At 39.8% G+C, this 226734-nt stretch overlaps 3 protein-coding genes across 5 annotated transcripts; 2 read left to right on the top strand and 1 right to left on the bottom strand.

The window, feature by feature from the left end:
• Nucleotides 1-5180: 5180 nt before the first annotated feature.
• TULP4 (TUB like protein 4) lies at nt 5181-161470 on the top strand. 3 transcript variants are annotated; one of them, XM_082303162.1, is made up of 15 exons: nt 5181-5223; nt 33307-35589; nt 103756-103884; nt 104136-104297; nt 121966-122146; nt 124619-124753; nt 129046-129212; nt 138062-138286; nt 140479-140713; nt 141205-141349; nt 142822-142966; nt 144215-144308; nt 145653-145796; nt 149242-151820; nt 153554-161470. In XM_082303162.1, exons 2-15 carry the CDS (start codon nt 35338-35340, stop codon nt 153668-153670), a joined length of 4710 nt encoding a protein of 1569 aa, XP_082159288.1. In that variant the 5' UTR covers nt 5181-5223; nt 33307-35337; the 3' UTR covers nt 153671-161470. The 3 variants fall into 3 exon arrangements, with proteins under 3 accessions (XP_082159288.1, XP_082159287.1, XP_082159289.1); XM_082303161.1 differs by lacking the exon at nt 5181-5223 and adding an exon at nt 5286-5341; XM_082303163.1 differs by lacking the exons at nt 5181-5223; nt 104136-104297 and adding an exon at nt 5286-5341.
• A 15992-nt stretch (nt 161471-177462) lies between these two features.
• Nucleotides 177463-214214, top strand: TMEM181 (transmembrane protein 181; the record flags this gene model as incomplete). The annotated part of the gene is given in 19 exon segments (XM_082302742.1): nt 177463-177593; nt 191200-191303; nt 196217-196272; nt 197508-197598; nt 198154-198272; nt 199339-199458; nt 201349-201429; nt 202442-202541; nt 203220-203350; nt 203956-204047; nt 205100-205157; nt 205824-205926; nt 206026-206077; nt 206666-206747; nt 206750-206755; nt 207862-207943; nt 209505-209571; nt 209758-209784; nt 210468-214214. Coding segments are annotated over 19 exon segments (1581 nt in total). The 3' UTR covers nt 210547-214214.
• Nucleotides 214215-217280: 3066 nt separating this feature from the next.
• Nucleotides 217281-222413, bottom strand: DYNLT1 (dynein light chain Tctex-type 1). The gene is made up of 5 exons (XM_082300565.1): nt 222340-222413; nt 219548-219589; nt 218246-218369; nt 217963-218040; nt 217281-217638 (listed from the first exon to the last, which is right to left on the bottom strand). The coding sequence occupies exons 1-5, from the start codon at nt 222364-222366 to the stop codon at nt 217568-217570; spliced, it is 342 nt and encodes a 113-aa protein (XP_082156691.1). The 5' UTR covers nt 222367-222413; the 3' UTR covers nt 217281-217567.
• Nucleotides 222414-226734: the final 4321 nt, after the last annotated feature.

Here is a 226734-nt window from a genome sequence, read left to right as displayed (position 1 = left end):
GAGAGATCACTCACCAAATACTGTCACAGGCAAAACAGACTCAAATTAGAGATATTAATTAAATTTATTATTAAAAAAATCAGAGCAGGATAATGAGAAGTAAAATAAGACCTTAGAAACACCTTCCCCTCCACCTGTCCCTCCTTCCCAGCTCCACCTTCTCCCTCTCAGTAGCGCAGGGAGACAGAGAATGGGGATTCTGGTCAGTTCATCACAGTATGTTTCTCCCACTGCTCGGGGAGAGGAGTCCTTCCCCTGCTCCAGTGTAGGGTCCCTCCCATGTGGGACGGTTCTCCCTGAAGTTCTCCAACGTAAGTCCATCCTACGGGCAACAGTCCTCCCCAAACTGCTGCAATGTGGTTCACTCTTCCATGTGGTGAAGTCCTTCAGGAACAGCCTGCTCCAGCCTAGGTCCCCCATGGGGTTGCAAATCCTACCAGGAATCCTGCTCCGGAGTGGGTCTCCAAGGGTCTGCAGGTCTTGTTTTCCCTGTTGGAGAAGGGGGGCAAAATATATGTGGAAGGTTGGAGCTAGCGCTTCCACAACAAAAATGAGGCAAGAGGAAGCTGGAGTGAACAGCCAGGCAACTGGAGGGTTTGGTCAATCCTCATTCAGCCTGGTTATTCCTCAGCTATGGAGGAAATCCTTGCTCTGTTGGAGAATCTGCCCAGGCAAGCCGACTTGTTTCTCTTTCTCTGATGTGTTCCTCTGTGGAGGAGGAAAATTGCAAGTACATGAAAAGGAAATGCCTTTTGAAATCAGCTGAGCATATAAAACTAACAAAATGAGTTAAGTTTGTGTGTGGAAGGAGTAAATAGATTTGCATGTGAAAAAATTGAGCAAGGTTGGATGTAAAACTCTCCAATGCATTAAATATCGGACAGTCATTCATGCTGTGAATCCAGATAGAGGTGAGGGAGGAAAGTACAATAATGGAGACATCTACAAAAGCAGTTTTTGCATTGTAACACAAGACACTTCAGTACCTATTCTAGTTTAGGTTCTGTGAGGTAGTGTTCTGCAAGGTGAATTCTATGTGTCTTTTTTTTTTCACAACCTATAAAGGAAATTTTTCTATTTCTTTTAATTTAGGACATTTTGGTAATTCTCTGCTTCCCTTTATTTCCTGAAGGACTGAAGAACTGGAGTGAAATAGACATACCTTAGTTTTAGTTTTAGGCTTCTTGATTCTATAGCATATGTAGTTGAACTGAGCTTGTTGAACTCAAAGATACTGCTAAGCTTTTATAACAGTCAGGCTTGTGTGGATTTAATCACATGCCAACATTGAACACGTTTTTGCTTACCTGCTGATGATTACACTTGAAGGGTGCAAGAACTTTTTTGCTGTTGCTTGTGTAGAAACAGGCCGTTTTCCCCTCAGTAACTGATTTTGTTATTCTTTACCTCAGTTATCTGGATTTAGTGGACCTGCATCTTAAATGAAACTGTCTTTATGATGGGATTAGTTAAGAAGAGCTACATCCCAAATGATACTTAAAAAAAACCTAAGCACACCAAAAAACCAAACCCCAAACCAGCAAACAAAACAGCTCTGCGTTAAACTAAGGGATTCAGAAGGATCTTAACAATAGTGATTACGTTTGATTTTTCATGTATACTTGCCCTTTCTCATGCATCATATGAAACCCTTCTAGGAAGTGTTTGTATTATTAAATAACCAAACCACCTGTGGCTTTACATTTAATGAGTATATAGAGAATTATTGGCTCACCAGTTCTGGGAACACAATGCCCATGGAAATCACAGTTCTGTTCTTTGCAGTCCTAATGTTGCTTGCATTTGGAAGGCAACCAAGTCCCGTGCTTTGTTTTCTGTCCCAACATACCCAAGTTGTATAAGTGACAATGAACAAAGTGAGTTTGTGAAAGGTGAAGAAATAATGAAAACTGAAATGAAATAGGAAGAAAGTGTCTGCAATTAAAAACATTTCGTTTAAGAGAGTACGAATATTCTACCTGACAAGAAAAATATCCGAGATGTGCTATTGGGCAGAATAAGGAAGGTGAGTTGGAGATGTTTTCTCATGTTTTTGAAATTAAAAAAAAAAAAAAAAAAAAGACATTAAAAAAAAGTCGCATAGTTACTTGTAGACAAATGGGATTTATCATCTGCCTTCATGAAGGGACATTACTAGTTCTTTTAATGGTGTCTGCCTTCAAAAATAAAGGAGATATTACAAGAAGGTCATCCTGAAAAAGTGGCCAGCCTTTGGTTCCTTAAAGGTTGTGAATATGGGATTAATGGATTATAGAAATTGACAAATATTAAAGTAGCTGCTTAGTCTCACAGCTGGGTAAAATGGACAAGCATAGGCCTGGGCATGACTGAAACAGAGCTGAGTTCCTTCTGAAAAAACACATCTATTTGTCTTTGACCTTAAATTCACAATATTCCAACAACGAAAATTAATTTACAAGCTTTTCTGTACAGTTACTTGACTGATCTTTATTATCCAGTCAAGTTGGCTAAGTAACTAAGCTTTTCTTTAGGTCAGTAATACCAAGAACTGAGCAGAACCAAAGCATTCAAACAAACAAACAAACAAACAAAAACCCAAATGAAACAAACAAAAAAAGCTGGGGTTTTTAGGCTTTGTAATAAAATTAACAATGGTGCAGGAGATGATGATTTTGATGACTTAATTTTAGGTTAATGTTTCTATTAATCTGTATTGCTGAAGTTGCATTAAATATTACATTTGGACTACGGAAATGTTTATACTATTAGCACCATAATGTAATGAACTGGTACTTTAGGTCAAACTTAGTAGACTGGAGGAAGGGATGAGTGAAGGAAAAGGTTGCCTCTTTCCTTTGTGTTTTATATGTTTTGTATATATCTTTAAAAAATGCTCTGAAGTGTGAATTAAGTATGTTTTAAAATGCTTCATTATCCTAGAGATGCACCTTTAGTCACAGAAAAAATGTTAAAAAAAATACAAAGTAGTTTCACAAACCTGATGCAATACAGTAGTGGTATTTTCCCAAGTGTGATCTGCCTTTGCATTGTAGAGCAACAGTATCCCATAGGCAAGATGCAAGACCATGTTCTATTTCTATAAATAATAGAGATTTTAACTTCTATTTTAACTTTGGAAGCTGAGGCCTTGTCTTATCTGTAAGGATACTTCTGGATTCCACTCACTCAGATTATGGACTTCATTTGAGATTGCTGTAGCTTCCCTTCTGCACATGGAGGAATGCTGTAAGTCCATCCCTGACATGGAACAAGATCTTGTTGATTCACACATGTGGATGAAAAAGATGGGGAATCGTTCCTCTGTCACAAGTTTATTAAACAGCCGAAGTATCTGGTTCTATTCCTGGGACCCTTGTGCATCTGTGTAAATTCGTTCTTGGAAAACAATGTGTTATGTTGATAGAGCGAGATGGAGCAAACATCTTCCCATGTATTTTCCTTCAATCCTCAACACACAACAGGGTGCAGGATGGGTGGGACTCCTGCAAGGTATCCGAGAGTCACGTTCATAGTGTGTAGAGGCTGGTGAGCAACTACTAAACACAGTTTTCTCTTGTGATTATGAACCTAGCCACAACTTCAAATGCAGCTCGGAGAAGGGACTAGTGGGCAACACTGTTTCACCGTAGTTAATGTGCCTGGGGTGGAGATGACAGGATTACAAAGGCAATTAAAGCTGCAGTGGTGTTTTGTAAACCTCTCTTTCATGTCAGTTTTTTGCTTTACTACCTAAATTTAATTCTTATGATGGCCAGTAAACTAGGAATTGAGCTAAGACACAGATAGCTCAAGTCAGACGCAAGAATTGAGTGAACAGTGGTTTTAACTATTCTGGCTCCTCAAAATTTTCTACTGAAATATGTGAAATATAAGCCTACCCGTGGTGGTGATGTTTGTCTTGTGCAAATATCCAGTGGGCAATTCAGGGAAGAACCTGGTCTTCACAGCTCAGCAGTTGATAACAACTCTGTAATGCACCCAGAAATGGAGCCTGATAGCTTTTTATTGGACTTTAGCTATAGGATCTGTTGAGAGGTGTCCCAGGGTTTAGCTGTGTAGTGTAATTGAAAATCTTCAATAAAAAAGCAACTTTTTTTCTAAATGAGAATTATATTAACAGACAAAATGTATACCCAACTCTAACACATTATCTCAGGCTTCAGTCTTCCAGATTATTGCACACGTAGCTGGTCCTCTGGCACAAAGCTTGTCCCCTTCTTGCTATAGGTTGTAAGATAAAATCCTTATGGAGCTTTGAGCAATGGTGTGAAAAATATTTACCTTTTTAGTTTCTGAGCTGGTCTGTAAGTTTTGATTACTAAAGCCAGTAGGGGATTGGGCCTTTTCACTTCCTGCTCCCCATGTACTTATTCTTTGGATGGCTTTTCTAGAGCTGATAATTGCAGTTTGTTCGTGGTTTCCTTAAACTACTGAGTGCTTTCCCACCTTTTATGTTCAGGCATTTTGCTGTTGCTCCTTTCTGAAGAAAGTGAATGTGCACTGAATGTGATACCAGAATACAGCGTCAGTTTGTTTTTACTGAGGCTCCCCCAGGTCTTGTAGTGTTGATACCTGTAGACTCTATCCCGAATTTCCAAGTTTGAAGGATAAAGGCATTCTCTCCCACAAGACACCCCCTTGACCCGTTACTGTAAGCATTATTTTCTGGGAGCAAAGGTTAGGTTTAGAATGGAACACTGCTCAGCACAGTTAATTTTCACTCGTGCTGTGGCGTTTGGCGTGAGTCAAAATTGCAGGAACACAGCGCTTGTGATTCTTGCAGGGAGGAGTGTGAAGTACGTGATGAGGGTCGATGCCCCAGATATTGGCACCAAGTAACTTTCCTTCTTTCTCAGCCCTGAAGGCAGTAGCGGTAAGCCCGCTCTCAGCGTTTTGTTGTCAAATCACGCCCGCTATTGTGATTTCTGCTTCAGAGGGCGGTCAGGGGCTGGGGGAGCGCAGGAACGTGCTGGCGGCTGTTTCCCCCGTCAGACGAGCTGTTCGCACGCCGCGCTGCGGGGTGTCCCCGCCGTGTCTGCGGCCGTGCCCCGGCCGGGTGCCGCGGGCCGGGTTCGCGGGGCAGCCCCGCACCGCGGCGGGGCCCAGCCCGACCCATCCCGGCGGGCGGCGGGGGCGGAGCCGGGCCGGGGTAGGGCGGTGGTCACGTGGCGGGGTCACGTGGCGGGGGAGCCGGGCCCAGCCGCCGCCGCTTCGGGAGCGGTGAGAGACGGAGCCGGGAGGGCGGGCAGGGAAGGAGGGAGGGAAACAGGGAGCAGGGGGGAGGGAGCTCGCGGGCGTGAGTCGCCGCCGCCCGCTCCGCCGCCGCTGCCGCGCCGAGGTGAGTGCGGGAGGTTGGGCGGGATGGGCCGGGCGCTGTGCGGGGCCGCGGGCGGCTCCGGGGCTGTTTTCCTTTTGTTCCGGTGGGCGCCGGCAGCCGGCAGGGCGGTCCCGCTCCCTGGGGGCGGGGGGTCCCGGTGCGCCGCCGGGACGTGCGCGTCCGCCGTGTGCCGCGAGCCGCGTCCTTCCCGCGGCGGTTCCCCTGCGCCCGGCGGGCACCGGCCGGGGTGAGCCTCGGAATGCGGGCGGGAGGCTGCCTGGAGCCCCCGTCCTTCCCTTACACCTGCGGCTGCGGGCCGTGGGGCGGGGGTGGTACCCGCCCTCCCCCGGAGGTCCGGGAGCCCCGGGCGGCTGCGGGGAGGGAAGCGCTGGCTTTGGCTCCGGCATCACCTGTGACTCTCCGTGCACCGCCCGTAGCGCTGCCATTTGTAAATATTTTTGTCTTTTTCTTGTATTTTTTTTTCCTCCCCCCGCTGCGTTCCCACCGTGCCCCCGCCTTGGCGGGGTGGCGGTGCCCGGGGGGCGCACGGTTCGGAATCGTGCCCCGCGGCGTGGAGAGATTCGCCTAAGGAGCGCAACTCCTTCGCATTCTTTGTGTTGTCTTCTCATCGTGCCTTTCAGTAAGCGTCTGTGTGCGAACGTGTTCGAGCACCTTGGCTTCCTAAAGGTTTCCGAAAAAGTGCAGTAGTCATTTACCAATCCAGTGCTTAAATTTGACTTAGGCATTAGAACGGACAATTAAAACCAGCTGTATGGGGTGAGATCAAAGGTCCGTCTTGTTTGGATTCCCGTTTCTGCAAGCGGCACATAGCAGATGCTTAGGAAATACCATAACAACAGGGTGAGCGTGCTGTGAATCTTTGGGAAACCAGCCAGGCCTCCAGCAATTTGAGGTTAAGGGATTGCCTGAGTCAAATGTGATGTTTTTGTATTTAAGAGTCCTTTTTTGCCCATGGCTTAGATATACATGTTTTTCAAACAAGAACAAAACAAAGGCCTCTTAATAGAAAATTTTGATCTTAAAAAAAAAATATAATAGCACTCATATTATTATCATAGGTAGTTTCATTTTGCCAGGATTAAATTTTCCTGTCCAAGGATTACTGATTCATGAGCAACATCCTGTGTTTTGAATAGGTAAGAGGTATTTGCAATGGGTATTTTCTACACCTATGAAAGCTGTAAATAATAAAAAGTTTCTTAATATTTGTTTTTACAAATTGTTTGCAAAATTTAAGTCTTAAAGTAACTGTTTAATAAAATGAAGTATAGTAAGAGCTGTGTCAAAATAGCACGAGTTTTACCATAATACAATATTGACAGCTTTAGAGATGATTATATGAATCACTAGCATTTAACTGTGTATACTTAAGCTTTAAGACTTAAATTGTTGTCTCATTGCATCAAGATTTCTGGTAAAATTATTTTGAGGATACCATCACAGATTTTTCCATAATAGCAAAATCATGGTGATCCCTGGGGATGCTAGCTATCAACTTGATCCTGTAATCTTAATTCAAGAAATAGGTTCATGCCAGTGATTCCTAACCTGATTGCTCTTATAAGGAACATTTGCACGAGTGGGCCTCATTTTTCACAGGCAGTGTGAATGTCAGGCAAAGTAGAGCTATTTCAAAAAACTGCATATTCCCCCACGCCCCCAATGGAATTTTGTAAGAAGGTCATTAGCAGTTTCTTGGGGGCTGAAAGGAGGTAGTGGGTTGATAGTGTATATAGATAGCTATTTATAAGATTGAAAATAGCTTAGAAAGCTGACAACTATAACTGTTATGAATGATTTTCATAGAAAGACAAATGTTTTTTGTACATTGCATCACTGCTTCTAACAACAGCCTGGATTCCTTACCTAGTCAACAGATGTTTATTGTAAAACCCTTAAGACATTTCATTATTCTATGAAAACCCTACTCATGTTGAACTATACTGATCTCATGATGGACAGTTTAAAATATTCAATGTATTTCCTTCAATAAGGCAATGAATAGATTTAAATGGTTCTATTGTCAGCTTGCACCAAGAAAGCTGTTGTAGTGCAGCTGATTCATTTTTATCACAAAAAATTGATTGATTCAGCTGAACTTTCAAATAAAATTGGTTTTGTTTATGGCTAACCTCTAGAAAAAGTTGTACTTGTTTTATGTAATTATTAAGCATACTTATAATACACAGTTTTTAGCAGTGATTTTCATTAGAAGGTCTCAAAGCACCTTGCAAAAGAATTCAGTGTAATTATTCTCTTCTTATCTTAGGGTAATTATTATCATGTTATCTAGTGCTCATAAAGAGATCGTTGTCTGCCTGTGATCGCTATAAGAAGCTCTAATAATAAAATCAGACTTTTTGATTTAATTCTTTTTTTTACAATAAATCCCTGACAAACTCACATTTCTGTTTCTGTTGTAGCATTTTTATTTCATTTAATGATGACTGAGGTAATTTCATACCATACCCTCCATGCCAGTGTTGGAAGCTAAGCCTATGCTTTATGGAGAGCAGACTTCTCTTCCTAGTGTCAGAAGACACCTCGCTGAAGGCTTACCTAAATTCATTGATGAGTTAGAAAATTATTCAGGACAGTTCCTGTTAAGGTGATCCAAGTACTAATGGTGCATGTCTCTAGTTCAGTTACCATGGAGCTTGACTGCTCAGAGAGTTTGTCCATATGCCTCTTGATATCGATCAGGGTAAAAAAAGTGTGTGTGAATGAGCGAGCTACATGGCCAGCATCCTCATATCTTGTGTGTTTTCCTTCATCTCTACTATGGTAGAGCTGGTAGAAATGGTACAGAATGTTTCATTTTTTGAGTCACCATCAGTGTCTCATTTTTGTAGTGCATCTGGTAGCAGAACAACTTCTAATGCTAGGGATGTGAAGTACACGTCTTTAAGTTGTTTTCCAGCTATCTCTATCAGTTGGGGTGTGCAGTTGATTATTATTAATTATATTATTGGTGCATTTTCATAGTTACGTAGGACTTGAGGTCTTGTGCTGGGTTGATATTTGGCAGAATAGAACAAAAAGTTGGTGGGTTTTTTTTAAGTTCAAGATAAAGATATATTAAATCATTGTCATTTAGGGATAAAATACAAGTTAGAAAATGTATGATAGGTTTGATAATGGAAGGATTATAATTTGAGAACTGTATAGTGTACTATATGCTAAATAATATGGAAACTGTATTCCTAGGGAGTGTAATGGTATGAAGAAATACATGCTTGTATAACTTAGATCTAAGTTGTAAACCTTTTATTAAAGGGAACGAAGGGTAAGCTACTGTAATGAAATGTTTGTCAGAAGTTGGGCAGGTGTAGTTGCTGATTTCAGTTGGCTCTCTGTAGAAACAATGCCTTCTTGGCAGACTTGCATCTAGATTTCACTTAGATCTATGTGGTTTCAGATTATTTGGAAAAAGGTCCAAGAGGAAATGTTTTGATAAGTCCAGTTTCAAGAAGCTACCTATTGCTGTGCTCATTGCTTTTGTGTTACTCTTGTTTTGATCCATGCTTTTATTATTTGATCCATTGTTTCTCTATTGTGTACTTTTAAACTAATGCCTTTGTTTACATCATTTTACAGTACTTAAAACTTTAGTATCTTTTAAATGGCCCACAATAATAGCTTTCACTTTGTGCTCACACCCGTGAAAAGCGTTAGCATTACTCTGCTGTGTGCCATATCCTTGATAGCTGTGATATATCAAAGCTGGTCTGGAGAACCTCCCACTGGAGAGCTGGGCTGTTTGTGTACTGCAGAGGTCCTTTGTTGCCTCCTGCATAGTTTGAGAGCTAACAGACCCAGCTAGTCATACACTTTCCTGGTGCCCTGCGTTTGAACAGTCTCAAGCATCCTTGTGTAGTGCAAAATACTCATTGCAAAACATTAGCTTGAAGATTGACTCTCCCATTAGAGTATAAAGATCCAGCATTTCTCCATACTCACGTCAATCCATCCTATCAGTTCTTCCTCTGCTTTGTATGTGCTATAGAATAGGTTCCTCTCCTTTAAAGACACTCTCTTCATGTAATATTTATTGAAGCAGATAAATAACAGCTAAACTGTTTTCTAAATAAAATCGTCGTATATCTCATTTCACTAGTTTGAACAGTAATTGCGGTGTAAAATTTCAAAGGTGGTCAAATCCATTCACATAGCCATTTAAAGAGAATTAGTGCAGATACTTTACCAGGCACCACTTAAGCAGACAAAAAAACATAAAAAAGAGCCATAAATGTTGGACACAATATGCAAGAAAAGAATGTTTCTGCATGTATAGCAAGAATATGATAGAAGAGCAGTGTTTTTGAAGATAAGTAGCAAATAAAGTTATTGGGAAAAGCAAAGGTTGACTGCCTGCTGTGATTGTGATGGATCATAGTCCACAGGAGAGTCTTTAGTTGGAGAAAGACCATAACTAACAAAATTCTTAAGTGAGGGAGGAAGTGCTCTCACTTCTATTCTCTTTTGGATGCAGTATCTAGTACAGTGGGAACCCTGGTCTTTTGGGCATCCAAGCATTAGCAGCAATGTTATTGCTGCCTCTGTTTTATAAAGAATGGATCTCTCTATTCTAATGGAATGGTGGGATGACTTTTATGAAATCCTTTCAGTTGTAAATAACTAAAAAATGAAACACAACCCTAGATATCTACCTGTCTAAAATCTGATTAAAATACACAGAAAGTAGATTGACTAACACAAATGCTGTCTTGCAGATCATAGAGGGTATGGATAATAGTTACTGTTGCATAAAAATAGAGAAAACATTACTCATAAAGCTATTTTAAGTGTTAAGCAAAACTTTTAAGGGGGAGTGAATTCAGCTAAGGGAGAAGGAGGAAGAGTTATATATTTGTGGTGTCTTCCCCAGCTCTCACGAGTCATGTAAGTATATTAAGAACTGTTACTATATAAATATCTTGGCTGCCATACAAGTGCCCTACATAGTGTGTGGAAATGAGGGACTTGAACAGTGTAGGTGTTGAACCAGCTTTAGATATTGTACCTTCCTTTTTCCTAGGCATAAAAATATGGACCTATGAATGGCATATCAGCTCAGACCAGAGGTGTTTCTAGATCAGTGTCTTGTTTTTAACAGTGAATGATAGCAGATGCCCAGGGCAGAGTATGATAGGATATGCAAATAGCTGAGTGTCTGAAGGGAAGTTCACCGAGTTCTAGCAGGGTGCAGTTTAGGGGTCTCTGGGAAAATGGTATTTAATCATTTGGGTTTTAATAATTGTGAATTTATGCTGTCTTTTTTTTTGAACCCTTGACAGCTTTAGCATCTGCAGCACCCTGTGACACAAGAATGGCAGAAGTTTAACATGTCCGCTTTTCGTTTGTCTGTTGCCAGCTTAAGAATTACAATCCTCCACTTCTTTAATTTGCTTGATGTAAAACCCTGTTATTTTTAGTTTGTAAAATTTGATAAGAAACTTCTGTGGAACACATATGGAATGTCAGGCCTGGTATGCAAACTCTTGTTTACGGAGAAATATAAAGAAAGGACTCTTCATAAAAGTTCTTTTCACTTTCAGTGAAGTCCAGTTTATATGCATTGCATTTATCTTAACATGGAACCTGAGAAATGCTTGTAGTGAGTTTTGCTCTGAGCAATGTATCTTTTTGTAAAGACTGTGGTGTTCATATCTACTGTATGTGAATTCTGTCTGTAGAGACATTGTGAGCATAAAAAGCTGGCCTGTGGAAAGTAATTGCCAAGTTTATGACTGAAGAAGGTTTTGCTTGAGGTTTTAGTGTGAGCTTTCTGTAGTTGCACAGCAGAAGACGAGTCAGTATTTTACCCATATTTGTCACATTAGTCATTAAAAAAAAAAAAGTAAGACATTCCTGAATAATTTGGGAACAGAGCAGTATGTAAATGAAATGGCTCTTTCCTATGGTCAGTACAGGAACTTTAACTTAATCTGTAAAGAAATAATGATATAAATCAAATGGGTTTGATTTGCATTTCTGGACTTGGATTGTGCTGGAGTCTGTTGAGGACTTTTCCAGTTTGGTGTGGACTTATCCCTGGTTTGTATTTCTGCTTCCTTCTCTTATCTGGTAGGGTTTGTTAGCAGATCTTTAATGATGTTTGATGTTTAAGGTGAAAGATGCTTTATAGCACATGTATATGTATTTATGTTTTTTAATTTGTTAGATCAGAAAATAGGGCTACAGCTTCCATTGTCCAGTAACTGTTTATGAATTCTATTGGCTAAAGCAATTAAAGTGTTTGAATTCTAGGAGAGATTTAAATAAATGCATTTGAATTTTATGATGACATGGGAAGGAGCTATGCAGTGAAAATCTGCTAACTTGCATGAATGATCAAGGGATAAAATGAAACCAGCTCATGTTACAGGTATGCAGTTTGGAACCATTTGCTGTTTTTCCAAAGTGGAGATGAAGATATAAAAAAGATTTTTAAAAGATTAGAGCAGTGGGGGAAGGGACATAGTTCTTCTAAAGATACCTATACAAAGTCTTATTGGGAATTGTAACAGAGCACTATGAGCAAGAATTAGTCTGTTTCTCTACACAACAAAAACTTTGATTCAGCAACAGGGTTCCATTAAAAGCAAATACAAATCATAGGATTAAGTTCTCTTTCTCTGAGTTACTGACCTTTTGGAGGTGGATTCCTTCCAGATTTTGCCAGCTCACCAAGGAGACATTCTCTCTTCTTTTTTACCAGTAGAATAACCCTGTGGAACATGTATTAAATCCAATATAAATTATTTCCCAGTGTTGCAAAGAGAATTTTTGAATTTGAAAGTCTGTTCACTGGATGTGTAATAAGACTGAGGAAAGTATACTGTATAAAAAGTGTAATTTGAGCTCAGTACTAGTGCTATGAGTATGCCTGTACAGTATTAGTCCCTCCTTCCAGAGGCATCAGGGACTCATGCTGGGTAAATACAGTGGCAGTATCTCCTAAAAACCACTTCAGCCTGCATGCTGCAAGTCTGATTAGCAAGGTGCTGGTCCACTCTTCTACAGAGGAAGTGAAGCTGGAGAGAAGACATAAGTGAAACAGAGCCAAGATGAGGTGACAGACACATTTCATCCACATAATATCACAAGAACTGTGTATTAGATACTTTGTAGTAGCAAACTGCTGACTGTGTCTTTTAAGGAAACATATTCTGTCAAAAAATACATATATCCGATGGTTAAATAACCAATACCTGAGTGACAGAGAGATGATGAAGGCACAGGAACAGGGGTGATGTGAAGCACTATGAGTTTAATAACCACATTTACTCCTACAGGTAGGATTCATGATGACGTTTAAGGAAGGATTTTAGAGTCTGGCTGCTGTGGCTTTTGCATGGTATCTTTTAAGTCCTAATAAGGAGTTACAGAGTTACAGCATTTGTTTCCTTAATTGTTATGAATTAGAAGTCAATAACAGAAACCTTTCCCACAAACTAGTACTTACTTTTATTAATAAAGGAGTCATTTGGAAATTGCTTTTTCTTCCAAGGATTTAAATGAAAGACCACTGAATAGAGAGTGATGTTGTAGCTTGGGAGTTGAGGAAGATGATGTATAGAAAATTCTTATAATACAGTTTCATTTTCAGTACTGTATTGGTTAGTTTGGCACTTATTGTTAATACAGAAAACAGATGACCGGAATGGTGGTTGTTCTGGGCTAAAAGTGACCACTAGTGCTGCAAGATCTCATAAAAGATAATCTCCTGTTTCCATGAGATGCATCAGTAAACTCTTTTGTCTCTGTCATAGGAAGTTTATGTTCCAAAGGTTGGATAGTTGTCTTCCCCTTCTCCCTTTGGAGTTTGCTTTAAATATTTCTGGTGGCTTGGAGAGAAAATATTTGTGATATGATTGTCTGGTGCTGTGGTGTCAGAACAAGCTCTTGCAGTTTTAAAATAGTATTGCTTGTTAAAGCTCCAGAAATACTAGGAAAACATTGTTCCCTGCTTTGGATTTGAATTTGTGTCCATCTTTATCATCCAAGGATGTAGAGAGAAACCAAGAAATAGCCAGCATTTGTTTAAAGAAAATTCTCCTAAAACAATCAAATGACCTTTGCATAGGAAATGATAATACAATTTTTGTAGTCCCTTCAGGAGGATATCTGCTACTAGTTGTCCATTTTTTATTAAGAAAGATATAATGGCACAGATACGTTGTGAGGATTTGGATCATACCGATTTGCCTCCAGCGGCGTTGTCACAGCTTTGACAAATATCATCATGCCTGATGACTGAGTGTCCATAGTGATGTGCAATTGTCTGTTTTCACTTACATTTACTTCTGCTTTGTTTTGTTGGTGTGGAGACTTAAGACCTCATGGCCTTCTGAGCCTAACACTACCTCAAGCTGTGGAATAACTTTTCTGCCTTGGAGTATTTAAAGAGGTTTGGGTTTTGCCTTCTACGGTGACAAGACTAGTGTGGAAGGACTGAATGGAAGATTCTCAAGTGCTGACATTGCTCAGTTTTGTTTCTGTTTTGATTGTCCCTAATGACATTTTTGAGTGCACCCATCCATGTGCGGGGTGATAACACTTGATGAGAATAGGCCCGAGGTGATGCAGGTTTAATGGAGAAAGCCTTGGAGAACCGACTAAGGAGTACATGAGTTTCTTCAGTTTGTGCTCTTGATTAGGCTGGGGGCTTGAAGTATGTGTGGTGTACTTTTTGTGTGTGTTTTCATTTGCTTGTTTGTTTGTTACGTTTTTGATTTCAAATTATTTTTCAATGTTTAGGACAGTTTCTTCCAGTCTTTCTGGTTAAGAGTTAGGACTGCATTTCCTGGATGTTGATATTGTTACTGTCTTTGCCTTCATTGAAATTTACAATTTTGCAGTTTTGTGGAATGCCAGGCAAGAGACTGCATTTTGTTATTGCTTCCTCATTTCCTCTATGTCTTTATAGCAAATGTGATCAGGAGAGAAATCTTGGGGGTTTCTTTTGTTTAGTTTTAAAGCACCTCATTCTGTTAGCTGATCTAAAAACCTACCTGGAAAATTACTCCAGTTTAAAAATAAATAACAATTGCATGCAGGCATACTTGGTTGCACAGAAAGATCTATTTTTAGAGAAGGTTTCTGCCCTGTTTTTACTTCATTTTAGATTCAGAGTTTCACCTTCATTTGAGACATCCTAAGGAATTTTGGCTTCTTTTCCAGTCCTTCATGATAGATAAATGCATGCATCCTCTGGATCAGATTTCAGAATTGTTTCTGTAAGGGAAGCCATACTCATCTTCAGATAACCTCAGGTATTCCAGTAATTCCTAGTGTATTTGAAGTTCTGCCTCAGCTTGCTTGGTGTTTACTCTAGTGGGTCTTGTGGTTGGAAAGGTGAAGTAAGTTGTAGGAGGCTGCTGCTATGTGAGTACAAAAACTTAAAAAGCAATTGCAACCTCATGCAAATGGGTGTTCTGATGAAATGATGATTTAGGAAAAAACAAAGCCAACCTATGTCAGTCTAAAGTAACACCTAAATTTTGATTTCTTTTTTTTTTTTTGTGTGCGCTGGCTGATGATTACAGCAGCAGACTAGGAGACAGAACTCCTGTACGTCTCTCTCAGTTCTACCATAAGCTTCTGTATTGCCCTGAAGTGCTTAAATTGTCTTTTACTTAGCAGTAGAATGGGAATAATGCTATTTTACTACTTTTCTTAGATTCACTGACACTAGCAGAGCACTCCTAGGACACTGGATAAAGGGTTCAAAATATCAGGGTCATGTTAAAAGAAATGGTGTAGTTGGAGTTGAACCAAATGTTCACTCAACTAAAGACGACTAGATTAGGTACACCTTAAACTAAAAAGGTTGCAGAAAGAGACGGGTGTTAAATGGGACAGGTGAAGCTATAAATACGGTTGTGCAATTCCTTATTTCCTGGTGTTCTTGTTGATTCTTCAGACTGTGAACTCTTGGCTTATCACTTAATGTCTGTAAACCATCAGACACAGCATGCTGCTAAAGTTACAATACTTCAAAATATTATTAATAATGGCAAAAGTGCATGGGTGGATGAGGTACCCATGTAGGGCATGTATTTGAACATATCCACTAAAACATACTTTATTGAAAAATTCCTCCACATGTTTGTAGCAGATAGTGAATCACAGGAAGGGTCCACAGCATTGCTTCGAGTACTCTGTGTTGGGAGTGTTGGGAATTTTGGGAGTTAGCAATGACAAGTCTATATCACTCATTCATTGGTAAGGGTGTAGTTGTGAGCAGAGGTTAGTGCATTTTATTTTCTCCTGTGTAATAGAAAATATATCTGTAGAGTATTCAGCTTTATTCATGGAGACACTTTTTGGCTGCAGATATTTATGTAAGATTGTGGGAGTTTTCATTTTCACAGTCCTTTAGCAGTGTTTGTATTTACTCAAGCAGTACAAATAAAGCAGAGGTGCTCTTTTGTTGGAAAGTCTTAGCCTACCTGTTTGGGATTGTTTCCGGAGAACAGACTGCTAATTCCTGTTACAATTTTCTTTAATACCCAACTCAGCTATTATGCCCAGATTTATTTTTGGACAGTCTATTATACAATATGTAAAATATAATGTATCAATGTCAATGTTAAGATGAAAATGAAACATCAGCATTACGTAGTCTGAAGTTCCACACAGCACTGTCCTTGGATTATATGAGAAGATGAGTGCTTACATTAAACCAGTGTTCTTTTCAGAGGAAGTAAGACATAAATTCATAATACATGGATGAAGCTTGTTATCACACATAGTCAACTGTTAATAGGCCAGCTATATAGGATACAGGTAGAGACCTTATGAAGAAGAGAATTGTACTCCAGGCAAATACAAAATTCCTCGGGTCACAGAGAGGAGTAAGAAAAGTCAAGAAGGTCCTTGTTTTGTGGCTTATGGGTGTTTTGGTGCAAATGTTTATTCAGAAATTCAGTGGAAGAAATGAAACATGCCATGAAAAATACAATGAACAAAATCGCATTCTTTTGTGATAATTTTCTCCGCTATGTTTCTTAAGTTGTGGTGCGAAGCTTCCTGTGTGTCTCACCTTGAGCTGCTTGTCACCTCTCTTTGTAATATGTCTTGTTCACCTATCTTTTTTTCTTTCTTTTTTTTGAGGGACTTTGTCTTTGCAGGTTTACTTGTCTTCTTTGAGTAGCTGAGTAAATTCAGGGATCTCTCAGGGATTTAAATTCATCAAAAGATGATTGCACTGTCATGTTTTTCCTTTTTTCCTCTGCATTTTTGAATTTTTCTTTCAGGACAGGCTCCTGTGGCTATGTGAATGATACTGTGCACAGATCCTCAAAGTGAGACTGTTAAGGTTTTGTCTCTCTTGACTGTGATGTTTGTTAGGTGGCCTGTACCATAGTACTCAGGTCTTCTCTTTCAAGCTTTTCTTGCAGGATATTTCAAAGCTGTCTGTTTTAAAGTAGAATAAGTGATAACAGGGAGGGAAAAGTTGAGGGAGATGCTGGATACCGTACCAAATAAAACTCAAAGATAGCTTGTTTGGCAGCATTAGGCTCTCTAGTGCACTTTGCAGCACGCTTGCTGTGAGCTGACAGCCAGAGATCTTTGTTCACTGTTTCAGAAAATTTCAGGCCCAGAATTCTGGCCAAAACAGTATTTAGACAAAAAATGGTGTACAGGCACTGCTCTGAAAGCCATAGTGTCCCTTCTTATGTTGAGGTTTTCAGACTCACCATAGAGATGTCCCATACTCTTTACTATTTGAAGGATCAAAGGCTTAATAAACATGACACTTCAAACTGAATTATTTGGTCTAGCACCCGTTCACATGAAGTATCTTCTGCAAAATTTTTCTGGTGTTTGGAAACTAAGTGGACCAATTGTCCTCAATTAGTTTTGTTTAGTCTGTGGTTTTTTTTGTTTGTTTATTTGGTTTTTGTCCCACTCTAGATTCAAAATCTTTACTGATTATAAACAAGACATTCTCTCATGCTGGTGATAAGTCTAAATCTGCCTTGGGACAGTTGCCTCTTTCTTAGCATGATGTCAGTGGAAAGCCTGAAAATGCTGCCACACAGCAGCTAGGAAGGCACTGTTTATTGTCAGTGGCTTGTTAGATCCTTTGTATCATAGAAGTGGGTTGTGTGTAGCATAGTTGTGACGTCCTCCGGTCAAATGCCCTGACTCTCTGTGGTGATACCCACAATCAGCAGGGTATCATAGTGTGTTCATAGCTTGAGAATGTAAAGGCGTATACTGCTGAACCTGGGCCTTGATCAACTGGAAGGATTGCTTCCTGCTTTCTACTGCTGTGTTTTTTGTTGCATGTTTGTGTCATGCAGAAATGAAAATGAAACAAAGATACACAAATTTTGGGATGAGGCAGATGTATTGGTTGTCAAAGAGGTATTTTTGCGTGTCCTATCCTGTTCCCCCAGCCCTGTTTTGTGGTTACAGTAGTAGCCAAAACTATGTCTGGAAAGAATCCAGCATGAGGATAACACTCTTCTCTCAGGAGTTTGCAATCTGTATAATTTTTTAAGGCAAACACCTATTATATATTTCTCTCAGTTGGGTCTTTAAGAGAATAATATGAAGGGAATCACTACCCTCCTAAATTTTTCTTCAGCATTTTCCTCTCTTTTGCTTAAGTGCTGATTGTACATTGTTTTTAAAATAAAACAGTCCTATCTCACTATGTGGACTTAGTGTCTAATTTATGGAGACAGGATTGTCTTGCATAGTGGATTTTATGAACATGTGATTTCTCATGTCAAACAATGTAGCATTTCATTAGCATGCTAATAAAAAATGCATCAGTAACTTTGTTTTTGTTTAGTTTGGGTTTGGTTTTTTTTTGTTTGGTTGGGGTTTTTTTTGAGTGTAAAGGTGTCTTACAAACATTATTACTAGTCTGAAGGACACAGATTTTCCCACTTCCCTTCCCCACCAAACCCTGTATCCCTACAAAGCTAATTAAACATCCCCTGTACTGGATGGCCGATGATGCTGTTAATATGTGTGTACAGACTCTTGGCCTATTTACTCAGTCCAGGTGCTTGATACCATGCCTGAAGTCTGATTTGGGCCTTTTGGCCGAGAACTTTAGTATCATGGCTTGACTGCATGACTTCCACATGTTAATCTAGTGCTCATTTTTTTGCCTTATGAGCCACCTGCCTCTTTTCGATATGGCCTTAATTCATCCCATTTTCCTGCAAGGAAACTTGCTCCTTGTGTCTTTGCTTTCCACTTGGAGGGATTCCCTCCAGCTCTGCCATCAGCTGCATGACAGGGATAATGCTTGTCATGACCTGATGTCTCAGCTGGAAGGGAGCAGATCAGTCACTGGTCAGGTTGGAGCCAGCTTGTAAAGATTGACTCACTGCTGCCATATGACACTGCAACAGTTTGGCAAATAACCATTGCAGTTTTTCTTGTTGTGTGCATATGTAGGTGGCCTTGAATGAGGGGAAGAAGAAATACACATCTCTGCATAGCACCTGTTACAGACTGGATATATGCATTGTTTGTGCCATATTCATCCATCTGAAATCTTGTGGATGTTGAGATTGGAATTATGAAGACTCTATTTTTTCCTGAAGCTTTGAATCAGTAAAACTAATACATCCAGAGGGATCTTTTTTTGTCTGTAAAGCAGACAAAATGTGTTGAAGTCTGGCTTTGTCCTTTTAATGTCTTCTCCTGCTGTACCTGGTAGAGACTATCACAGGTCTCCTGCTGAATGATTAGAAGAGAATGTGTGCCTGTACCTCATGCAATTCACTTTAGAACTTGGCTTTTTAGCTTGATTTATCTTCATTATTAGCTTTTAAACTGAGATTTGGGACCTTTTTGTGTTGTGATGGAAGTGCAGAGATGGGTCTGTAATGGAAGAGGAGCCTATGGCAGTACCATTGCCAAGTCTTTTTTTACTATGCTGTGTTAGAGAACATCTACAGGGTGGCTAAAAATGGATATAAAAAGATACTATTTTTAAGTAGGACTTTTTGTCTTAGTCTATTGTAGTAAATTTAGCCTTTCATAAAAGTTGTCAAATTGAAATAAAATAGCTTTAATAATAAAGAATGTGAGTATGTATTGCTTAAATGTTTTTGCTGAGATTTTAAAAGTACATCAGATCACTAAAATGAGGGAAATTGCTGGGTAAATAACTGGGTTTAGTTTGCTGAAGGAGCAGATCAGCTTGCAACAGATTTTCTTCAGTAGTCATAGAGGAAAATTTGTGTTTATTTCAGTATAGTTTATGTCCGGTTTTATTTCAAAGAGAAACTGAAAAGGATCGCTTTCTTCTTAGAAAATGTAAAAAACCAGAAATTTGATATTGAGATCAGCTATTTCTACTGATGTAGTGATGCAGCATCTAGAAAGTCACCTCAGTTCACAAGCTAAAGATAATTCTTCCTTTTGTTTAAAACAAATTAATTTTCAATGAAAAACATGATTAATATGAATCCGAAACATCTAGTGTGTAGTTTTATCAATAACATTCTCTAAATCTTGTAAACCTTGGGTATCTGTAAGTGGAATTCTAGTTTCCTTTGAAGGTAGCTTGATACCATTGTGAGTTTGGAGGATAATCCTAAAATGCAATCCTTTAAAATACTGCTTTTTTGGGGGGATTTTTTTTGTTATCCCCAACAATGTTGGGGATTAGACAGACATGAGATTTTGGGCTGTTGTCAGCTTTGTTCTAGGCTGGGTCTTATAACACTTCAGAGTACTTGTGTACTTGCAGTGTTATGTATGCATATATTGTGTGTCAGTGGGACATATATGGCAGTTTGGAGAACATTGTTCCAGAAAGGAGGACCATTTAACCATTCTTTTTTTGAATGCAAAATTCAAAATGTCTAGAAATGGACAGAAATGCTTTGAAGCAAGATAGAAATAGACTGGAAAACATCAGATGAGCTATACTCAGGAGTGATGGGATTCTACCACAGACTGGAACCCAGTCACATTAAATTCTGCCTTCTTATTTCAATGCTATCTTTCCCTTCAGTATTAGGAAGGTTGCTCCAGCTCTGTCCCATGGGGGAAGTACCATGGTATAGCTGAGCTGACCTAACATTTTTCTGTTTCTGAAAGGTCTTCCTGCACCTCAGTCTTGTGCCTGCTCCTTTTCTGCAGTTCCAGCACTCATCTGACCTGTCAGTGATTTAATCCAAATCCCTAAAGACACAGAATATTTCTCACTTTTTTTAATGTTTATTTTGTGGTGTATTAAAGAATTGAGTCCACCCAAGGAGATGTCAGACAGGCACCTGGCCGTGAAAACAGAGATGAGGTCCAGCTGGATCTAGGAAGGGAAATTGGAGTGGGTCGCTGAGGTGGCAGAGATTAAGAAGTCTTTCTATGGCATAGGCTGCTTTGAACAGTTTGCGTGTCTTGCAGGCCTTTAGGAAGGAATTGTACTTTCCTATCTGCCAGGGTTGCTAAAAAGACACTGTAGTCTGTGCGTTCAAATCATCATAGGGTGTGAGAGGTTTTACAGAAGCAATCCTGCCTTACTGTATATGAAATGTACTACTACTTTGGCCATAAAACTTTATTTCTCAAGGGACAAGATGTCATAAAGCTGTTGGATTGCCATTGGTAGTGGTGACTCTGCCAGTCCTGTTCCGGCTCTTCTGTTGAAGATGGATGAAGCTCTCTTAGTAATTTTGTGGTAAGACCGGGGGGGTTTCTGAGTCATTGAAGGTTGCTGTGAGAAACCCAGTAGTGTTTCCATAGGGCACAGCAGTGTAATTATAGAAGCTTCATTGAAAATTGGTGAGGTGTCAGTTATTTGTAGCTCTGCTTCAGAGCAAGAGAAACAATAAATGTTGAACAGAGTGGATGACCTGCATGTATCCCGATTTTCTTTGCATCTGCATGTGGCCTTCCAGGAGATGGGCTTGGGTTTGCTTTTAGCCTGTTGGAGCTCCTGCTGATCTGGGTACTGTTCTGAGAAGCAGCAATAAAGGACATTCCCTATCAACCCAGAGCAGTTGCTTTGTACTTTGGCTTTTGGCTCTTGCAAGGAGAGCAACAGATCCAGGGATCACAGAACACACTACATGAAGTAATGTTATTAAACAGTAAATGCCTTGCTATGCTCTGCTTAAAAATTTTGATAAAATGTTAAAGCATTTGAGAGAGAATAATCCTGCAACATCTGTAAGGCTCTACATAAGAAATACTGTTCTATTGTAGAACATCCCAGCATATGTGCTCCCCATCCCAGTGGGAGACTGACTGCCTGGCAGAAGATAGTCTGTAATCAGATCCCTGCAGCTCTGCATTGCTCTAGTGTGTCTATTTAGAATCTAGCGGTGTCTTGCTTCATTTTGTGGTTCATATTGCTTTCTGTGAGATGGATTTCTTCATCTGAAATGAAAATTGGTAAACATGCAAGTGCAAAATAAAGCTTGTGAGTTAGATTTATAAAAAGCTGTGTTACTGGTTTCAGTCAGCTGAAATATCAATTTAACTATTTTTTTGGATGTGAGCTTTAACTTCTCAAGCTTTAATCAACATAACACAACTTTCCAGCCTGGTTTCCTAACACTGGTTACAAGACTTCAGAAAGTATTTAACTACAGTTAGTATTTGAAGCAAAATCGTGTGGATTGGAAATTATGTTATTTTATTGACATTTTGCTCTTAAAGGTGGGGGGAAAACATCCATGAAATTTGTTAATACTGTCTCCTACCTACTTACCCAATAGAAATAAAAAATTATATGCAAGATAATTAAACAGACCAGATAGGCTTTGCAGATAATTTATAGATGTCTTAGAATACCGAGGGTGGACTATCTCAGTCTATGTGGATGGAAACAAGAAAGAAGTGTTAGAAATTTCTTAAGTCTAATGCTATACTTTGATCACTCCTGAGAACAGGGGGAAGAAGTTTTGGTTTTCTTAGCTGGCCCCTTAAATATCACATTTGTGTGGGATTTTTTGTGGTTTAGTTGCTTAAGGACTTTGTGTACAGTAGGGATTTGCAGGAAAGAATGGAATATTTGTTTTATGGGTTATCCATCAGTAAAAATGTTGTTTATTCCACTTCTTAGTGATAGATTCTGGTAGGATTACTGTGCAATTGACACTGTGGGGAATAAAGATAAAACTGACATATTACATATCTCTCAGGTGCATTAATTTGTAAAATTATTTGTTCCTATACAATAATTGCCTTTGGGGGTTAGCTTTTTGTAAGCTTACTGTGGAACATTTATCCATTCAGTTCTATGTTAGGGTTATTTAACATTCTTGGAACAATATATGCTATCTCCTTGCACTGTCTTATGGCTTTGTGGTTTTATTAATACACTGAATTCCTCATCCTAGGAATGTAATGAGCAGGTTATTAATTTTTTTCCCCTCCCAGATAATCCTAGCAACCTTTCCACATTCTGTTTTGACCAGTGACACAAGTATTACACAGCCCCGTTTACAAGAGAAATACATTACAATATCGATGTAAGGAGAAATAGCAGCAGCAGTAAAACAACTCTGCTGCTCTGCTGTGATGGTGTACAGGTATAAACAAGGCAGTATATTTACATGTAATGCCTTGTTTTATGTCTTTTTAGAAAAGAAACAGACTGATTTCAGGCAAACAGAATCTGCGGGTTATATATTAAGTATAAAAGATTTTTTTTGTTTTTTTTATATATCTTGCATCATTTTAATCAAGCAGCCCAGTAGTGAGTTGTTAGGTTGACAATCCAATGAAATCAGCATCTTTCAGGTATTATTTGAGGTTTTAGAGTCATTAAGCAACTAGATTTTCCCATATTTAATTTAGGTATTTAATTCTTTTAATAGCTAGGAATAGAATTTTTGTATTCTGATATTGTAATTTCTGTATGTTCATCATAATTTCATGCTTTCATTCAGCAGAAGAGTAAGTGAAAAGCAATATACAATTTTAGTTGTTGGGGTAGACTTTTCTTACAATATCATTTTTAAGTTACCTAATTTCAGAAGCCTTGTATGAAAATACTTTATGAAATACTGTATTTTAACCTTTTTCTCTAATGTTTGTTGTTTGCATCCATCTGCTACAGATCAAATATAATGTCAGTTTCAAGCAGATACTGAACTGTTGAATTCATTGCAATCTAGCTAATAGAGGTAACAAGAAAGCATATAGTTTCCTCATAGTAACCTGTTATTAAGTGGTCTGTGAATAATGCACAGCTAATGGTAATGTATTAAGGTGTCAATGCAGCATTAGACACTGAAGTACTGTACTGTCTTACATTCCTTGAATCTAAGAAGAAACTGGAATATACTGATCCTCTTAAGCTACTGAATTGAAATCCTGAAAAAGATGTTTTCATGTAATTTGTTTTAATAGACTTTGTAAGCTCAAGGGGATGACTGACACTGCAAGATTATGATGTTACCTTGCCAAGCTGCTTACCAGAAAAAGCAGCAGAATTTTGCTTGAACAGTTTGCAAGCAGGATTTTATAATACAGAAGAGGAACCTTCAGTACAGATGTTGAACCTTCAGATGTTGAGTTTTACAGAGGGAATGGTCAGCATGGATGCTGTTTCTTTTCTCTGGTTGTTCTGCTTCTTCACTCCTTCACAAAAATAGCTCTTTACATAGTAAATATTGGGCTTTCATACAGGTCTGGAGGTACTTTGTGAAGTCCTTATTTAACTAAATAATGTACTGAAACAGGCTTGTCTAAATATATAGTAGTCTTAGGCATTGAAGGAAAAAGTAACTATGCAAGATAGTTATAAAATTTTACATCAAAGTTATGTTAAGAAATGACCTCAGATTGCTTTTGTCTTATTACTTTTGTCTAGAAAAAGGAAAGTGTGCTTGAGTGAAGTGTGATTGCAGGACTCCAACCTATATTTGTCAGATTCAGCAGAAACTGTCTGCTAAGTAGCACATCATCTACTAAATGCAATCATATTACTTTCCCAAATCCAAGTTTCCACAATGAAGTACAAAATGTATGAAGCTGATATACTTCAACTAAATCAATCTTTCCTCTGGCTATTTTGAAAAGTTTACAGTCTTCCTCTGAAGATCCTTGTGTTCCTTGGGAAAGGCAGTAAGGTGAAACTTGGCAATGGGAAAGAAGAAAATCCAAAGGGAAAAAACCCACACCGGCATTCTTTCTCTTGTTTAGTCATGCATAACATTAGTTGTATGCGAATGCATTTATCTCTGTGTGTGTTTATCTGAAAGATACAGATTCAACTGTGATGATGAATCTTTGCTTTTGATTCTCATGGTTTGTAGATTCTGAATCTGAGCTTTACAAAAAAAAAAAAAAAAGCCTTTTAAGCACAAGTTAGGTAAAGATGCATTGAGAGTTTTCTGTTGAGGAAGAGAAATAATTGGGTCCAGTAGTTTGACAGTTACTGTATTTATATAACTTTCTGGGGATAAAAACAACAGAATAAAATTAATTATAGCACTAGCTACCAAGTAATGAGAATGTTACTTTTCCTCAAAAAACCCACACTAGTTTACAACATTTGTTGACTTTCTTGATGAAACGTGAAACTCGTTCAATGGAAGAGCATTTTCATAATTTCGTAGAGATTATAGTTAGAAGCAACCACTATCTGGTCATTCTACAGAGGTCATTGAATGAAATTTTCAGAATTCCTACTTACTCATGTTGTTCCTTGAATATATTTTTCTAGAGTTTTTGAAAATCTTTTTCTGTTCTTTCATTTTCATCTGTGATCATTTTAACACAATTATCTTTCATGTTTAAGAAAATAGGAGACACAGTCATTGGTAGCTGTCCTCCCACTGAATACCTCTGTAACTGGCAATTTTTAACTATTACGGACTTCTTAATAGGTTGTAGTGTCCCAGTCATACATGAGGAATGATAGAGCTGTTGGTGACTACAGCATACTGCTATTTCTTATCTCCACTTTAAAATTTTCTATTTTGATATATCTACTTAGATATTTCATATGTCTAGCTAGGCCAGTATGAAGAGAGAATTGTGAAGACATCTACAAAGTAAAACTACTTGGACACAAGACTGCTCTCTGAATTTACCTACATGCAGATCTGCCTTCCTGCCTTCAGCTCACCCACCAGAACATGACTGTGCCTGGTGGACACCCGTGTCTTGCTGACCTCCTTGCTTCTGTCTGGACAGGTGGCCAGTCAACACTTGGCACATTAATGCAGAGCAGATCAAAAATATCATTCACCTAACAGGACATTTGTATGCAGCTGATCTCATGCCCTCTGAGTCTTGGTAGTGAAACAACTCCTTTCAGAAGTCTTTGCTTTGCTCCATTTATTTAAAGCTCCTGACTTCTTCAAAGGCTTCTTCAGTGATTCTTCATTATCAAGGTTGCCTCTAAAGCAACCACTTGAGTTAGTCTGTTTCCATTATAATATATGCCTCCTTTAACCCAGAGGTCTTGACACAACTTTCCAGAACCATGAGGAAAAAACATGGAACTTGAAGCAAAAGAGGACAAGTAGAGGGAGGAGATGAAGCTGTTTTTAAGCCTTGCATCTCTTTATTGCAAGGGCAGAGTATCCCTGCTCTGCATCTGGACCTCTAAGGAGTGGTTGTGAAGTGAGTGCAGGTCCTCAAACACAGACTGGAATCTTCATTTACGGCACATTTAAGAGATATCCAGGACTAGAGTTAAGTTCTTCATCCCAAAGTGAAAGACTGAAAAACCCAAGTTGTTTGAAAAATGCAAGTCCTGTCTTTTTGTATTTTTAAATATATATATTCACATGCACACATCTCCAAACTGTTGAAGGTCTCTGTGAGAAGTGCCTTGCTTCACAGCTTGAACCAAGCAGCCTGTGGTGAGCACAGGGCTGAGGGTGGGTAGCTCATACCCACAATCCATCTCCCACCTGTGGTGCAGCTTGCAGGCATCACCAGGAGCTCTTTTCCTGCTGCAACACAGTGCACTCGCACTGCTTCTCATCAATTATCAGGTTTCTGACTTAATTATGTCTTGCTGTCCAACAAAAATAATTCTTGTTTATGAGGCTCTTCTGAATTTTAAAACCTGATGGCTTCTGCTGTTCTCTGCCTTCATCTCCCCTTTCTTTTTTTTTAATGTTACTGTTTGTTTCCAGTGTGGCAGTGCATGTGTCACATACAGAGGTGTATTGGGATTTTTGAGGAGAATATCGAAAGTTCAGTTTATGTTCATAAGAAAGTATTAAAGAGCCTGTGGGCAGATATTGGAGATAATTAGGAACTAGCTGGAACTGCTGCAGACTCGAGGGATGTTTGCAGGCTGCAGAATGTTCCTTCGGGAAAGAAATTGCTCTGTAATTACAGGCAAGGTCAGCACAGTCAGTTTGGAAAAGAGATGGTGAGAGCTGACGCTCCTTCCCATGAATGTCTTTGAATGTTATTAGTGAGACTCAGTTGTTAGCACCTTTTGAGGAAGTGCCTGGTGAAGTATACATTGTCTAGGGGTTCTCTGTGCTGTGAGGATTACAGCCTTTTCTTGAGAAAGAAGATTGGCACTTATAAGTGTAAGGAATTTCTTGGTCACACTTCACATTTCTTTGAATATCTAAAGCTTTTGGATGTGTTTTCCAGTGGCGTGAATCTCTAAATTTTTAAAAGGCTAATATGTGTTATTTGTGCATTTTTATTTTCTGAAACAGGTCTTTCAACATCTGTCTGAGGTATTTCAGCTTACTTCTGTTTATTTGACAATAGGCATATTTTCGTGGCTGATGTGTAGCTTTGCCTCCAGGACATCCAAGCCACCTTAAATTCATCCTCTAGAGGAAAAACTTTGCTTCCCTTTCTTCTAAGGACGACCCCCTGAGTTCAGAAATATTCTGTGCCCAAACTTAGTTATCAACAGCCTTCAGGTGGCAACAGTAGTTGCAAGTACTCCTCCCTTCTGTTTTTCACTTGTTTTGTACCTTTTCCAGTTTGCCAGTGCAGCTGAATATGGGATGGCACTGGGACTGTCTCAGGGATTGATTCAACTTAAAAGAGCAAAAACTTTTGGACACAGTTCAAACTGACAAATTTATTTCCCAACCCCTTTGTGCATGGTGAGTTCAGTAAGGGAAACTCTTAAAATCAGTTGCTGTTTTTGGAGCATAAATTTCCAGCAAGATCAGCTTCTTGAACTACATGATTGAAAGAGCGCTGGTGCTTTGTGTTAGGAGAGGCAGGAGAGAGATGGTTTGTTACAAGGGAAGGTAAGAGTGTGGCTGAATCTAGTAAGCAAGCTATCTATTGGTCCAATTATGAATCTTAATTTCTAAAATTTTTATTGGATCATTTCTCGGATATTCGGACTGTAGCACCTTGAATGGTCATTCTGGCTTAAATGAGTGGCATAGTGTGCCATGCTAGGGGTTGAGAAAGAGGTGATGAGAGTGGTGGGAGCAGAGATACCTTGTTTGTCTTACAGCTGAATGCTTTGTATCATGAAGTCTAACCTTCAATTATTTTTCTGGTTTGCTTCTCTACCATATAAGCATAACAGATCTAGCATTGTTTGACTCAGAAATTTCCCATGAGTGTGTTTGACCAGTAACTGATTAAAGGGACTTGCATCAGTTCTTTCACAGATGGATATATTGTTTATACAACAAAAGTACATAGTTGTTAAAGAAAATGTTTCAAAACCAAACAACAACAAAAAGAATTTGGATATTCTCACTTGCATGTTTTGGTAGGATCAGTTATCTCAAATACCCTTAGATTTGAGACTGAGTTGGTTCTGCAGTGCTTTTATCTTTTTTGACTTCCCTGTGAACAACATGACTTTTTACCTCACTTCCGGCATAGGTGGGATTTTTAACAACCTGCTGTACTTTGTCTGCAGGCCTCCACCTTTTGGAGAACGTGTATAAATTTGGCAACTCACAATTAGCAGCTTCTAACAGTTTGCTTAAAAACCGTAGGTGTTTTTCTTGAAAAATATTTTCCTGAAGGCACTTTAAAATTTGTTCCTTGAGTATTCTTTCTAACAGTTTTTAAATTTAGCTCCCATTTAATCTGTTGGTGTAGCATGAAGAATTAAAAGTGTAATATATATAATAGTTCTAGAAATAATACAAATATTTTTCGTATTTTTCATATAAGAGCTATAATGAAAAAGATCTTGCACTTTAAAAATGTATGCAACATAGGTATATTGCCTTCTCCACTATTACAGGAACCCAGGAGGGTCATTCAGCTACTACTATTTTTTATTGTCACTTCTCTGAGAGTGTAATTTGGGGAGGTGGTAGTAAGTTTGTCAGAGTACTGCACTGAAATAAATTTTGTCAATATTCACAATGAATGTCTGCTGAACAGCCTCAAATACAAGCTTCGCTTCCCTCAATATGCCAAGAAATAAATTTTCAGTCGGTTTTATTTGCTTGATGATGTGTAGGTACATATAACTAACATTACAGTGTCTATACTAATGTTCTGGCAGTTACCAGTGTCACATCTCAGTGCCTGGCATTACACCTTTGCTACATGTCTGGTTTTGGGCAGCTATGCTGGAGTTGCAGATTATTCTGCATCTCTGAATGACTGTCTTGCTCAGGCTATCTCCAAGTAGGGGAAGAGCTTCTAGAGTTACACAAGGATAAATACTGTGGAGAGAAAGCCCTTTAAGAACAACCACAACAAAAATCAAGCATCTTCTAACTTCCTTTTCATCTTCTCTCTTCCTTAATTTTTCTTGGGGTAGAGAGCATTTTTACAACCACTTATTGGTATTTATTTAGAATCACATCCTCGAATTAGTTTTGTATTGCTCTGTAATATGCAAGGAGGGTGTTAACCTCAGTGACTTGTTCCACAATGGGAGGTGAATAAAGATAGATAGATAGAAGATATGAGTGAAAGCAGAGGAAAACCAATACCTATTCAGGTCAAAATTACATTTTTCCCCATGGAATTGGTCCACTTTTAATGGAAAAAAGTATTTTATCTCCAAGCCAGCTAATATTTTTTTCAGGTGTTTTAGCAATGTAGATAGTTTTGTTAAATATTTTTTTTTTGATAGGATTATTTAATAATTTTTGTTAATTTATAAGGTGGACTAAATAAACAATAAACTGTATCATCTTACCAGCTTCTATCTCTATAGTATTTAGCCTGTAGGACAGTAACTCTATTACAGGATATGCCAGTTGTGCAGTGTAGTGTTCAGCAGTAACCTTGGAGGTTGTTCCCACAGTCCCCATTTGATAGCTGGTGGGATCATCTGCTGTCAGCTTGTGCCAAACCAGTTGTGGCTGGCACTTTTAAAATACCTTGCTCTCTTTGTGGACACTGACATACATTTTTTCCTTCTTAGACTGTGAAGGGAGGGAAAAACTACAGTTTCCTTTGGCCTTATACAGGTTTGACAGGAAAGAAGTCTGGTTAGACTGAAAAATCCTGAAGTCTTTGAAAAGACTCTTTATCTTACAGTTCTTTCCTTAAGATGTTTGGGCAGTCAGAATCTTCCAAAAGCAGGCAGTGAGTCCTTATTTGTTTTGGTTTTTTGGAGATAGTAATTTAGAAATAGTGTGTATCACTCAATTTTTGTTCTTTGCTTTCCTTCCCTTCCCAGTCCCCTTTTATCCTCACCTTCAGATTCTCTGCTCTGGAGCCTTGAAGAGTAGGGGTTTGAATAAACATAAAATACTGAAGAGCTTGCTGCAGTATTGGTACATTTGGCTGTGCATGACTTCTTTCTGTCAACAAAAGAGACACCTCAATGAAAGATGCATGAGAACAAATAAATATTTTTCTGGTTGTCCGACTGTGGCTTAACACACTTTATATAAGTTAATGGAAACAGTTAGAACATAAAAATGATGAGTTAAATATTGACACTATAATAGGAGAGCTACTGTTTATAAGCACATTTTTAAAAATTAGTACCTAAATTTTCTGTCATGCAGAAACATAACCTGCTGCTGGGTTTTGCATTTGAGAAGAGCTATGCTTTCAAAACAAAATGAAATAAAATACTCGTGGATCCTGCTTTCCTGTGTCACAGCCTAATATGTTTTTGTCTCATTGGGTGTCTGCACTTAAAAGTTTTACATCCCTGGGCTTAGACTCAAAACAGTATTAGAGGATGAGTTCAAGCAGCATCTCCCTTTGTTAAAGGGAAAATCCAGAGAAAAGCTGTTTTCAGCTACTTTTAAGTGAGAGTGAAAGTAGGCAATTTGTTGATGTTTATTTTCCTAGTAGTGTTAGAAATAATTTACCAGCAAAATCAAATTGTGGTGTACTTCTGTGATTAGTCCTTGCACTGCTGTGAAAGGAAAGGTGCATAAAATTTGATTATAAAAAATCTTCAGTTAAAAATTTAGTTTGAATGAGTTCCATCTGGAAGGCCAAGTTCTCTTTATGTGGTGAGCCCAAACTGACTTTGGACTAGTGGTGAGATTGTGCAGGTAACACCCAGCTCTTCTATCATGCTTTTTGTCCTCTGCTATTGCAGACGCTTCACAATAGAGGTGGAAGCCATGTGTAGCTTGGGGAAAAGCCAGGGGAAAAATAAGACAAAAAGCTTGGTTTCAACATAGGAAAAGGAGCAGAACTGTGAGACTGCTGTAATGATGGCAGAAGGGGAGTGTTTAAATTACTGATTTTCTGAGGGAAGACTAGCACTTGAATCTTTTAATTAGGTTATTTCTTAGGAAATACAGAGTGGATGGAAATGAAGAAGAAGGGAGTGCAAGGAGTGAATATATAATATATGTAATCTTAATTCAGCCTGTATTTTGAGTGTTTGATACTGCACTCTTAAAAGTCTTTTTTTTCTTGTCTCTGAATATAACATAAAGTGTTAGTGTCAATCCTCAGTGATTTAAAGGTAAAATATTCTCATAGGTTGTATTGTATTGAGAAAGTATTTCAATAATGTATTTGAATAATGGCTGATTTTATTACTTTTGTAGCTATTTTAGATTTTCATCTCTCCCTGCCCAGCATTTCTAATGCAGTTAGGATATTTTTAAGAGGAGAAGCCTTTGGTCTGTCTAATCTTGAAAGTGACGGTAAATGATACTAAGGTGAGAGAAGGTTATTGACCAAGATGCAGATGAGTCCTTTTCTCAAACTTGTTAATCTTATATGCAGTAAGGACAGAAATTGCATACAGATTTTATGCATATCCACTGCATCTATAGTTACCTGTATTTAAAAATCCACTTGTAATCTTGTGGTTCTTGTACAGTTTGAACAATTCTGTTTAGTGCTTAACCTTGTTCTACTCTAACTGATATTTCAGAGACTTTGTTTTCTCAGTAAACATTTTTTTTGTTTGTTTCTCTGTAGGATTAGTAAAGGCTTGCATCATAATACTCATGCTGCTTAATATAAAATGTCAACTCTTGAATGCAGATGTCTGTTAGGAAGGTTCCAGTGGGTATGGAAACGGTGGCACTGATCCTTCAGAGGATCAAGTTTACTTATGGGATAAATGCAGAAGTCTACAAACCATTGTACTCTGACAGTTTTTCTGTGTTTTCCTGTATATGAATTTTTTTGGACTGTAATTGAGAAGCACCAGAAATTTGGAAAGGTGACATTTCTCATATCATCGTCTTACCATGATGAAAAAGAAATTAATAGCAGCCATTATTTTTAAAACTTCAGTGAGTTGTAGTGCTGAAGAGGTCTGGCAGTGACTCACCAAATCTCATGGACAGTGTTTCTGATAAGTCAGCCAGCTGTGCAGTGTCGTAAACTATGTTACAACTTTGCCTTTATATCTATAAATTTGTTTTCTTATCTATTCTTTTTTTAAAAAAATATCTTATTGATACATCTGTGCTAGAATGAAGTAAATGCTTAATTACAGGAAACATGAGGTTAGTATAGTGCTTTGTGTAATAAAAACACGACCCTTTTACAGCTCTGATGAGTGCAGCTCTGAATGTGAATGAGCTCTCTTTAGCAGTAGCTGTGTAGATGCAATAACGGTGCATATGTGTGCACTTCAGATACAACTTCTGGAATATCCTGAATAGCTTCATCTCTTGTGCTTTATTTACACTCTTCTGTATAAAACTGACTTCGGGGAATTTTTCTGCCCTTTTTCAAATGGAGATTTAAGCAGGATTTGAATAGTTTTTAAATTCATCTGTATTGATTCAGACTTTTAAGCTTTAATTTTGAAGTACCTTAGATCTCTTTAAAGCAGTAGTTTCAGCCCTGGAGGATTCTTCCCAGTCTCTTTGAGACTGATAAGTTCAGCACTGTACTTTAATGGTTTGGAGCATCTTTTCTATGAGGAAAGTCTGAGAGCTGAGACCCTTGAGCCTGGAAAAGAAAAAGCTTAAGGAGATCTTTTCATTGTGTACAGTTGATGAGAGGGAATTAAATGAGAGAGACAGTTTTAACGGGGCTGTCCAGTGACCAAACCAGAGGCAATGAGCACAAACTGAAACACAGATGGTTGCCTCTGAACATCAGGAAACACTTTGCTGTGAGGGTGACTGAGCACAGGTTGCCCAGAAAGTTCATAGGGTTTTCATCCCTGGAGATATTCAGAAGCCACCTGGATACACAGTGGTTGGACCAGATAAGGTCCCTTCCAGGTTGGCCATTCTGTGATTCTGTTTGTGTGCCTCAGGGTCTAACTCTGTGCCTGCTCTGTCACTAACATCTCTCTTCCCTATCCGCACTCTGAAGTTGTGAAATCTTTAAGAGTTTGCCCCAGAAACTGTGACCAGAAGGAAGCTTTTCCTTCCCCCCCCCCCACCTCTAATGTATCCTTCCCAGTTACATTTCATCAGTTCATTAGCTATACATGTCCATTGTGCAATGTTTTGGGTATATCAAATACCAATATATCAAATGTGTATGTCTGAATGATGTTTTTATATATAATATAGATACTTTATAGGAGTACAGTATAAAATCCTTAATCATAATGCTTTGATGACTGTAACAGTAATACTAGCACCTGTGACTTATTCACTTTTTTCTTTGTGTGTGTGTCTGTGTGTGTGTGTTTTGCCTTGCAGAGTTGGAAGAATCCAGGAATTTCAAGTTTTGAGTAGCGGGCATCTTACAAGATTACCACACCTAAACTGAAAAGGCAGATGCAGCTCTGAGTACCAGATTGGTGTGTGCACTGCATATACATGAAAACCCACGTTTTTTGTCATCACATAGACTTGCTCTGGCGTATTCCTGAGAGCTTTGCAATTGATGAAAATTAATTTGAGAACCAGATGCAGCACCTTTGCAGCACAGGAATCAATAATCCATGGAAAGACACCTGCCAGTAATGTTCAACTTTCCACATGGTCTTCACGGGTGAAAAAAGTTTGCAAGAAGAGAAAGAAAAAACACCCTCTGCACAGAAAAAGCCTAATAAAAACCTCCACAATCTAAATCAATAGCTGTGAGGGAAACAGAAGAATCAAGAGGGCAGAGGAGACTGATTTAGTTCTAGCAGAGGAATAATGTATGGTCTTCAGCACATTTTGCTTTGGGCACAGTAGATTGTGAATGGACTAATAAATTGTGACCTTCTGCTGAGTAATGATGACTGGAAGTAAATAAGTTGAGGAACTATGGGACAAGTCTGGGCATTGAACTGAGCAAACCTCGCCATCCTTCTTGAGTTAACCAGGTCATCAAACTTGCATATTCTTTCTCCCTCTCCTTTTTCCTCTTTTCACTTAGTGTGGTATAAGTACTAGCTAATTGAGCTTATAAATGTTATTCAAATAAAACGATTGGAATACTTCATATGTTTCCTTCTTGTAGAGCTGCAAATGTTGTGTCTGGAACTATGAATCTGTGCTGTAGACAAGCATCAAGAAGGAAAGATCCGATCAAACAAGCAAGGAAAATACCTAGAGAAATAGTGAACCCAGGAAGTCAGATTTTTAATGCTGCTTCTCTTTCTTTTTTAGATGATTATATTTCTTCCTTCCTTGAATTTTAGAAGATTTTGAAAGAGTGCTTACTTGATGTGCTTTAATTCTGGCATTTGTTTTTTATGGTAGAATGAAAACTCTGTGATTCCTTGTAGCAGAAAAAAAGGGAAAAGTAAAGGAAAAACAGCTTGACATTTTAGCCTGTTTCACAGGAGAGAGAACTTCATGGTTCACCTGAGGCAAACTTACCTACTTTGAAAGCTAAAAGCTTTAGAGCATTTTTGATTCTGCTATAAATGAAGAGGGGGTTCTTTTTCATTCGTGTGTGGCAGCAAAAAGTGGGAAAGCAGGCAAGATAGCGTGATAAACAGTTCAGGCTGTGTTGGGTCTCTGGTGGAAAAAAAGTGCTGCAATGAAAATTGGATTGGCTTTGGATTGCAAAAACTTTTGAGTCCAACGAGCAGTTCAGTACCAAGAGGGATTTCCCAACTGGCCTGGCACACCAGTGCCTGCACAAGTTCGGGTCTGTTGTTTCACACGGTTTGTGTGCCTTTTTTTCCCTTTATGCAATCTCTTTCAGCTTTAGCAGCAGAAATACATCAGATGGAAAAGATATGCCAGAGGGCAGCTTGGAAAAGAGGAATGTCATATATATACATATATATGTATGTGCGTGTGTTTAAATTTCTGCAACTGAACTTTTGAAGAAAATCTGACTGGAGGAAACTTTAAAAGCCTTAAGTTACTTGAAACCTTCACATTTGCAACTCTTTGTCTCTGGAATTGCATTACACTAAACTGGAATCTCAGGCTGTATAAAGATTATATCAAGTTGAGCAAAAAGATGACTTAACCATTTCTCGAGCGCCTCTTATGAAGTAGCTGTTTCTCCAAAGGATAAGTGCACCCCCACTCTACAGACTCAAACAAAAATGAACCTGAATTTTTTTTTTAAGTGTTACTTTTTCTTAGCCAACTGCCATCATCTTTTATAGAGGAATTTTTCACTATGCATTTGGTGGATATTTATAAACACTGACCCCATCCTCCTCCCTTTCAATGATCTATCCCAGGTCAGTCTTATCAATAAAAAAAAAAAAATTGATTTAAATTTTGTGCACTAGACATATTACTTTCTTATGTCAAAAAATAAAATATTTAAAAAGCATGTATGCAGCAGTGGAACATGGGCCTGTTCTTTGCAGCGATTCCAACATCCTCTGCCTCTCCTGGAAAGGGAGAGTCCCCAAGAGTGAGAAGGAGAAACCAGTGTGCAGGAGGCGGTACTATGAGGAAGGCTGGTTGGCAACAGGCAATGGCAGAGGAGTTGTAGGCGTCACTTTTACTTCCAGCCATTGCAGGAGGGACCGGAACACCCCTCAGAGAATCAACTTCAATTTGAGGGGCCACAACAGTGAGGTAAGCAAAATGTGTGTTACACTTTAAAGAAAATGATAGCTTTTTTTTTTTTCTTCTTAAAGTACTTCTGTTTGAAATTTGACAGAGTGGTATGAAGGAGGCTCAAGTTTTTCTGGTAAATTCAAGCATATAAGACTGATGGTGGGAACTTCTCTGGAAATGTGTCTGGTTTTGGTTTGGCCCACTTTCTCCTTCATTCCCCAGCACCTGCCAGTTTCCAGGCATATGCAATAAACACATGTTAATGGGAGCTAAACGTTGTGATAGTTGACTGCTTTTGCACAGTACTGAAATCTGGCCTGGAAAACTAATGCAAAGGCAGGGGAATGGGAGAAAAGCTTGGTTGAAGTCTGCCAGATTTTCAGAAGCTGCAAACTGGAACAGCCTGTGACAAGAGATAGCTGTTGTGTCTGGAAAAACTTTTGATTTTGTTAGAAAAAAAGCCAGGTGTGACTTCTCAAAGAAATGCTGAGATGCCTTGCAGTAAAGTGCTCTAACTTCAGTGTGCAAGGCATTGTCCTGAGTACAATGATACAAAAACTTTTCCACTTGTATTTTCTGAAAGGCTGTTGGGTATAAGCTGATATTTCAGCTGCGCTTTATCATCTTCCTGGCACCCGTCTCTTTCTGTGTATAATGCTTCATGGAAAGTGCAGGTGATGCCCAAAGCATACCAAGTGTCCTGGACAACAGTGAGGGCTTAGTTTGTTTCTGCTTTTTAGTTAGGATGTATTTGGATGTGCTCTTTGAGAAGGATCTGTCCAAATCAAAGATTTGCTGTTGGGTTGGTGGGTGGATTGACATTTTATGTACTGAAATGAACACCAATGATACAATGTGTTTTTTCTTGTTTCTTGTGCTACTTAGTGGGTGAACTCGAATATATGTTGCCCTTTCAACACAAGCTGCACCAAAGATTCAGGAGGGGGTAGTTTTTGTGCAGCATTAATAACAGTCCTCTTTTTATGGAAAAAAGGGAGCAGCCAATAAATACTTAGTCTGAAACAATTGCTTCCACATGCTTTGTATGTATGGAGGTGTGTGGGTGTATGGTAAATCATACAGACTTCTGTATGTATAGATGAGAGACAGATTCATGTATATATTTGTATCAGGTTCATTCAAAAAAAATTACAGCCACGTTTTCCCAAAGGGAAGAATGATGTTTGAGTCCAGCATTTTGGTTTGAATGACAGCTAGTTGTCTGTTTAATTTTCAGTTACAAATTGCATTTTATTTTTTAAGTGTGTGACACAATAATCACTTTTCATTTCTCCATATTTTGTTATCTAAGTTTTCTGTGACCCTGGGCACTTGTTTTTCTTCTTTTGTGTAATATATGTTTTGGGAACAATATAGGAAGTGCTGTTTGCAGGAATGTGAAGTCTTATTACAGTTTGCAGGAGTGTGCTGTCTTATTGGAAATACAAGGCTAGGTTTCAGTATGTGCCCAGTTAAGTGGAGAAGATGCTCATGTGCATGCTGCCCTTTGGGTTTGGCTAGTTTTGCTTTATTTACTCAGTTGGCCATTAGATTCTCTTTCTGGGTCACTGCATCATTGCTGTGCGGATTTAGCTGTGCTGTTTGCGCAGCCTTTCAGCTAACAGTGATTGGCATGACAGGGAGACTCAAACAAAATGAAAATTTTCTGTTTGAATCTTTTTGTTGTTGTTGTTTGGGTCAAACTTGTCATTAATAAAGAGTTGTGTTCCTTTACGTAACCTTCCTGATGGCAGGAACTGTGTGAATGACCAGAGTAGAGACTGCCAATTTACGTCTCTGTAAAACAAAACTGATATGGTGGGATACTACTGAAGGAAGAGAGAAGTGGCTTTAGTGGAACTAGCTTTCTGTGATGAGTCTGTGGCTGCTATCAGATTTTCCTGCTGTCATATTTTTTTGACCATCATTGTAAATAAAAGTTCTTTCTTACAAGATGGTGTGTTATGCTCTTCACCAGGCTTACTGAATTTAATCCTTTTATAGGAGAATCCCACTGATTTGGATAGGAATGTTAAAGATATATAGTTGAATGGACAGGGAGATTTTTTTTCTTTAGAATTTTCTTTTCTTCTGAATCTGTCTGCCAAAAGATTCTTGAAAGAAAATATTGAACAGCACTGCTTATTGCTCGTATTTGCATAAGAAGTAAATGTTTTGTTTTTCCATTCTTCTGTTAAAAAGCAAGCCAGCAACAATGTTGTCTCTACTGTGTACCACCATTCATAATGGAAAATGCTGATTTTGCAAGCACATCCTGGTATGTGTGTCTGATTAAAGCCATGTTTGTTGTACAGAATGGGCCCCTAGATTGTGATTGACTTAAAATTCTCAAGAGCCTATTTCATTCGCTGACCAGTTCTAGAAGCATATTGTATTGTTTTGTTCCCAGAAATGGTGATTTATACCTATTTTATAGTTTATTTATCCGTGGTGATTTATACCTATATTTTTCTCTGGGATAAAGCTAGGCTGCCAAGTGAAGTTTATTGCTTTTCAGTCCTACAATGCTAATTCAACATTAGTATGTGTTTGATTATAAAGTATAAAATGCTGAAATGAATAGAATGGAAGAGTCACAATACAGAAGCTAAATGCTTTCCATTTGGGGTGTAATTAACAATATGCTGTGGGCAGAGAAGTACATTGTATTTCAGTTTTAGAGTGAAAATCTAGAAGAAGAGGTAATGTGGCAGCACTGTGCTTTTGGCAAGAATGTGAGACTATTTTTAAGTGAGTCAAGAAGGTGAATGCTTATGATGTATTTTTGCAATGTTTTTATGACTGCTGAAGAGATTCACTGGAATCTTTTGGTATAGTTTCTCGACTCTAATAACATGCCTGTAGCATATCAGAACAAACAAGAATGAGGAATCCCCAGTACTGAATTACTGCCGTGCATATTATGGTGGTGGATTTGAATGACTCGTCATGCTGAACAGTAATTGAGAATTACAAGCATTGTAGTGTGAGCCACACTTGTATTTCTACAATTGCTTGGTTTGGTTGTTAGAGTTTGCAATGACCTCATTTCTCCTCTAAGGAGAGTCACAGGAATTAAAATAAGCATAATCCCATTTATTCTGTGGCAAGGGCTGAAAATACTGCATTTTGTGATACACCTTTTTTTTTTTTAACTTTGACATAGTGCTTACAGTCCTGAACCTTATGTAAATAATGTTCAGCACTTTGGAAAACATGAAAACTTAAATGGGCACATATCAAAAGCAGAAGCAAGTTTGATGCAGAAGGAAGGGGAGATGTGAGTTGTGCAGCACTTGTGCAGCTACTCCACTTCACATGTTGTAGGAGGAACATGTTTCATCTCTGACCATGGGATGGGAGGTGTCTCTGTGTGAGGGTAGGTGGTGGAGGGAGCAGATGTGAATGACTGCAGAGACACATGGTTCAGTCTGGCTTTTGGAGCATTTCATTTGTTCTGGGATAACAAACTGAGAGAGGCTGGCAGGGTTTTTGTCTGGTAGAAAGGTTAGAGGCCAGGATGATGTGCCATTGTACCACAAAGTGTGTTTTAGCAGCCAAGGAGCAGAGGTGTGCTGGTCTAAAATACCTTCCCCTCCCCTGCATGGATAAGCACAATGCTGTGCAGTAATTAAAGAATGAAATTTAGAAATCTTTGACCTAGCTTGACTTTCCTTGGCTGCACTGGGAAGCTGTTTTAAAGGAATTTAACATATTCCTCTTATGACTCTTATTATTTCTGTGATAAATTCAGGATAAATGATAAAAAAATCTGGTTACTTCAGCAGGGTCAGGATTTTATCTAGAGTGACCAGTAGGCTCTGAAGCATGCCAGGCTGAGTATTTTTTTATAGTGTCATAGAGATACCAGCTTTCAGCATCTGATCCATCTTGAGTTTTCTGGGGAGAGATTTTCAGGGGGCTCTGTGAGAGATAATTAGACAAAAAGCCCAGACTTAATTTATGAGGCTTCAATTAGCCTTATAGGGATTTTCCTTCCAGTCAAATATTTGTATGATGTCTGCAAATCAGACTGGTTGGATGGTGCCATTGTAGGTGTTTCTTCTAATAGTATCTGTTGTCTCTAGTGTATTAAGATGGTACCAATTTTTATGGCACTTAATGTTTCTTAAATTAATAGTGTTTAAAAAACTGTTTTGCAGGTGTACATTTGCTTTTGACTGTGCTAACTAAAAAGATATCTTTGATATATTTAATAAGATTCAGTATGCTAATTGCTGGACTGAAGCATTAAAAAGTATTGCAAGAATATGCAAATTAGATGCAGTGAATTAAGTAACATGCTGAATACATTATTGAGCATATATAACATTTTTTACTATAAACATAAAGGAAGTTATTTATTTACATTTGTCATTATTTGAGTGTTCCAAGCACATGTCTACAGCTGCAAAAAAACCACCCTGTTAATTTAGCAGAGGTTTTAGAAGTAGATAGGGATGTAAATGTATCTCAGCTGGACTGTCAAATGAATTAGTTACAGCTTTTCAAAGGAGCACTGTCCTTTAAAAATATTTAATACATGTTGGTTTTTATACTGCATTAGTTATGGAAGTCTGCACAGTTCTTGGTTTTGTTTTGGTTTAGAGCGGAAGGAGTTTAAAAATGGTTTTTCCTGTTTTAAAAAGAAAGAAAGCTTTTTTTATTCTGTCCCATCTTTTTGAGGTTGTATGTATCTTACAGAGCAGATTTTTTCCAGAAGTCTATTGCTTGTTTATGAAATAAATTTTAAAAACCCAAACAAATAAGCCCTTTCAGTAGTGTTTCTTGGTTTGTAGTGTCACTGGTAAGAATACAGAAAAACAATACAGGAAAACTTTTTTTGTTTGTTTAAACTTTGTTTTAATGTAACTGGCATTTGAATGTTAAGTGGGACTTTTATTATGTTTCTTGGACAGAAAAGTCTAATTAGCACGTGAGTCTTGACAGTATGGATCCCTTGTATCAAATGTTGCCTTCAGACACCGCTGGAACAGTTGTTACTGATGAATAATTTAAAAATCTTGAGGTAGAATGATGCCATGATGATGCCTTTTGGCTTTAGAAGCCTCAGTGGTACAAAACATACACTGTTGTAAACTGCAGTGGTACTGCAGATCTCTTTTCTGTTTTTCTGTCACTGCACAAAGAAGACAGGACGTTTGTTGGCAGAAATCCTGTCTCTTTGTTACAGCAAGCTAGTGTAATTGGAAAAGACAAGCTTTTGGGCATACAAGGTTCTGAAGAAAGACTTGTATTTCTGAAAGCTTGTATAGTTTTTACAACCCTCTTACCTGATACAATGCTGAATCTGTCTACAAACCATGCCCTTCCTCTGTCCTTAAACTGTTATGGCTACAGAAAAATAATGCTGCAGAGAGAGGCAGAACTAGTGGGAAGTGACTTGTAGGATGACAGTAGGTCCTGTGCCTGACTGTGCTGACTCTGTTCGATTTGTATTGTGACTGGTATAGCCAGGCTTTTCTGACTGCCTGTTTTCAGAAAGCACAAACACACTGGGCTTTCATGTAGGCTCCTTATTACACCTTCTTAACTGTCAGCTCTGCACTTGGTCTGGGTGCTTGCATGCTTTTATTTCTTAAAGCCGGTATTAAAAGAGCCAAAACACATTTTAAACCTTTTTAATAGTCTTTTAACAATCTTTTCAACCTTGATGAAGTTTAAATGTGCTCCATGGCATGCAAAGGTGTCTTTCATAACCTTCTCTTAGAAGAATTGTTAAAGAAAAGAAATGGAGCAGTAAGTTGGAAAGGATTGATCCTTTTCCCTTAAATGGCAAATAGCAGTCTTGCTGTTTCCCATTTCTATGCCCTGTATCAATTTGCAAATGCCAAGGTATGGCCTAAACTTGTGTACCAGCACACCTTCTGTATAGTTTTTCACTCCAAGAACTGTGACCACTTTCGCTGTGTCTTCTCCTTCTTCTTTGTCATACTGTTTTTTCCCAGCCACACCCAGCTCCTTGTTCTACAAATATTTTTGTGAAAGGCCTTTTCTGTCTGTCCATTTTTCTCAATTGCCTCAGAATCCCAGCCTCTCTGTTCAATGTTTATTCCTATGCAGTCATGGCTTTGAAGGAAACCATCCAATATTGCCACAGTTGTTTCTGAGTAATGAGAGTTGGTAATGCTGTATTGATGTGCTACTTGGAAATTGCTCTTGTAGGTCATGCAGCAGTTTGTTTCCTGCAAAGGTTAGGTCATCAGCTTGGGAAAACTTTAAATTAAAGAGTTTTTCTGGTTTGTGGTAATAAGCATCTAGATAGTTACCCCAAAAGCTGGGTGAAAAAGGAATATATGATGTGAAAACAGTACTGTCAGCTTTTAAACAAAATTAATTATATTTGTAAGTGGGTCATCCATGCAGTTTTTAGTTTTACCATGCCATAACATGTAGCTAAAGTTTTGTTGTTAGATAATTCTACTCAAAAAAAGTTTGAAGTGGAATCAAGCTCACCTATATCAGAAATTAACCCATAGCTTTTACTCAAAAAATTGCTGAAAGATAACAACATGTGTATTTTAAGATAATGATACGCCTGAGAGGCATTTCTTGCTTTTTGAATTAGGGTGAAGATACTTTGCTGTTCTGTGTAGAAGCAGTTGCTCAGCATGATAATTTTTGTGTTCAAGGAAAATAAATGCATTTTCTTTAACAAAAGTTTAATGATGAGGACCTATTGATGTACTGAATAGATGAGATTACTCACCTATTAGACAGTTGATACCTAAGCTTGGAATATGAGCACTTTCTGAGTAAAGTGTTCAATAAAGAATTTAATATGAACTTCTGAAGGCCTTGTATAGCATACATACATAGTGAGCATCTGAATAGTGGAGAAATTAGGTTTTATGATATCATTTCTGAACCATAATAATCGTTAAGGACACTGCCTTGGTTTAAACAGTTCCCAGAGGAATTAATCAAATTACAGATAGTGTGAACAGATAAGATACGCATTACAAACTATAAACATTTCACAATATAATTGAATGTACAGTACCAAGTAACTGCTTGTTAAGTACAGCTAGAATGTAGTAGGACAGACAAAAGAAATTTTTTAGGCATTTATCCTTGGGCAACCAGCATTTCTGCTTTAATAGCAATCCTTTGTGAACATTCTGAGGGAGCTCTCAGTATCCTCTTTGCATTCGGAACTTCCTTAAAGAGAAGTAATCCACTTGTATAATACAAGTGTTATGGGAAATAATGAAAATGAAATTAAACTGGGGAAATTCTTGTGAATTTTCAAAAAGAAGTGCTGGTTTAAGGTTTTCATCAGAATTGTGATGTTCCAGTTCTAGAATTACTTGGCAAACTAGTATACTGGGAAATAGTATCCTAATGCATTCATCTTTTTTTTTTTTTTTTTTCATTTTAAGGAAAAGAAATGTATGTAGATGATTTTACTGGTGAAGAAGACACAGCTTTGTTTACCCAAATGAGAATGTTTAACATGAACAAGCAGCGTAACCCTTACCGCAAAGATGGCAAATGGTGTCCTTGGTGACATCAGAAGTATTGTCAGCAGTTTGAGGGAGGTGGTCCTTGCCCTCTGCACAGCACTGGTGAGGCCACACCTGGAGGGTCGTGTTCTGGGGTGGGGGTCCCCCAGTACAAAAGGTCAACGAAGGGCCACAAGATGATTGAGGGACTGGAGCACCTCACCTGTGCGGAAAGGCTGAGAGAGCTGGGGCTATTCAGCCTAAAGAGAAGGCTCAGTAGGATCTTATTAATGTCTATAAATACCTGCAGGGAGGGTGCAAAGAAGATAGAGCCAGGCTCTTTTTAGTAGCTCCCAGTAACAGGTTAAGGGCACAAACTAAACCGCCAGAGGTTCCTCATGAACATCAGAAAATGTTTTTTTACTATGAGGACAGGTGGCTTAGACAGCCCAGAGAGGTTTTGGTGTCTCTATTTGGAAATAATCAAAAGCCATCTGAACACAGTCCCAGGCAAGCAAATCCATGTCCCTGCTTGAGCAGGAAGCTCGAAACTTCCAGAGGTTCAACCCCAATCACTGCAACTTTGTGAAATCTATTTGTAAATCTAAGTGAAATCCTTTGCACAAAAATTGGCGAAGCAGCATAAAAAACCCAGCTCTTGAAGGCAGGCAGGAAGTGCTAAATATACGAAAGTGTGGAGAGAATCCATTCAAGTTTGGCTCAAACGAGAACAAACTGATGCGCTAGAGGAGGAGGAAATTTTTTTTCTGAGGAGAAATCCAGATGGTTTTCCAACTAGTCAAAGAGTTGGAGAGCATAGTCAAAATTCTCATGCAGAATTACAGGCAGAGGTTATTAAAATGCAGAAGGAAGTCAAAGCTGTTGGATATGAGAGTAACTTCACAAGAAAAACAGAATTTGGGAAGGAAAATTGTCATTGAGCTGAAGAGAAGGAACTGTTTAGATGCACAAATCGTGCTGTTTGAAAAGTTTTAGAAGAAGCTACAGAACGGAAGTCTGTTGTAAGCTATAGAAATCTACAGCCCTGCTTCGAACAAAGTGATAAAAAATGCAAAATGGAGACGCTGAAAGATCAGAGTTCTGGAGGAAATTGTATCACAAGGTAGCAGTGCCCCAGTTACTGAGTTGGCTCATCTGCTTATAAAGTAAGAAAATGGCAAGTAATTGTTTCATCAGGGAAAGACAAGGCAGAACTGTGAAGAAACCTGCAGCAGCAGATGCACACTGCCTAGGAGAGGTGTGTACACGCACCTGCCCACGTGCAGGAGCGACGGGTGAAGCTGGAGTGCAGCCAGTCTCAAAATGTTGTCTGAGTGGAGAATGGCACTGGCTTTTGTGAAGCTGAGCAAATGTGTGGGGGATCTGGCATGCACTGACAGTCAGCAGAAGGCAGCAGTCAGTTCCACAGATGTAGTTTCTAGAGGATAATGGCCAACAGCAGAAGGCTGATTATCAGCAGAATGATGATGTCCTGTTAGTGTGTTGAGTAGTGTCCTGGAGACAAGGCCAAATGTAAGGACCTGCAAGAGGTATTGGAGAAGTTGGGAAAGAGTGAGTATTCCAGCCTGTTAAAGAAGAAATCCAGTCTTCTGAGTAAGGTGGCAAAAAGAGAGAGAGTTTTTCCACCCCAGGAAGAGGCACTTTTAAAGCCTCGAACCTGAAAGAGCTTAGAGGGGGTTGAGTTTTGCAGGAAAACCAATTCCACCAAAAGGAATACCAAGGTCAATTCTTCAGGTAGAGACACAACAGAGAATTATGTCAGTGGAAAAAAGAAAGGTAGGAAGGAGGCTCAAAAATCATGATTATTTGATTACAAAATGCTAAAAATGAAGATATTTAACCTTAAGCTGTGCCAGGGGAAGTTTAGGTTAAACATCAGAAAAAAAATTCTTCACTGAAAGAGTGATTGGGCATATGAATCGTCTGCCCAGGGAGGTGGTAGAGTCCCCATCCCTGGATGTGTTTAAAAAAAGACTGGACATGGCACTCAGTGCCATGGTTTAGTTGATGAGGAGGTGTTAGGTCATAGGCTGAACTTGATGATCTCAAAGGTCTTTTCCAACCTAGTTCATTCTGTGATTCTATGTGATTCTGTGTGATTTGTAGCTGCCCTAATGAGGACCTTTCTTGAGGAATGACCTTATCTGTAAAGGGTGCACATGTGAAGATATCCCAGAAGGCTGTTTTGAGAATACAGTGAGACTGCTTTCTGATGCTCTGCTTTGGGTAAAAGGAATGTTGATTGCGTACTGAGAGAGCTTAGTTTATAAGGGATACAACAAGGTATTTATATTAGGGCTATCATAAGGAAAAAAGGATCCTATTTCTTCTTCTTTCCCTTCCCCCAATTCTAATTCGGTTCTGTGCAGTATTTTTTGAGCCTGATAATATACAAATATCTTGCTCCTCATCTGAGCAGTTTGCTGGGAGCGTATGATGGAACTGTGTTTCCAGCTGCTGCGCAGAAGTGAGAATGTCAAATGCCTGATTAATTAATAAAGGGTGTTGCTGTGGAGGGAGTTGTGTTTATTGTAAGGAATGGATGCTCAAAATGTTTAGTTCCTTGAAATAAGGTGTCTTAAAAGTATGCAGAGGACTAAGTGGCTAAGAAAGGCTGCAGTTTGAGAGTACCTGTCACTTCCTGTTCTGGTAATATCTTGAGCTAGGCATATGCTTGATGACCTAAATGGGACCAGCAGTGAATAAAATGTATGAAATGGAAGAAAATTTGATGTTCTTCCATCCGGGCTCAGATTGCTTTACTATACAAAATGAGCCGTTAGCATAAGTTACGTTTGTCAGTGTGTAAGAGAAATGTTTTCTCATGTACATTATCTTAGCAATTCTACTTTTGCCCACAAGACACCCCATTGATCGCAGATGTTAGAGTAGGAATTGCTGTTTTCCTATGAAAAAGCAACATCTACATGTTTCATTTAAATTTCACTGCATTTCCAGCATTCTTACTGTTTCCAGAATAATACTCTCTATTTTTTTCAGATTTGGTAGTCCTTTTACTAATTAGAGATTCCAGATTTCTGCATTTCACTTGTGAGAGAAATCTGGTGTCATCAGCTTTCTTGTATATTAGCAATATTTATGCAAGTTATAAAAATGTAAACCAAGGCTTGTTTATTGAGAAATACCTATTGGCATATAGATGTTGTTCTTTCTAAGGAAATCAGAAGTCTTTTGAAGCAGTGCTTCAAGTTGAGAGTTGTTCATAATGATAAAATTTGTCCTGCCCTAAGTTCTTTCTCCAGAAGAAACAAATCCAGCAGGGAGGTTAACAAATTAGATTTTAATATTGTCATTTTAATACATACTGTTTATGAACCAATTATACCTTGTTATTATGCCTTATGGCTGCCATACAGTCATTCTGTTGAATAAACAGATTCAAATTAGCTTTTGACACAATGTTATTATGTATTATTAAAGGGCCTGCCTGAAGCTGGTGTTTCTTTGGGTTGTGGTAAAGGTTCTAGTCTCTGTGGTCACTAAGTGTTAAAATTGTCCTCCCTCAGCCAGCTTCCTCTTCAGTTGCCTCGGAGTGGAGGAGTGAGATATAGTTGTGATTACACTGGTCAGGGAGATAACTGTGTTTAATGCAAGGTGGTGGGGGTCAGTAATTACAGGTGTAGGTCATTTTTCCATCCTGAAGGCCTTGCTGTTGACAACTAAAATCAGCCATTTAAAACCTGAAATGGGAGAGATGGTTCTCTAAAAGCAGATGATCCTACTCTACCTTTTGAGGCAAATACATGTAATTTTGTTTCCATACATACAGAATATTTTCCTAATGCCTCATTCACATTTTAATTGCTCTTTCTGCAGCTTTGATGCATAATTGTAACAGTAATCAGAACAGGCTGGCCACATTTTAAAAACTTCCGTCTTGTCCATTAGACTAGAAAGCACAATATATAGAACTTGTATGCTATGCACTAGGCATTTTATCTCTTCATTTGAGATTTTTTCAATGCAATTTCTGAGCATGAGACATTTATACTGAGATACACTGAGGTTTAATCACAAGTATATCTCCTGTTTGAAAATAATAAGACTTAAAAGATTTTAAACTTGATGGTTTTAGGCAGCTGGTTTTTAAGTTTCTTGTGGCCTTTGTGTTTGTAAACTTAAGGACAGAAATTTGAAAGCTTTTTAATACTGAAGGCACCCTAGTCTCCTAGGTTGTTTTTTTAAAACTACTAGTAGTATTAGAAATACCTCGCTATTAAAATTTTATTTTTTAAACTATTGGTGCAAATACTGGTAGCAACTGAATTGCTAGCATTGCTTCTACTCACTCCGCAGAAATTTTAATCTTTCCAATATTATTGTTGTGCTATTGAAAAATAGATGGTATTACCTGGTGGGCACCCATTATTCCTTTACTTGCATTTGTTCAAGCAGAGGTTTTTACTTATTTGATGTAGGCATCTAATATGTAATTACTTTCACATTAAGTGATAGCAGCTTTTATGAGAATAGGGAAAGAATTCAGAATTTAGGTAGAAGTGGGAATGAGCCTGAAGTATAGATAGGGTGGGAGTTTTGGGACTGTTTGGATTCAAGATGCAGGAATACCTGGAGGGAATAGGTGGCAGAGAAGAGGGCAAGCCTTCCTGCTGCTTTTCTAATGTGACCTTTTGCCAGGCCTTGGGGTTGGACCTATGGTTGTGATGTCCTGAATTCATGAACAGCTATCAGATATGGTCACAGTATCTTCATTCTCTGCAGTGAGTGATCCAAACACGAAATGGCAACTTTAATAGCTGTTAGTTAAATGTAGATAGGAGATATCAGTCCTGCTCATCGCTTTGTGGGTTGATGGTGGATGTCAGGAGCAACATGTAGGTTTATCCTACTTCTTTTGTAAAACTTGAGCAATTTGTCAGACAGCCATTGTGTATCAGAGAGAAAGATTAAGCTATCAGAAGTTATGAAATGTCAGCATTAGCTGCAGTTGATTTACCATGTCAGTTCATTTCTTTGAATGTGTTGGTGCATATGTATTGTGAATCAGTTTTCAATTACCTGAATACATACTTCTTTTTTTTTGACTCCTTGTCATTCTCTTCCATTCAGTGCCTGTGGATGAGGGAAAGTTGCCCAAACAAGTTCTATATTACTTGTTTTGGAAAGTATGCAGTGAAGGGCATGAAGAAAAACAAAGTGTAATGGTTGGGCAACTCAGTGGTGTTGCTGTGAAGGATTTTTTTTTTTTTTTTTACACATAGGTTTTCACCATAACCTGGATGTATTTCTCATTTTCTGGAAAATGGTAGTTCTAATTTCTCTATCTTTGGAACTGTGAAGATTAATCAATTCATTTTCATTAAATTATCAGATATAATTCTACACAGGTAGCCAACATTTCTTGGCATTTGTCTTTGTCAGTTTAATCTTGATATTCTTCTGGGTATCTGATTTCACAAGCCAATTTAAAAATAAATTTTCATGACTCATCTTCAGAGTTTGATCACGAGTAATATTTGACCCCACTGAATGTTGGCACCCATACAGTGAGGTTTTTTGGTATATATCTAGCTAATCTTGAGGAATTCCTCAATGGACAGCATAACTACCTTCAAAGCTCAAAACTTAGGTGTACAGCAGTCAGAGTAAGGGGATATTTAGCTATGTTTTACATCCAGCTTGTTGTGATTCAGTCAGTTCATCAGCTTAGTAATCACCTGTTCTGAGCTTTAGAACAATTGTAATGATGTGAATTGTGCCCAGAGGATGGATAACATGATTCATGTTAATGAGAGGTTTTAATAATTGAGTTCAGTGTTGTTGATGATGAGATTAGAGATGTCAGATCTAACATGTTCTTGTTAAGCTTGACTTTTAAAAGAATTCTAGAAAAAAAAAAGTCTGTGATGTACTTATATGCTGCAGTGATTATTAAGACTGAGAATCATAGGTATTTGAGTCGGAAACATGGTATGTGACTCCCTTGGATAGGTGTGAAAGCTAGAAGAAAGTCAGATAGTAAATGGAGTGAAGTTTCTTATTGCCAATTAACTCCAGAATCACTTGAGAACTGCAGTTTATCAGCCAGCTTACTGTATCCTCACCACTACAGCAAATACCTCCACAGTCCAAAATATCAGATAGAGCTTTTAACCCTCACCAGTAATCAAGGCTTTGTAGGTTAATGTAGGTTTGCTCTCCTAGATCATGTGTTGAGCATGGTATTTCAAACAGGTTTACATGTGTTTAATGGAACATACTGTTGCATTTATGAGTAAAGTTATTCCTTTTGTTGTGAGAGAAACAATAAATATTTTACCTTTCTCTCTACTGTGCTAACTTTGAGGTGTTAACTTATTATCTTGGATGTCAGTGGAAGTGAGTTTTGAATACACATGGGAGCAAATTCATTCAGTAAACAGTTGCTGCTGTTAAATAAATCAACCTTAAGGCTGCATTTTCAAGTCCTTACAATGCCAGAATGAGGCAGAGGCCCGTAAAATAACCTGTGGAAGGTGCATGAACTGTACAGGAGGCTTTAAAAAGAGGGTAAAATGTCTTTTAAAATCATTTTTCTACTTCCAGGCTGTTGCAGAGAATGCTTTTTGGGTTCTCTGTCCAATGTGATGATGGCTGACTTTCCAAATTATTTTTACAAGTGTTCTTTAGCAGTGACAGTTCCATCACATTGTGCTGTGGCACTCATGGGTAACTTCTGTCAGTGTAGAATTAGCTACTATTCTTGTGAAATTGAAATTTTCCCTAATAGAGAAAATGGGTTATTATTTTTTAAATATTCGTGAGGATGACACTGCTTTTAGTGGAACATCTTAGGTTCTGTAAAATTTTCATCTAATCTGTTTATAGCGACAACTTTCTATTTGTTCTGGGTTTTTGGGTGTTTTTTACAAGTTGAAAGTATTTGAACTTTTCACTGAACTGTATTTTCATTAAAAAAAACAAGTTTTCAAAAGCCATTTTGCTCACTCTTCATCTTTGTATTTCTATGTAAAGAAAATAGTCTGATGCTTTCTTCATTCACTATTTGGGATAAGTAAGGAGGGGAGCCTTGAAAACACTTCATATAAAATTGAAGGCACAGATTTCTATTTCTGTGAGCCAGTAATAGTCTGAGTTGAAGATAAGAGGCTTGTTTTGAGGATTTTTGATCAGCTGAAAATTTTTGGAGTAGCTCTAGTCACGACAATCACAAAATTGTTTGATGGAAGGCTGCTCACCAATTTGTATTCATTTTTGGGTGGTTATTAGCAAGCTAATAACTCTGGTTGCTCTTTTGAAATTTGCTGTCATTTTGTCATTGTTCTGGAAGCAGTGGTGTCTTTCCAAGGGATCAGCCTGGCATTTTATACCACATTTCTCAGAGGTGATGAAGAGAAGTGCAGTGTGTATAGACCAGTGTTGGCCAACGTTCTACCCAGATGAACCAATATCTTATTCAGGTGTTAAGAGGAAATTGGGTGATTTGGCTTCTCCTCTGCCACATGACTGCACTTTGTGTGGGGCCACTACTGTGTTGTCCTTTCCAGAACCAATAAAAGTAAACAGGTACCTTGTACCAGTGGGTTGTGTTTGTCCCTCCGGTGGAAGTTACCTGAGCAGCAGCTGTAGAATGTGCTCCTGACTGTGCTTTGCTGGTGGTCTGTATGTGGAGCTTTGTCACAGCACTGCTAAGGAATGAGGTCTGGCTGCTTGTCTCCTTTGTGTTGTTAGCACCAGTGATGTTAAATTGTTACGCCTTCCGGAGGTGCAAGAGCTACTGTAGATCTGCAGTGGTAGCACTCTGTGTTGTAGATAGCTGGAGCTGATCTGCCCCTGGAGCCAGGCTATCCCTGAAGCTGAGTTGGAGCAGAAGCTCTCTGCTTCCCCCATTCTGCAGGGCTTTTTTTCAGTGAAGGATCCCAGCAGTAAGTGACCAAGTCAAGCTACAGAGCAGAAAAGATGGAGGCAGGATCTCTCAGTCACAAAGATGCCAAACCAGCTGACAGCAAAAAGCTGTTAAAACTTGAAAGTATATGACAAACTCTAATAGAAATAGAATGCTGGATATTTTAGAATATTAATCTATTTTATGATCTCCCTTTTATAAATAAAGCTGTGTAACAAAGTGCTCCAGGGTCCTTTCAGATGAAAGACGTTAGATAATGGCGCCTTTAGATGTTTACCTCTTGTCTGGGCCTGTGAATTCGTTTATCACTGAAATGCTTCATTGCAACAACACTGTTCTTGCCCATGTGTGATGTGAAACCATTTGAATGTCATTGTTATTTATTTTAGATAATTTATTAAGTTTCCTATTAAGGTCTCTGGCTTGAATTAAAACACTGAAAGGAAATCTCTACATAAAGCTTCCAAATAAAATACATAGCCAGGCAAGATTAAAAATAAATAAATAAATACATAAAAGTCAGGCAGGAGGTCTGTTGGGCTTGTCCTTGTGCAAACCACCCACAAAGGGATTAGTTCCCAGTTACTGAAAGGAATGGAAAAAACATGGGTAGCAGATAAAAGAGCATAGGGAGGGGATGCAAAATAGACAAAAATAGCTCAGTTGAAATAAACAAGTCTTGAAGAAAAGGGGCAAGAAAAGAAGTGCATGCTGAAATTTTAACACAAAAAATGTGAGTTGTTATACAGGAGTGGGGCATCCTGGGCCTGGATCTGATCCAGAGCAGGCAGGATGCCTTGCTTACATACAGACTGCAGTTTGGTTTTGCCTGGCCCTTTCAACCTGCCCTTGGCTGACCAGCTGCAAGAAAGGAGATGGCAATGCTGATACAAGAAAGCTGCTTTCCTGAAATGCAAGTTTGCTTGCTTTGCTTGGAATTGGCATTTTAGAGCCCTTGTCCACCCACTAAGCACAGAATACTCAAGTATTCTACTGTTTTGTAGGATGAAGCCCAGAAGTGTAAAAAGATGCGTGTTTTTGAGGTTTTGGATGTTACTTGCCTGGGTGATATTTCCTTGCTCTCTTTCCCAAGGAAAGCCTTTTGGAGCCATCAGAATGCTATAGGCAAATGGAGGTCAATCACAAGGGCTTATCTAAAACATCCTGATTTTGACTGATTTCTCCACAAATGGACCTTACTTGCTATAAGATCATTTAAATGAGATCTGTGTTGCTTCCATGTTTGTTATCAGAACTGTAATCCTTCACCTGTGCCAAATTATTGTCTGCAAACAGGCTAAATTACTGAGGGCAGAAGAAGAGTCTATAATGTGACTTAGTACTTTGGAAGGGTCCACCCATGTTCTCAGTTTTAAATTTCAAAACAAACACACCCTCAACATCATGCTGTGCCTTTGTTATACCTTCTGGCAACCTGTGGTTGGTTCCCACTTTGCATGGCTGGCACTTCGTGGTGGCATTATCGATGGGGGTTTTTTCCACATGGCCTTTTTAGATCTCTGTTTAAATGGTACAAATAAATGATGATGATGATGATAATAGCAATAATAATAGCAATAACCATTGTCATCATCATCTTTAATTTTACTGCTGCTTTTTCTCAAGAAGCATTTCTGTAATTTTGTCTTCCTGCCCCCTTACAGTGTCACCCTTTTTCATTAAAATATATATTAATAATTAAGTTACCATATTTTGCCTCTTCTTCTTTTATTCCTTTTGAAGCCCTTTATGTGAAATCAGTGCTCTTGAAAAGCTAGAAGTTGACTATTCTGAAGGATAATCAGATACCAGTTAGAGTGGATATGCAAAAATGTGACAGCTGCAAGAATTTTTTCAGCCTTTCAGGTTTTGTACTCACCTGTTGCCAGTCCTGGTGCAATCCCTACTGCCAGTGCTGGGGTGGCTTCTATGTGGCATTCCCTATACATTGGGATCAGGGGTGCATGTATAATTGTCTTCTAAGTGAAAGATTTCAATTATTACTGTCCTGTCTTAAGAGTGTAACCAAAGGCAATCTGCAGGTGATTGGAAAGATGCCACAAATTCTTACCTACAGAATCTTGTATAAATTGGAGAATTGTAAACCTGCTGGTTTATGACCAGTATCCAAGGGTTGTTATATACAGTATGGCTGAAGGTTTATAAAGTAGGGAGACATTGCAGATTTCAGTTCTCCTTACTAACCTGTGTTTGGTGTTTGTAAGTTAAAAACAGAATGGCTGTTTTCATTTAAAACATACATTAATTGAAATAGTTAAAAAAAAAAAAGCAGAGTGATAATTTGTGTTGTATCAAGCAAAGCTCTGACTCTGTTGAAGCTTTCTTGGACACTGCAGTTGTCTTTGTCAGCCCAAACTTGGCATAGCCGTGTGAAGCATCCTCTTCATTGTAGCTTTGAATGGATCCACAGATCGATGCTATGCCCAGATATTCAGTGGTGCAGGTGAAAGGAGTGTGATGAAAGAAGTGGTCTGCTTTACACCCTTGTACATAATCTGCTGTTTAGCACTTCTCAATTCGTGGTCTTCACTGGTGGTATACTGTCAGACTTCCAGAAGTCTGTAGTACTGGTTTTATGGTTGTGATAAAACAATCTTCTGAACTTTCTGAGAAGGTGCTCTTTGAAAAGTGCAATAATTTTTTTTTCCTTTTTAAATTCTGTCATTAACCATACTTGAATTTTGCTTTTCACAGTATTTCTCATTTTGAAATTAAACTCTTCAGCTTTACCTGGTTCTTAGTGCTACTTTGTCTGGCTCATCTGACTCCTTGTCTTAATTACATCTGCTCCAAACCCCATCTGTTTTTCTGAAATGGCTCAGTCCTACTTTCTGTTGTGCTATTTAGGTTCCCACTGCTTAATTGTTTGGGCCAGAGGTTTCTGCCTGAACTTTATGGTGTTAAGACAATTTAACGAGTTCCAGGTGTTCATTAAGGTCTTCAGGTGTTCATTGCAATTGTGATTTGAGGCATTTGGTCTGCTAAGGCTCTGTGCTGTCATGTTATAGAAACAGAAGTATGTTAAACTGCCTGTGTTGTTATATTAGATTGCTTATAGATATACTGCTTAGTGTTCTAAAAATATTCCTTGACAGAATTTTAACTTTATTATATGATTGAACTTTCAATGTGATGAGAAAAAAAAGATAGTTAAAACTTCAAATATTGACCTTTTGAAAACAGGACTGAAAAAGAAATATGGAGCAGGTTTTGCCAGAGGGGGAGAGAGAGAGGGAAAAAAAAGTTGGTGTTGGCTCTGGCAATTTTTAGAATTAATTTAGAGTTAATCCTAAAATAGAATTAATAGTAGAATTAATTGTCACTCACTTGAGACAGGACAGCATGAAGTTTTACATGTTAAAGGCTTTATCCACAGTGGTTAAAAGCATCCATAGAGTATCAGATCAAACATCCAGATGGCATGGTGTCCTGTCTCTGGCTGTGACTGGTAATCAACACACAAAAGAGAGTTTAAGCACCAGTAAGCTCATAATTATGCTTTTCTGATACAGATTCAGGAGTCTGCAGCTCAGGAGCTCTCTGGGCCAGGTGCATGGGCCTTGTTCTTATGACTTCTGTGAATTTGTGTCCTTATGACTTTCTTTTGTGAATTTGCCTTACTGCTTTGCATCAGTGTAAAATTTTGACCCATCCTGTACAGTGAATTGTACAATTTACCTGTGGGTTGTGTGGAAAAAATATTTCTTTTGTTGTTTGAATATCCATACTTCTGATTTCGTTCAATGATCTTTTTTTCCTCTGCACTGGAAAATGTCGCTCCAGTAATTTATTTTCCTGATTTGAATTGTGCTAGTCTGTTGCTCATACAGAATCTAATGTACCCATACATCTAATGTACCTGAATCATCTGGTTTCTTCCCCTGTTCTGAGTGTCTTGAAGTTGATGTATATGCGTTTTGAGACTAGAGGAACAACAACCACATGTAGTAGAAATGAAAACCCATACAAGGACATAATGCTGGTTTCTGTTTTCTCCTTCTGCCCCACCTCCTTGCAGTTGCTAATGAAGGCCAGTGTAATAACGACAGTTGCCACTTGTTATAGTTAGGGCTGATGTGTTTCTTTGAAAGAAAGCCTAGTGGGGAACATTTTAACTGGTGACGGATAGAGGACCTGACATGGGCTCCCAGTACAATTCCTGCTTCATTGTTCCATGTACTATTTATCAAAACAGTGGCGATGAATGATGATACGTATTTATTTTTTTTTCAGCATGAAGGATGGCTGCATTCAGCATGCACACAGGCAGATAAAAGAAGTTGAGCAGCTTCAAAAGCTATGGCAGTCAGACTGTCAAAATCACATTGGCAGATGTGGAGTCTTGTATGTACAGATGGGACCTGAAAGTGAGATCTGTTTGCTCATGGGGGTAAAGGGAGCTTGATTTGACGAGACTGCTGCTGAGAACAGCTGGCTTGCTTGGCTGTGACCGCATCTTCACATGCCATGTAAGAGGCTTGCACTAAATTTTTTTTTTTTCTTTTTTTTTTTTTTTTCCCCCCTGCAAGCCATGTTTCTCTCTTGGAGATGTGCAGCATTCATGTGCCATGTCCTCTCTGGGGCACCAGCTACCTTTGCAGCTCTGGCCTGCCCGTGGGGTCGTCCTGAGCTGCTCAGTGCATGGGGGCTTCATATGAGGGGTGAAGAGACAGGAAAGCTGCTTTCACAGTTTACCTTTGCTCATGCTCTGAAGGGTCTGCAGGGAAGCCAATAGAGGAACAGAGGCCACTTTTCCATGTAGTAGAGTTATGGTAGGAGAGCACAAAACAAGTAGGACACAGGCTGTGAGCCCTCATTCCTCCAGGGACCTGAATTCTTACTGGGTTTTGTGTTGAGATGTGTGCCCGTGCTCAGGAAATCCATCCTATATCCCTTGGAGAAATCTTATTAAGTGGCATCAAGCCTTGAAGCTAAAGCAAAGTCACTTACCTGCTGTCTAGAAGATCAGGGGTTTTTTGTTATACAGTTGTCAATTCAGAGCAGCTCTTCACCTACTGAGTTAATGGAAATACGTGTGTTTGAAATGTTGGGAGATTGTTCTTTCTGGCATCTGTTCCCTTTATGTATTTAATGTTGTCATATAATCAATGATCTGTACCTTTTACTTTTGTCATGAGAAATAAGATAATCTTTATTTGTTTTAAAATGTGAACATTAAAAATTTGTGCATGTAGGCGGTATACTTGATTTATCACTCTTGACTGGATAATAGGTATGAATTATTTTGTTAGGCTTGGTCCATGGTAATACTGAGGTACTGAAGTATTGATCTGTTTTCTGGTGACTGGTTTTTGTGATTGCCTTTCTCAGAAAGGTTTCATGCATTGAGGGAAAGACTTGTGGGTCTTACTACAGGTGTCCACTTTCCTGCCTTTGATCATGCTGCGTACAGTGCATACTCTGATCTCAGCTACTTAATTCAGTAACATTTGTCCCCCTTGAAAATGGTGAGCATTTTTTAAAGTTCTTTTAAAAGAAGTTTTAGCGAGGAAGACATTAAATGTCTAATACCTGTGTTGTTGAATGTAGTAAAGTAAATATATGGAAATGATGCAACATAATGAGCATGTTTCCTTGAGAAGATATGACAATGCAAAGAGTAGGTGAAGGACACAGGCACCTACAAACTAGAGCAAGTGTACAAAGGAACAAAATTGCCAGAAGATAAAGATTTGGAAAAAACAGAAAAAAAATAGGACACAATAGTAGTTAAAGGGATAAAGTCTATAAAGAGTCATTGTATTGGGAAATGGAAAAAGAGAAATTTTGCAAGGGAATGCAGACATTAACATAGATTAAGTTCTCACAGCATAATTATTACTTAAAATGTTCTTTAAAATGTCATAGGCACTTATTTTTATTGTCCCTTGAGTCCTTGTAAATTCTGATTTTTTAATTTTTGGGTTTTGTCTGGGTAGAGAGCCGAGTTGTGCCCAGTGACAAGCCCAGAGGTGATGGGCACAAACTGAAAGACGGAAGGTTCCCTCTAAACATCAGGAAATGCTATTTTACTGGGAGAGTGACTGAGCTCTGGGACAAGTTGCTCAGAGAGGTTGTTTACTTGGAAATACTTGAAAGCCACCTGAACATGGTCCTGGGCAGCCAACTCTGGGTGTGACTCTGCTTGAGCTTGGGCTTGTGCCAGATGACCTCCAGAGGTCCCTTCTATCCTCCGCTGTGCTGTGATTCTGCAAAGAAGTCCTTTAATTATAAAAAGGAACATTTTGTTGCTATTTGCATATAAAATGCTCAGCCAACATAGTGGATGCTTGTAAAAAGATACATTCACCTCTAGATACTAAGATGGGCTTTCCATCCAAATAAATGTGTAAAACTATTTATTTCAGTGATAAACAGGGCCAAAAGGGAAGCTTCAGACCAGTGTGAATTTGGGGCTTTATGTTCTCTAGCTGCAGAATAGAGGTTTTGCATGGCACTATTGATTAAACATCTTATTATGGAGTATAATGTTCAGAAACAACCTTGCTGCGCCTTGTTAGCAGTGCTGAGTATTCAGTGTTTGACTCGCTGGGATGCTTACTAATGTATTCTTGGGTGAGATCTAAAGCCTTTTGTTTGAGAAATTATTTTTTTAAAGTAGAAATGCAAAATTAATGGAGAGATTAATTGCTGTCCAAATCTGATTATTTGGCAGGGCTTCATGTGTAAATCCATTGGCATCAGTGCTTGGTCTAAAGTTATGATGGATATTGACACTAAAATGTGAAGCACTGGCATTTTAAGATGACTCACTTTAGGAAGAAATACTCTTTACAATCAGTCCTTCAGTCTGAACTGTTATTTGCTTTTGATAAGGGTTATGAAAAAATATTGATTGAAGGTTTACTGAGAGACAGAAATGTTGCAGGCATGCAAAGTTAGACAAGGTAAAGCCCTTTGGAGAGGACTGTAGAGGGAAAGCCTACTTTCAAAGACCTAGAATAGTATGTGTGATCCAAGACAGATACAAGCTAATTGGCTGACCTTACTGCATTTTCTATGAGGTTTGGCTTGAAAAGCAGAGAAGTAACTTCCAGTCGAAGGAAATTTTGTGTCTGCTTCTTTGAACTTCATTCTATGACTTGCATTAGTAATTGTCATTGTAGCTTGAGATGAATTACAACTTTTTAAAATGGTACAGTATTTTTTTGTTCACATTTTTATTGTTTTGAATGTGAAAGAAGCTGTGGAAGTGCACAGTGTTGTTGTATCTTTGGACCACTAGTCCTAATTCATTTACTTGCATTAATTTGTGCTCCAGTTCCACTCTCCCTGTGATTTCCCTTTAACTTCGTACCTACATCTTATGCTGCTTGGGATAGATGGCTTAGCTGAGAATAAAGCTCATTTTTCTCAGAATCACTTAATGACTCTTTGTGATGCTAGTTTCTGTAAGGGATGCATTCATATTTTTCTTAGTTTTTTTCCTTTTTCTGAGAGTATTCAAAGCTTCACCTTGTTTCCCAATGTCTAAATCTAAATTTTAGTGTTTATTTACTTTTTTTTCTGAATGGCAAAAGTATCTTTTTATTACTTAAAAGAAAAAAAAGCACACCTAATATGAAATGCTATCTTAGTTCCCTGATATGTGACACAGCAGTAATCAAATATATTGTGTTTCATTCTCCATATCAGAGATTTACATAACACTTGAGTCTTCTGTGACTGTGGAGTTTAATAAAATTTAGATTGCATCTTTGCTTTGATATAAAAGTTATTGTTTTTCAAGATACTGGATTTTGCTTCTCATATTTCCTCTCCATATAACTGTAACTGATAGATGCAAATCCATCTGCAATTCAGCTGACTCTCTTGCTGCATGCTACAAGGTAAATTTGATTTTTATGGAGCAACTTGAAATAATACTTCAATAAGAAAGAATGGTTAAGTTTATGAAAAGAATATTGCTTTTTGCTGTCTGAAAAACCAGACTTTGCCTTTGTAGGTCTCTTTGAAAGAAAGAAAATGCCATGGAAACAGGAGGTTGTCTTAATATCGGGGGGAAAAAAAAGGAACATTGGGTTAAGCAACATCTTGGTTGCTATTTAGTTGGCCTATTTGTATTTCAGCATTTATGGGAAAAGGTGCTGTCTACAGTTTTTAAAAGTTGAACTATCCAATTACAGATTCTGTACTGGTTCATAAATGGAAAAGATTCAAAAAGTTAATTGCAAGTGAAACTAGTCAGTTGGGATTAAATTGCTTCAGTCAGTGGAAAAAAAGAAATGTTTCTGGGGAGTCTGACATATGTTTGCTTGGAAAATATACTTTGTGATAATAATAATGTCCATTTAGCAGAAGCTATTCACAGCAGGAACTTCACTTTAGAAGTCGGGTAGCAAGCACCATGTAGTTAAATATTTTGTCTTGCTGGGGGTGCATATTTGATGCTGTCTCTGGCTGCTGTGCAATGGCAGCAGGGTTTTGAGTGTGGTGAAAGAAATGAGATGGGAGAACAGAGCAGAGGAAGAGAGGAGATTAAAGCAGAAGCATTCACTCCAGTAATAATGAAAAAGAAAATATCCTGCAAGACCCCTGTTCTCTTTGTCCCTCCTCCCATTTGATGGTATTGAGAAGTAGTGTTTGAACCAGAGCAGGAAACAGTCTTTCTTTTCAACAGATGTCTTCCAGGAATTTCCAGTAGTGAGTAAATAGATGTGTTCAAGGCTGGGACTGCATGTTTCTTTTTATAGGCAGATACTATTTTTGTTATGATCTATTTATAATGCTTTACTTTTTTAGTTCACTGGAGAGAAGCTTGTTTTTCATATGATCATTTTTTGGTCCTCACGTTTTCCATGTCTTGGGAAGCTTCTGCTGAGTTGTTTCAAAAGTTAGGGGGTTTTTTAAATTTTTTTTTTTTTAATTGGTTGGTGGCTTGAAGATGTAGTATCTTCTAGTTAGGCAGTCAAGCTGTTTGGTGGTTAATAGGCTTAATTTTAGGTGATTTTAATTTTCTTGAAAGATCTGTGATGGCCAGCACTATTCAATTCTCTCATTATTTGTAGAACTCTGCTTTTGAATGTTCTTTTCTAGGAGTGCAGTAGGAAACAAACAAATAAGCAACTCTGTTTTTTGGCAAACATTAGAGAAATTGTTGGAAAAAGGAAAAGAGATTGAAAGCTGCAAAGTCAGTAAGCTTGTGTGAATCTCCTGGAGAAAGAATGTAGATGTACTCTGCAGGTTGTCATTTACATAAAAAATTTAATTTGGTACTAGTACTATTAGTGTGCCAGTGCAAGCAATGATGATGAGTTCTTTTAATCCTCATGTCAGTGTTTACATCATGAATTACAAGAATTAAACTCTCCAAAGGGGTAGGAACACAAAGAAACAGGACAATGCATCATCAAATTTGGCCACCAGTAGGTCACAGACTGTAATACCAAGTTCACTGCATAATTCAGTAACTTGGAAATTGATCACACAAGTTGTATCAAATAAAAATTTTCTCTTGCAGTTAAAAAAATCCACTCCTTTTGTCTCAGATGTTGCAAGTTTCTATTTAATTGAGACAATGAAAATTGTAAGTCCTTGCAATATTTTTTTCTTACCTCTAAGTAAGTATCTAGTGGCAACATCATTGATAATCTGTAATTGCTTCAACGTACTGCTGAAGTACTAACTCACATGCAGCTGTCAAGAGAAATGCAGAGGGCTGTTTGAGGCAGCTTAATTGGTAGGAGTTACTGGGACCTGAAGGCGGCCTGCTTGTAACTGTGCGCAGAGATAACCAGATGCTCCACTCCCAGTATTGTCGTCTTCATACTGTCAGAAGTCTTTTTAGGTGTCTGTTACTGTTCTAATGAGACACTGCAGATATTTCACGAAATCAGTTATTTCAGTCTTTTCCTCTGAACAAAGGGAAATTGAAGTAGTGTTTCATGTGATTGCTGAATTGCTACCAAAAGTGCCCCAAAATCAATCCTTTGTGTGAGAAGATGTCTCAACACATGCTGCCTTTTTCAACTTGTATATGGACTGTCGAGAGATCAAAATACAAGTGCAATGCAGCTGAGTTACACCTTTTAAACATAGTGGGAAAATCACCTAAATTATCTGAAGTTTATAGAAAATTAATGCATTCAGGTTGGGTTATGAAAAAGAAAAAACTTGTCCGCATAATAGCTGTTCTTGGAAGTCTTTGTTTTATATGTTGCCTATTTTTTTAGCTTAGAACAGGTGTAGAGATTGTCACCTACAATATTTTTAGGCTTTAGGGCAATTTCTAAAGGAAGACAGTAAATTACTAAATCTAAACACAGCACTCATTTGTGAGGAGCTTGGTGAAAATCTATTTCATTTTGGTCATCCTCCTTAATCTTGATTTCTCTTCTGCCTTTAGGGGAACAATACTAACATGCATTTTAATAGTGTAAAGTAAGTTATTAATTTTGGGGTGTTAACTTGATAGTATTTCTATGCATTTCTATCGCTATCTCTTATGGATTGGTTGTGGTTCTTTTATCTTTTTCAGTCTTGCTATAGGCTGGGGCTTACTTCAGAGCCTGTCACGACTGGTTCATATTCAAGCAGAAGAATGACAGCCAAGCTGAACGCTGCGCTGAGACTGCAGCTCTGTAGCAGTTCCAGCTCCTGCAGTCCCGGGCAGGGAGACTTTGAGAAAAAGAGCCAAATTTGCCTCTTAGGAAAACTGCAGCCACATCAGTGAAGCCACTTGGATTGAAGGCTGCTTAATAGTTCTGTAAATCAGGTTAGCTGTCCATGCCTCCTTTTGGGCTATGCTAAACTGGCCACTTCTGCACAGTCTGTACAGTGACAGTTGCCATGGATAAAAGAATTACATTTTTTTTTTTTACTTTTCTTGACGTGCAGTGTCCAAGCATGACACAAGAATTGGCTTCAGAGGCATAGGAGGTACGTCAGCTCTCCAGATGCTCAATGAAAGCAATTCAAATTCTCTTCTGATTACAAAAGAATCAGTCGTGGTTTTATCTTCACAATAAATAATGTATTTGTGAAAAGATACATAGCCTTAAAAATTACTATGTGTAATAATTGTTGTATATTAAGATTTTTTTCAGGAGGATGAGCTAGTAAGAAAAGAAACATTGCTATATTTTCTGTAATATTTTATTGCTTACAGCATATTAATGGCAGATGGCAGTTGTCACTAATTATATTACTACAGAAGAAGCAGCTCTGGAATGAGCTGCCTTTTTTTGTGTCTTGGTTATCTTTTATTCTGTGAGGAAAGTCCAATGCCCGAATGGTTTGGTGTATTGAAGTTGAAAGCATCTGTGCTGGTAAACCAGCTTCTCACTCATTAAATGCTTTCATTTTACCTAAAATAGGATTGTACTAGGCTGTTGCTTGGCATGTTGCACCTGTTCTAGTGTTGAAATGAGTGGGTACAGTATATTTTAAAAAGTGTGAAAGAACACTATGGCAGATGAAACACCGAGTGCCCAAATGTCACAAAATTCCTGAATTAAATTTGACTGTGACACAAGTTTCTACTTTATGCACAGGCTTCATGAACAAATCTTTAATTACACAACCATATAGTGGGATTTCCTCTCTTTCATACAGCAGAATAGCTAGCCTGGTTGCATTTACTGTGGAAGGCTCCAAAACCATCATCACTTGTTATAATGGTGCTCAAAAGTAAAAAGACTTCAAAAAGCCTATGGAGGAGAAGTACCAACCTATGTTAAATGTTTGTTACTGCCAGTTGTCTGTGATAGTAATCCCTGGGAAATTGTTTAAAAATTAATGTTTGAATCCCTGACTGGCATGCAGTAAGAGGCTTGTTAACAAGGTTTAAAAGTTAGGAGAGTTGTAGCACATAGCACGGAAATTTATGTCAGGAGTTTTGCAGCTATGAAGAACCATGCCCATTTCACATATCAAACTGAAAGGTGCTGAAAAATACAAAACCAATTGTGTTTCTACCCCGTATTATACTTGAAGAGGCATAAATTTATAATTACAGGCTAGTGGTGAAGAATCAACCTGAGTAGGTGTTGAAGAATTAGAATTGCATTGTTAGTAATCAACTATAATAATAATTTTATAATGAGTAATAAAAATATGACAATATGTAAGATATGACATATGCATAATATAACATACATTATATGCACTATATATCATATATTATGTAATTATAATGTAATGATGATGATAATAATAATACAGGACCAGAATAGGCTTTGATCTCATAATTGACCTTGCTTTGAAGATACTTGCAGTGATCTCTTTTCTGGAGCCAGTTCCTGGGCTGGTGCTGCATTCCCTAAATGCTACAGTGTGGTGAGTGTTTGTACAGGCTTTGACACAAGAGCAGAGATATATATCTTAAGGGGCAAGAAGGCAGTTGCACTTTCACCAGTTTTTCTGCACCAGACCTAGTGCTCATTAGCTCTGGGGAGGGTCAGATGAGCTGCCTGAGCCCCTACAAAATTAATTTTGTAGAGGAATTAGTGCCATTTCTTCTTTTTCTGAGGTTGCTGTCCATTTTACTTATTCAGATTATTGTGTGTATGAGCTGTTCACTGATTCTCTCTTTGGGTTGTGCTTAGCAGTTTGTGGGCTCTTCAGTCTTGTGCACTGCAAAGATTAACCTGTAAAACTCATCATGTGGATTTTATGAGGCAATGATTGGGTTTTAACATGGCTTTGGGTTTAGTTCTGAATGCCATTTGAGGAGGAAAGAGAAACACAAAACCATCACGTATTTTAGAGGGAAGTAGGAAAGGAGCTGAAGGAAGGCTGTGTATGGAAAGCAATTTTATAGGAGTTGGTATCTTGGTTGCTCTGGCTGTTCAGGGTAAAAGAAATAATGAACCTATGTTGCTGCAGCCTCGCAAATTAAGGGTGCCTGCACTAAAAATGCAAGAGCAGTTATCTAGTAAACTAAATTACCAAGGGAAATAGTAGAATTGTGAATTTAAGCCCATGTAATCGTAGGATAGATGAGGCTCCTGTCCATTGTCTTAGTTGTTGTCTTAGGACCAGTGTCATTGTTTCTGAGATTTGGCAGCAAAACAATTGGCTGAGGAGCTCTCCTAGAATTAAAATGAGAAACACATTAGGTATCAGTTATTTGGTGGCTGTGGTAAACATAAAGTTCAAAATAAGCTCCTTTTGATTTAGGTGCTGTCATCTGAGCTGCATCTTTAGTGTCAGTTCAGCCAAGCAGGTCTGGCTTATATAGGGAATGGAAAGGCTTTGCTTTTTCCAGTTTCAATCTTACTGTTTTGGGGGTTAGAGGTGACATTTTCTCAGTCATTTCCTTGCAGTGAATTGTTTCTGCTCTTTCCATTCACTTCTGGGTTTATGTGTAGATAAAAGGTTTGGGTTCATTTAGGCACCTTGAAAGGTTGCTCCTTTATGGCCAAGAAAGCTTCTCCCTGTGTAGTGAGTGACCATGAGTTCTCAGCATTATCTATAAAAGCCTGCTGAGGAGGATGACAGTGTTTCAGTAAGCAATAGCTGATGATTTGGCACCAGCTCCAACTGTACAGTCTTTGGTAAGTGACTGTTTTGGTCAGTCACTTAATCTTTTTCTGGTTTGATTTTCCCTTTATAAAGCATGAGTAATGTTAATTCCCTTGTTGCATCCTTTTATTCATATGTAGATTTTAAACTTCTGGGACACTATTGTAGCATATTTGCACAAAATCTAGCACTGTGGGATCCTTGTCTTAGTTGAAGCCTTAGAGCACTATCATAAGTAGTGGCAGAAATAATAAGTTCCATTCCCTATTTATAAACCTCACAATAAGTAAGAGAGCTCTTTAGGTTGGTACTTAGTGTAAGTCCCCACAGACTGATGAAGGCTTTAATCAGGAAATTGTTATCATATGAACTCAACAGAACGAAAGTTGAATTTATGAGGGAGTTAATTTTTCAACCATATATTCCCAGTGCAGGCCCTCATTAAGATGAAAGTCATGTTTAGAATGTGCACGATTAATTTAGGAGAATCTACAAAAATGTTTTAAATACTGGGAACAGTACAGCCTGACATTAAGGAGAGTATCCCCCAAACATGAAGAGTTCTGGAGTTAATGTTAAGTTTCATGTATTTGGCTTTCTTCTAAACTCAGAAATTTAAACTGTATGAACTAGTAGTCTTCTGTGATGTGCTTTAGTGGTCAAAGTTGTGCCTGTGAATAAGTGTTTGTATTCCAGTTCAGATCAGGTTGACTAATTAAAACATGTAGAAATCCATATTTTCTATGAGTTTTTTTCCCCCAAGTTTATAGCCAGAAAACAAAGAGAAAGCCTTACATGTTGATTAGCAAAGCCTTTCCATGTGGCATTTTTTCTTCCCTATAGAGGATGGTGATTGTTTTGAAAGGAAGGGACTGTCATCTCTCCTGAAGCTAGATTGCATCACTGTTCCTTCAGGTGCACTGGAATGTGGCCATCCCTCTGCAGCGTGGTTCTTAATGGAATTTTCTGCTACAGAGCGAAAGTCATCAGTCCCTGTTGATTTAGAAAGAGTGGGGGAAGATGGCATAGCCATTAATCCTTAAACAGATAAATAGGCAGAATTTTTGAATGATGCATGAGATTTCAGGAAGCTTTTAGAGTATGTGAGAGATTCTTACGCTGAGATCCCTTGGGACACAGGAATGATATAAAGCAAGATTTTCAGCATTTTAGTAACCTGTTCTTAATGTGATTTATATCTAGGCTTACCGCTGAGCTCTGCATTTTGTGCAAGTGTTGCACTTGCAGATGTTGGCATATATGATATTATTCATGTGTAACTGTGATTGGATTTTTGGTTTACTTGGAAAGCCTTACAACGTATAAAAATGGTAGTCGGTATTTCTGCAGTATCAGAAAGATCAAAACTATAAATTTGTTTTTTAAGATATAAATGCTCTCTCCCCCTCTCCAACTGTGTTGTTAGAGACAAATCTTGAAATACTATTTTTAGTCCTTGCTGAAACAAAACATGTTAGTAAATATTTTATTTTCTGATTATTAGTCCATTTTATAATCTCAGTTCATAAATTTGCAATTCAGATTTTGTCTCACTTCATTACTAGCCTAATTTCTTACTTTTAAAGACACAATCTCCAGCTGGGCTAAAATATAAGTTGTCTGGTGGATAAAATCTGTTAGAGAAGCACCTGGGCAGACCTTCAATATATCCTCTTATTTGAAAGACAGAGATAATCTGCTGCAGAAATAAAAATAGCATCTGAATTATCCAGAGAAGTCAGAGAATGAAGCTACTGGATTAGAATACTGCTCATTTGTATGTAAATGTACTGTCTTTGTTCCTGAATTTGATCCTTAAGATCTGTTAATATGGAAGAGTAAGGGATTCTTGAAATTGATGCAGACAGATGCACACAGGTTAGTGCTGTGGGCTAAATCATGATGTACATGGTGGGGATTATCTGAAAAAAAAATCTATACTTGAAGAAGTCAAGCTGAATGCCTTGGGAGAGCAAAGCTCTGTATCTACGATTGCTGAGGCTAGTGATCCTCCATGATTTTAATCATATAAAGACTTATATTTGCTAGAAAGTTTCAGTGCCTAGAAAATCAAGTGGTAGATGCCTGCATTTTAGTAACTATACCTTGCTGATTACCTGGAAATAAACATTACCCAAATGAATGGAATTATTTTGTGGAAGGCGTTTTTTTTCCCTAACTTGGCTACAGGGTTTTTTTTCTGCATAAAATTGAGGGAAAGAAAGCAGGGAAATAAAAGAAAGGAAAAGGAAAAGAGACCCTTTAGAACTAAGATTTCAGCCAAACTTGCAAATAGTTATTTGCATATTTGAATCTCATGGTAGCTCTATGGCTGTGTTCAGTTATCTGCAGCTTAGGCTCTCTCGACTGTGTCCTGATGCCATGCACTTCCAGGCTGTACTGGAGTTGTCATTTAGAGACTTGGTGTCATGGAAATGTACCTAAGTAAGTTTACACACATGGCTGTGTGGACTTTACGTGGCATTCTGTCCATACCTAAAATTACATAGAATCAGGTCTACTGTCATGGTTGCTCATCATGTCATGAGAGAACAGTTCTGTATCTTTCTGTAGCAGGAAAAAATCAGGAAACAAAAATGAAGGAAAACAGAACTGCTTATTTGAAAAAAGGGAAGCATATGAAATCAAGAAATTGAGAAGTAATGTTAGAATTAGAGCTATTAGTCTTCCTCAGTTGTTCTTCTTCATACGTGCTATGGCTGTCTGCTTGCAGAGATACACCCATTTCATCAGTTTTGTTCTTTGGGTCCTTTGCTCTCACCAGGATGCATTTTGCGTGGTGCAGGCAAAGAGAGAAGAGTCAATAGGTCATGGCACCAGAGTGACTTTGATGGGTGCAGTGGTGTGCCTCTGGATGCTTTATGCCCTGTTGGACAGGCACGCTTTGTGGGCACAGCAGCCGGGAGAAGGTGCGCATGCGCGCAGTCCTGCTGCTCCAAAGGCAGCTTTTTCCACAGCCAGGAAATGTTGCATTCTTTCAGTTTAGCAATTTTTTCCCCTGAAATTATGTAACTCTTATAAGTTGAATCTAATGTTCTTAAATGTTCCTAATGTTGAGAGAGAGATTATTTGCAATAATTTTTGGATGCACTGGACTATTTTGTCTTACAAAACAGAAGACTAAAAATATGTAATTAGACAAATGACAAGAAGTTTGTAAGAGTTGGCATTTCCTAGTATTTGCATTATTATTTATTAGCTTAAACTTGCAGTCAAGTTTAAGCTAATAAATAATAATGCAAATATTTTTTGCTTAGCCACAGTCTTGCTTTTTTTGCTTAACCACACTTAATCTGTCTAATTAATAGAATTTTTTTATAGCATCCCGTGCACTACTTGCAGTAGTCAGTCTTTGGACATGCTTTTTTGCACAGCCCTAATGTTGTGCTGATCTCTTTAAGTTTCATGGTTATTGGTCTGTAGCACTTGGTATAAAATTGAGAAAGGTCATCTGAAAATAATTGTCTTGAAGGAAGAAAGCATGCTATGTTTGATTTCTGTTTGGCTAGTGCACTTCACAATCCGTTATCTCTTCCATTTGTGTGACCTGTTCCCCACTTAGTTTCATCTTTTACCTCCCGGAAAATAGCAATATGCCTCAGCATAATGATGAGCAGCAGCAAAGGTAAAAACAAATATATTTATATTTTTCCCTGCCTTCCAAATTTAGAACTGAAAATAGAAACTAGTTAATGTCTACTGTTCAGAAGGGTAACAAATAAACATGGTTTGGGGGAAAGGCTGGATATACTTCAACATTTTTCTATACTGTGCTTTTCTGTAGTATGTAAAGATTTTGTAAAATAGTTTAGGAGTGATGCTGACAATAAAAAGATAAGCAGAAGGATAATTAGGTTCTGGAAACAACATGTAGCTTTTATTTCACTGAGACTTCGGAGGCTCAACGCCAAAATACACGGAACTGTTTGCAGGATGAAGTGCGTGACACATAAAAAGCAGCACAGTGCGTGCAGAGTATTTGGAGTCCATCAAGGCTTGGAATAACACCTTTAATGCACATATCCACCTACTGCTGTTTAATAATTCTGCCATCAGTGCCTACTGTTCCTCCTCACTATTAAGTTAGCCCTCTCAATACTGCAGCACAATTTTGTATTTCCATTGTCACTTGGGTGATCAGATGCTGGAGGATGTTCCCCACAGAGGCAGCGGAGTCTCCATTCTTGCAGCTACTCAAAACCTGACTGGATACAGCCCTGAGCTGGAGCAGGGACTCCAGCTGATCCTGCTCTGAACAGGGACAAGGTGATCTCCAGAGATGCCTTCCCATCTCAATTCTGTGATGAGGTAGCAGAGAGGGATAGCTTTTATTAAAAAATGCTGAAAGTGTTGGGTCATGTGCAGACTCTGACTGCAAGAGGAGCTGGGGTTATGTAAGGGCAGCTTAGAAAATGTTGGCACATCATGGCCATAGTTGTTTTTTTTTTAAATGTCTCCAGAACATCTGTAGAAATAGTAATGCTAGTAAGTAATCAAAAGGCAGGATGAGTAGCCTAAGACTAGCTAGGGAATGGGTGTGACAAGGATGTTATCAATGATAATGATCAGCTTAGGTACAAACCTAATGTAATAGCGGAGTTGATCAGCTAAATTAGCAGGTGCTTAAAGGTTTTGAAATTGAAATTGGTGCCAGATTGTCCATAACTGGAATTTTCCACATACCAATCAGTGGTTTCATTCAAGTGAAAGGTGATCAAAATGGTTGTTTTAGCACTGCCTTAATGAACAAGTGTTGAGGTGCTTTTTAATTCTTTTTCTTTCCTTTTCCCTTCTGGAAAGCCTGGGAGGCAGGATGGCAGCAGGAGCAGTACCTTTCGGCTGGTACCTTATGTTCCCCTGGCAGCCACATTTGGGCAACAGAGTGACTGGGGCAGCTGTCTCTGCAGGGCCACTGACAGTCGAGGCTTGCCGGTCACAAAGATTGCTGGGGACATGAGCTGTGCCAGGACTGTCTTCATCACAACTTCTCCTCTCCCTCTGGAGGGCCTTGAAGTCATGGGACAGGAACTCTGAGCTTGTATTTTCTTTCAGGTTGTTCCTTGGCCAGGGATGCACAGGCCTTTGAGGTTAGAAGGGACAATTGTCAACATTCAGTCAGATTGTCTATACTCTAGATTTTGGGGCATCTTTCAATTATTGTATTCGTGAGGTTAGACATGGGTTATCTGTTTTTAGGAGCTTGATAGATCAGCTGTAGTTTGGCCTGGTAATTATCATCACTGTTACACATCTCCTCCTACTGATTTTCTTGCCAGAATTTAACTGGTGATGGATCTTTGCTAGTGTATGTGGATGTTGAAATAAAAAGCTCGAGGACAAACTATTGCAAAATAAAACATACATTTAGGATTCAGTAATGGTTAGAAAATGTTTTCAGGAAAATTAAGTTTAAGAGGTAGAAACATAGTTCTATAAGGCTTTAGTATTTTTATTCTTGGTGGTGTAATTCCGAGGCCTGATGAAGAGACGTAGTCAAGAGTGATGATGACAATCATGACTGTGAGACAGGATACAGTCTCCTGTGCAGTGCTGCCAATTTAGTGTCTCGTTACTGGCAAAAAGCAGGCTCCTCTTCCACCACCAATTATTTTCTCTCTTTTTTTTTTTTAATTGCTTTATTTATTTTTCACTTTCCTGCCAGCTTAGCCCCTGAAGTAAGGGCTATGTGAGTGCTAGGAGAAAAGGCAGGACAGGAACAGTTCCTTTCTGGCACAGCCTACAGGTAGATGGGCTCAGCAGTGTCACTCAGGTCTATGGGGCCATAATGAACCCTAAGGATCTGACTAGGAACAATATAATTTCATCTTGTAGCAAAGGTTTGAAAAATCTGCATTTTCTGAGATTTCCATTGAGATTTAGCTGTCTCGGCTTTAAAATGTTAAATTGAGAATGTGGAATATTACTGTATTAGGGCACTTCTATGTGGGTACATTGTTAGTGTGGAACATGCAGAGACACTGAAGTCACAGGATTGACACTGGCATGCACACGATTTGATAACACCTCCTGAATAATACATGTGATGGGTACAGGATGCACTCACTGGTGTTGTGTGACTGACATGGACGTGAGGAGAGGAAAAAAGGTTAGGGCAGCATGACATCAGAAATGTGCTTCTGCCTCTTTGGCTTCCTAATCAGGAATTGGAAGAAAAAGGAGGAAAAGTAGATGGTGCTTTGTCATCTTGTCTCACAAAATGGCTAAAATTACAGTATGCTTCTAGACATGTACATTAGGGAATTTAGTAACATTGTCATGTTAAAGGCTGCTCTATAATTAGGCTTTTTCTGAGGAAGCTGTTGACCTGAGTTGGACCTTACTTTTGAAGGTAATGTAGGAGAGAAGAAAGCAGATTATTGCTATTTTTTTGGTGTATATCCTGAAGTATTCCGTATTTAAGAAAATTCTTGGAGATACATAATCCTGTTTGTCCTTCATTTATTTATTGATTGCACTGGAGAACCAAGTAATTTGTGCTCTTCCAAACTTTCATGAAAAGCAGAAATTCCATAAAACATTTAACAAAAAAGGATATTTTTTCTGGAATATTGTCCAGCTTGTATTTGTCTGCAGCCTATCAGAAATAAATAATGAAGAGTTTTATACACTGAAGGAAAAAATATCTCCCCTTTTCAGATCTTTTAAGTGTGTGGTGTTCATATATGGATATATCTTTTATAATGGCATAGAAGGCTTGGCAGTTCTGATATAGAAATGCATGGGATATTTTAACAATGAACACCACCCCCCAAGAAAAGCCAGAATGAAGCCCCTTCATATTTGTGTGCATGAACATGAAACATGTAGTTATGTGTATGCTTGTAATGGGGCAGAATGGCCATGGCTTCTTTTGTGTCATTGTATTTCTGAAAAAAGCTCTTCCACTCCAACACCAATATTTGAATGGGATAAAGCCTCATTCTCCTGAGTTTACTCAAGTCTGTATGTAACTATACAGAATCACAGAATAATCAAGTTTCAAGGGACCTCTGGAGATTGTCTAGTCCAACCCCTGTGCCCAAAGCAGTGTCAGCTGGGGCAGAACAGTACTGTGTCCAGTCGGATTTTGAGCATCTCCAAGAATTGTGACTCCACAACTTCCCTGAGTCCAAATAGCACAGTATGTGGCACAAGACATTGACTGTGGGACAGGAAGCGAGATGAAAGAGCCAAGTTTTATGATCCACACTCCATGGAAGCATTTGAGCATATACTTCAGTCTTACTACAGTAAACACAGTTTATGTTTGGGTTTAAGTGCAGTACTGAGCTAGAGTAATTAGTCATGTTTATTTTCATTTAATGGTGCTTTTGTTATCCTATTCAATCACAGAAATCATATGGACAATTGCCAGTTCTGCTGCCTTTATTCATGACCTTTTATTTTCCTAATGTCAGAAAGGGCTACAACTGGTACCCAGGTACAACCATGTAACTCTGTGGGCTTTGGTCAGTTTTAGTACTAGTGACTAGGAATATGTTTTCATTTTTATTACTGTAATACTACACAGAACTGTAGAAATTTATAATGTTTGCATATGTAGGGGTGTCATTTATTTATAATGTGTGCAGTAATATTTTTTTTTTATGCCATAAACCCTTTACATAAAGCCTTTGAAAAAGTAATAAGGCTGCAGCAGGCCTGTGCAATAATCTTGTCATCCTTAAATTATTTTTCTGAAGCACTGCCTCTCAAGATGTCATGTGGGATACTTTAATCTCTTTTGCTGATGGCATTCACTGTGTCCGCTTCCAGGGTAGCCACAGGCAGACCTCTTTAGAAAAACAGATGAAGCAGTTTATATATAGCATTCCATTTATTCCTAACGAAATCAAATGGCCTTGTGGCCAGGACTTGGGTTAAAAAGAGCAGTTTATTGAGAACCTCTAAATAGGATAAAAAGAGTAACAAATGGTGCTGTATTCCCTGGCTAGTTGCCTTTTCAATATCACATGGAAAATTTCTCTCTGAAATGGAAAGAATTCACCACACCCTGTTTAGGTAGAGGTGATTCAGTGCTTTCTTGAAGATTTTATGAATAATAAAAAAAAAAAAAAAGAAAGATATACCCCCTGGGCATTGGGGCATTGGATGTCAGAACTGGGACACCGAGTAACTAACGTGTAATATTTATCAGGTTTCACAGTGTCCCTTCCTAAGCAGATATGTCTGACTGGATGTTATTTTTAATTGAGATGAAAGGACAATCTTAACAAAATATATATATATTGCAATTCCATTGCAATTATGAATTTGGAGGGTAAACCTGAGACTTGTTTGTATAACTGCATGGCCACGAAGACCTACTGACCATGATTCCTCATGGGCAGAGCTCTGGGTAGAAAGCGTGCTTTATATGTCAGTGCCTGCACAGTGCCCAGGTGTGTGAGATTAGACACATTTACACAAATACTGGTGTTGGTATGATGCACTTACCAACTATAAACAGTGCTTTTCCATGGACAGACATTTTGGGTTAGGATTGCCCCAACGTCATTAGCTGGAAGAGATGCTGGAGGTACATTGGTTTTCTTGGCAGGGTGGTATGTGAAATTCAAGCCTATGAAGTCATCATCTATTCACCTCATTGACTGTACTTTTATCTTGATAATACAGGGTCTAAATTTGTTTATTGTAACTGTAATATTGGCAATCTGACGGAATTCTCTGCTTGAAAAGTTTGTTCTTCTAATAGGTTTCTATTATAATTCTTTAGAGTTCAATTAGTTCTGTAATATGGCTTCATGGATAAAAATGGTAAAAAAACCTCTGAAACAGAGTAATTTTACATCTTTGTACATGTTTTTGCTGGTTTCAGCTGCAGTAGAGTTAATTTTCTTTGCAGGACCTAGTATTGGGCTGTGTTTTGGACTTGTGTTGAACAGAGCTGATAATATAGAGATACTTTTGTTGTTACAGAACAGGGCTTACACAGAGCCAAGGTCTTTTCTGCTTTTCATACTGCCACACTGGCAAGGAGGTTGGGGGTGCAAGGGAGTTTGTGAGGAGACACAGCTGGAACATGTGACCCAAACTGGCCAAAGGGATATTCCAGACCATACGACATTGTGCTCAGTATACAGAGTGGGGGGAAGAAGAAGGAAAGAGGGGATGTTTGAAGTGATGGCGTTTGTCTTCCCAAGTTGCTGTTATGCGTGATGGGGCCCTGCTCTGCTGGAGGCAAGTGAATGCCTCCCTGCCCATGGGAAGCAGTGAATCCTTGTTTTGCTTTACTTGTGTGCATTGTTTTTGCTTTCCCTATTAAATTATCTTTATCTTAACCCAAAAGTTTTCTACCTTTTACCCTTTGGGTTCTCCCCCTGATCCTGCTGGTAGGGGAGTGAGCAAGCAGCTGCCTGGGGCTTGGTAGCTGGTTGGGGTTAAACCATGACGATGTTACATTCTATCTTGTTTGTTTATTGTCTGTCACTCTTCCACTTTGCACCTGCCTGTATGTCTTTAAACTAATTTCCCATATAGGAATGCCTTTTCCCTGGATGCATTTCTTCATACATTTTCTCCAGGTCACCAGTGGTGTTTCTTCACTCTTTTCATCTCTTTTGATTTTTAGTACTTGGACACTTAAATAATATTAATCCTCAAGGGCCAGTTGATTAAGACAGTTGACTCGGACTTGCAATCAGGCTTGAGAGAGCACCTTCCATGAATGTGTGCCTAACTGTAATAAGCCTGTAAAAGAAAATTATATGAACTTCAGCATCTTTACAGTTGAAATGGTGGTTACTGTTTGAAAGCTACATTTTTCAAATGCTAAGAAAAATACATATTTTTTAAAGTGCTTGAATTTGCAAAATCTGGATGCTGAAGGTGACTTTTCATTGGCCCAACTGAATGTTTTGGCAGTTATTGGAAGAAAGGAGTATGTAGCAAACTGGTCTTTATTAGCTACCATGGGCAATCCACTTTTAAAAATGATGCAATATCAGAATTTACTGAATGAAAAAAAATTAGATGCAGAGATTTAATTTTATTTCAATAAATTTTGTCTTCTAAATTTGATACAGTTTTGTGCTAACTTAAGTTTGAACACAAGGATCCTGGCCTTTAGCAGCCAAAGGCAGAAGTGGCCTTGGTTTCAAGAAGGAAACAAAAGTATGGGGAATAGTAGAGCTCTTCTTTCAGCCACAAGACACTGCTCTTCCACTTGTCCTCAGCTCTCCAACCTCACTTTTCCAATGGGATTGCAGGTAGTATTTCTGAGATTTAATGTTCAGGAATTCTTCTAAAAACTGAAGAACAACTGCAGAGAGCAAAGCCTGCCCTGGAGACAGATGTAAGCTGAATTTGTTCATCCCCTTCCTAGTCTGTAAAGCTTTAGTTCTCTCTCATATATTGTTCTTCCTTGCTTGCCAACCCAGAAAACCAGATATCAATATGAACAGTACACTGTGTCATATGGAAGATACAGATAAATACACCCACCAACCTGTAGAGATGGGGCTGGAGCCTAGGATGATTCCTTCTGAATAATGGAATAAGACAGTGAAAACAAAAGGACTGCAGTTTTTATTTGTCCTTATTTTACTTCATAAACTTCCTGAAAGTGTGTTTGTAAGCAGCTGATTCCAGAGAGTTTTATAGCTCTGAGGTTGTGCTCCTGGGCTGTGCTCAGCAGAGACCTCCATGTCCACATCCCACCATGTGGTTCATGCTCCATCGGTCATTCAGCCAGAGCCTGGCAGAGGGACTGCCATCCATCTGGTCCGTTTATCAGCTTTGACTGTGGTTGCTATTTTGGAGCTTTCAAATAGGCACAGATAACAAAAAGAAATTATTTTGTAGTTAATCATGTAGTGCTGAAAAGCAACTAAACCACTGAAATCATTGCAAGAATCAAAATGTAGAGAAAGGAGAGGCGGGAGTACAGAAGTGGGAGATACGTACACCGATAAAAGAGGTCACAGATGTTAAATAGATGAATAAAGGTGAGGAAAATACACATGCTGTAGGAACTTGATTTTTAAATTAATATCAGTTTATATTGTAGTATCAGGGTTATACTTTACAGCTGGAACAAGAACTGTCATAACTCCAGATTAATCTGTTTGGTCTTCAAGTAATGGACTGAGGAATGACTCACTCTTTCTCAGAATTTATGTGCTTTTATTGTTAATATAAAGATTTGTTGCCTGTTACACTCTTTGGACATGAAAATGTTTTCCCAAGTATTTTGAATGCCATATTTACATCCCTAATCATGTTTGCCAGTGAGGAGGTTTGCAGTGGCCCATGCTTTGAGCCACCTTCCTGGAATACCCTGGAAAATGTGTTGAAATATAGGTCTGCTACCTCCCTTCCCAGGCATTCCTTTAAATTGCCTTGAAATTCACCTTAAGTCAGGTTAAGGTAAAACAAAAAGTGGTTTTATTTATAAAGTTCTCTTTATACAGTATGATGTATAATGTATCCCATGGACACAGAAAAATGTAAAAGAAAATGAAACAATTATCTGCCTGTTAGGTTAAGTCAGGGCATTCCTCCTAGCCTTTATGGAATAGCTTACAGGTTTCTAGAAATTGATGGCCCCATGTTTGAGGAGATGTTTCACAAGGAAATCTCTGGTCTTAGATGTAGAAGTGGAAAAGGGTTAAGGATAAATATAAACTGCTAGACCCCAATCATTTTTTGCTGTTTGCTGGTGTTTCATTTGTAGTTAAATCTTCTTTTCCTTCTCTCTCATTCTTACACTTGTGTAAAAATTACTGATCCGTAGTTTATTCAGTTATAGATACCATCTGATCTGTTAAATAGGGTCAGTTCTTTGAAATATAAGGATCTCTTTGGCTAGATTTCCTGTAAGGCAGTAGGCTGCCTTTTTGGTAGATGATTTTCTCTACTTGATTAAACTGTTACTAAAATGTTAATTCAATGAAGAGGAAAACCATGGTTCTCATCTGCTAAGGAAGCAGAAAAATCTCTGTATAGTCCCTTTTCATGCTATAGACCTCATGAGCATTCAGTTCAGCACCTTCTTACAGTTACATAAACCAAGACTGAAGTATATGTTGCTGACTCTTGAATTAATCTACATGTGACTCTCTATAGACCACTTTGGGGTAGAAAACTGCTTGAGATTACTGTCTTTTCTTTTTTTTTTTTCCCATTCCTTGAAACTGTTCACCTTCTTTTCCTTGCTCCTTTTCTTGAAAATCATAGATCTGAGTTTTTTGCTTCTCATGTGATGGCAATGAAAAGTTGCAATCCCATTGTAGGCTTAGTTTCTCAGTCTGTGACTTTGGACCTTTTCTAATATAATGATGAGTCATTTCTGACTGTGCTAGCATATGGCCAGAGCAGTGGGTCATGCACTTTCCTATAGTAAGCTTTTGTAATTAAGGGTGCCAGGTTTTATCTTATGGACTGAAGGCTGTTAGAAAGCCAAAGCTGGTTTCCAGGGGCCTTATATGTGACATTGCATGAAAAATCTTTGCACAGCTACATGATTGAATTCAGCAGGTTTGCCCTTTGCACTTGGGAGTAATTCTCATGTTACTATATTTAATCTTGTACAAATCTTTTGATTTGCCATTGCCTTAACTTTTGTAGAGCTAATTATAATTCCTTCTTTCAAGAAACCATTATAATAATTGGGGAAGAAAAAAGGCCTGAAAAATGTATTGCCACCCTGAGCTATAAATGCACAATGGAAATGTGAAGTGTCATGCATAGATCTGTAATTCTTCAGGGGTAGAATTAGCCATTGATGGGATCATTCAGTGAAACTGCAGTGTGAACAGCTCTTTAAAGTTAAGATGGTGAGATTTTAAAATAGACTTTAAAATAGAATAGAGTTTGTTGTAACCATTCTGACTGAAATGCTTTTTACATCTATTGTTTATCTTTAGCAAGCTTTAGAGAAGTCCCATCTCCTGATGTTTCTTAGGTGTTTGGATGGCTGCAGTATATGTTTATGTTTTGATATGCTCCCTGTATTTGTCTTGTCATTTGGTGCTGGCTTGACGGAAAATAGGAGCATGCCTTGTAGTGATGAACCTTTGCTCAATGTGCCTTTGCTCTTTTGCTCAAAATCGGTGTGAAGAGAGTGGGTGTTGGTGAAGGAAAGCAGCTGCTGTTCTTGCTGTTCCCTTAGGAGGTATTCTGTGTTCCTAACAGTAATCCTGAAAGTCAGGCAGGACCTCTGCAGGTCAGCAAGGTTTCTCCTCTTTGAATTTGATTGTAGGCTGTCCTACAGTAACCCCAGTGCACTGTCTTATTAGTCATGGCAGCATTGCTGAGGATATTTTTGGTATCTGAAGAAAACAACTCTTCACTTGAATGATTGCTGGATTTGTTTGTTTATTTTTTTAGGCATACTGTTGGATGAATGACCTCCAATGCCTCAGTAGCTCAGGCAAAAAAAGCACCAATATGGTTATATGCTTGGTTTTGGAAAAGAAGAATCCAGCATTGTTTCAATTTACATGGTGTCAATCCCAAGCCCCTCTTCTAACTTCATCCATGTATCTTTTTTTTGTACATAATTTTTGTTTCTGAGAGTTTCTGAGAGCAAAACACAGCCTGTAATTTAGCACCAGAAAGACCCCTCTGAAATACTGTCTTTAAAAGTAATTCACTTGCACTGAACTGGTAAATTGAGAACTCTATTTGGCATAGCTTTAGTTTTTGATCTACAACCAGCAAATGCTGGAAGTTACTTAATAGTTATGCAAAAAGCAAAGAATAAATCAACAGCTGAATAATGTCCTCCTTTAATTACTTTTTGCTCTCATTTTATATTTAATTTTACATCGAATGAGCTGTTCCTTAGAGTAAGTCACATGTTGATTAGTTAAATGGATTATTCATGATAGAAAAAAGTTTAATTGAAGTGAAATCAAACATCTTTGCATATATATGAACAAATCCAGGCAATATTTTTTTTTTCCATCTCATTTGCTTTTAGCTGACTTACAGCAGGAATATCACAGCTCACAAGGTAGTTTTTGTCATGTATGTAGTTACTGAGTTCTCACTTGGGAACAAAATTTTCTTATTTTGGTATACAGTGTTTTACATTGGCTGCTTACTAGAGAGGAACTGCTGGGGAAGAATGTGAGCAGGATTCAAAGCCTCTGATTTCTTGGTGCTCAGCAGGAACAGAGCCTAGAAAAAGAATACAATAGGTGATGTAACTGCATGGAATACTTGACCTGCACTGGGAGCATTATACTGATTTTTTTCAAAAGTGTTTCTTTCTCTCCACCAAATTTTTGTCAGAAAACAGGGTCCTTGCCTCTTCTTCTCAGGTTGTAGTTGTTAAGCTGTTGGGAAAGCAAAGCAAAGTAATTTTAATTTCAGGAGCATTTATTGTTATGCAGCTTTAAAATTAATCCGTCTAAAGACAAATAGTTGTACAGTAACAGTGAATAAACCAGATAACCCTATGGAAACTTCACTGGATATAATACAGAGAGATCTGCTTTGGTATGGTTGCATTTAGCTTGGAAAATCCATATTGTGAACTTTCTGTGCAGAGGATGTATTTCAGGAGCAAACCAGACATGAAGTTGTTAGGTATAGTGCATGAATCACAGAGAGGAGTGGGTGCAGCAGACATGTCCTCTGCTGCTCCTTGGAGAAAGTACAGGTTGAGTTGACAGCATAGATTTTGCTGGGAGGGGAATTTTATCTTAATATCCTGAGTAAAGCAGCAAAATACTCTCTTAGTTTAAAGGCTTGCATGTTACTGAGGTGGTCTGACACTTCTTGTTAGGAGGCTGTTTTACAGTGCCTACAGGTTTGTCAGCTGGGACCACTTGGAATGAAATGTTTATTACTTGTTTGTCTAGTTTCAAGATGATACTTCTTTTTTCTTTGAATGCTTCTGTTACCTCTGTATCAAGGAATAAGGGTTTCTGTCTCTGTATTCCCCAGGTCTGCTTTTAGACCAGTTGATAACTCCTTGAAATCTGAGGGAAATAATTTAAATTTTAGCAGTTAAATCTTTTTCTGTGATGGTCAAATTGCACATGCATCCATCCCACGAAGTGGCTCGGTGCAGTGGTATCTGATGCTCCAGGGATGGGGTTGGACTGTTTCTGCTTCAGCTGCTTCTGCACTGAAACAACCAAGCTCAAGGTGGAAATAGGAAAACCGAGAGCAGGTGAAATGAAAGTGATATGTATAATGTGGAGGCAGGAATGGTTGGGAGGGGAGAGCAGAATTCAGGAGGAAGAGCTGTGGTGGGAGAGGACAAGTGAATTTGTCTGGGAAAGGAGACTGGAAGGTGAGGAACGGCATAGCTGAAGCAGGGTTCGGAATGGAAAGCCCATCAAGGAGACTGGGAGTGGGAACTGTCAGGGGGGAAATAGAGGAAATGGTTGAGGAATGGTTCTTCACAAGGACATGAGGAAGCAGAGGAAGGGAGACAAGAATGAGGTTGGACAAGGATTTGGTAGTGAGGAAGAAACAGGATGGGATCCAAGCTCAGTCTGGATTGAAAGGGGCTAAGGAAATTTAAGCATGGTATGAAAAGGAAAAGAGTGTTGAAACACGACGGCCTGCCATTGCCATAAACCCTGCATTCATGAGTCTCTGTTGTCAGTAAAATCTCCCAGCACTGTGCAGAGGTGGGGATGTGGAGTAGAGCAGGCCACTAGCATTTAGTGTTAAAAAATGGAAGAATTTAGGTAGTTCTTTTGATCCAGTGAGACACAGAACAACCTGAAAATACCAGCAGAATTATGACCACTTTATCCACTTGATCCACTTGGTGCTATTTAAAGGTCAGCATTTGCCCTCTGTTACCCTTCAGCAGTGTCAGATCCTCCTTATTCTCACTGTATAGTTAATGTAGGAACCTGCCACCCTGTTGGAGATGCTAGTGGTTTGGGACTCCAGATGCACAGGTTTAATCCCAAACTGGCCACTCACAGGCTGTATGATCTTGGACTAGCTAATTCACCATAACATGCTTTATTTTCCCCATCAGTAATTTGGGGATAATGATTTCTAACCACCCTCTGTAGAGGCCGTCGAGCTCCACAAATGCCACTGTTCATGCAAGAGCTGAGAAGTGCTGGTTGTGCTATTAATGACAGTTTCTTTCTGTCTGACTGGTGACTGTTTCCTTTTTCTCTTTGGACCATTGTGTGACTGTATTAGGACAGAAATTGAGAAGAAAGAAAGGAACTGCTGGGGATAATAGGTATGGTGTAACAGGGACAGCTTTCTGTCTTATTATCCAGACTCACTACTCGGCCAAAACTGGATGCATTTGTGTCTGCAGGCTGGACTGACTCAGACTTCGTAGGGAGTCATTTCAAAGACATACAAGACCTCCCTAATGACACCTAGTTTATATGAAATCATTTTAAAGAATCTGGCTTTATTAAGTAATTGTGAGCAACTTGGACCCCGACACCGAGTACTCATTTTGTAGCTGTTGTGATAGTGCTGCATGTGCTATGATCTTTGGGCTGCAGGATCAGGCAGCGCCACAGGAGCATGGAAGGGTGAGAGACAGGACTAGGAAGGGGGAAACTGTAGAATAGCACATTTATTGTCATACATTGTTACATGAGTGTTTTAAGAACTCTGTGCAGCTACCCATCTTTGTACAAGAGAGCTTTTTTATTTCCTGTTTATTCTTGCTCTTCTTACTACTTGCTGCTCTCTTCGAGCAGAGAAGGCACCCCAGTGATGTACTGTAGATGATTCAGATGCTGATTTGTGGTGTGTATCTGTATGTATGAATTTGGATTTGAATTCAACTGAGAATCTCTGTCAATGTCATAGGTATCTAACAATGAGAAGCAATTGCCTTTCAGTGGTTTATGTGCTATATTTAATATGATTCTTACAAATATTTCCAACCCTTGCCATTCTGTCAAAGTTGTCATTGACAAACATGCTCAGGTCAGAAAGCTTTTGGTATGTCTAACTGTTAGAGGAGATGATATCATATGTGACGTAGAGATCAAGAAAATGTCTCATTTACTACTAGTTTTTGAAGTAGCAATCAGTGCATTGCTGCACCCACAGGAGTCTGAAAGTAGTCAGGCTCAGAAGGTAGTTGGCTGAGGAAAGTGCAGAGCTAGTTCTGTTAAGCTCTTGCAGTAACACCACTTCTTCTGTTAGATTAGAGTCTTTCATTCTTTCCTGCTCTTTTTGATTGCTTTTGTTCTTGAAGTTTAGTGACTTTTACAAGGGCATGTAGTGATAGGACAAGGGAGAATGGCTGTAAACTGGAAGCGGGTAGTTTAGATTAGATATTTGGAAGAAATTCTTTACTGTGAGGGTGGTGAGGCACTGGAACAGGTTGTCCAGAGAAGCTGTGGATGCCCCATCCCTGCAAGTGTTCAAGGCCAGGTTGGATGGCGCTCTCAGCAAGCTGGTCTAGTGCAAGGTGTCCCAGCCCACGGCAGGGGGTTGGAACTAGATGGGTCTTCAAGGTCTCTTCCAATCTCCAAACCACTCTAAGATTCTATGATTCTCTGTTCATGAGAGTGAGCCCGGCTGGAAGCCAGCAGATGGTAGACTGGCTCTGCAGCCCGGTATCTGTGCTGCTGCTTTGCTTCCAGAAGCTTCTGCAACTTTGGGCCTCAAACAAGCCTCTGAACCCTTCTGGGAAGTTGGTACAAGAGCAGATTAAAGTGCTTAGATGTTCTTTTCCGGAACAAGCCCAATTCAGCTGGTTTTGAAGAACCAGATGCTCGTGAACTTCAGAGGCTGGTATCTTTCTCAACTGTGGTATTTCTTTTAACCTCTTTCTTTAGTTGTTTCTGTCCTAGCTCATCCTCAGTAACCTGTCCCTGTAAGGTAACAGAAGCCAAACTTGGATAAAAGTATTTTGACATTCTTTTGTCTCAAATTTGTGTGAAAAGGTGCAGATGCTGAATTTCTTTTTCAGGGAAAAGAAACTTTCACAAACCATTATACTGAAAATATATTAAGTTGTACTAGTTTGAAAACAAACCAGTGGGAGGCACCAAGTCAGAATAACAATTTAATAGGGAAATCAAAAAAATAAAGGCAGAAAACACTGGGTTAAACTGACAGAGTCAGGATACAACCTGACACCCTGTTAATCAGGGTGGTGGTAGCAGTCCAATAAGATGGTGGCTGCAGTCCTCCTGAAGTGGTGGATGTGGTTCTGTTGACACAGTGATCCTGTAGAAAGGGTCTGCTCTTCCTCAGAAGGTCCAGTGGTGGCTGTGTAGCTCCTGTCTTCTGGAAATCCAGTGGAAAGTGTTGTCTCTGGTGTTCAGAATCTCAGATTATATCCAGGATGGAATGCTTGGTTTCTCCCTCTGGGTGGAGCATCTCACAATGGGATAACGAGTCATGAGGCCAGGTGTTGATTAGGCTCATTAACAGAAGATAGTCCAGAGGGAGTTATCTCTGAGTCATGCGGCAGGACAATGATGGGCCATTAACAGAAAGATAGTCCGGGGGGAGGAGGCAAGGAAACACTGCCCCACCTGGTTTCAAGAGCTCATGAGGATGGTAATAGAATACACTGCAACCCAGGGCATAAGTAAATATGTATTTTATGTTGCATTTCCATGTAGTGTAGCATTACCTTTAGAGAGCTCTTGCCTTTGTGCCATATGACACAATTGTTTCTTACAAGCCTGGCTCTGGGGCTGGACCCCTTTCTTACAGTGTGCCTGCGGTTATGCTTAGGAGTCTTTAAAAACTCCCTGGCAAGTCGATGTCCTTGCTTTTATTATACTTATCTGTTGTCATAATATTTCCCTTGTGCATTGCAGGTTGAAAATTGTCCCTTAAGCCACTCCAGATTTTTCAGTCCAGTACTGTAGAATAGTCTTCTTTCTACACTGCCCTCTCATTAGAAAAAATTTTTGGGGGATCTGCTCCTCTCATCTGTTTTCAGAAGACTGTGGCTGTAGTTCCTGAATGCTCTTCATGATTCCCAAGTTGAGAATTTCTGTCCTAGAATAAGTACCTCCAATGTCTGCCATTATCAGACATGAAATACCTTGACCAGTGAACAAAATACAGTACTGTAAATTGTGGTTAATATCATGCAGTGGTGATATAAAGTGGACACCAAAATGTAGTTAGTGTATGCTTCAGGAATAGAGAATGTAATTAGAAAAGATGATTTAACTGCATTGGATTTTATTTCGCAAGGGAATTTTAAAAATCGAGAAGGTTAATGAAGTAATCTTAGTCTGTGGTCTGTGGGAGCCTTTTAATCTTCCTTTCTGTTTGTAAGAATAGCATTGCTGTGTCCTTAGAGTAGTGACTGTATGCTAAATAGAAGCGCTTTAAGATTTAAAAAAGTGGGGTTTGTCAATTTTACTCTTATTTCTGGAGCTTGGTTCTCATTTTGCTGGATCATGATAAAAATGAGAATTACTTAAATCCTACATCCAGAGAGTCAGGTTTTGGACTCTGAGACCAAAAATGGCTAAAAGTATTATGTAGACTTCAAATGCTTGGGCTGTATGAGCAGGGATGAGTCTCAAATGAGAGCTTTGTTGAATAGTGAGAGTATGCACAGCTTGAGTCTTAGAACAGCGTGGATTTAGCTCACAAAAAAACCAATTGGGAAGAAAATCTCTTTACTGTGGATGAATTATCGTATCTTCTAGATTTTGGGTACATGGTGAGAGGTTAAGTTAGCCTTGATCGCATAGCTGCCCAAAAAGAAAGGGTTTTTTAGGACCTGTTTGTGGAGTATATATATTTCTGGCCTTCAACCTTCTTTAATTCACTTCACATGAGAGTTGTGCATTATTTATAGTGAGTGTGGGAGATAGAAAGAGTACTGTGGAAGAAAGAAAAATAAACCTTTCAATCATGAATTCTGTTTTTGGCTGTGATGCCAGTTTGGGGCAAGATGCCAATAATTTTGCACCCAAAATAGAAGTGCTAAAATCCCCCAAAATTCACCAGTCTCACTCATGATCTGAATATTTTCTCAGATTATAGTTAGGAAGCAAAGCACAGTCTTGAGGCATGCATCAGCCTCATGATGAGAAGAGCAGATCATTCTTTTTTAACTAATGTCCTCCTGCTGCTTTGAATAGCCTTTGGTGGCAGAGATGACCTCTGTGTTCAGGTGTTGTAAAAACAAACCACAGACTCCTCAGGTTTTGTTCTCCAGTTCTTGGTGCTCCAGCCTGGGCCGTACGCCAGCAGCAGGCTTCGTCTTGGCTGGGGCCACAGGTGCTGACAGCTCCCTCAGAAGGCACTCAGGTTTTGGAGCTCTGTAGGACTTAGCCTGTCTTCAGCTCTGGGGTTTAACAAGACATGTGAAACTCAGTGTAGAAGTTGAGCAATGTTGGGGGACAAGAGGCCACTGCCATCAAATGAATGTGCTCTACTGTACGGGCAGGCTGCTTCTGTCACTGCCATGCTGTCAAAGGGGCGTGGATGCAGTTCCATGGACAGTCTTGTGGAATCACAGCTTGTTACAGAAGTTTATTTTCCTGCACTGTAGTTCAGCAACAGCATAATAGTTGTGAGAGAATCTTTCTGCGATCTGGTGTGCTGTGTGGCCACTGACACAACTGCATTGGCACAAATGAAGGAACAGTAAGATGGGAACCAGGTGTGGGAACAAGCAGCTGAAATGGGAATTTTGCCCACTGAAGAACATTTATACAGCAGCTCTTTCTGAGTCTCCCACAAAGAATGACACTTGGAAAAGTTCTCTCTTGTGAGGGTTTGTGTAGATCCTAAGCACTGCATTGGCACTATTCAACAGTGCCGACTTTTTGTTCAAAGTATGCATCAAGTTGTACCATTTCATGCATTTCTTGTGTCACAGCTGAACCGTTCGTTCTGTTTAGTGCTACGGTAAGAATTACTTGAAGAGTTGTTTAGAAAACAGAAGTATTGCATACTGTGCCTGTCAACTCAGGTTACTTGTGAGGGAAGCCAATGCCCTGTATTGTTAAAGCAAGTCAAATGTTATTTATTTTGGGCCTGGTTACAACATAGCCTAATAAACCCCTGTTCAGCTGAGGTAACAGAGAATGTAAAGCCATGTAATGCTTGAGAAGAACAAAAGGATTAAACAACATGGGCAGGGTTTTTTGTTGGTGTTGTGTTTGTTTGGGTTTTCTGTTTGTTTTTTGTTTGGTTATTTTTTGGTACATGTTGTATTTTTAACATACTCGTTCTTCTGTGGCTGCTAGAGACTGCAAGGGGACACGTTTCATATTTAAAGTATCAGACATATAGACACTATGTAGATGTGATGAGTAGGGCAAAGAGTAAGACAGTGATTCAGCCTGAATCTCTTGTGGAGCTATTAACTCTCCTTATCTCATATGAGAAGGTGAGACTGGGTCTATAGCATAAGGGAGATAAGGTCTATAGGAGATAGACCGTCTCAATAATCTCATTTATTGTCTTAGGTTTCTTAGTTAATGTCTATAGTGTTCATTTACACAAGCATTCAAAAGTCATCTCAGACCCAAAATGTACACATTTAGTGTGAAAATATTAAACTTTTCCAGGTTTTTGTCTGTTGAACTGTTAATATTTGTTATTCTACTCCTGAAGACCACATTATAATACTTGAATTCTTTTGTGTGTTAAACTATAAATGAGATTACTTTGTAACCTTCTGGTGTGTTTTGAAATCTAACAAATAGGGAGAAAGTTACAGTACAAGTGTTCCCTTACATGGGCTTAAACGCCAGGAACATTCTTTCTCGTAGAAGTGAGAGAAGCAGGGAAGGGGGAGACTATTCTTCCATCCACAGTAGATCCTGGGCAGTACCTCTGCCCTGAGATTCTGCAGCTGGGATCCATTAACTTGATGCTTTTTTGTGTGCACCTCGCCTGGAGAAGAAAACCACTGTCTTCAGAAGGTGTGTAGCTCTGAGACTCTCAAAGCGAAGTAAGCCCATAAGGTAATCCTACTGCACATAAAAATGGACCCCAGAAGGCCAAAATACTGGCAGTGGAGCACACAGCTGAAGGAAAAAAAGAAACAAGTAACAGAGAGTGCTTTAAATGAATGAGAAGTTGTAAGTTGGTGAGACAACTGATGGGCCTGCTGGGTGGATTGCTATGCACAGAGGGAGCAGTTCAAGAAAGCAGAATATTGCAGAAATGTTAAATTATTTATTAGTACCAATCCTCACTGCAGATTTGTGTCCAAATTTATTGAGAGCTCAAGTATGAGGTGGCTGAGGTATTGGACAAAATATATATACAGTCTTATTAGAAATAACATAAAAAGAATCTGGAACTACAAATGTGTTAGAAGGCTCTAGGAAACATCTAGAGAATTGCACCCCAGTAAGCTTATACTGGTAATTGGCAAATTAGCTGAACTAATAATTACTGACAGGTCACAACTCACATCTTGCAGCCATCAGGATGGCACAGAAGGAAATGATGCCAAACTGACGGGGAGAAAGATGTTTTGGAATACAGAAAATCATATGATTCAAATCATGAAAGCTTTTAGAAAGTTTGTTGTCCTTTGCAGATGGTTATTAAGAAACATGGTATATGACTAAGATGACTCAAAACTTGTATTGAACATAGAAGCAAAAGGCACATTACCCAATTAGATCTTTTAACAGTGGTACCTTGATAGATCCCCACTTCAAACTGGTGGGACTGTTCTGTTCTTAGAGGCGTGAAACAGCACTGTTGTGCCATTTTGCCTGCCCCATTAGCCTTGCTGAAAGGCAGAATTGGGAATTGCCTAAATGGTGTCTGACCCCTGAGCATGGAGAACTATGAGGCTGTCAGTCCTACACCACCCCCTCGGGGAACTCTATTAAGGAAGGACCTGGACCTGAGAATAGCAAGCTCTTTTTCAGTATGTGGCTGACTTGAAAAATACAATAGTAATAGAAACAATCCTGGTAATTTTGAAAACATATCACTGAGAATGGCCATTAAGAATAGGAACAGTAATAAAGAACAGCATGGAGAATGTTACCAGAAGTAAAAGCCGATATATCAAGAACGCCCTTGTCTCACCTTAAAATAGCATTCAAGAGTTAGTGGGAGTTCTGGGAACACAAGATGAAGCTGAAAAAGAATTGGGGAAATCTCAGTCATGGAGAGTAACTGAAGAAAATTGTGACTGTTTACCTTAGAAAGCAGATGAGTCAGAGAAGAGGCATGCTAAAACTGTATAAACCAGCAAATGGTAATGAGAAGGTAGATGGGGGTAAGTTTCTGTTTGCTTCTCTTAAAGCACTGAAGTTAGTGACTATTTAAAGAAATCAGAAGGTTGCAAATTCCAAAACTGATGAAAGGAAATTCTCGTTCAGATCTGTGATTAAAGTGTGAAAGTCACTACAGCAGTAAGTTGCTGTGCTGAAGAATTTAACAAGGTTTTAAAAAGGTTATTTTAATGGATATCAGAAATATTTACAGCTGCCATAATCCATGTTGACCAATTCTGAAGGGAGTATTAGCCTTGAGTTTTTAAGACTAGCTTCTAGGGATATCTTTATATTCTGTTGCTGGTTGTCCTTCCTTCTTAACATGAACTGTTAGGTTAGTGGTGTAATTCATTGATAGTTGTATGCAAGGTGTGAAATTAGTTCTGATTCTCAGTAACATGCTAAAGAACACCCCTGTGTGAGTGGTGTGTGAATTCAGAGCGGTGTGGTCTCTTTTCAGGCACTGAAAGAGAGTAACCCAGGTAAGAGTTGTTTCCAGCGTTTCTTGAAGTTGCCAAGATCTGTGGCTAAACAGATGCATTCAGGGATGGGATTCAAGAAATGTAATGAGGTCAGGAACTGATGTGATTTTAAATTTGGGTAGAAGGTGTTGAGTTGCCTTTTTTTGGTAATATGTGCATTACATGCGTGAGTAAAAGATTTTGTCTCTTAAAAAGGCCCTAAAGAAAGAGAGCTTTTCTGCACTTGTGTTCTGGAGTTCATTTCACTTACACTTACTGGAAGGCATGATGTAAGGAACTGTTGTCTTTGCCTGAAGTCTTCAGTTAAACTGTTAAAGGAAATAAGCAAACCTAAGCTAAGAAAATTACTGGTTTTGTTAGCCTGCAAGAGCACATCTCGTCGGTGCAGTTCCAGTGCTCGTGGTTTTCATGGATATGCATGTGAGTATGTGATGTGTATGTGAATACATAGTGATGAGCAGTTTATCATTTTTCTTGAGATTTTGGTTGGATTAAATTATGTTTGTCTATATATGAATTCGACTCTGACATGTGCAAGGTATCAGTCAGTCAGTTCATGTAGTCCTGCCATGTTACCTGATAGTAACCTCCCCAGGAACAGTACCTGCAGTCTTACATTCAAGTTGGAGCCGGTGTAGTTATCCTCTGAGCTGTGCTTCTTTATAGGTGACATGATATTTTAGGATAACTCAAAATATTCCAAACAATAATTAATGATGTTGTACATGGATTTCAAAGGCATGATTTAGATGTTTGAAAATACCGTGGAAATCAAATCCTCCTGAGAAAGGAGAGCTATATGTGCATAAAAAAGAAACTAATTTCTGCTTAATTGCCAGAAGATAAGGTAATTCCAAAATGTTAATGGAAAATGCTGATATTTGGCCTTCAAATGGCAAGCATAACGCAAACCTGCTGATTGGAATCAGTGAAATGGTATGGAAAAAACCCTCCCTACTTGAAAGTATCAATGCTTAATAAATTGTGCATATGCCTATGCAGTAATAATAACAGAATCTTAGAAAGATTAAGAAGGCTGGCATGATTTCTGTTAAAATAGCGTTAACTAACTGGGTCATAAATGCAAGTAAGATTATTAACTCTAGATGACTGGCTTATGGTTACAGTGTCTCAGCTATCGGGTTTTCATGGCATTAACAACAGACTCTCCAGTGCATGAGTCTGCATCACATGGTTTTATTTTTAGTACTGATAAATCTAATATTTCAAGATCATGTGAAGCGGGGCACTGAAGGCTTCTCAGTAGCTGCCTCTTCTGCAATCCCTCGCTCTGCAGGGAGGCACTGCCCAGGGCTCCCTGAATCATGCTTAGTCCCGCTCAACAAAGGTGTCAGCTTTGGCAAATGGCGTGTTAGGAGCAAAATCATTCCTCTCATACTGAATTTGGGATTTAGTGATGCATGCAGCATCAGGATGGTTGGGAGCGTGGCTGCAGGCCAGGCAGGATGCCCCTGTCATGGCTCATACCAAGCAGTGGTCAAGTGTTGGCATCATGGGTACGTGGGCACAACATTTTTGTTGGTATTTTCTACAGAAATGTACCTTGAAGGAATTACTGTATAGAAATGATAAAGTGGGATATAACTGGCAGGATGTGGTTGGTGCTGACGTGGAGGTTTGCTGAAATACTTCTGGCTGGTGGGCTGGGATGGCAAAGCAGGAGACAGTGGTTGCCATGAGCTGCATATCCAACTTCCAGCTGGGAAGAGTGGATGATGGAGGAAGCTAGAAAGTGAGAGCTGTGACTGTGGGATCTCTGTGCTCCACAGATGATCCCAACACAGATGTGTTTGGGGATGCTTAGCTGGAGCCTTCTCAGCTCAGCTTCATCTCCTGCCCTGTGCTAGCCTAGCTAAGCTTGGTCATGAGTGTGCTTCCTGGGGCTCCTTCACTCCTGCATCTAAATGTGGTACTCGATGGTCCGTGTAGTACCCTTGAGTCCAGCGCAGAGTACTCTTTGGTACTGCATAAAGAGCTTTGGTGAACATCACTTTCTGTTGGATCTAGGGTCCCAGTGTTGATTCATCATGCTTTTGATCTGTGGCTCTAACACTCCATTATGCTTTTTTTGGAGAGAGGGCGACCCTCTGATTTCTCTGTTTTGATATGACACACTTAGAACCACCCATACAATTAGCCTGCCTCCCAAGACCGCTAGGTGCTTGATATGAACAAACAATTTCCAAGCAGAGCTGTTTGATCATCATGCTAGTGGTGTTACTGCTCTAATTATTAAAGGTTTCTGAGAAAGTTATGTTTTCTGGACTGTTCCACTCTGTTGCTCTGTCGGAAATGTGCTCTGGAAATGTAAGCAGATTAACATTTCAAAGTGTAACAAGAGCATGCACAGAGCAAAACTTACTGAAATGACTTACTGCTTGCAGACATGAAAATAGGTGGCAGACCATCTAGACAGCCAGCACCTATACCCCAAGACTGTAGACAGACACAAAAATGTGATTTAGTCATAGTTATATAAAGACACAGATCATTGCTCTTTACCCTCCTGCATAGAATAGGACTGTTTTATATGCTGTATAGAATAGGACTTTCTTTTTATCACATACTTACCCTAAAATAATACATCTTTAGTCCATACATGTGCAACACTTCAGCACTGAAATGAGCTTTAAAGTGATACTGTTCTGTAAAAACATTAGAAAATGAAAATAATTTATGTTCATTAATAAAACACAATTATTTTTCTTAACTCTCAGTTAATGAATAAGAAAACAATGTTTTAATAACAGAACTACTGAACTGCAATAACCACATGTCAGTTAAAAAAAATTCCTGCAATATACCTTCTTACACTATGTGAAAATTCGTGTGAAGTGTTTCCAAAGGTTGGCTTCATTCCACCTTTTCCTTTAGAAGACTGTTCAACTATTCCTTTCATTTGCTGAAAGCTTTACTTGATATTTAACCTCAAATACAGCTTCCTGAACATCATCCTATTTCTTACAGTAACATTTAATATCGTGCCTTCCTTGTTTTTTCATGTCATTCCAGTACTTGCTGACCCTTTGCATGACTACTTTGCCAGTATGGATTTTTAAATTTTTCTTGCCTCTAATATAGTATCTCAAAACTTGGACTGCTTTCCATGCTTTAAAACTCTTTTAAAAAGGATAAAGCTTACTTTAAAACCTGTAAATCATAAAGAAATCAAAATCATGCATAGAAGGAAGGCAAGTATTTTCTCCAGCCCAGTCTGAAGTAACGCTGTGGATGCTTGATAAGGGGTCAGTTTTTTCTGCTTTTAAATTTGAACTTCATTGGACTGGTACAGTCAGAGACCGGCTGGCAGTGCTCTTCCTAATGCACCTAGGATGCCATTGGCCTTCTTGGCCACCAGGACACACTGCTGGCTCATGGACAGCTTGGTGTCCACCAGGACGCCCAGGTCCTTCTCTGCAGAGCTGCTTCCCAGCAGGTCACCCCCAGCCTGTGCTGGTGCCTGGGGTTATTCTTCCCCTGGGCAGGACCCTGCGTTGGCCTTTGCTGAACTTCAGAGAGTTCTCTGCCTCTCTCTCCAGCCTGTCGAGGTCCTTCTGAAGGGCTGCACAGCACTCTGGAGTATCAGTCACTCCTCCCAGCTTTGTGTGTCAGTGAAATCTCCAAGAGACATCTGTCCCTTTGTCCAAGTCACTCATGAATAAGTTAAACAACACTGGGCCCAGTATTGAACCTTGGGGGAAACTGCTAGTGACAAGCCTCCAACTGGACCCTGTGCCACTAATTATGACCATAACAATGTATTTTAAACATTAAATATTCCATATGCTGGTTGGCAAGCAAGTGACTTGGGATAGAAAACAGCTGCTCATTTTGCCTGATAAAATTTTCTTAAGGATTTTACTGAGGGGGAAAAAAAGAACAGAAATGTTTCTACTTACTGCTTTTCCTCTCTTTTTTTGGGTGAAGCAAAGGATAAACTAGACTAGAAAAATTACTTTCTAGTGATGCAGTGCATATAAGCTAGCTGGCTCATGCTCTTGGATACAGATCAGACAACTTCCATCTCTAGTCTGTGGTTCACATGCTGGTAGGGTTGTTAAAGGTTGAATATTGTTTCTCTTTGGTCTTTGAAAAGCAAGTCAGTTTTACCTCAGTTCCTGCTTTCTGAACCACTGGCAATCAATGCATTTGTTAATATTTGCATTAGATAAGGTCTAGTATTGTCCTTAGTTAGATGTGTGTTACCCATCACCCTTACTGCTAGCAATCTGATAGTCTCACGGTGACCCTTATATCCCATAGGGGTGCCCAGGGATTATATTCCTAACCTATAGTTTGCCCCTCTTGAGGGTAATACAGTCATTTTACAGTTATGTAGAGCAAACCTTCCCTGCAGAGCTTGCCTAGCTGGGTTTTTGCTTTGTCTTCAAGCCTAAAAACTCCAAAGGCTGTATTTGATCATAAGATGTGCAGTTCCAACAGCATGGGGGTCAGTTTTAGTTGAGACTTCTGTGTGCCACAGTGGTAAAAAACAGTATCAGTGATTTGTGCTTTCTGGGGTTGTCCACTTAGCCTGTTACTATCCTTCTGTCGGAGTAACTAATTCAGCCCTGTATTGATAGCTCCCTTGTGTTCTCTGGCAAGTCAAACAAGTGAAATTATGGGTTACTTGGCCAGCTGCATCATGATACAGTTTTTATTTAATGGAGAATAGCAAATGTAGATAAAACTTCTTACAGAGGTTTGCTCTGAAAACACTCTGTGCAGAATTGCAGGCCAGCCAAAGCAAGGATGGCATTTTCAAAATCTGCTATTTGGCATTTCTTAGAGTATGGCATTTCTTTATCTGGTATTCACTTTGTCAGAAGTTTGTATCATAATATTGCAAATTAAGTGGGCCAGTGTGTCTCAACCCTGAATCAGAACCTCCATGGGGGTAATATGTGTGTATCTATATTAACAAAATAGTTCTTGGTAGGTATCTGTTGTCTTATTTATTCTAATATGCTAAGCGGAATGTCTTGCATGTAAAATATTGGGGATTTTTAGTTATTGTATTGTTAATTTAGTTCTCCTTTTTGTACTTTTCTGTCCTGAAAGGTGCAGGTGCTCAGTGGCTGTTCTGCCCTATCTGCAATCCCTGTTTTACTGACTGCTTCTTCCCTTGCATTGTCCTTCCTGGAAGTAGACATTATTTCGTTTTCTGCTTTGTTTTCTATGTCCATCTCAGCAAGTACACAGTGCCTTCAATAGGTGTCCTGGATGCCACTAGCTGAACATTGTATGAGTGACTGCACTGGGGCAGCCAGCAGATGGGTGTTCACATGGTGGCCTTGTGCTGGAAGTTAAAGCAGGTGTCCTACCTTTGCAAAATAATGTGATGAAATTTCCTCAATCTCACAAAAGGATTAGGGATGCACGGTCTCTGTGAGTCAAACAAAGACAGTCCAGGCAGTCCAGTAAAAATCATATAAATGCTTTCTTTTCTCAGTATCTGTGACTAATTTAAGGTCACCAGTATTCCTCTGGTGGACAGAAATGTTCTACAACGGTGTGTAACTCACACAGAGGGTCATATGGTTGGACTTGATGATTGGGATGACAGTAGTTGGGTATTTCAGATAGCAAAGTAGTCCCACTTCAGCAGTGAAGTGCCCAGCTGTACCATCTGTCTCCAATCTGCCTCGTAACTCAGCTTAATTACATTAGTGCACAGCTATTATCACCTGGGAGATCATAACAGATTTGAAGATCTGATCTGTGCTTCTACTGAAGCTTGGATTATTTTTAGTTCCTCATGTTTGAAAAAAATAATTAGGGTTGAAGTATTGTATCTCTTAGAGAAATAATCATGCTTGGACAACACTCTCTGACGCTTTCCTTGTGAATTTTAAGGTCTTTTCTGTTTACATTGCTGGCAAAAATGAAGTTTTTACTGTATCTCTTAAAGGGTGAAGTTCATCTCCTTAGAGAAGGCTTGCACAGATTTTGTGCTGCAGTCAGGTTCTAAGACTTGTTTGGTGGACCTTTCACAGTGATTTCAGCTAAGCAGGTTCAAGCTAAATTATAGTCTAACCTGTAAAATCATGAAGAAAGTCACTGATCAGCTTCTGATAATAAACTCTCCACCATGAATGCTAATGATGACGGTCAGAACCCTGGAATAATGTTACTTAATTGCTGTGCTGTATGAGTTTGAATATCTGATGAGCAAAAAATGATCTGTCACCTTGGTATATTTGAGATAGACAGACTTAGTATATTTGATATGGGCAGATCCTCTGTGTGTGGTCGTGAGACACCATTATTTTTCTGGCACTTCTCAGAATAGACTCCAGAAAGTGAAGAACTTGTGTTACCTCCTTCCTCTTGTTAACTAGCACAGTTTTATATAACAGAATTTATATTACATTTTTATGAGTTTTCTTTTTAAATTTCCTAGTAGGGTTTTTTTTCCTTGAGGGTTTTTTTTTTTTGTGATTAATATATGCATGTAAAGTTATGCAATTATATTTCGCTATTGTATGAACACTTGATCAGGAATTTTTAGCCACCAAATTGGGAAGATTGAGTATAAGGGAGAGTGTGTCTGTCAGTCACTTCACTGGCTTTTTCCAGCAATACATTCCTGGACAAGATACCATTTACAAGGTGGAAAGATAGTATAGGAATTCCTAAATTGCTGTTAGAAAGCAAAGTAGAGCTAGTTATTCTGAGTTGGAATGGTTTTCAGTAGTGTTTATTGTCTCCTCTGCTTTGTTCTGTTGTTTTGTTGGTGGTGGGTTTTTTTCTTTAGTTTTGTTGGGTTTTATTTAGGGGGTGGTGTTGGGGTTTTTTAATGTAATCTCTTCGTGTTCCTTAATTTTGGATATTTTAAAGAGGAAGAGAGACAAGAAAAGCCACAGATTCTGTTACAGGGTTTCTGTATCTCTGCATCCAATATTTTTCTCTCAGGTGAAAAATGACACAAGGTATTTTAAATCTGTTTTACATTTGGGGTGTTTTGTTGGACTTTTCCCCCCTCAAAACTTCTAATGAAGATGTACATGGTCTCTGAATTCGTACAGCTCTGATGATGCATTGATGGATGTCAAAGAGTGTTATTTTTGTTCTTAAAGCATGAGGTTCGTCTACAATGAGCTTCTCATACACAGTCCAAAAGTGAATGTAAACGTGGAGGTTTTTGAAATGGTCCCCATTTATACCATCTGTAATGTAGTTTTGTCAGATGTTAGTGAAATGAGCATTAAGCTCGTGTACTTTAAGTTTAATGTAGACTAAATACCAGAGATTTTAAATCTACTGCTTTTTTTTCTTGTGGGAAAATACTCCACCATAGATGCTCAAACCCAAGGAACTTCCAGCTCAGCACAATTATTGCATGTGTCTTATTTTTAACAGGAAGGAGCCTTTCCTAATGGTGCTCATCAGTGATTTGCTAGAAAGAGGGGGAACTATACTGTTATTGGTATTTTGATCTTATAGCAAAATGTTTGTCCATCTTTAGCTAGAATAGTTGTCTCTCCTTTCTTTATTACAGTGTTTTATCTGTATGGAAACTGCAACAAAGTGAAATCTTTTTTCTTACAAAGGAAGGCGATGAAAGTACTATTTTATCCTTTGCTTATCCTTACCAACATTCAGTTTTGGTTTATTTTTATTTCAGTTGGACTTGCCCCTGCATTTATAGGGTGTATGTATGGGCAATTAAACAGAAGTGTCTTACAGCCTAAGTACAGGATGACCATTGACAAGAGACAGTGGTGGTAATGTGCATGCTATAAAGGAATTTCCCTCGATGAAGTGAGTGTGGCATAACTTTAAAATTATTTTTCTGTGGAAACAGCTGTCTTTTCTGTGAAAGAGCTTTTGGGACTTGAGAGTCCTTGTGAAGGGAAAGGAGTCAAAAGCACACCATAGACCTCACTGTCACACTGTTGTGTGCAAGGTGGGAGATGAGTAGACCTCCACAAATTTTCCTTCCAAGAACATAATAGTGTGCAGCTATCTTGTGCATATGGGTGATTAAGTCTTAATTTTTTCATGCCTTAATTATTTTCCTTCAGATTATAACCAACTATTTTCTTTAATAGCCCTTGAAGGAGTAGTTAACAAACTTACTCAGATGAGAACCAGTAGCTAGATACCAACATCTTCCCATCCATGTTAGACTCATATCACCTCTTATTCCTCTCTCACCTGCAACTTTCTGTTCTGACCTGTAAAATCTGCTGCTGTCCAAACATATGGATGGGATATACGTTGGATACAGCTAATTTCTGTTGGTGTGGTTTTTTTTTGTTTGTTTGTTTGGTTTTTTTTGTTTTTTTGGTTTTTTTTTTTGTTTGTTTTTTTTTTTTTTTTTTGTCCCCCACAACTGTGGTTCTTTGAAGCCACAATTAAATGTGCTGAGTCCAAAGTGAAAAGAGTAATTCCTTTAGAACTGCGAGCCACTTTATTCATAGGAGCATTATACTTCTTGTCTGGTACTTGTGAGGAGTCTTGGGGGTGTTTTCCTCTAAAGTAGGCAATAACACATTTTGTGTTCTGTGAACAAATAAAATGGTTATGTGGCAAATCCTTGGGACTAATAGACTTTGAGGGTGTATTTCTTAAAATGAAGTGTATCACTTAGGGAAAGTAAGGAGATTTGTAAAGATTAAGAGCCTTTCTGAGTTCTCATCTTGGCAGTTTACTATCAAGGTCCCTAAATGTATTCAGTGAGATGTTGACAGTCTAGGTATTTTTAAGACAACATCTTACTCACACTAAAGGCATTCCTTCCTCAAAGTAGCTCTCAAAAGAACTTCTTTTGCCATTGTCTATTTGCCAAAATCATTTCCTCAAGCTTTTAGACTGGCATCCGTTGGGGATTGGATGCCAACCGCATGATACCTTTCAAAAATCGGTATATATGGTGGGTTGGCTGCCAGCCTCAAGATACCTTTTAAAAATAGGCATGTTTGTCATTCAACTGCAAAGCAAATAAACAAAACTTGCTGGGGAGCATCAACATTCTTCCCAGTGGGTGAGCAACAGTGTTACTTGCAGAGGGTACCAGCCACTCACACACAAAGTGAGCACTGGGAGAATGGATACCTCCCCTGTACATACTCAGAGGGTTATTGCTGGTGAGCTGTACTGCTCCTGCCTGCCTTTTCTCTTTCTGCAGCTGCACAGGTGATCTGAGTCTTTGTCAGCCTGATGTGTGCCCTGAGCATTATGAAAACAAACACCAAGGAGAAAGGGGGAAAAATTAGAGCAAGTGTATCCAACAAAACGGTACAGAGCTTCTAATGTATCCCTACATTGTCCTTAACTTCAGAGCCTCACCCGAGGTTTGAGTTATGGATTAGGAGTTGGGTTTCCCATGAAAGCAACAGAGAAGTCTGTAGTCAGAAGAAGGTACAGAGTTGGACCTGGACCTTTCATCTCTGTTAAGGTCAGCACTTTATTGCTGGTGCAGGCTTACCTCTGGTTTCAATTAGCACAAGGCCAGGTCCCCAGGTGACATGCTTAGCTTATTGACAGTGTTATACCGTGAAATCACACTATAAGCTTAAAGGAAAAAAAAAAAAGTCGACACTCCTTTTCAAAGAGCAGAACAAGCAAGATGACAGCAGCTGCAGAATAATACACTTCTTTCAATGAAAATGTAGGATCCTGGGATAAAGGATGTACGAGTGGCAGTGGAAAGCTGTGCCAGTGGCAGCAGCCGAACCCCCGGGGGCTGTGAGCAGCTGCCGTGCCCTCGGTGCACAGCACCACTGACCACAGCTTGTCCTGAGGCAGGGATGGGGATATTATATGACATCTGTCCCTCAGATATCTGGAAGCTGCTCCAGCCCTTCTAGGAGGAGAGCTCACTTTTAATTTTTTAGACTAGAGAAACATGAAGAATTTGGATGGTGTTTCTGTCTCCCAGAACTCATTTGCCATTCATTTACCCCCTCTGTAACCTGCAGCCCCTATTGTGAGTGGCAGTTTTTCTCAAGAAATGTAAATGCTATTAAAGATTTGCCATTCTTTAGCTGCAGCATGATGTTTGTTATTAATAGTAGTAGTTTCTTCTTAGTAATAATAATTCCCTGATGGGTATCATACCTAGGAAAGTGACAGCTCCACATGCAAACGAAGCACTTCCATCTGGGTGTAGTGTCACTGGAAACAAAAAATCAGAGCTCTGCAGGTGTGGGAGAGATAGGGAGTGTATCATTAGCCAATGCAATAGAAGACAAGGAGGGTAGGAAAGATGGGTGATGCCAACTTGCTGTCTACCGCATGTGCTGCTTTTTTGTCTAGTATTATTAGTAGGAAAAATACTTACATGATGCTCTTTGTGTGATTGAATTTGTTTGAATGGAGAGAATTATCCTGACATCATTGTAATGGCAAGAAATAAAGTTCAAAAGTGAAGGTGAAAGTAAGAACAATTGCAAGCAATCTGCAGCATGAGAAATTAGGAGAGAGAAAACTTAGATAACCTTTATTTTAAAAAATACTAATATTTAAAAGACAGTTAAATATCATTGAACTAAACATATGCAGAACCATTTAGAACTAAATATTGGTTATAAGTAAAGTATATGAGAAGCAATAGCTCATTACCTACAACTCTGCTGCTTATTCTGGGTGCCTGTTCTAACTCTTAAATTATATTTTAGTTACAAAAATCCACGTCAGTGAACTACGTCAATTAGTTAACTACCGAATGTACAGAGTTGGCACAGGTTCCTCAAGGATTTGATAGGGATGTGTATTCGTGTGCATACCCATGTTATATGTTTGTAATGTACATACACGTACATGTATATATGTGTATCTGTATTTCTCTGTACTGTGGAGGGAGAGGCACTAAAATACAGTAGCATGTAGAGGTGGTCATTGTTTTCTCTGTTTTTTTTACTTCAGTGTTTCATTTCTGTTCCCCACTGCACACCCATCTTTTTTCTTTGTTAGATATACTTACACATTTCTTCAGCTCTGTGGCCTGTAATTAATAAACTGTAATGTGTACCAGTGTGTTGCACCTACTGTATGCACATATTTATACTTGTAACCATGAGTAAAGATCAATGTATTTATCAGGGAGCTGCATAATAGGACTACTTGATAGAGCAAATAGGTGATGCTCAGTGCTTCTCAGTAGATTGTCCAGTCCCTTTTGCCAATGCTTTCTTTTAACCTTTGTATGTTCCTTTAAAAAGTTGAGTACTTTCCTAAAAGCATAGGATTGAAAAAAGCCTTTGGCTAGACTGAGTCTTGTACTCTGCTACTGTAGGCAATAGCCTAATCTCTTTTGTTATTCTGTCCTGGGAACAGTTAGGTCTTTTGCTGTCACTGCTTGGAAGGTGGAGCTATTTCAGCACTTTCAATAGCATTAGAAATGTACTATGATTTATCTGGGGAGGGAAAGGCCAGCTATTCCATATGCTCAATGGAGTTATAATGCATCACATCCTGTGCACCCTGCAAAGATGTCAACTTCACTGTAAATGCAGAAATGCTTGTGCCAGATACAGGAATGTGGCTCTTCAGGTGTAGCAAATTGTGCTGTAATCAAACACTGGCATGGAGCATTCTCTGCTCTCTATTGCTGTGACGGTCCATCTGCAAGCACATCTCCATAGCATATGTGAAAATGGATGCTGGAGAAGACCTCTATCTTTAGAGCATATGCCTTTCCCCAGTAAAATGGATGGAGGATCAGAGATTTAAAAAAGATGAGTCACTGTGACTCACTACAGTATATCCATAATAAAATCTATCTAAATTTGGTAAGGAGCTCTAGGAACTAATTGCCCTAGTTACTTACCCCTTTTATTTTTTTGTAGATGTTTGTCCTTTGCTTCTCTAGCAATTATGTAGTGTATGTACAGAAATAAAATTTCAGTAATGACTGTTGTATGGTGTTCTAGATTAAGGACTTCTGCTCTTGCAAAACTGATTGGTGTCATATTTTCAGTCATCTCCTTCAAAAACTGTGATGAAAATAAGAGTAACAAAAGCTCTCAGAATGCTTTGGATTTTAGTGGTCTTGTGTTGTGTTAGAAAATAAGAAACAATTAATAAAAGTGTCAATAGAGTGTAATAAATTTAGATTGCCAGACCTGGTTTCTGTTGGGAAAAGATCACATTTACTTTAAATCACACATTTGCTACTCCAAAATTGCAGTTACTCAAAATTTCTTGTCTAAAACCTTAATAGATAATAACATTGTTAGCAGCAGTAGAGTATGCAACGAGTTCTTGGGTAGAGTTTCTAGCACCTTTAGGATTAATTAAATTCCTAAAAATCAATTTGGCAATTAGGCCAGAGATATTGAAGGTTCTGAATGCTGCACTTTTGAGACAAATTTTTTTGCCACTGTTCCTTTTATAAAAAGGAGCTCAAAGAAAGCGTAATATTGACTCAATATCTTACTGAACTTCGTGGAAAGCATCTTGTTTAGGGGAAATATGTTGGCCTTTACATTGTACTTAGCACAATGTACATCTCAGGCCAGGAATTCCTTGAAGTTTTATTCATGGGAGATCACATCCCATGTAAGATAGTGGTTTAGAAGCTGATTAATACCTGTGATGCAGAACGATCAAAATTTGTATTTTTTATAGAATTAAAAAAAACCACAACCAACCAGCCAATGAGCAAAAATAATTAGCCAATACAGAAAGGCTGTGTGGACCACAGATGAGCCACAGACAACTTACTTTCGTGCACCAACATTCTCACTCTTTTGAATACAAGATAAAACAGTTCAGACCTTCGGTACTTGTGTGAATATGCTAGGTAGAAAGCAGAGAACCATAAAGGCAGAAGTAAAAATGGGTCCTCTGTGAGTTGAAGCTGTTAGTAAAAGTAATGATATCTTTGCATTTATGGGTTAGCAGTAAAATTCCTCTTTGCAGAGGGGTAATTCAAGCTTATGTGTTATTTAAGTGTGCTGTCAATGGGCTATGTTTTCATATGCTTTACATTTGAGCCAACATAAAAGCCAAAAGTCATCTTAATACTTAGGGCAATCTTTCCTTTCTTTATCTCTTCTTCAGCGTCTTAAGTGTCTAAAATTGAATTGGAATTACTGAAAGCAGTTGTGGACTCAGGTCCTGTAGTCAGATGTGAAATGTAAATTATGGCAGCATCTTTAAAATGACCTCATAAAATAACAACAATTGCTCTGTGTTTAAATGAGTTGAATTTTCAAATTACAAATCTGCTTCCATATGAGGCTATTATCAGAAGGCATATAAAAATCATTGTCTCACTTTCATTTCTGATTAACAAGCAATAAGTTTATTTTGGAAGTTACTAATTTGTATCTAATTGAGATGGATGGAGGCTCTAATTAATCTTGTTTACATTCAAATGTACCCTTGGATGTTTTATCAAATCTAAACAAAAGATAGGTTGTACAGAATTTGAATTAAAATTTTCAACTTTTAACAAGATTCCTGTTTAAAATAGAAAAGAAACAAAACACAACAAAGTAACTGTTGTCACTTTGCCCATAATTCGTATTACAAAGTCAATTTGTATGTCTAATCTATAAAATTGTGTGTTTATCTCAAATCTTTGACAGAGTAAACAGGGCAATTTTAAGACAGGTAGTAGCACTCTTAATGGTGTTAGCTAAAGCATTCATGTTATTTGAACAACTAGTTCTCTTTTTCTTCCTAAATTTTTTCTAGCAATTCATTCTGGTATGATGCAGAATTGATTTGGTATGATCTGAGAAATGTGAGCAGTGTCTAAGTGTTCAAAGATCTGTTTTTTAGTGGTGATATGTACCTTCTACTCATTAATAGTCATCATTAGCCTTAACAGCTCCCAGCTTTTAAAGATGAAGACTTTTCAGTGTTATCCTTGAGTTTTTCTTCACTTCTTTCATAATGTTGTTAGGCACTGCTGACAACTACAGTTATGTCATCATTGCATTTTGCCTCAGGGTGGATGAAATTATGGCTCTGTGTATTGGATTTTTACCAAAATGAAAAAAAATTTTGACAAATCTGTGCTATTATTGTTTAGGTGGAAGGGACAAAGTGAAACCTCCAACAAAGTGCATCTGCTTGCATTGCTATAATTGAATATTTTATTTACTGCTCTTCCAACATAAGAATTTATTTTAAAGTTCTGTGTGATATAATCCATCTAGGGGCATGGTATAATTTGCCCAACTGGAAGCAGGGCTGGTGACTTAAGAGTGCAGCTGCCAGGTTATAGTTAAGTAAAAGCAAGTGGTTTTCTGCAAAATCTCAAATGGGATTCTTCTAAGCTGTGTAACAACAGAGAGGTGATTTGTCATACTTGCTTCTCCCCATAATTTTTACATATGAATGAATAAATGGTTTTCCTGTGGTTGTTTAGTAGTTCAAGGGTCGATGCTTTGGGTTGGTGAGCGCCACCGATAGACGTGTTCTTAAGTTCTGATCTTGACACTCTGCATAAGTGTAGCACTCACTAAATAAGTATAAGATCATCCCTCAGCTGTCAAGTTTAGGTTTTAGGTATGCATATTTATATCCTAGTTCTGAAAACGACTGCTGATTTCCTTGTGAAGCAGGAAGGGTCTGTCTACTTAGAGCTCATCTTAGGACTGGAATCTTTAGGAGGATCAGTCCATCTCTGTAAACAGTAAAATGTATTTCAGGAAAATTTTGCCTGTTTCTTTCAGATGATTAATTATCTATTTAGTTTTATGAAAAAGCATCATTAGAGCTGGGTGTGTATTAAGTAGTTGAAATAACACTCTACTAATTGAGTATTTAATATATGTTTACTTTGTTTGCATACTCTGTGTCTCAGTAAAATAGCTGGGGGGCAATTTACTTGTGTGTGAATGCAAGGGTCCCATATATATCTGCATGTTCTTGAAATAAAACTAATTTGGGAAAAAAGTTTTTTAAGAAAAAGTCACTAACAGAAGGTAAATGGTTTTGCTGCCAATTTTTGCTTCAGGCACTAGGATGACATGCTTTTTTCAGTTTTATACTGAGGTCTCAAGAGATACTGTATTTGTTAAAGTGGTATTAATTAAAAATGAAAGAGCAATTTGGTAGCTTTAGACTTGATTAGATTCTGCAGAAAAGCCCAGATAGCTCTAATGTGGAAAGAAGAGCCTGAAGCTGCTTTGTATTCCTTTTGCACTCAGTAGCAAAGCAACTTTCCTATGAAATTTCTTCTCAGGGGTTATTTTGAATATGAGTATTCAATCTGAGTATTTAAATTGTGTGCAGAGCATGCTACTTTATTTGAAGTCAGCAAGAGGTGATGATTTGATGAAGAGTCTGACAGTCTCTGAGATTACAGTGGGGGAATCATTTGAGGGAGTGTTGAATAATCTGTGCAGAGCTTCCTGTTTGTGGCTTCTCTAATGGAGTCCTGCACTCCAGTGTTCCCTATGATTTTATTGAAAGTGTGCAATGCCTTCCAAAAATGCCTGATGGTGAGAGACTGTGTGTTTCCTGACAACCGTGACAAAACGATTCCAGCTGTTCTTGAGAGGTGCCTAATGCTGGGCTGAAAATTGCTATTTTGTGCATCTTTAGGGTTTAAATGCAGTGATATTTGTTTGGCGGTATTGTTTAACTGGTTCTTGTTAAATAGCTGTTAGTACAACATGCAGGTTTGGTAATGCTGTTTTTGTTTGTAATCTCCTAAGGTTGTGCTGGTGAGATGGAACGAACCTTTCCAGAAATTGGCAACCTGCGATGCAGATGGAGGAATATTTGTTTGGATACAATACGAAGGCAGATGGTCAGTGGAGCTTGTCAACGATCGTGGGGCACAGGTTGGTATGCATGTTTTCTCTGCAGTCAAGAGTGATCAGGTCCTGAGAGGCCAAATGAAGAGGACAGTGAATGGTACTTTATACCTGTCAAAAAGCACAGGAGGAAATGAAACATTTCTTTATTGAAAGGAATATGCAAGAATGGGCTAATAGTTGGCCTGTCTCATTCTGTGCACTGCTGCTGTTTATTAAAACAGTAAAAAAGTCCTGCATGGCCCATATATCTATTTTCTTGTCTTTGATATGTTAAGGTAAGCGACTTTACATGGAGCCATGATGGGACTCAGGCACTTATCTCCTATAGAGATGGATTTGTGCTGGTCGGTTCAGTCAGCGGACAAAGACACTGGTCTTCAGAAATAAACTTGGAGAGTCAGATCACCTGTGGCATATGGACTCCAGATGACCAACAGGTAATGAAGATGGGGCAATTAGGGGTGTCAGTTGGGTCGCATTGGTAAGCCATAGAATACACCTCTTAAAAAGTTGTCAAGTAAAATGGTCACGTGGTAAGGTCAGTTTCCATCAAAACTGCTGCTCCCACTGATAATGAAAATTTAATTCATCCTGTTGTCCTTATTAAGCGAATATGATAGTGTACCAAGTTACCCATTGTCACTTTTCACCCTAATTCACACACAGTCTTACTCAAAGTTAGTTGTTTGAGACAGGAATCTGTTAATTGTACCCTTAATTTGTTATTACAGCTATCTTATAAATGCATTTGAGCAGAGATGTAGCCTGGACTATTAAACATCTGACTGATAATTTCTGTGTAGATTTGTCCAGTCTGCACTTGCAGCAAAAGCAATTCCAGCAGCAGATACGGTTATGTTTTGCATTCACATAAGCTAATGGATCTAATTGAGTGTTGGAGAGATGTCTCAACCTTATGCAAACAAGATAATTTAAAAGAAGGCCTTTTTTCCAACCATTGAGCCCAAATGTTGCTGAGCTTTGAGAAATTCCATTAAAAAATCTTCTTTACCATTTTTCTAAAGAATTATAGGGTACTGGACACATCACCATTTACAGCATGACTGGGGCTGGGCCACTGGTTTCATTTGCAGAATTCACACCGGTCCCTTGCCTTTCACTGCCGAGCTGACTGGATTGGTCTTTCCTTGCACATGCATGGTTGTGTATGTGTGTATAATTCAGTGCTGGAGGAAATGATGGGAGTAGAGTAGTGCAAAGCAAAACTCTGTTATGATCACAGCTGGATTGTTTTCATTCCTTCATTTTACAACACCATGGAAAGATGCTGGTTCAAGAGTCAAGGTACCACTGAATTTAGAATACTGTAAATTCATCCAAGGTAGAGTTATTTTGGGAATTGCTAGTGAAATATAATAGCACTAATAATATACATTTTTGCAGCAGCATCTAATAATTCTAGAGTGCTCTGCAAAGAATAATGAATTAATTATTGCAACACTGCTTTTTAAAGCCAGGGAGTCTAACTGCCTCTTTTTGAATCTAGGGAAATGTAAATCTTGACAATAAATAATTTACTTGAGATCAAGAGGAAGAGACAAACAGCAGAAGTAGGAGGGGAAGCTAAGATCTAATAGCTCTCAGTCCTATGTTTTAAACATGAGGCTACCCCATTTGTGTGATGTTCAGTTGTTGCTGCTGTATTTGGAAATATCTTCACTTGAGTGTTTAATTTGGAGTGGCTGACTGCCTTTAATTCAATTTAGCCAATATGTTTGTACTTTCTAATCTAGATGCTCCATAAGTGGTTATTCCAGGAAACAAACGCTTGTTCGGCGTCCAGATAAATGCTTTCAAACACAATGGCCAATTCCAGCTATGTGAAAATGATTTACTTGACTTACAGACCTTGCTGCTGATAAACTCACTGAAATAGAGACCCAATCCAGCCATGAGCTTGATGTTGCTCTGCACAGTTCTCCCTAACTATGTGGTTGCAGGGGTTTGCATGTTAAGTGATGATGGATCTTTGTACTATTCTCTGGAGCTGGTGGAAAGAAGCGATCTTCTAAAATATATCCAGATGTATTTGCCTCTGGAGGCACAAGGAAACATGAATCATAGAGGTGCTTGGCAAGGGACTATGCTCAGTTCAAACTAAAAATAGCAAACAGAGTGAGGGGAAGGACATTGCATATGTTACACATAAATTAGTGTTTATGGAAATGGATACCCTTACTAGCTTATTGCCTTACCTAATTTTTCTCCTGATTGGGGTATGTGCAAATGAGAGCAGGATACTATTCTAGTCTAGAGTAGCTTCAGCACATTCCCTATTGCTTAAGGTACTCGTCAGTACAGTGACGAAAGATAAATGTCGACATTTAAATTTATATTTTTCTACTGTTCTTTTTGTTACCCCTCTGGCACCATGAAGGTTGCTACTGAAAATATGCCTGGAAAATATTACACTCCATGATCCCATGACCTTTAACTCAATTATCTTTAAAAGTTACATTTACAAAGGGATTGTATTGTTCAGTATCAATATTCTATTGTCCTGATAGAAATCTGCTCAATACAGTCTGTCTGTTCACCTCACTCTTCACTTCTCGTAACTTTCTCCTTCACTCCTTTCTTCATGCATCCTCCTGGTTTCTTCTGTCTCCTCCATCTTTTTTCCTGTCTGTCTCTTCAGCACCAGTAGCCTGTCACCTCTGTCACTCCTTGCTATGGCTCTGTGGCAGCTCTGCAAGAGTAGGGTAATTTCCTAACACCACCTTTTTGTTGGAGACAAGAAAAGGTTGGAGCTGCAATATTGGCAGCCATTGTCTTCTTTGCGTGCGTGGTCTCTGGGTTTGAGTCCTTACTGTGCTTGAAGTAAAGCACCTTGGAGGTAGTGGCTAATGCATAGCGATGGGGTGAGAGCTAGAGAGGTGGCCAGCGTGGAATACAGTCATGCTGAAATTGAGCATATAATTGTATATTTTAACTGATTTGGTATATATGCTGTCTTGATTAAGTTATAGGCAGATTTTATTAATACTAGCCAAAATGGTTCTGCATTTTCTTTTAGGAAGAGAGTGTTATCATTCTTCTTGTGGCTCAGTTGCTTTTCAGGTTTTTTGAGCTCTCTTTGTCTGTTGGGGACAAACTTATTTTGAGTCATATGGTTGACTGCAGTGCTTTTTCTCAGCATCATCTGTCTCAGATGAACTTCTCATGAAGGTCATTGGCAGATTTCTACTATAGTTCACACCCAGATCTTGAGTCTGGACTTAGAGCTACAAGGCTTCAGCTGATTCAATACACAGGCCTTTGGAATGTGATTCTGCATGTTTATGGTATAGGACTAGAAGTCAGTTTTCTCACTTCACTGTGTGTCTGTAGGCCTGCTCGTGTAGGCATTTCCTCCTCCTGTACCCTGTAACCAGAGCACATGTCTGGCCAAGACAGAGCCCCATTGGGCTCTTGGGGATATACAAATGGAAGATTTTATAAGACTGGGTTGTCTGTGTCTCAGGCAGAGTGCCATGCTTGTGTTAAACTGGGATGGATGGGATTACACAGGAGTGAGACTTTCCATGCACAGTTTTAAAATTTTTTTTCGGGACTACAAGAGGCTGTAGGAGTCGTGTGGAGTATTTTTCTGGTGAGCAGGCTCACTTAAGATCATGTAGGGATGAAAAATGTATTTGAAATGAAAAGGAAATTTGAAATATTAGAGAATGCTGTATCCTGTCTTGAGATAGTTCTGTGGTGTTGTCCCATGCTTGTTTTCAAAGAGGAACTGTACATACCAGGCAGATTGAGGACTTCCTAAGTGAGAAAAACTTGACTTCTGTCTAGCCAAAGGGTTTATTTATAATTACAGAAGCAATGTCAGTAAGTAATTGAAGACTCTTCCTAAGCCTGCAAGTCATAAAACATCTTTCCAGTGCTTCATCTCTCTTCCTGTGTGTTTGCTGAGCTCGCAGTGACTTTTTTCTATCAACTTCTGCTGCCCTTAGGCCACCCTTTCCCTCTCTTTCTCCCAGATTTTACCCATTAAAGAGATGATCTGTCTTCATGATGGAGAAAGACACAGTGTCAGAGAACTGGATGAGAACTGCAGAGGCTCTGATTATCCTTTGTTTATAGCAATATAGTGTAACTCCTTGAACTTCCCTGGGGTTGTTTCTGGTGCTGTTTCTGTGTGTGAAAAGGGGAATCACTCTCCAATAGAGGAAACCCTCAAAGAAAATGAATTAATATATTTTAATTCCTGGATATCCCAAGAGGTGCCAGTAACCTATATTTGTTCCCTGCATCTCTGCTAGTACAAATTATTAGACTTTTCTGACAGCTCTAAGTGCCCATTTCTGTTTTCCCCCCCTCCCCTTTTCCTGTTGTAAGCTTTTATTTGTGGAAATTCAGGGACTGGACAGAATACTGTTTGGCTAGGATGTGACAGACTACGGGAATATGTGAACTTTGCCAGCATGCTTCCTTCTGTTTGCTTTGAAAATAAGTATATAAGCAGGTAGACTAATTTGATTTGCATCCTGCAGGGTACAACATTAACTGCTTGTACGTGGTCCCATTGCGATGCAACATGCACGAGTACTAAAAATGTGTAAATACAGGCCCCAAGGTTCAGCCTCTTCTGTGCCTAATCAGACAAAATTATGCTCCTGGTGAAACAGAAAAGCAGCACCATGTTAGGAACAGATACCCTGTGCATTGAAGGGTCTTGGAAGAAAACAGTGACACCAGTAGCAAATGAACTGCGTTGTCTCAAACAACGCAGGGTGCAGGAGCTCTGTACATTGTTTTTTTAGAAGTCTGTTGTAGCTTGCAGTAGCTGTGCAGGGAGGCAGTTTCTAAGCTGTTACTCACTCCTGCTCCCAGCACTTGCCATCCCTATTCCCATGGCAACCACAGAGACGCTTCAGCATCTTTTTTCTATGACAAGCAGGAGGCAGGGGCAGGCTTCAGCTCCTTCTCCCTGCCTGCAGTGCATCAGGATGGAGCCCGGGACCCAGAAGGGAGCTCCACGTGAAGAAGGGGATGCGTGTTGTCCCTGGGCCCAGCAGTGTGGTTGGGTGGGATCCGTGTGCTAGCACAGCACGTGGTGCTGTGCATGTCCCTGAATAGGGTCAGCGCCGTGCTGTGCCCAGCAGCTGCTCTGTGTAGCCACAGCTCTCACAGGAGGCAGGAGCTCATTAACAAGAAGTGCTGTCAAGTGGTTACGGTGGCATCAGGTGTTTTATGAGCTTCTCTCTCAGAGTTCTTGGTTTTGGTATGGCTTTAGTCCTTGGAAGGAGTTTTACCTGATAAATCCCCTTCAGTACAGTCTGCTTTTGGTCCCCTCATTTTCATCTGTGAACTATAATTTGCAGTTGCTACTACCTTTTCAGGGAAATGGTGTTCTGAACAGCTCCTAAGCTGAAAGTAAGGATAGTAGCCTTACCTAGCTTCCAGAACACAGCTTAAAACCAAAGAATTTTTAAGTGTTTGAAAATGTTGCATCTGTTTGGGCCCTGCTCTCATCTTCTCACCTACATCTGCATTTGCCTGTGGCTCTGAAACGAGACGTTTGTGCTTCCACTCACTCTCTTGTTTTTGGTTTTATTCAGGTGTTGTAGCACATGTCTGATTCAGGCAGTCCTTGCTATTATAGCAGTCACCCTGATCAAGTTTAATTATTCTCAGACATCTGGGTGTGTGGAAAAAAAATCTTGAAGATGGCCTTCTAATGAGTTGATAGAATGATGAAAGGGAGCTACAAAGGGGCAACTGGGGCAGTATGGGGAAAGTAGCTATTGACCTTAATTATTATGAATGAAAAGAAGGAAGGACAAAATGAAATTTGTAAAATTTGAAAATGTAAGCAATTATTTTGGTCTTTATTAGAATAATTTTTGTTCCTATTAAGGATTTTACAGGTTCACATAAAGGAGCCTTAAAGATGCTGGGGAATAACTACATTTTTTGTGTCTTAACATACAAAAATTAATTGTTTTCTCCCAGCAATTCTGGATGTAGATACTATCAAATGATAGTTACAATGACTAGGGCCACTCAGAATTGCACTGTAAGATACAGTAGTTGAAGAAGATCAGAAAGCCTTATTTTCATTGATGGATGAATTACTCAGATTACTGGGAAAAATGGCTGGAGGCTTTTCATAGCATTGAAGACTTGTCATTAATGAACTAGGTAGTTTATTCAAGGCACAAGGACTGCAGACAATGGTTAAATCCCATATAAGCATTTTAACATTGCATGCTGCGTAATTGAGCAGCAGCATTAAAATGCAAAAAGAGGACAGGGGAAGGAGACTTCAGTTGTCTTTCAAGACAAATCCATTTGTTATATAAAACAAACAGATAAGACCCATCGCAGCTTAACTGTTTAATATTTTGGACTGTTTTTAGAAGCATTTCAAACCTTTGTGGCAAACTTGCTATGAAAATTAATGATTTCTGCTTCCTTGTGCTAAGGAGTCTGTAAATATTTACTATCCTATTTCAGCCTTTTGTAAACAAAATATGGGGGGGTTATATAAACTTAAATTAAACTTTAAATATTTTTGCAGAGACTTTGTATTCTTGGTTTATATATTTATACATGCTGGAAGCCAGTAACACTTTGTTTTTGCTCTTTGCTTGGGGACTTGATTTTTATGATTGTACATAATAGTGACAGATTTTGTGGGAAAAGTGATGTGTATTTTAAGTGCTATTTTGCCTTTCTTTCTCCCATCTCTTTTTATTACGTTGTTTTCAAGCTACATTATGCTGCTATTTCCTAAATAATAGAGTTCTCTTTTTTTCCCTCCCCTTTTTTTCTGATATCAGTGTATAGTTGTATTGGCATTGTTTTTCCTTTGCCTTTTTTTCTCAAGTAGGTTTTTATGCATCATTCTGCTGAGAATACAGCTTCCAAAAAGAAGGAAGGAGAAGACTTAGCTTGGTGCACTGTGTCATTTCTTGGTTGCGCTTTCCTTTTTTCACTAGCAATGAGCAGCTACGCTGCAGATTTTTGTGTTCATATAGGCTTTGCCTTGAGTTCTGGTGGGGGTAGACAACAAGGATGTTCTTCTTGGAGCCTCTGGGGCTCATAGCTTCAGGAGCTATGGCATCTCTCTGTGGGTTTATTCCAGACAAATTTTTCCTGCCAGAAAACCTAGGCTGTACTGCACAGTTACTGAGCGGGTAATTGGAGGAACAGAGCAATAAGGTGATACTTCAGTGTGCTTTCTTCTTCCCACTCGCTTCATCTGTGCCTTGCCTAATCTTTCCCTGGATGCTCTCCATCCAGCCTGTAGAGGCAAGGCACTGAGAGAGCTAACGAGATGGTGCCATTTGTTCTAGTCATGAGAGCTGTAACATGGGGGTTGTTTATGGGCTGATGGCATCATGGCTCATTTTCTCAGTAGCTCCTGCAGTGTTTTGTGTCAAGGCTGTTTCAGATGAGTCTTGCACAGAAATTTTTCTCTTAATGACTCTGTCTGAAAGGAGTAATGCAACTGTTTTAATGTTTTGCTCGTCCTTGTAGACAGGGTGTTGGATGTTTGTAACTGCAAAAAGCAAATGCCTGGATGGATTTCTACATCCCTTTGGAAGCACAGTGTACTAGGATGTACAGATCAGCCTCTACAGTGTACCTTGTAACTTTCCCTATGACACTCAGGTCACAATATTGCTATTTTAGTTGACTGGAATCTGAAGTTTAAATGCTGCACATTCTACCATGTCTTTGCCTCCCTCAGGAAAGAAGGATGTCGATGGCAGTGACTAGCTAGAGATGGAGGGAGAGATGAAAACTTGTGCTATTCAGTTAATGTGTCCACTTAGCATTTTTATACCCAGTGCTGTTTTACATTTTTGAAGCATCAGTGTTTGAGTCAGCAAAGTAAAGATGAGCACAAATAGAAACAAGACCAGTCTCTGTGTGGGAGGTGTCAGGAAGAAAGAAGTCATTTGCCTCTCCTCTCACCTTGCTGGCACTTGTACCTGAAGTCTTCAGTTCTTTGAAACAGGGAGTGTTTACTTGAACTTGTGGTTTTGAAAAGCTCTCTGCTATGCTTCAGCTTTGGGGCAAATAGTAGGAATGAGGTTTTGCAGTGCACCTCTGCAAGGAAGCAGCATGTGTTTATGCTGCATTTTAGGCAGTGTAGGGAAAAAATTGAACCTTCTGCAGGAAGGTGCTCTCTAAGGAGAAGTCATATGTAGGGTAGGAAAATTGCTTTAATTTGTTTGTTCGGGTTTTGAACTGGTCAGGAGAGGGTATGTGAGTGGAGGTGTAATTCTTATAGAAGAAAAACACTCCAAACTGTGAAGGTTTTACAGCATTTTTCAGAAGAGTCCATTATTCCACTGCCAAAGCCACTTGGCTGAAAATACTTTGGCCTCAGCATCCCTTTGGTTCATCCAGAGCTGTGTGGTCTTTTCAGTTCAAAAGAAATGTAGCTGCCAGCATGGTTGATTTGAACTTTATCATCACTGGTACTTAATCCATCATTTTTTTGGAAGTTGGTAAGAAGACCAGGAGCCAAATGGGGTCTTGAACTTGGGTCAGATGTCTTCAAGCCTGTAAATAGTCTGAAACCTTGGTGCAGGAAACAAGGATTAGAGTGATTGAATCTGGAGGAGGATATTTGTGGATTTCTGGACTAGGTTTTGTCTGGGAAAGCAAGGCCAAGTTTCACAGTAAATGGCAGAGGAAAGGTGATATTTTTGGAAAGTGATATCACGTAGTCTTTCCTTTCATTTGACAAAAGGAAAGGAGATAGTATGCCAATGGAAAGCGGGAGCAATATCTCTTTATTCTCCAAAACCTTTCCCATCAATGTTTCATGCTGCATGGATTCAACTTGAGCTCTTTGTTCTTTGTCCAGGAGCCCGTTTCTTGTCAGTGTTCAGATGTTGAGGGATTGTTGGCAAGCTGAAAAGGAATTAATCCTTCCCTGCTTTCCTTGCTTTTTAAGAGAATAGTCATTTTTCTTCAGTGCCTTGTTTGGTAAGAGTTTATTACTCAGCCTGACTCCATGTTGAATCAGTTACACTTGACCTCGGCCATTCCACGTATTTCCTGACCACGCAGAGTTACTGCTCTCTGCCTGCAAGACCTAGAAGGAGAGGGCAGCAGTTGAGGGACTAACTTCCATTAGTGTATAGCTTAACCCAGGGGCTTCTTGATTTTATATTATGAAATTCAAAACAGCAAGGACATTGCTTCTAAACTGCTTTGTATTGCATTTTCACTGGTTCAGAGTGCTATTCTTGTTTCTAAGTAATTCCATTTTCAGTTAGGAAAAAAACACAAACCACAAAACCCCAGCAGAAACTCTCAGACTTCTAAAGCTCTGAATGAGATATTAGCTTCAGCAGTCAACATATCTTTCAGGAAATAACTAAAACCTAACTTGGGAATAATGCAGGAGACTGCCAAGTGTATCAGTTGACTTCGTTTCCTGATTGAGTGGTTGTTGGTAAAACTAATTGCATTTTCCCACCAAATGTTGTTTTAGTTATAATTGTATATTTGTGAAGAATATGTGTTTTCAGAGACGTGTGTGCTTTCCTGGCAGAGTTTTGTGAGGAATCAGAAAACGGCACTGCTTGAAGAATATTACAGAGTACTTGTGCTGTGGGAGTTCAGTGGTCCAGGCTTGGAGTCCTGTCCAAGTTAATTGCCACAGAAGATGTTCTGTAGAAGGTGTTCAGCTGTTGGCTTTTTGTTCATTTTGCATGCTGCTTCAAATGTGGTTTTTTCACATTTTAAACTGAGGCATATCATTAATACAGTAAACACTATGTAGAAGGGCAACTCTTCACTTAAAAACTTAATTGCTATAGGATGCTTTCTTGAAAAATGTCTTGAGAGTCAAAAAGGAATATAGAAATGTGTGTGCCTGGAATACACGAGTCAGAATTAGTCCAGGTATAATTACAAGAATGTATAATAATCAGTCTTTCTGTGATTTACCAGAATGCTTTCAAATAACATTATCTTTGCCTGGACAATTGCTTCTATCCTCACATGTCCAGAGTAGTTAATAGCTTGAGATCCTGGTTTTAAGACTGCTTATATTTTTGACTCCTGAAGTGGCATGCAAGGCTGTATCTCATTTACAGTCATTCAGCCACATTATAGTATTTTAGAGAGAAATAAAGCCAGTGCAGTTTGAATTCCCAGTTTTTAGTATTTCAGTATTTATTAAATGGAATTGTCACCAAGATCTTTGATGGATTTACTCTGCCTTCTCATTTCAAGGCTTTGTCATAGTTACCTAGATCCTATGGACTTTGTAAAAGAGAGAATGAACAGGCCTGAAAGTAGGTAACTAAGCCAGTGCTGCTTTTGAAAGGATTAATGGCCTCAAATGAGAATTTTACCGCTATATGTATGTTTATATATGCAGCTGGCTGAATGATCCTGGGCTGTACCAGCCATATGTGTGGCTGGTAATTCCTCATGTCCAAAGGAAACAGAAACTCTTAAGATTTTTGGATATAAAGGCAGTCAGGGAAAATCTAGTGCTTTCCCCCTGAGCTTGGATGTGAATTTTAGTGATGTCTCTTTTTGTGTCAGTTCAATAAATCATTTTACAGTGGCTGAATTTTTAATGGAAATAAAAAGTATTCAGCAGGAGACAAGCTGTCTCCCTCACTCTGCTTTTCTTTATTTCTTGCTGCATTTTGAGGTAAAAAGAAGGAAAGCCAGAAATATGACACTGAAAAAAAACTTTCACTTTGTAATGTGCAGAGAGAACTCCTGAGAGGAGTTCACTGCACAGTCTCCTGCTTTGTGATGGAGAAACAGTAAACAAGAAAAGCCCAAGGAATACAAAATGCTAATACTACATTTAAATGGACTGCAAAATGCTGTAGTTAAGCCTTGGGAACACTGACATTCTTTTGTTAGGCTAATGAATGAAAATAATTAAAGGCAATAATTTTCCCTCTAGGGAGTTGTTACTAGGCCTACCTGAATAAATAGAAGGTTGATCCATCATTTTGTATATTTATCACTTTATAGTTCAGTTAATTTTCAATCAGCAAAATAAATTGATCTCTATTAGGATGATGGCAGTATGGTGACAACTGTGAAGGCTGTTCCTATCATAAGTACTAATGCTTGTCCAGATGACTAAATCAGAGCAAACAGAACTAATTCAGCTTCCTTGAACTGCTCAGCATCTTCTGACAGTGCAAAGAGTTGACCTTATTAGCATTTTTGCAGTGTACTTTCTGAGGTGGCTAGTTTTTCCTGTGGGGGAAGATGTGGGAGGAGACTGAAGGAGAAAGCATAAAGAAGGTTTAAATTTTGAAAAAGTGAAGGTCAGTGAATCAAAACATAAAACGAGGCAGCTGCGAATGCAGAGCTGCACAGGGTGAGTTGTTGGTGGCAGCATTGATATAGCCTGGTATGATGGCACCAAGATTTCAGCAGGTGTGTGTGCCAAACAGACACACACACACGAAGGCAAAGAATAAAACAAAATGCTGGAAGGGCAAGGTTTGCCAAGTGCGTAGGAAGAGGAATCCTTCAAACTTTGGAAGTACAACCCTGGAGAACATTAAAAACCAAAAGCAAAAGTTTTTGTGAGCTTATTTGTGGTTTACTTGGTCACAAGACGGTGATAAGCTTTCTGCCCTGGGCTACAAGACTTGTAACTGAGTCTAAGAAAATTAAAAGAGGGTCCTAGAACACGTTAGTTTGAAATGCAGCAAATCCCTCTGACTGGTACATCCAAATATTATGAAAGATCTTGAATGTGCATAACAGCTTCTAGCAGAAATAATCATATCTGTGTCCTTAGTCTTGAAAGGCAACTCTATTTTCCTGCATTACTTTTAGAAAAGGGTTTAGGAACATTCGAGAAACGTGAAAATAAGGTTTACATCTGCACCTCACAACTGGTTTAAGCAAAAATTGAACAGGGAATAGCGAAACACCTGTTACCTTGTCTGAAAATCCTGGGTAGGATGTTTCTTCCAGAGGGAGATCATGATTCATGAGTCTCACAGAAATCTTTGCATGTGTCAGTAAAAATGATGACTAGGAAAAAAAAATAGCCGAAATAGTATATTAAGTTCTGAAAAAGTCAACACATTCCAATGCAAATAGCCCCCCCCTTAGGATTTCCTGACAGAAATACCTGCTTTGGCACTGTGGTGATAAATCCTCTGCATGGAGGAACTGGCAGGTATAGATACCCCAGCAAATTGTACCAATACGTATTGTACTTACTGCATTTGGATGGATTAGCAGGGCAGAGAACTGGCCAGGAATCAATCTACAAAGGGCAAGACTGAGGAGTCAGTTTTCACTTAAAAACAGAGAGTGGGTTCACCTTTGTCACACTCTTTTAAATTATTTTTTATTTTAAAATGCAGCTGCTTAAGATATTTACCCTTGTAGGGCAGCAACACTTACAGATTGCATGCACTTTTAGTTGTATTACTTAGGGCTATAGAATGCTTGAGCATTTCATGTGTAGTAGACCTCAGTTTGCTGGACTGGCCCAGTAAAAATCTTCTAGGACACATCCAAGTCTTTGCTTTTCTAATGTGATCAGTCGCTTTCTGGAAAAACTTTGGTCACTTTGTGCTTCTAGCTGCTACCTGTCCTGTGGGAGAAGGAAGATCTATAACTTGAGAAATTGCTCAGTGGAGTTACAGACAGCTTAGCCACATCTTAGGGAAGATTAGAACACTCAAGATTTCATGACAAATTACATTAATTTTCGGAATGTTTCAGTGTGTCCAGGAATTTAGATGCAATCTATTCATGCACCTTCCTTAGCCCCACAAGGCAAGGTCTATCTGTATGTGAAAATTGGGGTTTTAACAGTCAGATTGTACTAGGATGGAGTTTGCTGGATTCATTTTCAATGCTGTTTTAATTAGTGGAGTCTGTGAGTTGTTTTGCTTTTGTGAGTTGTCAGATGTATGTTTTTTGTAAAAAGTCAGAGAGGATCTCTTAAAAATCCTGAGCCAGCAGGAGTAAAACAGACACATGTTCCTTTTTTAGCATTCTATCATTACAATACTGGCATATCTCACTTTAAAAGAGCTACCCTAAAGTAGCTTCCAATGGCTTAATGTTTCTTCCAGTAGCTATAGCAAATCCAGCTTCTAATGCTTCAACTTCAGCTTCTGTCAAAGGTTTGGTCGTTTCCCTGATGCAGAATGACAGCCCCTGTTCTAAAAATGTATCGATTAGATTTCCGGGGAGTTTTGTTTAACCAGCAACATTCAAAACCTTCAGTGTTAGTACTAAATGTCATGAAGAGAGGCATCTTGTTTTATCAATATCTTTCTGAAACAGTATTGACTGTTTAGTTTGTACAACCAAAACCTGAGATTGGAAATAATTCTGTCTTTTACTCCTCATATGTAAATAGAGTCATTGAATACTTTATAGCTGGGATTGGAGTTATCCTTGGTTATTTTAAAAGTCAAAGTGAGTGTAGTTCTGGAAAGCTTCTTTGACAATGAAGACAGGCAAAGATGCAGGAATGGGCTGTGGCTAGGTTCTCTGCAGATGTAAATCAGCACAGCTTCCTTGGCTTAAGTCTGTAAATCCTAACAATTTAGTTTTCTCAGCTGCTGCATGTTACCAGATGTCGTGAGATGGTAGGATCTCCTCCTTTCCTACTGGGCTGGTGTATTCCAGTTATCATAGAGCTTGAGTGTTGTTACTGTTGATGAGTTCAATTTACTTACATTAAACCAAATTAAATAACAACAAAATGTGTTTTGTGCAAAAAGAGCACCACTGTTAGAAAATTATACTTCTACAAAATAGTGGGCCTCCTGAGCTGGACCTTCAATGTACCAGGTCTTTGGTCACTCCATCGTGGCTTTGTGGATCTCAGTGCTGCCAGACTGCTTTCAGCTGGTCCTTTGTCTCGTCCAGAGCATTACAGCATCATAACAGATCTTACAGGAACTGTGAAGTTCAGCACAACGGATCTGTGTGTAGCAAAGCCACACAACACATTCAGGTTGTCTCTCTTGAGCTGAATTTTCAGCTTCTTGGCTGTTCTAATATTCATCTCCTCGTAAGAGGAATGCTTCAGAGCAGAATACCCCATCTTTTGCTTACCATATGTCTTTTAGAAATTGATGTATTTCAGACTGTTAGTTGAAGGGTCCTTGATATCTTGGGCATTTAAGAGGGTTGCAGTCCTGAATGGTATGTTTCATGGATGACAGTTTAAAAATCTTTAGTTGAAAAACCTATTCATTTACCAAAACTAGGTTGTGAAACTCATCTCAAGTCATCACATAGATTAAAGAGGTCAGCACATTCCAGAGAAGGGTGTTTTTCAGTTATTCAGATTTGTTATAATAGATAGGAATCACCCCAAGCTTGGGTTTTGTGGAGAACTAAGGCACTTGTGTTTCAGAACTGAGCCCAACTTTCAGCTCTTGGTACACTTGGAAAACTGTGTGTGCTATCCCAATGCTGTTTATCATAGTTTTCCCTTCAAAGCACACAACATCTGGACCCTACAGGAGCTCTGCATTTGTGTGACTTTTAATCAGCTACAGCTTCACTGTAGTGTAGGCTTTGTCATGTTTGATGTTTTGTAAAGACATACTGTATTTATGTTGTGGTACTGACTCACACTCGGAATGATTTGGGTGATTTTAGGTATTTGGTTATCAGATTTTCTGCAAGTGGTAATACATGTAAGATCAGTTGTAATAATGAGCAGTGTGAAAGGAGAGGAGATGAGTCAAGAGAAGATCAGAACAAGAGGCCAAAGAACCATTTCAAAATAAGTAGTTGGGGTTTTTTTAAATTACTCTTATTGTCACTTAGCTTTTGTATTCAAGGGTTAACAAACCGCTATAACTTGTTTGTTACCTTTTTCCAACATTCCGTCTGACCACCTAGATCTGCAAACACAGAAAAAATACACAAAAAAATTAATTTGGGCATCTTAAATGTAACTTTTTAGTTTCTCTATTAGATCCTTTAGGGATATCCTGTGGCTCAACCTTTTGTCTGAAGGTTAAGAGAGTTTTATTTGTCAGACATAAGTAGCTGGAGTGTGGCATTTATAACCTGAGTAATGTTATGGATAACACCATTAGAGATTTTTACAGCTTCAGCAGGAGTTCAGCCAGCAGGACTATCAGCCTGATAAATGCTTTCATCTTAAAGGTTGTATTGCTACAATAACCCTGAAACTTAAAGCTGTTCCTTGAAACCTACAGCCTGGCTAAAGAGATGAAGTGTGCCCTCTGATATTTCTAGGTTGCTAAAGAGCTCTCTCAAGTTCCAGTGCAAGAATTAAGATGCTGACATGCAGCTGTTCTGAACTGGAAATTACTGAGTACTTCATAATTTTAAATTATTTGGGGGCAGTGCTACTCAAAAGAATTAGCTTTAGATTGAGATGAGACTGAACCTGTTGAGTGATGAGTCCAAAGATTTTATTCCTACCCAATTATAAAATGTTTCTGCAGGGTTTTAGGAGGCAGACTCTTGTACTGCTGCTTTCAGAAACAATAGAGTTTCACCTCCTCTGTCTAGGTATTTGCAGTTTTAGAACTTTCAGGAGACTAGTAAAAAACTAATCTATAGAGTAGACTGAGAGCAGTGTTAGAAGCTAGCAATGACAACTGGTAGGATTTTGCCTTTGTAAAAGTTTGTTTTGTTGAGATCAGAAAGAGAGTGGCTGTGTTTTGAAAGTGAATAGTGAAAGTGGCTGTGCACTGATCATGTATGTAAAAACAGTTGAAATAATGAACAGTATGAAAGTGATGCCTTAGGTTTTAATTTTTATATTTTTCAAATCCATACTGCCTAGTGTGTAACTCTGAAGTTTCGTGTGGCCTGTTAGCTGCTGTTCTCTCATGCTGGTTAGACATAACAAACCCTCTCTAGGTTTGCTCTTCAAGGACACCTTGATTGTCCCAGGCCCCCCAAAATGTGTAAACTAAAGCCTTGAGAGGAGGAGCAAAGTTGGGGTAATTACATCATTAACTGAAATTGTAATTGGAGAATTAGTTCTGATATGCAAATGGACCAAACTAATAAAAGTGTGAAGAACTCGTGACCCAGGGTCCATCTTGGGTGGAGCCCCTCGTAGGCTTTACACTCTCAAGGTGTGCCTTTGAAGGCCCTTCAAATAAATACCTACTTTTATTCTTGTCTAGCCTCTATTTTCATGTAGCCACTTCAAGGCATCAAAAGGAGATGGGATGATACAAGTGGAAGAAGAATAGAATAAGGGATCATAAGGGAGGATAGTGTGAAATGAACAAAGGTTGAGTTCTTGCTTTTACATCTAGAACGGTAATCTGAGGCTTTTAGAAAACTTCAGCTGCTGTTTTAACCCAGCAACTATTTAACACAGAAATATGTGTAACATGTAGTGATTACAGTTAAGGCAGCCAGATACTGATTTTTTCAATATTTTTGATAATGTGAAACAACTCCATTGTTTTTCTTAAGATTTTAATGACTTATGGGAGTTCTTCTGTTAAATTTCCATTCTAGTTTACAACCTTCGTTATGTTGATCATAGAAAAAATTTTAGTGCTTTTTTTTTTTTTTTGACTAAGACTTAAGAAGCCACACTTCCTTTCTGAAACTTCCAAAAGTGCAATAATGACAAATTGCATAAGTCTGATACAATACACACATTGAATACTGCAAGTCTGACACAGCATCTCAGTTGGAAAATAGAAAAGAAGACCTCTGACAGCAGAGGTCACCAAGGGTGATTGCAGGCTTTGAACCACAATTGTACAGGGAGATTCTAAGTAGGCTATGATTTTTCAGCTTGGGAAAGAGATGACTAGGGAATTAGAGGTCTGTAAAATTCTGACCAATGTTGGGAATGTAAGTAGGGAACAATTATTCTGTGTTTCTTTTGGTGTTAAGAGCCAAGGTTGCCAAATGAAACTATCAATTATCAAGGAAGAGGGATTTTTGTTGTTGTTGTTGTTGAAAGGTACAAGAGTGTGTAGGGGAGATGCCTGCTCAGTGCATCTTTTACTCTTCCCCAAACACTTGACCACTCTGAAAGGTGCGATACAAGGCTAGGTGAATTTCTGATCTGGGCATATATAATTGTTAGAATCTTAAATTTACAAGTACTGGAAATAGGTGGTAGATTGAAGAGCAATTGTAAGATTTGACCTTCCTTTTAGCCTCATTATTAATGCTGGCTAGTTTTCAAGTTGATATGTGCCTTTAGACTTGCTTTAAAATGTATTTGCCTCATACAGAATTATGTGATAACAGCAACAGCCTTGGCTAATGCATTTATTGCTTTAGGATTTATTAGTCTTTATTTCCTGAATTTTTTCTAAAATTCATCAAATGTGCAGGATCTTAACTTTCTTAAAGCCTCAAGAGAGGAAATGTTTATTAAAAAAGAAATTGCAGGTTCCGATCTGTCTGACTTCAGTCTGTGTGATTGGCTATGGAGTTGTTTAAGGGCGAGAAAAACCTTGGATTATCCCATTTTGTGTTTGAAATGGTGGGTGGAAGCTCTTCTCTTCCTGAGTGTGCGGCACATTGCCATCCTCTTGGCCTATGATAATCTACTTCCAGCTGACTGATCATACTGCTTTTGCCTCTTTTCTTTTTGGAAGGCATTCTCCCACCTTCTCCAGCTCATCAACTGAATAACCCGTCCTTCTCTATTCAGCTTTCTATTTCTCACAAGCCATTTGAAATGTCTGCTAGGACCTCACTTTTGTCAGCTGTGCCTTTTCTTTTGATATTGTTATGACTGATGCACACCTTGGTTTCTGCCACCAGGTTTAGGAGTTTTTGTATTATCCAAGAATACTGCAGAATCTGTGGTAGCCTTTCTACCAGCTCACTTTAATTGCAGTAATGATGAAAGTGTAATGTCTCATGTTAAAGTGAATGAAATACATCCACCATGAAACACTACTTGCTCACAAATTTTATGAACTTACCTGTAGATTCTGCTGCTTTAAGTTCATTCTTTAGATTCATCTTTGGTTGCAGTGTCCTATTCTGGCACCATTTCACATCCATGATTGCTTTGCTTTCAGTTAATTCCCAGCGTAGCTAGTTGATTACAAGATGCATTTGAAGGAGGATCCTGTGGCTGACATGTGGTGGGGCTGAGGGCTGTTGTGTTTTTTTCAGGTACTGTTTGGCACTGCTGATGGACAGGTTATCGTCATGGACTGCCATGGCCGAATGCTGGCCCACGTGCTCCTTCACGAGTCAGATGGCATCCTCAACATGTCCTGGAACTACCCCAGCTTCCTGGTGGAGGACAGCAGCGAGAGCGACACGGACTCCGACGACTATTCCCCACCACAAGGTAGGGTTATGTGCACATCCTTCTGTTTCAGCTTTGCAGGTGCTCATGAAGACATCTCAAATTCCAGAGTGTTGTCACGCTGTACAAACCCAGCCGGGTGGCCACAGTTTGGAGCTCTGGTGGAGCAGAGAGCTGGTATGGGAGAATGGGTTTGTTCCCAGCTCTGCCACCAGCCTTGCTGCAGGTCATACCTCATCTGTGCTGCTCTGCCTCCATTTGCACAAATGAGATAACAACACAAAGCTCGATAAGTTTTCAGTGAGGGTGAGCGAAAAACAGTGGATAGGGACATGTCAGGTTTCACTGATAAGCAGATAGGAGGTATTGCAGTGGTTCATGTGTATGAAGGTAGTCAGAATGAAGCCACAGAAGTTAATGCACTATTATATAGATTCATGTGAAAAGACAGCAGTACTAGATGTGGTGTAAAGTGCTATATATTTAGTTTTCTCTCTGTTTCATAGGATTTCTGTAATGGTCATCGTTACAGTCCCATCCTTGATAGTCCTGACATAAAGAGTTCCATAAATACTGTAGAAGGCTCAGAAATGAAGATATTTCCTGCAATTACATGGGGTGGGAGCAGAGTGACTGGAGCTAGCTGGAGTTACTAATTCACATGCTTCAGAGCACATTGCCATTTTGAGAGTCAGGAATAAATCCTTCCCTCTCCTTAAGTCTCAATACAACTCACTTGGTGAAATATTTTGGTTTTAAAGTCTTTGGAAATCATCTGTAGCAAAGGCTTATGAGGCCTAGGTGTCCATGCACAGTCAGTCAAGTAATTACTTCTCATTCAAGTAATGATAATACTTCCTGTCAATGTGGCTGATCAGTTTATAAACTCTAGGTAAGCTGTTCCTTGTGTTCCACTGTATCAAGCCTGAACTAAATTAAGAACTAAGTTAATACAACGGTGATTGTACAGTGAAAATCTTAAATACATAACAGCTAGGAATAACTCTGAATTTGCATCTTGGATCTGAACCTCTGAATTGAGGACTTTTGCAGTTCTAACTCTAATTTGGATTCAGACCAAAAAATCTACCTTTTCCAGTATATGTGTCTATATAATAAGCTTATGTATTTATCAAATATTGAAAGAAGATAATCTGATCACCTGGTAAAATGTTAGCATATTTTAAAACTGAATTTTGTTTTGGCTTTTATGCCTCACTTCTGGTACTGGGTAAGATATCTTACCTTAGAAGGAAAGAAACAAACTTCAGCCTAGCAAGCTCCTAAAGCAAGACAGTCAACAACAATAAATTGGATTTTTTCTGGGTTTTTAGTGTGGTTTTTTTTTAAATACTGAGGTTCCAGTTGGAGGATGGTGAAATTGCAGAGTACACAGATGAGAACTTAAATGATCCAAATGTGTTAGCTTTTTCTGAGTCAGTCAGGGGGTGGGTGGTCTCGTTACAAGCCTACAAGCCTATTTTAATGATTACCCAAACATGATGTGTTTTCTTTAGAGCAGATGCAGCATAAACCTCTCAAAGGTGACAAGCCTTTGACTCACACAGATGTGTAGGAAGGACTAGAAGTTTGTTGGGATTTTCATATTAAATTATATACACACAGAGGTGCTAGTTACTAGATATCTTTCTCCAAAGTGCTTTCTCATCAGCTTTTTTACAAGTCCAGGAAGCAACAGTACTCTTAACCGGTTCTGCCATTTTTGTTGACTGGAAAGATGTTGGCTGGGCCTTGAGAGGCACTTAATCAGGAAAAGGAAACTGTAAACAGAAGGAGTTAAACAGCAAAAGCTACAGATGGCAATACTGGTCATGAAGTATTTGAACGAGGGAATTTTAGTGAATCACTGAAAAACAAGCCCAGAGGAGCAGAGACTTTGCAGAAATGGTTTTTAAAGCCAAGTGTTCCATTTGGGCTCACCTCTGTGGGTGATCCTGTTATGCAGAAAGGCAGGTACCTTTTCATGCTGCTGCCTAGACATTTAGAATGCAGTAATTTGTGAAAGGTCAGTACATTCTCTTAGAAGTTCTTAAAATATCTCTATGTGACTTCAGGAGGAGTCTTTTGCCCAAGCAAAAAGTGTATAGAACAAATCACTTTTAATGTCATTGTATTGTTCATCATGCTGGTTTTCAAGTGGGGTTCCAAGAAAGCCTTCCAAGGCATTGTTTGGGGTTTTTTTGTCACTCTGGGGAGTTGACAGTGGAGAAAGACTGAAAAACACCGCTATGTAACATAATAGTATATGCATAAATCACCGTGGTTATGCTGCAGTAAAACTTGACAAAGTAAAAGCACTGAGGTTTCACAGAAACAGAGAAGCTTAACTAGCTAAACCTGCTTTGCTTGTGCCCACAGATGCTGCAGAAATAAGCAGGTAGAGAGGCTTGAAACAACTCCTGATGGTGGTAGGCTGAAGTACAGTGTGTTTCGGCCTGGATGTGATTATTTTTGGTTGTTTACCTTTTGCTCACTCAGAGCCTCCTTTTGCAGATGGACCAGCTGCGTATCCAGTCCCAGTGCAGAACACCAAGCCACTACTTACTGTCAGCTTCACGTCAGGAGACATCAGTTTAATGAACAATTACGATGACTTGTCTCCTACTATCATCCGCTCAGGGTTGAAAGGTACAAAAAGAAGCCATTTCTTCCCCTTCCTATGCCCTGTTTTTCTTGTATTTTTGATGCTGTGTGCATGGGTTACATTTTTGTGGCTCTTGCTCCTTAACCCAGGAGCCCTCGGCGCTGTTATTGCCGTTTCCAGCAGTGACACCTGCTGGAGGAAGAGCAGCTCTTGGCTGATGGAGTTTTTGTGTTTGAAAAAATGTTTCACAATATATTTGAGATCTTATTTTTATGGCACTTTTGTAGAGCACTTGATGTGTTTTGCAGTTTTCCAGCAGAGTGCATTAATATGTTTATGCTTCTTTGTGTGAATGTCTCTGCTATGTAACACTTTCTTTGCATGTTTAATTTACAAGGTCTTCCATACTTTTGGTAACCTGGTATAAATTACAATGCTGCGTTGGTTCTCACTATTATTGAAAACTTGTTAGAATTATTAATTATCAAGAGGCAAATTACTCTGAGAGAGGAAAAATTTCAGTGATTAATTACTATACATCTTGCTAACGGATATGCATGAATGTTTGTACAATCTGTATTTCATGTAAAATCTTGAATTCACATTGAAATTTTTACTCTTCTTACCTATTAAAAATGTCCTTTACTTTTCCAGCAGTCTCAGTGCAATTTACTGTGCTTTGCCTGCAGAGACATTTTTATTCAATACAGCACATAGGCGCATACTTAAATATAGGTTCCACTGAAGCTTTTTCATCTCCACAGATAAATTAGTTTTAAATTAGATGAAAAGAGAATTAGGCTGTTGGAGCAGACTCTTAGCGGTTCTGAAATAGTGGGATGTTTTTGGTGAAAAGTTGCCCTAACACCAGCCCCATAGTTTTTGGGTGATCTGCCATGTGCAGTAGCCTTAGGAGGTAAAAAATTCACCTTTGAGGTTTCTTTTCCACTCCTTCCTCCATCTGTGCCAACAAAAGAAATGTGTGAGTGACAAAATGCAGATTCATGAGACAACCCTACAATCCAGAAAACTTCATCAGCTGAAAGGATACCAAAAGTGTGGAAAACTGGAGCCAACTTACAGAGGCTATTGTGATAATCACTACTGGGTCTGCTCAGCATTTCTACAGTATTAGAGTAATTGGAGTACTGAGCAGTCTTGAGTTGTCATCTAGTCTCTCTTTCAACTGGAAACAGTAGGAGAAACAAGCCCCATCTTATTCCCTGTTTAGAGTTGCAGGACTCTGTCTTGCTGAGGATGTCTGTCCTGTTTCTCTTTCCCCATTGACTTTCAGTAGTGGAAGAAAAATCCCTTAAGTATGTCACCCTCCTGTAGCAAAATATTGATGTGCTAGATAGGGTAGAAGTATTTTTATTAGTTGTAGACTGGACTACATAGTTTTCATTGGTAGACAAAAATTGTGTGGCATCTTACTGGATTGGGAATGTGTATGAGACAGAGAAACATGATTGGGATATCACTGTCTGTTGTTTTCAGCACTGTACAGTGGAAAGTATTTTACATCTGGTTTTATATAGATGTCCACACTTCTTCTGTCTTCATATTTTTTTTCAAGTGACTCTAAATTTTACTGGCTTCTATCACAGGCAAGAATGCGCAAAACTACCAAGTATGGTCTTCAGTATTGTCTACAAGTTCTTGTTCATGTGTTTGTGTTTAAAATCTCACAGTATTGCTCTGTGATCTCTGCAGCAGATATCCTTGCCTTTATAGGCTGCTGTAGGCTACTAAATGCGTTTTTAAAGCAGGCAAGTATGAAATTATTTCAAGCAGTAACAATATATTATTTTCCATTCTACTAGTTTTTCAGAGCCATCATTTTACTGGGAATATTTCTGTTAAATTGACAGAGGAAAAACTTTGATTACCCAAATAAAAGTTCTTCTTTTCATCCAGCTTGAACAGTCCTGGTAGCTTTTGTCAGTCCTAGTGGAGGTCCTGAACTGTTCAGATGTATCCTTTATTTTTTTTGGGCCTTTTAACTTGGTGATTCTCAGAGCACCGCTACCTGCAGAACTGCTGAGCTGCATCTACTAATTGTACTAGTTAGCCACAACTACTGCCTGCAGAGCTGTTGCACATTTACAGTCCTCTGTGTTCCAGGTTGGCTGGTATACTGCCTGTGGTGGCTGGGAAGTAGTTTTGAAGGGTGACTGATCCACTGATTCTGTTTTAGACCATTAGCCTAGATGAAACCTCCAGCTAATTTTTAATCTCTGTGTTGGTGCTGAGAACCTATTTATCAGTTATTTTGTGTAAAGGTCCAGTAGTCATTGAAAATCCTGTTGGCAGTGGAGGCCTAGCAGTAGAGCCACACTGTCCTGGGAGGATGCTGCAGCCCACATCCACCCCTTTGCTGCCTTTGCAGCAGTCTAGTTGTAGGAGTTTGAGAGAGAGGGAGAAAACTGCTGGACAAAGTAACCACTCCTCTTCCTCTTGGCATGGGGATCAGCTGCAAGTTTTACCTGAAGACATGTATCCAAAGGACACAGCTTTTTCATTATGGTAGTTCTGTAGTTATCCAGTTACCAAAAGTGGAGCTGTTCAGCTTGCCTTGTTTATTTCTAACTTGCCTATATTTTTCCTCTCTGAGAAAGATGAATTAAATCCCATTGTAGGTTACTCAGAGGGGTGAAAACTAAGAGAAAACAAGAGGCATACAATGTCTAGCTGTGGAAAAATTACCTTGAGGAACATGCAGTTTCCCTCTGATATGTACAGAAGCATAATTCCCATAAGAAATATCAGAAAGTTGAAATAATACAAAACCATTTTAAATTGCACATAAAAGTCCCTGAAAATGACAAGTTGACAACTTGAAACAATTTTGAGATCCTTCCTGCCAACTCTCATTTCTCTCCTGCTTCTTCATTTGAAGACAGCTTCTCGCCCACAAGTGTCTTCAAAAGGTTCTTGGCAGATTGAGCATCCCAGAGCACGAAAGTTTTGTCTTTACCTTCACTTTGTCTCAGACAAAATAGCTGCCTTTCACCTCTGGTTTAAGAGTAAAAAGATTTAAAGACTAGCTCAGTATTCCTTGAACATGCAAATCTGCCTTTGAAACACGAGCATAAATGCAAAATACCGGTTTAGAGTTACTCTTGAAGTGTCACAAACAACTAGAGGATATAAGGGTTTGAAATAAGCATCCCCAAATTAAGTTGTGGGCGTCCCTCATCATGAGGTGCCTGTAAGAGAAGTAACTGATATGTATATTCATATCCCTGTATATGAGAGCCTGAGCAGTCCCTGTGTGATTCCAGCAAAGCCCTGCTAAGCAGGTGAGTAGATTTTCACAAGTCAGAATCACAGAATCATTAGGGTTGGAAGGGACCTCTGGGGATCTTCCAGTCCAACCCCCCTGCCAAGGCAGGGTCCTCTAGAACAGGTTACACCGGGACTTGCCTTGGTGGGTTTTTAACGTCTGCAGAGAGGAAGAATCCACAACCTCCCTGGACAGCCTCTTCCAGTGCTCTGCCACCCTCACTGTAAGGAAGTTCTTCCTCACGTTGAGGTGAAAGTTCTTGTGCTTTAGTTTATGGCCATTGCTCCTCATCCTGTTGCTAGGCACCACTGAAAAGAGTCTGGCGCCATCTTCTCGGCACAAACCTTTGAGATATTTATATGCATTGGTAAGGTCCTCTCTCAGCCTGCTCTAGACCAAACAGGCCGAGCTCCTTCAGTCTCTCCTTGTAAGAGAGATTCTCCAGAGCCTTCACCATCTTTGTATGATGGTGGCCAAAGAAAACATATGATATGGAGGCCATATGAATTTATGAACAGAAGTCCAAATCCTTTTAGTTTCATGTTGTACTGTTGTAACTCTAGTTCGAGTTATACTAAAAGTTGTATTGACTGCCAGTGAGAACATGAGGCATTGCCAGATATTCTGCTTTTTTGCCCTATAGGCCTTTCCAGACAAACACTCTTTGCTGCTCTCTTTATCTGCATATTAACTTGATTCCACTTATTTACCCCAAAGCTGTATGTAGGATCTTCCACATCAGTTTCAACATCTCTAGTAAATTCTTGTCCTTATGTGTTTAGGAGCAACTACTGATTACATTCTAGACTCACCACAGAGAAAAAAGAATGTTTTTTACACTTTTTTTTCAATTTACAAAGTAAAGAGTCATTCTCAAAAGTGCGTCTGTGGCATATTTTGTACTATTTCAATGAAAGGATTTAGGTTTCTACGTACTTAAGTAACTTTTGAGAGCATGTTTTATCTGTTCAAGTCACTTTGCAGCATCTGGAAATTCTGTTCCTGTTGTTTGTAATCAGTGATTATTGCAAAGCATCTTTGTGATTTCAGATGTGGTGGTACAGTGGTGCACACAAGGAGACCTGCTTGCAGTAGCAGGCATGGAGAAGCAGAACCAGCTGGTTGACCTCAGCAATGGTTCCCTGTTGAAAAGCGCACTTGTCAAGTTCTACAACGTGCGTGGGGAACATATCTACACTCTGGAGACACCTGTGCAGGTAGGAGGTATTTTTAAAGTCAATTCTTCGTGCTTTGCTGACATGTTTTTCCCACATTAGCTCTTTGGTGTAGCCCTGCAATGTGGGAAAGGTTGCAAGATGTCCCAAATCCATTCTAAAACACAATATAGATAAAAATGCAGTATAAACAATGATTTGTTTGCATTAAGGTAGACATGCAAGACCGCACCTGATTCTAAGGTCCACTGTGCTAGGTATTGTGGAAGTACAAAAGGAGAGAGTCTGTTTCCCAAACTTGCTGGGCCATGAATAGACAGATAGAAAAAGAAAATTCCATTGTTTTATGGATAAGTGACTGAGGAGAAAAAAAACTAAGTAACTTGCTTAATGTTGTAGCAGAGCCAAGAGCTGCACAAAAATATTCCCAGTCCAGTATCATAACTACAAGATTATTCAGTCTTTGTTATTGTAATTTTCTAATGTACAATCAGTTGGTGTTATGCAGTAACCTCAGTCATGTAACTCGCCAAGTAAATGCCAACACATGGTCTGTGAGCTGCTCAGGAGCACAAAATGCTTTATTGGTCTTTGCTGGTATTTCAGAGCCCAGCTGAATGTAATTCTGTGTCACTTTCTGCAGAATAGGGATGTCTCCATTCTGATTTCTGCTGCTAGTAATTAAACTTTATAATAGCTTTGAAATCTAAAAGAGAAGGAAAATGCTGTCGATCTGTTAATTATTTTTAATGATGATACCATGTATTATCATTTTTTTTTTCCAGTACCTTGATCTGGGATGGATGCAAAAGGGTGACATAGTAAACCATCTGCTATGCTTTTGTGTTTGCTTATATTTAGCATTAACCTCTGCTTATTAACCTTAGCACTCTAATTTAGATAGAATTCTTTAGTTGTGTAAAGTGTGAAATAATGGTCTCTAAAGCCAACCTAAATATGTACAGTGACATCTAATGCTGATTTAGGAACCTAAAGGACTTATCCATAAACACAGCTTTATTGTCTTAAACGTAGCCCTTTCAGCAAAGTAGCACAGCCTTTCCTCTCTGGATCAATTCTGAAGAAAACATATTTATATCAGTGTTGCTTTTTCCCAGCCCAGGTAAAAAGCAAACCTTGTTCTGTTACTTCAGTACCAGAATTCAGTGGGTACACATTAGCTGGTGCCAGGCTGTGAAATCCCACTGTGGTTTGAGCATCAGAACCCACCAGATGAGGTTGCCTGAAGGTACGCGTGTGTGCGGGCTCTTCCCTCGCTGCTTTGTTCCTGATAAATCTCAAATTCTCCCTTCATTTAAGTACTTTCATCTCCTCTAGTTCTCCACATATAAATTCAACTTCTTTTCATGTTTTCAGCTCTTCTCCTTTCTCCTCTACTTAACCAGCTGGGAGAAAGCATATATTGTGGCTGATGTGGGGGCTAATTATTCTGCCATTATGTGAGTGCTCACAGGACAGCTGAGAGGGCAGACAGAACAGGTGACTGCCAAGTTTGTACTGCAGTATTTCTAATAGTGGAAGTAGTAACATAAGCCTCTCTGCTCTTTCCAGCTGCTTTTTTTGTTGGGAATAGCAGTATTTTAATGTAATGGAGATTTCTTCCCCCTTTGTCAACTGCAGACTAAAAGCCAACAACTTGAGAAGTTGTAAGCCAGCTCGGAAGTGAAGGATGAGGATGGTCAGGGAGCGGCAACCACCACTTAATAACAGAATCAAGGAGTCTCATTTCCTTTGGAAATCAGTATAAAAATAACATTCAAACTGATATATTTATGTTTATTAAAAAACTGTGTGCATAAACCTACCTAAAATTAGAGCCACCCCTCTTCTCTTATTAGTCAGTGTTCAGTCTCTTTATTTGGTGCGTTTAAATTCATATTTACTCAGCTGCAGGAGGAAGTGAGGGAAGAACACCTGTATCTGCTCATGTGGACTTTATTCTCCCATGTATTTTAATGCTGGTCTAGCAGTATTACCAGCTAGATGACAGGTATGCTAGAACATTGTTAAGTATTTAGTTTATTGAAAAAAACAGATAAAAACCACTGTTGCAAAAAAATTGCTAGTAACTTCTGTTATGCTGTGCTTCTGCTCCAAAGATGTATGTGCAAAGATGACAGAGTGAGTCAGTGGTCCCAGTAATTTGTCTCATGACAAATTCATCAGAGTAAATTAATTAGTTTTCTATACCATGGCAGTCAGCCTTGTAATGGGATTTTATAAAATTCATCACTGGTTACTGGACTAAAAAAAATCAAGGAAAACAAAAGAATTTCCTCATTTTGAACTCTTCTGCTAAAACTTTCTTATGAAGAAGCAAATGTGTGACTGGAAAAGCACATTTATTATACATAAGTGTTGTTCTGAATACAAAAGCCATAAAATATAAAACAACCATGAACATAAAAAATAGTAGACTAAGGTAAAAAACTGATTTTCCATGTGGTCCTCTATCCCAGTTCTTTGACAAAGCAGATGTCTGAAAATTTTATCTGTAAAATATACTGAACTGTTTTTGTTTCTGCTGTTTGTCTGTCCCATCTTCAGTAGGATATTCAGGAAACAGATTTTATTGTTTATAACAAAATTCCATCTAAAACTGACAGGATTTATATGCAGCTTGGCTGGAATGTTACTGAACATAAAGTCACTGCAAACCCCAGTGGTAGAATAGATTTGGGAGCTGCAGGTAACTCATCTTGATGATGACTGTTGTCATGGATCCCTTCGAGATGTTTTATATGCTGCCTTCTCCTCCAGCTTTAGTGTGGTTTTGGCATCCTCTGTCTCGTTTGATTAACTCTCTTAAGCTTTTACCTTCACTGTAGGAATTTATCGTTCCTAAACCTAGTTTGCTGACTATAAAACCCTAGATAGGGAAATCACACTTGTTTAGAAGTATCGAAATAAAAGCAGTAGCTTTGCTTGAAAAACAATGTTCATAAACAGAGCGGGAGAGTTGGCATAGTGTAGCAGTGGCTCCCGTTCCTGGCTCTGGGGCTTCAGCCTGGCATCCTGCAAGGATGTGACTGCAGAATATAGTGGAAAGAGCTGAAAAAGCAACGGTAAGGGCTGGTCAAATGTTGAACTGAATTTTACACAGAGAGCATATCTTAAGGGCTGGTCATCAGCTGATGACTATTCAAGAACATACTATCAATTTCTGTGAAATTTACCTCTTACTACACCCATCCTTGTATACACCACGAACACCAATGTGAGGCACCAAAAGTATGCCTGTTTTTTCATGGTCCTGCTTTTTCATCATTTAAAAATGTGATTGCAACAGCAGGTTGCCCTGCTAGTCATAATGTTTTTATTGGAAAAATGTTAATTTCTTACATTGTTTGTTAAGTCCTCACAACCCTTCCCTAACATCAAGCAGGGATGAGAATAATCAACTCATTTAAGACTGTTTTATAGTCTTGCTAAAATTGTTTACCAAATGCTGCAGCCCAGTTCTGTCACTTTAGAAGTTCCCACCTAATGTGCAGACAGGTCTTTATTATAGCAACTAACTGCTGTCACTTCTGATTGGAAACAGCTGCTTCATATCTTCCTATATCCTGAACTTTAAACAGGAGTCTCCCACAGGATCACTTCAAAATTACCTGACTGCCAACTTTAACAAACTTGTGAATTTTTTCTTTCTAATGGTTCAAAGTTGTGTCTTATATTTTGGCCCCTTCTTCAGTTTTTATGATTTTTTTGTATGTCCCAGGGAGGACCAGGGGAACAAGAACACAGAAGTTGCAATGCAGATCTCCTCTATACACCTTTAATTCTACAGTAAATTTACATTAGCTTATGATTTTATATCACTGTGTAACTGGTGTGAGGACAGATTAAATCTCGAGTACAGTGAAGGACGATGAGAATGAACTAAGCTTCACATGTGGTATAGACAAGATTAAATGTAAAAAACCTGTGTTTATCAGTGTAATATTTTTAAACCTAATTCAAAGGGGTGTACCAAAGACTAAATCTTTATAGAAGAAATTTCCAGAAGTCTTTGAGAAGACAACCCACTTGCTATTGACCTACTGCTGTCAGCATTTCACAAACGGCTTCTCTGCTGGAAATGTCCCAGCATTTAAATGAATATATTTAAGATTATATGATCCTGCAGAAACCCGGTAGTTCTGTAAAGACTAGAGAAGGAAGGTGCAATTTTAGGTTTAATTCAGATCAGAAAGAAGAGGGTGCTTTTTATGTTATTCAGCTGAGCAAACCTTGCTTACTTTTCTTCATTTATTTCACATGGTATATTCAGGTTTGTTGCATCTGAATTAATGTTGCCTTTAATTTATATTGCCTGAAATCAATTTTATTTAGTTGATATAGGATGACAACAAAGCTTCAAGAAGAGTTTATTTTCTTAAAAAAATAAAGGAAAAAAAGCAACAGTTTAGAACTAACTGATGAAACTTGCTTTAGGATAGCAATAAAGACCTTGGTGTTCTTTATATAGGCCATAGGATCATCTCTGCTGCAGAAATGGATTTTGGACAGCACTGGAAAATGAAGACACTTTTGTAAGGAAATCTTTCTATTAAAATGGAGTCTTGTTCTGTTGACTTCTTAAAAAAATACTGTAGAAATAGAGAGGATATAAGAAACACCTGCAAATCAAATAAGAGTTTATTACATCAAAAATCATATCAGGCCATAACAGTGTGATTTCTCACCATTTTTCATCATCAGTTCCTAGCAGTTAATATTTTTCCCACTGTAAATATGAGGAGCAGAAGAATGAAGGAGTGTTAGCCATCCATGAATGCTGTGGCAGTACAGAGGTGTGCACACACAACTCACAAGAGCCAGGTGGGCACTGCAGCCATTGCACCTTTCAGCTTGGCTCTGAGGGGGAAGAGTGTGCATCTCCACATCAGCAGTCTGGAGTGAGAGCAAGCAGGCAGTGTACTTACTCATGCATATCCTTACACTGGATAGATACTATTTTGCAGTTGTGTTCTTTCTCCTGAGAAAAGTCCTGTTAGTTCCTGGGCTTTCTGCCCTGGAATACTATTTTTATTTCATTACCAGCGGGAGTCCCAGTGCCAGTAAACAAGGGATTAGTTCAAGCAGCAGGCAGACCCCATGGCTCAGGATTTCTGAGCTCAAGGCAGGCAGCAAGAATCAGCTAGAACAGTGTTTTCATTGACTGAACTGCATACAAGTGATGGAATGTATATGAATTGTGTTCTCTTCTCTAAGAGAGATAGTAGAGTGACTTATAAGAAGCAACCACAGAGCTTTGAGCAGGAATATCCGTTCCTGCACACTTTTCTAAGTGGAATCAACATCCCAGCTGGAGGTACAGATTTGAGTAGCTGTAGCTCACTTTCAAGCCCACTTGGAAAGAAATGGCAAAAGAGCTCCTTGTTGGCCACCTGTTAAGATGTGTTTTCAGTCAGTATTTCTCCTGATAAAGCATCTTTTTTTTTTGTCTTTTAGCCAATGACTTTTAATACATAACTGTCATAGAGCTGCATGTTTGTATTTAAACCCTGGAATTCATTCAGGTATTTACAGGTTATGCTGATATTTTTCAAAACCTGATGGTTTTTTAATATGCAAAGTGAGATTAGAAATTCTCATGTTATATTTGTAGCTGCATTTCTTTGTTCCTAGCAGAAAAAAAACCCCAACTGTGCAAACATGGAAAATAAAATTCTCCTGTTCTAGAGTCTGCTTGTTCATTTTGTAACAGGTGCAATTTGGGTACAACAACTTTTGTCCTTCCTTGTTTTGCTAAAACAGTGCAAATAAGTGGATGCTTTATGAGGAGCAATACTTTTGTGTTGGTTGTTGGAGGTCAATGTTTTTTCTCAGTAGAGTTTGAAAAGAAATCTGTGGCCAGCTTGTAACTGACTTGCTGCAGTAATTGATTCATATCCCTTGTCCAGCAAGGGAAAGAGTAGGAAGCATAGTTACTGAAAAATATTATTGGAGCAGTACTTTAAAGGTCAGGTCAGATCTGGCATTTGGGTGATCTTTTATTTCTCCAAGCCTGTAATGACAGGCTAATTTTCCCTGAAGCTCATCTGAAGTCTTAGCCCTTCACTGTAAATTAAGTGTTGCTGAATACTAGGCTGGGGGAGCACCGAGGGTCTGACCATTTCAGAGAAAAGAAGGCAAGGTGTGTCTGGTGGCGTGGTGCAAGTACACTTTGTTGAGGTTGAAAATATTAAAACATACGAGGTGTGTGGGGAGAATAATTGTACAAATGGAAGAGCAGAAATATCATTATTTACAAACAGTACAGCACTTGTAAGTATTGTGTGTGTTTGTTTAAACATGCACTCACATATTGTTTGCACATTCATAAACAGAATATAAGAGCATCACACGTTGAGAAGTTTAGAGGGTGACTGAACTGTGGTTTCCTGTTGGAAAACTGTAGTGAAGTTTTCAACTTCTGACTTTCTACTCTTTGGAGCTCTACAGTGTTATGTTGCCAGAGGTCCCACCCCATGTTTCAAAGCTTCTGAAAAACCTTTGCCTTGAGACCGTGTTAAAGATTGCAAAGGTTCTTGCACTGGTACTGTCTGCACCTCCAACATTCTCTGCATGCAGCAGTAACCTGAGGAAAGAGGTGATTTTATTTGATTCTATTTGGATGAAGAATGTCCTACCTGAGTGTGATATATTGGGTTATAATAGCTGCAACACTAGACATCATGTCTGGGTGTGCTGTATTGGATTATGATAGCTGGGATATTAGACTTCTCTTCTGCCATTAAAGCCTATCCAATAAATAAACATTTATGTGCCAAGTCACATACTTGTTTGTTCCCTCACTGTGTTTATAGGTAAGCTGCAGTTGAGGCAAGGTGAACAGCAGTATGCAGTTTGGATCCCACAGTAATGATCAGGTAGATAGTTCTGCCCATGCTGGGATTCAGCCCTTGGGGAAAATCAGGGTCATTTCTACTAGCTCTGTTCTCAGGCTGTCATATAGTAGATGTGGCAGGTACCTACCTTGTGCCAGTGCCTTTTCAATTGTATTTTTTTTGTAAGCAGCTTGAACTGTCTCATTGCTGCCAGACAGTGCGAGGGCCGAGCCACACTCACAAATCATGAAAATACCAATCAGTTGGGGATACTTCATGTGATCTCTCATCAAATTTTAGGCTGTATCCCACAGATTATGGTTATGACAAGCCATGTAGAATTATTGATGCTACACAAAGGATTTCTCAATTCTTTTGAAGTTCTCCACTACAAAATGCATTTAGCAATTACTGTGAAAATCACAAGGTTCACATGTTGCTGCTTTCTATTTGCATATCAGTCAGCCTGAAGATTTGTGCCTTCATGGAGGTGTGTGTGTGGTATTGCCTAGATGTAATTAAAATGAAGCTCCTTCATTCCTCCTACTTTAAAAACAGTATTTTTCTTGAAATTTAAATCTAGGATAAGGTGACATAATAGGGAAGATTTCTTCTGTGAAAAAGTTTTTCATCCAAAGCTTTATCTTGATGATAAACATTGAAATAGTGCTGTGCCAGCTGCATTCTGCTTCATATCAGTCACATAAAAACATCTCTTCCCAGTTTCTCGCCTTTAAGCATCTTGAATTTGTAAATGGAAGGGAAGCTTTTTCCCCTGACTAGATGAGTAACTTCTGGGCTGATCTAACCCTGCGCTCTGGGTACCATACTGCTAATAGAGGAGTGAATAAAGGCTATTATTGGTGGTGCTTTAACCCACCAATCTTCTTGCTTGATGCATCTTGTGAAAAGCTATTCCAAAGATACCCTGACCTTTCAATAAATACAGTTCATAATTTAGATGAAAAACATGTTTGCTTAAACTTTTGAGTGTCACAGATTGTGAAAACAAGGAAGACCTTCACAGAAAGGAGTAAATCTTTTGTGGTTCACTGATCTCAGCCTGCTGTATCGTATTCTTCATGGAGTTAGTTTCATCTTCACTCCGTGTTGTTTATTTGCACAGATGGGATTGAAATACCACAGGGTATGTGTATATAAGCAAATAGAGGTGCTTTGTAACACAAAAAGCAAGAGATGACAGGTGGATGCAAGTAACCCTTAAGAAGGGCAGAGGTAATGATGACAGGGTTAGAAGAGGTCACAACAAACTGGTACTTTACATGGAAAGATGAGATTTAGAAGGAAAGTTTAGGGAGCTCCTTGCAAGCAGGAAATAAATGTTCTAAGCAGCATTGTTTGAGTTGTTTATCATTATTCTGTTCCACATTGTGACATTTAGTACCAGTTGGCCCTCACTCTTTCTATTTTTACTGTCATGATTTAGACATTTCTGAGTGTAGACAAGACAAAAGGCCATTCTCTGTTGTGTTCCTGGTGCTCTTTCACAGTTCAGTTCCTCTGGGAATAGTTCAAAAGAGACACTGTGCTGCAGAAGACTTGGTGCAAGACAAGAAAGCTGATTGGGTTTTCTCCACTTGTTTTTTAAGCGTCTCTGGGCATATAATTTAACTTTTGAGTTGTAAAACATGAGCTGTTACCAGTGGATGAGGACTGATTAGATGACTGAATAAATCATTTGGATAGGGCATCAAAAGATCCTGCTTCTCAACACCCTGTGTCTTTAATGTCACTTATCCTATCTAGGTACTGAATTTGGTAGCTGATTCCTTGTGTGAAGAGCTTTAAGCATTCTGATCAAAAGCACTGAATAAACATCAACTGCTGTTTTTGATGATTTCAGATGTGCACATTCTTCTTCTGTGGGCAGCGGTGGGCACTTTTAAGTTTCTGGAAGACTTAGGGTAATGTGATCGGTGCTGAATTCATGTGATCACTTGCTGTGCAGCCACCTTGGCGAAAGATCTTTTACACAAAATCTTTTGAAGTTGTACCCTTTTGCTCTTCATGCAGCGTCCCATCATCTCGATCTGTTGGGGTCACAGGGATTCCCGCCTGCTGATGGCGTCTGGGCCTGCGCTGTACGTGGTCAGAGTGGAGCACAGGGTCTCCAGTCTGCAGCTGCTGTGCCAGCAGACCATTGCCAGCTCTCTGCGGGATGACAAGGACATCAGCAAGCTGACCCTGCCCCCTCGGCTCTGCTCGTACCTCACCACTGCCTTTATACCAACAATCAAGGTAAAAAGAAACAAATGTGTTTATTGTGGAGAGGAAAGTGTTCCCAGACTCCCACCCCCCCCCCCCCCCCGCCCCCGTGGTGCTCTTAAGTGGCAGTGGCTAAATTATAAGATTTATCATTTTAAAAGCTCTCCTGTCCTCTTCAAGACCCCACTGATGCATTTGGTGCCTATGAAAAATCTGAAAAGAAGGCTTACACATGCTGATCTGCATTATTCCATGGAGATGGCCTTTCCAAGTACATTACAAGGGTAAAATATGCTGGTGACTCACAAAGACTTCTGAAGAAGCTCACGCTGGTGATAATACTGTGTCATGGTTACAGGAGGGATTCACAGGGATAAAACCGTTGCCTCCCTACATGTAATGAGTGCTTATATTTCCAGGAAGATCGGACTTAGGACCTGGGGCTGCCTAAACATTTCTAGTAACAGTGAGTTCTGCTAATCTTACTGCTCCAACAATGCTATGGAAAAATGACCCAGATATCACACCTTTTCCTGTACTATGAGCAGAATCATCTGTACGACCCATTTGTTTCATGGTTTTGCCCTCAGTATCATCTTGGGATTTCCAAGCTGTTTATCACAGCCTATAAAGCAGAGCATTAGCTGGTAAATGCTCAACATTCAAACATACATTTTTGTGATTTTTTGTGTATGTGTTGCAGTAGTCTCTTGAGCCAAAGGTCCTTGTTAAAACAATGCAGAGCTAGAACAACTAATTTGAAATCAGTGGGGCTGGCCCAGCTTAAATGAGAACAAATTATGCCTACAAAATAATAATTCAGCATGGTTCCATTTGGGTACTGCTAATCAGAGCAATTTGTGCAACTGTAAATAATTTCATTTGTCAGAGAACAATAAATGCCTTGCTGTAACCATAACTCCTGGATCTCCAAAGATGCAGAGCATTTATCAGACTAGCAGTCTCTAGTTCTTTCCATCCTTCTCCCCAGGATGCTTTCCATGTTATTCCAGAGCCACCCCTCTCTAGAGCATCAGTGACAATTTCCTGGCTGTCAGGGAAGGCAGGGGAGGGGATGGGATGGGCTGGATGAAGGCAGCAGTTGGCTGTAGCAAGGCTGGGAGCCCTGGTGGGGATCAGAGAGCAGTTCAGGGGCACATTGTTGCCAACAGCCCTTGTGTCACCTCCTAGAGGGGATGCCGGGGTGCGGAGCAGTTGTGGGGCTGCATAGCTGAGAGGCGGAAGCGGGGATTCCAGAAGCCACGTGCCTGTCCTGTTTCATGGGTGTTTCTGGAGCCTCCTCAGCACATACACTTTACTCTGGCTTGTCCCAGTCACCCACTCAACCTATGTTGTCAGCCATACCTTTGGTGCTAGGCAAGGCACTCTCTTCCCTGTGTGCATTCCTCTTCCCCCTCCAGCTTGCAGACTGCACTATAGTTCACTCCTTGGCCCATACCTATTTGCCACGTTAAGGAAGCTTATTTTTTCCCTACCTTTTTTTTACTATACTTTCATTTTGAAAGAAACTCCATTGGCTTACACGCATTAATAGTATTTGTGTCATACAGGCTAAATTGTCCTAGACAAAAGCAGTCCTACTGCTTTAGGACTGAGTATGTGATGGATTAATACAGTGTGCTGGCAAGCAGAGCTAAGTAACCCACCCTGAGCTTTGTGCTTGTATTTCTCTACATGGCACACAAATAGGCCCTCAAATAGGATGTGCTTGGAAGTGATACAAGAAGTTCAAGCTTCTTTCAGAGCTGACAGCATTGTAGCATACTGACATAGCATATACCAATACTAACCAGGAATGGGATCTCAGTGTCCAGGTTCACTTGGAGAGCCTGCAGGAGACAAGATACTCTGATACTTGACTTGACCACATTAACCAAGTTCAAAAAGAAGTTTCTGATAAGAGCTGGAACTTGAAGATGGGTTGTTGTCTAATTAAATGCCCTGACCACAGGTTCAACCTTCCTTTTTGATGTGACTAGCTTTAGTTTTCGTTTTCTGTGTACAACTACTTTTGATCTAACTAAATAATATACATTGCATGTGGGCCCTGCATAGCTCCCAAAGTAACCTATACTAATCTTCACCTGCCAAATTATAGTTGAGTTCAAGTTCAGTTAGTTGTGTTGGGATTAAGTCACCACAGAAAAAAACCCCAACCAATAACCTATAGGAAACTTTCTCTTTCCTTCCTCTGTTTAATTAAGCCTCCAATCCCAGACCCAAACAATATGAGAGATTTTGTCAGCTACCCAACAGCTGGTAATGAACGGCTTCACTGCACAATGAAGCGGACAGAAGATGACCCAGAGGTCGGTGGTCCATGTTACACTCTGTACTTGGAATACCTTGGGGGACTGGTGCCCATCCTGAAAGGACGTCGTATCAGCAAGTTGCGGCCAGAGTTTGTCATCATGGATCCTAAAACAGACGGAAAAGCAGGTAGAATTGAATTGTTGCTCTGTATAAAAATGATCTGGCAATACTGTGGATACTAAATCCTCAAGGGTTTTAAAACATATATATATGCGCAACATGGATGGTGGCATCTGGTATTTTTTTCTGATGTGAAAAAAATCTTTAGTGTGACCTAGAAGCTTCTGAAATTATACCCTGCTGCCTTCTGTTTTACAAAGAGAACTTCTTGTATTCTGAGTACTGGAAAATAGATTGCTAATTAGCAGAAAATATTCTTTCATCTCAATTTTGAAGTCAATTGAATGCTATTCATCCCTCTGAATCATGTTCACTTGAGTTCAAACCATTGGAAATTTGGAGTTTGAAGGCAGAGTGAAGAACGTTTAATTTTTCTCTGCAAAGTTTTATTCCAACTGCTGCCTGTGGATCGGGTTTATGCTTCTGATGACTGAGAGTTATAATTTATACCAGTTTTCTGAAGCAGCACTTAAATTTTCTGGGGCCTGTCTTGATAGATGAAATCTATGGAAACAGCTTGATTTCCACTGTGATTGACAGCTGCAACTGCTCTGACTCCAGCGATATCGAACTCAGTGATGACTGGGCAGCAAAGAAATCTCCAAAAATCAGTCGAGCTAGCAAATCACCTAAACTCCCCAGGTAATAACATTGGATATTTCTTCTTCTTTTTCCCCAAGTGGCCTCTCTTCCTCCCTTCCTCCCCTTCCCTCTCTTGACACCTTGTAAAATGAAAAGTAAACTCATTTGGGCACATAGGAGTCCTCTGTAAGATTGGAGTCCTCTACAGTGTGCAGTTCTGGGGTGATTTCAGAGATTGGTAGAGAGTTGGACTTTGGGGAAAATTTCTGGGACAAAATGTAATGGGAAACACTAGAGCACAATTTCTCCCCAGACAGTCTCAAAGAAAGATTTTATAAACTCTCCCACCTTTTCTTTTGCCTCTCTTGCCACAATGGGCTGTATTTTGTCCTTCAAACAGACTGTTTTTACCCCCTCAGTCCTTAGAGTTCCTGGTCTAGTTAAAACCTTTATTTCCTCAGGAATATTTTCAAAGTCATATGTCCATGCATAGGTGGTACAGATCCTGGCATAGGTGGCACTGATGCTGTGGTGGCCTTGCAAGGGAACCTCAACAGACAGACCCCCCTAAACACTGCATTGACGAGGTTCTGTAGCAGGATGCAGGAGCTTCTAAGCTATTAATTTGTCTGGTGGTTTTCCTGACAGCTCTTCATTATATTCATTATGTGTGTAGACAGAATCCCCCAAACCTGCCTGGAGCCTCACTGATGTCTGTGATGTCCCTCATAGATGACATCTACCTGCCATCTTCATATTACGGGATTGAGGGCCTGTTGCCTTCCAGCTGTGGTTGACACTTTTCCAAAAACCTTGTACTGTGAGCTTGCCATTGTATGAGGCAGGGCAAATTCATCCTTTTACATGTGAATGCAATGTTTGAAATACCAACATTTTACTTTAGTAGTACTTACTTGGCAAAAGAACCATCAATTCCTGAGTCTAAAACTGCAGGGCCTCAGGAAAAACAACGATCTTGCACCCTTGGTTTTCTAAGAACATGATTTTGAAATGTAACTTTTGTTTGTTACATTTCTGCCAGTGAGCTCTTTAGGTACTCGAGCTTGTATTCTTGGCCTCCCTTGTATAGTGGGAGGTAGAAATAACTTTTGGCTTAGGGTAGGAGCACTGACAACATTTGTGGAGCCTTGGTTTGCTGTACTAATGTGAAAATCTGTCAGCTGAGGTGTCATGTTCTCATTTCATGAGACTTTGCTCAAAGTTTGCATAGCTGAAATAATTCATTCCTATACCTATTAGGGATTAGTGGAAGATACGTTGTATCTGGTAGAACTGCTGTAAACTTGGTTAGATTAATTAGAAAGCATCCAGCATGAGTTACTGCAAGTGTGTCAGGTCTTCTGTATCTTCAAATTTGACCCATAATTCTCCATCCTGTAGGCTCTCCAGTCTTTATTAGTCACTTTGAGGACATCCTCCCAGTTGTCTTCTTACATCTTTCCAATCAAAGACATGAGTTTTGTGCATTTTAGCTTGCCCATTGTTGATTCTAAGCATTGCTTTACCTGCAGAATCAATATAGAAGCTCGCAAGTCTCCAAAGATGTCACGAGCTGCACAGGAGATCTCAAGGTCGCCAAGGTTACCAATAAGGAAACCCTCTATTGGTTCGCCAAGCCTGACACGAAGAGAGTTTCCTTTAGAAGATATTACTCAGGTATTGTGCACATTGTTACCATACCTGATTGAAATGCATTTCTTTCCAGAGGCAGCAGGTTGTGATAGAGATTCAATAACCACCAATTAAAGTTTTCATTAATTTACAATAAGTGGATGGAAAAACTAGAGAATTGCATCTTCCAGTTCAGTATTAATGTTCAAAAGTGCCAATGGAATATCAGATGTTGTTTGGTAAATACCAGGGCCACTTACCTTTGTCAGTGTGAACCCATGTGAGAGGTTTTATTCTAGGTGATGGTGTTGGCTCTTCAAAAGTGTATGTGAAAACACTTCAACAGTGTTCTCAGGCCTGTCTTAACACCACCATAATTCTCTGCTTTGCTAGGGATTGCAGAGGTAAGGAAATGTTTGCTTCAGAGGACCACATGTTCTGTTTCATAATTAACATGAAACAGTCTTAATTGGAAGGAAGGAAAGGAATTACCACTTTGCACTCTTTGTGGTGTTCATGTCCTCTGGATAAATGAAACTTAGCAGGCTGTAGAACTGTCTGGGTTGTTTATTTTATTAATAACAGCATGTGTTCCTTTAATTTTCTTTTGTTTGGTTTGTTTTTTTCTGCTCTCGTTTCACTTTTTCCTTTTTATGAAAAATTCTAGAACAGTTACATGGAGATAGGACCAAAAGCCCTTTGAATAGAGCAGAAGACCTGAGGCTTAGATCCTGCTCCTAATACAGGCAGCATAACTCCTGGCCTTTGAGAAAAATCTACTGGTCTTTCAGACCCATAATATGTGTACCATGGAAGCAGTGGTTTGGGAAGTTGCATTAGGAGCTCCAGGGGAATATATGTTGTTTTGAGTAATCAATTTTTGTCTTGTTTATTGTTCCATAAAGTGATTCATGAGCATAGAACCAACGGGCAGGGTGTATCACTCTCTGAAATACAGAATAGCCATGGTCCTGCTGGGCAGGAGCAGCAAGTGCCAGGAAACAGACCTGTTCTCACTAAGCAGGCATCGTGTTGTTCAGATCTTCAATAGCTTTAATCACCCTGTGGCTGTTGCATACATCACTTCTGATGGTGTTTAGATATCAGAATGAGTCTTCTTAATGACTGGGTAAAACCATTGCTACATAGGCACTTTAGGCTGTTTCAATACAATAAAAACAAGAGAAGCTGAAATTGCATTATCACGTGGAATACCTTGATTGCTCTGCAGATTTTTATTAGAGCTTGATACAGATTTTATCAGGTAAAAATGATCTTGTTTTTGTTTTGCAGCACAACTACCTTGCTCAGGTCACATCTAATATCTGGGGAACCAAATTCAAAATTGTGGGCTTGGCTGCTTTCCTACCAACTAACCTTGGTGCAGGTAAAAGCAAACTCTATTGATTTTTTTGCATGTCAGATTCTTTCTAACAAACAACAAACTTATGCCATGAGATTTTTTTGTAAGTGATCAAAAAGCTTCTTTAACAAAGCACTTATTTTTGTGGACAGTGGGAATTAGATTTTATTAAATTCACTGTAACTAAAGGAGATTAAAATCTATAAATACAATAATGAGATGGTCAATAAAATGCTAGAAGTCTCACCTGTAATAAAATGGTAAATTAACATTTGAGCCCAGACCTCTATTTTTACAATTTATTTGAACAAAGCCCACACAAATAAAAAAAAGGTTTTGCAAGAGTACTATAAAAATAATAGTTTTCAAGTTACTGCAATAGAAATATTTTTTAAAGTCTGATTTTTATAGTTATTTAGCTACAAATGATACAAAAAAAAGCTGTTACAGCCTCATGCTCAAGATTCTTCAAGTCAGTGCAAAGCCTCATCACATGGTTCTCCTGCTGAGGCATCAGTAATCTGGTAGCCTTCATTAAAAGCAGCAGCTGTCTATCAGCCTTTTTCTGGGTAGGCCAGTTCTACTTCTGTTGGAAGGAGGAAGGCTGGATGAGGAACAGGGTACTGCCTAGCAGAACTGAGCTCTGAACTGAAATGTTAACACAAGCATAGCAGTTTAATGAGCTCTTTAGGAAACTTATTTTGTCCCGGGTTGCCTTATATAATTGGGTCAGGAATACATAAAGATGCCCTGGATGCAGAATTAGATGGATACCTTTTGTGGCTATATGGACTGCTAGCAGCAGTTGAATGACCACAGGTCATTCTAATTCTTTCACTGCCAGTGGCAGATAGGAAAGGATGTCAGTGTGGAGTAAATATATAGTGATACTTCCTGCAAATGTTCTCCCAGTCTCCAGTGGTTTGGGTCCCAGGGACTTCCTGAGCCCAGTGGGATTTTTCTGTATCTAGTAATCATCAGCAGATATCCTTCCTGAGAGCTTTCCAGTTTTCCCCTAAAGTCATAGAAGTCAGTAGTTTCCTGTGGTGAAAAGTTCCAAAAGTAGAATGGAAAAAAGTGTTTTTCTTCCACAAAAATCGATGTGAATACAAGATGAAGTAATTAATTACTTAATTACAGGGATGCTGCTTCCGTTTAAAGAGAAATAGCTGAAAGCAACAATCTCTTTTATCCCATTTATGCAAAGTGTTACATAGTGATTTGACAAATAATGGCTTGCCCATGCACATGTATACAGTAAATAACAATATTCATAGCCCTTGTGTCTGCTTTGAATTGCTTCTTCCTTAGCTTTACAGGCTATTTGTGTAACAGACCTTTTTGTGTCTTGTTACATTCTTTCTCTAGTAATATATAAAACCAGTTTGCTGCATCTGCAGCCCAGGCAGATGACAATATATCTCCCAGAAGTGCGGAAGATTTCAATGGACTACATTAACATGCCTGTCTTTAACCCAAATGTTTTCAGTGAAGACGAAGATGATTTACCAGGTAAGGAGGAGCTGGAGGGCTGCTGTGTAATGGGTTAAGCTAGATGGAGGTCGGGTCAGTTGTGTCATAGTCCCCTCTGGTAAACATACAAATCAAAATCCTTTAGTCTGATGGGGTCCTGTAGAACTGAGTTACAATAAGGCTAAAATGTGTGGAAAATATAATCCATAAAGAGCTTCTTAGTTTCAAGTTCATTGAGAAATTAGTTGTCTGCTAATTCATCTTAGTTTGCTAGGAATTCTCCACAGACTGAAGTCTTGCATTCTGCATCTTGATAGGACAGAAAGGTAATGTGTTGGAAGCCCAAACAGGTTGTTCTTGAGACCTGATGGCATCAAAGCACAGCCGGCTGATAGGAGCTTGGGTTGGAGAGCAGGTTCCCATAAAACTCAGTCACCTTTTCAGAAATGATAGATGCTCATTTGGATTTTTATAACTACTAAGAGGCTAAAGTAGTAAAGTAGTTGATAAACAAGGTGGGGTCAGGAAGAGTTTTTCACTTCACTGAGATGTAAGGTAGCAGAAGATTTAAGCAGTGCAGGGAATGTTTGGGTGCGGGGGTGATGTGATGTGATGTGGGAGGTGAAAGGACTGTGAGTACTCAGGACCTCTTCCAATCAAGAAAAAAACCATTGTGCCAATAATATTAACAAATAATAGAAAAGAAGGATAAATTAATACATTTTCAGAATTGTCATATCACTGAGTGATTCCTGTTGCCAGGTCACAGGTTTTTGGAACTATAGAAGTGGCTGTCATGGCAGTACCCTTTAAAGAGGAAGGAGTGTGAGCACTGCAAAGCAATTAAAGACTTCTGCTAGAGTCTACTGAAACAAATGGAAATGCTCTCATTATTTCAGACCAGGGTTTCAACTGCTGACAGCACCAAAGCTTTTGTCTGACCCAAGCATCAGAGTAGTCCTCTTCTAAAGAAATACTTGTATGTTTAAAATTAAGCCCATTTTTTTCCTCAGTCTGGGGGACTTGGCTTGCATAATTTCTGTTTACTACTGATACTCACCTGTAGTATCTGAAGAAAATAATAGAGACATTGGTGTATATATATTATTAATAGGAAGCACCCAAGGTTTGCTATTACAAAACATGGTCAAAGCTGTCAGAAAGTAATACAAAAAGTTAATATGAAGTTTTCACATCTCTTTCTGAAAATTGGGTTGAATCTGCAATAAGAGATGAAATGGTACTCATAATTGCAGGTACACCACATAAACAGAGAGAAAATTGTTAGAGACTCTTGTAACAGCTCTTCACTTTGAGAAGGCTAGTAAAAGAATCATACTACCCTGTCCTCCATAACAGCCTTCCTCTTGTCCACTTCTTCCTTTCTAGTTTCTTCTGAAAATTAATTTCTGACTTAGTAAATGGTGGCTACTTAAACCTTCAAAGATGTTTTTGAGGATATCCTTTCTTAAAGCCTGCATATAAAGGAAAAAAGTACCATATACTAAAGGAAAAAATATTGCAGGGTAAATAATGATTACATGATAGATTAAAAAAAACATAGTAGAAAGCTGCTCTTGGGGAGTGGAATGTTCAGAGTGAGGTACACTTGGGACAGGTGTTTTTTAATGTAGTCAGTAAAGATTTGGCAAGACAAATGCACAGTGAATTGGTTTAACTTACAAAGTATGCAAACTAATCAATTAAAAGCCATTGGAGAAATGAAGAAAACGTTGGATTTAAACACTTAGGAGTATTAAGGAACACCACAACAAATGATATTTTGTTGGATAAGGCAAAATGACAGCAACATTTGGGGTTGCTCAGGCCATGCTAACAATTAAACCTCAGGCTCTGGGAGCTAAATTGCTAAGCCTGCAGGCATCAGGGTGAAAGCATGGCCTGCCAGCCAAGCACAGAACCACAAAGCCTTAGGGTCAGTTAAGTTTGGCTGTTGGCCTTCATCTGAAGGAATGAACAGAACTACCGTAAGTATTTGCCAGCGTAGGCACAGTCCCATCTGTACACCTGCCACGTTCATGACTGATGCTGATAAAAGCCTAATGTTACTGAAAATGTAATTATAGGGCATAGGTAGATGACTAGAATTTTAATTAGAAATTAATTAGGAACTGGGCAGCATTTGGAGGAGTCCTGACTAATGGATCTCTTACGTGATCTGGTCTTGCAAATCAGAGGTCTCCACAGAATTTGGCACATTTAAAGGACCCAGGATATGATACCAGATCCTTGGTCTTGTCTCTTTCCTTCCACAAACCTATTGATACAAGTCATTTATCATTTTCTGTGGGTTTTCTTACAGGTAGTTTAATAAAAAATAAAGAACTTGCAATATTCTTGGAAGTTATAAGATAGTATTTACTGTTTTCCCTCTTTATTCTATTTTGTTCCTTCTTGACTTCTGTACCTCTGCTTGGATCCAGTGTCCTCATTTTCCTGCTCCGACTTGTCAGTGGTAGTTCCTGTTGGAATAAACCACTCTTTGCAACAGGAACTGCAACAATTGAGCACTCTTCACACTTCTGCTTAAAATCAAGAGAATTCCTTCTTGCCACATTGTCCTTTTTTCAATGCCACCACATGTGGGAAAATATGCTTCTTTACACATTTCTTTTGTGTCCTGTCCAAACATTGATGCTGCAGTTGCCCTGACTACAGTACCCACTTCTTGAATCTTTCTGGCTTCCCATCTTTTCCTCACATCTTCTCCTTACAAATCTTCTGAGAACTTTTCTAAGTTTTGTCTGCATTTCATTCCATCATATTTCTCTCTCTGTGTTTCAGCTTCCTTCCTTTTGCATTGCTGGTTGGTTTGTCACCCACTACACGCAACTTTTCCCAACTATTGTCTGTGTTCTCCAGTTCTCCCAAGCTGACTGAGTCTAAGAACCTTATATCAGATGATATACAGTGCCTTCAGTGCAGGTCTTCAGCTTTCTTAGCCTCCACTTCTTTCGTTTATTTGCTTGTTTGTTTTGTTCAATTGTTCATTGATGTATTAACTATCAAAAGTCCTTCCCTGAAAACTAGTGAGTCCTGATTTAGCAAAACTTTTATTGATTCAAGCAGAAGCAGTTAAAATCTGATGATGAGTGAGTGCTAATTCAGATTAGTGAGAGTCCATGGGGATCGTAGCGTAGGCTGAAAGTGCACTCAGAACTTGACCTCTGAAGTGTCACTCCCAAGAAGTGGCTCTAAAGTTGATCACCAAGCTGTTGCAAGTAGCTCTTGTCCAATGGAGTCACAGGAGATGGGCTGGCTTACGTGTTCCCACTGAGGTCTGATCCGCTGTTTTGGGAACCGGTAGCAGTCCCGCGGAGTCCGTAGAGGTAGCAAATAGTTTAAAAGGCCCCTCCGTGACTGGGCAGCCGCCCAGCCCAGGCCTGGCCGTGGCAGGGGAGGGATGGCTGGGGCGGGGAGCGGAGGCCGGGGCGGCAGTGACACTCTGTGTTGTCCCTTGCAGTGCCCGGCGCCCCCGGCGCGCCCGCCAGCAGCCCGCCCTGCACCGTCAACATCCCCATCGCGCCCATCCACAGCTCGGCGCAGGCCATGTCGCCCACGCAGAGCATCGGCCTGGTCCAGTCGCTGCTCGCCAACCAAAACGTGCAGCTCGACGTGCTGGCCAACCCGCCGGCCGAGGCGGGGGGCGAGGGGCCGGGACCCTTCCCGGGGGCTCCGGGCCGCTTTCCCGGCCCCGGGGCGGCGGCGCTGGCCGTGGGGGAGCTGGGCCGCCCCGCCCCGCCGCCACCGCCGCTGGCCCCGCCGCCCCCCGCGCCCCCCGCCATCGCCCTGGCCGACCTGCGGGACCACGGCGACCGCGAGCATGAGCCCCCGCCCAAGGCCAAGGCCCCGCGGCCGGGGCCACAGCTGGTAGAAGGGGACGCCGTCATCTTCGGGGCCGCTCAGGAGCTGCAGCTGAACAAGATGAACCCGCCGCCTCCCTACCCCGGCACCATCCCCGCCGCGCCCTCCACCGCCCTGCCGCCCCCGCCCGGCCCCCCGCAGCCGCCCCTCGATCTCTGCCTCAAGAAGGGAGAGTTCTCCCTCTACCCGGCGGGGCACTACCAGACGCCCCTGGGGTACGAGCGGATAACTACGTTCGACAGCAGCGGGAACGTGGAGGAGGTGTGCCGGCCTCGCACCAGGATGCTCTGTGCCCAGAGCACCTACACCCTGCCGGGCCCCGGCAGCTCTGCCACCTTGCGCATCACAGCTGCCGAGAAGAAGATGCAGCAGCCCTGTGCCAGCGCCACCTTGAACCGGCTCACGGTCCCCCGTTACTCCATCCCAACCGGGGACCCGCCGCCCTACCCTGACATTGCCAGCCAGCTGTCCCAGGGCAGAAGCATGGCGCAGAGGCTGGACAGCAGTATCATTCATGCTACTCTGCGGAGGAACAGCAGAGAGGCAGCGCTGAAAATGGCTCAGCTGATGGATGGTCAGAGAGCCACCTTGCAACTTCCCCCTAAGGCCAAGAGCAACATTGTGACGGCACAGTACCAGCAGAGAGTACCCACGGCCTTGTACACCTGCAGCCAATGCAGCAGTGGTGGCATTGGCAGCAGCAGCAGTGCGAGTGCTGGTGGTGCGGGCAACATCGCTAGTGCCAGCACTTCCAGTATTGGTGGCATGAGACCTGATCTGAGCACGGGGAGTGGCTCCCAACACAGCTCTGTCATTGCTCACTCTGTCAGTACTTCGCCTCTGGCCTCCCAGTCCTCCTACAGCTTGCTGAGCCCGCCTGACAATTCCCGTGACCGAGCGGATTATATCAACTCCGCCTTCACGGAGGATGAGGCCCTTTCTCAGCACTGCCCGGTGGAGAAATCAGTACGGCACGTACCTGTGTCCTTGACAGAGGCTACCCTTAGTGTAAAACGGCCACCCCCATACCAGTGGGATCCTATGGTGAGCGAAGAGATATGGGTTCCTCAGGAAAGGACATCTCAGAGCTCAGTGCCCAACCCTCTAAAACCTCCTCCGCTCATCATTGGTCAAGCTCAACATCTGGATATGTCTCGAGTGCCATTTGTTTCCCCCAAGTCTCCAACCAGTCCCACTGCCACTTTTCAGACGAATTACGGGGTTGGAGTACCTTACCCAGGAGGCTACAGTGCCCCACCCCTTCAGGGAATGCAGGCTCCCTGCTCCCCCAAAGAAGCTCTGGCCCCAACACAGTTTGCACAGCAGGAGCCCACAGTTGTGCTTCAGCCAGGTTATCCATCCAACCTCTCCTATTGCCCTTTGCCACCCATGTACCCGGGAAGTAGCACTTGCTCTAGTTTACAGCTGCCACCGATCGCCTTGCACCCATGGAGCTCCTACAGCACCTGCCCACCTGTACAGAACCCCCAGGGCACCTTGCCCCCCAAGCCGCTCCTTGTGGTGGAGAAGCCAGTGATGTCTCCCCCGCCAGCAGAGCTGCAGGGCCATGTGGGCACAGAGGTAATGGTGGAGACGGCAGACACTTTCCAGGAGGTGCTCTCCTTGACAGAAAGCCCTGTTCCTCAAAGGACAGACAAATTTGGCAAGAAGAGTCGGAAACGCTTGGACAGTCGAGCTGAGGAAGGAAATGTGCAGGCTATCACTGAGGGCAAGGTCAAAAAGGAGGCAAGGACACTGACTGACTTCAATTCACTGATAGCCAGCCCTCGGCTGGGGAGGGAGAAGAAGAAGGTCAAGAGCCAGAAAGATCAGCTGAAGTCCAAGAAACTGAACAAGACGAATGAGTTTCAGGACAGTTCAGAGAGTGAGCCAGAGCTTTTTATCAGTGGAGATGAGCTGATGAACCAGAGTCAGGGCAGTAAAAAAGGTTGGAAAACTAAAAGGAGTTTGAGGACAGCCAGTGAGCTGGATGAATTCAAGTGCCGGAAGGCCAGTGAGAAGGAGGATGGGAGACTGGGAAGCCAAGGCTTTGTGTATGTGATGGCCAACAAGCAGCCACTGTGGAATGAGGCAACGCAAGTCTACCAGCTGGACTTCGGAGGGCGGGTGACCCAGGAGTCAGCAAAAAACTTCCAGATTGAGCTGGAAGGACGACAGGTAGGAAGGGGTAGCACACATTTGCTGGAATGGGGGCCAGGGTGTGGGAAAACTATGCCAGGAATAAGCTGTCTCTAATGCTGCTGAGTGCCTCCTGTTTGTGTCAGCTGTTTCCTGAAAAAAAGCTTTGCCATGTGGTTGATAAAAAACAGCTGTTGAAGGTCTAAGTTCAGCATGGAGGGTGAAGTTCAGTTGTAAAGTGAATATACAAAGTATGTTTGGTCTTACTGCAGTCAGACATGGGAACGAGGGCCTCCTTTAGTCTGGCTGGCTCTCAGAGCTGAAGGTTATGTAATAAACACAACAGGTCTCCGCAGTGCTAGCTGCACTTGACATCAGTGATGGTTGCAGATGGCAGCTAATTTTGAGTGAACACTGCTCCCTTCTTGCCCTGCTCACAAAGGTTAGCCAGTCAGAAGGTAGCTAAGGCAGTTACATTCCCTTCATGCCAAAATTTTCACTAGTGAGCAACTACCTGGCCCCTGGGGTTGGCTTTTAATGCTAGAGGAGGGAGACACTGACCCACCCCAGAGAAAAGTGCTTCTGGGCCATTTTTGAACCACCTGTAGGTAGAAGGGTCAATGGGTAGTTCAAAAACTCAAAACATTTAATTTCGGCCAGAATGATATGTTACTACTACAACACCAAACCCAGGCTTGTAAGTGGTGCTAATTAGCAGGATGCTGGACTGAGACTCAAGAAATTCATATTTATTTCCTTGTCCAGCTGTAAGTCACTTTTAGTTTACTAAAGATATCAAGGCTCTCAACTTCCTGTGATTTAAGTTGGGAGTTAGATGTCTTAAGTATCCAACACGCATGATCAGTGGTAGTCTTTTGGTTTTGCTTGTATATAACAACAGCTCAAAGGCAACGATCAGAGTCATTTGTGCCCCTTTCTTCTTCAAGTAAATGGCTGTGGATATGTGCCCATGGGCAGCTGTGCAAAAACACCCAACCACACGTTTTGGTGGTAGGGGTGGAACAAAGCCTGACTTGACTCGCACAGTCAGTCCCCGTTCTAGCTCAAGGATCTTCACTGTAGAGCAAATAAAATCTGGATTTCCGACGAAGCAAATGAAAAAATAATAATAGGCCAGACTTCAGATGTTCCCTGTGGAAGAGCAATGAGCAACCTGACTAGTTTTGCTTTTACATTTCAAACAGCTCTCACTGCCCTTTTGCTAATTCATTCTTGCTGTAATTATGTGCTACTGAAGTTTATGCAGAGGAAAACAGAACTGCAAAGAATGAACACCTTATCAGCTATGAAGTGCTAGAGTGAGGAAATTGGTTATTCGCCTTCCCTGAAAGCTCCTTTCTTTGAAAATCAAATCTGTTTTCCTGATGGGCTGCTGACAGGATATTTCCAAGGGAGAGACTGATATTTTCCTGCAGGAAGCATGATGCTGGTGTACCCACAGCTGCTGAAATAATTGGTGACAAGCTACTTAAACCAGTGCTGTATGCACTGTAGAAAAAACCCAGCATGTTTTATCAGTTTACTCTGTGGAGTCAAGTATTGCAGTCAAACACTCAATACAGACTGAAAGTACAGTGCTCTCACTGTTCTTTGGCATCGTATGATAGCTCAAATCATATTAACTGAGAAGGCAAGGTGTTCATACAAAGGAGCAAAAAATTTCCCTCTTCTCTGTTTCCTTTTCTGTGGTTCATTTTTTTTTTGACTTTGTTCTCTTTTTTCCTTCCTTTTCCTCTTCCCCTGCTTCCCAGGTGATGCAGTTTGGAAGAATTGATGGCAATGCTTACATTTTGGACTTTCAGTATCCATTTTCTGCAGTGCAAGCCTTTGCTGTTGCTCTGGCTAATGTGACTCAACGCCTCAAATGAACAAGCAGAGACTGGAGAGAGGAAAATAATAACCTTCTCATAAAGTCCAAACCGGAAAATGTCAGGGCAGCCTGCTTTAGGTGTGCAGAGATGCCTGGGAGTTTAGAAGGCAGTAAAACTGGAAAAGTCTCTTGGTGCCCACCAGAAGGGCATTAACTCTAATCAGTCTCGGGGTGGAGGGTGGGGGGCTGTTTTCTGTTTGTTTGTTTGTTTGTTTGTTAGCTTGTTTGTTTTCCGGTTTCTTTTTCTTTTCAAGCGTTGTGCTGGGTCTCAGAAAGAGCGAAGGGTTGAGAACCATTCAGTGTTATGTGGAGAAGTGTGGCTTTTGGCTTGTTGTGGTGGTTCTGCTGTGTGTGCTACAGTAGCTGGTGTAAGCTCATGGGGGGATTAAAACAGACTGCTCTTTTTGATAGACTGCCTTATCTCATGCTCTTCTTTTTAAAACAGGGAACATGACTTTTTTCTGGTCCAGTTTGTACAACTACTACTACTACTCTATTACTAAAACATCAGTGATAGCAACAAAAAAGTAGAAAAAAAAAAGAAGCTGTAATACTTGAAGATATGTTTCTTCTCTGATATCTGCTAATAAATGAGCACCACAGGTTCCAGGGAGGCTTATATCGGTAAACATTTAATTTACAAACAGTGATGAGAAAGAGAAGAGAAAAAATTGTTGCTGATGGGTTGTCATGGTTTACGAATGGTATTCCCCAATTTAGTGTTTCCACAAAAACACTCCAAACCATGCACCACTCGCTCACTCCCCTGTCCCCTTTTCCCTTCCCTGTGGTGGGATGAAGAGAATTGGAGGCACAAAAGGTAAAGATCACAGGTAGAGATAAGAATGATTTACTGCAAACAGCAGTAAATAAGAAATAAGAAAACAAACAGTAACAGCAGCAGTGTTAATAACAGAGTGCAGAGAGGCGAAGGATTCACACGTGAGTGCTCACCATGGGGGAAGCTCTGCCAATACCTGACTGTGCTGCCACACTATGCCACCCGGATGGGACCCCTTCCCACGGCCCCAGAACATGATGGGAGGTGGTATAGAATAACCTCTGAGTTCTAGCCATGTCCTCTCCTGGCTACTGCAAAAATTAACTCTGTCCTGGCTAGAACCAGAGTTTAAAAACCCACTGTATCAAAGAAGTTGATGTCTGCTTGTTTTGTGTGCTGTTATTGAGGATAAACATCTTTCAGTAGATGACAGAAGACAGAGGAGCAAATAGTTACAAGCATTTCTTCTTTTGTTACTGGCATAAACATCTTTCAGTAGGTGAGAGAAAACTGGAGAGGAAATAATCATGAGCATTGCTTTTTTGTTCACATTGGTCAGCAGTATTCTCTGATTTGGCCTGTAGCTGGGAGAGGTACAGTGTGATCAGATGTATCTCTGAGGCTGTGCCTGTGCTTGTTCCTCATTTCAGTGTGTTTACACTGTGTAAACAGTCTTTCCAGCAAATGAGAAGACCCAGTGTATTCAGTCCTCTTAGCAATCAGTACCAATCAAATGCTACAACAGTGCTTGAGTTAGGAAGGAGACAGAAGTGTAGCAGGTCGTTACAAGAAGAAATTTCATCAGGGAAGGAAATTCATTACAGAAAACAACATCATGGCTGGCTGGAGAAAAAATGAGTTGAAAAAGAAAGGAAAAACTGGACAGAATCGTCTTTTGTCACCTTGCTACTTGGTCCAGCTAAGAGCAGGAAGCCAATGTCTACATGGAGTGTTACAGAGGAAAGCTTAATAACAGCAGTATGACTGTGCAGATCTCTCTGGTGCCCATGCAGACCTGTTGAGCATTTCAGAAGGTTGCTTGCACAGAAGAGTTTCTTTTTTGTCCACGTGTTGTGCACGATTATTTGCTTTTTCTCTTTCCTCCTTGTCAGCATTTTGCTACAGAATATGTTTTGATATGGAAGTAGTTTGACCAGTGTTACACAAACTCCCAAAGTATTCATATAATTATTTGGACATTAGATTACAAAACATCACAGCAGATTTTTTTCAAGGCCCACTGGGAAAGATTTGCTGGTTGAGATGTCGGTGGCTGCTTTGTCTTTTGTCCACATTTTAACTTCTTTACTTGAAAAACTTGGTATAATTTAAGATGAATACGTGTTATTTTCTCTTTGTTTTTCTTGAGTCCTAGTAGTAGGGCAGATGTGTGTTGCATTTGATTTATTCTAGAGGAACATTTCACATAAGACCCTGCTGTAGTAGAAATTACCAATACACAGTGAGCTTCTAAATTCTGCTCTGCTGAGGCTTCCAGAGCTGTACAGCACAGAGGAGCAATGCCAGTCAGAGGAGTTTCAGAGAGTTGCCAAGGGAGGGGATGAGTTAGATTGGGTAATGCCCCACAGGGTAGGTCCAGGAAAAACCACCTGTAAGATGGTTTCATTGGAGAGAGGAAGGAGAAGTAGGAAGGAAGGAGCAGGGCAGTAGATGGTACCATGCCTGTATTATCCCAAAGCTTAGCGGCTTCTGCTTTTGTGTGAGATTGGTCAGGCTCAACATGACCCTTGGCATCTATCAGATTGTTGTTTTCTTTAATTAATTAGTTTTGTTTCCATTAATTGTCTGGGCCCGTTTGTGTTCTTTTTCATGTGCATGATTTATTCAGCAGTTTGAGTGCCTCTATGTATAACGTGTATGGAACGAAGGAACTGAAATAGATTTGGTTCTGGTCCCTTGAAAATCAATGGAAATGTTTAACTTGTTTTTTATTGAGGAAACACTATTAAGCCCTTTGTTTATATTGAGTTATATACCGTAAAAACAGTAGGTTGAATTCTTAGTCCATTGATCCCAGTACACAAAGAGGGAAGTTGGCTGATGAGAGTCCTCACCTGCCCTAAGGTCTGTGCTAGCCAGCTGTACCCTAATGAGTGTTTCACAGGCACACACTGAACACTCTAAGACAAGAAACATACCAGGGCTGGCTTGTTTGCTTGCTGAGGGAAGGGCCACTTAGTCATGTGTCGGAAATACTCAGCTGGAAGAACATCATTAGCCAAAATTCTTGTTACATGGAAACAAAGCGAATATTCTTTTCTGAAGAAAATCTCATTAAGTAGAAGAACTACAGCATGCAGTTTCTTTAACCTTCCAGAGAACATTATTCCTCTTCACTTCGTTCATTGCCAAAATTTTCCAGTTATTAGCAGTTTTATTCTAATGGAGAACCAAGATCTGAAACCCGATAAAAACAAGTAGCAGAGTTAGTAATTTGGTTTCATTGGTCCAGGTCATGATTGCATCCTTCTGATGGCACTCACAAAGAGCCTTGGCATAGAAAGAACTCTGGTTTCTGCCCCAGCAAAGAACAAGGAATAATTATAAAAATTTGGGAAAATAAATGCTATTTCCAACATCCTTTCTGTTTACTTGTCAGAAAATTCTATAAGATAAGATAATCTTTTATCTTTTTGAAAATAATTTAGCCAAGTCTCTTTAACTGATTTTAATGTGTAGAGAATACCCTGTATTAGAGAGAGAAAATGCTCTCAAATATATAGAATTTTAATGAAAGGAGTGGGAAATGTGTAAAAGTCTGAGTGTACAACTGGATCCTAAATTATACAAAGAACAAGTGAAAGTTGGTTTATTTTCCATTGAGATACAATATAGGAAACAAATTTAAGAATGCCCCCAATTAATCACTTAAATCCTGAAGACTGCTATTGCATTCAGCCAAAAGATAGGTGTTACATTTTCTATTTCATTAGTGAAACTCAGTTTTTCTGTAGATAACTTGAGTTCTTCTAGGAAGAATGTAGCAAAGTGTTCAGAAATATCTAGTTCTGTTATAAATGCAGTAATTTCCACTAGTAAAGGATGTTTTTTCCAAAGCTTTTTTTTTTCAGTTGTGCAATAATTTTAACAGTCTAGGGAGTTTGTTTGTTTCTCTTGGGTTGGTTTTTTGTTTTGTTTTAGTTTGGGTTTGATTTTTCTTTAGGGAGTTTTGAGTGGTTTTTTAAAGATAATTTAATGCAGATTTCCTGTTAATGTCCAAAAGACAAATTATTTTTCTTGTGTAATGTAATGAGTGATTTAGGGATTATTTTATTACTATGTATCAGTGAGTTATACACACTTATTTATATTTAAAGAGCATCTTTGTAAGCAATTGTTTGCTAGCAGGTATATTTTGCAGCAAGAAATTAAAAATGTTTCTAGGAAGACCTGGTTTTGCTGGATAATATGCAAAAAATTCATAATGCAGGCAAAAACATTTTTTGGCAGCTAAATGCAATGAGTTTGCTATGGAGAACTGTGCAGACTACAAAGAGTCTAGGTGACTAGTCTTTGGGACCTGCAGAAATCTGTCCTCTGTTTTCCTCCTTTCTTTGTAACTATACTTTGGTTGGGAGTGGCTTAAAAATACAAGGCATGGTTTGCTTTTTCTTGAGGTACAAGATAAGGTGGGTTATGTGATAAGACAGGTTATAACACCATGGGCTATTTGTAAGGAGATCATTGTGTAGTTAGTAGGGTTTGGCGATGGCATAGTTCAGTGCCAGGTGGAGATACAGGCAAACTAGCTTGGAATAAGCTAAGGCACAAGGAATAGTGTAGCAGTAGAAGCATTTTCCTCTGCTCAGCCTTACAATGCTCCTTCTTCAGCTGGGTTCAGCTGGCTCCAGCACAGCCACAATGCTTCTGGCAGGTGCTGCACAGAGCTGATGGAGCTGTGCCCTGACGTTGCCTGCAGCAGCTTTGCCTCTTCAAGACGCTCCATAGGAGACCTGTTGGAGCAGGTGTTCCTCCACTCATCCTTCTAGGTCTACTCCAAGAGCAGTGTGAGGTTGCCATGCAGTTTGGCTGCAACAGCATTGGGCAGAGAAAGCCCTGATGCCAGCCAGCAGCCACGGTGTCCATCTGAAGTGAGAATCTGCTCTGCTGGTGTTGCAAAGGGATAAAACCAAAAACCTGATTCTTTTGAAAAAATAATGGTGATATCCTCGAAATAGATCTCCTAACAGAGTCTAAAAATTGATACTCAAAGTCTGGCATATAGAGTGGCAAATTTTAGCTTGAAACAAGCTAAGTATATATCAGTAAGAATACATGTTTCTGCAACATCCTAAGAACCTATGAAAAGGTGGGGGGTGACAGAGGAAGAAAAAAGGAATTATCACATTAGCAATTTTGCACTCAGTTCCAGAGATCGCAGTAACATGTGCCATGGGCTCCCTGAATATCAGTAAATCTGCACACAGGTTCATCTCAGTGACAGAAGTTTTCTGTGATGCAGCCACAAGTAAAACAGTGTTTTTATGAAGATGCATGAAGGTCTACAGGTGTCAGGCAAGGATATCTAACTTTGCTGAAGCCTTCAGCCTAAACTTTCCATAGGTCCAGCCTTTCCTTGATGTGTCTTTTTAGTGTCCTCTCAGAAATTACAAACAGATTTTGGAGCTTGCCTGATTGTTGCCTCAGACAATTTCTGTGCATTTGCTTTTTGCAGCCTGATGTGTGTGATCCTGTATTACCTTGGTGCCCTCTTACCTCTCAGAAACATTTTACATCCTCATATAAAAAGAGCAGCAAGTGCAAAAACTGATTTGATGAAGTGAAAGGGAAGAGAAGACACAGTAAATTTTTGTTAACTTTTAAGAATGTGTTTCCCAGAGCAACAGTTTGGAAATTGCACGTCTGCAGGACCCAAATTACTCCAGACCAGTAAATCAGAGACTGGTAAGAGATGAGACCCTTGTGTGGCATGCTGACAGAGGGCCAACTTCCAGCCTCACTACATGGTTACACCAAGATATACAAGAGAGCAGAATCCAACCCAAAATGTACTTCCCCATTACTGTGTGATTATAAGGTAAAGATGACTTGTATGACCCATACATCCACTCAAGGAAATTATAGAGCATTAGACAACAGACATGTTGACAGCTCCATATAACCCCCCTTGAAGAATGCTAGAAGTAAAATCCTGGCCACAGAGTAGTCATTCAGATTTTTGACTTGGTTATTCCCATTCCTAGGATTTCATCACAGGACAGGAGGGCAAGCTGTTTATGTTATTTAGGGATTGGCATAATGGTTTTCCCAGTGTAAGAGAGCAAGTCAGCTATACTGCTTACAAAAATGGGAAAATCCTAGTAGACAAATTTTGTTTGTATTCATGTCCCTTCTCCTTCAAGGCACAAACCTTCATTAGCAAATACCAATTTAGAGTTCTGCTGCCCTCAGGAGTAGTCTGCAGAGAGATACCACAGGTCCTCTTTACAGGATTGGAATTTACATGCACCATTCTCAAAGGAATAAAATTAATTACTACTTGTGAGCAACGGTCTATGCGATTCATTTTGTCTTTGTATTTATTTAATTTTCTTCTTAAAAAGTCCCACAGAGATGTTTTAAGATGAAAAGACTCTGCTTTCCCTCTTGCCTGATGTCGCCGAAGATGTATCAGGAGTTTCTTTGGGCGGTTTGATTGTTGCTGCATCTTGAAAATTTTTAAGGCAAAAGCAATTAATGAAACAAAAGAATGAAATGTGATTCAGTGAAGCAGTTCTTGCTAAGAAAACAAAAAGCTTTACCCTTCAACTTTTGATTTTGCAAATGAATCTGTAAGAGAAATTTGTCTTTTAAGGCAAATTGATTGATTGGGAGCACCATGCAAGTGCACTGGTTTGCTGACACAGAGCTGACTGCAGGATCACAACATGATTTTGTGAGACAAAATTAAATAAATGAAAACACCAAACACTTACCTATCCAGAGTGTTCAATGAAAAAGTTAGATGGTGTGATGTCAAAGCCTGCCTGTCTGTTCTTAATCCTTGCCCTCTGGTTTACAATTTTAAAATATGGTCTGATTCAGCAATTCTAAATCTTGACAAAAGTTGTCTATTTTTGGAATTTTATCTGACTGGCCAAGTAGATGGCTTAAGATACAGATAAAGATTAAAGTAATAATAAAAGAGAAACATTTTGGAACAGTGTGTACACACCTGAGTTGCAAGTATTTCACAGGAATAATGCTCAGCCAGTAATTCCTACGTATGTTGTTTGAAGCTATTTGTTCAGAACTTTTCTAACTTTCCCTTTGTTTCTAGTTTGCTTGATACTTGTTTTGCCTTTGGTTGCTTTTCACTTCCATTTCACTATTTCTGCATTCACTGCTTCTTTTTCTGTTTGTGTGTTGTGTGTTTGGGGAAGGGTATGTCTGTTCAAGATCTCGTTGTTTATTGTAGATAAAATATATGGTGTTGTGGAATAGCATGGGGATGCATTGGGTTGAAAAGGCACTGTAGTGTTTCCTGAAAAAGAAGGGGAGTTGCATTTGTTTATAAATGCATTATTTTGGTACTATAAATTTGAAAGTAATTTGGGATTTTTTTTTCTTTTTTTTTCCTTTTTTCTTTTTTTTTTCTTTTTTTTAAATTTAATGAGCATAGAGTCATGCAGGTGCATACATTCTTTAGTGAGCAAGCCCAGCATGTTTTTCTTAAGGCTTTGGAAAATTTGGAACACCATGTGTGAACTTTACTTACCTAAACTGCTTTTAAATTCTATTTTTTTGAATCTCCTTTTATTTTTTTTTTTCTCCCGAATTTACCATGGTACACTTTGTTTCCATTGTACCTAAAAACTACCCTGATCTGCCTCTCCTTTTATGTATCTTGTGTAATAGATTTTGCAGGAGGTGCCTAGAAAGTATTGTTGGTTTCCCTATAAAAATGTGGTTTGTCCAGATTCTTTACTGTCTACATGATTGAGAGATGGACTGATTGCCCTATTTTTCCTTGATGATTTGGAGTTGTAAGAGTTGTCCAGCTGTTGCTTAATAAAATTTTGCAGACTAGAAAGTTGCTGATTTGTTTCTGTTGCATTCTGCATCTTGTCGAGCACACATTAAGTACTTTTAAAGCAGATGACAAATCTGTGCTGGAGCAACCTGAATAATAACCAGCCAGATGCAATTATGCTTTCTCTTTTCAGTAACTGTACCCACAAGTTCCACTGAACCTGATGCATGAGCCCCATCATACCTTGTGTAATTCACATGGGAGGATGGATGGCAAAGATTTTGTGGTGGTGATGTTCCCATCTGCCTGGATATCAGCTGATTCTTGTGATATATCTACCCTGCTTGCTTTCCTTTTTAAGGAAATTGCTTTTGGGGTTTGTGGTATTTCTCATTTTGTCATTGATAAACTGGAAACCTTAACATCACCACAAGGGATTTCCTCTGTCCTGTCACCTTTAACAACAGAATAAAATGCTATGATGGCCAGTGTTTATTCTCTGTTTTTTTTAAAAAAAAGCATTCTGGGAACAAGTTAAAAAAAAAAGGTGGTAAAGTAGCTTCTCTTGCTTGGTGAACATCCTAGCTGTGGCACAAATGAGAAAATGCTGGCATGGATCCTCATAATGGACCCAGGTTACCACTGGAGTTTTGCAGGGGCCTCTGCTGGATCCTCACCTCTTCACCATGTTCATGGGTGCCCTTAAAAAAAGCTTGAACATTGAGCTACAAAGTTTATTGATGATGTGAAGTTATTCAAAATACTAAAGGCAATGGCCAATTGTCAAGAATCTCAGAAAGTCTATGGAACTTGACAATGCAATGGCAGGTGAAACTCAGTGTAGGTAAATGTGAAGTGATACATGGGACAAAAAAACCCACACCTAATTTCACATTTGCAATAATGGTCTCTGCAGTGATCTCTGCTACTTGGGGAAGACCTTTTGACAGATGGATAGATAGTGCTCTGAAAACATCGAGTTGGTGCTCAGCAGCAGTTAAAAGAGGAAAATAAAATATTGGTAATGATTAGGAAAAGAACTGACAGCAAAGTAAAAGATACAGGATCACTGTATAAAATTGCAGTTCGCTGCACTTCTTGTACTGTGCAGTGCTGGTCCCCTTGTCCCAGAAAAGGGAGAGATCTAGAGAAGATTCATAGAAGTGCAGAAGAAGGCACAAACCAACATCTACGTGAGGAATTAGTGTGAAGTCTAGAACCCTTCGCCCTGGAAAAGAAACAGCTTAAAGGAATTGCTAGAGAGCCACCAGAACAGGAGTAGTGTTGAAACGTGGATAGGGATTACCTGTCTTCTCTTCCTACAGAAAAACTAGGAACTGTAAAATGAAAATAAAGTGAAATACTAGAGGGGCAGGAAATCAAACAAAAGAAGGAGGTTCTTCAAGGAGGTGACTAGCCAAAGCCACTTTGCCAAAGGATGCTGTGATACAAGGAGTTCACAAGAATTCAAAGACTGGGAAAGTATATGAATGAGAGATCCACTGGGACACGAAGCAAACTACCACAGGAGCTGAAAGTTCCCTGAGCTGAAAATAGTCAGATGTCTGGGAGAGTATTAGGGGAAATACCATATGAATTTGCTCTGCTCTCACTCTTTCCAAGGAATCTGCAAATGGCAATTGTAGGAGACAAAACACTGGGCTTTACTGGAATTTCACTGTGAACGACTGTCATTGTACATCAGCATTTCTAAGTCAAGCTTAAACCTGGAGTGTCAGGCTCTGGGAAGAGGAGAAGGGGAAGACTCCCAACCTTGTGTCTGAATGCACATTGCAGCTGTGAAAAGTTCTCTTCTAGCTCGGGGAAGGAATGCTGGGGCTCTGCCAGTGTTCATTAAATCCCCCTTAGCTCTAAGGGGGGGTTATCTGATGAGTTTTCAGATAAAATTGAGCTTCTACTAAAATGCAGAAATTATGAAATTAGTTGTTAAGTTTGGAAACAGAGAAATGGAACAGCAATATAGCTTCTGGTCATGGCACTCTGCTTTGGCCTTTTGCTTTTTTGCTTTGCCTATAGTGTCAGTGTTCACCTGAACTAGTAACAGGCCAGGTGAACTGTGCTGATTATCACAGTTTTCTTTTATATCAAGGTTCTAGAAGTTTCCAGTTTTTTTCTTCTTTGTGAAGGATGATTGACTTAAAATACAGTCAACTTTTGCTTCCCTGCCCTTTTCATGGCAATTTGGGGGTGTTCTGCCAGCTATAGCACTGGTAATTGCTTCAGTCACAGTAACAATCTGTATCTGCTTTGCTCCAGGGAACCGAGCAGGTGCAGTTTGGTTTGTTATTCCAGAAGGTCGGTTTTGGAAGGCCCCTTTCTGCTGGGTGCAACCAGGTAAATTAACACATATTGTCACTTGCAGTTTGTAAATAAACGACAAGCTTGTTGCATCACCTCCACGTGTGGGAACAGAAATGTGAGCAAAAGAACACTGGAGCTGTCAATGGCTCTGGAGATAGAGGAGGCGTGAAAGGAAGCAACCAGGTCTGGAGAGGCAGTTTGTTGCAGGGAGGTGACAGCTGAGACATGCTTGCCTGGAAATAGCAGGTGATGCAAATGCAAAATTTATCGATTAACAGGGGCCGCAGTAGACAAATTAAAATGTAGACCTTTAGGAAAATACCCTAGGAGGGGTCCTATGATTGTTTTCTTGCCTTGTAGAGGGACTAACAGCTTTTAGTTATTCTTTTTTATATATGATTGTGGTTGTTGTTGATAATAGTACAATCTTGTTTTTGTTACTTGAATGAACACAAGGGTGATTTGTGCCCATTGCTGCGTGTTGTAGAGGTCAGGATGTACAGACACCAAGGGAACAATATTTAATCAGGGGCTTTTAAAAGACAAGCTGGTAATACAGCAACTATACATATAGTTAAGTTTGTATATACAATTTATTAACTACTGGTTAGATCATGAACTTTTTCACTAAGATAAGTTATTGCTCTTGATGTTCTCTCAGCAGCGACATATTCCACTTCATATTGGCATTCATACCAAAATAACTATCAATAATAAAATAGCAATCTTTACTTACTGCTAATTTTTTCAAAAGCAGCTCAGCTTTCATTATGCAATTTTAATGGGATAGGAAGGTAAGTAATTACTTAATTGTGAGAGAGTTGTACAAGATCAGAAAAAAAAAACCTGGAGCACTTCATACCAATCACAATTCATCTCAGACCTTTCATCTTGCTCCTATCCATTATGGATGTCTGTTGCATACCCTGGTTTTCTGTTCTGTTTAAAACTGTCAGATTTCAAATCTTTGTTAGATCAAAGGGAAATCTATTCATCTTGGGGAGTGTTTTGCTTTGTTGCATCTCCTGATACTTCTATCCTTTCTAGCCGTTCCACATTTTCTTCCATTTATCACTTCCCCATGGCTAGAGGAGGAAAGTTAGATTTGAACTCCAGGAAGTAACATTCCTTTGTTCTCCTCCTTTCTCATTGCTCTCTGTGGTGATAGTCCTCTCTCTTAAAAAAAAGAGCTTAGTCGTCCCCTTTGTTGCACAGTTTTTGTGAGATTAATTTCTTCCTTTTTCTTCCAAAGCCATTTAGCTATTTTTTACTCTTTTTGTAATCTGAAAGAATGTTTATTTTAGTGAAGAGTCTGTATAAGGCAGTTATAGCCAAAGGAAGATGCTAAAAATGATTTAAACATCACAGAGTTTTCTAATTGCTTCATGCAGAGGCAGCCAAATGCAGAGTCTCATCTGTAGAAGTCATGTAGCTGTGATTTGACTTTTAAGTGACTTCTCTGTCTCATTTATGATTTTTCTAATGAGGGAAGCATCCTTATTTTCATCAGATCTATGAACATACCTTAGGATTTTTGTCCCTGAGCTGATGTGGCAGGTAGTGTCATCTGAGGTGGCAAACAACACTTGTTGTCATTTGTAGTTTGTAAATAAACTTCAAGCTTGTTGCATCATTCTAACAGGGTTTATTTGTTTGGCTTAGAGAGTTTCTGAAACCAAGATTCCAGTTTTATTCATAAATCCACTGCTAGTATTGCTATTTATATGATACTAATAATTTTACCTGAAGTTTAAACAATATACAGGTTTTAGTAGATTCATGTCAACAGAACACAAGTGTAAAAAGAGAGAAGACATCTTTCTAAAACCCATCGCAGATACATAATTCACACTGGAAGTTCTGCTATGAACTTCAGAAGTTCCCAATGCTGATAGTGTCCCTCAGGCCATAAACTGAGAGAGCATCATCTGGAGAACTGCCAGAATCCACTATTAGATTCCACGTTGGAGATTATGGAAAACTCAAGCAAGAGTAAAATGTCACAGACTGAGTATCATCAGAAGTACCGCAGTTTGTGCATGACAAAAAAGTTCTCCAAAGAGCAAGGCAGTAGAACTGAGAAAGAAGTTTCTGGGAAGTCAGGGAAGATGTCATGGGATAGGAGACCAGTAGCATATGAGTCAGAATGTCAAGTAAGGACAAAACAACTTCATGAGTGGATGCATAAGCATAAATCACTAGTATTGAGGTATATCAATGCAAAATCCGCAATGATGGTCATCCATGACATCACTAGAAAGACAGTGGCCGTGGAAGCTTTTTTACTGTGTGAATATTAAATGTGAAAGTAATCAAAATACAGTGTTAGATGGTGAGAATGATGGCCTAAAATCTAAATATTCTGAAATAGAAAATGTTGCATACTAAGAGCAATTTTATTTATTCAAAGATAATACAAATTAACAATCTCATAGAAAGATTGCTGGCATTGCTGAAGTTATAAGCAAGCCAATGAAGAAAAGATCCTAGATGTGCATCTGGATAGTTCTGAAAGATTAAAACATGGAATTAATGAAGATAAATCAATATTTATCATGTGCCAAAGGCTGTTGCATTAATCTACTATGTGGAGACTCCTGAGTGCAATGCACAAAGTTCAAAACAATTTCATCAAAAGAACAGATGATTAAAATTATTTTGACAATTGATGATGTCAAGTGTCTTTAAATTGGATTCTTTTGGAAGAATCTTAGAGTGGCATGCAACTGAGAAGCAATCAGGTGAAGAAATTCAAAGAACAAGATGTACAATGAAATTTGTTCTCAAGATTTTTAAGTTAGGCGATAATTATATGAATGATATATGATAGTATCATACAATGCAACTGACAGCCATGATTTAACTGATTAAGATCACTCATTAGGAGTTAGTAAATAGGACTTCAAAATATCAGGTAAGTGTTAATACTTTGCTAGAAAAGTTGGAGGGCACAGTGGTGCGAATGAGGCAGATGCTGTTAATCCATTTACTGCTTGACCAATTTCCGCTCTGATGTTGTTGATAAAATATTAAAGTCTGTAAAGTTAGGGAAGAAGAACATAATGATACCAGGAGGAATTGTCTTAGACATGATTCAGCTGCATAGAAACATTATAGCTAGACATCCAAGTAGAAATATAAGATGTTTTGAAGGACCAACAGAAAGAATGGAGTTGGAAAGTGCTTGGGAAAGGACATCAGAGGAATTTCCTAGGAAAAATACAAATTGTTGTACAACACAGAGAGATTAAGGATTCCCTGTGTATTCCCTAGACACTGGCAACATTGGATTGTTACACGTGTGATTCCTGCTGATATCATTGTCTCTGTAACTACAGAATCAATTTAATCCAAAGAAGGAAGAGCTAAGTGATAACTGAGTGTTGTCATCATCAGGCCATTAGCACTAAACAAATGAAGCTGCAAAATTCATGGAATGTTTGATATTTCCAAAAGATCGCAGAAAAAAGAGAAAGGTTCAGATTGATGCAACAGAGGGTCCAAAGAATTTGTTCAAGAACAGAACAGTGCAGCAATAGAAAAAGGTTTTTAATCCCATCAGCATCCCAATCCTCATCAAATTTGTGTCAGAAGAGACTAAATTTGTGTGATAAATTTCCCATGTTGTGATCAGTAGTCAGTAATTTGAAAAACCTCAGACTTCCTAAATTCTCTCTTGAAAATCTGGTGGACTTCTTTTCATGCAGTCTGTGCTTCAAGTAATGGGTACAAAACGGCTACAGTTACCACTGAGGACATTTTTGTGCTTGAGCTTAGCCTGGGATGCAGCAATTTTATATCTAAGCCAGAACATCTGATGATTGAAGCACAAGCCTGGACAAGATTCACAGGCATCCATGAAGTCAAATGCTCGCCCGAGGCTGATGTTTGTGGATCTGAAACAAGCCTACATGTCTTGCTGGGAGTGAGGGAAAATTGGGAGGCAGAAAACTCATGCAGGTGTAGCACCAAGAACTGGTGAGTTCATCAGATGTCTTTGAAACATGAGGTAAAATCCAATGATGGGCAATACTTGGTGTCACTTGGTTTCTTGTACTAGCCGTTCTTCCAAAATGGGTGGAGTAGGTCCCGGCTGTCTGTGGGCGTGCGCTGTGTCCAGTTACACTGGGATTTGGAGGCAGTTCCTGCAGGGCAAACCTCTCGCTCGATCCTGTAAGGCGTGGCCAAGCAACTGGCGCCCAGAAGAATGTGGACAGGGAGTGGATGTTTGGATCCTCCCCACCATGGCTGCCCGTCACATTTATTGGCAAGTGTGTTGTCTGTAGTCACTGTACATGTCCAAATCAGCAGTGCCTCTCCTTGAACAAAGAGGTGTAAACTGCAGCCCTCTGCAGGTGCAAGCTGCAACTCTTGGCCTAACAGAAGACTAAAAGAAATATTGAATAACATCATTTCATTGGGATTTGTAAACAATAGAGGTGAATTATATTTGAAATAGAATCTTACAAGTGCTTTATAGTTTGTAAATATGTTAAGGTAAAATACTGTATTGTCTATTTAGGATGCTTTTAAGCAGTAAATGTATATAATTCTTATAGATATTACCAATTTTTTACTGAAAAATATGTAAAGCTTAAATGTTAGAGTGCAAAAAATATGTTGCTAACAGACAGAACACCATTTTTTAAAGCTTAATTGTTACTTTGAAGCTACCAAAGGCTGTAGGATCTGAAAAAAAAAAATCTGGCAACACAGATGTCTTCAGAAGTATTATTAAAGTTAGCTTCTTCAAATGACACCAGCATTTGAATTTTCTGACCTTGGTTCATTGACTCTGTGAGCTGAATGGCAGTCCCAGGAGCTTTACACGCAGCAAGCTCACAAAGTTAGCTGGATATTTCCCCCAGGTGCTCCCTCACAATGACTTTTCTAATGCAGTGACACAGAGAAGCCCTATAACTACAGTTATCTATGCTTGACTCAGAGTGACTGAATAAGCCAGCTTTTCAGCTCCACAGTGTTGCGTTCTAACAGCTCCCCTTTTATTGCCTTGTTCTTTATTTCCCTTGATGTATTCATCGAGCCAATTAAAAAGAAAAAAGAAATCAAAATAAAACCAACTTCAACACAACACTTCAGCTTTCCAGCTATGTTACACAGAGCATACCAGACAGCCTCAAAGGAATTTGATCTATTGGTGATGGTAAGTGTGGAGGGGGTGGTGAGGGTGGGCAGGGGCTTTTCAGGACACCACATCAAGAATGAACAGGAAACATCCCCAAAGCAAACACCAGTTCCTGAGGGGCACCTGTGGTAGGAGTAGGAAGGCAGGACAGTTCACCCTAATTCACTGGGCCTCCATGAATTCACTGAGAGGGGGACTCTCCTGTGGAGCAGGTGATGGAAAGAGATACAGACTGAAGCAGTAGAGATTGAATACAATCTTTGGAAAGCCAGAGATCAGAGAGCTGCAGGCTGCAGCAGTGTCTTATAGTATGTCACAAAAATAAAGTGACACAGATCCTTGCTGCAACAGAAGTCACATGGGACTGCATAGCAGTGGGTTTCAGCAAACTAACAGGAGGAATACTCATTGTAATTCCCTGAGGGACCAGACAGTACACCCACAGGCAGCCAGGAAAGACAGCTTGGATCAAAGAATTCTGAGTCTTGAGAGCAGTGCTGAGATGTGAGAAAGTAAACTGTGTTGTGTTGGATTGCTCGTGGTACAGATGCAACAAGGAGTACCCAGGACATGGATTTGGTATAAACTGGGATCCAAAGAACTGTAATTTCAATAATTCTCAGCTCTCTCTTGTGGACAGCAGTAACTGGATGGAATCCTACTATAGCTTGAAACATACTGCACAGCCCCCAAATTAAATGCATCTAAAGAAACTCCTTTCTCACATAAGAAGGTGTCTTGGCAAAAAGTACACTGAGGCATTAGGCAGGGTGTCAAGAGATTCAAAGTTCTGGAGCCAATTCTGCAGTTTTAGCTCTAAAGAAAAACATCTCTCTCCAAAGTACAGGAGGTACAAAGTACATGAGCTAACTTTAAGAAAAAATGTGGGAGTCTACCAGCTATACTTTATCACCCTGAGTGATGCAAGATGGTATCACATACTACTTACTGTGGGAGAACATATTGCTAGACTTGAGCACAGTTAACACCTTCCTTCCTCTTCTGCTCAAATACATGGGTGAATCAAGCACAAAATTAAGTGTCCTGCCAAACTATTCCTCAGTATAGTTAATGACTTGCAGTAGTAACCAGAACTGATCTAGGTCAGTTCATCCTGTTTCACTCTTTCTTCAAAGGGTTGAGACTGGACTAGTTTGTCATCAAGAGTGGCACAGAGCAGGCTGAAGAGAATTCCAGCCAACTGGTGGGCAGTTTTAATGTACTTCATACAGTCTGATACATTCTAGGAGCCTGAAAGATGCTTAGCTAACAATATTTGGAAAAAGAAAATAGGCAGCAGAAAGTAGACCAGCCATGCAGGTAAAGTAATAAAAAGGATTATATTGGAGTCAGTTAAAATCTGGAACATAAGCATGTAAACCATGAGAAAGTAGTTTTAGGTGGTATGTTATTCTGGAGGGAAAAAAAGAGTTCTTGTCCCACTGTGTCCTTTGACACTATTGTTTGAGGTTATTACCTCAATTTGTAGACAAAATTTAATTCACAGGGCATATGATGAAATAGTGCCTGGGATTTCAATAAAGAAATTGGCAATAGCTCCTGTGAACGAGGTGAGCTTTAAATGGATTGTGAATGAACCAAAGTAGCCTGCGATGTCAAATCCTCACTGAGTGGAGTGTTTCTGGTGGGATTTTGCAGAGACAAGCACTAGATCTGACAGTGAAGAGGGCTCAAAAGCAAATACAGGACTGTGGTTGATCAAATCTATACATGGCATAAAGCTGCCAGAAAGGACAAGGCAGTGAAACATTACTGACAAAATGCATTTTTAATGCCGGCAAATGTAAAGCTATGCATTTAGGAGCAAGGAATGTGGCCATGTCTTCAAAATCAGTAATACAGCTCTTAGAGCTCCAGGACTGATTTGGAGGTACAGGTTAGAGCAGGCATCTCAGTAGGGGATATTAGCAATCCTGAGATCTTCCTGCAAAAAGAGCTAGTACAATCCTCAGACTGGTAAGTGGGGCAGTGGTAGGAGGGAATTGATTTCACCTGGTAAAATATTGGGTCTGCTTCTGCTGGCCAGGCTTCTAAGCTGTCTTGGAAGAAGGGAGAGTGTTGAAAAACTATAAAGTTCAAAAACTGAAGAAAATGCCTTGCAGCAAGAGATTTGTCTGCTTATCTTATTTCAGAGAAAAGCATAATTAAGTAATTCTCACTATCTTAAAAAACTTAAATGAATTAAAATACTGGTATCAAAAGGCACTTTAATTTAGCAGGAAAAGGCACAACAAGCAGTAATGTCTGGGGGCTGAAGCCAAGTACAAAAAGAAGCAAGACACACTTAATGATGAAAATTATTAACATTGGAACAAGCTCAAAGAACTCGTGGATTCTCCATTCCATGAAGTGTTCCAAAGAAGGCTGCTTCAGTTAGATGAATTTGGTTTGATACAGAGGTAAATGTGTGAAACATGCAATAACCAAAGGCAAATTGTCTCCAGAGGAATAGGCAAGGTCTTGGTTTTCCCATCAGCCAAATGATGACCTGGCTGGAGGACACTCCTGCTCTTTCACCATCTGCATGCCCAGTTTTCTTTCTTTCCTACAAGGGGAGGAGAAGTGAGGGCCTGAGGATGAGGAGTCCCTGTCTCTTGTGGCCTCATGATTTAGCCACACCTGTTCCCAGGCCTGGGAGTTTAGAAATATGCCCAAGTCCTGCAAATTAGCTGTAGTCTCAAATGGCTGAGTGGGAGACCCATTTGTTGGTTTGCACAACAAACAGCTAATTCATTCCAGTGGGCTGCAAACACACGCTGAAAACCCTGTAATTTTCAAGTTTTTCTATTACTTTGTAAAAAAAAAAATTCATATGCTATTTATAACTGAGTATTCATCTTTGTAGTTCAGAGCAGAAATGACTGACTGGAGAAAGGAGACTCCCAAGCACAGAAAAAGGCCCTTCCCTGGAGATGCTGCATGATTCTAGTTAGATCTAGCAGTACCTAGAGGGTCTCACCATTCATTAATGTGTGACTGCATATGTAGACAATAAGCAGCTTCTAAAAGGAGAGAAGTTTTCCAGAATATCTCTCACTTTTCACTATTTCCATGTTAGTTTTAATTGCTTCCCTTGAGATGTACAGACAACAGTTCTGAAATGGAAGAATAATAAATAATGGAAAAGTATCATGTAGTTTTCTATCTGAATAACGACCTACTGTATGTGGAGCTGGTACCCAGGTGCTGGCAGGGGGAGCTGCAGGGATGGTTTCTGTGGGAAGGGGCCGGCGCTGCCCTGCATTGGGCCAGGATGGTTTCAGGCAGCTTCAAATTGGACCCAGCACAGGACACAGCTGAGTGCATGAGCACAGCTGGTGGCACCTCTGTGGAAACAAGATAGGGCACAGGCAGGAGGAGGGGACAAAAGGAGTGAGAAACAGCAGGGCAACACCAAGGTTGGAGGAGGAGGAGGAGGAGGTGCTCCATTGTGGGGCAGGCCTCCCCCCCAGCTTTACTGTTTGTTGCTATCCAAATCAGTGCCCAAACGTTTATCTCAATCGACAATAAATTAAGTTAATTTCCCTGAGTAAAGTCTGGTTTTCCCTCAACAGAAATTGGGAATTGATCTCCCTGTCTTTATCTTACTGATGATCTTTTTTACTCTCGTCCTTTTTATTTTCTCCCCTATCTAGCTTGTTTCAGGGAAGGGAGTGGGAGTGAGCAAGCAATTGGGTGGGAGTTTTACTGCTCATCCAGGGTCAGCTCACCACATATTTTTAGTCTGAGATTATAGAATTTGCATGATTATTAGTCAATCTTAATTATTCTTGAGAGATAAGACTGTATCTCACAAGAGACATGAATTTCAAAGGAAGAGTAATAGGCATCTCAAAATCAAAACAAAGGTGTTCTGCCTAAAATAGGCATAGTAAAACTGGCAGGATATGGCATTACATGTATTTTCCCAAACATTATGAAACTTTTTAGAAAAATGTATCTATGTAATTTGAACATTGTGTTTAAATTTTTCTCTGAAGTACACTTGCAGCAATACACTGTGTGAGAACAGGAAAGATGATGATCTATTTAGTGGACTGAGGTAACTAAAATACAAGTTAAAGCTCCAGCTAAAAATATGCAGTTGGTCTAAAGTCTTCACTAGTTGTTATCTAGATATCACAAGTTTTTGAGTTTTTATTTCCCTTAGAAGTATTCCTTTTAATACCAGTGGGATATTTAAGTTAATAAATGCCACTGGTAATTATTATTCCAAGTGTAGTTGACATTTGAAAGCAAATAATCACAGTGAAACACCATATAAAATGTTAATTTATATATAGGACAGGCAATCTAGTTATGCTCCCAATTAGGGCATTTCAATCTTCCCATTGCTCTCAACGTGACAGTCGAGAGAAGAGCAACCCAGACATACTAAGAGAGACACAGAGTGTGAATCAGGTGTGATCAGCGTTCCTCTTTGTCTTCCTTGAAATCACCTCACAAGAGATTCTTCTTCAATTTTGATCAAAAGAGATTTTAAATCTTATTTTATTTTATTGTCCTCACATCTCTTCAAAGCAGGATAGACACAGGGAAGATTTATCTTCAAAGATACAGGGAGAGAGTGATGAGTCTTTCTTGCTGCTGCTGTGAGGGTCAGGACTGCCAGCTGCAGCCAACTGTGTAGAGCTTTATTCCTCCCAGCGATGACAAGAGCAGCTGTGGCTCCAAAGCCCCTGTCAGCTCAGAGATGATTTGTTATGGGTGATCTGTCACGGGCTGTCCCAGCTGTGCTTCTGTGCCACCTCTTCAAATAAATGAGAAGCTTTGCATCACAGTGAACACCGCCCTCCTGCCGAGCAACATCACCTTTCTCTCCCCAGCACGCTGCTGTGATCCTCTACGTGCACAGCAAGGGCTACGTGACAACAGTCTAGTCACGTCACTGTCACGTCTCTGGTTAGCTGTGACAAAGCAGTTTTCTGGCAGGAGAAGGCAGTCAAGCCATGATGGCCTGAGGCAAGGCAAGGGTTATTCTCTTCCAGAGTTAAGGCAGCAGTGAATAACAGGGCAGGTGGACCAAACTCACAAGGTTTCTGTGGGGCTCAGCACAGTTTCTACTCTGTAGTTTGGTGATACTCAGTGACAACTCCTGTATGTGGCGAGACTCAGGGGCATAAATGAAGCTGTGTAACAGCAGCACAGGCTCTCTTATCTTGGCAGTCAGTGCAGACGTGTGCTTATTTCTGTGTTACCTGATGTACCCATCTTTAATTCCACTTGGAAGGAAAAAGGCAGTTGCTGCTTTCAGCCAGCAGCTGCCACTACTGCCTTTCTCTGTCTCAAAACAGTTTTGAGGGAGAAAGTGTTTGTTAAGCAGCTGGACTTCTGTTTGTTTGAGGGGTTATTCCTTTGTAGGAAAAAAAAGCGGGGGGGAAGGGGACTTGAGTTGGCAGCATTTACTCCTTTAACTTCTCAGCACCTTTTATGTGGATTGCTAAGCTTTGTATTTAACTACTATCACAATATAATACATGTGGCTGATGCTGCAAAAGGCTCACTATACACAGGAGGAGAACCAGGAAGAAAAATGATGAGGGGGACTTCTGTTAAGCCCAACCCTCAAAAATAAACTCTGTCCAGGTTACATGATACAATGCAGTGCAGATGTTGAGTTTGATCACATCTTAGTCTTAGACTCTTGGGGCTTTTCTCTCCCTCGTGAAGTCCAGAAGCACTCAGGGGATGAATTGAGTTCCGGACGCTTAAATTCTGAGATTTGTAAGACTCTCAGTAGTACTTTAAATTGGTTTGTTCTTAGATGTGGTTTGATTCTGCCTCTCTTTTATCATGTGCTGTGAAAATCAGCAAAATCAGGCTGACACAGAAGGTTCTGTGCTTAGATAGATGAGCTGGAGTACCCTAAAATGAGTGCGGTAAGTCATGCCCCAGTGCAAGTTATCTGTTGGTTACTCCTGCACCTTGTTCACAAAGCTGTCTGTGAAAACTTGGCCTCCCTTTGCTTCTACTTACGTTGCACTTCCTGCAGAACCGAACACGTTTCTGTGCCAGGTCAGTCTGTGCTGTGACTGCACTGGACAGGGAAGATGGACACCTGATACTGGGAGAAGTGTGATCTGTTAGGTCTGCAGGGCTGGGGGTAAGTGAAGCAGCAAGCTGAAATGTTTCATTCATCAGGTTTTCACAAAAGAAAATAGATTGGCAGTTTTAATAGAAGTGTCTGTTCAATATTAAAAATATGTTTTAATGCTTTTCTCATTTACAATAATAAGGAAACCTGAAATTTCTTTGACAAAAAAGTTTGAATGTAAGCTAGGTTTTTTTCCCCCCTTAGAAATGTTACCTAGGAATTACATACAGCCCCTGAGTATTTCTTGTTTTGTCAATGTATTGAAGTGGTTTGGATACTCAAAATGCATTCTTGACCTTCTTAGAGTCTTCTGAGTGTTTAATATGGACCACAGAGGCAATATACAGTTGCTGAACATTTCTTCCCACAAGCTTTGCTATTCACAAGCCTAATTTTAATCCTGTAATATCTGGTATTTGTTACTTGAAACACTCTCTGGCTTTTTTGATAGCAGAAGTTGGTGGGTTAATATGTGGTCAGTGCTAACACCATCTCTGTGAGTAACCTGCAAGCCTGACTGGCAGCCTTCCACAGAAGGTGTGGAACCCTCTCATGGCATTCAAGGTGAAGGGAGACAGACACCACTGGAAGCCAGCCTGGATAATGTTCAGCACAACAAAGAGGGAACCACATTGCATCTCTGGAATGGTGCTGCTCTGGGCCCTCAAAAAACCAACTAACCAACCAGTAAATCAACAACAACAACAAAAAAATAGGGGTGTTTTTGGTTGGTTGGTTGGTTTGGGGTTTTTTTGAGAAATAAATGCAATAGAGGTCACTTAGTAGTAAGTAAACGGTAATCGGCTTTTAATCTTCCATTTTTTATTACTTTTCCATGCTGTCTGCATAATTCCCAGCAGTGAACACATTTTTACTCAGCTGAAGCCTTAAATGTTTTATTTCTTCCTTTTCGTAAAATATTTAAAGATCCCATTGATAATTCCCACCTCTTAGCCTGAGTGCTGGAAGCAGCATATTAATCACACATAACAAAGAATTTTAATTCTTGCTTCGAGGGAAAACATGGCTAAATCTTGATCCCTAATGAAATGTGTCCCGTGAAATAAACCATTCCAGGAAAATCCTACACGGCTACGTCAGCCGCGTGTGTGGTAGCAAGCAGGGTGCTGGCATGTTGTAACAGTCACAGAAGCACAGGGCACCTGCCGAGCCTGTCCCAGGGTTTCAAAGCAGCCATTCAGGAGCTGGTCAGGCTCTACCCTTGAGCTCTTTGCTCCTCAGCAACAGTCCTGAGGTTGTTAGAACCTTTGTCTCCAGATTAAATGTGCATATGGCTTTTATCCCGCTGCTATGTCTTCTCAAGCTTAGAAATATTCACAGGTAGGAAATAGGAATTCTTGGTCAGAGATGAACCTTCCTCTCCCTTTCTCCGCCACCTGCTGGGGAAGACAAATTGTCTGTCCCTCTCCCACTGCACCACCAGGAGTAACCTCTTGCCAGCACATATTTGTGAGAGATTAGTTTAAGCAAAAATGCATGTTCCAGTCTTAGTATGTGATAAAATACAGACTAAGGGCAAAGCTGGGAAATAACTCAGCCCAGCTTCCTCAAAGTCAACAGGGAAGATATTTACATGGGAGGAGCAGTACAGAAGACTTCTATATTTATACTTACTAGACACAATTATTGCATATCAATAGTAACGGGGTTTTTGCTTTTAATATGGATAGCACTGCCGTTAATTAGTAGAAATTAAGGGTTCAATTGATAGAATAATTTAAACGAGTTTAAATGTGAATTTGTTTATGAAGGAAAGTTCAATATGAATGAAGCTAACAGGGCGCTCTGCAAACTGATTAGAGTTCAGTTCAGATTTTCTACATTTAGGCAATGTAAACAGCGTCATTCTTAGTTTTGAACCATTTACAGTGTCGTGACCGTGAAAAGTGGATTTAGCATAGGATTTGTTTGACATATGTGCTACGTTAAAGAAAAGAGACAATAAATAAAACATTTATTTTACATAGAGCTGGTATGCTTTTGAGAACAAATCAGTTTTATTAAAAAAAAAAAAAAAAAAAGAGATGTTTTCGGCAGAGGCAGTGCGTACTCTTCGCTTACTTCCCGGCACCGGCCGCCCCTCTCCGTGGTGCTGAAGCGTCCCGCCGCCCCCGAGGGCGCGTCCTGCATCCACCGCCCCTGCATCCACCGCCCCTGCATCTCCCGCTGCTACATCCCCCATTCTTGCATCCTTCGTCCCTGCATCTCCCGCCCCTGCATCCGTGGCCCCTGCGTTCGCCCCCTTTCATCCCCCTTCCCTGCATCCCCCTCTCCTGCATCCGCTCCCCCCCGCATCCGCCGCCGCCGCTGCGGCTCCAGCACCGCCCCCACCCCGCGGCCGCGCAGCGCCGGGCGGGCTCCGGCGGGGCTCCATGGCGGAGCGCGGGGCCTGAGGCGGCGGCGTGGGCGGCATGGAGGCGGATTTCGCCGCCTTCGGGAGCCCGCTGTGCGGCGAGGTCAAGCGCTTCTGCAGGCGGGTGCGGGAGACCTACCGGGAGATCCAGGAGGACCTCACGCCCTACAAGGATGATCGCTACTACCGGTACTGCCGGGCGCGGCTCCGGCCGGGATCAGGGGCCGGCTCGGGGGGCGAGCGAGGGGTTGGGTGCCGGACATCGCACGAGGAGCGGCCGCCCGGCCCCGGGGCTGCTCCAGGCGAGCCCCGGATCCCGCACCCCGGCGCGGAGGGGCCGCCTGCTCCGCCTTGGGGATGTGCTTTGGCAGCGCCTGCCGGTCAGACAGCCCCACGCCTCTCCTCCTGCCCTCACCTATTAACATCTTCACACGGGCAATTTCCATCTGCGTCCCTCTGTGCTACGCCTTTTCCACTATCGTAGCAAGCGAGGGGGTTGCGTTCTAAAAGCAGCCGTGAAACAATCCTGGAACAGGATAGGAAGAGATGACGAAATGAGAGTGGTTAGCAAAGGTTGAAGTCAGAAGGGACAGATACACTGTGTGGGCTACACCCACACTTCTTCTGAGCCTTGCCCTGTCTGCTGTTTCGGTGACTGACCAGTGATGGCTGGAGAGTATGGATGGTTTGAGATTACACAAGGCCAGGAAGGACTCCAAAGGTCTTGGAGGCCTGGGTTATAAATGAAAAGAAATTTTGAATATGAGGAAGGTTCCAAAAAAGTAGACATCAGGAGAAACAGGTGCCAGGAAATATGCAGAGAATGGATGCTGTTCAGCCACACAAATACAAGTTGGGGAACAAACAGTTATATGACATTTTTGTAAAAGAAGGGTATGGAAATTGTAATCTTTTATAAAATAACCTCTTTCAACAATGATATTGTCTTATACATGTGAAGAAGGTAAATAGTTTTGGTTGCACAGCAGAAGCACGGTTCATAAGATCTGAGAATTACACCACCTACTTTAGTCAACACTTCAGATCTTAGTGCAAGCTATGTCCAGTTCTGGACACCACACTTCAAGGGCCTGCCAGTGGAAGAGAGGATAAGGACAGGGATATGGATAATCAAAAGTCTAGAAAACATAGCTTTGAGGAAAATTTGGGATTACTCCTCCAAAAGAACAAATATTGAAGTTGGAAGAATAGGAAATTCTGTAAAGAGAAACTTCCTGTTCCTATTGGACAAAACATTACAGAGTAATATTAATTGAAGCAATAAAAGTTCTTGTTAGACATCAAGAAAAAAAATCTGTATGGGAAGGATGGCAAAACACTACAAGAAAGGATTATCCAGAGAGACTCTAGCATTTCCATCATTGGAGGTTTTAAACACTTTTGACAAACACATGCCAAGGAAGTCTTAGATCTGGCAGATGCTCTCCTAAGACAGAGGGAAAGATGAGGTACCTTGTGAGGTCTCTGCCAGCTCTACTTTACCGTGTGTCTGGGCAGTCTGCTTCTGCACAGTACCCCAGCTGTTGTGCTTAAGTCATTTGACTTCAGTATGAGGTCTCTGTTTTTCCCAGTGAAGGGGCAGGTCCATTAGATTGAATTTGTCTCATTGTTTGCAACAGCAAAGACTACAGAGCTTGGAAACACTGCCTGACAGCTTGGCAGTGTCTAACACAATTGCAGTCTTTCCTGGCAAAGCAGTGGCTCATTGCACCTGAGCGTGGTGTGAGAAGCCATGGGAGAGGTGATAAGGAGTGATGGAAATGTACCTGTGTGCATCTGGCAGTGTGATGAGGAATTCTGGCACTAGAGTGGAGAAAGAGGGGAGACATTAACTTGTTGAATTAACAAATAAGAGGTCCTGGGAGAGGTATTTGTTCAGCTTTATTTCCAGAAGAAACTTGAGCTCTCCAAGGTAAAATGTTACTAATTCATTTTTATGACCATAAGAGTGTATGGAGGGACTTTCTGCATTGGAAAGAAAAGATGCTACCGGAGTGAATCCAATGAGCTCGCAGAGTTAGTGCTAGATTGCCTTTTCTTCAGTGACAATATTCCAAAGAGGTATCAACTGCAGGTGATGTAGAATGAAATGGAATAACATTGGACTCTTAGCATGGAAATAATATTTCCTGACTTACAAGTCATGCTAGTAATTCTCTGCATTCCCAAAATCTTAGCCTAAGTGACCTGGTGTAAAGTGAGTTTCTGTTACTGTCAGTGCATACCTGCTGTTCTGGCGAGTGTTTCCCTTCAGCACTATGGATGGATGTAGCAATGGCACCTGGTTTTTAGATTCCTGCTGTGGAGGAGGGTTTCTTGATGCTACCATGCATTCTTCTTACAGCCAACTCTCACTTATGGGAAGGAGAATTAGATGCTTGATCCTCTTGTCCCTCTTTGTTTTACTCAGGATGTTTGGTCACGTTATAAATAAGCACATTCAGGGATGTAATGGAGAGACTTACTGCTCTGACAGCAGAAGGAATTTTGGAAATTTGACCAAGGAAATGCTGTGTGGCATGTCTTTACTTCAAACCACGGAGGTTCTCTAAAATAATCAGGTTACTAAAAGCAAATAACATCTTGTACTAGACCAAAAAAAAGAAGAGATGGTAAAACCATATAAAAGCATCTGTTTTCCCTTTCACACACTGTATTCACAGATATGAGGCTATCAACCACTGCCAGCCTTAACTCTCCCCTCCTGCTGATGGAACAAAGCCACTGAGCTATCAGCTGGTGGCTTCCATTGCCCCAATCTAGTCTGTTAAGCAGTAGGGAAAGGGGGGCAGGGCCATGAGTTTACTCATCATCAGTATTTAAAAAAAAAATTGGCTGCTGCAATCTCACTTCTGATTTCTATAAGGACATCCTTCTCTGAGTGCCAACCAGAAAAGACAACACTGGAAAGCTTTGGAGCAGAGCTGATACAGAAATGGAAAACCATCAAGCAGTCAGTCCCCTCTGTGACCCTTGACTCAGGAGAGCTTGCTGTACGCTGGTGCTGTACCTGCTTATTCTCCATGAGAGGGGACTCAGTACAAGGGGATGACCTAGCTCAGAGATGGCTGATGGGGCTGTTATCCCAAGTAACTGTCCTCTTGTGGCATGCATGGCTGAGTAATTTCTGATTCAGCTCTGAGGCCATCCCAGTTTAGTGACATTTTTTGGTGATGTTTTCCTTTAATGCACAGTGGTCTTGAATATGTGGTCCAGCAGCTTTCTGTGAGCAGCCTGTTCTTTGGGCACAGGGCACAACTAAGGTTGGCAGACTCCTTGGCCATCCCAACTTACGTCATTCTCACTCTGCAGAGCCCCAGGGCACTCATTCACACTACAGAGATGGAGGGGGTGTCCACAAGTGAGTTTGCTCTTCCCAATAGCCCAGAACAGTCTGTACCTTGTGCCTCCTGGTGTAATTCCCCATGGGCAAGAGCTACTTCACTCATTCATCTGGGAGAGACTGAGAGATCAGGGCTAGCCATGGCTCAGCGCACTGATGAACCCCATCTGTCTAGGTTAGGGGTTCCCTTAGGCAGACACAGCACTACATGGTGTGCTTGTCAAAGAGACACTGTATTTACAGACTAGTGGGTGTGGTATTAAATAACCTCATTGGTAACCCAAACCCAAGGTTGGGCTGGACTCAGCGCACTGAAGATTAGTCTGTGGTACACCATGTAGTACTTGGAGCAGTAAATAAGCTCAGAGAAGGCAGAGGAAGAAAAAGTGTTACACTCTCCCATGGGTCGTGTGGACTGCCATAAAGCACATCAGATTTATTGCAGCAACTTCAGGACTGCTCTGTTTTGTATCTCTGAAAAATTGCTCCAAACAAGCCCCTTGAATGAACAGTTTGTTCATTTGCCTGGTGTCTCCCTCTCTCACTCCAATATGTTCCTTCCTCCTTTAGCATGCCTCCTGGCCAGGATGGCAGGGCAGGGAGAGCTGGTGGAGGGCTGGCAGATGATGACTGCCCTGCTTCTCTAGGCCATTTTGAGTAGATTGCTGACAGGAAAAGAGTTTAGTACCAATGTTACTAAAACACATTTTTATCTCTTTGACATGTTAGCAGTGAGATACCAAAGCTTACCAGAAGACACCAGTCTTCCCAAACAGCTGACCGATGTTTTTCATTGGGAATTTCAAAACTCTATTCACCTAGCTGATGTTGAAGAGTTCACCTTGCTGGAAACACTTTGATAGGAATTGAAGCGCCTACCTGGTAAGAGAGGAGAGATCAGGAGGGTGGCCAAATTGTGGTCTGACATCAGAGTTGCATAACTGCAAGTAACAACATGGCGTTCCTGAAAAATAAATTTCTAGGTTACTGAACACATCCCACCAGCCAATCAGCTTATACAGAGAAGCACAGTGTTGATGCTGAATTTAGTAATAATACCGAGAGACTGAGATAAATGACCTACAATCTGCCCTGCTTTAAACAAGGGATAAATTTTAAATTCCTGTCATGCAATAATGTCACTGTTGCACACAGGGAACGGCGAAAATCACGACATAAGTCCAGGTCAGATGATATGTCCAAAGTGACCTCGTTTAATCACCCGTACCCTTTATAGCATGGTTCACAGAAGAGAAATTACATGATTGGCCTATTGCCCCACCACCTCTCAAGGTGATAGGTTGAGCAGTAAGACACCCATTTCCAAATATTATTCTCACAAGACTGAAAACAATTCCACTGTCCTCACAACAACTTCCAGGTGTAGAAATGGTTTACATTCTCTCAAACTGTTGTCCATCCAGTTCTCATGAGAATGAAAGCTTTCACAGAGAAGCTGTGAGAAGCTGAATTTCTCTAACTGCTTTCTTATGAGAAAGAAAAGTTTCACAGGAAAATTCCTCTGCTAGCCCTTGCTAGCATCCACACAGTAATATGATATTTTGTACATCAAAAAGAAAAGACTATATGTAGGACATCACAAAAAGTACTTTTTAACTTGCAGCTTTAATTAATGCTTGATGTTACATAGACAATCTTCAAACCATGTAGAAAAATTTCATTGACTGCACTTCTGCCCCTTTGGCAAAAACACCAGAGAATAGCACATCATTTGACTCAGCAACTAAGAGAAGCTATTCATTTTTCCTTAGAGAACTAGTACCTGTGTGCTTCAGAGAAGAAACCTGAAGTTGCCAGAGAAGGCTGTTGTGATAAGTATACATTTCTTCCCACCTGAAAATCTTTCACCAGTGCTCAAAGTGCAAGTCTGTGAGAAGCCGTGGGGTCAACAAGACCTTGCTGGACATCCGCAGTCAAACTCCTGGAAGGCTCGTGCTGCTTCCAGCCTTGGCGGAGGCAGGATCTTCAGTGGCTGCTTTGAGCCACAGCTGGTACACTTCTCTTGTTCTTCCAGGGTCCTGGCGACTGGGGGCAGAAGCTGAATGACCCCAATGTGAAATATATAGCTAGGGCCAGAAGGCTTGAAACAGAGAAAGGAGGATGAGACCAACACTGTAGCTTCATGGATTGCTTTTTAGCTGACATAAGCAGGCTCTGTGACTGGGAGAAGCCATCCTAGCTCTCATTTCCCTGGTCACACATTTCTGCTCTCTTCCTCATCTGCCCACAATTAATCTTTTATCTTCACAGTGACTGAGCAACTGATTCTTGAGTGACTTTTAACTCAAATGATTTCCACTATTTGATTCACCAGTCTACTGCACCAACATTAGTGCTGGCAAAATTCAAAGAGCTCCAGCTAGAGAGAGGCTGGATTTCACCTGTTGTCACTGAAGCTGTAGGTGTGAGCCATGAAAGTAGAGCTTTAGTGCTAAGGTGGTCAGTGTAAGTAGAATCCCAGCTTAGCGAGCATTCAGCCTGCTTATTCATAGCTCGGTCTGCCTTCTCTTGCAAGTCTCAGTCATCACACACTGTCCAGCTCCTACAACAGATGAGGCAGACAGCAGCTTCTGGCACTATTTCATCTCAGAGCAGGTCAGACAAGGCACTGAGTGGTACCTTATTGGAAGAAGCAGAGTGAGACTGACTGACTCTGTGGAGAGAGAGGAGTTTCATAGTGCCTTCCCTCCAAGTGTTTAGTTTGTAAACTCAATGCCAAAATTTTCACAAAAAATAGCGTGCAATGTACATGTTTACAGTGTATTCACAACTCTTTGAAAGTTGGTAGATGGCAAAGAGAAATGTGGTCCCACGGCTAATTGAAGTGAGCTGGATTTCAAGCTCTGCCACCCACACAGTTCTCCAAGTGACTTTTGGCAAGGCTCCGTCTCTCTGTGCTTCAAATTTCCTACCTACTCAATGAGAAGAACATATTTTTGGTTTGGGGATAATAAATTCACATTAGTGAGACACCTGAGTGCCAGAGGGATTGGAGCAGGCCTCAGAACAGCTCAGTTGTGTGCACATAAATGGAAGTGTAACTGCAGAAGGTTGTAACTCTGCAACCGCACTTCCCAGAACACTGGGAATGCTCACAGATGTTGTAAGCATTCCGTCATTTTCTGGCCAGGGAGAACATGTTGGAGAAGCCTGAAGTGTGCTGAAAGCTACACAAGGCATGTCATAGTCATCCATGACCTAATGACTAAATTGTGGCTTGGCAGTGATAACTTGTTCTGAGCAGATGCAGTTTGTCCTTATCACTCAAAGCTTTATTTTCTTTCCCCCAGTTAATTCTTGTCTACGGTTTAAATTCTTGTTGATTTAAAATGCGTGGACACCTTTCTTCATCAATTGGTACTATGTATTTCTCAAGACAGCTATTTTTATGAGATTACTAAGTGATCATCAGTGCTCTAAATCACAGATGAGATAAATACCGGTATCAATGATTAAATTAATTCCCAGCATGTTTTGAGGTTCAGTGGTGTTACACAAGAGTCATCCTGGGTCCCACAGATCACAAGTAATGACATAACTGCCCACAGAGTACCGGAATAAAATGAATAATGTTATTAATCCTAAGTACTTTTTAAAAGGAAATGCAATAAGACCATCATATCATCTAAGTAAGCTTTTAATGAAAGTATTTAATTGTTGAAGATATAATTTTTAAATTATATGTTGAGTGATCTATCTGAACATTTCTGGGGTCATCCCGAAGTGGCTCTGCTGTATATGACAAACCCCAAAGCCAGGCAATTACTCTGAATTTCATTCAACTACACATCAGATATTCCCACGTTTTAGTTACTGCAGTGCTGACTTTCTGTGAGCACATGTTAGAGCTATCAAAAATTCGTACAAAATATAGTTTGGCTAACCCCTATACCTGCCTATTCTTTATCATCACTACCCAGTGGATCAGTTGACAAATCTTTGTTGCCCAGTCTTCAGACATTTAACAGAAAATCAGAACAGAAATCCAACTTTATCCTAACGTTATGCAAGAATAAAACACTGTTAGGTATGAACTAGAGAGTTGTATTAAGTAGTGTGTTTAAAGTAGTTGCTTACTCCTGGGATTTAATTTCTCTTGCTCGTGAGCTGACTGAATTCTCTGCAAACATAATACATCAATCACATCCCTTGAATACCACAAAGCTATGTGCAGGTGACTGCAGTGACAGCATTTTAATTCCACTGAAAGAGCTGGTAAACAAAACCATTTACAACCCAGGCGGCACTAAACATGGGTGTGTTCGGCATGGATGAGTCACATTGGGCCTTTTGCCTGTAACAGATGGGTTTAGATTGAATTCAGAACCACTTTTCTGTCCTAAGTATTTTCTGTTTATATAGTTAAATTTCCCTCTTCTACCTGTGGTTGCTACTACTACAGCACAAGCTGAAAAAGCACACTGGAAATGGGGGAAATACTGCTGTTATCCCCACACAATGACACATTTGGCTTCATAACCAACAGTATGAAGTTCAACAAGACCAGGTGCTGGGTCCTACACTTTGGCCAGAACTCCATGCAGTGCTACAGGCTGGGAGAGGAGTAGTTGGGAAGTGGCTCAGTGGGAAAGGACCTGTGGATGCTGGTCAGCAGCTGAACATGAGCCAGCTGTGCCCAGGTGGCCAAGAAAGACAATGGCATCCTGGCCTGTATCAGCAGTAGTGTGGCCAGCAGGACCAGGGCAGTGATTGTCCCCCTGTACTCGGCCCTGGTGAGGCCGTACATCAAGTGCTGTGCCCAGTTCTGGGCCCCTCACTACAGGAGGGACATTGAGGGGCTGGGGTGTGTCCAGAGAAGGGACATGGAGCTGGGGAAGGGTCTGGAGCACGGGTCTGATGAGGAGCAGCTGAGGAAGTGTGGGGGGGTGTTTAGCCTGGAGAAAAGGAGGCTCACGGGAGACCTTATTGCTCTCTACAACCACCAGAAAGGAGGCTGGAGCCAGGTGGGGATTGGTCTCTTCTCCCAGGGAACCAGTGACAGGACAAGAGGAAATTGCTTCAAGCTGAGCCAGAGGAGGTTCACGTTGGACATTAGAAGGAATTTTTTCACAGAAAGGGTGATTAGACATTGGAACAGGCTGTCCAAGGAGGTGGTGGAGTCACCATCTTTGAAAGTGTTTAAGGAAAGACTGACGTGGCACTCGGTGCCATGGTATAGTTGACAAGGCGGTGTCAGGTCATAGGTTGGACTCGATGATCTTGCAGGTCTTTTCCAACCTAACTGGTTCCGTGATTCTGTGTTACTGTGATTCTGAACACGCAGAGCCCGCCAGGGCAGGACCAGTCATGTGCTGGCGCTGCAAGGTGGCTCTCCAAAGATAAGGTGGTGCCGTATCGCACTCCCTCCCGAGGAGTCTCTCCCGGTCCCCCTCCCGCCGCCCATAGCCGAGCGCGGGCGCGTGGCCCTTCGGGCTCGCCGTAGCTTCCCCGCCCCCGCCTCAGCTCCCCCGCGGCCGGGGCGCGGCGGGGCCCGTGACGTGTCTGGGGCCGCGTGGCGGCCGCGCGGTGACGCACGCGGAAGGCGTCGCGAGGCGCCGGCGGCGGCTGTGCCACGGCAGCGGCGGCGCGCGGAGGAGGTGTCGGCACTGCGCGTGCGGCGCCGCGATGGAGCCGTGAGTGGGGGCGGGGAGCAGCGGCGGGCGCGGGGGGCGCCGCGAGCCTGAGGGGCGCCGCGAGCCTGAGGGGCGCCGCGAGCCTGAGGGTCCGGGTCTGGGTCCGGGTCCGGGTCCGGGTCCGGGTGAAGAAACTCCTTCCTCGGAGGGAGGAGCTGAGTGTTGTCATTCACAGAATCACAGAATGGGCGAAGCTGGAAGGGACCACAGTCAGTGGCCGTCTGGTCCAACCTGCCTGCTCAAGCAGGGTCAGTCCCAGAGCACAAGGCACAGGATTGTGTCCAGACAGGTCTTGAATATCTCCAGGGAGAGAGACTCCCCAGTCTCTTTGGGCAATCTGAATCTAATTCAGTTTATACACGTTATCCTCGTTAAGGAAATCAGCCCATTGAGGGTTAAGTGAATGTTTCTGAGGCTGTGGTTCGCCACTCAGAAGCCCGAGTGGTGACGGCCCTTTTCTTTAGAGGAACCCTGTAAGTTTCCCTTTCCTATGGTGGATAAAACCTCCCCCGCCCCCGGTATGTCCACTCTCAGATTGTTTGTTAAAAGAAAAAGAAAAACTTGTTTTCCCGGATATCTCTTTGCATGGATAGAGCCATAGCCGTGACTAATTATTCAGACTTAAATGAATACAACAAACTGGAACTAAAAAAAAAAAAAAAAAAAAAAAAAAAAAAAAAAAAAAAAAAAAAAAGCCAAACCCAGCCCGTGCATACATATAAAGGTAAAGCATGGCCATGGTTATCTGTCAGTTGTCATATAGCAGTTCTGTATAGTGCTGACAATGTTAATTTTATGCCTCTTTTTATGTAGTCATGTGCTGCCTCATTAGCTATTAACCGTTGTGGAATACATCTGCAAGAAGAAATTCAAGGTCTTCTGAGGGACACCGAAGCAAGCAATGTCTTTAAACCATGAGCAAGTGCAGGGTGTATGGATAGACCCCAGTACTGTGAACGTAGGTAGCATACGTAATCATTCAAATCAAAGTGGGTTTGATGGTTCTATTTGCGAGTGAGCCTAAAATAGAGAAGAGCAGTTGGAGGCAGAGATGTTGAGGCTAGGATTTTAGAAAAACTGCTGTGCCTAAAAGCGAGTTATTTCTGATTTTAATATCAACTGTGCCTACCTACTGCTTAATCTCAGTTTTGCCACAGCTTTCTCTTCTTTAAAGTCAGTCTTAAGTGAAAACTATTGTATAACAGGGTCTGTTTTTCATGATGGTCTTCATTAAAGACTTTCTTGTACAGTCAGGAGAAGTGATTTGAAGATGAGGAATATCCTGAGAAACATTTTGCTAAACCATTTGAGACAAAACTTTACTCCAAGAGCAAAATGTAACTCACCTTTGCATGTCATGTATGAATGGCTACTGAAAGAGTGCAGTTGTTATGAGTGTGCATTTCCAAATTTCACTCTGCCACGGGTTGCACTAGTGCAGTTTAGTTTTTATTGACTGCTATTTGAGATGTCTAAGTATAACATTTCTTTGTTTGTATCTTAGTGCTTTCTCCTCTTTTGCAGTCAGTTTCAGACATAAGTTAATTATAAACAGCTCTGAATTAGGATAAAGTTGAGTATAGGTGGTTAAAGCTGCCTGAAAGAGCTGCAGACACTTGGATGGCTAGTCCTGAGCGTTTGACTGCTGTGGTTGGGCTGATTAAAGCATCTTCTGCTGGTAAAGCAAAGCGCAGTTCTTTACTTGTTTGAACAGGTGCTTCCAGAGGGAGGAACCTTTTAAAATTTTCTCGTAAATGTGTTTCCAACATTTCATGCTTTATTGGGCCGTTCAAGTGTAAGAAAGAAGCTGTCAGTGGGGGATCACCAACTTGCACTTATGTATATTCATAAACTTTATATAATCTCTTTCCCAAAGGCAGGTGTTAAACAATGAACTTATGGGAAGGTGATTTTATCTGCTTTGTATGTCAGCTGGTGATAGGTGCAACAAGACACTTAAATCTACACAAGAAAGTTCTGCGACTGCGGCGAGGGGCAATGAAGCATGATAAAAATGCTATAAATTGTTGTTTGCCCTCTTGAGAAATGTAGTAAAGATTTGGCTGAGTTCTTACATTTGCTGTTAATAAAAGTGTCCATGTTGCCTTACTGACCTCTAAAGCAGCACATTTAGTCGGTGGCTTAAGTGAGACTTGAGGAGTACAGGTATGTATGAAAGGAAAACACGGGGTATGTCCCTCCTCTCTGTGTCTCCAGTCTGTGTTAGGTACCAGCATCCCTGTTGGTAGGTAGGTGTACACCTACCCATTCTGACTTCCAGGTGTTGCACCATCTGGAGAGCAGCTGGAATAAAGAATGAGCCAGTGTCTGGAACATGTTTCTTCAAAAGCTCACAAGCACACATACTCTGGCTTATGAGTAAATCAAGGTGCTAATTGCCAGTGGTTGTAATACTCTGTTGGCTGGGTGGGGAACTGGTGACTGTCCTGTAAGGAGTGTGGAGAGGGAGCTGCTTTTCATGTTCACATCATGCATTTTGAAGTGTCTGCAAAAACTTTGAAATTAGAAAACTTACCAAAAGAACCAAGAGCATGCACAGCAAGTCAGAAGTATCCTACATCAGTCTGTAGCTGTCAAGTGGATGTCCAAATACACTTGTGCTGTTCTGAACAGCTTATATGTTATGCTTTACTGCAAACATGATACTCTTCCAGTTGTCAGCTATGCTCGACCCATGGACTTCCCTGTGTTGTGAGATCCTCAGTATGTGCTCTGCCATGAAGCATGTGGTATCCACTTGAACTCTTATAGTTAATTTAGGCGTGTCAACATTTTATGTACTGTTTTTATAATCAAGGATTTTCTTGTTAAGATTAATACTTAGGTATCTCAAGATAGTATCCCATACTTGGTGTACTTCGGTAAACAGGTCATCTGTGGAACTGAAGGAGCCCTGGAGCTGGTAGAACAATGCACCTTAGTTATTTTTGTACTAGTACAGATTTAATAGCTTTCACATGGTTTAAAGGCATGAAGGCTGGGGTTTTAAGATATTGATTTAAGAAAAAGACTGCAGTTATATCCGTGCTAAAGTTGTGCAGACAAGTTCTGGTTTGAAATGCCTGTCTTAATTGGTGTTTTTAAAAGTCAAAATCATATTTGTCTGTGAGGCTTCTGTGCAATGATCTCTGACGGAGATCTGACACTGCTTCTGTGGTAATTACTTGGTAGTGTCATGTATGATTTGGCTTTTCTGGCTGTAAAATCAGCTGTTCTGACATCTAGACTGATGCAGAGTTTCTGCTGTGTGTAAAGATGTATGGCAAGTATTTTGCAGGTGCTCTGCCTGGAGTTCTGTACGGCCAGTTTGTGCAGACTGGTAACATTTGCCGTTACTTGCTTGCAGTTCTCATTACTTCTATGGGGTTTCCCCCCTTTCCCACCTCCTTTGCGTGTTAATAAATTAAGATTTGGATCTCTCAAACTTTACAGTGAAGGAATAATGTAATTTTTTTTTTTTTTGTTAGTGCTTCATTTGGAGAGAATGTAGTGATTCTCAAAGAAAACAAAGGCTGTTATTATTAAATCCTTGTACTGGTTTAAAGTGAATTGTTTGCTTTGCTTTTAAGGGCTGCCATGCATGCAGCATGTGGTACCTGGTCCCAGGGCTCAGGCTGGGCTTATGGGAAGAATTTCACCACCTTTTCTGCAATTCTTTGCTAATGTGGTGAACCAGTAAGAGCACCATTCAGCTGGCAAAAAGAAGTTGTTTTATTCCAAGCTAAAAGGGAGCACTGTCATTAAAGTCTTACAGTTTCATTTCTTGCCATGGTGCTCATAAACCCCATCAGCCCCCCGGTCCTACAGCTTTCCCATATAAACTGTACAGATTCCTGTGATCATACCTACTGGAACAGCAGTAGAAAGCCAGGTATATAGTGGCTCAGTTCTGGTGTAACTCAAGAATTTTTTGAATTATGTGTTTAACAAAAAGGAAGATACAGGAGGGATACCTTATCTAGGATTTATTATTTGATCATATTTCCCTTAGGCTAACAGAACTGGATGTTACCTGTTCTCCAGGGAATGCAATTGGTATTTTGAATATACCCTGCCCTCCCCCCCTTCCATTTTGTCTTTAACCTAATGATAACCACCAAAGCATAGTGCAAGAGATGACATTGTTTGTATGTGTATTTGTATTTTAGGTGTCCAATAGTAAACTTAAGTTCAGGTTTCTATTTCCCAAGCTTTGGTGGAGCTCAGACAAGAATTCAAAGCCTGAGCATGCACATCTAGCAGACCTGGAGTTCTGCCCTACTCCTTGTTAGGGATGATCCTGCAGGGGTGAAGTATATTTATGGGGTATAGACAGCTCTTCAAGATCCTGTGCAGGTAACTGGGTTCTTAGTGATGTCTGTCCCTTTAAATTAAGCTGTCATTGCAAGAGACATAGTGTCTTGGATGTTTAAATTATTTTATTTAATTATGTACGAAATAACAAAACCACAACTTTTTCTCTCTCTAACAAATGTTTTCTATTGCTCAAGTCTTAGGACAATAGAAAACCCTAGCATAAAAAGAATGGGCAAAATTCATACATTGTGGAGCACAGATATGTGTGCACATATATATGTTTAATAATTCGTGTTGTTATCCTTGCTCTATGAAGCAGCATTAATATTATTTTTCTTAGTGTTACATGTTACCTCAGAGTTTGGTTTAATTTTCTTTGTTGAAGAATGAATGGGGTCTATTTTCTGACCCTTTAGAAATATGACCGACACTAATTCTGTGGTTCTTTTGCTTCCTGTAGGCTGGCCCCGATGCGATTGTATACACTGTCCAAAAGGCATTTTGTTTTGGTCTTTGTAGTATTCTTTATTTGTTTTGGACTGACAGTCTTCATAGGAATAGCAGGTAAGGATGTTCTCTTTTTAAAAGATTACAGTTCTCCTACATTTTGTCTAAACCTGTTGGTATTTATGGATGTATTTAAGTGCTAATGAGCTTACTGCTCCTGAGATGTCTGAGCAAGGGACAGGGAAGTGTTTCTTCCATCTCGCTTTTTCATGGGAGTACTACCTACAAAGACTTAGCATTTGCAACTGCTTTGCAGGGGAGAGTCAGTAAAATGAAACAAAACAGCTTCATTGTAACATAATTTTTCAGCAGACTGCTACATTAATTCTTTGTATTTCTGTCTGTAAAGTGGTGGTGCTAGTTCTTAATTTCCTGTGAGGACACTGGTAACTGTTCGTAAAGCCTTCTAAATGTTTGGGTGATAAATGCCACAGAAATACAAAATATTTTAGTGTAAAAATACGAACTTCACTTGTTAAATGTGTGAGCTTAGGTCTCTGGTTTCGAAGATCTTTGAAGGGTCCTGATGTGACCTGGGAGGCTAAGCAGTTAGTGCCTGGGTGCTTTGCCTGGAGATCAGAGAGATTTGTGGTAGTCTGGTCAACAAAGACGCAGTATCACTAGGGAGTTGAAAAGCAAGGGAGCCCTCTTTCTTTCATGCCAGAGAGCTTTTCCAGGGCTAAAACATTCTTGAAAAATAAGTCAGTGTGCTGCCATGGCAGTGTTAAATATACTAATATTGTGCTGTCAGTAGAGCTTTATCAATACAGAAATGACAGACAGGTAGAGGGGAAGGGAGGGACTGCTAGTGATTCCTTAGGTTTTAATTTTTATATTTTTCAAATCCGTACTGCCTAGTGTGTAACTCTGAAGTTTCTTGTGGCCTGCTAGCTACTGTTCTCTCATGCTGGTTAGACATAACAAGGCTCTCCAAGCTTGCTTTCCAAGGACACCCAGATTGTCCTAGGCCCAAAATGTGTGAACCAACGTTGTAAGAAGGGGAGTAAACTTGGGGAAATTACATCATTAACCGAAGTTGTAATTGGAAAATTGATCCTGATATGCAAATGGACCAAACTTACAAAAGTGTGAAGAACTCGTGACTCAGGATGCATTTTGGGTGGAGCCTTTTGACTGCCCGAGGTGTGCCTTTGAAGGCCCTTCAAATAAGTACCTTTGTTCCCTTATTCTTGTCTAGTCTCTGTTTTTAGGTGGCCATCTCAGGCATCACTAGTCAGTAAGCAACCCGCTCCCTATATAAGAATTACTTTAGGTTGTTATCATCTTCCCCTATTTGCTGCTGACTTCCACATCACCCAGCATGTCCAGTGTGTTCTCCTGTGCCCCTCTCTGACACTTTTTGACCTGTCTGTTGGGTTGTCTCTACCTCTGCCCTGTCCTTCACCTCCTTTAGAGGGAGAAGGGCTGCCCAGGCCTGGGAGCCATCCAGTCCTGCCGGCCTTGGAAAGAAGAGCAGATTAATTGGAGACAGCTGTTTGGGCTTTTTGTGCCCATCTGTGCCTTGTAGGGAATAGATTTTTCATAATAGCCTTAAATAATAAAATTTGTCTGTGAAATAAAACCTTCTTTCCTGCTGTTTGATTTATTATAGCAGCTGAAGGCCTAAATATGCTTTCAGTTCATAAAGGTTAACTGCTGATATTCCTGTGACTTGCTGAAGGATGCTGAAGGGCATTATTTGGCCCCTAAAATACTGCATAAACACATTTGCAAAAGCACATTTTATATGAATGATAAAGGGAAAAAAAGGAATTATTTACTTTAGTGTAATTTGGCTATTTGGCTTTAAAATTGAACCATATTTGTAGTTGTGTACTTATACTGCCAGGCTGCAAGAAATTAAAGAAAGTTGTTTTATGTAAGACTAGGCAAAAAGCAATGCTCCTGGAAGACAAAACTGAGTGTTTTGTTCTTAATCAGTAGCAGAACCTGAACTGGCATGGCTGTGGGATTCTCTTCCTTGTAAGATTGGTCTGCTGGATAGTTTGGCTGACATAATTCATTATAACTTAAATATTTTTAAAAGAATGCTGTTTACCTTGGGAGGAGACTCACAGAACAATTACTGTGATATTCCTCGTGGCTTTTCTTGACAGCTGCTTGCTTCCTGTGAATAGAAGGAGGGGCCCTAACAACAGAATGCTCCCTCATTAAAGGGTACAGTCTGAGAAAAGTTCACCAAACCCGCTAAGTAAATGCAAGTGTGGGAGATACCCCCATATTTTCTGTGCTACCTGAATATGCCACTGACCACACTCAACATCTCTACTTGTAGTTCGGGAAGCCTGGCAGAAATCTTGCTTTTCATCTGAGAAATAAAGACAGTTCTTGTAAGCCAAGACAGACAGACTTGTTTGGTCTTTTTTCCAAGTTGCACTCACTTTCTTTCCTTTTTCCCAATGGGTCTGTGTTATCTTTGGGGTGAGACAAGTGCAAAGGAAATCCAAGGTGCAGAACTCATTTTCTGTAGCTGTGCAGTTCATCACCTCAGGGTGGTTCTTTGCCTTTGTCTGTGATTCTGTTAAGTGAGCAAGACTAAAAGAAAAACAATAACTATTTAAATGAGTCTTCATTTGTTAGTAAGACAGCCACAGCATCATTTTGGTCAGTTGCTTTAAAAAGCTTTTATATATCATTTGCTGGAGAAGCAGCAGTTATAGCACTAGAACTTCATTATTTGCTTGGTTGTTGTCCTTAAAAATTTGACTGTGATTTCTCTGTTCCAGTATTGGTTCCTATCTTCCGATTAAAAAAAAAAACCAACCTTAAAAAAGGCTAATTCTGTTTGTTTTGTCAAGACTTAATTACTGACGTGATGGCTCACCAACTGTGAACACCTACTGAAACTCAATTATGCTTTTAAAACAAAAAATACCTTTCAAAAATCTGGTTTATATGTACTTGAGAACTGAAAAGTTCAATGATACAGAACTGATTTTGTAGGGGGTGGCTATTGGTGATGTTGCACTGCAATTCTAATATGAAATTCTGTCTGTGATGGCTGAAATTCTTAATTTTTCCTTTTAAGTCTGTAAGATGGTTAATATTGTTATTAGAGCGGTTGCAGGAGCCCAAGCAGTGCTGCACGTTTAGAGCTCTCATGACAGCTAACCTAAAATACTTCTTGCACAGTGATCCCATGTTGCTCATTTATAAACTTCCTTTTTTTCCATTGTTTCTCCGTAGTGACTTTGAAGTTTTTGTTTTTTGTGAGAAACTGCTTTTCTTGCATAATTTTTGTAATACTGAGTTTGTGATTGAAAGAGCATATTTTGAGGATTAATAAATTCCGTTAAATTACCAGACCAAATATATACAGGGAGAGACCATTTGGACAGAGGGATCTTACTGGCCCAAATACAGGTGTTTATGTCCTGCTCATGTCAGGAGAAATTGCTTATACAGCTTCCATGCAGTTATCCTGCTATACATCATCTCTGTGTGTTCACAACCTGCTGTATAGTCACAGATCTTTGCCTACTCTTCCCTGTCACTTTCCTGGTTTAGTCCTTTCATGTTTTGTGTACATAAAAACATGTGTGCATTCTTCTCCTCAGTACCGCATGCTCCTGCATATCAAAAAGGAAATTGGACCTCTGTCTGGAACCACTTTATCAGGGGAATACACACAAGATGGGGCTTTCCTCAGAGGTGCATGATGATAGGGGGAAAGGCAACACAAGCTGGAAGACAAGAAATTCCAGTTAGATATTAGGAAATTTTTCTCACTATAATGGTGGTTAAATACTGGAACAGGTTTCCCAGACAGGTTGTGGGAGTCTCTGTCCTTAAAGATGTTAGAGACTTCACTGGACATGGCCCTCAGCAACCTGATCAAATTAAACAAGGGTGTGAACTAGATGTCCTCTGTATGTCTCTTCTAACATAAATTATGATTTTATTGCTTCCCCTTTACTGCATACAGTAGGGTGTGAGTGGATGTGTTGGTCAGTACATGCTAAGTGTGTGTGTGTGTCCATATCCAGAGTGATTGGAGGAGTGGTTGCAGAAAAGGTCTGATATCCAGCTGAGCATCTCTGACTACAACTGGACATGAAATTATTTATTAAATAGATTGTCTGCTGCAGGAGAAATTGCTTACACAGCTTCCATGCAGTTTTCTTTATTGATGTGATGATACACATAATATATGATAGCCCAGTTTTCTGTAGAAAAGGAGGGGGCCAATCTGAGTAAATTGAGAATTGTTGCTAAACAAACATGTGATACCTTGGCTTAAACAGACCAATGCAATGAAAATCCATCATTAGTCAGAAAGTGCTGTTACTGTGATTGTATAGGCAAGTACTACACGTATTTAAAAAGGCTTTAGCATCATGCACCAAATACAATGGGATGCATTTGCCCTGGTACCTGAGCCTTGAGTGCAGCGCATTACGGACACTGTGCTCCGTGTAAGCCAGGTAGTGGTAACAGTTTGGCCATGGAAAATTTGTACTACTATTTAACGTGCAGTTTTTTCAGGTGTTTTCTGCAGTCCTTGTTGACCTTTGAGTTGCTGTAACAACAGAACCACTGGTGCTTAGCTAGCTTTTTCTGTAGCTGAGTGCTTTCATGACTGCATTCCCATAAAAACCTTGGGATATATGTATATAAATACTGTGTGGTTTGTTGTAGTAGTTTAGAGTACACATTCAGGGCTTCCGACATGGAGTTCTTGATTTATAATTTACTTCCAATTTAATCATTCCTAGAAATACTATGGCAGAGATGCTTAAAGGAACATGCAGGTCAGATTTATAAATTATATTGAAATATCCAAGCGCTTTACCCTTTATCCGAAACATCTGAAAAGTGGAATACTGTTTACCTGCTTTGCAGGGAGGTATTTTCTACAGTCTTCTGAAAGCCTGTATTTACATCATTATTTATCAGTAATATGTATACTTCAATATTATTTTCTCTCTTCCTTCTTATATATTGTAAAGGTCCTAATGTAATTGAAACTTCTGTAGCAAGAACTGACTTAAATAACAGCCTAAAGGTAAGAGTTAATAAATACTGTTGGATTATATTAATGGCTTTATTTAATGTTAGTAATGTTAAACATTTCCCTCCTTTCCTCCAGTTATTCTAAATGTCTTAGTGGTGCTTTCCAGTTTGAAGCTGAACATGTAATACTGTATCACCACTGTGTTACCTCATGAGTAGCCCAGCAGCAATTTCTGGTCTCTTCCTGTTGCGAGCAGGTCAGGTGGAGAATTCTAGGATGTTTCTGCACTAGGCAGTTTCTGATAAAGAAATGCATGAGTTTTTCCCTGGTGAATTAATGTTGGAGATTCTTGTAGGGAGTTCAGAAACAGAAATTGAGAACATGCATTGAAAAACAATACACTCAGTGGCAACTAATGATGTCTCTCTTGTGATTTCCCGTTCTATCATCTGTAAAGAAATACTTCTTTCTCTTGTTATTTGTTCACTATCATGTGACCAAGATATGGGATCTGGCTTTCTAACAGGAAAATTCACATGTTCTTAAATGCTTTCATATTTTGGTTCTCAGTTCTTGCATTTTTGTTTGTCTGGCTCTTCACTATCAACCTAATATCTAAAGTATTTTTGGTGAAAGCACTAAAAAGGTTTTGTTGTGGATTTTTTTTAAATACTCTGGGACATTTCTTTTTTTTAACCTATTAGTCACCTCTATATATTTGGATTGATACAGTACTGTGGGTGGATTTTATTTTTTTTAAAATACATCTTGATTTCAAATTAGAGAAGTCTTTCTTGCATGTAGGTTTTATCTTTAATGATATCTTGCATTCTTTTGAACTGAATGTGGGATTTTTAGAAAACCTAGTGGAAAACAGGGCTCTTTTGTAATTATAGTTGAACAAGTTTAAAACTGTGTAGCAGATGAAGGCCCACAAATCTGATTTTTGAAGTAAAGTGCTAAAATTATTTCTTATATTCAGGCTAGGCCTCAGGATTTTGTTTTTCATATCTGAATTCCTGTTTTATTGCTGCTGCTTTGATGGGCTTTAGGTAGTCATACCTTTCCTTACTGCAGTACTGTGCAAAATAAATGTGCTGTTTAAACTACTTCTCTGTAAGACTTCTATGTCAGCTGCTTATCACACTGTCCATGGAGTAGCACATATAAATCTCTTCTCAAAAACATTCTCACAAACATGATTGACATGCCTTTCATCGTTGTAACTACAGCTATGTCATGTAACAGTGTAAAGGCTGGTGCTAACTTTGTGGGGTTTTTTACAGCTGAAGCCATTTAATTTAAGTTCGCCACCACTGTCAACTTACAACCAGCAGCTGTGGCTGACCTGTGTAGTTGAGTTGGACCAGCACGATGGTGAGACTCCTACCTAATTCTCAGGAAATTGCTATAGCAACCTGTCTATTATATCTTTAATTTCATCTGTTACACACGATCCTGTTGCTTTCTGGCTGTGGTTGGTGGGTTTTTCCTCTGATATGCTTTTCTTCCACTTCACCCCCCTCCCTTGGTAAAGACATGGACAGCACTGATTGAATTGGAAGCAACAGGAGTTGGGGAAAAGTTGTTATTTCTGTGAAAACAGTAGTATCTAAATAATCTGTGTATTTCCTTCTTCATTTTGGGGGGAATTAAGTGTGTAGATTGTAATGATACTGATTTTTCAATAAAGCTTCCCTGTATATATGTGAGAAATACTGTATTAGTAATTGTTAATCTGTCAAGATTCAGTAAAGGGCTTGTGACTTACTGCCTACATATAAAAATACCCCTACTCCAGTAATGTATAACTGAGTAAGTAAGTCTGAGTAGTATTTGGATAGCATATGTATTTTAAATGATTTTGGAACTCTATGTGAGATTTCATTTCTGCATGTAGCAATAGATTAATGTTTTCTGTTTTAATTCCAGTATCCCTCAAGAAGAATGTGACTATGACAGTCAAAGTACTGGGAGTGGTGAAGGATGGAAGCACACCATATGTTAACAACCAGGTTCATAATCGGACAAGATTACTCAGTTGTGCGCAAGTATGTACTTGCTTAAAAAAAGCTCTGGTGTACTGCATTTTCTTTAAATCTCTGTGCATGCTACTTACACTGCAAATAAGAAGAATGTGTCTGTTAAACACGTCTCAGGAAAAAGTCTACAGGACAGTTTTATTTGTAGTGGCAATGTGGGCAGTGATGCTGACAAGACAGCTACCTGTCCATCACTTTTCTGTTTACTTCTGTGACTTCTGTCTACTGCCTGTTAAAGACCCCTTTTTCTTGTTAGAGTTGCTCTTTGCCAGTAAATCAATGGGTCCTGTTCAGTCACCTAAACAGATTTAGCACTACTGAAGAAAGGAATTTTGTAGCAGAAGATTGGCTGTGAGCTTCCAGAGGAGAGAAAAATTCTTCTCCAACACCTTGCAGAGTCTGCTTGAAATCAGCTGGCAACTGTGTTCTGAAAAAGCTAAATTTTTTTGTCACTGTGAAGAAATGTTTGGATATTCTAATGTAATTTGCACTGAAATTTTTAAGATTAAAGACATCCAATCCAGCTTCTCTAGATGCAAATCCTTGAGGAAGGCCATAGCTGAAGTTTTTTATGATAAGCATATATAGTAAATCAAGTGTTTTATTTTTATATAGATATATGCACATATCAATGAAATTTGCAGAAATTAATTACTAGTGCTCCATTAGGTTTAATTACACAGCCAAGAGAGCAATATACTTGGCTTTTATCTTTTCTCTTATTTACTTTAAAAAATGAGTTAGTACAGGATAGCCCCATCTCTTCAGCTTGACCCGACAGAGTTATTCAGATCCATCCTGGTGCTGAAAGCAGTTGCTTTCACCAGCTTAAGTGAAAAGCTGGCCCTGTTTATTGTTCAGTCATTGATCCACCTGACTGACTTTATCAGTATCTTCTGCTCTCTCTGGTATCTTTCAAGAAAGTCCTGATCAGATTGATTGAGATTGGTGAGATATATAATAAATATCATCAATATTGAACCATTTAGAAACAAATTCTCCAACCTATACTAAGAGCGCATGTTCTGGAATAATTTGAAGCCTTCTATGTACTATTCTCTGTGTGTGTTCACAGAAATGCAGTGAAATCATTGTTGCTCATCTGGGCTACCTGAACTACACTCAGTACAACATATTTGTTAGCTTTGGAGATCTAAACAAGTTAACGTACACCATCCAGAATATTACTTTCACAGTAAGTATAAAGCTTTGTACTAGTAAAAGAAGTCTCTTTAATGCCGTAGAAGTGTGCTTTATCTGTAACAAAGAAGTATCAGATTTTTGAAGATAAATAAAAAAATGTACCATAATTATTTTTTCTGTCACTACTCATGTCAGAGCTGTTATAGCATTTACTGTTGATAAGGGTCTAGACCAATTTTTTAAACTCTGTAAGGGAAAATTTTTCTCTCAGAACTACTACTGCTGTTTTCTGTAACATAAATTTAGTCTGAATGCTGGGAGATACTTTTTACAATAGGCAAGCTAGATTAGAAATCCAATTTTCTGCATTTGCTTATAGAGATGTTGCCTGTCTGAAGGGTGGTATTTTTTTCAGCCTCTCCAGGAGGTATATCAGAATTATCAAAATTTTTCAGACTTCATGAAAGTGTGGGCTGGAAAGGTTTAACAAAGTCAAAGAAAAATGAAGAGATTTTTTTGGGGGGTGCTGTGCTTATGAGGAAGAGAATTTTTATTTTTTTTTCAGCTAACACAAGCAGGTTACTAAAATAACTCACTAAAATGCCCTCCAGTGGAATAACTGTCTCAGTTCATAGTGCTAAAGATTGCTTATAAAACACTTATATCATGTGTATTGATTGACTCCAGGAAGAAATTTAGAAACATTTGCATTGGGAGAAGAGGGAACTGAACCAAGTTTATAACACAGGTTACTATGGTATATAGCATTCAGTGTGTGAGAGCAGGTTGCAACCAAAAATCTTACTGTAAAGGAAAAATATTTTTGATATACTAAATTAACTTTCTAAATATTAATATTTTTAATATTCTAATGCATAAAGCACATAATTAAAAATAAGCTCTAGGGGGAAAAAAACCCCTAAGCTCACAAACTATTTAGTGCCAGATTTCACACAGAACAAAGTGTTGGGGCATTTGTAGTTGTACAGTTTATTATCTTGCTTTGCAGGCTGCCTTTAAGGCAGCCCTGTGTGTAACCCGAAAACCACCCCAACCCAAACTTTCCCGCAGCAACTAACATTGTCATATTTATTTCATTATTACAGTTGTTTATGGTGATCTCAGTTGAAATCAATGGATTGCCTTTTGCATAATAGGTTTCTCTACATATAATTTTCATTCTACATTTACAGTTTAAAAAGACAAGACAGAGGTTGACAGATTTAATACATTGAAAGGTGAAGCTTCTTGTTCATATGAGCAGAGCATATATTGTGCCAGGGAGTTTACATTTCAAAAATGGCTTCAGAAGCATGCCAGGTATGAGATAAATTGTCAACAGAGCAGAGTTTATGCAAACCGACATGTTATAATTAATATTTATGCCCTTCTAATAATTACAGTAGAAGAAGGAGTCTTTCCCCCTTAACCCATGTGAAGATTTCTGTGTTTGTAATAAGTTATCCTTCCTTTAACTTCTGAGACAAGTGAGGAAGCTTTAAGAAAACAAACCCCTTACAGAAGTACCCCTGTACCTTTTTGACCTCTTCATAATCAATTTATTCATCGACCTTGGTAGTACAGAAGAACACACTGGATTTACTCATTTATTGGCATTCAAACTTTGATTGAAAGTGCAACTGAAATCAATGAAGACTATCCTTTTTGTCCTGAGATTGCTTTAACATATGACAGCACCGAGTATGTTATGAAGTGGCAGGATAAAAGAGAAGCACTGCCATTAGGCTGCTTTGCTTATCTTTTTATCAGATAGTCCTGTGAGTACAGATTTATCTTTCCATGGTGACATAGTGGAATTTGGTTGTACCTTTAAATTTTGAAAAGCCACAGAACTTTTCAGTATCTGCATAAAGCGCTAATTATTGATGTCGTATGTAGTCTGTCAAAATACCATTCATTGGGCTCTTCTGTTTTCTTGTAGTGGAAGACCTATAATCCAACTTTTTCACAAGTGGAAATATGGTTCCGATTTGTTTTTGTAGTTCTTACTTTTATGGTCACGGTAAGATTTTGTTTTCAGCTTTTCTGGAGTTTAGTATGGAGGCAGCTGCTCTGCAGTGCTGTGTTTAGTAATTTAACCCCAGGCAGCAAAGTTAACATATCACTGAATGGCTGTAAAAACATTTCTGAAACACTTAACGTATTTCATAGTTGCTGCTATTATGGTTTTACAAGTGGTATTGAAGGGACATTAAGAAAATAGGATAAATGGGAAAACTTGTTTTTCTAAACTCTGGTTTTGGATTAAACAGAAAAAAAATTCTGCTTAGACAAAGGAAATTGTGATGAGATGCTAAAGAAAAGTTGTTTTTTTCTTTGCAGTGTAGGTAGGCTCAGACTTTGGAATAGGATGGCCAGAGTGTGGGCTCTTTGTCTCTGAAAATGAGCAAAACTCAGTTGAATATGACCTTGATCTAACATTAAAATTATCACTGCCTTGCATGTGAAGATGGGCCAGGTGACCTCCAGCGGTCCCTTACAACCTAAATTATGCTATGATTTAGATGATGTATCCTTTCTAAACTGTCTTGCCTCCTGGAGAATAAGTGTTTGGAAAGAAAAAAAAACCAACATAAAATCTAAAATCCAGAATTTCCAGAGTAGGGACATCAAAGTCCTGCACACTTGCATAGTATTTTTCTCACATAGATGATGTTGCTCAGGAGGTAACTGAATATAAAATGCAGTCTGCTTTGTAAAAAGTGAATTCAAGTGGAAGTTGTTGATAGTGTGTGACCAGTAACGAGGCAACATTTTTTTTTTTCCCCATAATGTTGATTTTCACGTACTGGTTGGTTTACTTCTCAGTTTGCTTGAGGAATTAAGTAATTTGCATTGGGGTCAGCAAGCAAACTTTAAGTAGAAACAAGGAGACCTGGCTCCTGTTTTACAGTGTTCTCAGTGGCAAAGACCTCATGAAGTAGCCTTTGCAATGTGCTGTGCTCTCTCTTAGCTCTGGTTAAACCATTGAAGGCTGTATTCCTTCCTTATAAATTGTTGTTGTTGTTTTATAGTGTCTGTTTGCACATTCCCTGCGGAAATTCTCCATGAGAGACTGGGGTATTGAACAGAAATGGATGTCCATCCTACTTCCTCTATTGCTACTTTACAACGGTACTCGTATCCTGGAATTTCTAAAAAGCCTCCTTTTTAAAAAAGAAGTAGAAAAAAAAAGAAAGAGAAGGCAAAATGAAATTTCTCCTTGAACTTATAAGCAGCTGTTTGTATGGCTTCAGAAAACTAAATTTAAAAAACCAACCCTTTCCAAGTGTAGCAAATTCAAGGGCATAAGGAGTAGGTGGATTTTGTTCTTCTCAGTCACATGAATGTCAGCTATTTGTTTAAAGCCGTGATTGGAATAGGTGCCTACCATACTGAACCTTTCAATTTCTGTTTGTCTGCTGTCTTCTTCATTTTTTAGATACTCACACTTTAGTTAAAAATGGAGGCTACTTTTAGTCCAGTAAAACACATCAAATTCTAGCACTTTCTATCAGTACCAAAAGAATATTTGCATCTTAGTCATCGTATGGTAATTTTTAGGTCATCACCTTTAACAGTGGTTTAGTAGAAAGTCTAATAAAACCTGACATCTTCTAGAAATGCTGGCAACCATTTGAGTTTCTACAGCAGAGCGGGTTGCTGCTGAAACTTCAGTTTCAGTTACTGGTGTAATTTGAAAAATCTAGGGGTTTTTTGTTCTGCTGTAGATAGATTCTGCTTAACTTTTCATAACGAAAGCTTTTTTCCTCTCTGTTTGGCTTTTTTTTTTTTTCCCTTTTTTTGTTACAGATCCATTTTTCCCCCTTTCTTTTCTGGTGAACAGCTGGTTTCCTGGAATGCTGGATGATCTATTCCAGTCACTGTTTCTGTGTGCACTGTTGTTGTTCTGGCTTTGTGTCTACCATGGTATAAGAGTACAGGTAAGGGATGCAACACTGTCTTCTACTGAGCGAGGAGACAGGACTTGTCTTGTTCAGTTCTCTCAAAAGGTAACAAAAGTGAAACCAAATTCTTACAAAACAGACATTTATTTTATTCCTAAAATACAATGTGACATATGAAGCTTTGGAGTTAATGATTTATGGTGAAGTAGATTATTTTGAGTCTACCAAGCCTAAATGAAACAGACGGGACAGTCATCAGAATTATGATACCATTATGCTTTGTTCTTGCTTGAAGAGTTTTGATGTTGTATGTTGTAGTTGATTGGTTTCTTAAACTACTTTAAAATACTGTGTAAGAGAAATAGGAATTCTGGAGCCTATTCGTGTATTTACATTATCAGTGAAATATGTGGGACCTTACAAATAGGATGCTCCAACTCTACTTCATCTTATGAACACAAATGATGATGCAATATAATGTCTTCTCTAGTCACTTGTGCAGGATAAAAATACAGAAGATGAATCTCTTAATCCAGTTCATGTTGAGTGACACAAAGATGATAGTTATTTTATTCTGTCAAGAATGAATAAAATCTCAAATGTGGGTTCACACCTTCACCACACTATTGTTTTCTTAACAGGGGGAAAGGAAGTGCTTAACTTTCTATCTGCCCAAATTCTTTATTGTTGGACTGTTGTGGCTGGCCTCTGTTACACTGGGAATATGGCAAACGTAAGTAATTTAAAATGTAGTGCACAAGTATGAGCTGAGAGTGTTCAAGAATGAGAAGATTGTGTATACCTAGTGGTATCTATTTCTTAATGCTCTGATTGTGATACAGGAACAGAGTTCAAATTCTTACCTCTTTCTGTTCTGCAAATTGTGACTGATTGAAAACAGTTCTCCATGGACAAGCTAGTAGTAAATAATTTCCTAAATCTGAGTGCGATCTAGAAATCACTACTTTGTCAATATGTTGTGGCTCCCTACAAGAATCACTCCAGTGCTATGTCTCAATTTATTTAAATCTTAGTAGCTGAAGCAACAGTTTGTCTGTAGTTAACTATGACATAGTTTGACCAGACTTTCTGGACTATTATACCTGCTCAGCTGGTACTGATATGGCTCAAGCTCTGCTGTCTTTACTCAAAACTCTGTTCTTTTGCTTGGTTTAGTGGTTCTCCTTTTTTTCCAATTTGTTGTGTCAACATAAAGGTGTCACTCTTCCCCACTCAGAAAACTTCATCCATTTTAGTACATTTGTTGTTTCTTTCCTGTTTTAGTCTCAAGTGTTTGCCTCTTATTTTACCTCTCAGAAGGGAGATACCTTCTAACCTTCTCCTTGCCATTGTACCTTGTTGAAAGCAGTGCAGTTGCAGGAAATGCTCATGCTGTTAGTAAAATTGCTATGAGGGAAGGTCTCATGCTGCAGTTTCCTAAGGATAAAATGTAAACACTGAATCCTGAAGACTTGTAGGAATCCTGAAGGTTTGTTGGAATTTACAAGACACACATTTTCTAAGAAACAAGTGGGGACATTGGACATGATCACAATTTTAATCTTCCATATTTCTTCAATTTTAGTTTGCTATATATGGTAAATTGTCGTGACTCCATTGGACTTAATGGCATTGCACCAACTTATACAGCCACACCGTTTTGTTATAAACTCTGCGTAGTAACCTTAAACCTTTTCTTTGTGAGTGGGTTTCTTGGTCAGTATGTCTTTTTAACATTGTCTGGAATTGTGCATGTACCCCCTTTTAATTTTGAATCTCTTCTAGCGTGAATGAAGTACATGATCCTACATATCAATACAGGGTTGACACAGGTAATTTCCAGGTAAGTAAAAAATGTTTTCTTGCTGTCCAGTTGTCATGTGCTGTTAGGCAATACAAGGAAATGGGGTTTGTTCTTCTATAAAAATCTATAACACAATTTAGATGTGTTAGATGTGCTGGTCAGATGGTCTGACTAGATTACTTTTGTTTTTGCATTAGATCATGCATAGACCATATTGAGATCCATCCCATTGAGAAAAGTAAATTGTCTTGCAGATCTGGAGACTAAACACCACAAGTTTAGTCACAGACTAAACTGACTGTTTGGATTGAAAGAAAAAAAATTAAGTCTGTTATTAAGTCAGTTTTGTACATCTTAACTCCTGCCAACGTCCCCTACCGTACTAAATTTCAGACTTTCTTGTTTTAAAGGAAAATTTGATGTACGTGGGTCCTTGTATTGTTCTTGGGAGCTGTGTTTTTAGAAAATTATTGAGATTCAGCCAACTCTGAACTCAGTTAACAAAATCTGGCTTCTATTAAGTTTTCTTTCTTTACATTCCCTAAAACCTACCTGACTGTATTACCATCCTTGTTTCATGAGCCTACTTTCCCTGCATAAATGGACCATTCTGTGTTGTGCTTTTGGTGACTAATGATTTCTATTGATGGAAGAAGGAATAGATGAAATCTTATTAAATAATAAAACCTAACACTTTTCTTACAGGGAATGAAAATCTTCTTCCTTGTGGTAGCAACCGCATACATTCTCTACCTTTTGTTCCTGATAGTGAGGGCATGCTCAGAACTTCGAAACATGCCTTATGTTGGTAAGGAATATTTCTTTTGATTCTTCCCAAACAGGCTTGCTTCTCCTCCTAGATGTAGGTGTAAATTCACTGATAACAACTTTTCTTAATCTTTTTCAGATCTCAGGTTAAAATTCTTGACTGCATTAACCTTTGTAGTGCTTGTCATTAGGTAAGGCTTTTCAAAGTACATTTGTCAGTACTGTAACTTTTCTAACCTTTTTTCAGGGCTTTGAATACATTTTGTTGCTAATAAAATAGTGAAACTGAAGAATGCCTTTTGATATTACTGTGATGGCAAGCATTTCCTAATTTTTTAACCCTTCTTGAGGCTTTTTGAGCTAACTTTATATTATTTCTATTACCATGGCTGTGCACAAGATTTAGAAGTTCACTTGGCAGAGCTCTTCTGGAGCTTTGTAGGCTTCACTTAGTCAAAGCAGAAGTTAAAAGTTAATTTCTTACATTACTGTTAATATCTGTTTTCCCCATACCAAGCTGTTATTTCAAATAGCTGTTGACTATTGGATTGTCTGTAGTGGATGAAATCTAAGGATTTCCTCTTTTCTCAGCTGAGTACTAACTTTTAATCACAAAAGAATCATTCTTAATTTAGACCTAGCAAAGCAAATGTATCTTAAAATAAATGGTCAGCATATTAACATACTTATTCTCTCATACACTCTTCTATCAACCTACTGTTTCAATTTTGCAGCCTAAGGACACAGTACACCTATATGCTTTATTTTTTTCCCCACAGCATTGTTATACTGTACCTACGCTTTGGAGCACAAGTTCTACAGGACAACTTTGTTGCTGAGCTGTCAACTCATTATCAGAATTATATCCTTGTGTTGTGATACTGCTCAAGTGGGAATGTTAATCTGTTGTCATGCAGAAGGTACTTTAAAATGATGTACCTAGGACTGTGACCTTTGACTTCTAGATGGACTCTTGAAGTTGAGTCTGTTTTGTTTGAGATTTCCTGTCAGCATTTTGTAATGGCTCTCCATAAAGGTAATAATCTAGACAGTCTCAGTCTAGTGTGTCCACTATGGACACAATGCATCACAACTGGTTGTGATACTCTCCAAGAGGAATGAAGACTTAGATATGCATGCCTCGTGCAAATCTAACTAATTTTAATGAGATATTATGGCAAATTTGGCTGTATTTGCTGCCCTAGTTGTTTGCTCTATATTTACCAGTTGTCATGGAGCATACTAAAATATGAGAAATTAATAGTTTTGAAGCCACTGAAAATGCATTTGTGTATTGGTCCAAGTCTACATGTGATACAGGTCACAACAGATAATTTAAGTGCCTTGGGAGAGACTATTTCTGATGTCTGTTGACAACAGGATTATGACCTGTATTCCTGGCCATGAACCTTGAGATCCTAATTCACTCTACTTTCTGAGAGTGTTTGTGTGACTGCAGCTGGTCTGGTTACTGATCAGCTTAGGTATGAGTTGGGAGGTAGGAGAAAACAATATGTAAAACCTTTAGTATTTACCCAAAACAGTGGCAAGAAACCATCTTCAGAGTTCTATCCACCTGTAGTCCTTTCTCCTTCCTCCTTCATCACTGTGCTAAGGAAGAACTTTTTAAAAAATGAACCAAACTAAACCCACCTGAACACCCAACTTACTCTGCTTTCTTTCAGCATTGAAAGAAGAGCTATTTGATCGTGCACTCCACTGCTCAAGAGCAGACTGTACTTGATGTTACTTGTGTTAAAGCTCTGTTTTCAGTGGGAGCTTTACCTTGAAATAGCTTGAGTAGATTAGTTGTCGCTGAATTTAAAACATGCCGTTTTGTTTAGCCATTCATGCTCTCAGTAAGGTAAACATTCTTTCGAGTGAAACAGCCTGTGTATGGGTTGGGTCTTGTTTCCAAAGTTAATATGTATGGAACTATACTGAGCAATATCCTTGACACTTACTACCAGCAGAATTCTTATCATTTTACGGTTTATTGAACTTTTATCTCTACACATTAGCTTTCGTGTATTCTCCCTCCAAGAATGCACTGTATGGTAAGTGTGAGTCATTGTCTGGCAAATGTGGGTGACAAGAGCTGCCATATTAGCAGATGCAGTGCAATGTCTTTGTATTTTGGTTGTCTCATTACTGTTCCGGTTTGCTTTAGGTTAACATAAGCAGAAGCTGCACTCACTGCTCCTGAGCAAATTAGTATTGGAAATATGAAGGAACACATAAAATGTAATCAACTGATTAGCCAGTATGATGTTTGCCTGTAATGCTTTGAGTCACCTTTGAAGTGACTCACAGAGAGCCCTTAAGGAACAACATCACTTCATTTGTACTTCTTTCTAACAAAAGTTAATACATTGGCATGCTGGCAAACTGGACTCTGAAATCAGTAACGTGCTGTTGAAAAGTAGGAGTGAAACTGATCTCTAATATGGGAAGAATTTTGGAGAACTTGCTGTGGGGTGGGCTGCACAGGGCCCATATAAAGGGAGATAAAGGATTGAGTGTCCCTTCTGGTTTTAGATTCCTATGTAGAGGATACAGTCTGACTAACATGATGATTATAAAGCATTTCCCTCTCTAACAGATAAAGATCTTTAAAATAAATATTTGTACTGAGTACATTCTCTGCTTTAAGCGTTCTGTTCAAAATACAGAACCATAGAAGAGCCCAGGTTGGAAGAGACCTGGAAAGATGCTGTGGCCCAGCCTTTCATGGGAAAGGAGGCTAGATGAGATTATCTAGCAGCCTGTCCAGTCACATCTTGTATGCTGAGAGCCTGCAGGGGGAAGGCACTAAATAGTGGAGCTGGTCCTTTCTCTAAACTTATTAGAGTTGAGATGGACAGAATTGTTTCAGGAAAATGCTATTTTTCCATCCAGAATAGAAAAAGAACTGGCTGCATGCAGATGAAGTTGAAAACCGTCTGCTGGGTTACAGAAATACTTATTCATAGACAGCAGAAGGTAAAAGGCTGCCAGGAAAAAGATGCTATGGCAAATTGCTAGATTGGATTCTACTTGCATGTAACTGCAGCTAAGCAGCATAGATTATGCAAGAAATAAAGGCCTTAAGCTAGAGGGAATTGTCATAAACAGCAATTGGAAAGTACATGTTTCTTTTCATCTCACCATAAAGGTACAAGTCCTTCCTTCATCTCTTACAAGGATAGAAAATAACTGGATAATCACTGACTTGCAGTCAAGGGATTCCAACTTTGGTCTACTGTATTTGTAGCTTAGAAATAACCAAGAAGGCTGTGCTTTTTAAATATATATGAAATTTCGATTAAGAATAATCAATTTATGTGCAGGTTGAAATATGACACAAGAAATTGCACAGGGGAGGAAATGAATTTATCCAACATGGAGAATATCTGTCTAAAAATGAGATAATTATGTTGTCTCCTTAACTGTTAAGAACACTATAATTCTGTGGCTGAAGGGTAGAGAATTTAAAGGAGAGAATTCCTATTTGGATACAGTGTTGTTGAACTGGGTTGTGACTGCCTTGGAAGTTGTTGTGTCTGTTGCTACAGTGTTGAGTTAGAACTACAGTCACATATTTAATGCACTAAATTAACCCATATTTGTATTTTCCAGAATCACAGTTGAAAGACAATCCTGCTTTTTCTATGCTGAATGATTCAGATGATGATGTGATTTATGGGTAAGATTATAAAATACCTATGGAGAGTTACTTCTGGTGTGTTATTTTTGTAATACTCTTTGACATATTAATTAAGTGAAGGGTTTGTTAGTGAAAGTTTTCTGCCTAAAGAATAGAAATGTAGCCTTTTCTGAGACAGAAATACAATGAGAATGCATGTTTTTTCTTCTTTTTGGTTTCTGAAAGGGAGTGCCGTGGCACTAATACAGACAGGTAAGAAAGTATTATGATGCTGGTAGGTCATGGAGTGAAAGCAGCAAGAGCTGTGAAAGGAAAGGGCTTTGTTTTTACACTGGGAAGGACAGCAGGAGTCAGATGGAATTAGCAAAGAGGCAGCTCACATGTAAATGCTTCAGGGAAGGAGAGTGGTGCTTCTTAAGTCTCCAGCACTTACTGAGTTATGAATAATCGAGTCTAGCAAAACTTCCTTGATTTGTGTGCTTTTGTGTAATACGAGAATTATAGTAGCACTTGAAACCCATCCCAATCAGGTGTCTCTGTGCTAGACAGTGAAACACACCCATGATGTTTTCACCTCTTACCAAAGATGCTGAAGTGACTGGAACAGTGAGGATGGGACCAACACTGCACTAACCTGAACAAGTCCATGCTGGGATAGCTTGCCTTTGGTTACTTAGATGAGTAGTGGTAGTGCCAGCTTGCTTCTGTGCAAATCCGTGTGAAAAACGGCTTTCACTGGAATAACTTTTATTACGCATTGTCCTCTGGAGAAAAATCGTATGTTGTTCATAGCTCCCATAAGGAAGAAAAACAGATACCAGCTTCTTACCCAAGTAACAATTTGATGCCTCAATGTAGTTTAGAACTTTACTGTTTATTTTCAACTTCTATCTGAACACCATGTTCAAAAGTTTCAACATGTGTCTGTTTCATAGGAGTGACTATGAAGAGATGCCCCTTCAGAACGGCCAAGCTATTAGAGCCAAATATAAAGAAGAGTCAGACAGTGATTGATTGAATAGTTTCAATTTAGACAGACTTGTTCATCTGGAATTCAGCCAATTCTGAAGTTTTCCTAGATGGACAGCTTCCTTGGCTTCCTTACAGTCTGCTGTCATCCGAACACCAACTCCCAGGAAGGACATCCTGCTTCTGTTTCTGTTTACAAGGATAAAACTGAGAAAACAAATGCTGTAATGCTTGTGTTGAAAACTGAAGAAACCAAAATTTTTACATGTCTTAAAAAATGCCTGATAGCAGGAGGTCTGTGGACTAAAATCTTCATCTATTTCCATTTAAAAGTCTCACAGAGTATATACTGAATTTCAAATTGCTTCCTTGCTGCTTGGTTTTGGTTTTTTCTTTTTTTTTTTTTTTTCTCTTTAGGGTGATGTACAGCATACTGCCATTCATCTGTGGTATTTGCATTAGCTGTTTTGTATACTGTCCACTGCGGTATGAAGTGCCTCATTTCCCTTTCAATTTTCTACCTTAACCTTTTGAGCTGGAGGCAGGGAATGAAATGGTCTTTTTTTTTTTTTTTTTTTTTTTTAAATCAGTGCAAGAAGACACAAGCTTTCTATTCTTCCTTCGAATAAGTGATATAGATTTAAGGCCATTTTAAAAATACATTTCAGTAAGTTTACTGGATTTATAAGTGCAAGATATGGGCAAATACTCAAGTTGTAGTGAGCCAAAAAAGTCTCAGTGGTGCGAAATTATTTGTATAATATATGTTTCATGACATGCTTTACTGCCACAGCAGAAGTGTCTCTACTGGTTTTTTTAAACAGCCCTTTCAAATGGAAGTATTTCAGCAACAACAAATCTTAGAAGGAAGCCAGTACTGGCTTCTTACTGGTCTTGTATGCTGGAGGAGATTGTTACTTGCAGAGAATAGAGTATGAAAGTTTTCTAAGGAATTACAATTTCAAATTTCCAAACATTTTATTTTTAGAGTTCTTTTTTCTACATGAATTTTCCCTTAAGTTGTATTAATAGGTAGTTACTCTCTACATGCTAGGAACAATTGTGGTTGCTCATGTATTGAACGTGCCTGAGAGTCAGCTTGTGAACTTGTTCTATGCACAGTTCAGCTTCTTTGTCATACCAGTCACCACCTGTATGATGGGAACTTTCACTAGCACATTTTGTGATTATCTGTATTCCAGCCTGTGCTGGAACAAAGTTATATGGGAATTAAGTATTCCTTGTACAATGCTGCTGCTTCTCCACTTAGAAGTTGTTTTTCTCCTACACCATTGTTCGGTTCTTTATTTAAGATATTTGTTTGCAACTACTTTTGTTTTCAGATACTTTTCTAAAAGTATCTCCTTTTTTCATGTATCTGTGACAGAGATTTACTCTTGTAAAATTTCTCTGCCCTGCTGCTGTAGAAGACTCTCAAAAGCACTGTTAATCTACTACAATATGGTGCTGGGTTGCACTAGGGAATTGTGCTTATCATTAAAGTGGTTTAAGCAGAATGGTGCAATGAAATCCTGCTAGACTTGCTGAATCATACTCGAGAAAAAGGAGATTCGTTGTGCTTTAATGCAACAATTGCTCTAGACTGTGCCCATTGTGATAACCTCTTGGTGGCTGTTCAAGATCATGAAGGGGAGACTTCACAAGGCAGCAACTCAGAGAGGACCAAAAGAGCTGCTTTATGTAGTTGTGCCCTTACTGTCATAGAATAGTTCAGACTAAATCAGTGCTCTGATAAAGATGTGTCTTGAGACAGTGTGTGTGAGAGAGAGAGAAGGAAAACTTTCTAAAATTATGTAGAGCTGTGAAATTTTAGGAGAGTATCTGAAACCTTTGTGTGCCAGGGATCATTTCTTTGTTAGAAGCCAAAGCACTGTTGTATGGCTAAAGCAAGGGCATTGCTGGGGAGGAAGAGAAGGTTTATCCCTTTAACTTCTTAGTTGATATTACTTTAGAAGAACATACAGGAAAACATTAAAGAAGTATTTCAAGTTAGTAGTGATTTTCTTTCCAGTGAACTCTAGTAAAATGTATCCTCAGAACTTTTTACAGTATTTTCATAGGATATGGGGGATGTTCTGTATCTTAAAATTGTAGAGTCCATTCTCATTTTTACTATTCCTGAGATAACTCTCCCTATTTGAATGTGCAGAGTTAGACTTGGGAATCAACTTGGCACTGTTTACATAAGCCAAATCCTTTCAAGTTCCATTGCAGTAACAGTGCGTACAAGAAGTAGGTTTTCAAAAACTGATACTTACACGATTCTTATATACTCAGATATTTTTCCTCTGATATTGTTCAATTCTCTCCTAAATTGTTATGAAGAGATAAAATTTGACCAATGTGCAAAGTACACTTGCGTTTCTTATCACAGTCTGGTTGTTAACTGGTTGTTACGGTTAACTCTGAAACAGTGCTATGCTTTGGGATTTCATTGACTAAAAAGCTTATTTTTAATCTAATTTGGAGATTATTTTTTCTAAGCTGTTTTCAACCCATTTCTCTTGCTGTTTTGTTTGAATAAACTTTACTATGTAACTACATTTGAAGTGGAAATAGAAAAGCCAAGAATGGGAAATGTGTACTTAAAGTAAGTATCTTACTATGAAAATAGTGAGAAAATAACTTTCTGTGGTCATTTTTAGAGATTATATTTAAGCAAGGTTTGCCATGCAAAATAGCCTTCTATTTTGGAAGTGCTACAGTGTTATGGTAGCTTGGTTGAATCACTGTTGCATCAAATTCAATATACAGTAAGATGACAGAAGCAGTGAAGCAGGTGAGGAACTAGTTTTGCTAGCAAGACTCCTCTTATTTCCATGATTGGAAAGCAGAGACAGTATTTGAAGAATATTCCAATATGGATTGTAAACAGCTGAGGAGTAGGTGGCATAAATTCACTTCTGAGTAAAGTATTGAAGTCTAAGGGTCAAACAGAAGAAATCTGTTTAGGAAGCTAGCCTGGCTTTCCTTTTATTTCTGCTAAAGTAGTTATTTCCATCACTACTGCAACTGTACAGAACAAGACAAGTACACGAAAAGGCCCCACAGCATACAGTGATCCTGCTCTAAAGGAGACATCATACATCAAGTAACTGCAAGACTTCCATGTACACAATGATTGCAAGGGACTTTTAAGAAATCAGTAATTGAGCACAGGCCAGTCACAGCAACTACTTTCTGTAGTACTTGCTTTACAAGTACAGTTGGTGTTGAAATTGGTGGAAAACTTTCCTAGGACTGGCAAAGAGGAAGTCTAAGGCTTAACACCAGTGAGAAACAGCTAGTGCATTGGGTCTGTGGTACCAGTACTGGGGAGAATGGTTCCAGCTAGGAAAGACTTTTGTTTTTCTCTGAGCCAAATGACAACAACATTTTATCCATAGTCACCTAATTTCCCCACCCATTTCCTTTTGCTTATGCCAGTAATAACTTCTGCATCACTGTAAAAATTTTTTTAGGAGTTTGTAAATATGTAAAATGAAAATATGGAAAAATTGTGTACCAAAATGGTATAAAAATGTGTAAGATAAATGGCTCTGTTTAATGAGAAGCTGTAATAAAATGCTGCTTTGAGAAAGTGTGCATGAGGACATGTTAAATATTCTGTGTATCTGTAAGTTGTGCTAATAAGAGCAAATTATCCATTTATGTTGTAAAACTTCATGCTAATGTGGAATATGAAGGAAAACTGAGTATTTTACTTCAAGGAAGTTTCTTGGAACACTTTATGTGCATAATCATTGTTAAATATGTTCATAATAAAGTTTTATATCTTTATATTGTATCCTAGGTTTATTTTCCTTCTACTGAATTTTACTTTCCTTCTCATAAACTGTTTTCATGACTTACACATATATTTTCAGTTTACATGCATTTTCTTAAGCATATTTAAATTTGGTTAATTGCATAAGGATGGGATCCAAGAGGCTGTGTCATCACAGATGTTTTATATTGTTTGTTGGGGGATTTTTTATTACCCTGCCTGGACTTCAGGGTGGAAGGACAGGTTGCTAAGTTTCCTAAATATACCAGCCAGGTTACATAAGGGACCTGGCATTTTCAAATGGCTCAGTGGCTTTGCAAAGCCTGCTGTGGCCATGCTGGCAGTGAGAATTCTCCTGGTGACTGTTAGTGCCAGTAATAAAAAAAAAAACGTTTAGAGATGGTGAAGATGCTGATGTCATTCATCAACTTCTTACAACTCTGTCTTCCAAAAGACTGCTCATAGCTGGTAGACTGCAGAAGTGATGAGCACATCACTTGCTGCTTGGGGTGACACCATTTCTTGTATAAACTTGAGGACTTGAGACTGAAATCTCTGTGCTGAATAAAATGGCCACAAACTTCTGTGCACAAATGGATATGCACCTTACTCCTGGCTGGACTATCAGATAGGGTAGTGCTCATTTAGCAGCAGCAGTTAATCTTGGAGCCATTCCCTTAGGTTTTAGTTAACACAGGTCAGACTCCTCTGTGGCCATAACAGTAAATGGCTTCCCCCTTCCTCCCCCTCCCCTGCAGACTGGGGCTGCCTGCCCCCCGTTTCTATAGCTGTAATCATGTGAAGAGCCATGGCAATAAGCGGGAGATAAGAAAGACTGACTTTATAATTACCTTGAATGCTCCAGCCCACAATTTGTGGGGGTTTTTTTAAGGCAAATTTATTACCTAGAAAAAGGACTCTGCCAGCTCTTCACCCAAATGCTTTACTTTGGCACTGAGATGAGCTGGCCATCAGCCTCTGGAAGAAGTAATTAAAACTAAGGTGTTTGAAGGTAATGAAAATTTTAAATTGGTTCAGTAGAACACTGAAACAGTAATATACAATTGCTACGCAATTTTAAAGAAAAGCACTATTTTAATCATGGGAGGGGGACACCAACACCCAAAAATCTACAACTTCTAAACCCCTTTCTGTAGTCCTAAAACTTACATTGGAAGTACTGGTTATTGCTCACATGAAACCATCTATAAAACTGTAGCTACCTTTCTGCAGCTCAACTGTTTTAATGCAAAAGGGGCTTCTCGTGCCATGCAGCCTTTACACTGACAAGCATCTCAAACATTTGGGGTTTGTTTTTTTTTTTTTGCAGCTCATATAGGTATCAACAAACAGCAAAGAATCAAGGGATTTGCTATTATTAACATGAACAAAGGACAAGGAATGTCTGAATGGCTTGACCAAGAAGCAAACCACTCAAAGTGCACAAAACTGTTACTTTTAAATGTAAATAAATAGCTCAGTAGGTACTACACTGCCAGCATCATTCTGGTATGATGGAAAGGAGATAAAGTATCTAAACATCCAGCTGAAAAATTTCCTTAGCAACTCAAGAGAGCAAAGATTTATTCTTTTCATGACAAGTTTCTCTCTGACCCTGATGACTGTTTTAGGTATGTTATTCAATCTGGTTTTAAAATTTTATTTTTACAGGTGTTATATCATTTCTGACTGAAGACTGAACCCATACTAAAGCTCTCTCCTACAGCAATGTAGGTATGTGCTCCTCAGGCTAAGGTATATAGCCTGTAGTGCTCACGAGGACATATGTGAGAAGAATGAAGTGGCTTGTCATGAAGGAAATGTGTTTACGGAGCTGTTTTGAAACTGGAATGTCAGCAGAAATACAGAATCCTTACAGCTCTATTAGAAGTCTCAAATCTACCAAGCCCAAAGCTGCTGGTGCATACACCTGTTTTGCCCTCCTGGCAGCAGACATGGATAGGGAGGAAGAGGGTCCAAGCCCTGCCTAGCACAGGGCTTTCCACAGTCTGACTACACTGAGCAGAGTTATCACAGAGCACATAACACTGTGACAAACAAATCCTCTCCTGTCATTTGAATTTGCAGTATTACATCTTCCAGCTCGTGGAATCATATTGCTGTATTAGCAATCATCTCTCTCTTAAACAGCTCTAGCTGAGAGCCAGATTCTGAAAACATTAGACAGGGCTTCCTACAAAGAAGCAAATCACAGATTGCTCAGACTGACTCCAGCCCAGGGATGCTCTCCCACATGGGTTTGTAATTCTTTCAGCTTCATTAGCAGTGAGCTACTGCTTGCAGAAGCAGCACAGCCATCTGCAGAGGTTTTCTGAAATTCATAGCATGCTCCCCTTTCTTTAATTAGCTGACAAAACAGTACCCAAGCCTATGCTGAAAACTTGTTTTACTTGTTATTCTTCTGCAACTTTACACTAGAAGACAAGAGACTTACTCATATTTAGTCACATCACCTCAAGGCGGTATTTTCCCTTTCAGAAAGGATCATGTTTCATCAACTGCCAGAACTCATCACCCTCACCCATCAGCAAAATTAACATGGACTGTAGCAAGTAAGTTCAAGACCTACTTAACACATGTAAGTGGCTGCAGAAGTGAATGATTACCCAGGTGTAGCTTGCTGAGCACTTCCAGAATGTGAAAAATTTATTATCTTTGTTAAATGAAAATAGGTATCATTTTATGCCCTAAATACCACACAAAAAGATTAAACAGGTCCCAAAAATGCAGCCAAGTTGCTTTTTGATAAACCTAATGTAATTTTCTTGCAACTTTGTAGTGACTTTGGCAAAATTATGAAAGCGCTTTGTTTTGCGGTATGCACCTCGACTATCTTGAAGAGAACTGAAAAAACTGAAACTTTTTCCCCAATAATAGAAGATTTAAGTTTAAATGAATCACACCAACGGTTATGAATTTCAATAATTTAATGGTAACCAAAAGTACAAAGTGTGAAAGTCAGTGTCTCATTTATTTTGGTCGTAGAAAAGAAATCTAGAGAAAGTGTTTACACTGCAGCAGATTTCAGTATTAGCACCTTGAAGAGAAGTTCTGAAGTAATAGAAAAGTATAGCAAACACTGGGATGGTACTAGGTACAAACATAAAACATGTAACAGCATATTTTCAAATTTCTACCTTTGAAGAAAAGTTATTTTAAAAATGCATTAAAAACAAGTTGTTCCGGTATTCACAGTTTGAGTGGAGATGGAATCAAGTGCAGGAATAGAAAAGAGAAGAATGAATGATTTCAAGGCAATTATAATGCAAGTCCAAAGGCACTGACAATACAGTACATGGTCTTATTCTCCCATCTCACAGTGCAGGTTCCTGCAAATACAAAAAAGGACTTCAGAAACAGAAGGAAGTTACAGTGATTAGATGCATGCCCCTATATGCATTTTTATACTTGCTTCCTTTAAGAATCTTAAGAATGAAGCTTTCAGAACAGTCAAGCATTTCATATATAGCCCAGTTAGCATCCCAGCCAGATAATAGCAAAATATACCAAAAATACCAAATACAAAAAAATACCAAACAGTATGCTATTACTCCAAAACTACAGCACTTGGGGGAAATAAAAGTATGCTGCCTAGTGTTAAAGAGACTGGCATTAAGCTGCAAGTTGGAAAATCCAAGAGTTGTGTTTCTTACCATCACTGGAGTTGTCCCAGAAGCAAGAGCTTGCTGTATGTAGCCCAGCACCATTCTTTTGCATAATCACACAAGTCACTGTTAGTCAGTAGAGAAGCTTTGATTAATTTCTCGCTAACATTAACATTTAGCTCCATTTTTGCTCAGCTTAGCACACGCACACAAATATGAATGCTTGTGAGCAGTTTACAGACAAGGTTCTTCCTAAGATCCTCCCCCACCCCCCACCTATCAGTGCACTCGACTGTCCCAGCTTTCACAGAGAAGGGGAAGCTGAGCTCACCGATGTACTTGAAGGGCTTCCCCAGCTTTGTGAGCTGGCTCAGGGTTTGTTCCACCACGCTTGTTGTCCACTGGTTCACTTTGCTGTGCTGGTAGGCATTGCCACCGATAGCACCCTCTATGGCCTGAGGGGGACAAACAGGTAAAGGAGCTGCGCTGCTGTCAACTGCAAGGCACCCATTAACTCTCTTTAACATGGACCCCATACCATAGAAAAATCCTAAATACTGCTGGTTCACACTGGCTGTGGGAAGTGTTTTCAATTATTAAAAACATGCAGGTCAGAGTCTGAGCCGGGCATAAGGGAAATCACCACAGATCCCATGCTCTGTTCATTTTGTGATATTTAGATTATTTGTAATGTCATACAGCCAGAGTTATGAAAAGGGTCCTGCATTTAAACAGTCCTGAAGAGAATTTTAAAAGGCACAATAGTACAATAGCTCATTCACACATATTCTTCTACAGAAATGAAATTCAGATTTTTGAGCAGAATTGGTTTTGGGAAACAAACCCCCAGACTAAAACAAAAGACCCATGTAGTGCTGGTTACTAACAGAGCAGAAGCCTCCAGACAAATAATCCATTTTACTTATGAGGATAGTTTCCCCCTTAAGATAGCAATAAAAGTATGTTAAAGCTACATGTTCTTCATTGGCACATTTTTTCATCACAGAAATTATTTAAAAAATAACTACAAAATTATTTCAAATTCGGAAGAAACAGGAGCATGTATTAAGGCATGTGTATTCAATTTACAGAGTCTGACCAAAACAGTTACTTTGCAACAAGAAAAAGATTGCACTAGTTTACAAGAGGAATTCCAAATCCCACTGGAAATTTTCTAGACAGAAAATTCAAGTTTCTTAGCAACAAGAGTAGTTCAATCATTCCAAACAAACAAGAACTCACTTTGGAGAAAGGCATCTTGAAAGAACACAGTAACATGCATATGCAGTCTATAAAACACTCCTGTATTTTACTACAATACAAAATCTATTTCTATGGGGTTTAACATAAAATATCCCCCTAGAAATTCTAATAGGGATGCACTGCAACCAGAGAGGGGTGTATGAAATTACTTTAAATATGTCTTGGATTTGCAATATAAATCGCAGCTAAAGCTTGGTATAATTTCCACTGAAGTCCACACACTGGTTAAATCAACATTTAGCTGTACTTTGAGAGCAACCTATCTAGAAATCTTTTACCTATCAGTTATCATATTTTACTGAATGCCTTTTAGTACACAGCAGACAACATTTGAAATTTCACATCAACAAAGGGAAAATGTTTAAATTACCTCTTTAATGATGCTACTGACTTCATCAACAACAAAGGCAGTCTACAAAAGAAAAAGTAGAATTTTAAATAATCAGTGGACACATTCTTCTGTTTATGATCTTCAAGCTCTGTTAAGAATATGAATTCAAAATTTAATTTATGCTTGTCAGATTTCTGGCAAGTCAGAAGATACCAAGTCTGCCTTCATTTGCATATATACGTACTCTGGCTCCTTCTCCCCAGTCAAGTTAACCTTAGAAATACAACAAAAAGTAAGAGATGAACTAGTATTGGCTGGCCTTTTGAGTCAAGAAAGCTTCCCAATTTTAACTTGGAAGCATTAATAACATGTATAGAACTTGTGTACATATATATTCCCCTTTCCCAACAAGCACTAATGTCCGCACATCACAGTGGGCTCATGGAGATAACCTCAGCTTGCAGTTAAATGGAACCGACATCTCCAGGGCATCGATGTGGACAAAATATCAATTCAGAGCTGAAGGAAAAACTGTCATGACAATCTCAGCTGGGGATAAGAATAAAGCTGCGCCTTGGAAATCAAAGGGGAAATGTAGCTAGCTGACCTTCAGCCTTCAGGGAACAGAGATTAAGCACGTGGAATCAAGAGAGAGAATGCCCCAACATTCACTAATACCAAAACTACCACCCATTTACATGTACGGTTAGTAGTTTACATTTTCTTGTTTTATTCCCTCTGCTCCTGCTGCCTCCCATGTCAGGGGGTTAGAACAAGCTGCTCCCACTGCTGGGGTGGCCACTCAGGGCCAGGGAGCACTGACAGGGGGAGCCCCATGAGGTACAGCAGGGAGTCACACACCACCCTGTCACTGCTGGTATCTCACAGTCTCACCTCACAAACTAGGACAGAAGAGCACATAAAGGCAAACTGATTAATTTCAAAAGACCAAATAAGAATGCAAGAATGAACCTAACCAGGTGTATGTTGACTGGGTTTTCACTGAGAGGTCAGTCAGCTTCCCCAGCTGACAAAAATGAACAATAGCATAATTCATGTGTGCAGGCGGGATGCAGTTACACCTGCTCAGGAGAACTTCAACATCACATTCATAAACCTTTGGCCAGAAGGTCAACAGTCTAGCCAGCTTCAGTGACATGTGACATTCAGAAAAATGAGAGCAACTGATCATTCTCTGTGACAGAAGAAACAGCACACCCTGGGAGACATACTGGGCAATTCCTTTTCTATGCCCATTTGGAGGCACCAACCTGCTTGCAAAATTCAACATTTTTAAAAGCTTTTATGTGCTGTGGCAAATTGCCTTTTACTTTCACCTTCTTGACTTTAATTTTAACATGCTTCACTTATTTTCATGGTACTACATTTTACAGGCGCATACATTTTAAGGTGCACCCATGTATTTAACAAAATAAGGGCTACAGTTACCAAAAAACACTCTCCCACAGAGCTTAAGTTAAGAATATGCATTCCAGACATACTATGCTGACAGACATGAAGACTGCTGTCAAGCAAGAAGATAAACTGCATACAGTTTTATTCTCCATGAAGTCTGCTCAGAAATGCTTTTGAGTGAGTACAAACATGGCTCACACCAAAGTAAAATGACTTAAAAGTCAACCCAGGTTCTCAAAGGTATTTCGATATCTAATTTGTACTGAAACAATAAAGAGATTTGAGAATTTGCTTCTAGGGCTGCTGTTACTTTTCAACCTTCTTCCTTTTTTGGAATGACAAAAATGAACACAAATTCCTGATATCCAGATTTGGGATATATGTGCTGTAACTGAACTATGAAATAATACAGCACTACCCGTTTTATCATTATGTCATCTTTTAATAAGATGGCACAAAAACTTTTTTTGGGGGGAAAAATAGTCGGTTACTTTACAGTTTCCCTGTGGTACCTCTCTGGCACAAAGCAAGCAGACAATGTTTCCAACACCTTGTTTAAAATCCCAGGCAACATATGCCACCTGCAGAGCAATACTACAGTCTTTAGTAATTCTGAAGACGTTTTTGAAAACAGCTGTAAAAATTATGTTCGAGCATGTTAATTGCGTATTTAAAAAAAAAAAAAACTGTCTGTGGCCCTAACACAGGCCAGGCCCGGCCATCAGGACGAGGCTTTTAGAACAGGACAAGCCTGACACACCTTCGCCCCTCTCGCTGCTTCGCTATTGTCTCACCCAGTCACATCGCGGCTGTGCAACAGTGGTGTCACAGCTCACAGACACTGTCCCTCTGCAAAAGCAGCACTGGCTGCTTCCTCCTTAGCGGGGGGACATCAGGGGGTCATTCGGCACCATAACTGATTGAGACCCTTGATTTATCGCACTCCATATCTTGTGAATGGGGTGTGACGCCCCATCAGTGCGCCAGCAGCACGCAGACCAGAGGCTTGGACTCTTTCCGCACAGGAACAGCCTGCTCGAGTCTTCCCCTGACCTCGGCGGCACCGGCCACCCTCCCACCACGGCGCTCGGCTGCTCCGGCGGGGGCAGCCCGAAGCCACGACACCCCTCACGCCTTTCCCCCGAGGGACCTGCAGCGGCAGGGGTAGAAGCCAGGGTCGAGGAGCCCAGGGAACACCCGGACAAGGGGCCAGCTCCCGGAGGGCGGTAGAACAAAGCCTGGGTCCGTCTCCCGCCGGTGCCCCGGACACACGGCTCCACCCTGGGGGAGGGCCACAGGGATGGCGGCGGAGGGGTGGGGTCCGGGGCGGACGGGCACCGCCTGAGACCCTCCGCCGGCCCTGAACGGAGACGCCAGGCGGGAAGCTGTGCTCCCCCTGTCCCCCGTCCCGTTACCTCCTCTCCCGTCTGGAACTCGTCCATGTTCCCGGCGGAGCCGCTCGCGCCGCCACCGACCCCCAGCACCGCCCCCGCGCCGCTGAGCCCCTCGCCGGCTGCCGCCCGCACTGCGCCTGCGCGTCAGCGCCAGCGCCCGCCTGGGCTGGGCTGGGCTCGGCCCGGCGGCCTCCAAGATGGCGCGGTTCCCGTAGCGACAGCGGCCCCGAGCCGGGCGGGAGATGGCGCTGCGTGGTGGTGTAAAACATCCCAAAGCCTGTGGCTGAGAGAGGCAGGCTGCTGCTTGTTACGGCTGTGCTTTTCATACGGATAGCTTGGCATTCGGGTTCAGCTACCCAAGAGGTCCTTCCCTGCTTCCCAAGGAGGGAAGGAGAATCTGCATCTTGTTTCTGGAAATAGCTTGAAAAGAAGGCCTGCCTATGTCACAAACAGAAAATAATGGAAAAAATTCTTCCTGTCTTTTCATTGCATTTCCCCCCACCTCAGCCGGAGGGAAGTGACAAGGCAGCTTTGATGGGCATCTGGCATCCAGATAGGGTCAACCCACTACAGAAGAATATCTGAATTCTTACAGTTCTAAGCAGATCACATGATTTTTAGCAGACATAGTAAGAACCAGGAGAATGAAATTAAAGGGCACACTTGTCACAGTTCCTGGATGTCGTGTGTGTGCAGTGTTTACAGATTGTCCAAATCACTGATGCTACCAGCCCCTGAGAGCTGCTCTAGGCAGTCAAAGGTGCTGTTCAGACTCAGAGGGGCCTGGATGAACTGCCGAAAGAGTCTGGATGGAGGAAGAAATAATTTACTGAGGACACGTGCAAAGGGCTATATGGAGACATGAATAACTAGCTCCACAAGTGCAGGACCAGCTCACTTGGTAGCTGTTCCATAGACACATAGAGTAGGGAGGTGTTTAGGTAGAATTTAATCTCAATTTATCGTATGGTGCTGTTAAAAAAAAAAGACAAAAAAAAAAGACAGAGAACCTGGAAGCAGTATTCCTATTGCCCTCTCTGCAGTAAGGCTGCACAAGGAATACCGTGTCCAGTTTTGGGCATTGTATTTCAAGAAAGTTGAGGGAGTTACAGATCCAGGGCTTGAGGGTGCTGACTGATAAGGTTTGATGTTGTCTCCAGTCTGCTGTCAGGCTCTGCCTCCTGTTTCTCCTGCAAAAGGAGACCCTGACCAATCACCTCACTTTGAGGCTCTGCAGGCACCCTGCGGGCAGCAGCAGCTCCGCTCACCCCAGAGGGATACGGTGGGTCTGTGGCTGGATGCTGAGCACATCCTCAGCCCCATTCCAAGTCTTGTGTTTGCTGCTTCCAGAAAGCAGAGACAAATAGGTAAGGGCTATGGGAAGACTGACAAGTGGTACTTGTTTGAACAAAAGCATAAATGGCTTTTATAACCATATATTTGGTTATATTCTTAGCATGTATAAAATACCTCAGCAGTTTTTCACGTCCAGGGATGAGAGGGAAAAATACAAGTTACATATGTGGCAATTAAGTGTTTGATTAAATATTAGGGGGAAGCTGATAGTGGGGCTAATGATCCTCAGCCTGGATTTGGGATACAACTCATCTGTCACTGTGGGTATTTATAATCCTCAGATTATTTCTGGCCTCTTTGTCAGTTAAAGTTTTGCCTGAAATTGAGGCCCAGATTATCCAAACATGGTGCATAGCTGCATAGCCCTGTGCCCCACTAGCAGTTGCTTCCTCTTCCATGATGCAGCTGAAGAAGGTGATTAAACTTGACATACACAGGTGGAAATGTTTGAACCTATTTAGCTTAATGAGGTTATAAAATGCAGACTCTTAAACTTTGCCATGTGAGTAGAATTGCTGTGCTTTGTTTAATTTTACTAGAAATCATGAATCTTAAAACACCTGAAACAGTTAAGAAGGGCTTCTGTGTTATATGCACAGTTCGGTAGAGCCAGGAGTAAGAAGGGGATTGAACTGTAAGAATAACCCCTTTTTTTTCCCCCCAAATTTTGAAATAATTGGGATGTGATTTTGAACTTTATTACCCACACTCAATTCTGTAGTAGGCTGACTTAGGATATCCAATCTGAATAATGTTTTAATTTTCAATTGTTATGTGAGATCAGATTTCCAGTTGTGAGGTAAAATAACCTCCTCCTTGCAGATGCATAAAACCAGAATTCTGTTGAATTTTTATCTGTACTAATTGCTTTATCATGCAGACCTCAGTAGAAAACTGTTCTGTTTCCAGGAAAGAACTGTTTATGATACAAACCAAGGTTTCTGTGCAAGTCCTGGAGATACTGAGGTTAGAAGCATTTTCACATTTATGGTGTCAGAAAAAGAAACTATACAGAACTCAAAGCCACTTCTCTTCCTGTGTGTGGCTTGAAGACTGAGCATATTTTGCTATATCAGTCAGCTTTTTTAGTCTCCTGTGCTGAGTCTCCTTTTAATGTTAGAAAAACAAATATCTTTGCTTGTTGCTGGTAACAAAACCAGAGACCTGGCAAAAGCTGTTGTAACACTAGAGCTCTTTGTTTCAGCTGCTTTGGGGTGCTCCTCTGATCAGTGGTATCGGTGCCCAAAGGAAGGAAAGGGGGTGGAGAACAGCCACCAGTTTTCTTTAAGGAGAGGTAGTTAAATAATCAGAGTGCTACTCATCTTTTATAAGCAGTTTGCTTCCTGGTGTCTTTCTTTGATGGCTGCTGAAGAGGTAAGGATGTCATTTTACTCTATTCTGTATGACATAGCACAGGGGGATGCATTTTTATTTACTGGCATGGTGTTTTTCAAACTGAAAAATATTTAATGGAAAAATGACACCTGGAACTTAATTGTTTGTGTTGACCTTAGTTGTTTGGTTTTATTTTTACTCTGAATTCTGGGGTGGGATGTTATTAATATCACAGACTTAATTTTGGTAAACCGTTATCAAAGAACTTAAATAATTTTCATGTGCATATGCAGGGATGTGAAAGTTAAACTGCTGCAGCCAGGTAGTACAAAATAACACTTGTAATTTTCTTAACTAAGAATGAATTTATGTGATTGGTCTCAGCAGAATAGAAAATAGCCACAAATTGCAATACCTTTTGAGACTGGTTTTACTCTGAACTTCCTTAATCTGTTCCTCGCTACTGATGCATTACATCCATCTCCTGGGTTAATGGATGAGTGCATCCAATTATCTCAAGTAAATGAAGACTGTGACTTTAGAAGATCTGTTAATTTATAATTATTTGTCATTATTTTGCTAATTCTTAAGGATCTGAAAGGATTTTAATAATACATTACAGGTAAAATTGCTTTGAGGAAAAGCTTGTTAAGCCAGGCTTTTTAAGTTTAAAAACTTAAAAAAGAAACTGTTTTTGCAAACTTAATCTGGTGTTACGTAGGCCTTTTGCTTGATCTTCAGTAACATAACTACATACTATTTTATCCTGACAGAAAAAAAACATGGTTTTTTGAGGTTGCACTCTGTTCATGCACAAATCCCTCTCCTAAGGCATAGGCACACTGGTCATCCCTGCTCCCTTACAATGGCTTTGGGATTTCTTATGATATTTTCAAGAAGTTACTGATCCATCTGCAAGGTGCCTGACACTGCATTACTTTAAATACAAAATGTAATAATAAATAATGATAAATATATAATTTAAAATAATGCTTGAACAGAATATTTTTTGTGAACTTTGTGCTGAAAAGGAAAGAGTGTTGTGGTGTTTACTAAAGAGCTTGTTGCTACTTTTGTTTTTACATAGAAGATGCTCAGCTTTGAGGTTAGCTGACTGTGTAAAACAGCTTGCTAGCTGGATTCAGTGGGTGACCATGAAAGGAGGGCATCTCTGAAGCTTTATGAAGTTGTTTTCCTGTCTAAGAAGGTCATTACTGAAAACACTTCTTTATTACTGCGAAAAATCTACTCTAGCGCAGACAGCTTTAGTGTAAGAGAAAAGTTCTTATTTCACAACGGTAGAGAGCTTTTCAGTCCAGTTTGAACACCTCTGTGAAATGATTACAAGTTCAAGTTTGTTGTGGGGCCAAGGATTATCTCCCATTTTGGGAGTTGTAATACTTTTATAGTACATTATTTATTCTTACAGCTACCTCATAATTAAGCTAGATTTTGAGTTTTCTTTGGTTGTGCAAGAAATACCAACAGAACCCAATGATTGTCAGAGTTGAAATCTTCATGAATGTTAAAAAAACAGCTGTAGGAGTGTTCAGGTGTAATATTGCTATAGTTGCTGGCTGTGTGGTGTATTTTAAGCTTTACTGTCTGCAGTGTATGATCATCTTGCTCAGTGATGAGAGAGCCATGAGTGGCTTACCCGCTCTCTGCATAGTGCAGATACTGTAGGATAGAGGGGCCCCTGGCACTTTACTCTGCAGTAAGTTT

The sequence above is a fragment of the Coloeus monedula genome (genome assembly GCF_965178545.1).
Source record: "Coloeus monedula genome assembly, chromosome: 2".
NCBI lineage: Eukaryota > Metazoa > Chordata > Aves > Passeriformes > Corvidae > Coloeus > Coloeus monedula.
Note: the sequence above shows the minus strand (reverse complement) of the source record. Positions and strands in the feature narration are given on the sequence as shown.

Excerpts from the sequence above, each read along its gene's own strand:
- TULP4 (XM_082303162.1), top strand. The coding sequence starts at position 35,338 with ATGTATGCAGCAGTGGAACATGGGCCTGTTCTTTGCAGCGATTCCAAC. Across the intron at positions 35,590-103,755 it reads TGAGGGGCCACAACAGTGAG|GTTGTGCTGGTGAGATGGAA; the intron begins GTAAGCAAAATG and ends TAATCTCCTAAG. Across the intron at positions 141,350-142,821 it reads AAATCACCTAAACTCCCCAG|AATCAATATAGAAGCTCGCA; the intron begins GTAATAACATTG and ends CTTTACCTGCAG.
- DYNLT1 (XM_082300565.1), bottom strand. The coding sequence starts at position 222,366 with ATGGACGAGTTCCAGACGGGAGAGGAG. Across the intron at positions 219,590-222,339 it reads AGTTCCAGACGGGAGAGGAG|ACTGCCTTTGTTGTTGATGA; the intron begins GTAACGGGACGG and ends TTTCTTTTGTAG. Across the intron at positions 218,041-218,245 it reads GAAGCCCTTCAAGTACATCG|TGACTTGTGTGATTATGCAA; the intron begins GTGAGCTCAGCT and ends ACTGACTAACAG.